At 39.0% G+C, this 233,814-nt stretch overlaps 7 protein-coding genes across 18 annotated transcripts; 3 read left to right on the top strand and 4 right to left on the bottom strand.

Moving 5' to 3' along the window:
- Positions 1-12,822: 12,822 nt before the first annotated feature.
- Positions 12,823-49,101, top strand: LOC114246843 (hyaluronidase). Of its 2 annotated transcripts, none has more exons than XM_028179556.2 (7): positions 12,823-13,214; positions 33,736-34,076; positions 36,379-36,518; positions 41,170-41,345; positions 41,800-41,989; positions 43,326-44,123; positions 45,636-49,101. In XM_028179556.2, the coding sequence occupies exons 1-7, from the start codon at positions 13,156-13,158 to the stop codon at positions 45,702-45,704; spliced, it is 1,773 nt and encodes a 590-aa protein (XP_028035357.2). In that variant the 5' UTR covers positions 12,823-13,155; the 3' UTR covers positions 45,705-49,101. The 2 variants fall into 2 exon arrangements, with proteins under 2 accessions (XP_028035357.2, XP_028035358.2); XM_028179557.2 differs by having other exon boundaries at positions 43,326-44,147.
- Positions 49,102-49,560: 459 nt separating this feature from the next.
- LOC114246840 (uncharacterized) lies at positions 49,561-62,315 on the bottom strand. Of its 2 annotated transcripts, none has more exons than XM_028179553.2 (7): positions 58,926-62,315; positions 56,682-56,893; positions 53,828-54,035; positions 53,040-53,155; positions 52,124-52,302; positions 51,272-51,381; positions 49,561-49,907 (listed from the first exon to the last, which is right to left on the bottom strand). In XM_028179553.2, exons 1-7 carry the CDS (start codon positions 62,227-62,229, stop codon positions 49,612-49,614), a joined length of 4,425 nt encoding a protein of 1,474 aa, XP_028035354.2. In that variant the 5' UTR covers positions 62,230-62,315; the 3' UTR covers positions 49,561-49,611. The 2 variants fall into 2 exon arrangements, with proteins under 2 accessions (XP_028035354.2, XP_028035355.2); XM_028179554.2 differs by having other exon boundaries at positions 59,166-62,315.
- An 11,911-nt stretch (positions 62,316-74,226) lies between these two features.
- On the top strand, positions 74,227-82,099 carry LOC114246834 (found in neurons). Its single transcript, XM_089739071.1, has one exon. The coding sequence runs from the start codon at positions 74,523-74,525 to the stop codon at positions 75,582-75,584; it is 1,062 nt and encodes a 353-aa protein (XP_089595197.1). The 5' UTR covers positions 74,227-74,522; the 3' UTR covers positions 75,585-82,099.
- Positions 82,100-84,142: 2,043 nt separating this feature from the next.
- Positions 84,143-91,307, bottom strand: LOC114246832 (uncharacterized). Its single transcript, XM_028179542.2, has 7 exons — positions 90,103-91,307; positions 88,957-89,123; positions 87,775-87,872; positions 86,677-86,816; positions 85,903-86,030; positions 85,155-85,242; positions 84,143-84,239 (listed from the first exon to the last, which is right to left on the bottom strand). The coding sequence occupies exons 1-7, from the start codon at positions 90,734-90,736 to the stop codon at positions 84,193-84,195; spliced, it is 1,302 nt and encodes a 433-aa protein (XP_028035343.2). The 5' UTR covers positions 90,737-91,307; the 3' UTR covers positions 84,143-84,192.
- Positions 91,308-93,556: 2,249 nt separating this feature from the next.
- Positions 93,557-123,084, top strand: LOC114246833 (uncharacterized). 4 transcript variants are annotated; one of them, XM_089739068.1, is made up of 20 exons: positions 93,557-93,616; positions 93,823-94,021; positions 96,341-96,490; positions 96,923-96,983; positions 103,092-103,178; positions 103,899-103,999; positions 104,343-104,863; positions 105,256-105,374; positions 105,728-105,796; positions 108,283-108,385; positions 108,652-108,801; positions 109,269-109,347; positions 109,430-109,545; positions 110,414-110,646; positions 110,836-110,998; positions 112,270-112,412; positions 113,075-113,154; positions 114,634-114,699; positions 115,540-115,773; positions 122,271-123,084. In XM_089739068.1, the coding sequence occupies exons 1-20, from the start codon at positions 93,606-93,608 to the stop codon at positions 122,403-122,405; spliced, it is 2,820 nt and encodes a 939-aa protein (XP_089595194.1). In that variant the 5' UTR covers positions 93,557-93,605; the 3' UTR covers positions 122,406-123,084. The 4 variants fall into 4 exon arrangements, with proteins under 4 accessions (XP_089595194.1, XP_089595193.1, XP_089595196.1 ...); XM_089739067.1 differs by having other exon boundaries at positions 110,836-111,010; XM_089739070.1 differs by lacking the exon at positions 105,728-105,796.
- Positions 123,085-129,828: 6,744 nt separating this feature from the next.
- On the bottom strand, positions 129,829-153,661 carry LOC114246863 (putative endoplasmic reticulum metallopeptidase 1-B). 7 transcript variants are annotated; one of them, XM_028179581.2, is made up of 21 exons: positions 153,273-153,590; positions 152,187-152,258; positions 148,671-148,724; positions 146,588-146,704; positions 144,928-145,108; positions 143,844-144,005; positions 142,850-142,977; positions 142,465-142,563; positions 141,653-141,797; positions 140,155-140,306; positions 139,035-139,179; positions 138,127-138,247; positions 137,226-137,328; positions 136,312-136,504; positions 135,560-135,741; positions 133,040-133,180; positions 132,111-132,231; positions 131,525-131,621; positions 131,325-131,443; positions 130,529-130,710; positions 129,829-130,073 (listed from the first exon to the last, which is right to left on the bottom strand). In XM_028179581.2, the coding sequence occupies exons 1-21, from the start codon at positions 153,273-153,275 to the stop codon at positions 129,906-129,908; spliced, it is 2,685 nt and encodes an 894-aa protein (XP_028035382.2). In that variant the 5' UTR covers positions 153,276-153,590; the 3' UTR covers positions 129,829-129,905. The 7 variants fall into 7 exon arrangements, with proteins under 7 accessions (XP_028035382.2, XP_089595234.1, XP_089595235.1 ...); XM_089739108.1 differs by having other exon boundaries at positions 153,331-153,590; XM_089739109.1 differs by lacking the exon at positions 148,671-148,724 and having other exon boundaries at positions 153,331-153,661.
- A 6,024-nt stretch (positions 153,662-159,685) lies between these two features.
- Positions 159,686-229,722, bottom strand: tup (LIM1_Isl and LIM2_Isl domain-containing protein tup). The gene is made up of 9 exons (XM_028179592.2): positions 229,411-229,722; positions 183,187-183,376; positions 175,400-175,530; positions 174,856-174,923; positions 174,292-174,397; positions 165,868-165,985; positions 164,796-164,958; positions 163,652-163,846; positions 159,686-162,603 (listed from the first exon to the last, which is right to left on the bottom strand). The coding sequence occupies exons 1-9, from the start codon at positions 229,514-229,516 to the stop codon at positions 162,493-162,495; spliced, it is 1,188 nt and encodes a 395-aa protein (XP_028035393.1). The 5' UTR covers positions 229,517-229,722; the 3' UTR covers positions 159,686-162,492.
- Between the last annotated feature and the right edge of the window lie 4,092 nt (positions 229,723-233,814).

Below are 233,814 nucleotides of genomic sequence, written 5' to 3'. Positions count from 1 at the left end.
CTAGCTGACCCGACAGACTTCGTAGTGCCTCAATCGATAAATAAAAGACCTAAACTTTTGCATAAAATAAACTTAAAACAAACAAAAGGAATCCGTCCGACGGGGGACACATCAAAGGAAAAACAAAATTGTTATTTTTATTTAATTCTGAGCATTTTCTTATTTATCTACCTTTTAAACCTTCTCTGGACTTTCACAAATAATTCAAAACCAAAATTAGCTAAATCAGTTTAGCCGTTCTTGAGTTTTAGCGAGACTAACGAACAGCAATTCATTTATATATATATAGATTATTATTCATTAAAAAAAGTATTTACTCTAATCAGCTAATCTATTTCAAGAAATAGTTTATAAATCAGTGATTTAAAAATTTGGTCTATGCCCGATGTAAAATAAAATTCGTTATTAAATTTTGTTTATTCAAAAGACTTAATTATAAAACTATTAAAATAACAAAAACACATGTTTAGTTGAGTTTTTATTTAGTTCTACATTTGTGTAAAACAAATTATGGTCCAACATGGATTAAATGTTTAGGTCTAAAGATCGACATAGACTTTATTGAAAGGGTTCAGTATAAAAAGTGGGTTTTGGTTTCGTGCAAGGCGCATGTCTTTACCATTGTTGTTAATTGTTGATGGGCGTATTCCTTTTTTTTTTGACTGCTTAGATGGGTGGACGATCTTACAGCCCACCTGGTGTTAAGTGGTTACTGGAGCCCATAGACATCTACGACGTAAATGCGCCTCCCACCTTGATATATCAGTTGTAAAGTCTCAGTATAGTTACAACCGCTGCCCCGCCCTTCAAACCGAAACGCATTACTGATTCACGGCAGAAATAGGCAGGGTGGTGGTAACTACACGCGTTGACTCAGAGGAGGTCCTACCACCAGTAAAATAACATTGAAGCTGTGGTTTCTGTGAGCCCCATCAACCACAAGGTAGACTGTTAGTACGTCTGTCCTTTGACAACATTCAACGATAATTAACCTAATAGAATGTCTGTATGTCCCTATAAAGTACGGTTATTCAATCATACAAATAAGAATGATACAAAAAAAAACAATAAGCAAAAAAAAAAGTTGAACCCTAAGGACAACGAAGTGTGAAGTACCGTGTACAGGCGCCGGGGTCAATGACCGCGACATGTGCTTTTGTACAAAAATATTTATTCAATCATCGCACACGTGCTTTTCACACAGAGCTCTGACCTAATTATAAAAAAAATAAAATTGGAGCTTAATTTTCAGCACATTGAAAATTTTACATTCAAAATATATAATGTGTATGTAATATTTTTCATATGAGTGAATAAATTGCCTACATATATAATATAGTCCTGACCTTGCACCTTCAGATTTCCACCTGTTTCGGTCTCTTCAGAATTCTTTAGGCAGTGTCAGGTTAACATCACGAGAGGACTGCCAAAACCAGTTGTAGCGGTATTTTGATCAGAAGCCCCAAAATTTCTATAACAATGGGATCATGTCCCTACCTACATGTATGCTACTGATGGCAAAAAGTTATCGAACAAAATGGTACCTACATACTGTAGTTAAATGTATATAAACTATATTAAAAATGTTGTGAATTTTCTTAAAAAATGCGAAGAAACTTTTCCCCAACCTATTATACCAGAGCCTGAAAATTCCGCTATGCACTTAAGACAATATAGTACATAGTATAGTATAGTACATTTGAAAACAGTATATAGTTGACCTATAGTTGACTCAATTGTACATGGTCGCATGGTGGAGTTACTAAACAGAACTACATTTATATTTTGTTATGATTGAAAGATTACTGGTGACCTGGAGGCCTTTCCAGTTTCACCAGGACAGGTGGGCGAGCAAAGGCTCAGCCAGGAGGGGTGGGATTTGCTAACAGCTGCCCGAGCGCCTCCGAAGGAGACCTAATAACTCAAGAACAGCTACTTCGCTAATGAATGTACTACCGGATCGGAATCGCGACCCGCTGAGAAGATCCGGCGAGAAACTCAGCATGGCATGGGGGATGGGGGTTTCAAAAGTCGTCGTGGCCTAAAGGATAAGACGTCCGGCGCATTCGTGTTGAGCGATGTTCGAATCTCGCGCGGGTACCAATTTTTCTAATGAAATATGTACTCAACAAATGTTCACGATTGACTTCCACGGTGAAGGAATAACAGCGTGTAATAAAAATCAAACCCGCATAATTATAATTTGCGTAATTACTGGTGGTAGGCCCTCTTGAGAGTCCACGCGGGTAGGTACCACCACCCTGCTTATTTCTGCCGTGAAGCAGTAATGCGTTTCGGTTTGAAGGGTGGGGCAGCCGTTGTAACTATACCTGAGACCTTAGAACTTATGTTTCAAGGTGGGTGGCGCATTTACGTTGTAAATGTCTATGGGCTCCAGTAACCACTTAACACCAGGTGAGCTGTGAACTCGTCCACTCATCTAAGTAATAAAAAAAAAAAAGATCAATGTATTTTTTTGTTTTATTTGTTTTGGTAATTTTAAGTATGTTTCAATGATGCTATATACAGTTATGGATTTGTTGTTGTTGTCTGAAATAAAATAATTCATTCATTCATTCATTCATTCATTCATTAATCATTCATTTCAATCATTCATTTCAATCATTCATTTCAATCATTCATTTCAATCATTCATTTCAATCATTCATTTCAATCATTCATTTCAATCATTCATTTCAATCATTCATTTCAATCATTCATTTCAATCATTCATTTCAATCATTCATTTCAATCATTCATTTCAATCATTCATTTCAATCATTCATTCATTTTGGTGTTTCATGTTTAATTCCACCAGGACCGTGTTAATATTGGCGTTTAAGCATTTCAATTTAGGTTAACAATGATATAATTACGACTTGACGCTGCCGGTGTATACAGATAACACAATTAGCAGCGTAAACATAATAATTGAAACTTTAATTAGAGTCTGTACGTTTTGTTAATTGTTTGTTGAGTTTAAGGCCGCGTGTGTTGATACTGTGGTCACATCCGTTATATTACAATGTAAAATAAGTAATACTATACTTTACTGACAATGTTTAATACTAGGAACAAACATAGGAATGCTTCGTTGGCTCAGATACGTGAATAATATAATTAGCTCTGCTAGAGAGCTTTGTTTTTTATTTATTGCTTAGATGGGTGGACGAGTTCACGGCCCAGTTGGGGTTAAGCGGCGTACCTACCCGTGCGGACTCACAAGACGGCCTACCATAAGTAATTACAAATATTATAATTTTTCAGGTTTCATTTTTTTACACTATGTTATTCCTTCACCGTGGAAGTCAATCGTGAACATTTGTTAAGTACGTATTTCATTACAAAAATAAGTACCCGCCTGCGGGATTGGAACACCGATGCATCGCTCAACACGAATACACCAGACGTCTTATCTTTTAGGCCACGACGATATCGAAACCTTGTGTACAATAAGATCCCAAATTCTTACCTATTATTAATGAACATATTATGAAGGTTACAACATTAAAAAATTTCACGATTTATCTATAAGGAGCTTACGTGTCCGGGGCTAAATACACATGAAATTTTCTTCCTTATCTCACCCTTATCCCACATAATGTGGTGTAAGGCACAATAAGTCCTCTGATCACGCTGCATTAGGATTTGGTGTGAGGTTTACGACCGAACGCCTTACAGACAATCCTCCGTAGGTCATATCTCTGTAAATACATTGCAACGTGTCACAGGGAGGGATATTTTTGTTTCTCCTTTTAATTAATATTTTACTTAACCCGTTTTTTGGGTCTATGATTTTTATTAGAACATCAAAAAATAAAACACAATTATAGTAACTATTAAGAATAAACACAAATACATTAGTAATATCTCATTTTATTTGTTCTTTTTTAGTTTCACAATTATCTATACATATAAATAAAATTGGAGTGTCTGTTTGTAATATTGAAATAACCTCTTTTTATTACATGTATATGAATATACGGCACATACATCAAAATAACATTTTTTAAACATTTTTTTTTTCTTTGTCTGTTTGTTCCGGGTAATCTATGGAACGGCTGGACCGATTTTGACGGGACTTTCACTGATAGGTGGTAGCTGATGATATAACGAGTAACTTAGGCTACTTTTTTTAGACTATCTTCGCCCTGCGACATGACCCGCGGTACGACAATAACCGCGGGTAGCATCACGGGACTGAGATATCAATAATAACATTTAATAGTTCCGAAGCGAAGCGAGGGCGGGTCGCTAGTTATTCATTAAATTTATGATGAGTTATTTATTATCTGAATTTCTTCGATCAAGTGAATTTATACATGACGTGTACACAATGTAATTTTTTTTATACATAGTTGATTATCGCTTGACGCTTGACGTAACCGTGTTAGCGAATTCATTTGGCATCGGAAATGAAACAAGTTTATTAAGTTCGCAACGGAAGCTCCATTATCGCCTTCCTTTAAGAATCGCGTTCTTAATCAAAGAAATAAGTCGTTTCCGGCTTTTAGTTCGAGAGCTAGTAATGTTTTAAAATTCAATGTGTAGTCCAAGAGGCCTTGAGTTGGCATTCTTCATCTTACGTATCTATGGCCATTTGCCATTTTCCATAGATACGTAGGACTTGCTCAGGAACAATTGCCACGGTCCACACTGAACACGAAATAGAATCAACGCGCAAAACTTAAAATTTTGAGCCTACAGAACCCAGACTACAGTAGGATGGTATCTACAATGACTTGGAGCTTGACTTAGTCAGTAAGGATTTACAGTCGGCATTGCGCCACTTTGAGAAGGTGGCACGACACGAAAACCCTCGACGGAAACTACATACCCGATCCTGTGGACCGAATGGTAAACAGTCAACGTTGCCCTAAAGACGTTATTACAGATCCTCCCGATTCATTAACGGTGCTTTTAAGTACCTCAAGCACCGGTCCGGACCGGACGGTCATCGTCCTCGCCGAACCCGTCGCTTGCGGCGAAGGGCTCGACGAGTAAATTAACCCAGTGGTAGATTCTGCGAAGCAATTCTCTTGCTAGGGCCGGTGTCAGCAACACACCGGTTAGAGCCCCTTGAGCTCACCTACACGTCAAGGCGAAGCTGAAATAGCCTCTCAAGGCTATCAGCATAGGTAGGAAAAAACAAAGTATGGAATCCTTTGTATGACTTAGGTACCGCTGTTAACTGTGTAGAATGACTGGGACCTGATTCGTCTATGATATAAAACATATGCGTGCAATATTTACGCGGTAATAGTGAAACCTTTACTAGTATACCTGTCTCTTTCTCTCGCACACCTAATCCTGTAGATGCGTCTTTGTCTCGTTTCAGCTTTATCTAGTTTCAAATCAGAACGGTGAAGAAGAAGTTTTTACTTTAGTCCCTTAGGAGTCACGGAGCTTGTCGAAACATTAAGAAGATTCTAGAGAAAAAATCGAATAATTCCCGTTATTATGTCACACACTAGTAACAATAAACAATTCTGCGCAACGTTGACACAATTTCTTCCAATTCTTGTTACGAATGTAAACAAACGTGACAAAACAAACACATCCGGACGGCGCCTGCGTAGTTTTGATGCGAAAGCAAAACAAAAACCTTGCTTGTAAGTAAACAGATTTGGCAATGACTTCAGGTTTATTTATTTATTTAGTTGCACCAACATAGTGATCATCAATATAAAACATTGTTATTTTTTTAAAGGATTTTATGACCTGGTAACTAAGGCCTAAGGCCTAAACTAAGGTAATATCTTATTTTAATTTATATTCTTTTTTTTATGAAAAATGATAACATGGAGTGAAGAAGAAATGAAATGAAGATGATTAATTTAAGACATTAATCAACCAGGATGAAATTAAATGAAATGATATGGGATGAATATAATCTCAATAAAATGGTGGTCATTCACTGAGACTTTTTCAGTGAACTTTTTCTAGGATCCCGAGAAGTTACGTCCAGCGGCTTTGTTTTATTTTCCTACATTTGTGCACTTTCACAGACACTTAATAAACCACCGTTATTACACATTTAAACCTGATGAAACACTAAATAGACAAAATAAAACGAATCATACAACTTCACTCCACGTGTTCCCGCCAAAATGTCCTATAAAGCTTGTATAAAGCATTGTCAAATTGACAAGAAGTAAATGACAGATGTCACCTCAATTATAAATACAATCGACAGTGTTCAATCAATAGTCGACAACATCTTGAAATTATAAAATTAAAGAATAATTAAATAAAAATACAATGAAATTTTTTAAGAAATATAAAATCAAGAAGAACAATAACCTTTTCACTAAGTAACAAAAGTTCTAATATCTACACTTATTAGAAAAAATAAAGATATAAATAAAACTTGATTCTCCACTTGCACATCGGTACGAATAGAATAAATGCTCACAAAACCGCTGACATTAAATACGTCTCTCTTAGTTATCAATGATGTCATTTCACTTACCATCGTCTAAGCAGTCTACGAATATTGTAAATAACAAGGTTAAAGTAATTACATCGTTCAGCGCAATTGACGGAAGCGCGTAGTAGCCAAGTTTCTTAGTCATACAATGATTAATGGTTTATATACTTGATTTCTTAAATGCTTAGACGAGCGTAAAAACGGTAAGCGTCATTCATAGCCGTAATATACCGGGAAATACCGTTGATGTTACAATAGCATTGTTGTTGGGAACCACTTATACAAATTAGATAGCTTATTCGATTATTATCAAAAATCAAAATCAAAATTTGTGTGGGGAAACGACAAATGTAGGGTTTTTTTTAAACAGGCATACTCTTTGACCACCCGGGACTTAATGGTAGCTGAGGTCTTAAAGCCCCTAAAGCTTGCAAGCTTAAGCGGTCAACCATGGAAAATGAAACACAAAAGCACAAAGCTCCACCATCTACCACCACCGCCATCATACTAAAATCCCCTTATTTTGATGACTGGTCCTAACAATGACAATTTAAGACCAAAACCCAATGGTTGACTAGCGTCGAACAGGACATGAATAATTTTTGGGTTATAAGTTGGAGAAAGAAAGCTGCGAATAAATGGGATTGGAGATTTTGTGGACCAAACTAAGGCCCACCCGAGGCTTTAAAGTCACAGATGTTGTTGATGAAAGCCACTTAACCTGACCGTATTCTCAAACACAAGCTACCTACTTATATTTATATATCTGGTGGGACCGGTTTTTACTGGTGGTAGAGCCTCTTGTGAGTCCGCGCGGGTAGGTATCACCACCCTACCTATTTCTGCCGTGAAGCAGTAATGCGTTTCGGTTTGAAGGCTGGGGCAGCCGTTGTAACTATATTGAGACCTTAGAACATATATCTCAAAGTGGGTGGTGCATTTACGTTATAGATGTCTATGGGCTCCAGTAACCACTTAACACCAGGTAGTGGGCTGTGAGCTCGTCCACCCATCGAAGCAATAAAAAAAAGCTTTTGGGTTATATGTTGGAGAAAGAAAGCTGCGAATAAATGGTATTGGAGATTTTGTGGACCAAACTAAGGCCCACCCGCGGCTTTAAGGCCACAGATGTTGCTGATAAAAGCCATGTAACGAGACCGTATTCCCAAACACAAGCTGATATAACAGTAACGCAAGTTCTTAAAAACAACCTTATTTACATAGGCGACATGATCTCAACAATGAGGAGTAAAAGGTTGATTGTCATTCAGAACGACTAGTCCTGATTAGAGCATGCACTGACAGAGTGCGTCAGTCGCTACGACTTTTCTTACCTATTCTAGTAATCGGGGTTATTCCAGATTCATGAAATTAAGAGGTGAGCTCACGGGGCTTCAATCTGACGACGCTGCTAACACTAACCCTAGCAAGGATAGTGCTTCGCAGCATCCCCACTTCGATAAAGCGACACTACATGAGAACCCTCCCATCGTGGCCGCCGGTAACTACATTCCCGATCCTGCGGACAGAATGGAAAGCAGTCGACGTCGCCCCAAACACGTCATTTCGGATCCTCCCGATCCACTAACGGTACTTTTAGGGCCCTCAGCAGGTTTGAGCCCAGTGAGCTCATCTACTAGTTAAGGTTGTGCTGAAATAGCCTCTCAAGGCTCTCAGCCTAGGTAGGAAAAAAAAGCAGCATCTCCCACAGCAAACTTATGGGCTTTGGTAGCCAGTTAAAAATCAAGTTCACAGTGGCAAAACCAAAGGTACCAAGATGTGCAAATGTTCACGTAACGTTTTTTTTTGACGAGCCCACGGCCTACCACGTATTAAGTAGTTACTGGAGCACATAGACATCTACAACGTAAATGCCGCCACCCACCTTGAGATATGAGTTCTAGAGTCTCAAAATGTAACTATGTTGAGACTCTAGACGGCTGCCAAACCCTCCAAACCGAAACGCATTACTGCTTCACGGCAGAAATAGGCAGGGTGGTGATACTTACGCGTGCGGACTCACAAGACGTCTTACTACCAGTAATTACGCAAATTATAATTTTGCGGGTTTGATTTTTACTAAGCGATGTTATTCCTTCACCGTGGAAGTCAATCGTGAAGGTTTTTTAAACGCATTTTGTCGGTCCGCGCTTCTGTGTTCAGGACGGGTTCGAAGTATTCCAATAGAAATTCCGACTGGCTGCTTTATTCTGAACACGTAGGATGTTCCAGTTCAACGCTTGCACACAATCAATCATTAGGGTTCGTCTGCTCTTACAAAACAATGCACTTTTGTGTAGTACAAGACCAGAATCCGGAATAATATACGAAATCAAATTTATTGAACTTTACACAGAAGCTTCTTTAGCCTAGAATAAACTGTATTGTTAACTGGTTTGTTATTAGTTGGCCAAACGACGACAAACAAAGACTTTCCTCGTCCTCCTCGCATCATTTTCCTCATTACTCGGGGTCGAGACACCCTCGCTGCATCATTCTCACACGTACGAATTCCCTCCATCTGTTACTATCCTTGGCTTTGTGAGGGGCATCGTGGAATTTGATGTTCAGAGGAGATCCAATTTGATCCGACCATCTCATCGAGAAAGACACGACTGGAGGCTGACTGCGTGGTTTGCACCTACGATAGCATAGCCCAACATCTTCCAGTAAGGATCATAAACAAAATACACCGGGATATGGACAACAGTGATATCTGAGTATTATAACTGGATACCATGACGGCATTTAAATTGGGTTAAAGCGTATTGTCAGTCCACATTGATAAATACCAATACCCCGTTAGTTCCTGCCACGAAGCCGTCATGTACTCCGATTTCAAGAGTTAGAGAACTTCTATACGACACAATTATAACACACCACATACCTCCGACTTCATTTCCCGTGGTGGTGACGGCATTTGGATTATTATGTCTATGGTCTACGACAACCACTCAAAGCCTAATGGACCATCAGCTCAGCTGCCAATCTAAAGCAATACGAGGGCGGCACTGAAATTTTCGGGAATTAACGAAGTGACCCAACATTACTATTTAAAAATGTATTTATTGCTTTTCGAAGTATTCTCCGCGAAATTTGACACATTTTTCCATACGATGGAACCAATCATTGAAGCAACCATTCCATTCGGAAGTTGGGGTCTCCAAAATGGCCGTTTTGTAGGCGTCCACAGCTTCTTCAGGTGATCAAAATCTCTGTCCACGCAATTTATTCTTTATTTTAGGGAAAGTATACAAATCATTAGGGCTTAGGTCGGGGCTGTACGGCGGATGGTCTAATAATTCTATGTTTTCTTGCTCTAAAAACTCTTTTGTTCTGTGCGCGGTGTGAGAACTCGCATTGTCGTGATTGAGGATGATGCGGCGGTTGCAGTTCTCTTTACGGAGTTCAGAAACGACCTGTGGCAAACAAATGCTAGCATACCATTCTGCATTACCCGCTCTTTGTCCCTCAAGAGGAATAGTCGTAACATGGCCGGTTTTGGAGACAAACGTGGCCACCTTTTTTTTTTGCAACACTCCGTGAACGAACAATTTTTGTTGGCTTTAACTCATTTTCGAACACCCAAACTCGTGACTGGTTTTTTGTTTCGGGTTCGTACGCGTATATCCAGGATTCGTCACCTGATACAATGTTGTATACAGCATTTAAGGATCCTGCGTGGAATCTTTCGAGAGTTCTGACGCACCAAGTAACGCGAGCCGCTTTATGCTCTTCACAGAGCGAATGCGGTATCCATCGGGAAAACAACTTTTTTACACCTAATTGTTCATGCAAGATTATTTGTATTTGACTCATGCCAATGTCTAAAGGTGCCTGAATTTCGCGGTATGTCACATGTCGATCTTCCTCAATCAGCTTACGCACAGCATCAACGTTTTCTTGGGTGACTGCAGTTTTTGGACGACCTTGACGGGGATCATCACTGAGCTTGACACGTCCACGTTGAAACTCAGCAAACCAGCGATAAATTGTGGTTTTGGATGGGGCTTCATCACCAAATGCAGAAATCATCCGGTCAACACACGGTGTTTTTGTGTTAAACCACTTCGAAAGTCATAATAAATCATCGCTCTTGAGTTTTCTCGAGTCAATTCCATTTTCTCAACGACTAAACAAGTTTGACAAAACCTCGTGACAAGACCGAGAATCTTTTTTTAAATAAATAAATGGTATTCGATTTTTAAAACCAAGGAGTTTTCAATTAAAAAGATTTTAATTTGACAGCAACAGTGGAAATATTCCATTCCCGATACTTTTAGTGCAGCCTAGTATAAATCTTATACCTTTAAACGAGCAATTCTTGTATATTAATATATATGTATATAATCTGAATCTCGGAATCGGCTCCTACGATTTTCATAAAATTTAGTATACAGGGGATTTCGGGGGCGATAAATCGATCTAGCTACGATTTATTTTCAGAAAATGTTGTTTTATTCGTGTTTTCAAAAATCAACTTTTCCCGACATCTATTGGCGAATAATAATACTATTTTTCTTAATTGAGGGCAACTAACCGCTTTAAAGACACAACGAGATGGCGTTATAAAAAAAAAACCGTTCATCGTCTAGCCGTTTTAAAGGGACTTAATTCAATTAGTAATTAGACTCTAAAATAACTCGTTATTTTAAAACAGGAGCAATTTCCAACTTACCAATTAATGGTCTTCAAAATCTACAAAAGATTTAATAATCGATAATATGCCAGTAACTAAACTAGTTTCAAAGTGTTGATTAGTCGAACGTCATTATTAACCGAATTTCTGTTTAACATTTATTGGTAATTAATAACCGATTATGTAGCAATTAATAGGAAATAAAGAAAGACATATTTATATCCATTGCAGTACAATTACTGTCTCAAGGTATACCACCTTGTCTACTACAACGAAGCCTCATCTGTGAAGTACGACATGTCATTATCTACGAATATGAACCGACTTGACATGTTATGACTTTGCTTTGAGGCCACGACAACTACAAAGTTAAAGCATCCGTCTCAACAGCAGTGGCGCGACAAGAAACCAGCTGAACCCTTATTCACTCCTACATTCCGAGGTTAATTCTTGAGTCAGACCTTGAAGCCTTAAAACTCCTTTCATATTTATTGGAGTAAATTCAGAAAGCTATTGTTCCCTTCCTTTGAATTTCTCGCTCTATTTTAATTCTAATTAATTGAAGATTGCTTTTGTAAATAATGTACAAAGCTTAAAATTAGCTTATTTTTTATTCAATCCAGTGACGTCATATGAAATGACTCGATGGAGTGACACCGTATATTAAAATGAAATTGCCGAAACAAAGCGTTATTTGTGTCGTGTGTGCCGAAAATATAAAATACTGACCCTTAATTATTTTTTTCCAAAATATATTACCTTTGAATTATAAATGGACGTGGGTTTTGTTGTGCTGTAGTCTGGATCACTTTACCAAGGATCGAATATGGTGATATTGTGTTCAGAACGAGACTGTACCATCGCTCTTCCGCGAAGCTGACATGCGCTCGGGCTAAAATGCTTAGGACAACTATTTCTCTTATTGTTTATACCATAAAAATCGGCTTAGTTAAATTTCAGTGATTTTTAATTCTTGTAAGAATTACGAGTAGAAGAACTCAAATAATTGTTTTTTTAAAAGATATATGTATAACAAAACTTTTCGGTCAATTACGATTGAATAACCTATCTTAACAATTAAGTAACTTATCGTTTGTAATATTTTGAGTTCAACTAAGAATTAGGGCAATATTTAGATTATTATTGTTGAGCAATAACACAGCCATAACTTCAGACGACAGACATAAAGAATTTGTGTATTTAACAGATTAACTAAAGCAGTGTGAATAGTACAAAAAACGTGTAAATTCTTAGCTACCAAATAAAAATTTGTCATCGATAAAAAGTGTTATATACATGTCGTCTTTTCGCATTAAAAGTGTACAATTTCCAAAAATATTCGAAATTGAGTTAAAATGCGGAATCATTTGGTATCACCAGTATTTTTCTCATAAATACTGTCAAAAGAGCGTAGCTTAGGTTTAGTTTTTTTTTTAATTTACCTATATTTTGACTACCATTAACAAAATTAATACATAATTTTATCTTACTTTAAAAGACAGATAATGTAACTGGTAAAAAAAATTATGTTGCAAAGATGATTAATATAATAAAAATATCACAATATGTTTTCAATCTTTAAAACACTCTTCTGTAAAATTAGTAAGTTTTGAGATTGCACAGTTTAAAGGCGAGAAGACGATGTGTCAAAAGCAAAACAACATTCACGGAATCTTTAATAAATCTACTAACAAATACCAATATGATATTTATTATGATAATAAATACTCCACTCGCGTGTTTCTACTGTTTCCAGTCATCTCTGCGTCCTCACGTAAAGTGCACGCCATTTTCGGTGTAAATTGGCGGGAAATCTTATAGTTCGGACGAGCCATTTTGTATTTTTTTTGTTGTGTTTCAATTTTTTTAAATCTTATTTTATATACCTCCCTTTGTTCGCGTGTTGAACGTGACTGTTTTTTAACGAATTAATGGAATAATGATTTTTGACCATTTATGCTTAAGTCCGATTCGAGTCTAGTATTTTTATTTTATTTTATGGAGAAAGATTAAAGGACTTGACTGACATTGACTGATATGTAATGATAATTACCTTTTAAAAAAACGATAGATTTAGTTTGTTATAATGAGATGTTTGCTGTTCATTATTTTGGCGGGAAGTGCTGTTAAATGCGACGAGAATAAGTAAGTTGTTCTGTTTTATTATTTTAATTATATTATTATTTAAAATTTATATGTTAAATTAATTTTAGAATTTCGTGTGCGAAAAAAAGTTACTTAGGTACAAGAAGCGCTCCATTTTTAAAGCTAAATAGAAAAGACATGCCTCATTGAAAGTCAAAAAGCTATGTAATCGAACTCGTGTGCCCATTTCCGTGAAAAAAAAGCAAAAAAAAATTAAGTAAACGCGTACTCTTGTTAAATAATTCGGTTTGTTTATTAATAAAATTGAATAAAATAATAATTTATAAATTAAAATTATTATCTTTATTTCCGCGAACTCTCCGGGATTCAGGCAACGACTTACGAAATTATAAATTCTAAGTAAATTCAATTTTAATTGTGAGCAAAGGGTGCAATTATTATTCAGCCTACTAATTAATAAAACTAAATACGATTTCGCTCGTGTTTCCTAGTTATACTAAGGTATCCCACAGATTGTTTGTGTGTGTCCGGTGCATGGACCGGATATTGTATTTATTGCCACTGCTAATGTGTTTTCATGAAACTATTGTTAGCGCGATTCACGCACTTTTCGGATCATAGCCGCATTATATAGCATTCAAATGAATTTATATTTATTTATGCTTCGTGCTATTCTTTGAAGCTGAGTCAAGCTATTGTCCATGGTGTACTCTTCCCAAAACTCGTTCGAAAAAGGGACTTCATGTTTTTTTTGCTTAGGTGGGTGGACGAGCTTACACCCCACTTGATGTAAAGTGGTTACTGGAGCCTATAGACATCCACAACACAAATGCGCCACCCACCTTGAGATATAAGTTCTAAGGGTCTCAGTATAGTTACAACGGCTGCCCCACCCTTCAAGCCGAAACGCATTACTGCTTCACGGCAGAAATAGGTGGGATGGTGGTATCTACCCGTACGGACTCACAAGATGTCCTACCACCAGTAGAAGGCAGCGGTTCAATCACACCCAATCATGTTTGCTCATTTTTGGAAGTAAACTCTATGTAACGCTGGTAGTAAGGTTTACTACCAGGGTTATATAAAGTTATATATACGTCGAAAATAGATGCCCCAACCTCTCCGTACCAGAAGGTCCAAGAACCCGTGATAGGCCGAAAAAACACTGGTTGAACGTGGTAAAGGCGGATATGGAGGAGAATAACCTCACCCAGAAGACTGGGCAACGTGGAGGACTTTAAGTTGCGGGGCAACAACAAGTTGCTTGCCCTATATCTGTCTGTCCCTATGTATGCTTAAATCTTTAAAACTACGCAATGGATTTTGATGCGGTTTTTTTTATTAGATAGAGTGATTAAAGAGGATTTTTTTTTTTTTTTTTTATTGCCTTTGTAGGCAGACGAGCATACGGCCCACCTGATGGTAAGTGGTCACCGTCGCTCATGGACGTCAGCAATGCCAGGGGCAGAGCCAAGCCGCTGCCTACCATAAAGAACTCTCCGCAAGCCTCGTTTGAAGAAGGACATGTCATAGCGCTCGGAAAACACCGTGGAGGGGAGTTCATTCCAAAGCCGGATGGTACGTGGCAAAAAAGATTTTTGGAAACGCACTGTCGATGAACGCAGCGGTTCCAGATAATATGGATGAACTCTGCTCCGATGGCGGGAGGTGCGATGATAAAAAGGAGATGAGGGAATCATCTCAAATAATTCCTCAGAGCATTCCCCATGGACCATGCGGTATAAAACACAGAGAGAACCGAAGTCCCTCCGTAGACCCAGAGGTTCCAAGCGAGAGCAGGACTATCGACCATCCGAACAGCCCGTTTCTGTATGGAGTCAAATGGAAGTAGCTGGTATTTGGGAGCCCCGGCCCAGAGGTGAGAGCAGTACTCCATGCGAGGTCGGACCTGCGCTTTATAAAGCGCAACTCTCTGTCCAGGCGTGAAATCCCGCTTCGCTCTGTTGAGAACTCCCAACATTTTAGAGGCCAATTTGGCTTTACCTTCCAAATGACTCCGAAACTGGACATCGCTCGAAATATCGGCCCCCAGAATCCCGATACTCGCGGAAAGCTGCAGGGATACTCCTTGAAATTCCGGCGCCATGACAAAAGGGTCCTTCTTCGCAGTGAACGCGCAAACCTGTGTCTTCAATGGGTTGAACTGAACTGAATTCAATTCACCCCACTTGGAGACCCGCCCCAGAGAGTTCTCCACTTCAGACACAAGTTTTAATCGCCTCTCGTGTACAACGCTTCGAGAGAGACTCTGATGGCCGATATATCGCGCATCCCCCGTGCTATCATCCGCATAGCAATGCATGCCATCAATAGATAGCATGTCATTGATATGCAGTATGAAAAGCGTGGGGGAGAGCACCGAACCTTGTGGAACACCAGCGTTGATGGTCATGGTATCGGAGCAGCAGCCGTCGATTACAACTACGATGCTCCGTCCATCCAAAAAGCTAGCGATCCACTTGCAGAGTCCCTCAGGGATCCCGTATGATGGAAGCTTCGATAGAAGTGCCCTATGCCAGACCCTGTCGAAGGCCTTCGCAATGTCAAGGCTCACAGCGAGAGCCTCGCCCTTGCTTTCCAAGGCTTCAGCCCATTTATGTGTGAGGTATACAAGAAGATCGCCAGCTGAGCGACCATGACGGAAACCGTACTGCCGGTCACTGATCAGCTGGCGATCCTCAAGATACTTAAGAAGTTGGATGTTTATGATTCGCTCCATCACCTTGGAAAGCAAGGAAGTTATCGCGATAGGTCTGTAATTCGAGGGGTCCGACCGGTCACCCTTCTTGGGGATAGGGTGGACATGAGCAGTCTTCCATGAAGACGGAACCCTGTTGGTATTGTACGAGAGGCGATATAGACGCGTTAGCGCGGGTGTCAATTCAGGGGCGCATGTTTTTAGAACCACTGCGGGGATGCAATCTGGCCCACTCGACTTATGGACATCAAGAAGCCGAAGCTCCTGCCTGACCGCACGCTGTGTGATGCGAATCTCAGGCATGGAGCTGTCACACCGGGAGATGTTGGGCGGCGTGGCTCCCCCGTCATCCAAAGTCGAGTATGAGGCAAAGAGCTTGACCAGAAGGTCAGCCTTCTCCTTCGCACTATGAGCCAGACTGTCATTGGACTTACGCAGTGGTGGAAGGCTAGACCTGCAGAAGATACCTTCTGCAGCCTTAGCTAGCGACCAGAAAGCACGGCTCCCAGAGGGATAGCTATTCAGTCGCCCGCCAATTCTGGCAACGTGCTCCGACTTCGCCTTGGCAATAGCCCTCTTATAGGACCTAGAGGCGGCGTTAAATTTCCGCCTTTTCTCCGAGATATCAGGATCCCGGCATCTCCTAGCAACATTAAATGCCACGTATGCAGAACGCTTGAGGCGTGCAGCATCCCTACTGGCTTTATTATACCAGGGTTTGCTGCGACCCCCAACGGGCACCTCAGAAGAAGGAATGAATAATTCCATTCCCTGAAGCACCACGTCTTTAAGTCGGTCCGCACAGATGTCAGGATCATCGGAGGAAAAGCAGAGCCGCCCCCATGGGTAGGATGCGTAAAATTCACGCATTCCATCCCAGTCTGCTGACCTGTACCGCCAAACTCTTCGAAACCCGGTCGTCGTTCGACGACTAGGACGAGAGAGTGGTATGGAAGCACGGATAAGGCAGTGATCAGACGATCCAAGTGGAGCGTCGACCACCACACTGTATCCAGCTGGGTGAGTGGTCAGCAGAAGGTCCAACAAAGAAGGCTCGTGCCCCTCAATGTCTGGGACACGGGTGGGCTGTGTCACCAGTTGTGAGAGGCCGTAGGACAAGGCGAAATCGTAGGCAGCCCGACCCGGGAGGTCAGTGGTTCTGGACCCCAACCACTCCTGGTGATGAGCGTTAAAGTCACCAAGGACCACCACCTCCGCAGATGGGTACTGCTCAAGCACGCGGTCAGTCCCCTCTTGTACATGCTCAAACAGAGCTGACCCCGCATCACTGCTGTGAGACCTGTACAGGCAAGCGTAGACTCTGGTACAGCCCCCATAGTCCACGCGTAGCCACAAGAGGGACAGGTCCCGTTGCTCGAGGCCCCGAAGCCGACGACAGCAAACATCCTCCCGGATAAACACGCACACCCTGGCTTTACGCAGGAAGGTGTGCTCCAATGCGTAGCCGGGGTATCCGAGGTACGACGTATCGTCCGGGGCAGATATCTGCGTCTCAGTCAGGAAAAAGAGGGCAGGCTGCGCCGTCTCAAGGTGGTGATGTACGGCGTCAAGGTTACTGTGTAGGCCCCTGACATTGCTGAAATCCACATTAAACGTGGAATGGGGATCCGCCGAAAAAACTCTTTTTCTTTTGTCGACTTTCATATTATTATTAATTTTAGTTGGAGAGTAAGGATTTGGAGAGGTAGGATGCTAGAGGTGAGATCAAGGCAATACCTGAATAAAGCGCAGGGCACAATGAACACTCGATCCGGGGTTGCGCGAGAAGCTGACGCAGGGCATGGAAGGGCCCCCAGTCCACCCTGCATACGATCGCCGGGATCCACTCCGGTCTCCGACTCCGGCACGACGACCGTATGACAGGATTTTACACCGGTTGGCGGGACAGCTTCCTGGGGCGGAGTTTAGTTGTGACACCCAGGTTCAGGTCCCCTACTGACCGGCGGGCGGCGGCAGGCACCGTTTCACTGGGTCTCCCTATACCCCCGTCAGCAACCCACGCCCCGCGGACTTGCGCGCACGTTTGCTCTGCATGTTCCAAGTATCACCAAGACTCACCCCCAACAAGGAGGAGGAAAGGAAAGGAATAGAACTGGCTCTCCAACCCACATGCCGGAACACAGGTAGGCTATTTGGCGGCAGACTCTAGTTGGAGGGTGGTCGCCAGCCAGTCGGACTAGGTCCTACCACCGATTGTGTTTTCGGCTCCCGTTTAGCACCACCCAGGGGTTACTTGTAGGGAATCGCGGGTTAAACCTACGGAAGCGGGAAGCATCAACCCCCAAAGGTTGGTTTATATGTATAATAACATCCATTAAATAGTGGAGAAATACTGTTATCAATAATAAATTACAGTTCCCTAAGCGAAGCGAGGAAGAAAAACTATGTTACCCTTTTTTACGAAAATAGCGCGGACGGAGGAGTATGAAATTTCCCACACTTATAAAGAAAATAGAGAGGGAGTGCAGAATGCAATTTTTTTTATTAAGCATAAAAATATATTAAATCTGAAAATGAAATAGAAAATTTGTTATTAAAGTCTGTGGTCAAATTGAGAATAGGTTAATATTGTTTGTCTTTAGTATTATTTGTCTATAGTGTAGCTTTGACGTAATCTGAGAAAATAGAAGTCTTTGACAATAGAACCATATTAATGTTCAAATTTATGATTAATTAATAAATATTAAATTAATAATTATTGTCGAATTTCGACTACTGGGCTAACTAAATAGTATATATTTAATATTTTACAAATTTGTTTTAATTCAATTACGATCGATTAAAACTAATTTCTAGATTATTTAGTTCTTGATGTCTCGTAGTACATACGTGTACACATACGTGTCTAGAGATTAAAAACCTTCGTAGGAAATGTAATTTTATGCGCCGTATACTTTGAAATATTTCAAAATGTGCTTTGATTTCTCTAATTGGGCGGAAAACGGCCCCTCCGATATGAAGTGAATAGCGTAGCTCAAACATCACAATGGGCTCTATTACCTGTAACCACAGGTTTGTTTCCACGATATTTACATTCGTCGCGAAACTCATTTTACCGCGTGTATACGTAAAATATTAATAAATACTAAAAAATAGAAAATAAATTTTAATAAATTTGTATTAAAAGTAGTGTAAAAAAATGATTTTATTGTAAAAAAAAGCATCTATTTTTTTAGTTGGATTTTCTATAGAAGCGTATTTTTTTAGTTTTTTTAAACTATTATTTATTTTTCATTTTTTTGTTAAATTTCAATTTTTCCAATTTTTTTAATTATTGAATTGACATAGGTTTTTTTTTATTGCTTAGATGGGTGTACGAGCTCACAGCCCACCTGGTGTTAAGTGGTAACTGGAGCCCATAGACATCTACAACGTAAATGCGCCACCCACCTTGAGATATAAGTTCTAAGATCTCAGTATAATTACAACGGCTGCCCCACCCTTCAGACCGAAACACATTACTGCTTCACGGCAGAATAGGCAGGGTGATGGTACCTACCCGCGCGGACTCACAAGAGGTCCTACCGCCAGTCCTTAATAAGTATACCTTTCGAGTTAATCCGACGTTTTGAAGGCGGTCAAAATCATGTTCAAAGATTCCGTTGCATACTAACATACATACGTCTGAAGCTAATAAAAAAGCGTATTAAAAATTATGTGGTAATATAAAATTACCTCTTATCCGACTCGACGAAAACAAAGCACTATATGAAGTGCTGACAATGTCAATGGCACTTCAAAAATAAAATACAATATTACTGCCAAGTATGAGACAAAGAACGTTATTACGTATTACAGGAAAAAACACACGGAAACTCTGATGACTTAGCAGCACGTGGGCCAGTAATTAGTGGCTCATTGAATAGTATTAGTAATATTTACAATACAGTACTGTTTGTGTATTTAACTATACTTACCCGCAATATCTTGGTTGGCATAACTTGGTTTGTTCGCAAGGACTTAAAAAAAACACGTGTGGCGCTCATGGACTGCCGCGGTAAAGCTATTGCATAGCATTTTCTTATCAACTAATGCAATTATAATTAGACAATAATAATTTAATATTAAAACAGTAATAAAATAAGACCACGCTATATTTATAAAAAGTAACAAAAGCAAAACATCAATTGTCCCCTTCACACTCATAATCTAGACCGCGCGAGAGAGAGATGGGCAGACTTTTCATGATGCGCATGCAGTGCGACGTCACGCCGCGCGCTTATTCACAAACACTACACAAGCGCAACGTGTGAATTTGTTGAACACGAGCTACATGGTAGGCGGAGTGGGGGGTGTTAGGTTTTATTTTCGTTACGGAATTTCTTGATTCGGTCAAGCAGAGGGTAATAGAAAAGAAAGAAAAAGAAGAAGAGGCCTGCATATATATAATAGAGACAAAGCTAAAAACCAAAACCACTGTGCTGATTCAATGTTCACGACCATCGTTGAACTAGATTTCCCTACGCCCTACTGATGGCAATGTCAATAACATAGACTTAAGCGGGTAGCCATCATAGAACACAAAAAATTTGACAGTCGCCCGAAATCTGAATCTCGCTAACGACATTTTCAAGATACGCTTGCATGTGTACAAGTTCCGAACAATAAATAGCATTTGGATCTCTAGCCAATCAACTATCTATGGAAATCTATCACATAATCTATCGAAATCATGACCCGTCTGCTTAGCGAAAAACGTAGGGGTGCTGTTCCAACTCCAAACAAATTTGTGTTAACTTTTACGCTATCGAGAACGTTAAAAAACTCGCACTAAGCACACCGACGAGAAACTCAGTGGACTATGGTGGAACTCGGCGTCTATGGGTTAGTTAGTTCGGCGAGAACAGCGACTGGGTGACTTATATACTATAAACTTTACTGGTGGTCATTCTTTGTGAGTCCGCGCGGGTAGCTACCACCACCCCCCCCTATTTCTGCCGTGAACCAGTAATGCTTTCGGTTTGAAGGGTGGGGCAGCCGTTGTAACTATACTGAGATCTTAGGACTTATATCTCAAGGTGGGTGGCGGCATTTACGTTGTACATGTCTATGAGCTTCAGTAACCACTTAACACCAGCTGTGAGCTTGTCCAAATACCTTAGCAATAAAATAAATAAATAAAAAAAGTAATTTATACCAATCGCGAAATCCTAATTCCTGAGGAATTATCATGAACAGACCGTAGTATTAAAAATACAACGCCATCAATTGAAAACTAAGTCAGGATAATCTGCTTATTAACCTTATGATCTTTCATTTCCTGTTTACTGCTGATAGATCAGATCTGCATCGAACCAGCTTCCACTAGTAATTGTACCTGCAAGTGTTTGCACCGGTCGAGTGCGGGATAGACTCGCGCAGTGTCACTGCGAACATCGGCCTTATGGAGCTTCTGCAGAGGACACAAATTATATCAGCATCGGGATCCGAACTTCTTACATATTCCATTACTTTTTTTTCCTATCTATTCTAGTAATCTCGAGGGTTATTCTAGATTCACCGAACTAGTAGGTGAGCTCACGGGGCTTAAGCCTGGCGTCGTTGCTAACACTAACCCTAGCAAGAGCAGCGCATCGCAGAATCTTACACCGGATCGGAAACGCGACCCATTGAGAAGATCTGGCGAGAAACTCAGTGGGCTGTGTCTGTGGGTTAATTTACTCGACAGGTTCAACAAGAACGATGACCTGTGCTTGGGGTTAGTGGATCGGGGGTATCCAAAATGACATGTTTTGAGCGACGTCGACTGTTTACATCTTCTGTAGTAACGTTTACAAGTAAAATATATGTCCAAATATTTTGATGGTTTTCAAAAATTGATCTTTCATGTCATTAGAACAAATTTTTTACTGGTGGTAGGACTTCTTGTGAGTAGTTGTGAGTCCGCGCGAGTAGGTACCACCGCCCTGCCTATTTCTACCGTGAAGCAGTAATGCGTTTCGGTCTGAAGGGTAAGGCAGCCGTTGTAACTATACTGAAATCTTAGAACTTATATTTCAAGGTTGGTGGCGCATTTACGTGGTAGATGTCTATGGGCTTCAGTAACCATTTAACACCAGGTGGGCTGTGAGCTCGTCCACCCATCTAAGCAATAAAAAAAAACTATTAGCGAAATTAAATCTTAAATTCAAAAGATTGAATCTCAATTTTTTGAATTATCTTTATCTAATTAATGACTCTGACAGATTGTTATTGAAACGTCGAATTAAAAGTACTAGTAGTCGAAATTCGACTATAATTAATTGGAATTGTAAGTTTGTACACTATTATGATTGTATAATCACAAATTTCGCCAAGACTACACTATAAAAAAATTTAACAAAGACAAACAATATTTAATCTATTCTCAATTTGACAACAAACGTCAAGAACAAAAGTTTGACAATCAACAGTATGCATGCGTGTGTGCGTCAAATACATGGTATGTAGTGTGTGTAATGTTTTCTTTACTGATTTAATGTATCTTTTATGCATTATTTTAAAAAAATATTAGCATTGTGCACTTCTTCTCTATATTCTCTATAAGTGTGGAAAATTTCATACTCCTCCGTCCGCGCAATTTTCGTAAAAAGGGATACAAAGTTTTTGCTTCACGTATTAATATATAGATGGAGAATGCGTCGTATCAGTAAAGTAACAAAAACTTCGACTTTAGTTTTAGTAACAAACCATTCTGATAAACTATGATGGGGTATCGAGTGCACGACAGATTTGCGCACAAGCACCCGGAGAAAAGCTATCAATTACACAGGAACTTACAGACCCTCTGCAGCCAACACACGCAATCGTGCGTTAGTCGTGTGCAAAGTTGACTATAGTATTATCACCAAAGCTTGCACTCATATCAAACAAACTCAGGCTCATTGACGAGGATAAAAAACACGGTACACGTGTTTTAAACAATAATGGCGATAAGCTACTCCAAGCGTTTCACAAAAACGGAATTTTCTACCGTTGATTATTTAAGATATTTTATTGATATTTAATAGCGCTATGACATGTTCTTCTTCAAACGAGGCTTGTGGAGAGTACTTAACATTAGGCAGCGACTTGGCTTTGCACCTGACATTCATCATCAACGCTCTGAGATCGTGGTCAATGAATGATAAAAAAATACGTTATTTTTTGTACGCGTGTAACTTTGTAAAAAATATGTTATTTATTACAAAGTTAAGTCGTACACTGTGTTGCATTACTAATAAAAATCTTACGTTACGGACGTTTTTTCCCCGGTTAGGGTACCCCTCCGCATCGTCCCATAAGGAACTTCGTTCAAAAAATGTTTTGCTTAGAAGGGTGGACGAGCTCACAGCCCACCTGGTGTTAAGTTGTAACTAGAGCCCATAGATATCTATATATCTATGACGTAAATACGTCACCCACCTTAAGATCTAAGGCCTCAAGTATACAAAGACTGCCTCACCCTTCAAAACCACGTCCATTAAATCTCATTTCTTCGTTTATTGACTTATGTATTCATAAAATAAACAAACTTCCTAAATATTAACACTGTGTTTATTTGCATTAAAACATTGTTTATTTATAGCTTATGTTACGATTAACTTGCGGTTTGGTTGATGACTCAAATGTCTATAGATTTATGGATATATTCAACTTTTTAATTACATCGTACCCTTCATTCAGGAGGTTGGATTCAACGATCTTTGTTAAAGATGCGATTGAGATGCAGAGCTCTCAATAAATCAATACTTTGTGAGTCTTGGCTCAGTGGAATATTGAATTTCCCATAGACACAGCCACTGTTTTTCTCGCCGGATCTTCTCAGTGGGTCATGATTCCGATTCGGTTGTAGATTCAGCGAAGCACTGCTCTTACTAGGGTTCGTGTTAGCAAGCTCTCTCAAGTTGAACCTATGAGCTCACCTACCCGTCCGAATGTAGCTGGGATAGCCTCACAAGGCCATCAGCATAGGTAGAAAAAAATGCACATCACGAGTAATCGCCACTTGGTGGGATGGGTACACTCATGCAAACAGCCGCCAATTGCCGACTTGACTTTGTCGTTCCATCGCATGGTCAATCTTCCACTAAGTAATAGTAATAGTAATCAAGTAATAGTAATAGTATTCCTATGACTATTACTTGACATTATTTGATGTACCCAACAAATTACGCTACAAATAAATAAAAAGATAACTCAAATGGACGCATTTCGATGATAATACCAAGTGAAGGGCAATTATGTGAAAAGGTTAATCAATAAAACATGCTATTTTCATACCAGCGAATAGGTAGGAAAAAAAACTAAGAATTGAACTTGCACTTGAACTTGCACGGGTAGATATTCCTACCACCTTTCCTATGAATTCCTATGGACAGCTCGAGATTTGGTCATCGGAAGAAATATTTTTTTCGAAACATCGAGAAAATGTTTTGTCATAGCGAGTTTGTTATCATCGTACAACAGCAATCTGTCTCAAAAGCAATCGATCGTGAGACATTTTATGAAATCATTGGAAATTCATTGTTCAAGGATTTTCATTTCGGCTAATGTAGCCCAATGCTTAAAAAACGGATTCAATATTCATTAATCACAGATCAAAAGACACGCCCTCATGCCGCCCTAAACGTAATCGCCATAGAGCACACAATCTTGCGTGACTTTGGAATGAGTTCCCCTCCACAGCGTTTCCCGAGCGCGAGCTTTCCCTGGCTTTGTTGAAGTCCATGGACGACGGTAACCACTCACCATTACGTGGACCGTATGCTCGTCTGCTTACAAGGGCAATAAAAAAAACTTTTGCTACCGACGATATTCGGAAGCGGGCTGTTCACTAACCAAAGTCTTCAGTAGGTTTGAGCGCAACATTTCCCGCTTCTGACCAAGACCATCTTCAGGACAAGGCTTGCAAATACTCGAGCGCAACATATCCCGCTTCTGACCAAGACCATTTGATGGACAAGGCTGGCAAGGTCCCAAGCTTCAACCCACTGAGTTTCTCGCCGGATCTTCTCAGTGGGCCACGATTCCGATCCGGTGGTAGATTCTGCGAAGCACTGGTCTTGCTAGGGCTAGTGTTGGCCAGTTCTGTCAGGTTGAGCCCATGAGCTCGCGTACCCGTCCGGCGTAGCTGGAATAGCCCCACAGGCTACCAGCAAATAGGTAAGGAAAAAAGAGGTCTCCGTTGCCAAGTATCTATTTTGTCTAAATAAATTTTACAGGATATATTTTATGGTATTTCGAAATAATTAACTCTACTATAACTAATGTATCTACTAGGGGAATCTGGTGGCAATACCGCTTAGTGGAGCCAATAGCAAATCCAGAAATTCCGTGGGTCCCCTGCAAAATACTTTCGTAAAACTAGCCTCAAAAAACTCGACTATATTTAAAAAAAACTTGTACTTCTTGGTACTTCTTGTGTCTTGGTCGTATCATTCTTATCAGAACGGTCCTGGTCTTCAGCCAATATCATTGCTGTAGTCAAATGTTATGTGCTTCACGAGCAATCATCACTTCTCCTAGCCTATGGTCACTGTGGTTACTGGTGGTAGAACCTCTTGTGAGTCCACGCGGGTAGGTACCACCACCCCGCCTATTTCTGCCGTGAAGCAGTAATGAAGGGTGGGGCAGCCGTTGTAACTACACTGAGACCTTAGAACGTATATCAGCATTTACGTTGTAGATGTCTATGGGCTCCAGTAACCACTTAACACCAGGTGGGCTGTGAAATCATCCACCCATCTAAGCAATAATTAAAAAAAAAACCATTATAGGCATATTAACATCTAGAATACTTTTGAAATAATCACGATTTGAACAGTATACAAATTATGGATATTGTTATCACTCCAAGATCGTGACCGTCATAACACAAAGACATAAACATTAATGTTTTTAATAAATAAAAAATAGACTTTATTAGTAAGTGATCATCACAATTGTGAGTATCACAATGTGACGAACATGCCTTATTCGTCGTGACCAAAAAAACTGTAAAGCATTGGGAACGTTTAAAATAATGAACAGAGAATAATAAACGCCAGATTGAAAGATAAAAAAACTAACAAAATACGCTTTTATAGAAAATCCAACTAAAAAATAGAAAATAAATTTTAATTAATTGGAATTAAGAATACGTGTAAGAAAAAATGATTTTATTGTAAGAAAGCGTGACATGCTTTTCAGGATATTATCAAAATATTTTTAATTCAGATTTATTAAAATTTATTTTCTATATTTTAGTTGGATTTTCTATCAAAGCGTATTTTGTTTTTTTAAACTATTATTTATTTTTCATTTTTTAGCTGAATTTCAATATTTTTTTAAATATTGTATTGTCATCGGTCCTTAATAAGTATACCAAATTTCGAGTTAATCTGACGTTTTGAAGGGGGTCAAAATCATGTTCAAAGATTACATACTAACATACATACGTCTGAAGCTAATAAAAGCGTTTTAAAAAGGCTTTTAATTGTATCTGCGGCCCGAAGGAATTATTTATGTATTGCGTGGACTAGCTACCTAATGTTATGTAGTCACCGGAGTAAACAGATATCAGCGGCGTAAGCCGTCATCAACGGTAAGGCATGTGGGTACGTCGTAACTCGTCTTTAACTATACGATCTTATTCCGTCTTATTCATAGTAGACACTCGCTAAGTACTTACGTATTTCATTTGCGAAAATTAGATGCTCTCTAAGACGGGGATGAGCAACACACGGCCTACCAATCATTTCTAAATTTATTTTATCGACTTTTATCTTCCATCAATTCGTTTTTCTGTTTTTGTGTTTTCTGTTTTTGACACAGCCCACTGAGTTTCTCGCCGGATCATCTCAGTGGGTCGCGTTTCCAATCCGGTGGTAGGTTATGCGAAGCACTTCTCTTGCTAGTGTTAGCAACACCTCCAATTTGTCTCCCGTGAGCTCACCTACTCGTTAAGGTGAAACTGAAATAGCCTCTCGAGGCTATCAGCATAGGTAGGATAAAAGAAAGAAAAAAAAGGTTTCAAACATACTAGGCGTCTTATAGTTTAGGTCGCGTCGTCTTAAACTTATATAACTACTCATTGCGTACGCTAAACAAATGCGCATTTACTTAGCACTTGTTCACGATCGACTTTCACGATGATCTGAATAAAATCTTGTCAAAAAAAGGAATTCGTATAAATTATAACTATTATGACAGTATGGCGCATCTTAAGTCCTCGGGCAGATGCCTATTTCGCCCTATTTCGGCCGCGAAATTGCCATTTCTCATGTGTTCCATGAACCCCAATCGACGGACCTTGATCTGACCTCGTCGCCATCATAACATAATGAACAAACTACTCTACAAAAAAATCACAACAATATTCACATTGTCTGCTTTGTGATGACATCTCATGGGTGTGGCCCGGCGCCGCAGAAAACACATATTTATCCTTCACCTTGTATTCGTGCATGCATACTAAGAGTTCAAACAAAAAATTAGGCTTGGTTATTGATTAGATTATTCAGAGAAGGGCATAAGATCCGTCAGTGGTCTACAGGAACACCACTACAAACAGCAATGCAAACGTTCGCCACATTGCAATTTGTGGAATAAATTTTGATGGTAGGGTAAGTTACTCCCGTCTAGAACTTACTAACTCCTAGCTTGTTTTTGTCGTGAAGCAATCTTCACTTCAAGGATTGAACAGTCCCCTTAACAGCACAAGTCTTTAACTGTCATATCTGTAACTCGCTCTAGTGCTTAAGACAAAATCCTCCATCTCATCTCGAACGCGGAAATCAATCCAAAGCTTGGATTATTCTAATTTCTTTTTCATCCACAAAGGCTGACGAACATATGTGTGTGGACATCAAAGACGTCAGGGTCACAGCCAAGTTGCATTTGAAGAAGGCAATGATTTAGTGCTTCCTAAATTACCGTGGAGAAAAATTCATTTCAGAGCCGGTTAGTAAGTGGCAAAAAAGATATCGTTGAAAACACACTGTGGTTGAACACACGGGTTTCTGTGATATGGATGAACTCTCTCCTGTGGCCGGGTGGTGCGACGATAAAAGAGATATGAGGGGTCAATTCGTAACTGTTTTCACTGCTCATAAATATCTCCTTCTAGAATATATCCTCATAGGATACAATAGAGAGAGAATAGAGTGAATAGACAAAATAGACAGAATAGAAGTCGTTCAATAGACCCAGAGGGTCCCAACTATCTGTGAGCATACCACAAAAACACTCGCGGGAAGTAATTGGCCAAGCTCTATTGACTATTTCATAAAATTGTCAAAGGAGACCGATCAACAAACAAACGCTAAACGTCAACAAATATTTGCATTCACTATATAAACATTTATAAGCGCATATAAATATATCGATTCCTTAAATCTAGGTCAAACCGAAGCGAGGACGGCGGTATGCGGGCTAGTTAAATTTAAAATACTGCGAATGGGTTCCGTACGTGAGTCTCTATCAGATAAATCTTGACAGTTTTTTGGAACAGAGTTCCTTATGGGACGATGCGTAGGGGTAACCGGGAAAAAACGTCCGTAACATAAGATTTTTATTAGTAATGCACACAGTGTACGACTTAGCTTTGTAATAACGTACAAAAAATAAAATATTTTTTTATCATTCATTGACCACGATCTCAGAGCGTTCGTTTGCGCAATACACTAACTCTTATGCAAACAACCGTGAATGAAGTGTACCACAATAAGTTCGCACGTTACCAAATGACCGTGGGTTGTTGCGAAACCTCCAGTTTTATTTTCTTTATACCTCGAATAGAACTTAAAATTAATATTTTTATAATAAGGAACTTCGTTCCTATCCGGTGTCCCACGACACCACACATCTTTTTAATTATTTTTTTTATTGCATAGATGGGTGGACGAGCTCACAGTCCACGTGGTGCTAAGTGGTCTTAAACAATTGTTGACATGCGTTGGACTTATAACAGCTATCCAACAATATTACTACTGAGAAAACAGTTAACTCAAACCATATTAGTTAACTAAATAGCAGGGTTGCGTCGATAAATATATAGACCATATTTATCGGTGCAACCCTGGTTATACTAAATATATAAATATGTAGTATAGTCAACTAAATATAAAACTATATTTAAAATTAGGTTGTATTCTTTATTTTTTAATTTTCTACCCGTTCTTTATACTTTCTATCTAATTATGATTATTTTGTTTGTCATTCACCGTAAACATTTTGTTGTCTAATCGATAGATTCGGCAGGACCCGGATGCGCTCTGATGATTTAGTTCAGTGACAGCTGCGCTTTCATGATGACAACTGTAAAACTTTTTTTTTTTTTTTTTATTGCCCTTGTAGGCAGACGAGCATACGGCCCACCTGATGGTGAGTGGTTACCGTCGCCCATGGACTTCAGCAATGCCAGGGGCAGAGCCAAGCCGCTGCCTACCGTTTATGCAAACTTTTAAATTCTACTTATAATGCCAGTTGAAAATATCTATGATTGCATCATTGATAAGTTTTGAAACGATTTTTACAATTCAAACTAGCTATTTCTATTTTCAGTGTAGAACTTGCGACATAGTGAATGTTTTTCAGTTCTCTTGAGGTCACGGTAACTTTTTATATTTAGTACTAGCTGACCCGACAGACTTCGTAGTGCCTCAATCGATAAATAAAAGACCTAAACTTTTCTATAAAATTAATTTAAAACAAACAAAAGGAATCCGTCCGACGGGGGACACATCAAAGGAAAAACAAAATTGTTATTTTTGTTTAATTCCGAGCATTTTCATTCATTTATCTAGCTTTTAAACTTTCTCTAGACTTCCACAAATAATTCAAGACAAAATTAGCCAAATCGGTCCAGCCGTTCTCGAGTTTTAGCGAGACTAACGAACAGCAATTCATTTTTATATATATAGATTAAATTAAGTTTTCTAAAAAATAAAAACTGAACCCTGATGCGATCTTCATCGTGAACTGATAAACCAACCGCAAATATTAAGATTAGTAACTTTTTTTTATCTATTTCAAACCAAATAAACAAATCAGTGATTTTATTTAGTTTAGAATTAGAATCACACAATGATTTAAATACGAAAGTGTGTGTGTGTGTGTGTGTGTGTGTGTGTGTGTGTGTGTGTGTGTGTGTGCGTGTGTGTGTGTGCGTGCGTGTCTGTGTGTTTGTGTGTATGCGTGTGTGTGTGTGTGTCATTGGCTAACTATAAAACAAAAAAGCACAAAATGTAGCGATTTCAGGGACAGCGGCTTGACTTTGCCCCTGGGATTGCTAACGTCCATGGGCGACTGTAACCACTCACCATCAGCTGGACCGTATGCTGGTCTGCCTACAAGAGCAATAAAAATAAAAAATATTTTAGATACCATAACGCAACCATTCTGCCTTTAACTGACAGCGGTAATACCACACCATTGAAGACTTTCACCGCTTGTCACAAGGCGGGAGGCGGTGTCCATGCTGTGATGGGATGGGATGCCGATAATAACTTAAAGCTAAATATCCTGTGAGCTCACCTGCCCGTCATACCTCACTCACCACGTCCTTACTGATCCATCAGATCCAATAACCTTTGCATTAGACGCCTTCAGCTCTAACCCTAGGAGCAGGCTTAGGAACCCCGGTAACCGTACTCGTCGAACTCGACAAAGAGGTCGACGTGCAACCTAACCCATGAATCAGCTCGCTGAGTTTCTCGCCGGATCTTCTCAGCGGGTCGCGATTCCAATCCGGTAGTAGATTCATTCGCGAAGCAACTGCTCTTGAGTTGTTAGGTCTCCTTCGGAGGCGCTCGGGCGGCTGGTAGCAAATCCCACCCCTCCTGGCTGAGCCTTTGCTCGCCCACCTGTCCTGTTGAAACTGGAAAGGCCTCCGGGCCACCAGTAATATTTCAATCATAAAAAAACCCTCACTCTCTTAACAAAATAAAATTGTCGCTCATCAATAAACTTGAAACTAGTTATTAGAAATTTTTAAGCTTTCTAAATCACCGCTCATTTTTATGACAATAACTTGAATTTCTCTTCATTATCATACGAGAAAACGTTAGTATAAGTGACTCATGTTAGCTGGTTAACAAAATATGATTTGACAAAATGTGATGATATTCAACCGGCCACGTCTAGCTATCTAAGTTGATGGTACTGAACCAGTAACTTCAGTCCCAACTACAAACAAAAGCTTCTACTAAACACCACGTGTGCGGGCTTCGCTGGCCGCCAGTGTGACCTTGACCTCCGTCACCCAGGTACGCATTTTTTTATTGCTTAGATGTGTTGGCGAGCTCACAGCCCACTTGATGTTAAGTGCTTACTGGAGCCCATAGACATCTACAACGTAAATGCGCCACCCACCTTGAGATATAAGTTCTAAGGTCTCAATTATAGTTAAAACGGCTGCCCCACAGGCAGAAATAGGCAAGGTGGTGATACCGACCGAGGACTGACAAGACGTCCTACCACCAGTAATTACGCAAATTACAATTTTGCGGGTTTGATTTTTATTACACGACGTTATTCCTTCACCGTGGAAGTCAATGCTGAACATTTGTTAAGTACGTGTTTCATTAGGTACCATATTGGTAATAAATAAATAAATAAAATAAATCGATCAGTATCTTCTGACAGAGCATTAGTCGTTTTCTGTTCTCCTTAAAAAATAATACAGCCAAAACAACTCTTCGAACGCGTTTCGTGTACACAGAGGCAATGACCTTGCACAATTACGTAACGTGTGGGTGGCTAAGTGTAGGCGCTAATTGATGGTAAGTGGAACAGAATCACTGTAAACGCTAACGAGGATCGACGTATCAATTAAAGTTGATGTCACATTAATAGCTATACCAGAAATATTATTTAATAACGGCCAATTTTGATGATATTATTTAATAACGGCCAATAGAAACTTGGCTTCACTGTCTGATTTGGCCATCGGAGCTCATATGCACCTCAACCTGAAGACACCTCGCTTGAGACATGAGCTCTGAGTCTCAAAATCGCACATTGTTCAGGTTTTTAGCCGTTGCTAACGACTGTTGACCTTGTGGAAACAGAAAACACATGGAGATTGTTTATGGCACACAAATATATTTTATCAACATTGTTTTTATTGAGCTTATTTTTTCGCTATTACGTACCATTAAGTAGTAATGTGGAAACTCGATAACTTACCTCGGCTATCAACGCAATTAATCGGGAATTCGATCAATGGCAAGCCGGTGAGGTCTCGTAAAACCTCTTTCATTATTGAGGTGATCTCAAAGGTCATATTTGCTTCTGTGCACCCCAGAATCGTTTCTAACCCACCGTAGGTCTTTGAAGTTAGTTTCTGAACTTACGTCATGGTCTATATTGCTTGTAAAAGAGAGAGAGAGAGCAAGAGAGAGATGTGCAAGAGAGGCATGGTCAAAAGGGAAATTGCATTGGCCGCTTCGCCGATTAAGCTACGGATCTTTAAATGTTGATGCCTGATTCAAAACGATAGTCCTGAACGACAAACAGCTCTGGGTACAAAGTAGACCATTAACTCGTCTAGCTATCTATACTAATATTATAAAGCTGAAGATTTTGTTTTTTTGAACACGCTAATTTCTGGAACTACTAGTCCGATTTGAAAATTCTTTCAGTGTTAGATAGCCCATTTATTGAGGAAGGCTATAGGCTATATAACATCACGCTAAGATCAATACAAGCGGACACAGATAACCCCCAATCTAGGTTATCTGTGTAAGCGGAGCACCAATAAATAATGTTTCAAAATCGGGGTTTTTTTCCCTTTTGAGAGCTTCTGCTGCGTGCGCTGCAGAAACGATTAAAGTTTCGCTAAAATAATGTATGAGAAAATTGTTCCCCTTTAAAAGATCTACAAAAAATCCGCGACAGCATAATGTTAAGGTTGGCTCACTATAACGTTTTTTTATGCTAACCAAATTTGTTATAAAATAAAGCATTATTTGTGAACTATTTATTCCACGCTTTCGAAGTCGCGGGCAAAAGCTAGTGTTATTTAAAAATCATAGCATTGCCAGTACACGTGTGCTGTGACAGAACCTTTACCGGTAACAACTGTTTTTATATCTCACTCAGCGTCTGGTCGGTAATACGATACGATATAATTAATATTATCAAGAAAAATTTAAGTAGCGTCGATTAATATTTAAAGGTATTTACGTAGTCGGAAGATCTCTACATGATGCTTACATCTTCGTACTATAACGATGATGAATCTGTAAACCGTCTTTTATTGTTATTTATCCAATATTACATTTTGGGTCCAAAACTTTTGTTTGAGATGATTCCATCACCTTTTTTTGTTTTACCGTCGCACCATACGCTACCTGACCAGAGCCAACCTTGCTGTTCCTGGTAGTAAGGGAATTTACGACCAAAGCCATCCATCGTTATTCCGTGTCAAGGCCACGCACCAACCGGTTTTTAAATAATAATGCCTCCATGGTGTTCCCAATGTGAATGGCATTTCCTTCAAGCGCGGTTTCTTAACAATAACGGGCAGGATTATCATATTTGACCATCTAGCCTCATAGCTCAAGAGCCCGCGACGGCCAGACCTTCGTTATTTTATAAAAGCTGAAAGTTTCTCTGTGTATGTCTCCAACACAGGTAAGAACGACCCGCGAAAACATAACTTTATACTTTAACGAATTTAAGGCCTGCCTTTACTGCCCCTTTACTGCCTGTTACCTGCCCAAGTAACCACAATCGAAACTCTATAGTCGCGGGCCGTTCTTACCTGTGGTGGAGACATACACAGAGAAACTTTCAGCTTTTATAAAATGACAAAGGTCTGGCCGTCGCGGGCTCTTGCTCTATCAGGTCTAACTTGTGTTAAAATTTCTTCCGCAGCTATTTCGTCGTTGAAATGACAGAAGACCAAACGTTTGAAATGAAAAAACCGTTTTACGTTTACTGGAACGTGCCAACAATGCAGTGCAGAAGCAAGAAGATCCCGTTCGAAGATCTATTCGAAAAGTTCGGGATACTTCAGAACGAAAACGACAATTTCCTGGGAAAGGCCGTCTCTATCCTGTACGATCCCGGGCTTTTCCCGGCACTGCTCACCAACGAAACCAGCGGTCAGATAATATTCCGCAACGGAGGAGTACCACAGGAGGGCGACTTGGCGACGCATTTGGAAGTTTTCAGGAGGAATTTGGTGCAATGCGTACCTGACGAAGATTTTAGTGGTGAGTGGTATTTTAATTTTAATACACAGAAGACTTAGGGCGAATATCTGTTTATCGTGTACCTATCTACGAGTAGCCTCCAATGACAAGTTTGGCTGCACTCTAACTGGTGAACGAGTTTACAGAGCCTGAAGGAATTTACTAACATTTGCCCAAACAAGAGTAGTACTTGTCAGATTCTACCAAAGCATTAGCATCTGCTTAATTCGTTTGAAACCTTAAGATTAGCTGTATTAGGGTCAGATTGACGCTCAAACAACTCAGTCCGGTTAGTTATTTAATTATGTTTATATGTCACGACTTTTTACAAAGAATCATACAAACGAAATCATCTTCTTCTTTTTTTTTTCTCCACCATATCCCACTAGGTGGGGTCGGCACAGCTAATTTTTCTCTTCCATTCTTTTCTATCAACCGTCATCTCAACACTCACTCCTCTCTCTCTCTCTCATATCGTCATTCACACACTCCATCCATGTCTTCTTCGGTCGTCCTCCTCCCCCTATACCTTACACTACCATTTCCGTACATCTCCTATGCATCTTCTCTCTACGCATCACATGCCCATTCCACGCTAACCGTCCGCTTCGAATTATTAAAATAAAAAGCGTCCATCATCAGATTCAGCATTGATTATAATAATCCGAATCCATTGTTCAAAAACAATGAGAACGTGCGTTATCTTACGCAAATATTATCTCGGAAATTTTCATTGTTTGGAAAAGATGCACCTGGGACGTGTTGAACGATACACTGCACATCTTTGGAATATTATTGGCTTACACTTTAAAAGTACGTGGTAATCGGAACATTCATAATGTCATTAACATTGTCTGTTAAGATATCTTTTGAGTAAATAGTACATAATGTGACACAGTATTTTTTTTTGTTTCTTATATGAGTGAACGAGATCACAGCCCACCTGGTGTTAAGTGGTCACCGGAGCCCATAGACATCTACAACGTAAATGATCCACCCACTTTGAGATATAAATTCTAAGGTCTCAGTATAGTTGCAACGGCTACCCCACCCTTCAAACCGAAACGCATTCCTGCTTCACGACAGAAATAAGCAGGGTGGTGGTACTTACTCGTCCGAACTCATAAGAGGTCCTGCAACCAGTAATAAGTGCCAGCAGTAACCAGTAAGTTTGCCTACATGTCTTCTAAGAAGGAATAACAAGATAAAAAATCTAACTCGCAGTTATTAAAAAGATTCAGTTGTCGTCATGGCTTTTAGGATAAGTCACAAAAGACTACATATCGCGGTCTATCTTTGTAAGATAAAAACGAATCTGACAGAAATATTTATTGTGTCATTGGTCTCGATTGAAAACAGCTGACTGAGAAAGACATTTTGATAAGATAGCTTTTGATCTCGCAATTTGTTAGTCAGTACGTTCGACTTGAAATAACCTGATAAGAACTATAAACAAAGGAATTACTTGAAGACCTTTCTGTGAACTTGAAATTTAAAGAGCGTTAATAGACGACACTCTGAGGCAGATCGAAAATATACGACTACCCTTAAATAAGCACAAAGCAATATTCATTTATCAAGCTATCCACACGTGTTAAATTAATAAGATTTTATTTTATTGCTTCGAGAGATAGTTTTTGAAGTCGATTTTGAAGTCGTCGTGGCCTAACGGATAAGACGTCCGGTGCTTTCGTGTTGAGCGATGCACCGGGTTCGAATCTCAGGCGGGTACCAATTTTTCTAATTAAATACGTACTCAACAACTGTTCACGATTGATTTCCACGGTGAAGGAATAACATCGTGTAATAAAAATGAAACCCGCAAAATTATAATTTGCGTAATTACTGGTGGTAGGACCTTGTGAGTCCGGGCGGGTAGGTACCACCGCCCTGCCTATTTCTGCTGTGAAGCACTAATGCGTTTCGGTTTGAAATGGTGGGGCAGCCGTTGTAACTATATTGAGACCTTAGAACTTATATCTCAAGGTGGTTGGCGCATTTACGTTGTAAATGTCTATGGGCTCCAGTAACCACTTAACATCAGGTGGGCTGTGAGCTCGTCCATCCACCTAAGCAATAAAAAAAAATAGAGGAGTATACGGCTTACATGATGGTGTGGGGTCTCCATAGCTTGTATGTACGTCAGAAAAGCTAGAAACACAGCCGAGTCGATGTCTACCAAAATTATGTAGCGACCATGTCACTTACCACTACACCAGACGGCGTGTATAGCTGACTCTTGGTCTAAAAATCAACTATATTCTTATTCGGGCTTCGGGATTGGTTCGAAAACATTATTTAATTGTAGCTTTGCATGTTTCAGGAGTCGGCATTATCGATTTCGAATCCTGGCGGCCGATCTTCAGGCAAAACTTTGGCGCTTTAGTTCCATACAAGGACGTGTCGTATGAGATAGAAAAGAAACTTCACTGGTGGTGGCCCAAGCAATGGGTGCAGACTGAGGTTAGTATAGACACCAGTACTTTTCTTCTATTTTAACTACAGCAAGCACGGGAAACTACGAAATTTCTGATTGTTGTTGATCCCCAAGTTTTGTCCGCCGTCCATTGCGGCTTAGGGAATTGTGAAATACATACTTAATATTATAAATAGGAAAGATTTGTTTGTTTGTTTGTATTGAATAGGCTCCGAAACTACTGAACTGATTTGAAAAATTCTTTCACAGTTTGGAAGCTAAACTATTCCCGAGTAACATAGGCTATAAGCTTTTTAAAAAAAAAAAGTGATCCTTACTAAAACTCAAATAATGTAACCCAAGGTGTAAAAAAATTACCTAACATATTCTTTACATCGCGTGCCCTGCGAAAACTATTGATGATAGAATAAAATAATGTACTACGACTTTGTAGAACACATTAATATTTACAAAAAGTGTCGCGACAACATATGTCTAAGTAATGTAGTTATGCCGCTATATGTTCTTCTATTTAAAAAAATAAAACAACGTCAAATATCGTTGAAATATTTGTTAAAGACCCGATTGAAACCGGAGCGGGCCGCTAGTTATTAATACAATGTGTTTAGCTTTTATCTATCCAAACATAATGGCTGCGGAATTACCTAGAATATCTTCAACTTTTTCTTTCCATCGGTAACTTAGAAGGCCACAAAAGTATTAACCAGAAGATGGGTATGAACGATCTGTGAGTGGTGGTGGTATGCTAGAACACCGCGGTCATCAAACGGCATTTAATGGTGATAGGACGTATTGTTCTTTGGGCCGTACCTTTGGACTTTTTTTTACTGTCGTATAGGCAGACGAGCACACGGTCCACCTGATGGTGAGTGGTTACTGGAGCCCATAGACATCTACAACGTAGATGCGCCACACATCTTGAGATATAGTTCTAAGGTATCAGTATAGTCACAACGGCTGCCCCACCCTTCAAACCGAAAGGCATCACTGCTTCACGGCAGAAATAGGCGGGGCGGTGGTACCTACCCGTGTGGACTCACAAGAGGTCCTACCACCAGTAATTACGCAAATTATAATTTTGCGGATTTGATTTTTATTGCACGATGTTATTCCTTCACCGTGGAAGACAATCGTGAACATTTGTTAAGTATGTATTTCATTAGAAAAATTGGTACCCGCCTGCGGGATTCGAACACCGGTGCATCGCTTCAACACGAATGCACCGGACGTCTTATCCTTTAGGCCACGACGACTTCTAGTATACACAATCGTACTTATTGCCTAACACATTCCGATCTTCGTAACACGGTTTCGTTGTGGCCGAACTATTAAATCGAATGTAATGCACCGCTACAAATTAAGCCAGTTAAGATTCACTGATATAAATGAAACCAATGCAAGTATTTAGGGCGCGCTAACTTGCATCAGTGACCGAGGGCCCGGATATCTGGAGCGCCGCATCATTGAATCGCTTCAATTGTGATTTCGGTATACAGTAAATTGAATAAAACAAAAAGAATAGAAAAGCAGCAGCAGAGAAAACAACTGTAAATAAATGAAATGAGAATATCATCAATCTTATACCTTTAAACGAGCAATTCTTGTATATTAATACTATATACTTATATAATCTGAATCTCGGAAACGGCTACCAACGATTTTCATAAAATTTAGTATACAGGGGATTTCGGGGGCGATAAATCGATCTAGCTACGATTTATTTTCAGAAAATGTTGTTTTGTTCGTGTTTTCAATAATCAACTCTTCCCGACATCTATTGGCGAATAATAATACAATTTTTCTTAATTGAGGGCAACTTCTTCTCTTCTTCTTCCAGTGCCTCTTCAATCCTGAAGGTTGGCCGTTAGCTTTCTATATTCGTTTTTATCTGCAGCCAGCCGGAACAGCTGTTCGACGGAGGCAATACCGGTCCACTCCCGGATATTCCGGAGCCATGATTTCTTTCTTCGCCCAGCACGTCTCTTTCCGTCCACTTTGCCCATAATTATCAGCTGGAGCAGCATGTATCGATCGTTCCTGAGCACGTGGCCGAGATACTCTATCTTGCGCTTTTTGATAGCAGGCAGCATTTTCCGGGACATATGAAGCACGGTTTCGTTCCTGACCCTCTGCGTCCAACCAATGCGTAACATGCGACGGTAGCACCACATCTCGAATGCCTGTAGGCGTCTTGTAGTGTCCTCTTTCAGGGTCCACGTTTCGCAACCATACATGACGATAGGCCAGATATAGCACATGAGTAGCCTGACTCGGAGCTTTATATTCAGTTGACGACAGCAAAGAACTTTCCTCATTTTATTAAAAGAGGCTCGAGCAGTTTCTATCCGGGTCTTGATTTCTTGATCAGATTCCCATGCTTCGTTTACCCAAGCCCCTAAATACTTGTACTGTCGTACCCGCTCTAGTTGTTTCCCAGCTACAGATACGCTTGAACTCAAATCCGGGTTTCTTGAGACTACCATGAACTTGGTCTTGCTTATGTTTATCGACAACCCGGCTTCTTCGCTGCACTCATTAACCTTATTCACAATTGCTTGCAAATCGGCTTCCGATGCTGCAATAAGGATAGTGTCGTCCGCATAACGCAAGTTGTTAACGACCCTGCCGTTGATTCCTATTCCCACTTCAAGGTTTTCAAGAGCTTTTGACATCACAGCCTCTGAGTAGATGTTAAAAAGCAACGGGGATAAGACACACCCCTGCCGGACCCCACGACAGATCTCAACTTGGTCGGTTTCCTCATTTTCGACTCTTATCGTAGCCACCTGCTTCTCGTACAGGTTGCGGATGATTCTGACGTCCTTACCATCTAGACCAATGTCACATAAAGGCTAAAAAGTTGATCATGTTTAACTCGGTCAAATGCCTTTTCGTAGTCTATGAAGCACAAAAAGACATCAGTTTGCATGTCTCTGCATTTCTGTACGAGAACGTTGAGAGCGAAAAGAGCTTCTCTGGTGCCAACACCAGATCGAAATCCAAATTGGCTATCGCCCAGTTGTTCATCACATTTTGGCCGTATTCTATTCTGTATGATGTTCAAGAATACTTTTAGGACATGGCTCATCAGACTAATCATACGATACTCTCCACATTTTTTGGCATTTTGCTTCTTGGGTATCGTGATGAATGTGGATTTTAGCCAGTCACTAGGAAGATTGCCTGTTTCGTAGATGTTGTTGAAGAACTGTGTGAGAACGTCCAGTTGATCTTCTTCCAGCAACTTTAGTATTTCGATCGGTATATTATCAGGACCCGGTGATTTACCTGTTTTAGCAGCTTTCAAGGCCCGCAAAACCTCAGATCGCAACATCATAGCTGGACCAGTCCGATCAGTGATCGGTGAAATGTTCCTCGATGAGTCCGCAAACATCTCTGCAACATAGTCACACCACACTCTCTTTTTGCCATCGGTGTCAAGAATGAGGTTTCCCACCTTCATCGGTCAGAGTATTCATTGATTTCCATCTATGACCAACCATTTCCTTGATGTGCTTGTGCGCATTGAAGCTGTCATGTTTACGAAGGAGATCTTCCAAGTGCGCGCACTTATTGCTGTAGTAATCATTCTTAGCTTTCGCAATCTCTTTTCGAATGGTGACATCGATTTGCTTATACATTACTGGATTTGTACCCTTAAATTGCCTCCTGTCTTCCATAAGCTGCAAAATTGAATCTGTCATCCAATCTTGTTTTTTGACCAGTTGTGATGGTTGGAGGTATTGGTGACATATATCTTTTACAGTTCGCTTTAGACTAGTCCACGTGTCGAGGTCAGAGGCAGTGGTTTCAGTGCGACGATCGTTGGCCCATTGATTAATAGCGGTGTGGGTCTTCGCTCGTGTGTCGGGCTCAGCAAGCTTCCGTACGTTTGGCCTTCCATCCATTCTCTTTGGCTGCAACTTCTTCAGCTTGCATGCTACGTCTACCACCACTGGGTTATGATCTGACCCAATGTCTGCACCGGGGTAGGTTTGCGCCTTCTTGATACAATTTCTATACCTTCTGTTGATCATAACATAGTCAATTTGGTTTCTGACTACGCGGTCTACTGTGTGCATTGGTGATGTCCATGTGTATAGCCGACGTGGTGGTAGCTTAAAGAAGGTGTTCGCAATTATGAGGTTATTATCCTGGAAAAACTCAATAAGCGTATCACCTCTATCGTTTCTGTTTCCAAGGCCATAAGCACCAGTCACTCCAGGAGTAATGGTCGAACCCACCTTCGCTACTAACCGCAACTAACCGCTTTAAAGACACAAAAAGATGGCGTTATCAAAAAAAAACATCATCTAGTATTGTAAAAGACACTTAAATATGCATTATTAAGGATATGTCAAAAACTACTAGTCAGATCTTGGTAGATTAGACCACATGAAAAGTACCAGCCTTCAAATAAAATCCTCAAAATTGGTTCGTCTAGAAAAACATTTTGAACACATTAAAAAAAATCGAACTGCGAACCGACCGTGTAGGAATTCAGTTGAGAATAACATAAACAAGCGCGATATAGTTAATTGGGTTTGTTTTCATCGTTGACATTACTGCAAGAGGTTTGCTCAGTACAGCGGCGAGCCTAATAGGGCTATGGACTTTGGCAAATATCTCTAGACCGTAATAAATGTTTTAGTAATAAAAGTATTCATACGCTTGCAGGCAATACAACGCTTTGAAGAATCAGCGCGGACCTTCATGCAAAGGACGCTCTTAGTGGCGAAAGAGATGAGGCCAAACGCGCAGTGGGGATACTACGGGTTTCCGTACTGTTTCAACATGGCCAGCAACAATATGAAGGAGAATTGCGCGGAAAAGGTTCCTGAGGAAAACGATAGGTGAGGCGCAGAGATTCATCCATCATAGACTAGTGGAGACAGACTATTTTACCATTGAATTTGCTTCTTCACTAATTTCCACAATGGTATAACGATAATAAATCATCGAATCATCAAGCCAAGTATTTTATTTATTGCGTTGATTAGTGGACGAACTCACAGCCCACCTGGGTCTTAAGTGGTTACCGGAGCCCATAGACATCTACAAAAAAAAAAACCCGCCACCCACCTTGAGATATGACTTCTAAGGTCTCAGTATAGTTACACTGCATATGGACAATAAACGGGTATATGTCGAGGCGGTTTCAAAACTAGATGGAACTCTGAAAGGGCAGGGAGAAGCAAAGAGATGGATTTCAGGATCAGAACGTTCGTCCCATCACCGCGACTTAGATACGCTTGCAACTAGACGTATGTACCATCAAATGTGTACAGATTCGATTATCCTTTCCAGGTTACATTGGCTGTGGTCAGAGAGCACCGCTCTGTACCCCTCAATATACAGCTCACGGGACCTGACGTCATCCCAACTGTCCCGGATGATCCGAGGACGAATTAAGGAGGCCCAGAGACTCAACAGGAACGACGCGCCGGTGCTGCCTTACTTCTGGTTCCGCTATAGGGACGGCGGGTACATGACTGAAGTAAGTATAGTATTATCTTCGGTTTTTGGAACGAAGTTCCTTATGGGATGATGCGGAGGGGTACCGTAACCGGGAAACGGGTAACGTAAGATTTTTACTAGTGTGTGCATCAGTGTACGACTTAACTTTGTAATAACGTACAAATTAGTAATATGCACACGGTGTACGACTTAACTTTGTAATAACGTAAAAAAATAACGTATTTTTTTATCATTCATTGACCACGATCTCAGAGCGTTCGTTTGCGCAATACACTAACTCTTGTGCAAACAACCGTGAATGAAGTGTACCACAATAAGTTCGCACGTTACTGAATGACCGTGGGTTGTTGCGAAACCTCCAGTTTTATTTTCTTTATACCTCGAATAGAACTAAAAATTAATATTTTTATAATAAGGAACTTCGTTCCTATCCGGTGTCCCACGACACTACACATCTTTTTTTGGCTGTTTCTGATGATGAGCATACAGTTCACCTGAAAGCGAGTGGTTGAGGTTGCTTGTGCACATCAACAACACCAGGGTCTCAGCGCTCGGGAAAGATCGTGGAGGGGAGACCAGTCTATGTCTTCTTGTCTGCGACTGTGAAAGCAATAAGTTATCCGAAACATACGAAATAATATAATGAAATGTAAAAGTAGTTTGGATTAAGTAAATATTTCCTTTCTCGTAGAAACTTCTAGTTAGTAGGCTATGGGTAAGTATAGGATATAAGAAAAGATTTCAAATTCGAAATAGTGGCTATGCATTCGTACTGTCTGACGTCAGCTCTGTAGGGGTAATCTGACAAAAGCTTGAATTGAACTACTGAAATTTCATTCACAAGATAAGCTTGCTCATCTCACAAGCTTTGAACAACAACACGGGGACCGTCGCCGTGTCGGTCTGTCGAGAGAACACACTTACTCGGTGGAAGATCGTCTCTGTGTCGCTATCTAACAAACTGTATACCACTGGATTTAAAGAACATACTATATGCATATGAACATACTAGCCGTACTAATTAAATGTAAAATTAGCATTATTATTTATTGTCATTATTATTAGGGAGTTCAACACTCGTATAAATATTAGCCCATCCATTAAGTACATGTATTTTCTACATGGATGGTTTCACCAAGTTTCAAGTCGATCGGATGCATGGTTCAGTAGTTATAACGAAACATCCGTAAAAACTACTGTAGATTTATATATTAGTATAGATGAACATAAATGAAATAAACATATACCTAATATTGCGAAAATCTAATCCAAATAAAATCCAAAACAATTCGCCCACTTAGTATACGGCATACTCAATGAATTTGTCTTTTAAACTTCAAGATCTCCAATTTCAGGAAGACCTCAATTCGGCCCTGCAAGCGATATACGCCTCGAACGCGTCAGGGTTCATAGTGTGGGGCAGCTCCAACGACGTCAACACAGTTAAAAAATGTCACAATTTACGTGAATATCTCGAGGGCACTCTGGGGCCGGCCATAGCCAGATATACCGGGTCACAAATCAGGAACGTCCCAACAGAAGACGTCGACACTACAACCGTACAAGCCTCCAGCACAAGCTCAGCGAACTACGACCCGGACTACCACTGGGATCCTCCTGACAACTACGAACAAAACATCCAAAAATACGTCAACGATGAAATGAAAAACAAAACTGGACACGACAAAATAAACGCCAGCTTCCCATTACATAGCTATAATGATAACGCACTTATAAATATGATACTTAATAACTTTATCACGAATGACAGTGATGTGAACAATGACAGTTCGATAAGTAACGTGACGAGCGCAGGTCACGCGAGCACGCACACCGCTGACACTGACATGACAACTGTCGGATTGGATACAACACAAACTAATGAGTATTATGCTTCGTTCAATGATAATACAACAGAAATACTAGAAAACATAGAGAGCACAACAGTAGAAGGAACAAATTTACAAGATGCGACAACAAATGATGTATTTAAATTCTTCAATGAAGACACATTCAATGAATTCTCAAGCAATAACACGCTAGATACTGATACAGAAACTAGTGACGTCACAGAAGATGATTATCCCAAAGAATTAGATGTTTCTAGAAAGGATACGGACAGCGATCCGACCACGGCGCCACCTAAGAGTCAGGTTGTTGTTTTATAAATAAATAAGGTATTTGTTTTGTTATTAACAATAACGCTTTGCTTTTTAACTTGATTGCCTGACACATCCAGCTTTCGATACATCATTACCGACACTAATTGACCAGCACACGACACTATCAAATCTACCCGCAGTCCAGTCTCAACAAAAATTCTAATTTTTTAATTAAGATTATGAACCATATCTTTAATGAACCATTTTGATGAATAATACGCCATTTGATATTTTATTAATGTTAAGCATGTATATATTTTTAAGTTCATAATTAGATAAAAACTACACACATTAATAATATTCAAGTGAAACAGATCGAGTGAGTCCAATAATGAAATCACCCTTTTCGGTGTGAACACAACTTACATTAAGACGGTTGTATTAAAAGTCGTCAGAGAGATATAAAACCATTTTTCTTCAATAAAAAAACAAAAAACAAAAAACAATAATAGCAAAATAAAAACATTAGACATTTTCTGGTTTTCGTTAAGACCTAAATCCCAAAAGAAATTTTACTTACCTTAGAATGATTTTTGACTTGTGTAATATTGAGCCAACGGCTTGTGTTCTAATGATAATGACACATCTGCATGACCTTATCATTCTAGCTCCATTACCTTCATTTCGTGATGGCTGACTGGTTATTAGATATTGTTTGGTCTATTATAATATTCGTAAGGTATTTTGGGAGTTTAACGACAAAAGGAAGATCTTCCACCGAGCGGATAACATTACTCAGTAGACCGACGCTAAAATTCGGAACTTGTAGCAAGCTTATCTTAAAAATGTCTTTAGCGAGATAAAGACATCTGTCAAATATCTAGTGCTCTGTGATGTCTACCACCACAAACTTTCTCCTTAGCGACATTGACAACGACAGCTGTAATAAATAACTACGGCTAGAATTAAGAACCAATTAAATTCTCTTACTGGTGGTAGGACCTCTTGTGAGCTCGCGCGGGTAGGTACCACCACCCTGCCTATTTCTGCCGTAAAGCAGTAATGCGTTTCGGTTTAAAGGGTGGGGCAGCCGTTGTACTATACTGAGACCTTAGAACTTGTCTCGAGGTGGGTGGCGGCATTTACATTGTAGATGTCTATGGGCTCCAGTAACCACTTAGCACTAAGTGGGCTGTGAACTCGACCACCCATCTAAGCAAAAAAAAAAATATTCAAACTGCAATATTTTCCGTTTTTAACCATGAATATCTATCATATATTTATGAAACCTGCAAGATTGTATACTACTATTGCTTATTTCTAGCACGAACCAACCATTCATTCTAGCTTAGTGAATAGGCTAATTATCGTGTTGAATTCGTCGAAATCGCGATCCTGTTTCAGTCTTAAATTCAGGCAGTAACATTAAGATAAGCACACCAAAGCCTCATTACCAAAGGTCCAGAGATGTTCCTTTCACAATTCCACCTCACTGTATATATCTATCAGTACATATTCTCATTATAATGTATATCAGAATTCTTACCGCCTCCTCTCTTTTAGGTGTCGGGTACTGCTTCAGTCATCGGTCTGGGACGCCTTCTGTATATGTCAGTGTTTTTATTTGTGTAAGGGTACAGGGAAATGGTCGAAGTAAAAAATCGGTTGTCTGTAAAGTCGGTTTACTGACGATAGTTGAACGTGACAACGTCATAAGAAAATACTGATGGAATGGTTTCATTTTTCAATTATCGCAATTATCGTTTGCTATAAACAATTGACACCACATTCACTTTTCACTGAACTTCATACTTGACGAAAACATGTAAATGTATTATTGTATAGCAGCTGTCCACGCGGACGCATCGCTCACTCAAGTAGGAGAGAGACAGATGTCGAACGCTGCCGAACGCGGAGGCCGATTGTGCCTCTTTGTCGCTCGTTGCGCGCTCTCGCTTGCACTTCAAGCCTTAAATGGAACGCCTCAGAGCGAGGTAACGCCGCATGAGTCATGTTTTTTCGTGCGTGCAGCCGGCTCCATCGAATTATAAGACGTTGTCACGTCAAAAATTGAACAAGACTATAATAATGTTTCCAGCAGTACTTACATATAAGACAATCATTTTTCCTGTGCCCTTTGCCTTTTTGTAGCACATCACCCGATATCAGAAGTATAAAGTCGGATGGATAGCCATGAAATTAGCTTTTCAAACTCGAAACTTTAATTGGTTCATTAAGTTAATTAACTAAGACCTTTTTATTTAGAGGTCGAGATAACAAAAAGAAAAATTACTTCGCCAAAAGTGTTATTTACAAAATAAAATATGCGACCTTATGCTTGGGATATTATTTGGGCTCTTGTGGGTACTTATTCTGGGTGTTGTTAACAAAACATTCACGGATTGATCTTATATTTCTAACAATGCTCGAGGTCTAATTGATTTGCCTAAAACAAAAAAATCCTTACAAAAGTATTTTTAAATGCATTTTTCTTTTGGGTTAAATGGAAAGTTTGTGTTTGTACAAACTATTTCCGAATTGAGAGTTAGTTACATTATATATAAGAATGTGTGTGTTTTTTTTACGCCAAATCTCCACTTTGAATTAAAGTTTTAAGAAAACTACTTAACATTACATTACGATTCATTCGGTCAACAAGTAATCCTCATCGCCATGATAAATGTAATCTCAAAAATATTACAAGGCTAATTCGTATTATGAATTTCATAGCTTGTAACTTAGGACGGAATTAATTTGGAAGCAGACCAGCGCCATCTAGTATCAGTATGATGTAACCGCTTCGGTCGCATACAGACTGCGATGCAAAACATTAGAATAACAAATTAATCAATCTATTCAACAATACGGGACGCCTTATGTAAATCGACGAGTATCTAAATATTGACATTGGGTAGGTATTTGGTAACGCGAATAGGCACGTTCAGTGTGTTTAGTGCGAGTTTTTTAACGTTCTCAATCGGGTAAAAGTTAACGCAAATTTGTATGGGGTTGGAACAGCGCCCCTAGCGGCAAGCGTAGGCAAACAGTATTTACGACAATTTTTAATACCTACTCGTCAGTTTTCCGTGTTGCACCTGTTTTTGGCGCGAATCAAAGAACTTGAAATAGTTAACCTGACTCGTGAAATTTACTGCAAGCGATCTATTGCTCGCAATGGATTTCACAGTAAAAATAAATAACAGTTTAAAAAAAACTAAAAAAATACGCTTTTATAGAAAATCCAACTAAAAAACAGAAAATAAATTTGATTTAAAAATAATGTAAGAAAAAATGATTTTATTGAAAAAAAAGCATGGGGTGGATGGTATCAGTGAACAGATATGAGTAGAAGGGTTATTTTGATAATATCTTGAAAAACACCCTACGCTTTTATTTACAATAAAATATTTTTTTCTTACACTATTGTTAATTCAAATTTATTAAAATTTATTTTCTATTTTTTAATTGGATATTCTATAAAAGCGTATTTTTTTTGTTTTTTTAAACTATGATTTATTTTTCATTTTTTAGTTGAACTACAATTTTTTCTTTTTTTTTAATATTGTATTGTCATCGGTCCTTAATAAGTACGCGAAATTTCAAGTTAATCCGACGTTTTGAAGGGGGTTAAAATCATGTTCAAAGATTCCGTTACAAACATACATACGTCTAAAGCTAATAAAAGCGTATTAAAAGTTATACACAACGCCGTATCTTCTTCTGTTTTTATGTAGAAAATCTCAAGTCATCCATTTTTTAAACACCCCTAATCACTGAACATAGACTAGAATATATACAAAGCATCTTACAAGTTATTAGACGGATTGTGCGCCGATAGTCTAGAAAGTTTAATATTCAACAAAAATTAAGTATTTTTTAGTTTTATTTTCAGATGATGTTGTAATTTAAAATGTAAATACATAAAACTTAATTAAATAAATTTAATATTAGTAAATTGAATAATGACAAAGTAATGATTACTAATTTTATAGGTCACCATTAACTTGGTACATTTAAACTTTTGACGTTTGACACAAACACCTTTTTTGTTTTCGTCTTGTTGGGTTAATAACTTTGATTACAGTTTATTCCAGGGAGGACCCGTTTTGTGTCAAAGATACTTGTTATCAGGGACGTCTTAAACTAGGATGGGGCCCTTGGGCACACAAGAATTTGACGCCCTTTTGGAAAGTAAAAAAACGAATTATAATAACATTTTTTTACTGAGTATGACCGTTTATTATAGGTAATCAAATACAGTATGATATAATATGTCATTAATGATATTAGAATGCTGCTGGTTTTTTGGTTACGATTTCGATAACGGTTTCTTTCGGGATTTCTGTTGAGCAAAATCTTCTATTATAGGCATAGTATATGCCTTGTAAATACCTTTTGATTACTGATTTGTGAAAAAAGTGTACTGTGCCCGACAAAAATGTTTTGAGAAATAAGCGTGTGAGAGAAATTGTCATTCCGATGCTCATCAAAATGATAAACTCTTAAAAATCACGTTCGCAAATTTTCGATTCGCATTTTTTGTATAGCACGCAATGTAATGCTCTATAAATCAGCTAAGAGGTCAACGATCTAGAGTCACACTTTTGCGTTACACTGCTGGCTCGGAAAATATCAATTTACTAAAACGTTATGTATCTACGCTTAGTACAATCAATCATAACGTTTTAAATTAGGCTAATAACTTACTTTTAATGTAGCTTCAATACACCCTGTAAATGTATTTGATTTTAATTAAATTGTATAATATCGTCGCTAAGCCAACATTACCGCGTTAGTTAAATTTATGAAGTTTCCAGTACAACCAAATATAATTGAATATTTTCGAGAGTTTTTCCAGATATATGTGTTTCTCCAATAAGCATACGACACGCTTTAGCTAAAACTAAACTCATATACGCGGTGTTGTTAGCAGCGATGATACGACATATCTGTGATATAGACATATTTAGTTTGACGTACTTATTGTTATGCATTAACTTTATAAGTAGAAAATAAAATATAAAAATAACCTGTTTTATTTATTACCCTTTTCACATAATTGTCCTTCACTTGGTACTTGGTATGGTATAAGCACAGAAATGCGTCCATTTGAATTCTCTTTTTATTTATTTGTAGCGTAATTTGTTGGCTACATCATGTAGTATTTGTTTTTTATTTAGATGGGTGGATGAGCTCACAGCCCACCTGGTGTTAAGTGGTTACTGGAGCTCATAAACATCTACAACGTAAATGCGTCACCCACTTTAAAATATAAGTTCTACGGTCTCTGTACAGTTACAACGGCTGCCCCACCCTTCAAACCGAAACGCATTACTGCTTCACAGCAGAAATAGGCAGGGTGGTTGTACCTACCCGCGCGGACTCACAAAAAGTCCTATCACCAGTTTGATCATGGCTGTCTGATCCACATGAGATGTCACTTATGACCAGGCAGATATATTCTTCGCAAAAAAAAACAAAATAAGGCTATCAGTCAAACGAATTTATTAAAACGTACAAAAAGAAACATCAAAACACATCAAAATCCATTTAAAATCATGAAACAGTAATTTTTGAAGAGCAGAGGCGCTTCGTCGTCAGATATAAAGTTTCTGTCGGGCCTCACGCTTGCGAAGGGATTATGTTTGGGGTCTCCCGTCACTTTGACCTCGCAGCACTCTTTGATTCTCACCAAATCCCTTTGGAGTTCCGTGATCGTGTGAGCTGTGACTAAGAAAGGGATTCTGAGCCTCGTTATTGTCGTCAAAGTGGAAGGCCACGCATCTTTTCCATTGTAGACAGATGAGCGGTGAATGGCGGGATTGAAAGCGCAAACTGCAAATTAAAATTCCATTAACACCTTAAACCCTGAACAGTGTGCTTAGTGCGAGTTTCTTAAGGTTCTCGATAGCGTAAAAGTTAGCTCATATTTGTATGCAGTTGGAACAGCGCCCCTAGCGGCAAACGTACGCAAACGATCCCATTCCATACAAGTATAAGTTAACTTTTACGCTATCGAGAACGTTAAAAAATTCGCACTAAGCACACAGAGCAGTCTGGAGAGACTCGACCAGGCTAACCTTGGGCTGTAAGGCCTAAAATGAATGAATGAAATGAACACCTTACTCATCATTTCATCATTATCCTGCCCTTTTCCCAGTCACCTGGGGTCGGCGCAACATGCTTTCTTCTTCCATACTCTTCTATCATATAACATTTCTTCGCTCAATCCCCTCTTACGCCCTTTCATCCATCCATTTCTTCTTAGGTCTACATCTTCTTCTATGTCCTTCCACATTCATAGTTAACATTCTCTTACCAACCTCGTTTTCATTTCGTCTCATCACATGTCCATACCGTTCCAAACGCGCACTTCTCAACTTCTCTGTGATTTGTGCCACTTTCAGACTTCCTCTAACATATTCATTCCGTATTCTATCTATTCTCGTTACTCCACACATCCATCGCAACATTCGCATCTCTGCTGCATGCAATCGGCTTTCATCCATCACACCTTACTATTAACGTATTCTCTATAAATAAAGCATGTAAGAATTAAACCTTCATCCTCTTTAACTCAAAACTCAAGTCGTCAGTCATAAAAAAGATATGGTTTTGGTGTTTTGACGTTTCTCTCTCTAGTCATGTTAAATGGTTCCCAAAGGTCATAGTTAGCTTAGCGTGACTGCCCCTAGTCGACTTGAGACCTGAGGCCGCGGTCTGCTAAACACCTGTCCAGGCGTTTGACCAGGAACGAACAATTGGCTGGATGTTAATATCGACGGGATGGTGGTACTCTGAAAACTGACAAGCAGCAGCAGAGTCCTGTCATTATTATTAACAATGGCGATATACATATATATATGTCGCATCCGGACACGACATACGAAGCAAAAGGGCGCCATCTAGTGGATGGGAGCCGGAACTACTCGACAAACATCGGCTCACTTCGGGTGGTCTGCTTTGGAAGCTTCTTGACTTAGGACAAGCAAAGACGTCTTGGAGCTGTCATATCGTTTCGTGCTGTACAATCTCTTTGCACGACTACCTATCATACGCCCACTATGTCAAGAAATAATGAAAATATAGGCCCCATTCTGCGACATATTATATAATATATTTTCAATAGACTTAATAAAACTAGGTGTTTCTCAAGACGCCACCAGATATTTTTCATTAATTATATTTTTACTAGTTACCAATGTCTGGTGGCATAAACTCTTCAGTATCCCTGTACTCGGAATAGCCTGTTTTGTCGTGGAAACTAAGGACCAGTCTGCGTTGGTTCATGCGGCAGTCAGCGCACATCCTGTGGGAGAATATTACTTAATTAACACTACAATATTATTATAATTAAACGAATTATTGGACTAGCCAGTCGAGTATTAGGCATCTTGTGTGAGGCAGATAAAGTGGCCTTTGACACTATAATAAGAACTACCTCAGTAGGCGAAATTCGACTATAATTATTAATTCAAACTATAAGTTTGAACATTATTACGGTTCTATTAACAAAAACTATTATACTTCTATAAATACAGATGTCGCCAAGACTACACTATAAACAAATAATAATATAGACAAGAAATACTAATCTATTCTCAATTTGACCACAAATATTAAACAATAAACAAAACAGTATATATGCGTGTGTGGGTCAAATACATGGTACACACTACCATATAATGTTTTTTTTATTGATTTAATTACTTTTTATGCATAATTGTAAACAAATATTAGCATTGTGCACTCCTTCCCTATATTTTCTATAAGTGGGGGAAATTTCATACTCCTCCGTCCGCACGATTTTCGTAAAAAGGGGTACAAAGTTTTTACTTCACGTATTAATATATGTCTTATCCAACTACCCTTGAGACGTCGGCATCTCAATGATATTGTAACTACTCCACTCTTCAAAGCCCAGACTGGCATTTGTTGAAAAAATACACCTAACATCTTTATTCATGAAAACGCTGTCTATGGTATATCGAGAAAATACAACCAAATATAGAATTCCAAAGAAATGTTAATGTAAGTAAATTGGTACCAACCTGGTCTTCTCTAGCAGTTCCAAAGGCAGGTTTCCAGGGTTGAGCTCAGTGCCGATCAGCACGACTTTGAGCTCCTTCACCTCAGGCCGCAGGTGAAGGAAAAAGACTTCCCATTTGTTCAACATATCAGCTTCGAATTGTAACTCCGCCCCTACCACGTGAACGGTGAAGTTTGCGTTCTGGTGAAAGAAAAACACATATCTAGTATGCTTTTGTATTTTTTTTATTGCCTTTGTAGGCAGACGAGCGTACGGCCCGCTTGATTGTAAGTGGTTACCGTCGCCCATAGACTTCAGCAATGCCAGGAGCAGAGCCAAGCCGCTGCCTACCGCTTAATACTCTCCACAAGGCTAGTTTGAAAAAGGACATGTCATAGCGCTCGGGAAATACCGTGGAGTGTTCCATAGCCCAAATTGTATTCTATTAACTCGTAGTAAAGAGTGCTTTAAGCTTACCAGGGTAGCTTCCACATTCCTGCTTACTTCTACCACTAAGGATTAAAGCGATCCGGTCGGAACAATATCGGTATAAGGTAATAAAAATAATAATAAATTTCATTGATGATAGGACCTCTTGTGAGTCCGCACGGGTAGGTACCACCGCCACCGCCCTGCCTATTTCTACCGTGAAGCAGTAATGCGTTTCGATTTGAAGGGCAGCCGTTGTAACTATGACCTTAGAAATTATATCTCAAGATGGGTGGCGCATTTACGTTATAGATGTCTATGGGCTGCAGTAACCACTTAACACCAGGTGGACTGTAAGCTCGTCCAACCACCAAAGCAATAAAAATAATAAAATATAAAAACAATTGGACGTCATGAGACAACACAGATGATGCCAATGAAGCTCTCTTGTGATTATTATAAATTTTATCAATCTAAGGGCTACATTTTATTTAGATTTAATCTATTACCTTATTTAAGCCATTAGTAGTAGGACTCGCATTTCGGTACAGCTGGTAAGAGAACAGGGCAGTTAGTGGTGCCGTGGCGATCTGTGTCAATGCAGCGTACTGGATGTCGGACATATCTGTGAGTGAGAAGCAGATCGGTATCAATCGTCCAGCAATTAACTTAACTTCTTTGGGTGGGCGACGGTGATTATTAGATAGAAGAGAATAGCAGAAGACAGTTCGTCATTCGAAGCAGCTGCTGAGTTGTTAGGTCTCCTTTGGAAGTGCTCGGGCAGCTGTTAGCAAATCCCATGTCTCCTAGCTAGGCCCGTGGTCACCCACCGTTTTCTGGTCAAACTGAAAAGGCCTCCGGGCCACCAGTAATTCTATATTCCAAAAAATAGGAATTCTGAACCGAAGACTGTTGAATTTTACAAATTAGTATAAAAAAGTTTGTGAGTCCGCGCGGGTAGGTACCACCACCCTGCCTATTTCTGCCGTGAAGCAGTAATGCGTTTCGGTTTGAAGGGTGGGGAGCCGTTGTAACTATACTGAGACCTTACAACTTACATCTCAAGGTGGGTGGCGCATTTACGTTATGGATGTCTATGGGCTCCAGTAACCACTAAACACCAGGTGGACTGTGAGCTCATTAACCCATCTAAGCAATAAAAAAAAACAAAAAAAAAGAATCATTCCTAATACTAGTGGTAGGCTGTATTATGCATACAAAGCATTCGTGCATTCCAGTTACAGTCTATGAGTTCCATTCTTCAAATGTAATAAAACCAAACTAGAAAATGACTTACCAATTTTCTCCTCATACATAGAAGCCAAGACCTCATTCATGTTATCGGGTATCTGGTAGAGCCCAGACATGACTCTGGTTGGCATCTTCAAGTCCAGTCTTCCTTTAGTTTGCTGGTAAGTCACCAGCTTCTGGTACAGGGAGTACGATTTGCACCAGCGCTGATGTGACTTCGGCAAATGATCAGGATAGTTGGCACAGTAGGACATCTGTTTTAAGATCATTATTCAGCAATGGGACTAGACCTGATAACGAACCATAGTCTCTTCATTCGATACGAATATCAAACCACTTGTGCTAACACCTTACTCAAATCTTATAGCTTTAAATAAGCAACTCTTGTATATTAATATACATATATAATCTGAATCTCGGAAACGGCTCCAACGATTTTCATAAAATTTAGTATACAGGGGATTTCGCGGGCGATAAATCGATCTAGCTACGATTTATTTGCAGAAAATGTTGTTTTATTCGTGTTTTCAATAATCAACTCTTCCCGACATCTATTGGCGAATAATAATACTATTTTTCTTAATTGAGGGCAACTAACCGCTTTAAAAACACAACAAGATGGCTTTATCAAAAAGGCGGTCATCATCTAGTTATTTTTTCACTTCAATAAATTTTTTCACTTTAGAAAAATCTAACGCACAGAATGAATAATTACCATCTTTGCAGAAGTTCAATGCCTTGCGCAACATTATCCTGAATACATAGAGGACGCGCACATAGGAATATATTTTCTTAGATAATACAAAGAACTATAAGAAGGGATCTGATATAGGAGCCCTATAGAATGTTTATTGTGTGATCTTGTATTTTTTTCCCTTATCTATATTATAAAAATGAATTGCTGTTCGTTAGTCTCGCTAAAATTCGAGAACGGCTGAACCGATTTGGCTAATTTTGGTCTTGAATTATTCTTGGAAGTCCAGGGAAGGTTTAAAAGGTGAGAAAATATAAAAAAGCTCGGAATTATATTTAAAAAAAACAATTTTGTTTTTCCTTTGATTTGTCCTCTTGATGTGTCTTTTATTTATCGAATGATGCACTACGAAGTCTGCCGGGTCAGCTAGTAAATGTATATTTAAGTAAGTGTTAGAAATTTGAGCGATTTCAGCTAAAATTACACATACGTCTTTGAAAATAATAAAAAAGACTAAACATCAAACATCATCGTCAAACTTTGATCGTTTTATTGATCTAGTCGTGCAGATCTTAACGAAAATATTTGGCTTATGTATGTAGAATGTTTGTGTGATTAAAGAATAATGTCTGACAGATACAAGCAGAATCCTAAGCGCAAACAATAGTGTTTAAACGTATGTAACTTGCAAAAAACTTAATATTTTATTTCGTAAATATTATGGGTTGGATACTTTAATGACCGAAGCGTATTTTAACAGATCAAACGCACTGAGCCCTTCGTAAAACAAAAAGGGTTGACTAATGAATATGGAACAGAATTTGATTAAATAAGCCTTTATACCCTTCGAGTACTCAAAATGAATTATCCGAACCGATTTTTAGGGGAGCTGTTGCTACCTGGCTTAGAGTACAATTTTTTTTTTTTAGTATTGAAGAATTACTGGTGTCCTGGGAGCCTTTCCAGTTTCACCAGGACAGGTGGGCGAGCAAAGACTCAGCCAGGAGGGGTGGGATTTGGTAACAGCTGCCCGAGCGCTTCCGAAGGAGACCTAACAACTCAAGAGCAGCTGCTTCGTTAATAAATCTACTACCGGATCGGAATCGCGACTCGCTGAGAAGATCCGGCGAGAAATCAGCGAGCTGATTCATGGGTTAGGTTGCACGTCGAACTCTTTGTCGAGTTCGGTCATCAACTAGAATAGTTAAAATCTTAAATTATTGCAGATTAAATTTCGACTCATCTGATGATCAGTGGTCACCGTGTCTAATGGATGTCAGCAACACAAATAATATAACCAAGGCTCTGCCTACCACTGAGAACTCTCCACAAGCCTCATTTTAAGAAGGATATGTCATAGCGCTCGGGAAACAACATTGAGAAGAATTCATTCCAAAACCGGATGGTTCTTGGCAAAAAAGATCTTTGGAAACGCGTTGTAGATAAACGCAATCTGCTCCGGTGTCTGTGCGGTGCGATGGTAAAAAAGAGATGTAGGAATCATCTCGAACAATTCCCGAGGACACTCCCCATGAAATAAATGGTACAAAACCTAAAATATGACAAGAAATTGCCGTAAGAATAAGCCGTTCGTATATTTTGAGTCTTACTAAAGTGTGATGATGTATGCTTGCGTTAGAAGCCTACCATTAGCACCGGATTATAAGGCAACAGAACTTTAGGGGAACAAGAGATGATATCCCATGCACTTTTTACGACAATTCGCGCGGTACATTCATGACGAATGACGAGACCATGACAAAGCATTTTCTAAATCGATTCCACCTTCCTGCCTATATCAATTTCGAAGCAATTATGCCTTTTGGTTTTAAAGGTAGGGCATGCGGTAACTACTTATAAGTAATGGAAAAGAGATATGAACTTCATGTTTAAAGACAATTAACTTATTAACTACATTAGCCGTGGAGGTAATTACTGGTGGTAGGACCTCTTGAAGGTCCGCACGGGTAGGTACCACCACCCTACCTATTTCTGCCGTGAAGCAGTAATGCATTTCGGTTTGAAGGGTGGAGCAGCCGTTGTAACTACACTGAGACCTTTATCTCAAAGTGGGTGGCATATTTACGTTATAGATGTCTATGGGCTCCAGTAACCACTTAACATCAGGTGGGCTGTGAGCTCGTCCACCCACCTAAGCAATAAATAAAAAATAAAACATGAGCCGTGGAGGTAAGCAAATACCAACCTGGCCACATCGTTCACAATCTTTTAAAGCATCCTGCTCCCATTTTCTGCACCAAACATCAGCGCACATCCTAGGATACAGAAGCGCCTCCTGCTCCCAGGGTACCAGCCGTCTTTTCAGCTCCTTCTCGCAAGCCAGTATCATCTCCATTCGAAGCAGTCTGTAGTTGTGTCCAACGACTCCTTGTGCGTCACTGTAGATGTGTGGCGAATCTAAGGAACCAATAATGTCCAGATATATAGTTAAAATTTCTAACTGATAAGCCCTTACAGAGAGAAATGAAGAAAGGAAATGCTTTAGCCGCTAAACCTTCACCTAAATGCTTTTTCAAAGGCTAGCTTTGAGCATTTATGAACTTACTTTCTGTTCGTTATAAAGAGCGGATATGACGCCTTAACTTTGTGTTGTACAATGTAGGGTTCAATCACGTAAACATCTGAACTAAATTCAACAAGGACCTATTTATTATTCCCCGCAATTTTGAATGAATATTGACGTCATTAGATGCAAATTTGAATAGAACTTCATATCATACCGTTTTTAATCCAAATTTTAAGTATATTTCATTAATATTACTTTAAAGAATTTATTAGGACCACATATGAAGCAAGCCCAAATGGTCACTTCATGATTCCATTTATAGTACTATATATTATGCATTAGTATATACGATGGGTACCAATGCTTGGTATGTACTAGTATGGTATGTACCATGGTGGATGAGCGAATTTTCGGAAAGTTTGATCATTATTAAAATTAATTGAGACTTCGTTTTCAGTTCTTATTCAATTTGTGGAGTAACAGAGCTCTCTTGAACATTTACGAGTAAATTCAAGTTAACTAGTTAAGTTTTTTTTTTGAAAAATATTACTGTCTACTAAAATAAAAAAAGATGTTGAAATAGAAGCCAAGCGCCGCTAACATAATATACTAGGCTGCACTAAAAGTATCGGGAATAGAATATTTCCACTGTTCCTGTCATATTAAAATATTTTTAATTGAAAACTCCTTGGTTTTAAAAATCGAATACCATTTATTTATTTAAAAAAAGATTCTCGGTCTTGTCACGAGGTTTGGTCAAACTTGTTTAGTCGTTGAGAAAATGGAATTGACTCGAGAAAATTCAAGAGCGATGATTTATTATGACTTTCGCAATGGTTTAACACAAAAACAGTGTGTTGACCGGATGATTTCTGCATTTGGTGATGAAGCCCCATCCAAAACCACAATTTATCGCTGGTTTGCTGAGTATCAACGTGGACGTGTCAAGCTCAGTGATGATCCCCGTCAAGGTCGTCCAAAAACTGCAGTCACCCAAGAAAACGTTGATGCTGTGCGTAAGCTGATTGAGGAAGATCGACATGTGACATACCGCGAAATTCAGGCAACTTTAGACATTGGCATGAGTCAAATACAAATAATCTTGCATGAACAATTAGGTGTAAAAAAGTTGTTTTCCCGATGGATACCGCATTCGCTCTGTGAAGAGCATAAAGCGGCTCGCGTTACTTGGTGCGTCAGAACTCTCGAAAGATTCCACGCAGGATCCTCAAATGCTGTATACAACATTGTATCAGGTGACGAATCCACGCGTACGAACCCGAAACAAAAAACCAGTCACGAGTTTGGGTGTTCGAAAATGAGTTAAGGCCAACAAAAATTGTTCGTTCACGGAGTGTTGCAAAAAAATGGTGGCCACGTTTGTCTCCAAAACCGGTCATGTTACGACTATTCCTCTTGAGGGACAAAGAACGGTTAATGTAGAATGGTATGCTAGCATTTGTTTGCCACAGGTCGTTTCTGAACTCCGTAAAGAGAACTGCAACCGCCGCATCATCCTCCATCACGACAATGCGAGTTCTCACACCGCGCACAGAACAAAAGAGTTTTTAGAGCAAGAAAACATAGAATTATTAGACCATCCGCCGTACAGCCCCGACCTAAGCCCTAATGATTTCTATACTTTCCCTAAAATAAAGAATAAATTGCGTGGACAGAGATTTTCATCACCTGAAGAAGCTGTGGACGCCTACAAAACGGCCATTTTGGAGACCCCAACTTCCGAATGGAATGGTTGCTTCAATGATTGGTTCCATCGTATGGAAAAATGTGTCAAATTTCGCGGAGAATACTTCGAAAAGCAATAAGTACATTTTTAAATAGTAATGTTGTGTCACTTCGTTTATTCCCGAAATTTTAGTGCCGCCCTCGTACTTAACTATCCATCACTGACAACTTTATTACCTTTAAATTTCAGGATAATTTTGATAGCGTTACATAAGTCCTTATGTTGCAAACCATCAACACTGCAATGCTCTTTACTACAATAAAAGACAAGATTACATCTCTTACAAGGTACCCTTGTTTGTATCAAATCCTTCTTACAAACAAGACATGAACTTTGTAAGAAAACCTTTCTAAAACTATATTTGTAGACAAAATCCTCGTTTTGGTTAATTTGAGAAAATGATTCATTAATCTTACACAAATCTGTTTTAGATTTTTTCTCCTTAATTTCCTTGTGCGTTCTGCTTGATTCAATATCGTTACTGTCTTTTATTTTGACTCTGGCTTGTCTAGAATTGGGCGGTTTGTTTTTTTCTTTTTTATAATCAGCTCTATTCGATGATGCAGGAATAGCGGGATGGCCTAGCAAGTTTTTTGGCTGCGGTACAGACTGTGTTGCCTTTGTATCATCCGGTCCTATTATTTTAATTTCTGGCTTATTATCAGCCAGTTCTTGCTGTTTTTCATCTGTTACTTCATTGAGGATCATTTCGAAGGATTTATTTACGTCCAAGTCATCGACTGTTGATAAAGCATCTTCAAAATTTTCTATTGGGTCATATTGCTCTCTGACTGGTTGTATTTCTTTTTCTTCTTTACTTACATCATCTTGTGAGGGTAAATCGGATTTTTGTTTGCTTTTTGCTTCTGTACTATCTGACTTCTGTTCAGTCTTCTCGTCTTGTTTTTGTTTGGAGTCTTTTTTCTCAGTGTCCGTGTTAGTAGTAGCAGTCTCCGTTTGAGTTTGGCTAGGGTTTGAAACTGTTTCCTGCTTTCCTTTCCTTTTTTTACCCTTACCCTTATTATCTTTCCTGGCTGGGCAGACTGGGGGTTCGAGATCGGAGCAAGCATTGATGGGAACAACCTTTTCATCAATATTTGGACTCTTTTCTTTTTTTTCTTCAGAAATATACTTTACAACACCTTCATTGATACAAATATTTTCCGCTATTATTTTAGGATTTTCATCAATTGGTAGCCCTTCGTATGTGGGCTCTTTTTCTATCTGCTGCTTGACTTCCCGATCTGCCAATGATTCAGTTGATTGAGGAATAGCTTCAGTTTCACTCTTTTTCTCATATTGTTTTTCGGGCACTTTTTCATTGTCCTCCATGGAAGTGAGTTCAGCCAAAGATCTTTCAATAGACATCCTCAATTCTTCCATGTCCTGGTTAACTTCCATCATTTTAGATTTCAAATCTGTCTTTTCTTCCACTTTACTCGAAGCTTCTACCTCTGTTATTTTAATACCCGATGAAACCATTTGCGGTGATCCAATAGGTGTTTCCCCAGATCCTTGGATATTTGTAGGTGTAGAAATAGGAATGTTCAAAAGATCGTCATTCAATATTTCCCTAATTACCATGTTGTTATTATCGTCTAGCTGTTGGCTGGTCGACCTGGGGTAATGGATTTCAGGAGCAACGTCACAAGGTGATTCTTCAGACTTACAGCTTCTTATTTCTATTTCTTCCAGTGATGTTGAGCCGGTACCTTCGTCTTGCGTTTGCTCGATGTCTTTTTTTTCCTTTACTGCTGTTGTGCCTAGTTTAATCTCTGCTATTTTCGACCCTTCTCCCAATTCTAAAGGTAACTTGGGAGATTTCCTTCCTTTTTTTTTCATCTTATGGTTATCTAAGGACGGTTCAAGAGTTTTTATTTCAGCTTTATTAGATTCATCGGACTGTGAAATACTCTCTATTATTTTATCCACAATTTCTTCTGTTGTTGTCACAGGATCGGATAGTACTAAGCTCTCAAATGAAATGTGATCTTTATCTTCTAGTTTAATGCTTTCATCAAGAATATTCTTATCGTGACTCTGCTCTGCATCTAATAGAACGTCGTCTTCTGGTTGCTCCTGATGTTCTTTTTCTATCTGACCTTCTGGGGAGTTTTCTGGGACCTTTATTTGTTTTCTTTTCTTCTTATTTTTTGAGGTAAAATTTTCAGATTCCTTAAAACTTATAGGTTCTGAAGTTTCAAATGATTTTAGAACTTCTTCTTTTAATTTGGTTTCTGCTTTTTCTAATGTACTAAGATTAATGTCTTCGATCAATGATTTTACAGGAAGACCTTCATCAGTTTCCTCAGCTACAGTAAAAGGGCTAATTTCTTGTATAGGAGTAAGAGTTTCTCTAATACATATGTCTTCACTTCTAACATCTTCGCATTTAAGATCATCTATTTCACGTTTGCCAGTGCGCTTCTTTTCCACCGGCTTAGCTATTTTAGCTTTCGGCTTCTGAAACTCTTCTTTCGATTCAATCTCTTGTTTTGGCAACTCAGAGCTTATCGATTCTTCAATACTTGCGCACAGTTTTAAAGATTTTACTACATCAGAGGACTTTCCCTCTGAAGGATTCTCGGGAGCATTCAAAGATTTGACAAGATTACCTTCAGTTAAGATAGGTTTGATATCATCCACATTTTCAATGGCATAATGTTCTGCCTGCATTTTCTTCTCTTTTTTACCTTTCTTTTTACTTTTAGTATCAGATTCGAGCTGTATTTCTGACTGCTTTTCAAGTATTATATCACTTTTAATTTCTTCAGTTTCAACTTTAATGCCCAAATCGTCAACAACTTGTTTAAGTTCAGCTATGTCTTCTTTATTCTGCACTTCTCCTTGGTTTCTATCAGTTTGACCTTCCTCTGCTAAAAGATCCTCAAACGCTGCTGTACAGGACACTTCTGGGTTTTTGTCAGACCTATCAGAGTCATTTCGTTTCTTTTTTTTGTTCTTCTTCTTTAAGGACTTAGATTCTTCTAAAACTTCAGTAGGCATTATTTCAAGATTTTGTTCTTCAATCTCCTTGGCAGAAGATAGTTCTGATGGAGGTTCTGTGTTTATTACGGGTATGGCTGGTTCATTACACTTATTTTTGTTTTTATTTTTACGAGCAGTTGGTACTTCGATGGTTTCTACTTTTTCTGCGTGTGTAATGTTTTCTTCCTTTAAAGGACTTTGAAGCTCAACTTTAGGTTCAACAGGCTCTGTTAGCTTACCTTCTTCACATTCCTCATTCTCGTTTCCTTTTTTCTTTTTACCTCTATTCCTTTTAGGTTTCTTCGGTGTTTCAGTATCTAATAGTACCTGGACTTCCTCCTTGGCAGGTTCGGGCACTTCACTTGGCATATCCGTTGTAATTTCTGTTACTACGACACTTTCTTTCGTTTCTGAAGTCTCTGCTTCGTCGTGCTTAGGGAGATTCTGAATGTTTTTGTTCGATTTTTTGTGTTTATTTTTTTTAGAATTCATAATTGAACACTTTAACTGAAAAGCTTAACAGGAAAGCACCACTCGGAACTAAATGTGGAATCGGTCTGACCGATATGTTAGTGTTGCATTATTGTCGACTCAAAATAAGCGCGACAAATATTAGTAAATGTCATCAAATTACTGCAGAGCCGTTGTAGATCTTGTTTCAATAACGTTAAGGTGTATTTTGGGTTGTAGAGTAGAGTTTTCGCATCGAATAGGCCACGAGGAAGCACTTGGCATCGCTGCAACTATTACGTATGCGAACTAAATATAAAACGATCGAAGTAATTTACAGACGAATGATTCAAATCGTGATTAATATGTGTATTGCCAAATTCCTAGATCTGTAATTATTCGTATGGCAATCTGTCAATGTCAGCGCATATTTTATATTATATTATAACTATTAAGTTATAAATCGTTTTAGTTTCCGACAGAAGTCAATTAGTGTCCAGCCTGCCGATGAATATCAACTGGAGTCCAAGGACATCACAGCCCGAAACTCCACTTTGAGACATGAGGTCGTATATGTAATACGAGCTGACTGTCCTTTTGATAGTCTTTGTGGTCTAACCTAATAAAACACGCAAATATCCATGGATTGAGGTCCATGAGGTTAAATTCTCAATTTGTTGTTTCTCGCCGGATCTTCTCAGTGGCTCGCGATTCCGATCCAGCGGTAGATTCTGCGAAGCACTGCTCTTGCTAGGGCTAGTGTTAACAACATCTTCAACTTAAAGCCCTGTGTGAACTCACCCGATTACTGGCATAATTAAGGTTTTAAGCTTAAGTAGGAAAAAAAGAGTTTGTTTGTCCGCAGTAACGATTATCCTACCCTTCAAACAGGAACGCTCAAGTAGGTAAGTAGTATTTATTGGGTTAATACTGCCTACCTGTAAGCTGAGAGTATAGGTATAACCTTAAGATACGACACATTTATAAAGTGTTTGAAATTTATTGTGTTCGATGACTATACTGAGACCTTAGAACTGATATCTCAAGGTGGGCGGCGCATTTACGTCGTAGATGTCTATGGGCTCCAGTAACCACTTGACACCAGGTGCGCTGTGAGCTCGTCAACCCAGCTAAGCAACAATAAAAAATGTTATAACCCAAACCTACACCTTTAACCGGAGCGTCGCCCGTGGACTCATCGGTCGTGATGAGAGCGTATTTAATTAAAACTACTTTTACGTTTTAGTCCCGTGTATTTACTGTCATTGTATTATTTTCGATGGTTTACCGTTTTCGTAGTCACGGACGATTGAGTCATAAGATTAGCTTTAATAATGTCTGCGCCTCACGAACACCGGAGAAAATTCTAGAATGCGTATTTATTTAGGAAAATATGCGTAATCATTCGATTAGAACACTCACCGTAATGCGCCTTCGAGTTTCAATTGAAAAACTATGTCCGTGTCTAATTAAATTGCTTATTCGATGGGTCAACTATTTACAACCCACCTGATGTTAAATACTTACAAGAACCCATAGAGTTACTTAAGAAAACATCATCTGCCTTCAAGCATGAAGTCGGAGTCTTAATTGAATTGTTTACCAGCTATCCCGTCTTTCCAAGCGGAACGAACGACTTTCACGGCAGAAATAAGGGGTGGTGGTACCTACCCGTGCGGACTCACAAGATACAACCAGTAATTACAATTACACACACACGCATATATACGCTTTTGTTATAAATTGGTTTGAAGGGCGGAGCAGCCGTTAAAACTGAGACCTTACAACTCAGGTCTCAAGGCGGGTGGCGGCATTTACGTTGTAGATGTCTATAGGCTCCGGTTACCACTTAACACCAGGTGGGCCGTGAGCTCGTCTACCTATCTAAGCTATTAAAAAAATAAAGTAGTGTGTGCAATGTTTTTTTAATTATTTCAATGTGTTTTTATGCACAATTAAAAAAATATTAACATTCAGAACTCATTTTTTATATTCTCTGTACGTGTGTGAAATTTTATACTCCTCCGTACGTGTGATTTTCGTAAAAAGGGGTACAAAAGTTTTGTTTCACATATTAATATATAGATAAAGAAAGATTTTCTATATCTCCTGCGTATGACAAATAACGGCTTCAAGTCCCTGTCTACCCTGCCACTTTATTCCACGCGTGAAGACATGACACATATCTGTCAAAATCCGCATATAAAATTACTACGTAAATGTAAATCTTTCACAATATGTTTAATCGAGTGCTGCCTTTTCGTAATGGGGGAATTAAATGTTTAATTTATCAAACGATTTCAACCGTTGCGCCTTCGTGATAAGGTGTACTTGTCTGATTTAAATTTCATTAAAAAACTCTTTGACTGCTACCCTAGTTTTAGTGGTAAAAAAGGGCCGTCGCCCTCTGCTTTATTTAGGAGGTTGTTATGTTATAATTTCAAAAATACACACAGTGTTTTAATTTCTGTACATACACATACATACGTACACGTACATACACAATACACAATCTAAGTAAAAAATTAACAGTAGGTCAAACACGAAAATCTATCGAATTCATAATGTCTCGAGTTGCCGATACGAAAACAGATAATTACATTAGACGGTAGTACTCGACAGCCAGCCTGCACGTCCTTACGGATCCAACAGATCCAATAACCCTTGCATTAGACACCTTCATTCTAAGACACTCTAACACTAGGAGTAGGGACCCCGGTAACAGTACTCGTCGAACCCGGCAAAGAGTTCAACGTTCAACATAACCTAAACATCAGCCCGCTGAGTTTCTTGCCGGATCTTCTAAACGAGTCGCGATTCCGATCCGGTATTAGATTCATTCGCGAAGCAGCTGCTCTTGAGTTGTTAGGTCTCCTTCGGAGGTGCTCGGGTATCTGTTAGCAAATCCCACCCCTCCTGGCTGAGCCCTTGCTCGCCCACCTGTCCTGGTAAAACTGGAAAGGCCAACTAATCTCTCAAATATAAAAAAGTTAGCCTTCGAGATTTACGTTAGCGCATGTCAAAACAATATTCTCAAATGCTCTCGATTATGAGTTAAAGTTTCGAGTTTCGAGAACGCGACCATTCGACTGCGAAACGACAGTAAGTAAAGTCATTCGTGCTGCTGAAATTAATTCTTTTTACGCGCGGTAGGGGGCGCTGCTTAGATCCTGTACATTTTTTCTCGATAGCGATACGAATACTTTTTCGATAGTCATTCGTGCTCGCCTTTCTTTAGTACGTTACGTTCGTTCGCAGTCTAGTTCATAGAAAATCTAGAGAGTAAAAACGCACTATACACTTATAGTGTTGTATGTATAAAACATAAATCAATATAATTACACAAAAAAATGTTATTTATTTAAATTACAAAATGGATTTTTTCCCGGATCACTTTTTAATTCGTTAAACACTATCAACACATTTACCGGTGGTAGGACCTATTGTGAGTCCGCACGGGTAGGACCCACCGCCCCGCCTATTTCTGCCGTGAAGCAGTAATGCGTTTCGGTTTGAAGGGTGCAGCCGTTGTAACTATACTGAGATCTTAGAACTTATATATCAAGATGGGTGGCGCATTTACGTTATAGATGTCTATGGGCTCCAGTAACCGCTTAACACCAGGTGGGCTGTGAGCTCGTCCACCAATCGAAGCAGTAAAAACATTATGAATAACCGAACAAGTTTGGGCGTTCATATCACTCTTTAAATTTAACAAAGATAAGTTATCGAATAATGCTTCCACGGTTCGCTTAGGATTATCTAATGACAACTAACACAGTGCTTACAAGTCACGGTTATCTAATGATAATTAACATGGTTTTTACAAACACCTACAACCTACAATTTACATGTACCAGTCATCAACGACCACGTCATCTGACTAGCTGAACCCGAGTGGCATCCCTTTATCGATATCGAGTAATGTTTTATGACTCGTAAAGATCGATCGTGACTCGATCCCGTAAAGATCTACCGGAATTAGTAAATGTATAAGCAGAATTATTTTCATTTTCGTTAAATGAAATTCTCTAGCTCTTGGTCTAGATGAGTGTACAGAGCGCGTGTTTGCACGCAACTAGGGTAGGCACGGACACAGCTAATTATAACTGCGCGGATCCATGTCTAACTAGAAGTCAAATAAGTGTGGAATAAATTTTTCGAAATATACTATTAAGATTTTACTGTTCAATATTTCCTGGGCAAGTACTTAAAAATCGGCTTCCTTCGATCGGACCTAATTTAATTACGAATACGATTAGAAATATGTATAATTTATAGACATATTGAGTGCAGTGTTTCCGAGTAACCACTTAACATCAGGTGGGCTGTGAGCTCGTCCACCCACCTAAACATAAAAATAAAATAAAAAAAAGATGGAGGTTTTGTTGAAGGGTGACACAAAGAATATTGAAGAGTTGCTATCTACCTTTTTTTATTGCTTAGATGGGTGGACGAACTCACCTGATTTTAAGTGGTCAACGGAGCCCATAGACATTTACAACGTAAATGCCGCCACCCACCTTGAGATATAAGTTCTAAGGTCTCAGTATAGTTACAACGGCTGCCCCACCCTTCAAACCGAAACGCATTACTGCTTCACGGCAGAAATAGGCAGGACGGCGGTACCTACCCGCGCGGACTCAAAAGACGTGCTGCCACCAGTAATATAGTTTCTTCTCTCGATTTAGGGGTGCAAATGATAAAAAGTCAAAATAGTTCACATTTAATTTGAGAACATAATGTGATGCTGGATTCATCACAGATTCGAACTAGTATGAAAATCACGAATTCTCACGTGGTCATTTGACTTAGGTTTTATTATAGTATATAGCTTAGTGTTTATTCTCATCTAATTTATGACAAAAAAAAACAAAAAAAAATACTTTCTTAGAATGAAACAAATAAGGCATAATATTAGAGAATATTTAAATTTTCAGTATAGGACATTTAAATTAATTAATTATTTAAATATAAAAATTGAAGAAGCCGTCGCCACACTAATCGAGCGGAATCAAATCGCGCACATGCTTTTTGGCACGGGACTCCCATTACTATATTTGACATAGATTACTTACTATACAGTAAAAATATAAACTAATTTTAATTTATAACAATTTTTTTGTTTCTTTCGTACATCTAAAAGAAAAACATAATGTTTTCTACACATACATATATTATTATAGTATATTACCAATGAATAATAGTGAAAATATAGTATAGTAATATACTATAGTATATATATAGTAATACAGTGATACCACTGAACAACGTTTAGCTTTTAATTTCATATTGCATAGGGTGAAAGCGCTCACGATCTATCTAGTGCTAATTGGCTACCGAAGCTTTTAGACATCACCGTGTGAACACTATCACCCGTTTCGCGACTTGAGACCTAAGACCATTGTATAGTAATTACGGTGAATTATTTTTTAAGTGTTTGATGTTTATAATACCAAGTATTTCTTTCATGTTGGAAGTCATTCATGAATATGTTTTAAGAGGGTGTTTAAATGGAAAAACTGGTACTTGTCTTTTTTTTTATTGTTTTGATGGGTGGACGAGCTTACAGCCCACCTGGTGTTAAGTGTGGTTACTGGAGCCCATAGACATCTACGACGTAAATGCGCCACCGACATTGAGATATAAGTTCTAAGGTTTGATGCCATGAGATGCACGGTATCAGTAGTTATAAATATTTTATCAACAGATATGAGTAGAAGGGTTATTTTGATAATATCCTGAAAAGCACACCGCGCTTTTTTACAATAAAATATTTTTTTTCTTACATTATTTTAAATTCAAATTTATTAAAATTTATTTTCTATTTTTTTAGTTGGATTTTCTATAAAAGCGTTTTTTTTTTAGTTTTTTTTTATGATTATTTATTTGTCATTTTTTAGCTGAATTTCAATTTTTTCAATTATTTTTTTAAATTTTGAATTGTCATCGGTCCTTAATAAGTATACCAAATTTCGAGTTAATCCGACGTTTTGAAGGGGGTCAAAATCATGTTCAAAGATTCCGTTACATACTAACACACATACGTCTGAAGCTAATAAAAGTTTAGTTGATAAACTACGATTGGCTCATTTTTCTTATAACCTGCATCGACATTGTTTATTGTGATATAATTTTACTCGTTTCTCTTAGACCGCTCTACTCTGTGCCGAGGAGTAGGGCAGGCGGGTTGCATCTTCAATTATTCAGTTTAATAAAACCCCTTTAAAAGCATAAAGTTCGGCTGCGAGCCCCTGTCAGCGACGACCCATTAATGATACATGGTTTTTAATTAGATTTGAAAGTATTAATGATCACTACATAGTATAAAACAAAGTCGCTTTCTCTGTCCCTATATCCCTATGTATGCTTAAATCTTTAAAACTACGCAACGGATTTTGATGCGGTTTTTTTTTAAAGGTAGATAGATTGATTGAAGAGGAAGGTTTATATTGTATAATAACTAAATAAATAGTGGAGAAATCAATAATTACAGTTTCCGAAGCGAAGCAAGGGTGGGTCGCTAGTAATATAAATAAAAGAAAAGAAAAAGGCAAAAGGTGGCTCAACTAATGCTGTTCAAAGTCAATGAATCTAACAGCGCTGAGATTCAGTCACCCCTGTTTCCATTTGGTTATTTTTTTTATATTGCTTAAATCGGTGGATGAGCTCACAGCCCACCTGGTATTAAGTGCTTACTGGAGCCCATAGAAATCTACAACCTAAATTCGCCACCCACCTTGAGATATATGTTCTAAGGTCTCAGTATAGTTACAACGGCTGCCCTACCCTTCAAACCGAAACGCATTACTACTTCACGGCAGAAATAGGCAGGGCGATCGTACCCACCCGCGCGGGCTCACAAGACGTCCTACCACCAATAAAATAGGTACATACGCATGCTGGGAATACAGTGCCCCTTGGTCGGATAAAACTGTAATGTATATCATAATTACCACAGTGTACCTTATTTTAGCGTGAAAGACGATATGTGTAAGAAGGGAGTGAGCGAGGAAATGGTATTTGATAGAGGAGTACGAAAGGAGAAGAAATGTTGCGCCGACCCCAGATGACTGGGAGAAGGGCAGGAGATAATGCTTAGGGACAACAACAATGCAATTATTGCCTTTAAGTAAACAATATGCACTTGTGGGCTTACGCACGGCACTCACGCAGCATTCAGTGATGTGGCGGATAGCCATTATACAATACAAGATAGTTAACAGATGCCTGAATCTCGCTTACGACATTTTCAAGATAAGCCTGCATATATACAAGTTCCGAACAAAAACATTCGGATCCATGATGATCTTGGGCTTGACTCAGTCAGTAAGTTTCTACAGTCGACATCATTGCGCCACTTCGAGAAGACGGCACGACATGAGAACCCTGTTGTCGTGGCCGCTGGAAATTACATACCCGACCCTGTGGACTGAATGGTAAACAGTCGACGTCGCCCAAAACACGTCATTACGGATCCTCCCGATCCATTAACGGTGCTTTTAGGTACCACAAACACCGGTCACCGTCCTCGTCGAACCCGTCGCTTGCAACGAAGGGCTCGACGACCGAATTAACCCACAGACACAGCCCACTGAGATATATATACATCATCATTATTATCATGTTACAATGATATCGCATTTTAATTTGGAAATGTCATCTGAATATTAATTGTAAACTTTCAATCGCGCCAATCTTTATTATAGTAAAGCAAAGGGATGTAACCGGATCGTCTCAGTGGGTCGCGTTTCCGATCCGGTGGTAGATTCTGCGAAGCACTGCTCTTGCTATTGCCAGTGTTAGCAACACTCCGGTTTGAGCCCCGTGAGCTCACCTACACGTTAGGGCGAAGCTGAAATAGCCTCTCAAGGCTATCAGCATAGGTAGGAAAAAGAAGGGAACAACAATTTGGACCGTCGGTCTACCGAGCAATATCAACCGTTCGGTGGAAGATCATCCCTTTGTCATATATCCCCACACGCTTATAACATACATAACAAAATTTAATTATAAATCAGACAACAGTCCGCGCAAAGTCAGAATAGCCCCTTAGGCTACCAACGATTAGGTAGGGGGAAAAAAACAATAGTTAAATATAAACAATGAGATAACTGTAAAAAATTCAATGAAATGTTAATAATTCAATTAGGTACCTGTAACTGGAAATTCGTTCATTATTATTTTATACACAGCTTTCAACGTCTTACAATATTGTCATCACGCGGTTGTGTGCGAAAAATTTTTTTTTTTGAACAGGTGGGTACATTCCGAAATTGGCACAAAGAAATAAAGTTACCTAATATACGTGAGCTGGGCGGATCGCTTCCCGGGCCTCCGATGGGCTCGTGTCGTTGATCCCGACGCCATGACAAGTTGTGGGGTGGCCCGGCGTAGGGGTGGGTACACCCTGATTGCGTTAGGAATGTTTCCATTAACATATTTATACCAAACTAAATATACCGAACAAAGAAAACGCTCTGATTTTGTTTCATCGCTTCCTTAGGGCTGTGTCTCTAGTGTCTATAAGCCAGGGGTGGGTAGGACGGGAGCTTTGTGAGCCAACGTAGATGCTACCAACCTTTTCTTTTTATTGCATAGATAGGTGGACCAGCTTACAGCCCAGCTGATGTAAAGCAGTTACCGGAGCCCATAGACATCTACAACGTAAATGCCGCCACAAACCTTGAGATATGACTTCTAATGTATCAGTATAGTTATGTAATAAATATTATTTTATTTTTAGGATTTTTAATTAGTATTTTTTTTATTGTTCCGATGGTTGGACGAGCTCAGCTGATGTTCAGTGCTTACCCGAGCCCATAGACTTCTACAACGTAAATGCCGCCACTCACCTTGAGATATGATTTCTAAGGTCTCAGTATAGTTGCAACGGCTGCCCCACCCTTCAAACCGAAGCGCATTACTGCTTCACGGCAAAAATAGGCAGGGTGGTGACACCTACCCGCGCGGACTCACAAGAGGTCCTACCACCAGTACTATATAGCTCCGTGGTTCGTTTTACCATTGATCTTTCACTCGTCTGCTCAAATGAGTCACAAAGCCCGGTAAATCCGTGGCACACCAGCCAATAACCCTTCGCTACAATATAAAAATACATAATTATTAAAGTCAACGATAATATTGAAAGTTTTTTTTACAACGGACACAAGCACCCACCCCGAACACGGAACTGTAAAAGTACAATAGCAACATCCCTAATAAAGTACTAGGCTGCGCGCCAAAATCGTCCCTAACCCGTAGAGCGCAAGTACAAAATTCTCTTGAGTGAAACTTAAGTGAAAATTGATCCAATAGAAAACATTGTTGCAGACTAAAACCATTCTTATATCAAAGCGAGAAAGTCTAGATTTATTTATAGAACTTTACTGATTGCCGTATTTCCGATAAACGATTATAGCTTTTATCTACCATCAATAAAGCTAATAATTGTTCGAACTGATAAATTTAATAACGTTCTGATTGAATTTCAGGTGTTTGAATTCGAAACCTTTTGCGTTTTGCTAGATAAAAAAAAACAAGAATTCGAAAAAAAAACTTCTCTAATACTCAGCTAACGAGATATCAATTTTCTTAATAAAAGCGCTACCAGAAAAGCACAGCTTCTGTCTTTGAGTCATCCGGGGTTCCGATCTGTATAAACTCAGCTCTCTTTCCAACACAACTGACACTTTGAAATCTAATTAACTATACTGAGATCTTAGAACTTATATCTCAAGGTGGGGGGCGCATTTACGTTGTAGATGTCTATGGGCTCCAGTAACCACTTAACACCAGGTGAGCTGTGAGCTCGTCCACCCATCTAAGCAATAAAATAAAAAATCGCGCTAAATTATACTTATGTACCAGTGCTGTGGATTATGTAACATGAGTGCGGTAGCAAGACTTGCTTAGTAGCTCGCGGCTGACATAAACTGGAGAGTAGCGTCAACCCGCCTCAAACCGACCTCAAAAGACGTCCCGGGCCCAGTAATTTACGCAAAATTACACACGATGTTATTCTAATATCATTACGATGTCGGAGAACATTTGTGCCAAGTACTAACTAACTTAAAACATTTTGATACTTGCCTGATGATTCGAACCTTAGTTACGTTACGACTGCAAATATTTTTCACTGGTGGTAGGACCTCTTGTGAGTCCGCACGAGTAGGTACCACCACCCTGCCTATTTCTGCCGTGAAGCAGTAACGCGTTTCGGTTTGAAGGGTGGGGCAGCCGTTGTAACTATATTTGAGACCTTAGAACTTATATCTCAAGGTACTCTGGCGGTGTTTGCGTTGTAGATGTCTATGGGCTCGGGTAAGCACTGAACATCAGCTGAGCTCGTCCAACCATCTGAGCAATAAAAAAATACGAATTAAAAATCCCAAAAATAAAATAATATTTATTACATACTTGTATTCATTACCACAATTCCTCTTTGCTTCTCTTCGCCTTCCAATTAAGTTAAATTTATGTAATTCCCACTACCACAATTGAGAAAATATTCTAAGCTGTGGAGTGTAACAAAGGATTAGACTTTCTTTTAGATCTTCTTTGCCTAGACTCGAGAATGAGCACAATGGCGTTAAGAGGTAACCGGAGCCGATAGTCATTGACAACGTTAATGCCACCACCCACATCAAAGCATAAGTTCTAAGTCTCTGTTTTTTTTACCTACCTGTCACGTATACGTTGACGGGTGCTTGCTTCAATAAATGCGTACGTGAGATATCGGAGCTCAGCTTGGAGATTTGGTAACGCTGAATCTACCATCGGATCGGAATCACGACCCACTGAGAAGATTCTTTGTGAAACCCTACCAAACCGGAACGTATTATTGTTTCAGAAATAGGCAGGTGGTACCTACCCGTGCGGGCACACAAGACTTCCTACCACCAATAAAATATGTATACGCATGCCGGAAAAACAGTGCCCCCTGCGGTGGTCGGATAAAACTGTAATGTATATCATAATTACCGCAGTGTACCTGATTTTAACTTGAAATTGTCAGGAATAACTGAGGTTTTGTTGTTGATCAAGAGAAATAAACATTGTAAAATGCGTGCGTCCCACATTGATCGCGGTGTATCGCGTACCTCAAATTCTCCAAGGACATTAGAATCGCGGTAAGGCATACTGTAGGCACGCACGGGTAAGTATCACCGCCCTGTTTATTTACACCGCGAAGCAATCTTGCCTTTCAGGTTTGAAAAATTCAGAAGACCAGAACCAGAAGAAACTTTTTGTTGGGACAATCATTACGGAATACATTTGAGGTTATGACTTCATGTATCGAGCTGGCCTTCACATTGTAATATGCATGAGCGAATGGAACCACTGAACACCAGACGAGTGTGTCAGTACTTTAACATAAAAAAAACGATCTATACTAATATATAAATCTACAGTAGTTTTTACGGATGTTCCGTTATAACTACTGAACCATGCATCCGATTGACTTGAAACTTGGTATCCGTGTAGAAAATACATGTACTTAATGGATAGGCTAATATTTATATGAGTGTTAGACACCCTATACCAGTTGCGGGGGCGTTAATGATCAGAATCTTTGTGGAGGTGAGAAATAATAATGTTCATTTTAAATGCCCAGCGAAGCGGACGGGTACAGCTAGTTACTTATAAAACGACAATTACAAATTACTGTAACTATACTGAGAGCTTAGAACTTATATCTCAAGGTGCGTGGCGCATTTACGTTGTAGATGTCCATGGGCTCCGGTAACCACTTAACACCAGGTAGGCTATAAGCTCGTCCACCCATCTATGCAACATAAAAAAGAGACTTAATATCTCCGAAGACTTCATAACCGAAATATTCTAACCGAAGTTTCATAACAAAGGACATTATTTTTCTTTAAGAGACAACACTCTTTACATTCATAAAAGGCGTTTCTTGAATTTTTTAACGTGATGTTGAATTTTCGAGCGCAGTACATCGCATCGGTCTACAAAAGTTACAAGTCAAGAATTCAATATTCAGTGAGATAATAATGATGTAAAGCCGGTTGGCGGTCGCGTGCTACGGTCGCGTGTAGCGGTGTGTAGCGGCGGGGGTTGAGCACAAAGCGCGGCCGACGGGGTTACGAGTCCCGGGCGGATCGATGCCGGGGTGGATGTAGTTTTTTCGGACAGTATTCCAAAGCGGGGGGTGAACGAACGTTACGTAAGGCGGTCGATAGCGGGCGACATGCGCGGGCCGCCCCGCTGTGCCGGCAGACACCACCGCGCGCGCCGACACCACGCTCGTGCCGCGTTTTCTTTTACCGCGTTTTTCGTTTCCCTTTCGTTCTTTCCGTTTGTTTTCCGCCATGTCGAAGGGCGACAGCGAGCAGCAGAACGGCTCCGGCGAGGAGTCTAAGACCAATCTGATCATCAACTACCTGCCCCAGAGCATGACCCAGGAAGAGATCCGCAGCCTCTTCTCGAGCATCGGTGAAGTGGAATCTTGCAAGTTGATCCGGAACAAGGGTGCGGCCTTCCCCGACGCGCTCAATCACGCTCTGCACGGCGGCGGACAGAGCCTCGGCTACGCCTTTGTCAACTATCACCGGCCCGAGGATGCGGAGAAGGCTATCGCGACCCTCAACGGCCTGCGTCTCCAGAACAAAACAATCAAAGTGTCGTACGCGCGCCCCAGCAGCGAGGCCATCAAAGGTGCCAATTTATACGTATCCGGTCTTCCCAAGACCATGACTCAGAGCGAGCTCGAGCGCCTGTTCAGTCCGTACGGGCGCATCATCACGTCGCGTATACTGTGCGAGAACTCGGGCGGGCGGCCCTTCACCGGCGGCGAACAAGGTTTGTCCAAGGGCGTCGGCTTCATCCGCTTCGACCAGCGCGTGGAAGCGGAGCGGGCCATACAAGAGTTGAACGGCACCATACCGAAAGGAGCCAGCGAGCCTATAACAGTGAAGTTCGCGAATAACCCGAGCAACAACGGGAAGGCGCTAGCTCCGTTGGCCGCGTATCTCCCAGCCGCGCTGCGGTTCCCCGCGCCGCTGGGCCGGTTCAGTTCAGGCAAGTCGCTTCTCGCTATAAACAAAGGATTACAGCGCTACAGCCCTCTCGCCGGCGAGTTGCTCGGAGGGGTCCTGCCCGGCGCCGTCGGCTCGGAGTGGTGCATCTTCGTCTACAACTTAGCTCCCGAGACGGAAGAGAACGTGCTGTGGCAGCTGTTCGGGCCCTTCGGCGCGGTGCAGAGCGTGAAAGTGATCCGCGACCTGCAGACAAACAAGTGCAAGGGATATGGGTTCATCACGATGACCAACTACGACGAGGCCGTGGTCGCCATCCAGTCCCTGAACGGGTACACGCTCGGTAACAGAGTTCTGCAAGTCAGCTTCAAGACCAACAAGATAAAGACGATCTAAGATCGCAGGGGGATCGGCCTAGCCGGGCGCTAGGACGGCACGCCAGGCTCGCAACCATACATGCTAGAAGTTCCGCGGCGGGAACACCTCCGCGCTCGACTACTCTCCTACAGAAGCGACGAAACACGAAATGGCGGCGCGCATGTTACCACAAGATGGCGGCGCTTCGGGTGCCGAGCCGGCCTCGCATCGAACCGAACACGCTGGTAAAATAGTCAATAACAAAATAATGATATTAAACTTCGCTTATGAACGGTTGTGGTTATCGAGAAAATAGTTAACGAATATAATAATTATTTAGCAATAATAGCCTGAAATGCTATATTACGCTCCAATTTTGTACGCGATCATATCTGTTAAGTATAACTGTGCGATTGTGGTGGGGGCCGCCTTAGGACCGATTGCCAAATGTATCCGCTCACAGAGACCAGGTCCGCTACTGGCCACTCGCTCCCCAGGCACTTAATCGAAGTCAAATAGTATTATATTGTTAAAGATTGGATGAGATGAAAAAAATATATTATTATCTATACATATATTTTAATCAATATATTAAAATTAAGGATGAAACTAATCAAAAACTGTGATAGGTTTTGATAAAATTTTAAAAGGAGATCTTTGAACGGTATTGCGGTCACGGCGACGGCGGGTCACACCCGGGCGGCGGACGGGGTTAGATTTACACATTTTTGAGAGAAATTTTGAGGAAAAACCGTCGGAAACGCTTAAAGGGCGCTGCCGTAAGTAAACTCGTAAGTTTCATAGGATTTGAGAGTCGAACCGAGCAAAAGTGGGCCGTGGGGGTACGGGCTTAGGGGGGGGGGGGGGGGGGGGGGGGGTAAATCGATGGAGCTCGTTCCGGGATCCGGGAAGCTCGCCCGGGAGGGGCCAGGGGGAACCCGCCCCGAGGTCACCAAGCCACACGGTGCATACTCTAACTATGGTGCATACTCTAGTTTAATGAGGTCGTCTACTCGACATCAAAACATACCAGTACCTGCTATTTAATGTATGGATGGATGCGAACCTGCGTCTATTTTATGTAGGCTTTAATTGTCTTAGTCTAAATGGAAATTTGTAAATATTATAAAATATATATATATATATGTATGTATAAATATATATATATGTTTAAACTCGTTTAGTTAACAAAGAAATAATGAAAAAATTAAAAACAATAGAATGATTTCGCCGCGTCTGCAAACACGCCACGCCATTATATTAAACTCAATCCGTAAAAGACCTATTTGAAAACATCGAAATTGAATAGATAAATAATATCGTGCCGTCCTATCGACCCTACGATTTTTGTAAAAAAAATATTTACTTATAATAATAATGATGATAATGATAATTTAAAAAAAAAATCGGTTTTGTAACATTTCAAATATTAATAGGTACTTACATATGGTTTAATTAACAAAAGATGGAGATTAAAAAAAATTTACAAGTATTTATTATATATTTATTAATGTACATAATTAAAAAAAAAAACGTGCAATAACTAAATAGCCATTAATTAATTAAAAATATATTAAATTAAATTAAAAGTAATATTTATAAAGATACTTGACCCGGTTCACTGCGGGTCACAGCGTGCTTTCACGACATGTTTATTTACTATTTATTGTGAACGATCCAAATACGCGGGAAAACGACATTATTATTTCACTAAAATAAAATCGCTTTAGTTTAATCCAGCTTAAATATTATGCTTTTTTTTTTTTAATAACATTATAATTTACAGTCATCTGTTTCGGGTTAATAAACGCGATGCGCAGCGCTTAGGGTCCGATGACCGATAAGCAATTTAGAATTTTTATAAGATTTTTTAAAACAGCGTTAAACACTGTTTGTGACAGCCTGGCCGTGAGCGCTGAGCATCCATGAGCAAACGAACGAGTGAGTGGGAACGAGCGCGTGAGAATAAAAGCACAATTTGCTTGATATTAGAATACTCTTAGGTTTAAAAATTAAATAGTTGTTGTAATGTGTTGTTTCCACTTCATCATAATATTTCTACTATACTAGAAGCTTGATGGGTTATGAAAAAAAAAATTAAAATATTTTTGAGTAGTTAAAATTACAATTTAATGTTGATTAAATTAATCTTAATGGTTACAAATATAAATAATTCTACTTTTTGTGCATTCGTTCTTAGCGATACTCTTATTGATTTAGTGTACGTGCAATTCATTGTCTATTTACTTAATAATTAGTGTGTGTTTAATTGATATTTTGTAATTTTCAATACGTTTTGTTTGGGGACATATTGTCGGGAAGCTGTCACTAAAATCACAGAAAAAAAAAACAAGCTAAAGAGATGATCTAGATACGATTGAAATAATAAATTTTGGAATCTCGATTCTGTGTCTCTAAGCAAAAAGTATCGAAAATTCGTTAATTAATACAAATTGATTTATTTATTAGTAAAATATATGGGGCGATTAATCCAAAGCGAAAATGTGAATTCAGTTGTTTCAAAAAAAAATTCACGTTCCCATACTACCTAGTACTAAAATCGCGTCTCTCTTTCAGTCAAGAACGACGGAACTAATACTAAACTATACTAGGTGGTATTAGAACAAGTATTTCGTTGACCTTTCCAAATTTGTAAACTCATATTTTCATTCTTTTAAAAAATATTTAAAAAAAGACGTCCTCGTGACGGAGATTTCATCGAAACAAGAAACACCAAAAATATTTAACTGAAAACTCATCGACTATTTAGGTATAAATTTTAAAGATATATATATAAATGATTGCGGGTTAATAATAGGGCAGTTCGTTAAGGTACTTGCGGTGGGACAGTCCAGCTGATCGAAAAAAAAAAAAAAATTCTCTGAAATGCTCAATAGCTTAGTGGAATAGCTTAGTAGAAAATCAAAAAGCAATAATAACGAATGTGAAAATTTTTGTAAACCATACTTAGCGTATTATGCAAGTCTATAATATTTTTGTATGTATTTTAAGAATATACTATAAATCCATATCTTCATAGTTTTAAGCGAGGGCTGGATCTGTTCTACGACTGACAAAAGTTTTTGTGATTGTATGGATTTTACGAAGTGTCCTAACTTGCACAAGCAGAGCAAGAAGTCCGCGCGTCAAAGCAATCACGTTGCGATTTAGATGAAGTCGCGTACGCTGTGTTTGCGAGATCTTTACGGTCGACTGCCATCTAGAAATCGTAAAAACACAAACTCATATGAGAATTTTCGTAAGACAACTGCACTTGTGAAAGCTTTTGTCGTGTCCTTTTATCTGCAAAGTTGCGTGAGAATGGTAACGGATGATCTACATCGCGAATCGAACCCCATAATGTGAGCGAGACACCCATCGGCGTCCGTATTGCCGCTACTGAATGGTGTTTTGATGCATTTTATGGTATTTAAAATAAAATTGGCATAACAAAAACAATACTATATAACGCATAGGCTAATATGGATGTGGCTGTGAAATTAGCAAAATGAATAAAGTTAAATAATCATGTGGCATTTGTTTGAAATAAATTTATAAAATAAAAATTAATCGGGAATAAGGAATCGTAGAAGCCAAAATCGCACGAGCATTCACTGTGGGATGCGCGGGTGTAGGTACGCTTGGATTTTGAAACTAAGCGACAGTAATTCTCGTGTATATTTTAGTTCTACGATAAATATAACGTGCTAACACGCGTTTAAATATGGTTAATAGCCCATAATAATAAGTAAATCAATTGAACAAACGAAAAACTAATTTAAATCCGTATTGCGTGAAAATGTCCGAACTAAGAAAATGTTTATAGGAAATAGCTGTATTGTGGAATTTGTAAAAGCATTTTAGAGTTTTTTCTAAGCTTATGGTGCGATAGATGGGAAATGACGCGTCCATTGCCGTGAGCACAAAGAACATGGCGGCAGTGTTGCGCGCCATTCTCTATAGTTAAGACTCAAAATAATAAATCTTCCATAGGAATTATAGTAAGTTAAACTACACGCGAAACGTTTGACAAACGTCTCAAATGCGATTCGTGGCCAAGAAACGCTCAATCATTTAATCGGAATACAATATCGATTTTAATCGACTAAAAAAACTATTCGAGTAAAGTTCGCGTTGTAGGTAACGACACATCGACTACTTGTTACTATTACGTCATACGTCAGATTTTTAAATATATAATATTGTTAAAAAAAACGCAATACTTTTGCTAAAACATTTTTCAAAGGCCATTATGGCTGCATTAATGATATTTTAAAAATTAATATTTGTAATCTTTGCTCACTACATACTTCCCCGACTGTTTTGGATCAGTTTCTGTAGTTTCATAGTGTTAAGTGAGATTTTAGCAATAGATACAAATGTTTTTGAGACACACACCGACCTGCTCTCGGTATGATTACTGGTCGTGATGATTCAATAAGCATGCCATCCATGAGAACCAGTTTTGGATCTCAACAAAACATGTCGATAAACACAAAATACCGCACTAAAAATTTATGTACAAATGCCATTGTAAAACCGACTCAATCAAATTGAAAATATTATATATTTTGCAATGGTCTTTTCTAAGAACATTCGAAACGGTGTTTTATGGTGTTTTTCCCCCCAAAAAAAATAGACAGTGAATGGAGTGGAATCGAGAATTGTTTTACTTATAATATTGACTTAAGAATATCAAGAAAATATTGAAATTTGTAGACATAACGTAAATGTCGGATTGATAGATTATTACAATAAATTAGTAAATAAACATCGGTCCTAGTATCGGGTTAGCGAATTATTATTAAAAAAAAACAATAGTTCGAATTTAAAAATATATTAATATCATGTAATATCAATTTCACTGTCTATTTACCTAATGTTAATTGTTTTCGGTGTTGTTTCCTCTTCTAATGGTTTGTTCCCATTTCATATCGATAATAGATTGTAATAACTGTGATGAAATATCGATAAAGTCTACTTACTACACGTCTGTCACTATCTGAATCTTTAAAATTAACATCGATTAACTTCAGTCATAAAATCGAGTAAAAATCATTTAGTATGTAATCGATCGACTGAAACGCGACTGGCTGATAAGCAATAATTTTTATACAATATTATCGTAATGGGGACGAACCGAGCATTTGCAGAGTTCATGTGATCTAGTAAATTAGTCGATTGGCGAGCGTTTGAGGTGTCAATGAACCCTTCCAACATAATCGAAGAATATTTAGTGGGTTTAAACAATTGCATCGTAAGATATATTTATGAATCTCAAGAAAGTGAAGTATTGACGAAGTATTTTACGATTTTCAATGTTAACAAATTGAAAGCGATCGTATTTATTAATGAAACGTAATTGAAGTCCGCCATTTTCCTTATTTAAGCTAGCTGGCGACACTTTGATACGAAATACGTATTTTATAAAACTAGTGAAAAAAAAAAAAAAAACCAAAAAAAGTTTAAAAAACACTTAAGATCTTCCGGTTTAAAATTTAAAACGAAAACGTCAATATTTAAACATTCATTTTTTGTCTTTTTATGGATTATTAAGTAAAATTAAGCTGTAGGCGTCTATGTGTTGGTGATGTACCGATTTAGTTGATATATTATTATACCTATAAACGGTATCTCTATTTATAACTAATTATTGTGTCGAATATAATAATTACCTCTGTAGCTTTTGTGATGAATATTCATTTGCACAACATGTAGTGGAAAATATCCAAGTACACTTTTGACTTAAGCTTATCCGTTTTCGACTGAATACTGTGAGTGAATACAGTTACTGACATGAAATTTTAATATCGTTAGCGCTACCGAGTATGCTTGCTTGAAAAACAAACTTAAATCAGACGAAACAGCTGTGAAGCAGCAAGCGTTGCGGTCAGTGGCATTACAATATCAGACTGTTCGGAAACAAAGCAATAATTTAATGTAAATAATAATTTAGTTCGAAAACGGTTAAGAGAAGGTACTTTTTTTAAAATGGTTCCTAGATTAAAAATGTGTATTTGGAACTCAGATACCTAATGAGCTCGAATTGTTAGACAACAAAAAAAAAACGTTGACACAATTTACAATAACAATTTTAATCTAAAGCCATGTTAAAAATTTGGTGTCGTTTTTAGTGTTTAAATGTTGTTCCAAATTATTTGTATGTAAGATCGTTCAAAACGGTTCGCTTCCAAACGAACTTTCCCAAAAAGTAAGGCTACTGTTTTGCGGAAAATATCGTTAGGGATAATCCGTAATACTTCATGAATAGAATGTTTAAAATGCCTAGTGATTTCCCTAAATAAGCATCGTAAAACCAAATATATTTAAATATATTATATTATGTAGCGGTTATGTACTTGCTTATTTTGATTATTAATTAAAATATTTTTCTCGTAATTTATGTGTCTATTTCTAATTTATGTATAATAAAAAAAATAATGTGAAATATGTCATTCTCTTCACTTTATACAATAGTTTATACAATATGATATTTAATATCCTCAATGGTTGTAACTATACATTTCTTGTTCTAAATATATAAAAAACCTGAACTTTGTTTTATTATTTATAACCCACAACAAGCCCTTGAGTGAAAAAAAATAGTAATATCATTGTAAATAGACATGCTTTAACAAAAACCGACTTCAAATAGAAAAAAAAGATATTCCAAAACAAATTAATATACACTAAAAACAATGATCATCGAAATCGGTTGGCGTGATATTGAGTTATTGAGTTATTCATCTATTTGTCGCGCACGTACTTAAGACGAATTTAAGACTTATATAGTTTTCTCATGGATACCATTATCAGAACTGGACTAAATTGAAATGGGACCACACGGGGAGCGTCAGCTTTCTCATAAAAAAAGAATCATCAAAATCGATTCACCCAGTCAAAAGCTATGAGGTAACAAACATAAAAAAAACATAGTCTTATTGAGAACCTCCTCGTTTTTTGAAGTCGGTTAAAAATTAGGTATTTTATAACAATATTGCTATTCACCTAAACAATAATGTTTCGTAATGTGTTATTAAGTTTAACAGTATTATTTTTCAAATTTCATTAATGAGACATTTTTGTCATATATTTCCGGGTTCATGCAAAAAGGTTCATTCAATTTAATCACTGCAGCCAGCATGCACCTTGAGGCGTTAGATCGAAGTCTTAATTGACTTTTATAACAGCCGTCCCAGACTTTTTTTTTTATTGCTTATATGGGTGGACGAGCTCACAGCCCTCCTGGTGATAAGTGGTTACTGGAGCCCATAGACATCCACAACGTAAATGCGCCACCCACCTTGAGATATAAGTTCTAAGGTCTCAAGTATAGTTATCAATATCATATCATACGATTCTAAATCATATTATAATCCACAATCTAAACCATAAAAGGGCATCTAACATTCTCACAAATAGAATGTGAATAGATTCTATGCCTACATCAAAACACGCTTTTGACGAAACCACAATTATCGAACATTAGAATTAGGTACGTGACAACATTAAATTATTGTCTTATCGAATCTATACCCTCTCGGTGAAACTAATGTGTACATTGGAACAGCCGAGGGTGAGGTTGTTGAACCCAACGGCCGGGGTGAACAAACGCGAATCCTGGATATTGTATACCGTAAATAATTCGGACGAGGGTCGCAAAAATATGATATTTTTCCTCGGGTCGGGTTTAAACATTTTGTAGGTACTTTTTTAAATGCCTCACAACTTAGGTTGCCTTATGATATAAATTGAAGATCTTATTACCAGAGTAATAAACATAAGGCATGTAAAAAAAATACAAAAAAATGTATATTGTCTTAATTTAGAGTTAGGGTTGCCACCCGTACTTTATGATAAAGTATTGTACGTTATTTCAGGTAACTGTACTTTAAACTTTATGTGAACAATAATGTACACGAAAATACTTTATTTGGCATGATTTGCTTTCTTTGGGATTTTGAGAAGTTTAGGCATTTAACAAATATTTCTGAACGCAATTTAACCTCAATTGTCAATAATGTGAAATTGTTGTATAATTTATTCAATTGTAATAAAAATATGTATTTAAACGTAATAATAATCAAATTGTACTTTATTTTAATACTATGAACTTTTTTTCATATGTACAATAACCAATCTACTTTATTTGCGAAGAAAAAGGTGGCAACCCTAGTCGCAGTACTTAAAACTTATCAATGTTGATACTTTAATATAGTTTTATTACTACTAGTTCATAGTTATTATGCATGAAAGTATTGCACCAGCGTATCGCCAATGGCAACCAGCATGTTCTGACGGTAGGTATTGTAAGCCTGCACGGATAGGCACCACCTTCCCGTCGATATCTGCCGCAAATCAGTCTTGCGATCCGTTTTGAAGGGTGGGACACTAATTACACACACAACTCAATTGACATACGAAGTAGCAGAGCGCCATCTAGTGGCAGCAGAACGTCGGCGCCATATAACTACTGTGGCCGAGAGATGGCGCTAGTTGTAGGTCCATACAATACCTTTTTCATGACGCTACCCTTGCAGTATTACCATCGATTGTACAAATCACATCTAGTTTGTATGTCAAAAGTAAAAGACATATTTGTTTGTAAAAAGTTTATTTACTAATATTTAGACATTTAGAGTACTCATTACTGCGTGATGTGATTTCCAACTTCGCACAAAAACTGAGATTCAGCTGAAAAGGAAAGACATTGTAAACTTATATTCATTTATATTGAAAATTATTGACTATTATCCTTATAGGGGTTTGATATCCGGAGTGTTTTGGGGTCTCGGGTTGCGGCTGCGATTTGGATCCAGAGGTCACGGGGTCAAGAGAGACACGTGACTTCAGAAACCATGATTTGCATTTAACAAAAAATCCTTAAGATATGTTTTATTGTTTAGATGGGTGGACGAGCTTACAGCTCACTTGCTGTTAAGTGGTTACTGAAGCCCATAGACATCCACAACGTAAATCCTCCACCCGCCTTGAGATATTAGTTCTAAAGTCTAAAGTATAGTTTAGTTAAATATTTGATAAACAATTTATAATCAAATTGTTACCGAGTCCAGGCAACCCCCGACCGAGAGCCAGCGCTAAAACTATATAAACGATCGCTCGCCGCGCCTTTGCCTCTTTTTTGTGCGTGGCGTTCGTGTGTGCGGTTCTTGTTGAAACATGTTTGGGACTTGTGTAATTTTAACAGTTTTCGTTAATAGTAAATTGAAATCATTTTGTTAAAAGTTTTGTTAATTCAGTGAAATATAATTAGGCTAGTTCTGTGTTATTTATTTCTTTTTGTTAACTACCTCACTTCTGGTCGATAATAAAATATAATAAAATTTAGGTTCAATTATTATTATCATAAACCGTATATTGCACATTATCGCAATACCGCTACATTAGAATTTATTGCCATCAGAATTTGTTGAAGTTTTGGACGTCCAATATTAAGCCTCTATCACTCTATTAAGTACTTGAAGTCCTGTATTGTTATTACTGAATATGTTTAATGATCTTCAATGAAGTGTGCGTTGCCTTATTCCTTTCAGTAACGGTACCTACTACAGTATACTTTAGAATTGTACAGTTTGATAGAGCACTCACCCTTATGAGTTTTAAGATGAATTTTTAAATTTCTTATACAATTAAATTTCTCCTGACATATCCTGCAGCGGTAATGGTAATCCACAAACTGGAAAAAGAAAAAGTTTTCATATATTCTTATGCTCTTTATATAACTTAGTTGATAAATAAACAATTCATTTGACGTTGACATATTTCATTTAATGCCAGAGAGAACATCCGACAACCTGATGAAATTGTAAGCATCGCTTAAGAGTCTTAAGTTAAGAAACAAACTGTGAGCAAATTCGCTTATCTACATGAAATAATAGTACAACAGAATTGCTTGTCCACATATCTGAATGTTAACTTACAACTTATTTGTGTTTTTATTTATTTATTGCTTAGATGGGTGGATGAGCTCACAGCCCACCTGGTGTTAAGTGGTTACTGGAGCCCATAGACATCTATAGCGTAAATGCCGCCGCCTACCTTGAGATATGAGTTCTAGGAGATCTCAGTATAATTACAACGGCTGTCCCACCCTTCAAACCGAAACGCATTACTGCTTCACGGCAGAAATAGGCAGAGTGGTGGTACCTACCCGTGGGGACTCACAAGAGGTCCTACCACCACCATTGTTGATGCCTATGAACGACGGTCACCACTTGCCATCAAGATCAGTATGCTGGTCTGATTTTGATGGCAATAAATTACATATTTACAATATTATTCAAACAACTAAATCGTCTAAGCAAATAAAACAGTTTGGAAGGTGTAGGAAACTCACCTCGGCTAATACAGCGTTAATAACAGGCTTGTACCGGTTGACTTCGGAGGAACTGTGGTTCTTCACGTGGGAAAGCAGATTGTGAACGGTTACGCAAGTCCTGGCGCATATCGGACACAGTAAGGGCTCTGAGGAATAAAGAAGATTTAAGGTTGGCTCCTAATGTGCCGGCACTTGGATGTATTGTGGCCCGGACGAAGCGATAATGTTACGCCGGTAAGAGTAACGCCATCTGTCGCCGAATAGTCGAAAGAATATCGAAGGATCTAGTAGCGCCTAGAACGTTCGAGAAGCACAACGCCATCTATTGACAGTTAGCAGAAACTACTACTAGAGATGTGTGGAATATTCTCAATAATTCTAGGGATGCGGTATCGGCTATAAAAGCGTTGCAGAGACGGCACGCAGTCACTCAGTAATCGGAACTAGTCGAAGCGAAACAGCGAACGGATCACCTGAAGCGAAGCGGAACAAGCTAATTGAGAGTTTTAAAGTGTTTAAGTGTTTTAAGTTGAATACAGTTTTTAAGTTGTACTTTGGGGAATTTTTATTTATCCCGAACCCCGGCGCGTAACAATACTATATGAATAAAAGTGAATATCCACCCAAGGTTACAGTTCTACCCTGTGCAACTAACTACCCTAGGCTGCAAATGATTTATGTGATAATTTTGATAGGCTTTAGTTTTAATTTAGAAAATTGTGAATGTGTCTTTGGAAAAATCTTCATTATTTTATAAACCTAAGCTAGTGACAAAGTCGATATACTACTAACTCTTGTTAGATGTCCTAGGACCGCGCCACGACTTTTGGTAACAATCAGCGCACATTTTGCAGCAAGTCATCTCCTTTATGTACATCTTAGGGTCTTCATCATCTTTTTCGGATTTCCCTTCATCCTGGGCACTTGATTTGCTGAAATAAAAATTGACGTCACTTTTTTTGTATTTCTGAGGTGTGCGGACGATCTCTAGGCCCACCTGGTGCTAAGTGATTACCGGTTATGATTACCCACCTCGAAAGAGGTCTCCGTTTTTACAGTATAACAACTACCCCACTCTTCAAACCGAAATACATTACTGCTTCGTGGCAAAAATAGGTAGGGTGGTGGTAGCTACCCATATTGACTCACAAGACGTCCTACCACCAGTAATTACGCAAATTGTAAATTTGCGGGTTTTGATTTTGATTACACGACGTTATTCCTTCACCGTGAAAGTCAATCATGAACATTTCTTAAGTACGTATTACATTAGAAGAATAGTACCCGCCTGCGGGATTCGAACACCGGTGCATCGCTACATACGAATGCATCGGACATCTTATCCTCTAGGCCACGACGACTTCAACGGCTTCAACTAAGCCGGCATCATGATACAACAAAATTCAATTTGTTATTGAGTAGCTACCAAGGATCCTGAGTTCATTCAAGGCAAGAGCTGGTCCTCCTCAAGAGATGTGGTTGAAGTCTCATTTCTATTGTACAGCGGCTATCCCACACTTTGTCCCAAAATAGATGACTGCTTCATAACAGAACGAATGCAATACTATTGATTGTTGTCATGGTGTGCAAACTCTTTGACAGGACATATGATCTACATTTATTAGACAAGACATAGACTAAGCCGGAGACTTGACATTGTGACTTTTCTAGACTTAAAAGGGCGACAGGAAAAAAGACAAGAATTAAAACTTTAATACTCTAAACGATGACAAACGAATGAACCGACCATTCAATTGTTATAGCATTTATAATAGCCAAATCTTTTATTTATGTGAATCATTAAAATAAACAGATGTAGGTGAGAGATATTGTTTATATTGAAAACTTCCTTCTGGACTTGCTCCTAAACACTCAAATGAATATGCTTACCTTTTATCAAAGAGCATGTAAACTGAAGAAATCGACTCTTTGGGTTTATAGACAACCAAGGCTTCGCTGTCTTCGTGCTTTTCTTTCGTTAAAAGGACCTGAAAAACAGTATTTGAAATGAATAATGATTTAAGCATTTTTTTAAGATTTTAAGATTTTTACTGGTGGTAAGACCTCATGCGAGTCCGCATGGGTATATACCACTACCCCGCCTATTTTTGCCGTGAAGCAGTAATGCGTTTCGGCTTGAAGGGTGAGGCAGCTGTTGTAACTATGCTGAGACCTTACAACTTATATCTCAATGTGGGTGGCGCATTTACGTTGTAGATGTCTATGGGCTCCAGTAACTACTTAACTAGGTGGGCTGTGAGCTCGTCCACATATCTAAGCAATAAAATAAAAAAATAAAAAAATTATGGACATTTTTGTTTATTTGCACACAAAGGATTTTTATTCAAAAATATCATATTTTGATGTTGGTACAAATTTGACACCCTTTGTCATGGAAGTAAAAGTAGTTTGTTATGCTTATGGTTTGTGAATACAGAAAACTATTATTCATACTATCAATCAACTATTATTGCAAAATGGAACTTTAGAGACATATCAAATCAAATCAAATCAAAAAAATTTTATTCAACATAAATGAAAGTACATACTTGTTGAACGTCAAAAGAACTACCGCCAATTCACAAGAACTAGCCTCCGTCCTGAGAAGAATTGGCAAGAAACTCAGCGGGCATGTCTTTTTTTTTTTTACATATAAAATTATTATTTATTTATTTTTTAATATTAGATTTTTTTTAAATATGAATTTTTTACACTGAGTATTATAACGTAACAATTACTACAATATTGAAATGCCTGGAGCGAGCAACTCATTCCCACTTTGTGCAATCTTCTAGATAATCATTGACTTTATAGTAAGCTTTATTGCACAGATGTTCTTTAATAGTTTTCTTAAACCTATGTATATGTAGGTTCTGAACATCATGTGGGATTTTGTTGTACAGGCGCACAGACAAACACCCGAATGAATTTCGTATCTTATGTAACCTACTCATCGGCACAACAAGCTTGTGTTTGTTCCTAGAATAATCTTGCTAGGTCAACATGAAAGTACAATATGAGTCCAAGCAAATCGACACTATATTAAATCTTAAGGATTTCTAATACACTTACAACATCGACAGTTTGAACTGGTTTAGATTTCTTTGAAGATAAACTGTAGGTTTTAACAGTTCTCTTCTCCTTGTATCTTGGTAGCACACACTGAAATATTTCAGATTTCTTGTCACCATCTTCATTTTGAACACATGTCTTGCTCCATATTGTTGTCTCAATTTTACCTGTGATAGAATTTTTATTCTTATTTATAGATGTCTATAGGTATAGGTATATTGGATGAAAAATAACCTTTCTGAAAGTAAAACACTTAGCTCCACCTCAAAACTGAAAAGAATAACCATTACAACGCTCTGCAAAAATACAAATGTTTTGAGTAAATTCACAGTAAGAGAATTGTAAACTTAACTATGTATTGATTTGCATTATGTTTTATAGTATACAGAGCAAAAAATATCTATTCATAAATGTAGTGTATTAGTGAGGGTACTTGTTCTCCTTTTAATAAAAGGATTGCTAAGTGCGGGTTGCATAAAGACAGACACACAATGAACTGATTTGTTACCGAACACATGTTCTTAAGTTCTTTATTAAATAATAAAACATAATAATATATAAAAATGATCATGTTCATTTACTTGTCCTTTAAAAATTCTAAAGTTATTCAACTGACTGTCATTAAACTTAGTACATTTTAATTTCTCCAGGAAAGTTTTTGTACCTTCAAAATACTATACTACAGATTCCACATAGGTAATACTTAGAAATGAATGTCTATTAACACTAAACAGGTGCATGCAAAAACTACATCATCATCATCATCATTCTTTCCTATTACCCTCTGCTGGGATGTAGGGCTAGAATCAAATTTTTCCATTTTTATCGGTCTTGGGCAGTCTATTCTAACTCCTCCCACGTCATGCCCAAGACCTCTAGCTCCTGCTCCACCGAGCGACGCAAAGTTGTTCTGGGGCGGCCTCTCTTCCTTTTGCCAGACACTTTCCAGGTCAGTGATCTCTTTGATAGGTGGGTATCGAGCTTTCTCAAAGTGTGACCAATCCAATGCCACTACATGGGAAACTAATTTTATTTAATAAAAAATTGTTAATTGAACTGTTGTCTACGATTTGAAGAATGTGAAAAAGTTTCTAACGGACTGTCAAAATTCACAATGTTATTACTAGATTTATTGAAACCACAAACCTGTTTGTTTATTAGGGACATTCCTCAGCACAACACTCCTGGACGAACTATGTGTCCTACCTCGCTCTGGTCTAAGCATGGTATCACAGTGCTTAAAATGCTCTATGCAAACATTATTCCACACTCCCAACCTCTTTAGATCACTGTTATCTTGCTTCACAGCTTTCACAGGTAGACATAACGGGTCGTCGTAATCAGGTATTCTAATGTTTAGTTTCTTACGCACGGCGAATTTTTCTTGAGCAGATACTAATCTGTTTTCTTTTAATAACTCATTAATTCTTTTAGAAATAGTGTTGGCTTTAGTATTAGTGGTACTATTGTTAGCAGTAGTTTCGACTTTTGCCCGCTTTTTCTGTGGAACGATTTTTTTTTTCTTTGATTTCGTACTTGGTGGACTGAGAGGTGCAACGTCTTCTTCAGGGTGATAATCAGAATCGTCGTCTTCCTTTTTTCGTTTTTTCTTTGGTCGACGTTCGCGCTCTACTAGTAGGGAGAGTAAATCTGTTTTATCATTATCGGTCACAGGGCTGGACCCGTATGGCTTTAACTCTCGAGTTTGAGGTGTTTGAAAGCATTGTTGAACTATTTCAGCATCCTCTTCCAGATATTCGACTTCACCTTCAGATTCCATATCAGTATTAATAGTACCTATGTATTGACTATGTAATAATGAACAATTTGAATTATTAATGGAAGACCTTAAGTAGGTACTAACTCCACTTTGTTCCAATGTTCATGACAAAAACAATTGTTATTTATTAACAATAACCATAGATTTATTTTTTTGGTACAATTTTTCCTTATTAGGCAAGGCAAGGGAATCTAAGCCCATACATTCGTATTAACCATAGATTATAAATAAATAATATAAATAAATAAATATTTACTAACAATCACGCCACGTTAACTGGTCCCGTGATAAGTTCGTAAAGAACTTGTGTTACAGGTACCAGATAACGGAAATAAATGTAAGATTTTTATTATACACATACATATATTTAATATACATCCATAACCCTGGAAAAGAGATTTATATTTATCATACAAATATCTTCCCTTGGCGGGATTCGAACCCGCAACCCCCTTGTGTAGTGACCATGTCACTTACCACTACACCAGACGGCCGTTAAAATATATAATTATATACTTAATATATTAGAACTGTTATTGTCTATCTATGAAATTGTACCAAAAAAGTCTATGATTTTTTTTATGGGATTTTATGACCTGGTAACTAAGACCTTTAGGTTATGTCTTATTTTAATTTATATTCTTATTCTTATGAAAAATTGTGAAATGAAATGAAGATGATTTTTTTTTTTTTTTTTTTATTGCTTAGATGGGTAGACGAGCTCACAGCCCACCTGATGTTGAGTGGTTACTGGAGCCCATAGACATCCACAACGTAAATGCGCCACCCACCTTGAGATAAATGTTCTAAGGTCTCAAGTATAGTAACGACGGCTGCCCCACCCTTCAAACCGAAACGCATTACTGCTTCACGGCAGAAATAGGCAGGGTGGTGGTACCCACCCGCGCGGACTCACAAGAGGTCCTACCACCAGTACTTATTTGAGACATTATTCAACTGGAATGAAATTAAATGAAATGAGATGAGATGATATGGGATGAAATATAATCTCAGTAAAATTGTGGTCATTTAGTTTAACTTTTTCATTGGACTTTTTGGAAGATCCCAAGAAAATACGTCCAACGGATTTGTTTCATTTTCCCACATTTATGCACTTTCACAGATACTGAACAGTTAATAAACCACCGTTATTATACATTTAAACATGAAGAAACACTAAATAGACAAAACAAAACAAATCTTACAACTTCACTCCTCGCGTCCCGCCAAAAAGTCCTAGAGAAACCTTACTGTATTCAAAAACTGTCTACAAAAAGTTATACAACCTATGGTGAGAAATGGTCATCTAATGATGGAAATATGTTGAAGCTTGAAGCACGTGAAAGTTATTTCAAGTAGATCGTTAAGAAATGCCTAAGAATATTAATAAATCGAAGATTAATCGATAGATAAAAAAAAGCACAGTTTTGTTGCATATCAATTAACAGAAGTATTTTATATGTAATTTGTTAAGGTGTTTCATAAAGTTAAATTTATGCGTTAAATACGTTAACTCTGCCATAATTTCCGTTACGCACTTTTAAAAGTGCACAGATCTTGCAAAATTCATGAACTCTAAGTAAGTTCATCATTTTACCAAAACGATACATCATTTCGTGTCATTCAGCAAGTATTTTTTAATTCACCTTATTGAATTTCATATTTTAATTCCTGAATCATGTTCATTTCATTCGGTTTCATTCCTTTCCCTGTGGAAAAGATTAACCGGACGGATAAATTAACGCAGAAGCCGGGAAAAAAACCTGTCTATCCTTCAAAACCATTGTTTTTCAAGAGACGAGAGAGAGAGAGATAAAATCTAAATCTTACCGACCTAAGTCAATTTAATCTCCATATAAAAAATTAAGTTCCTTAATCGTCATAGAATTATAATTTAATAAAATAGGACGAGACTTTCATTAGTTTCTAAGTGATCTATATGCTAATTCCCAGCCTGTTGATATTCATAAATTCGACTGTATTCAACGAATAAAAACGGCCTACCAGATGTTCATGGTCACCGGAGTTCATAAACAAAAAATTGAATGTCTTACCGATTTTAAGACAGGACTGTAAGTTTCCGTTCTGTAATAAAACGGCACTTCAAACTGAAACACACTATTGCTTCACAACAAAAATTTGCAGTTTTAGTTAAATGAATAACTTGTAGTTTATGACCAGATTTTCAGACGCGCTGTTTTTGACATAAAAATAAATCTGATGTACCCATAGAGTTACTATTCTATTGTAGGTACTTATTAACTCCATGGATGTACCATAATGAATTGGCTGTATGGGTTCCTATTGCCTGACGAAACTAATTAGGCGAACTACAAACATTTTGGGTTTTTTTATTTTTTTTTATTGCATATATGGATGGACGAGCTCACAGCCCACCTGGTGTTAAGTGGTTACTGGAGCCCATAGACATCTACAACGTAAATGCGCCACCCACCTCGAGATATAAGTTCTAAGGTCTCAGTGGTGGTACCTACCCGTGCGGACTCCCAAGAGGTCCTACCACCAGTGATTACACAAATTATAATTTTGCGGATTTGGTTTTTATTACACGATGTTATTCCTTCACTGTGGAAGTCAATCGTGAACATATAACCGCCTGCGGGATTCGAACACCGGTGCATCGCTACATACGAATGCATCGGACGTCTTATCCTTTAGGCCACGACGACTTCAATATATCAATTCAATATATGAATCAATATTATCTATGATACAACAGACAACGCTGTATGGGCTTAGATTCCTTTGCCTACCCTGGTAAGGAAATATTGTACGAAAAAAATATCTATGATACAGATTATACAAAATTTAAGGTGAAAAAGAAAAAAAAACCTGGAAATTAGACAACATGTCGGACAAGTTAGTTATTTCTTTAAATAACAAAAATATTGAGTTTTTATTATTTTTAGTATAGGCTCTATCTATATTCTAAAAGAAGCACTAATTTTCAAAAATGTTTTATCTTAACCCACTTCACAGAACTTTTTAATTCGATTAACGCGAGTGACGCTCATCCATGTGTTATTTTCATAACAAAATCAATATTTTTTGTTGATACTCCACAGCGAAGACTGGTTAGATGATGACTTCGGAGGTGAAAGCCTGACTGACTTCAATCCTGGAAATGAGGAGGAGGATTTGCTCTTAGCTGATGATTATGAAAGTGGTCCACAAAATGTGCCAACTTCAATCAGACCATACAATGAACGGGAAATACTTATTCAATCAGGCGACTATTCTACGCATCCCAGAGAGGATAACCAGGTGACTAAATAATTGACGCCTTTTATCTTCATTTGTCTATATTATTTTCAGAAGAAAAATAATACAAAACAGTTTGTGAAAAATTACTAAATAACTTATCGTCAATTACTCAAACAATATTTTAATTGCAAAACAGTTCAATTTCAATAGTCTCCTGTGTTAGTTTTGCTAAATTTTTTCTTCAGTGAAATAGTATACCCATTTATATTAAATTACTCTGATTAAGCACTGTCTCAAAGAATATGTCCATACAAGTTGGAAGTGAAATATTATTACAGTCAAAATCTGTTATAACCACATCGAAGGGACTGCTCATATTCAGTCGTAACAACGGGTGATGTTTAATGTGTATTGTGCAAATACAAACAAATAGATAGGGAATTATTGGAAAAATATATTTATTCAACTATGTACATTTAGTTTATTACACATAAGTACAATGTATATTATTTTTCTGTGAGCATAAAATCTGTAGTTTTGGTCTGTTTGGAACACTTCTGCTGTGCATAGATATGTATTTTGTAATTCACATTGGATGTTAATTAACGTATCGTCATGGCTCTTTCCAAATGATTGAAATTGTAGAGTGTGATACACCATATTCCTTTGCTAAGTCTTTGTTTGAAATTCCGCTCTCTAGCTTGGATATCATATTCGATTTTTCTTCAATATTAATTTTTCTTTGCGACATTTTGAAAGTTTCACGAATAACTCCACAAAGTTTTGGTGAGTCTTGTGTATAGATAAGTAACAAACTAACTGAAGAGATATGAAGAAGCGGGCTTTGACTCTACTGCATGCACGTGTTTTGTTTCTAAGAATTAGAAAAGACCCTAACACTAAACTAAATCCTATTGTTTTCTTTCCTGATTTTAATAGCCATTGAAGACAAATGTGGATACCTATTAAAATTATTTACAATACAGCTTAGCTGGTCGTTCTAACAGATCTAATTCTCCAAAATATTAGTTAAATGTGGTCGTTTTATGAGGTATGTTGTTATTAGCAATGTCGTATAAAGCAATGTTTTTAATAAGGCGGTCATATAGCATTCAGCCGGGACCTTTGATCTAGGTTATTATAATTTGGTTCTAAATGATGTCGCAGTAAACGGTTTTTACTGTATATTCAAAACAATTAAATTTCGTACAGGACAAAACTAGTGATAAAATAAACAGAACTTCTTCTTCTTCTTCTTAATTATGGCTCGGCACCATTCGTGCATTTGGCCAGTGTCAAGTATTTTAAACAGAACTTCTACTATAGTTGGTAATTAATTAATGTAATTCTTTAATCAATAATTTATGAGCAATGTAAGTATATTAGAATGCTGTTATAATCAGTAATAATTGATGATTGGGAGAGTATCAAAATCTGTATAAAAGGAGCGTAAAGGGCATCATTAATCACAAAATGCAGTTACCAGTAAACTTCCAAACAATAACGACAAAGAAACAGAAAATTCTATATCTCACACTGCCAGAACCTCTACAATAGTTTAACTTGAAAACTACCGTTTTGGATTAGCAAAATATAGATAGAAAAATATATTCATTAGCCAAAAACAACTCTACAGAATGGGTCATGTACAATATCTAATACTTAAATTGTATTTTGAATGCTGAACACAACCCATATTAAAGTCTTTTTACACAGCATTTAAGTCAAGCAAATTTAAGCAAAATTATTTCCAATCTCCTCACTTCGTAATGAGATCGATATACTTAGTGCCTTGTAGAAATTGCATAACTTAAGTTCTCTGCTTGGGGAACGGTAATGCGATCTTGCATCGATAATCCTCAATGCTGAGGGTCGTGGCCTTATCTAACAACTTTCTCCTGTATTATTCTGCACCATTCCTGCCTATCCTCGGATCCGGTGTGGATAGCAACGTGGACTGAAGTATTGAGAGTGGAGTGTATCTGGTCCGACTAGCGACTTGGGGTTCTGCCTCTGGTCCTTTTTCTGCATACCTTCCCAAACAACGCTTCAGCTGTCTCGTAGAATTAAATCTCTTCCAAAAGCACTGCAGTGGAAGGACGTGGGCCCCACCATGTGTACTTTCCCAAGAAAGCCTCATTTAATATACAGACTGTAGATCAAGTGACTTTGGTCATAACAGGCAAGGTATGCAGAAGAATTGCGATCTATAGTTCGAAGTCTATATATAGTAGAATTGTTCAAAAATGTTCCAAAATTTGTGTTATATTTTTGAGATAAAAGAAGTTAAATACAAAAACATTTAAATATCACGCTTAGTATTACTCATTCTAGAATATAAAAATATAAACGGTCTATATAAATGAGTGGTTTTCACAGCCCTTGGTGTACCAGCCAGCTGTTGAACCAGAATGTGTTGTTCCAAACATAACAGTTGAGGTACCAAACCAGCCTACAGATCACGGACATTGCACATATGCTCCATATGAGCCTGCATATGACCCAGAAAGAACAGTTCCTCGAGCTATTGTGAGTAAACGACAAATTAGTTTGCTGTTGGATAAAGAAAGCCTTTGAGATAATTACTTAGTGTTCAAATAAATAAATAAAAAATTACAAACAAAATTTACATTTAGCAAAGAATCCCCAAACCCAATAACGAGTTTTAACCCATTGAACTACCATGTTTCTCATAGCATACTTTCTTCCAAGGCCACTCTAATATATAGAAAATTGCCAAAATATCACCTATTGTCAAGCCGAAATTGAGAGGTCAGTTTACTAGAAAATTGTGTATTGTCTGAGATATTAAATACTTTAAGATACAGATATGTCGTGATTGCTGCAGCCCTCAAACTCTAAAACTGGTAGCTAAACTTTATCAATGCACTAATTCAATTATTTCCCCTGTGAAGTGGTAGGTGCTAAGATGCATCTCTCATAGCTCTCATCTTATTGCAGCCTGCTGGACCAGTTGAGTCGCCACAGATTGTACCTTCTGAAATCAATCAACCAATTGCAAGTGAGTTGTAATGTATTATTTATTATTTTATTTTATTTATTTATTAGTTACAGTGTTTTAATCTATTATTTTCGTTTTGGTGTCTAATCAGCTTTTCTTTTGTATAATTAGTATGAAGAGCATATTTATATATTTATGAGGAGGTTTTTTTTTTTTTTTTTTTTTATATAATGGCAATCTGCTGCTACTTTCAGCAATTTCTGCCAGTGTCGTGTTATGGCTACACATGGAACATTGTCGAGCTATTTAAATACACTTTTTATTATGAAAAGTATCCCATTTTGGAAATAATAATGTTGCCTGGGACTAACACAAATTTAATGTTACTATAAACTTACATATTATAATAAAGATTATGTACAGAGAATAATGCACTACATATAATTATAATTTTATAGAGTTAGTAGTTATAAACTTAATAAAAGCATTTATAATACGGGAGTCTGGGAATAGTGAGAGGAGGTGACGGACATTTACCGGCCGTTGAATTTTCAGTTCGCTAATAACTTGGTCCCATATGAGTGAGTTGTTCAAGCGACAATTGAGGAAAATGTGATCTATACTGCCGTCGTCCAAACCACATTCACACAACGAATTGTCACGTATTCTAATTTTATGTAGAAATACCGGAGAACAGCAATGACCTAAACGAACTCTACAGAGCACAGATATAACAGGTTTGGAAATCTTTTTGAATTTAAAAAACCATGGTTTTGTAGGAACGGTGGGTTGGATTGAAGCATATAAGCCTCCCTTCGTCTTACTGGACTCTGTCCAGTAGGCTTGCCATGACTTACTTAAATTAGACTTAGCAAGATGGAGTAAATCATAAGTTTGGACAGAGTGATGTTTTAGGTCGGCTAGGCTGCTGGAGATTGCAGCTTTGGCCAATGAATCAGCAATCTCATTACCTCTGATGCCAGAGTGGCCAGGAATCCATACCAAGATAATGTCGATCTGCTTTTTCGAGCATGAAAACAAACAATTTTTAATTTCAGAGATTATTGAACTGTGGAGTTTATCCCTGAAAGGGTTTTTGACGATAGCGTCCAGGGCACTTCTAGAGTCTGAAAAAATAACTGCCCTTGTAATAGTGCTATGGGAAAAAACAAACTGACAGGCTTCTAAAATACCAATGCATTCCCCAGAAAACACAGATGTTTCCGGAGGGCACCGGAATTGAAGGAAAATGTTGGAATTTTGGTAATAAACTGAGACACCCGTCCCACTATGAGATGAAAGTTTCGAAGCATCAGTAAAAAACCTGTGATAATCTCGCCACCTGGACTCAACTATGGACAAGAATTGTGTATTGGCCTCAACAGTTTCCTTGTCCAAGTCAATGGACGCAATATGATTTGGTATGAAGCTTAAAACTTCAATTGGAGAGTCATACATGGGGAATCTATTACACTGCTGGACATGAGTTCTTTCCTCAATCATACGGATCTTCCTAAAAGAATTCAAAATAAGTGGGGGATCCTTATACTTCCAGTAATCTACGTTCCCATATAATCTATCTAGGTGGATGAGTTTTGGCAGTATCATATGGTTTTTATGGAAGTATGCTTTAATTATAAACCTATCTGCAAGATACTGCCTGCGAAGGATAAGAGGTGGGTCGGCACTCTCCACCTGCAGGGCATTGCTTGGGCTGGACTTCATACAACCCAATATAATGCGGAGAGACTTTGATTGAATGGCATCCAATTTTGCTAATGCTGTTTTGTTGCAAGGGTCTAATAAGAAAGAGCCATAATCCAATAAACTTCTTATTGTAGCATTATAAATGAGTTTTAATGTGATAGGATGGGCACCCCACCAAACACCCGCAAGAGCCCGCAACATATTAATATTTCTCTCACATTTACTAATTGTGTAATTAAAATGTGCGATACCGGATAGTCTAGAGTCCAAGACGACGCCGAGAAATTTCACATTATCTTCGACCTTGATGGGAGATCCTTCAATTTCTAGATGTACATCTGGTATAACTCGTTTACGAGAGAAAACCACAACAGAGCTCTTAGAGGCTGACAATTGGAGTCCATGAGCAGAAAGCCAATGATTCAGAGAATTGAGGGATATTTGCATGGATATGCCAGCGTCAACTATGGATGGGACAGCTGTATATATGCACAGGTCATCTGCATATTGTAAAATATGGCATCCGATGTTGAGTGACCTATGCAAATCAGATGTATAAATGTTGTACAGCAAGGGACTCAACACCGAACCCTGGGGGAGACCCCTCCAGAGCAGCCTGGATGTGTGGACAAGATCACCAGGGATGTGTACGCTAACAGTACGGCCTGCCAGAAAATTACATATGCAACGTTGTATCTTTACCGGAACACTCAGCTCACGTAATTTACTTCTGAGCACGGAAAGAAGAACATTGTCGTATGCAGATGAAATGTCTAGGAAACAGGCCACAACCGACCGGTTTTCACTGAAGGCAATTCGCGTATCAGAAATAAAGGTGCCGATGCTATCTAAGGTACTGAACCCCTTTCGGAATCCAAACTGAGAGTCTGCTATCATTCCCTTACTTTCCACATACCACTCCAACCTATTTTTAATTAAATGTTCAAGGATCTTACCAATTACAGGGGAGAGTGCAATAGGACGGTAGTGATCAGGATTATCAGGAGATTTGCCTGGCTTCAGAATAGGGATGATTAATTGAGATTTCCAAGCGTCAGGGATATAACCAAAATTAAAACATGTATTTATTAAATTTAGAAGGAACTGACGACTATGTTGACCAGACATTTTGTAAAACGAGTAGGGAAAGCCATCTAAGCCAGGAGATGAGTCCTGGACATATTTAAGTACAGAATTTAGCTCATTTATGGAGAAAGGTTCGTCTAAAGGATCAACAGCGAGCATATTAATTGCCAATGAGGGACATTCATCAACAAGAGGAGCATAGGCAGGAGCCAATCTGTTAATGAATTGTAGGGCGATGCTCCGTGAGATATTGGGAGAATTTTGAGGGAAGCATCCGCGTCTAAATTTTTTATAATTTTGCCAGACTAGGGAAGACGGGGATGAAGGTGAAAGAGAGGAACAAAATTTTTTCCAACTCTCATACTTTTTTTTCTTGAATGTGCGCTTGGATTTAGCCACTATTCTGTTAAATTCCCGAAGGTTGGAGAGGGTCATATTCTTGATGTAATTAAATTCAGCTTCCTTCCGGGATTTAATAAGGTCTGTGCATTCTCTGTCCCACCAGGGAGGAGAAGATAATTTTCCCAAAGATGAATTTTTCAAGGGAATACTCAGATCTGCAGCAGCTGAAATGGAATCTGAATACAAACTCAAACAAGCATCCAAATTGTCAAAAGAGATTTGGGGAAAGGAAAGGATTCTTTTATCTAGATTCTGTTGGTAAATGTCCCACCTGGCGTCAGTAATGCGATACTGCAATAAGGGAGTTCTATTTTTGCTGGGGAGAGACCTATTGGAAAAGGTAGAACAAATAGGGTAATGATCACTACCGTATGTTAAATTAAGACGTTTCCAGTCTAGGGAATTTACTAGAGTGGATGAACACAGTGTTAGGTCCACACAACTTCTGCTTTGACCCGGTCTAGGGAGTCTAGTGGCTGATCCATCGTTAAGGACGTATAACCCTATTTCATCTATTAGCTCTGCCAAATATGTACCTGAAGCGTCACAATGGTCAGATCCCCACAAGAAGTGATGACAATTAAAATCTCCCATAAGAATAATTGGGTTCAATAAAATACATAAATTTCTTAGGAAAGGAATACATATAGGGACAGAAGGAGGGAAATAAATGGAGATAAAATTAATACCAATGATGTTAACACCAATGGCATTAATCTCGGCTCCATGAGGAGGAAGAGAAAGAGAAGAAGAAGGGAAGACATTGTTGACCAGTATAGCAGCACCACCATACCCGTCATCACGATCATCACGGTAGGTGCTATAACCTGGGATGTGAAATGGGAGATGTGGCAAGAGCCACGTCTCAGAAATTGCAAAGATTGCGGGATTATATAAATTGATTAAATGGAGAAAGTCATGTTTTTTTGGGAGGGCGCTCCTGGCATTCCACTGCAAGAGATTTAGATCCATTATGGTGGGAAAAAATAGTGTCAATTATGTCATTGGCAACGTGGTCAGGTAGGTTAATTTTAGTTAAAAGAGAAGCTAGTAGTTTAATTAGAGAAAAGATTTCACTAGAGGGAATATCTTCAGAAGGAGAAGAATTTTTACTGAGAGCGCAGCCATTAGTAGAGGGAGAAAAAGAGTAGGAATTAGTAATAGCTCTATGGGTTCTTTGATCATAGCCCGGGACGTGAGGGGCATGACTTTTAGGCTTCTGGAGGATCGTTTTTCTGTAGGAGGAAGAGGAAGTCTGAGGATGGAAACGTAAGGACGAGGGGGCTGAAGGAATAATATGAGTTGTGGGAGGGACTGATGCTGAAACATCAGCAAAGGACTTTGACACAGTAGGGAATGTTTTGGATGCTTCTGCATATGAGATGTTGTTCTGGGCCATAGCAACTTTAATATTTTTTTGTCTCTGGTATTCAGGGCATTGCTTGCTATTAGCACAGTGAGGTCCAGAGCAATAAAAGCAAGTTGGGTCCTCTTTAGTGCAGTTCTCACCAAAGTGTTCATCACCACAGCGGAAACAGCGGGGCTTTGAGCGACATTGAGTTTTTGTATGACCGAATTTACAGCATCCAAAGCATTGTACAGTAGGGAAATAATATATATCTACAGGGAGGGAATTGAAGCAGCAAAAGACACGTTTTGGGAGGGTCTGACCATCAAATGTAAGAACCACAGAGGAAGTAGGTTTCCATTCTGGTACCCCATCAGTAATAACTTTGTGATTAATGCGTCTCACCTTCAGTATTCCGCCACAACCAGATGGTGTCTTAATATTTAAAGCTATCTCTTCTTCTGACCAGTCATTAGGCACACCCTTAATAATACCCATCCTAGTGATATTATAAGTCGGGATTAATGAGGAGTATCCATTTTCTAACAATTCTTTGTTGGCCAAAAATGAGTTTGCATCCTCTGGAGATTTAAACTGGACAGCAATCCTATTCCGACCTATTTTTTTGACTCCATCAGGAAGAACATTTTTAATATTAAGTTTGATCATCATCTGTCCAAACTTAATGGGGTGGAGGGTAGTTCCCGATTTCGGGTCAGATTCTATACGAGTAACATGGACCAAAAATGGAGCCACATCCCTCGCAGAATAGCGTTCGCGGCTATACTTATTAGGTGCTAACGGTCGTTGTTGTTTGGAAGTAGACAAAGCAAGATCATTATCATTGTTGGTTTCGAGAGCTCGCTTACGATGATGTGCTTCAATCGACTCGAAACTAGTTAATGGTACAGTAAGGACTGGTGAGTATGTAAAATCACCCTGAGGATGTTGTCCCTCATCGTTCCAGGTTAAACTAGGATCTGGGGGACGGCCAGGGGGTCGATCGTCAACCTCCATGATCGGCCCGCATTGACTATGCGAGATTAAATAAATGAAAACTTACCTTATGGCTTCACACAAAATTTGACAATTACAACAAGAAGAACAAACACAGATAGATATAGGCAGCAAAAAATATAACCAAAAATACAAACAATTAAAAATTAAAAGGAAAAATCGTTCGCATGTGCTAACCATCAAACACCCTCCACTTCTATGAGGAGGTTGAAGCTACATTTTTGCAACTTAACAGGACAGCCATTTCCATTTAAAGTTTAAAATTTGGAAAAAATATCATAAAAAAAAAACTTTATCAGCTACTTGTAATCTTGAATGCTCTTTGTGTAGGTAGAAGATGTTATACTCTCAGGTTTTTTTTTTAGCATGATTGACAAAGAATCTCATATACCATCATTACTGGAGTATATTTTATGAGGAGTATATGAGGCTAAAATCCCAATTACATTGTATAATTGCTGTATTGCTCTTCAAACTAGAACATGGTTACTTCAGAACAGAAATAGACATGATGGTCGTACCTAGCTCTGCGGCTTGCAATAAAAACTGCTGCGTAAAAAAATGTTGAGTCAAAAAATTTTTTTATATGAAGTTTTCTTAATTTTTAGACGTAGAGATGGGTCGCCAGAGATTCATTGCAGAACGTAGCCCCGCACAGAGGATGCCTCAAGTCAGAGATATACCGGACACATTAGGTGAGCACACACACGCTTCTATATAAAACAAAAATATCCTTATTGGGAAAATTTTCAATGATCACAAATCTTTAAATTAGAACCGGTGGAAATTATAATAAAATATGAGTCTCAGTCTATGGGTATTGTAAATATTATAACTCCATATTGAATGGTAATAATTGGATATTGATTGGCACATTATTGATTGGTTGGTGGGATGGATCGGTCATTGAATTAAGACTATGACACCTAAATACATACCGTTTTAGTTAGTAAATACATCTTTTTATGTCCACAACAAGCGTGATTATTCAGAACTGACGCAAATTTTTTTTTTCAATAATGCCGTTTATTAAAGTTACCACACTCGTCACAAATGTCACCACACGTAATACGCACGTCACAAACATCACCATACGTAACTTGCACGTCACCATACGTCACGCGAACGTCACAATCCGTCATGGGAACGTCACCATACGTAACGTGAATGTCACCACACGTCACGCGCACACCACAACGCTTCATCACACGTCACGCGCCTTTCACACGGTCGCACCGAAGGCGTACTCTAATTATTAAAAAAAATAAAAAAATAATGGCCTGGATTTTTTTTATTTTCCAATACAGCATTGTCTACTGTCCAACTATGTACCGTTTACTCTGATTCTGTGTAATCAGCTATCAGGACACCTTGGATGTTATTTAAATGACACTAAAGTTAGTTTTCGTTTGCAGATAAAGTGGTGATACCCCGCAGTTCGTTCCGCGGCAGGCCGTGGATTCGATCCCAGTACACCAGGCACTCGCATCCTTACCGGACAAATTATGTACATCGGGTCAGTTTAAAACCATCTATACTAATATATAAATCTACAGTGGTGTAACCGTGCATCCGATTGACTTGAAACTTGGTATCCATGTAGAAAATACATGTACTTAATGGATAGGCTAATATTTATATGAGTGTTGGACTCCCTACACCAGTTGCGGGGGCGTTAATGATGAGAATCTTTGTGGGGGTGAGAAATAATAATGTTAATTTTAAATGCCCAGCGAAGCGGACGGGTACAGCTAGTTTATTTATAATATGATAGTTACGTCATTAAATTGCAGTAATAGCTTGTCATTGTGTAAATGATTAAATGTAATAATTGTCATTAAAAATGTTATATTTTTCAGGCTAAATTTAACCAACGCGTGTCCTTCCCGCCGCCTCAGGTCCGTCCAAACACCTCACAAATACGAGTAGAAAACCGGCCTCCAATCCAACCAGTGATTCGCCCACCAACCCAACCAGACTTTCGACCACCCGTTCAATCGGAGATAGGTCCTCCTATCCGAACGGAGGTCCGCCCACCCATCCAACCGGATATCCGTTCGACCGTTCCACCTGGAATCGGGCCACCCAATCAACCGGACGTTGGACCGCCGACGCAACTGGACGCGCGTCCTATTCAAACGGAGATCCGGCCGCTGGTCCGGCCCGACATGCCGCCGGATATCCGTATCGTCCGACCGGAGATGAGGCCCATGCGCCCGGAAGAGTTGCCTCCTCCCATGCTGGCACCAGAGATATCCCCGGAAAGAGCACCACATCCGGAGTTCAGAATGAATCCCCCGAGGTTCTTCAGGCCGAGCATGGAGGGACAGTTTGGTCCGGGCAGACCACACTTCGAGCCTCGTGGACTCCAACATTACAGGTACGGATGATCGACCTTCATCTATTAACCACATCATTTTTTTATTATAATTTTGTGACCTTGCAGAGAGGTTTTTAAGGCTTCAGGTTGTAGGCCGTTGTAGGTAATTTTAAGCCACATCTTATTCGTTCTTATCTTATTAATTTGAAACTGCTCGATTGGGATTAGATTTAAAATAAAAACGAAATGAAATGGAATTAAACATAGTCTCAGTAAAATAAAAGAATGAATACTGAGACTTTTTTAATGGACTTTTTGGAAGAACTCTAAAAACTACGTCCAATGGCCTTACGGCTTCGTTGCCCCACATTTGTGCACTTGCTGTGCATTACACATTTGAACCTGAAGAAACAGTAAACGAACAAACTAAAACAACCCCCATAACGCGGCAGGTCGGCGCGCGCCCCCCCGCGGCAGGAGGTGCGCATGCTGCCCGTGCTGCCGCCGCTCGCCGGCAAGAAGGTGCTCATTAACCCGCACTTCAAGGGAAACTTTCAGCCGCCGCTCGAAGGTCAGTCCCACCACACGGTCCCCTACGATACCCCACACGGCCCCCCACTATTCCTACACATTGTCCCCACTGTACCCCCACACGGTCCCCCCACTATTCCCCCACAGGCCTTTCACTACCCCTACTGGGGGACCGTGCCCCACTATACCCCACACGGTCCCCCGGAGCCCCGAACTCGGATCTACTTATAAAATATTGATTTTGTTCTTGAAACCATAATTATTAGATAAATGTATATCCGCTGCGGTGTCCAGTGCTCTATGCAATATCCAGTTAACCAATCCAGTTATATAATATCCAGTTATCCAATTGTACAATATCCAGCATCCAATAAACCGTGTAATGCGTTATAGGGTTCCCGGCGTACATACCGACTAGGATACAAAAATCGCCTCCCCGAAGTCCGCCGCCGTATCAAACCGGTAAATTATATTGATTAGACGGTTCGTTCACACCTCACGATGTCACGTCGAGGAATAAATCATTTTTATGCTATTTAAAATCGATCATTGTAATTTATAACGTGAATTTAGTACGTACGTAATGTAGTTTATAATGTAAATTATCCGAGTCACATTATTAAAAGCGTCCAATTCGATGTTGGATTCTGCGAAGCAATGTTCTTGCTAGGACCAGTGTTAGCTAATTCTCTCAGGATGAGCCCACGAGCTTACCTACCCTGCTGCGGGAAGCTGGAATAGCCTCATAGGCTACCAGTGAATAGGCGGAGGAAAAAACATAGCACCGCTATCTGTAGGGGGCGCTTGGGTCGCGTCTTTGATAATACAGTGTCTGTCAGTGTAATAAAGTTTCACTACATGAAAACTTACCTTTCAAACTTTAAATTAAGCCTTGTTATGCCATCGCTATCGAAACTCCTACCTTATCATCATATCTCAGGAACGACAAGTGAAAAATCTCAATTAAAATTAAATTGATAATTGGTTTTCGTTTGATTTTAAAACAAAAACATCGTTTAGTTGTGAACGAACCTTAACGTTTTTGTTGTTGTGTCTGCATGGTTGATTTTGATACGAAATTTTAATATAGTTTATGCTGTTTATATGATCGTGATATCCTGCTTTAAGTTAGTTTATACTGAACGATACAAGTATGAGTTGTTTTTTATTAAAGCAAGTTGATTTTTAAATGATTTGTAGCACACACTAGCTATAGAATGAGCTAGTTTGGTTGGCCTTTATGGCGTAGATAGAGGCTTGGCTTGCTGGTAAATAGTTAGATAAATTGTACAATAATTATAATTGATCTTAGAACTCATATGTCAAGGTGGGTGGCGGCATTTACGTTGTAGATGTCTATGGGCTCCGGTAACCACTTGACACCAGGTGAACTGTGAGCTCGTCCACCCATCCATGCAATAAAAATAAACAATGTGAATAATTTCAAAATAGCCTTTGTAGGTTAAATTGTAACGCCAAATCTTTGATTGTTGTGTAGTGTCGTAAGCTCCTCATAGTATACTCATTTTATCATATAATTAATGTTTAATAAAAATTGTCTTATAGAGTGCAGCATGAGTTTGTCATTTAATATTCGCTTTTAATATTCTACTAGTGTCCGCTGAATAATCGATATTCGACCATAATTACTGATACGTTAAGGTTTACAGTCATTTTTACCTTTCTTTAAAATTTCAATAACAAAAAAATACGATTTCCGATTTTTTTATTTGTAACACTGAAGTTCGTCACTGAACCAAAAACAATTGACAATCAGTGTGCTTAGTGCGAATTTTTAACAGCGCCCCTAGCGGCAAACGTAATAAAACTTTCCAACTCCTTAGGAATTTGAGTTAACTTTTACATTATCGAGAACGTTAAAAAACTCGCATTAAGCACACTGATGTGATAATGGATACGTATGTTTTGTCTTTGCCTACATATATACAGGGTGTTACAAAACTACCCGTAAAGCCGAAAGAAGGTTAAATGGCGCCTTATAACGAGTCCATTGACAATATTTAAGAACCATAGTAACGCTGTATAATATACCTCAAAAAAGAAATTTTATTTTTACTGATGTGCAAACCCTATTTCAGTATAATTAAAGAATAAACTAAGCAGAATGTACCTGTATTTCTACCAAATTCACGTAACGACAAACATTTTGACAAGTGCGACAAGTACTTGAGTATAATGACATCCTTGTGTTGAGGTAGTAAACATTTATGAATGAAGAATAGAAAAATATTAAAGTAGACAATTATTAGGTAAAATAGGTACGTACTTGCTTTTCTGTTAAATAATCTGGGTCCCTGACATGACAGTTTACTAGGGTTGACAAAATGTTTGGCTGTGATAATTAATTATATTTTTTACGGGGTATTTTGTAACACGCTCTATAGATTTACTTTTGTTGTGTAATGTAAGCACGCGATCCGTTTCGACTCTGTCCCGCGCCTCACTTTTGGCTTATTATTTATTATATTTAGCAAATTATAGTGCGTTAAAAATCGTTATAAAAACGTTCATATCAAATTGCCTTTTATTCGATTTTCAATTAGTTCAGTGATTGGTGAACCCTAACTGCTACGTCTCTAGCTCCGCTTCTAACTTATGATCTAAGCTCAGTTAGTCATCGGCCAAAGACGCGCCCAGTTGTGTCCTGTGGGTTTGAATCCAGCACTAATGACGCTGGCGAAAAATTATACTTTGACGTGGTGGAACATTCAGTAGAACTTAATAGTTTTACGTGTAACTCTGCAAAATGGTTTTGATTATGCTTTTTATCGCACTATAGTATTTGTTTGCAGCAATGGCTTTCACAGAAGTATTACTTCTCAGAGATTCTTAGTCACAGAAGCACCACTTCTAAGTATTAGCATGCACTCGACTGCACGTGTCTGTTTGAATGTCCCGACGTAATGTTAATGATTTGTTGTGTCCAGGTCCGATAAAGGACATCGATGAGGCGGCGGAGAGGTTCATAGCCGAGCAGAGGGACGCCCTGGCGCGGGCCGCCGGCAGGAAGACCAGGCGCTCGCCGCAGAGGTACGGCAAACAAATACGTTATTTGCTATAGAGTCGAGCAGGGCGGCTACTGAGCGAATTGAGACCTTTTTATTGATGGACCGGGGTCGAACCACCCACGAGGTCCCCCCTGAGATTAGAATCAGAGGGGTTAGGGGATTACCGTTGTCAAACTGTAACCAGACGTCCGGCCAACGGAGCCTTTGATCCGAAGAATAAAAATTTAGTGATCTAGATCATGCGGTCGATATCAATTATTTTAAAGTATGCCCTTTGATATTGCGCAGGTACATCGAGAATACTACCATAGAGATCGAGAATGAGTTAGCGCAGAATCCGGGGTGGGGCGGCGGCAGGGGGAGGGCGGGGGAGGACGAGGAGTTGCTGAGGAGGCAGGAGGAGTTCATCAATGCCAACCGAGCTGGCCTGAGGAGACGGTTAGTTAGCTATCTATTCTACAGAATATACAAAGCATAATATTTCTTATAGCCTAATATCATGTGAGCCGTAAGCACGTTCGTTCGCTTCAGATAATACATATTATTAATTTCGCAAATTGTTATATGAACAAAAGAAACGCGAAGCTATACTTAATACATAGTAATACATACTAGCGACCCGCCCTCGCTTCGCTTCGGAAACTAATTTATTATTGATTTCTCCACTATTTAATGGATGTTATTATACAATGACATATAAACCTTCCTCTTCAATCACTCTATGTATTAAAAAAACCGCATCAAAATCCGTTGCGTAATTTTAAAGATTTAAGCATACATAGGATACATAGGGATATAGGGACGGAGAAAGCGACTTTGTTTTTTTGTTTGTACTATGTAGTGATTGTTACGTGCTACAGTCAAGTACGATCCATCTGTATGTAAACTGTAAATGTTGTATTCAGGATGAGGTCTCCGTCCCCTCCACGCCGGCCCCCCTCTCCGCGGCGCAGCCCCCCGCGCCGGCCCAGGGACAACGACGAGGTACCGTGTCGACACTAATACTAGATGCCTTGGCTCGGTAACTTCGCCCCATCAGCTGGCTCTCACTGGTTGTGTTCTGCAGGAGTCGGAGTACAAGCGCCGGGTCCGCGAGCAGGAGACCCTGAGGGAGAGGGTGCTCCGCGCCAAGGAGCTGAGGAGGAGGAGGAACGCGGCGCTCAGTCGCCAGCCGCCGCAGAGGTACTCGCGCGGGACCAGCGGAGAGCGATCCAGCCGTGCCCACTAATGCTTTCTGTTAGAGTGTCTGTTTGTGCTGGTCGGTTTGCGTACAGTTCCCTACTGCATCAGCTGTTAGACGCTACGTAATGAGTAACAAACAGTAGGGAACACAGATGGTGTGGGGGGTCGCCCCCCGGTGTGGGGAGGGCGACCCTCGACCAACATGCGAGACTAGAAAAACTGACGGAAACTTGAGGAGTGAAATTGTGTGATTTGTTTTAATTTGTTTATTTAGTGTTTCTTCAGGTTTAAATGTGTAATAACGGTGGTTCATTAACTGTTTAATATCTGTGAAAGTGCATAAAAGTGGGAAAATGAAACAAAGCTGCTGGACGTAACTTCTCGGGGTCCTCCAAAAAGTCCACTGAAAAAATCTCAGTAAATAATGTTACGATATGACTTAAAGGTCTTAGTTATCAGGTCATAAAATCTTTTAATAAAAAGGCGAGACTAGAAAAACGGGCAAGTAGGCCTTCCGCTAGGTGTGGGGGCGCTCTAGGTACTGGCTCCATCAGATCCGGGGTAGTGGTGACACTAGGTTCTTTACTGAGATAATTGTAACATTGCATTACAATGAACCGTTTGACTTCACCGTTGGGTGATGTGTGTACACATCAACCGCAAACTGGTTTACTTTAACTGTTTCAATCTTTTTTATTTTTATTGCTTTGATGGGTGGACGAGCTCACAGCCCACCTGGTGTTAAGTGGCTATTGGAGCCCATGGACATCTACAACGTAAATGCGCCACCCACCTTGAGATATAAGTTTTAAGATCTCAGTATAGTTACAACGGTTGCCCCGCCCTACAAATTTTTCAATCATTGCAGTAAGGAAGATGCAGACAGCAGAGACAAAGAGACGACCCCTCCAAAATCTGAAGAACCCCTCAAACCGGTCCCCCGGGTGGACCAGCCGACCAGCTCAGAGGAAATTAAACCGGACACCACCAAGAAATCTCCGGAGAGGAAAACCGAGCTTGTTGTAAAAAGAGCACCACCTCCGGCTGCGAAGGAACGGACCCCGCCCAGAGACGACGGCGCTGAGGTCAACTCCACCTGTGGTGAGTGATGTCATCGCGCTCCCCCCGGCAGAGCGGTGGTACCTACCCGTGCGGACTCTCAAGAGGTCCTACCACCTGTAATGTATATTTATATTTCGAGTAAGTCGGCTAATGTTAAACGGAAAGCTCAAGTTACCTTGATGGACGGTACATCTAACTCCCATCTTAAAAGTGTAATCTCGTTGACAGAGACATTGACCCCCCCTCCTCCGGGCGGGTCCCCCTCCCCGCCGCCCGCCACGCCCCCGCTGCCCCCGCTGCGCACCGACACGGACGACGAGCTCGACCTCATCCTCGAGGACATCGACGAGATCCTCAGCGACGACGACGACACCGGACGGTTCAAGGCCAAGTCAGTGCCCATGTAAGCCATTACGGATCCTCCCGGTCCACTAAACGGTGCTTTTAGGTTCTTCAAGCACCGGCCATCGTAAATCAATCTATAGACACAGCCCACTGAGTTTCTCGCCGGATCTTCTCAGTGGGTCGCGTTTCCGATCCGATGGTAGATTCTACGAAGCACGGCTCTTGCTATAGGGCCAGTGTTAGCAACAACGTCAGGCCTGCTTACACTGATATGATCTTTCAAGACCATCGGCTTAGGAAAAAAAGTGCACGATAACTTTTCAACAACGTGTCACGCGGTAGACAATCGGGTTTGCCAATTATATATTTATACTAACATGCAATAGATTTGGAGGGGCAGAGTCACCTATCAGACTCCAGACTGCTTCCGTACCACCCATAAAGCCCCCCGTTTCAACAATCACATCCCGTGAGCTTGTATTCAATCTGAAAGCTCACCGTAAAACCCAGCAGCTGGTGTTGAATCTATACTAATAATATAAAGAGGAAAGATTTGTTTGTTTGTCTTGAATAGGCTCCGAAACTGCTGAACCGATTTGAAAAATTCTTTCACTGTTTGGAAGCTACATTATTTCCGAGTAACATAGGCTATAATTTTTTTGGAAAAAAATTAGGGATCCTTACTAAAATTCTAATAATGTAAACCTAAGATGTAAAAAAAATTACCCAAAATATTCTTTACATCGCGTGCCCTGCGAAAACTATTGATGATAGAACAAAATAATGTACTACGACTTTGCAGAACACATCATTATCTACAAAAAGTGTCGCGACAGCACATGTCTAACTATTATAGTTGTGCCGCAATAAGTGTTATTTTATTGAAAAAAATAAACAACGTCAAATATCGTTGAGATTTTTGTTAAAGACCCGAGCGGAGCCGGAGCGGGCCGCTAGTAGGATATAATTGAATATGCAATTTCGAAAAGGGCACATCTCTGAAAATGTAAAATATTCAAAAAAAAACTGATTATTTTCTAAAGTAGTGTAAAATTTTAAATATTTACTTTTGATTTATATCTTTTAGTGTTAATTAGCAATTGAAAATTACTGGCATTATTATAAAATGGGTGTAGGTAAGCCTCAAAACTACATGTATGTATATGAAAAAACGTATTGGACAAAATATGCGACATGTGCCCTTTTCGAAATTGCATATTCAATTAGATAGAGTTAGTAAATAAGACGGTGCTCTATTGTGTAACGTCTGGTCACCACACTGCGGGAGACTATATCGGCCTGTGTCGTCGCCAACAGATCGCAGCCGGAACCAGAGCCCAGCAAGAACCAGCTCGACCTCCGCTCCAAGCTGGCGCCGCGGAGCACCCTCACCCTCGCCGAGAGGAAGCAGGAGCGGCAGAAGATCGTCTACAACGACGGCAGGGGCGACAAGAAAAACGGTATATATAGACAGACCGACCACTGCACGTGTTGGCGTCCATTGTCAGTTTTGAATATTTGAGTAAAGAGTTGCACATTTTTAATTATATTTATAAGTTAGGTGTATGAGTGTTCTGAGGAATTCTTCGAGATGATACCGGCATCTCGTTTTTACCATCGCACCGCCCGCCACCGGAGTAGAGCTCATCCATACTACCTGGAGCCACTGCGGTCATCCACAGTGCGTTTCCAGAGGTCTTTTTTGCCACGTACCATCCGGCTATGGAATGAGCTCCCCTCCACGGTGTTTCTCGAGCGCTATGACATGTTCTTCTTCAAACGAGGCTTGTGGAGACAGCAGCCTGGCTCTGTCCCTGGCATTGCTGAACTAAAGAAAAAAAAATGAAACAAATTGCTGAATTTTTCTAATTCCTTACGCAATTCTCTCTGGGCGTCACTGGTGACCTTTTTTTTTAGGTGAACGAGCTCACAGCCCACCTGATGTAAAGTGGTTGCTGAAGCCTATAGACATCTACGACGTAAATGCGTACGAACTCACAAGAGGTCCTACCACCAGTAAAGCCTACCTTCCATACAATCTACGCCTGTCTCTATAAAATAATCCGCTCTGTAAAGATTACTAGAGTCTGTGCTCAGTGGCTCACTCGGTCTGGTGTTGCAGACAAGTCGCCGCCCGCCAAGCCGCTGGTCTCGTCCACCAGGAGCGAGCCCGCTGACGTCGTGCCCAGGAAGATCGTTAAGGTGAGTGCCCGCTGCGGTCCCCGGGCCACACGACGACGCGAGCCTTCATGCAGGATAATACTTAAGGTGGTAGGACCTCTTGTGAGTCCGCACGGATAGGTACCACCGCCCTGCCTATTTCTGCCGTGAAGCTGTAATGCGTTTCGGTTTGAAGGGTGGGGCAGCCGTTGTAACTATACTTGAGATCTTAGAACTTATATGTCAAGGTGGGTGGCGCATTTACGTTGTAGATGTCTATGAGCTCGAATAACCACTTAATATCAGATGGGCTGTGAGCTCGTTCACCCATCTAAGCTATATCAGGAATAATATTTCGTACTCCTGGCGTGTGTGCACACGTCAGTGGAGTAGCTGTAGGGGTCAGGGCTAGTGACTGCTTAAACGCCCCCAAGCCTCCCCCCCCCCCCACCATTGTCACGTGCTCAAAATAACTCATAAAATTATAAAATTTACTTGATATCGAGCAAAGTTTGATTCTAACTAAAGATAGACAGTTCATATACCTATGCTTCTAAAAATTTAATTTATTCAGTATTTTACTAAAACGCACACAACATTAGTAATACTGTTGGATAATTGGTCAACTGATTTATTTATAAGATTAAAATAAAATTACAACGTGACGATACGACGGAGGCTCACGGGCCCTGAAGGCACCTCCCGCGTGGACTCATAAAATGCCTCTATAGGGACACAGTTTAGTAGCGTGTGCGGTTTTGTACATCGCTTGCATTAGCCAGTCGTACTTAATTACATAGCCCACCCGACATGTCAGACACTTGTGACAACATACGGAGTTAAATCGGAACTAACTTGTTGAAGTTATACTTCTTTAGGCGCGTTATGAAAAATTGATGAGAGTGAAATTTTACGACGCGCGCGCACCGTGACACAAAATTAACAGAATGAAGTTGCCCACTAAATTGCTCATTACAATACGACCGACGTAACTTGTCTGAATATAGCCGCAGGTGAACTTTCGCGCATGTACACTCGTAAAAAAAAAGTCTAGTAGTAATATAAATGACAAAATTGTTATTTAATATAATTCATACTAAATATTATTAAATTATTAACGTTAAATATTTATTATTAATTATTTAATATAAAAAAAAGAAATAAATTTAATAAAAATAAAATATAACTTCTTACGCGCGTACATAAGTACACGCACCCGTTTTTTTATTAATAAAGGGCAGTTTACACCCTTGAGACAATCAAATGTAACCAATTCAAAAAATACAATATTATAGGTATACATATATTTGGTCATTTAAATAAATTGCCGAGCTATGATTATTTACGTGTGGTCTAACGGACGGGGCCCGACATGCCGCGCCCGGGGCCCGACATGCCGCGCCCGGGGCCCGACATGCCGCGCGCGGGGCCCGACATGCCGCGCCCGGGGCCCGACATGCCGCGCGCGGGGCCCGACATGCCGCGCCCCGTCCCCCTGTACCGAGCGCGTGGTGTCCGCAGGTGGCGCAGGCGGCGGAGGGCGCGGCGCCGCGGAACCGCCGGAGGATCGTTTTTGACACTAAAGAGGTGAGGCCTGTCCCAGTGAAGTCGGACTCTTCCGAATCGTAGTGAAAATTAAACTTATAGTTAAAACTCTTTTTTTTATTGCTTAGACGTGTGGACGAACTCACAGTGTTAAGTGTTTACTAGTGTTAAGTGGTTACTGGAGCCCATAGACATCTACAACGTAAATGCGCCACCCAGCTTGAGATATAAGTTCTAAGGTCTCAAGTATAGTTACAACGGCTGCCCCGCCCTTCAAACCGAAACGCATTACTGCTTCACGGCAGAAATAAGCGGGGCAGATATTGCTTATATTGAAAACTTCCTTCTGGGCTTGCTCCGAAACACTCATATGAATATGCTTATGCAGGGTGGTGGTAGGTATTAGGTACTCACAAGAGGTCCTACCATCAGTAAAGATTAAAATGCTACATAATTAGGTCTCTGTCAAGCAGATGGAATATAAATATTTCCAGTCTGATTAAAAGCTAGAGCAGCGTTGACCGCACATTGAACTCACGACCTCATGTCTCAACACCGATTGATTATCCATTAACACAGCCCACTGAGTTTCTCGCCGGATCTTCTCAGTGGGTCGCGCTTCCGATCCGGTGGTAGATTCTACGAAGCTCGGCTCTTGCTAAGGCCAGTGTTAGTAACACTCCAGTTTGAGCCCCGAGAGCTCACCTACAAACTTTAGGGTGAAAGCTGAAATAGCCTCTCAAAGCTATTAGTATAGGAAAAAATTGATTGATATCTAAAGTGAAATATAAATTTTGTCAAATAATAGCTATATAAGGACAGCTTCCATTATTATGTGTGTGCTTAGTAGCGCCCAAGTAACGCGGTAGTGTTTGTGTGCAGCAAGAGAACCGCGACGACGACAAGAGAACGTTCTCGAACCGCCGCGTCATCCTGCAGCGGAAGGACAAGCCCCGCATTGAGATAAACAAGGAGGGGCTCGGGATGCTGAGCCGGGCGCTGCGCCGCGACCCCCCCGACCCCCCGCCGCTCGCCCCCCACGCCGCCACCGTCTCCAACCTGCCCTTCGGCATCACCGACACCAGGATCCGGACCCTCGCCGGCCCTCAGCTGCAGGTAAATGTGTTCTGAATGTCGCGAGGGGCGGAGTCCCCGGGCCCCGACGCGCGGCCCTTGACTGCAATGTCACGTATGTTTTTTTAGCTGAAACAATTATCGAATACTCGTAGATTTTTGGGTCTCAATACGTTTAGTGATTTTCATTAGGTATGCGTTTTGGAAGATATATTTTTATTTCGGTTTTCCTCGGTGATGCATTGATTAATGTTTATAGATGGATTTAGGAATTGTCAGCTTGTGTCAGTATTTCAAGATGAAAAATACAAAGTATAATGATTGAAAGGAAATTAAAAATGTTTGTGTGATAGTAGATTATGTTCGAACTAGCAACACCGGACGAGCGCTAATGGCAATTAATTCTTTCGTAGTCAGCTCTCGAATGCACTAAAATAAATATTTATTTTAAAAGCAAAAATATTCAAAAACTAGTTATAATACATTAAAACTTTGACGTATGTCAGTTTGACAGCTGTCATTGAGGTTTACGAGATTACAAAATTGCATTAAAAAAATTATCTAAGTTCGTGTATACTGTAGAAATTCCAGAGTTAATCAGATGAAAGAAACATTAACTTTTGAATTCAGTAAATCAGTTTAAAAAAATATTGAAAAACAACACATTTGTTTTCTGCGAGTTTTAGAAATTGCCGTAAACATATAGAAAAAGTACTACCACCTGGAACCGGGCACTTCCTGCTGTGGACGTGAAAACATTTTTAATGCGATTATAAAAGAAGAAAAAAAAACATACGTGACATCGGGTTAAGTGACTAGTCTTGATATTATTTGTGTTATACAGATATGTATATTATATACCATATATTTATTCTATGAAAACTGTGATATTAGTATAAACATTTTATGAATAGACTTAATGGACAACCGGACAAGCTTTGATATTAAAAAATAATAACTATATAGCATAATATTTAAATTACAATCATTATAAGACAAATTGCGAATAAAATCTAGTCGTTTTAATGATTGAAATTTGTCGCGTTAAACCAAACACAGATCACAAGGCATGTGTGCAACCAATTCTATGTTGTTTAGGCTCTGTGGCCTACACGTTTGTTTTGGCCACGAATGACGTCACGCGTAACGAAATACGTCTGTTTAGTAAAACTTGTCCAGTTCTCTATTAACAGTGTTGATTGCGGCATTCAAAATCGCGCACGCGTCGTAAGAGATACAATAGATGATCATTCACTTAGTCTGAAATTTTCCATTCCTATTTTTATTGAGCCCATAGACATCTACAACGTAAATGCTGACACCCACTTTGTGATGTGAGCTCTAAAGTCCCAGTATTGTTACAACGGCTGTCCCGCCCTTCAAACCGAAACGCATTACTGCTTCACGGCAGAAATAGGCGGGGTGGTGGTACCTACCCGCGCGGACTCACAAGAGGTCTACAGTATACATCTTTCTACATCTCGCTGTTTAGAATAATTAATTTTCGATGTTTTATAAATACGATTTTTGCAACGCAACGAAGTTGGCAACACAATCTACTTATGTCACTGAACAAATGATAGGTACAAGTGATGTACCTATCATTTGTTTCGGCTGGTGGATTGTATTTTGTGTTGGGTCGCTGTCTAGCTTCAATGATTTAGAAAGGAGGCATTTTGTTTCTCTTGGTACACAATACTATAATACACACATGCTAATCGCGACCAGACTAGGGTTGCCACATGTTAAAGTGTTGCCACACTAGAAACAGTTCCATATAAAATGATACGTTTAGTAAACATTATTTATGACCGAAAGGACAAGGGCCACTCTCCATACATTGCACGGCTATTCTCCATATATTGAAGTTCAAGAACAGTAATGAAATTAAGTTTAAATAACAGACTATATATAATATATCCCTTTTATTATAAACAAATTAAAATCAATATTGTGCATGGGGATACAGAGATATTTAAAAAATAAGATAAGAATTTTAGGTTATATCATAAGATTTTGCTGTCACTACACTGACACTTTAACATCATCATCAGCTTAAATATTATTTATAATACTATACTTTATGACACAGATAATATCTTATATTAATTTTAAAATACATTTTAATAATATGTTAATATATTTTGCTAGTTTTTTGCAATATAATGTTTTTTTTAAGAAGATTTTATGTGAATTGTTTAAAATATAAATATATTTTACCTACGGCAACTCCTTGCAATATTATAAATGTAGCTTAGTCATGCTCATTTCTTTTTATTTATGATTTTAACTATGCCACCATTAAAATACCCTTAAATTTTATAATAAGTATTTAAAAAGAAACCGTTTTTTTCTATAGATATTTCATTAATGTCCTTGAGAGCACGAGTAGCTGGGTCTAAAATGGCCCATGTCCTTGGGACGTTCATTATCTGTTTTAAATCGAATGTGTACTCGGCTGACATCGAATACCGACTTCTAAATCCGGTTTGGTTGTTAGTGAGAGTTTTACAGGCAGTAGCAACCCTTTTCTCTGAGGACATTAGTCGCCCTGAGATGTCTCGCCCCTAATAATAATAATAATTAATAACTGGGAACAAATCAGGTACCATCGTCGAGCCTCAATTTAGGATTCCCTGTGTTATAGGTACCAGATATTGATAAACATATGTTTATATAGTCACATGTACATGTTTAAATATATACATATATAGACAACAAATACACAGACAAAGAGCAAACATATTGGTTCATCACACTCCAAGCAAACCGCTCGACTTTTGCAAGTCACACTGATGCGGTATTTGCCCCCAATGTCAGTGACGTTGTTCGCTTTAGTCAACTCCCCATCTCCAGACATTGTTATTAAACATGACAACGAAAATCTATCGCAATGAAATTAGTTATATTCAAGTTTTAAAACATTCGCGGTTTTGAATGCTGAATCACCTTTATAATTTATTATAATTGTAGCCACTACAATAAGTAAATTATAAATTTGTTTTATCCAGATGGTTACATATAGCAGCTTTAATTATTTGTATTCTAGTAGAAAGATGGAAATATTTGTTTATCTGTAATCTTTTTATAACTTGGTCGAGTAATTTGTTTTAAACAATATAAATTCTCTGTTATTATTGATAATTAAATGAGATTGTGATAACTTAGCATAAAAATAAATGAATATTATAGATTTTTTAAAAATAAAATATGTATGTAAAATATTAATCGGGAAGATAATTAGTGCATTGTCACTAAATTTTATATGTTTAAATAACAAAACCAGAGACTTAATACCGACCATTGCTTAGTGTATTAATTTATGTTATAAATATTATAAATTCATCCGTATGTTTAAAATTTAATAAAAAGAGATGTCTTCTAGAATACAAAAGACAAGAGAATATGTATTAATAGTTATATACATTATATACATACGTTCTATAAATTAATATGTAACATTATTTAAATATTATTCTATTCTGGAACATGTTTTTTATATATAAATAATTGATTGTAAAGTTGTGCTATGATATTAAGTGCTTGTAATTTGTATATGTTGTATTATTTATAATACATAGGATTTGAATGTAATTTATGTTGTTTAAAACAGCTTACTGTAGAGCCTATGTTGTATATAAGTGGATTTTTTGATACTTTTCATAAAGAGTTTTCTCTGTAACTTCTGTAATGAATTTTACAATACTGATTTATTCAAATACAAGTGATATAGAATTAATTTTGATATTCACACCGGTTCCTCCCAACGGCGCGGAGTCTCCCTTATTTCCTTAAACCGTTGGCGTGAGGTATTGTGATGTCCTATCAGCAGCTTCGTGGAACACTCGACAGTGTCGATGTCTTTGGCCGGCCACTGAGCCTGACCACGGACTATGCCAAACATTTAAGGTTAGATGGGCCACTGTCTTGTGTCGTTGATACTGTTACGCGCTGGGGTTCGGGATAAATAAAATTTCACCAAAGTACAACTTAAAACTGTATTCAACACTTAAAACATTTTAAAACACTCGACAAACACTTTAAAACTCTCAATTCGCTTGTTCCGCTTCGCTTCAGGTGACCCGTTCGCTGTATCGCTTCGACTAGTTCCGATTACTGACTGACTGCGTGCCATCTCTGCAACGTTTTTATAGCCGATACCTCATCCCTAGAATTATCGAGAATATTCCACACATCTCTAGTAATAGTTTCCGCTATCTGTCAATAGATGGCGTTATATTTCTCGAGCGTTCTAGACGCTACTAGATCCTTCGATATTCGTTCGACTATTCGGTGATAGATGGCGTTACCCTTACCGGCGTAACAATACCTTTAATGTTCCTTCCGATCCATTAACATTATTATTAGACGCTTGCAACTCTAGAAGCAGGCCTAAGGCTAAGTCTCTAAAGACCTCGCTAACTGTACGTGCAACCTAATCCATATATCAGCCCGCTGAGATTCTCTTCGTCCGATCGGGTAGTAGATAGAGGTCCCAACTGATTGTTAGGTCTCCTATGGAGGTTCTCAGGCCGTTGTCGGCAAGCCCCACCCCCCCGTAGGTATGGCTACAGGCTATCTTTTTTTTTTGCCAAAGAAAGATACACCCACATTTTTCTTTCATTCAAAAATTCCAATTAGGGACTTTTTCTTTTGTTATGTTGAATGTTATGTTGAAAATGTAGAAACGAAACAAGTTTACTCACATACCAAATACCTTTGATAATGATACTCGGATTGCGTCCGGGAATCGAATCCGGATCGTGGGGCGAAGTAGTCAGCTCGACCACTGTATAAACAAAACCATTGTATGATGTTAAACTTGTTGTAATAGTTTGGCAGAAATATAATAATGCAGTATTGTAAAATTCAATTGATTATGTGGTGTCATAATATTTGATAATATGTAAATAGTAGTTTTATTATTATTTAAAAAAATATATATTCATGTATCGCTCAAGACTGAACACGTCTATTAGATGTATTTTTAATATAACATTTTGAAGGCGTTTCTCGAAGAAATTCCTTCAAAGATATTTTTATATCAAAGTTAAATGAAATGGCGACATTGGGTCTTGCGTGCCCCCACCCCTGGCTCCCTGTCCGGGTCAGAACTCACTACCCATGTATACAGCGTCTGAATCAGTTAACTGGGCGCCGGCACAAACAAACAGTCTAGTCATTTACTGAATAATTATATTTATGTACCTTTATAAGAAGGAAATGATCATGTGTGATATTCAATGAAATTGAAAATAATCGTGTCTTCATTTTTGTTTTCTAAGACTGAAAATTAATATTAAATAATTTTTGCGTATTCGTTTTGTAGAATTTATTATAAAATAAAATTTATTTGTACTATTTTAAAATTAACGAATTCTTAGTGTATTTTATTAAATTAATGAAGAAAATAATAATAATGTGCAATGAAATATCTTGGTGTGTTGGCCGTTGTAACTAAATTGTATAACAAAATATGTACTTTAATTGTTTTAATTTATATTTACCGTAAAAAACATTACTAGATGTAGTATTTCGGATACAGGATGTTTGTTAAAATGTCTTTAAAAATATTTATAATTTGAAAATGTCATATTGAACAAAATTAACAAAATGTATTTACCGATGTGTGAGTATGTAAAATTGTATCTATCAAAGTATGTATAAGCCGCTTTGATCTCATCACAGCTAATATCATTGTGCTTTACATATAAAAATATAAATTAGATTCTATGTAAAGATATTCTATATATAAAAAAATATTTTTGTACGTACAAATATTACATTAATGTAAAGGTTTCTTTAAAAGTACTTTTACGGTTTAATCACGTTTTTCTAATGGTCATTACATTTTTTTCTGACGTTTCTGATGCTTTAAATTAAGCTCGTGTTTGTAATCACATTATATTATTATAAATCCGACGTTTTGTATACTTTACAAGTTGTCATGGTCACCAATGATCACTAAATTAAACCGTAAATTTAATTTTAATTGTGTCTCGCGTATGATACCAATGAAAATACAATTTGAAGTTTATTTAAAGACACAGTCACAAAGAATGTGTGGCTGATTGAACTCTGTAACAAGCTTAAAGCCATAAGCGGTTAAAAGTGTATTCTGTTACAATAATAATTGTAGAGATCTGTGTACGTGCACAAATAAATCTAATATAAATCTGTATATATATATATATATATTTATATAAGCGATATGATCGGATAATAGTTCAATAAGGAATCGTGTAAATATATATTAATATATAAATCTACAGTGGTTCTTACGGATGTTCCGGTATAACTACGGAACCGTGTATCCGATTGGCTTGAAACTTGGTATCCATGTAGAAAATACATGTACTTAATGGATAAGCTAATATTTATATACGAGTGTTGGACTCCCTAATAATAATGACAATAAATAATAATGTTAATTTTAAATGCCCAGCGAAGCGGACGAGTACGGCCTGTATATATATATACTATATAGATATATAACCATGAATCTGTCGGTTTATCTGAACGACCCGGATTGCTTCCAGACGTTGGTACTGGATAAGGAAGAGCGCACAGCGAAGATAACGTTCAAGACAAAAGAAGCCGCGGAGACGTTTAAAAGGAAATTTAACAACAAAATGGTGGCGGCCAGCCGGCTCACCGTCGCATTGCTAGAGTGACGCGCGACCGTCCAGACCAGCGGTCGGGGGAACTTTTCTAATTATTACCCCAAAACACTTTTGTGTAAGTTGATATTGGTAGGCATGGTAGGCAGCGGCTTGGCTCTGCTCCTGGCATTGCTGAAGTCCATGGGCGACGGTAACCACTTACCATCCGGTGGGCCGTACGCTCGTCTGCCTACAAAGGCAATAAAAAAACACATATATATTACCCCATGGCGAAGAACAAAAAAAAAACGAAATCGCTTCTTTTTAGTATCTTTCATATTATAGCCCCCATGATAATTTTGAAAAGAAAATAAAATTTTAACGATTCTAAAGAAGTTTCACTTGAATATATACTTTTTACTCACAAGTTTCATTTTACCCCATTTGGGGTAATTTACCCCGGTTCCTCGACCGCTGGTCTAGACGGTGACCGTTCGAGCTGCGCCTAGTCCGATGGTGACAGAAGTGTGGGGACAGGAGGGTTGGGGGGGTGTCGCTAATTCTCAAAAGTCGCGCCTAAAATCATAGTGTTGATAGTTAATTAAACGAAGACTATAAACAAAACTCCAGTTAAAAACGAATGCCCCTTCAATCAAACCAGCTTAAACGGTCACCCCTATTCAAACGTGTCCTATGAAGCATTGATTGTAACAACGTCACGTCTTGTAAATATAATGTTAGTTGTTTTTTATTATTTTTATTTCAATTGTATTGAACCAGTAATGTTTAAGCACTTCACTTAACGTTTCAGTGCTCCGAGATTATACAGGGTGTCCCATAATGGGTACCTATATTAAGCCGAAACATGGCTATAGGATATCAATAATGGGTATCACGTTAAAAATGCAAAAAAAATACCACTGTCGTAATTAGTAGTTTTATACAAGAAAACTAATGTATTAATTGTTTCAACTGTTTGATGACAACCCTGAATTTATTGTAACTATACTAGAGACCTTAGAACTTATATCTCAAGGTGGGTGGCGCATTTACGTTGTGGATGTTTAAGGGCTCCAGTAACCACTTAACACCAGGTGGGCAGTGAGCTCGTCCACCTATCAAAGCAATAAAAAAAGAAGAAAATACAACCAAAAGTACCATTGGGCTTTCCATTCGGTTAAACGCGTCAGAACGAGATAGACAATTATAAAAAAAAACCATTAATTTCAAGCAATAAATACGACAAAAATGCGGCTATATTAATAAGTGCATATAACTCAAAAACTTAAAACAAATAAACTTATAGCGAATAATGTTACTAAATTTCACATTTATTACAAAGACAAAAGAAGCTGTTTGATGTGCCCACACAGTCTGAGCGGCCAGAGGTACCGGCGGAGTGTTTGTGCGTATTTCAATCGGCTGACATCATGTGACCGTTTTTAAATAAAATAAATAAATAAAAATCGCATCATTTGATATGTAGCCATCCTTATTTTTACTACTAATTTTATTATGGTACCTTAACTACGCAAAATATAATTTCAAGGGTTGGCAGAAGAATAGTTTGTTCGTTGTGTTCAAGAACACTTGTTTCCTTAATTATTTGAAAACTTTTTTTTCATCGAGTCACCAACTACATTACAGTTTTCAGATTGATCTTCCCACTGTGGGACACCCTGTATAGTACTATAGTTAACTGTAAGATTTATTTAGGTTATGATTTTTTTTATCTATTGTTGAAGTTGAGAGAAGCATCTTGTTGAGATCATCTAGAAAATTAGTAAAATTTCTGTAAAATTTTTTTTTTCTTTTTTTTTTTTTATTGCTTAGATTGGTGGACGAGCTCACAGCCCACCTGGTGTTAAGTGGTTACTGGAGCCCATAGACATCCACAACGTTAATGCGCCACCAACCTTGAGATACAAGTTCTAAGGCCTCAAGTATAGTTACAACGGCTGCCCCACCCTTCAAACCGAAACGAATTACTGCTTCACGGCAGAAATAGGCAGGGTGGTGGTACCCACCCGCGCGGACTCACAAGAGGTCCTACCATCAGTAATTACGCAAATTATAATTTTGCGGGTTTCATTTTTATTACACGATGTTATTCCTTCACCGTGGAAGTCAATCGTGAACATTAGTTGAGTACGTATTTCATTAGAAAAATTGGTACCCGCCTGCGGGATTCGAACACCGGTGCATCGCTTCAACACGAATGCACCGGACGTCTTATCCGTTAGGCCACGACGACTATCAAAATCGTCCAGCAGTGACAGATGTCAAAATTGGCAGCTGTCAATGTACTCTACAACAAACAATGTAGACTTCAGAACAGTTTGTTCATTGTACTTTGACTACTGAGAATTGTGCGCTTCATGATTGTAGTTTTCATTATCGATTCATTTTTTTAATTGTTTAATTTTTTTAAATCGGTAAATTAATCTGTACATGTTTGTTGTACTTAAATCAGTAAGCAAGCGTCATCGCTAGTGTTGTCAATTTAAGGAAATACTATTGTTTCGTAGTTATATTTGAGTAACGGTATTGTTAAAAAAAAAGATGCATTTTATCCCAATTTTTTGACCTCGCATATCGAAAACATTCATTACTGGATCAATACAAACACATTTAGAGTTTTAGTGCACTCTGAACGCGCTCTGAGTGGTGGAGACGCACGTGCCTCTGGTTACTGCGCAGTTCCCAGTGACACGGGCCACTGGGCATCAGTTCCGATGGTCATGTCACTGTCATGGGCGAACGATATATTTAAACCGGTCAGCCAATTTTGTGCAGTGAAAGATTAATTACACAACTATTATACTGCTAACTCATTGAGCTTTGATTGAAGTGCGCGTATTTTGGTATGAAACTTTGCGATTTTAATTAATATAGAAATGTCAGTTTGGTATACAGGGTGTATTGTGACCAGACCCAGAGTAGAAACTGGACTAAATCGCTATGTAAGATTTATTTTATTTAGATTTATTACTGGTGGTAGGACCTCTTGTAAGTGCGCGCGGGTAGGTACCACCACCCCGCCGATTTCTGCCGTGAAGCAGTAATGCGTTTCGGTTTGAAGGGCGGGGCAGCCGTTGTAACTGCATATATTGCGACCTTAGAACTCATATCTCAAGGTGGGTGGCGGCGTTTACATCGTAGATGTCTATGGGCTCCGGTAAACACTTAACACCAGGTGGGCTGTGAGCTCGTCCACTCATCTATACAATAAAAATAAAAAAGATTAATTTAGTTCCTAAACCAAGAAATGTGGGTAGTTTTTGTAGGTTTCATGAGAGGTTAGTGTGATCGAGCATTGTAGCAAGAGTGGCCATGGTATACGCGCTATAGACCCGGGTCAACACCTAGATATGCAAATATAAATGGTTTCATTAAACAGGTTTAAACTAACGATTTCTTATTTTATTGGGTTCGCAATACTTAAACTCTGTTACAAGTGCCGTGATGCTCTATCGAAATATTGGAAATATTTTATTAGTAAATTGAGAGATAAGAAAAATTTCAACTTTATAATATGAAGATTATGACCTCAGTTCGTGGTTCTCAGTATGTCGCATTTCGTTCTTTTGGGCGAACACTAAATAATTGGGCAATTGTAAAGTAAAAGTATCAGTGTTTGATACACCCTGTATACGACAAGTTAGAATTTTAATTCGTACATTTACGTAAGCAACTAATTATTGTAGTTTTTACGTCACGATTTTACGCATTTAAATGGAGTTTATCGTTTGGTGTTTGATTAATTAATATTGATAATAGTTTTATTATAGTTTAAGTTTATACTTATATGAATATGTTTTGTGATTATTGGTTGGAAAATGGTACATACTTTGTCGGTGATATGGTTGTTTTAATTCGGTTCTGTCATTTTCGTTAGTGTTTTATCAATAGTACCTACTGAGAAATCGATTTCACGTCATATAAATTTTTTCGTGTAAATGAGATGGCATTTTATTCCATAACAATCGTGTTAAAAGGAGTCATGAATATTGAAGACAAAGTTCATGTATTTATTAATTTTTCAAACAGTCTCATTTTGAAAGCGTTGATAGCCCTAAATTAGATAAAGTTGTTTTTTTTTTTTAACTTTTCTATTTCAATTAAAAATAGTTCGGTTTGTGTAAAATTTGTCTTTTTATTATATATCCATATATTTCTCCCTAGAGGACTTAAATTAGTGTACAAGTTAACTAAAATGTTATCGAAACGCAACGCTTTTTTATACTATTTTAGTGTAGATACATTATAATTATCCGGAACCTTCAGAATGTTTTTTTTTAAATTAGATATTTACCATTTTAAAACCACTCGCTCAAATTTTGTGTATATCGGCAACTTGAGTTTTTAATAGTGAAACAATAATGTCGAATATTATGTATGTACCAATAAGTATAGGGTGGGTACAAGGGAACTATTCTCGAAACTGAATAGGGGAATAAATTTGAACATTGTCGAGGAAATATGAATTTGTTGAGCAAAATGAATTGGGAGGATCACAAATCCCGTATCTGTGTGCTTAAATGTGAGTTTTTTAACGTTCTCGATAGCGTAAAAGTTAACCCAACTTGGTATGGAGTTGGAACAGCGCCCCTAGCGGCAAACGTAGTAAAACTCTCACTAAACGCACTGTCATGTTAAATATTGATCGCTCGCGTGTCGAGTCGTGTGTAGCATTAGCAGGAGTGTGTATAAACAGGCGCCTTCATTTTGGGAATGGTTCCCTTTTCTACCCCCTAACTTTACTGCGTAGGGTAATAAAGCCGTAACTAATTACACTTTGCTAATTTTCATTATTCACCCGAGGCTCGGCCGAAAAGTAAAGTAAAGGTAATCTAGACTACTCGTAATTGTAACACAATTATGTTAAATGTCGTAATTGTTACCGGGTCGTGTTTTTTTGTGTGTAATTGCTTTAAATACGTTCAAGAATGTTGTAAAGTGAAAATATTTTTCTGTTCTGGCAAAACTAAACTAGTTGAGGAACGAATTGTATTCCTTAAATTTAGACGGGAATTGTTTTTTAAATTTAAGTGACAGTTTTTTTTTTTGTAAAATTACTTTAAATATTTTTTAAGCACTATTTGTTTATTCTAGCATTAAAAAAAATAAAAATTATGTAAAAACGCAATTGTTTTAATCTTACGTTCGTGCGTAGAATGGGTATGACCTTAATTAAATAAAAAAACGATCTCGAAAATAAAATGGTGAATTTTATTCATATAAAATTGTGTTTTGTTTTTAAAATTTATATGTAGAAAATGGACGTGTGTGTAACTAAGTCAAGATGAATTGTGACGTCACAACTGCTAGTGACATTTTCTATATATAAAATAATATATATGTTCTTACATTGCTTTACCCTTGTTGTATCAATTATTTCCGTTATTTACATATTTAAATGTTAAAACTATATAAAATATATATTTTAGCGGGTCACATCAATAAAGACTGAGTCGATTTAAAGTGAAAATAAATTATTTTTGATATTTACTGTCTTTTATTTGTAACTGATGTTCTAGTTCACAATAACATTGCACAATCGTAAAGGTGCAGTTGCGCTTCGCTTCACATTGTGGTTTCGAACGAGCTCACAGCCCACCTGGTGTTAAGTGGTTACTGGAGCCCATAGACATCTACGATATAAATGCGCCACCCACCTTGAGATTAAGGTCTGCCCACCCTTCAAACAAAAGTCTATAACTGCTTTACGGCAGAAATAGGCAGGGTGGTGGTACCTACCCGCGCGGACTCAAGAGGTCCTACCACCAGTAATTACGCAAATTATCATTTTGCTGGTTTGATTTTTATTACACTATGCCCATCAAATTCGCCCAGAGAAATATGGATTGATGCAGTCTAGAGTTTTTTAGGTTGTTTATAGCAATAATTATTCCTGTTATCTTATTGGAATATGTACCTAATGTAATAAAATCAAAGCTCGGGACAAAAGTTCCCCAACACATTCAAGACGTAGACCTCATGTTGCGCTGTCGCCTGTGGTCCCTGGACACCAAATAACACTTGTAAAAAAGGCCATAAAATATGTTCGATTCTCTTGATACAAAATATTTAAAATTCAGTAAATTCTATGTGACATTAAGCGCATCACATATCGACAGATTCGTATCGCGCCTAAGAAAGTTTCTCACAAAAGTCACACTAGTAGAAGACTAGGCTCCAGCTCTAGTATTCGCGTTTCCATATCGTATGGTGTTTAGAGTTCCACGAACTAAGCGAGCATCGACGTCACAATATACCGCGGGTCATTGACCTGCGCAACAACTGATTTCCAAATGTTCAAATTACATTGCGTGCGGCGCACTAGTAATACCGGAGGTAAATCAAACTCCCCGAATCCTGATCACGCAGGAGCAAGTCACCATCGTCGCCGTAGACACGTCCTTACGGATCCATCAGATATAATAACTCCAGCATTAGATAACTTCAGCTCTAACACTAGGAGCAGGCTTAAGTATCCCGGTAACAGTACTCTTCGAACTCAGCAAAGGGTTCGACGTGCAACCTAACCCATGCATCAGCCCGCTGAGTTGCTCGCCGGATCTTCTCAGCGGGTCGCGATTCCGATCCGGTAGTAGATTCATTCGCGAAGCAGCTGCTCTTGTTAGGTCTCCTTCGGAGGCGCTAACGCAGCTGTTACCAGAACCCACCCCTCCTGGCCGAGCCTTTGCTCTCCCACCTTTCCTGGTGAAACTGGAAAGGCCTCCGGGCCACCAGTAATACTTCGATCATAAAAAAAAATACATGTGTGCAATTCACACGTGGTAGAAGTGAAACCTTCAAAAATTAAAATACAATTATCCTAAATGTCGGAGTATATGTAAAATTTTGTCATTAGTGAATAATTGTAAATCATCTTTTATAGTATGAGGTAGCGCCCTCTGTGAATTGATATTTTAACTTCACATGTAATCCTAAATTAAAATTCACTACAACAGGTTTCATACACTCTTCTTCTTAGTCGAATACTTCATTGCTGAAGGTCGTGTCCTTGAAAGCCATTTGTGGCTCTTTGTACCCTCAGCTTCGATTTGCTTCGGTTTTCGGCTTCTCTCAGGGCATTCGCAACAGAGAGTCCAGTGGCGAAGTTATCTGATCCGACCAACGGTTTGGTGGCCGGCCGGCGGGTCTTTTCCCTTCTACCTTGCCCACCACAATCAATCTTTCAAGGTTGTCTGGTGGCCGCCGAGCAATTAGACCAAAGTAACCAAGAACCTTCTGGTAGCAAATCGTTACACACGTTACGTATACACGTTAGTATTAAAAAACCTCATAGATGGCGCTGTATTAAAAAACACTACACTGAGAACGTCTAATGTGTTCTATCTCATTCTCTCGGCGGCTGAATCCTATACATTTATGTGTTTGTGTCTCTATGGACTTATTATTTCGTTTCATCGAGTTTGAAATCACAACGATTCTAAAGAAGTTTCACTTCAAAAAAAAAAAGAAATCAAAGTCAACTTTTATTATATCTTTTAATTTTAAAAATAGCAATACAGTCTAAACGCTGTGAGAGAGGCGTCTGGAGGTTCAAAAGACGTAGTTGTTTCTGAAGGTGAGGATGCTGGCCACGTTGAAGTAGTCTGGCATGGAGTGGAGCAGCGTGGCGTACTCCATCGAGTATTGGTGAGGATGGTGGAGGCGGTGCGCGTGTAGGGACAGCCGCAGCGCCGCCCCACCACCCAGCGCCGCCCCCACCTGTACCATGTCACCATGCATTTATACTGGTGGTAGGATCTCTTGTGAGTCCGAGCGGGTAGGTACCACCACCCTGTCTATTTCCGCCGTGAAGCAGTAATGCGTTTCGGTTTGAAGGGTGGGGCAGCCGTTGTAAGTGTACTGAGACCTTAGAACTCATATTTCAAGGTCAGTGGTACATTTACGTTGTGGATGTCTATGGGCTACAGTAAGCACTTAACACCAGGTAGGCTGTGAGCTTGTCCACACATCTAAGCAATAAATAATAATAATTTTGGAAGTTGTCGTGGCCTAAAAGATAAGACGTCCGGTGTATTCGTGTTGAGCGATGCACCGGTGTTCGAATCCCGCAGGCGGGTACCAATTTTTCTAATGAAATACGTACTTAACAAATGTTCACGATTGACTTCCACGTTGAAGGAATAACATCGTGTAACAAAAATCAAACTACTCACGTTTAGAGTTACGTTGAAGACAAACGGTTCAAAGGGTTCCGTGTACGTGGCCACCGAATGAAATATGACGTAGAGCGGCCTGCCCCCCCACTGCGCGGAGGGGGACGCGGGGGACGACAGCGACCACCCCGTCAGCGTGACCCCCTCTGACGGCACCAACGTTATCAGGTTATGTGCTGTCCCTGTGCAGACAAGCATGGGGCGGGTAAGACCTCAAGAGTTCGACGAGTAAATTAATCCATAGACAAAGCCCACTGAGTTTGTCGCCGGATCTTCTCAGTGGGTCGCGTTACCCATCCGGTGGTAGATTCTACGAAGCACGGCTCTTGCTAGGGCCAGTGTTAGTATCACTCCGGTTTGACCCCCGTGAGCTCAACTACATGTTAGGGCGAACCTGAAATAGTCTCTCACGGCTATCAGCATAGGTAGGGAAAAATCTCAAACCGATCGAACCGGGGATATTTTTTTTTTATTGCTTAGATGGGTGGTCGAGCTCACAGCTCCCCTGTTTTTACGTGGTTACTAGAGCCTGGATCTCTTGTGAATGCGCACGGGTAGGTACCACCACCCCGCCTATTTCTGCCGCGAAGCAGTAATGCGTTTTGGTTTGAAGGGTACAGCAGCCGTTGTAGCTATACTGAAGTCTTAGAGCTTATATCTCAAGGTGGGTGGCGACATTTACGTCGTAGATGTCTATGGGCTCCAGTAACTACTTAACACCAGGCGGGCTGTGAGCTCGTCCACACATCTAAAGCAATAAAAAAACTTTTACTAGAGGTACGTATAGAGCACTCACCGGTCATTGTAAAGCTGTAGACACAAGTGTCTCCAACGCAGCTGCGGGAGGACAGCGCCACGCCCGCGGGGGGGTCAGTGGCGGTGGGCCCCCCCGTGTACAGGAACAAGCCTCTAGCCCTGGAACATATGGCGGTACTGGTGTGACGCTGCGGGGGTAGGGGGTAGGAGGTTGGGGGGGGTGTCAGCGGGGGGACTCACAGGTTCCTGGCGAATGATGTCCTGTACAGCGGCAGGTTGCAGTAGACGTGCCTCTCACAATCCTCCTCAAAATCAGTCCGCGTGTTCAGGTGTATCCCTGTAAGGTTAGTGGTGAATTTACACTAGGGGCAGTCGGGGCAAGTTCCCCTAGGGCGGCAAAATTTTGATAGTAAAAATATTTTTTTTTAGTCTTCTCAAGATTGCTCAATGTAATTAATTAATTCTAAATAATTAATAATATTCTTTTTAATTGTTAATAATTCAAGAAATTCATCATTCATCCATTATTTGTGAATTATAATTTTGGCACTTATGGTAAAAATTAATAATCAAAATGATTTAATCAATTTATTTCCTTGGATATTTAAAATAATAATCGATTATTCTATTTTCACAGTAAATTAGTTATTTTAATTTTGAAAAATAAAATATATAATCTATAAGCTTAGGTCAAATTCCAGTATTGGGGCGGATTTTTTCCGGTGCTCAGAAGCGGCATTAAGTTTAAAACAGGCCCTGTGCAAGGTCAAACATTATTAATTTCACCGTACCGTCTTATACAATAATAAAATTGGCAATACCATACCTTTAGTTTTTAGAGCTTGCAACACTCGCTCCGTGGTGTAGGCGTCCTGTCTCGATACAAAAACTCCAGTTGTTTGATCTGTTTGTTCGCCGTTTATATTGTATGTCGTTATTTGTGTGTGCTGCGGAAAGGGGAAAGCAATTTCTCTTGGCCTAAATAAATTCTGTCTTTTTAATACGCTTTTATTAGCTTCAGACGTATGTATGTTAGTATGTAACGGAATCTTTGGACATGATTTTGACCCCCTTCAAAACGTCGGATTAACTCGAAATTTAACAGTTTGATCCGTTATCAAAAAATTAATAATCAAAATGATTTAATCAATTTATTTCCTTGGATATTTAAAATAATAAATAATAATAATTAATATTTATATAATATAATTTTTTTAATATTTTAATATTTATTTTTTATCCGGAACAGATGGCCGTTGGGGCCAGAAGGTTCTTGAGTGGCGACCGCGTACTGGGAGACGTAGCGTGGGTAGGCCTCCCACAAGGTGGACCGACGACCTATTAAGGTTCGCGGGGATCCGCTGGATGCAGGCTGCGCAGGACCGGTATTTGTGGCGAGGCTTGGGGGAGGCCTATGTCCAGCAGTGGACGTCCATGGGCTGATAGATAGATCCGTTATCCTTACTAGGATAATCGGGATTAGCGATTTTTTGTTTTCCTGACCCCCGGAGGATCACCTATTACTTGGATAAGCTACTGACTGATTCAAATAAAACTTTTGAACAACTGAGAAAAAATATATATTGAAAAAATTAAAATTCAACTAAAATATTAAAAATAAATACTATTATAGTTTAAAAAACTTACTACGCTTTTATAGAAAATCCAACTAAAATATAGAAAATAAATTTTAATTATAATTAAAATATAGCTATTTCCACATGGTTCGGTTTAGCGCAGTGCAGGGACACTTACAAACCAGTAGTGCCTCTGCACGCTGGGGACGGAGACCGCGTAGGGCTCCAGCGGCGTCAGGGCGAGGGCGGCGGCCGCGGCGCCCAGCCCCGCCAGGGACAGCCACAGGCGCCGCCTCGAGAACAGTAGCTCCACCCCGGACTGGAGAGCACACAACTTGGCCTCTCAGTCACTCGTCGATAACACAGAGATATAATGATATGGAGTATTCCACCACGCTGTCTTTGATGGCCAACTTTAGCCAAACTAGCCCGTTAAGCACTACTTTTTTTTATCGATTATGAAAGCTGAGAGTCTAACGCATTTTTTAAAGTCACTCAGAAACTATTTAATCACCTGTTTAGGTTTTTAATTTAAAGTTGAAAATGTAAGTCTTATTCACCGACCGTAATTTTTTCTCTTTACACCAAAATTTTTACAACTTCTAAAAATGTAACGAAGCTGGTTATTTTATGCATAAAATAACAACTCATAGAAAATTAATTGCAAAAAAAAAGTATCGAAAAATCTTCTAATTTTTTTAATTTTTTTTTTAAGTGGGTCAGGTCGTAAATTCTCGAAAAATTAAAAAAAAATTCATAACTCGAAAACTATCAAAAATCGCGGAACATACATGGGGGTGATTCGGATACCCCACGACACGAGGGAACTAAAATTTTTTTTTGGACTTCAATGTTCCGGCCACCCTGTATAACATTTAAAGCCTGTTGGAGTTTGAATGTGTAAGTAATGGCAGGCAACACTTGTCACATACTTATTACATAGGGACTTTTTGGCGGGAACGCGAGGAGTGAAGTTGTGTGATTTGTTTTATTTTGTCTATTTAGTGTTTCTTCAGGTTTAAATGTGTAATAATGGTGGTTTATTAACTGTTTAATATCTGTGAAAGTGCACAAATGTGGGAAAATGAAACAAAGCTGCTGGACGTAACTTTTCGGGTTCCTCCAAAAAGTCCACTGAAAAAATCTCAGTAAATGACCACCATTTTACTGCGATTATATTTCATCCCATATCATCTCATTTCATTAAATTTCATCCCAGTTGATTAATGTCTCAAATTAATCATCTTCATTTCATTTCACTCCATATTATCATTTTTCATAAAATTAAGAAAATAAAGTAAAATAAGACATGACTTAAAGGTCTTAGTTACCAGGTCATAAAATCTCTTAAAAAAAAAAAAAACTTATTACATACACATATTACTGGTGGTAGGACCTCTTGTGAGTCCGTACGGGTAGGTACCACCGCCCCGCCTATTTCTGCCGTGAAGCAGTAATGCGTTTCGGGTTGAAGGGTGGGGCAGCCGTTGTAACTATACTGAGATCGTAGAACTTATATCTCAAGGAGGGTGGCGCATTTACGTTGTAGATGTCTATGGGCTCCAGTAACTATTTAACACCAGATGGGCTGTGAGATCGTCCACCCATCTAAGCAATAAAAAAAAAGAGTTATTGATCCGAAACTCTTTCCATTTTCATAAGGTGAGAGTAGCTAGAAGTGTGTGACATGTGGTTAAAGTGAATTCGAATATAATATCAGAACGAGACGAACGTGAGAGACTTTTCTCTCAGCAGGCGCCGGATGAAGAACACAATGATCAATAAACTTTACAGTATGCAAAGCTTCAAATACATTGCCGGTTTAGTTGGTATTGTTACGCCGGTAAGAGTAACGCCATCTATCGCCGAATAGTAGCGCCTAGAACGCTCGAGAAATACAACGCCATCTATTGTCAGATATCGGAAACAAATACTAGAGAGATGTGTGGAATATTCTCGATAATTCTAGGAATGAGGTATCGGCTATAAAAACGTTGTAGGGATGTCACGCAGTCAGTCAGTAATCGGAACTGCTCGAAGCGAAACAGCGAACGGATCATCTGAAGCGAAGCGGAGGAAGCGAATTGAGAGTTTTAAAGTGTTTGTGAAGTGTTTTAAGTGTTCTATATTAACCGAAGCGAGTCATTACACTGCAAGACAACTTTTTTTTATGATTGACGGTTTACTGGTAGCCCGAAGGCCTTTCCAGTTTCCCCAGGACAGGTGGGCGAGCAAAGGCTCAGCCAGGAGGGGTGGGATTTGCTAACAGCTGCCCGAGCGCCTCGGAAGGAGATCTAACAACTCAAGAGCAGCTGCTTCGCGAATGAGACAAGACAAATACTTGTTTATGAGTGGTGCTATAGGAAAATATTTTCTTCTTTTTTTTCCTTGATAGCCTTGAGAGGCTTTTTCAGCTTCTCCTTCACGTGTAGGTGAGCTCACGGGGCTTAAGCCGGGAGTATTGCTAACACGAACCCTACCAAGGGCAGTGCTTCGCAGAATCTACTACCGGATCGGAAACGCGATCCACTGAGAAGATCCGGCGAGAAACTCAGTGGGCTGTGTCTGTGGGTTAATTTACTCGATTTCTCCTCAAGTAATCACACAGGCCGTTGACCCCGCTGTGTGGTGGGACATCAGTACACGAGAGTAAAAGCGAGCTATTTGTGCATGTCAATGACAGTGTTTGGGCACTGACCACGGCGGCGCTGACAACGGCGGCGAGGGCGACATTGACGGCGGCCACGACCAGGTCGGGATTCGCAGACGCCGAGCGCGCGACCGTGGGCAGCAGCAGAGCGTTCAGCCGCAGCGCCAGGCTCATCGTGAACATCACGCACGGCAGCGACACCACGCACTCCAGCACTAGGTGTTGGTAGGCTGCAAACGTTATGCTCACGGATGCTCAAGGTTCATGGGCGGTTTTCGTTAGACGATTACGAAGAATAGTCGTCTTTAGTTGTTAAGCGAGTTATAAAGTTGTGTGCTCAGGAGTGCTCACACTTGATCAATAGCTTCTTGATGATGTTACAGCATAAGTGAATAATTAGAAAGGTTAATTGTAATTTTTTAAGGTAACGTAAATTATGCTCATGAGTACTCACGGTTTTTTGATACTTATAATGATAGCGGTGATGAATACTATTGAATGGTTAGTACTTTATTCGTATGATGGTCGTTGATCAAAAAAGCATCACAACTAAATCAAATGAGACCATCATCGGTGTAGTCCAAGTCAATTAAACATGTCTTCTGAAGATAGCACAATAACTAACTGATCAGATCTTAATATTTAAATGGAATAACGTGAGAAACACCCGCCTTCAAACAAAACAATCTTAAAATCTTCAAAATCGGTTCACCTAGGAGAATGTTATGAGGCAATTAAAAAAAAGACAGTCAAACCGAGAACCTCTTTGAGGGCTGTTCATCAAATAAAGCTCCACTCACCCTTCAGGCGGACGGTTCGGACGACGGACGACGTCACCAGTGACGTCACGGACGTCATCAGCAGCGGCACGCTCAGCGCGTAGCGCGCCGTCGCCAGGCTCGGCACGCTCATCGACACTGACAATAGCACTGTCAGCACGACCCGGGTAGCGGTCATGGCTTGTAAGGTGCGAATCGATCTGTTCAATCCGCTCTGAAATGTACCAGTCCACATCCATCCCTTATTCTTTCTTTTTTAAGTATGGCAATCGGCTTCTTGCGACGCCATTGTTGCTAGTGTCGAGTTTATAAAAATTTTTAATCATCAAATTTAAATAAATATTTTGTCTATCTATACATAAAATTGGAGTGTCTGTTTGTCACATTTTTACAAATTTTATCTTTTTGTTCCGGCTAATCTCTGGAACGGTTGGACCGATTTTGACGAGACTTTCACTGATAGGTAGGCTGATGATATAAGGTGCAACTTAGGCTAGGCGGGTCGCTATATGAAATATAATGTGAATTGAAATGAGGTACGGTTATTAATTTGAGATTTTAATCAATTGTTCTGAAGCTATCTACAGCCCCCCCCCCCCCCACCCCCTTATTACGGTCGCTTCGAATATCCTCCCTCACACCACGTTTAGTCTCTCCAAGCACTGGTCACCGCACTCGTCAATGTCGATGAGGAGGTCAACGCGCAACCTAACCCCTAGACACATCCCACTGAATTCCCCACCGGATCTTCTCAGGAGTTGCAATTCCGATCCGGTGGTAGATTCAGCGAAGCACTGCTCTCAGCCAGCTAGGGCTGGCCTTAGCTAATTCTCTCAGCTTGAGCCCGTGAGCTCATTTACTGGTATACGCGTAGCTGAAAAATCCCCTTAGGCTTAAGCGAAATTTAAAACCACGCTGTACTGAGCTGATCTCACCTTGCGGCTCCTCCAGGAGTCATACAGGTGAGACGCAGTCACGGCGCTGACCAGATACGGCACCCAGTACAGCGCCACCACCAGCCAGGGTCGAGATAGGTACCTGCAACGCAGTCTTGCATGGGGAATTTGGGTCACGACCAATTTTTCTGTTAAGACATAGCTGTTTGAGCCGTGAGATCGACTTTACTGGTGGTAGGATCTCTTGTGAGTCCGCGCGGGTAGGTACTACCGCCCAGCCTATTTCGGCCGTGAAGCAGTAATGCGTTTCGATTTGAAGGGTACAGCAGCCGTTGTAACCATACTGATACCTTAGAACTTATATCCCAAGGTGGCTGGCGCATTTACGTTGTAGATGTCTATGGGCTCCGGTAACTAGTTAGCACCAGGTGGGCTGTGAGCTCGTCCACCCATCTAAGCAATAAAAAAAAAAGATAGAAGTCTTATATACGCTCTCACTCTTCCAACTGGAAAGCAATATAGTGCCTACCCGCGCAGGTTCACGACATCCCTTGTTTTATCCCATTATGTTATCGTTGTTGTATAAACAAGGTTTGTTGAATTAAATTTGACTCACAGAAAACTAAACCGATTAAAAAGGGGAAGGTGCTCACAAAATGCTTGTTATTTTAATATTGGTTGTGGTCTTCTGTCCCCGGGGCATTGTTCTGGATAGCTGGAGTTTAAAATACACGGACACAACGCACAAGTTGATTAGCAAAGCTTGCGAAAACAATACTTTCGCCCACTAGGAGGCGCGTTGTAAATCTTCACAAAACCGATAGATAGCGTGGATTAGGAAAAGGGATTTTTAGTCGGTCCCCTAACAATCGTCAAAAGTACCAGCATCCGCTGCGTTAGAGACCACACACAGGTACCCCGGCTAGTGAGTGTGGCCTACCGTAGTTGCACCGTGGTGGCCACCATCAGCAGGGTGACCAGGCCCGCCACCCCCGCCCCGACCAGCAGGGCTGCCACCCGACCCGCCACGGCGAACGCCAACTCGCGCACCGTTGACAACCCTGGGACATATGGGTACGCGTCTAAAGATTACAGATCCAGTCCGGATATCAAGTACCTCAATATTGCAAATTGTAAGACATACTGGTAATACTGGTGGCAGAAAGTCTTGTGAGTCTGCTTGGGTAGGTACCACTACCCTGCCAATTTCTGCCGTGAAGCAGTAATGCGTTTCGGTTTGAAGGGTGGGGCAGCCGTTGTAACTATACTGAGACCTTAGAACTTATATCTCAAGGTGGGTGGCGCATTTACGTTGTAGATGTCTATGGGCTCCAGTAACCAGTTAACAACAGGTGGACTGTGAGTTCGTTTACCCATCTAAGCAATAAAAAACAAACACTAGTGTAGTTCAGATTATTGTATAAGTATAGGACCAAGCGTATGCCATTAATATAATTTAATAATTAATAGTAATTTATTTATTTCTTTCTTTCTTAAAGGTATAGTACAAATACAAATGGAAATTAACCTTATAATTTATTTTGTAGGCCTTTGAAAGAGCTGAAGTCTGTACTAGGTTCAAAGACCTGTATTACTGATCTCTAGGCTCCCTCCTTATTAGAATAGATTAGATTGGGTTAAGTCGTGAACAGAGTCTGCGGACTAGTGTTGAGAGATCATTAGGTGTTATCATTTAAGAAGGTCATTATTCGTGTGTGTGTGAATATGTGTATCTGCATTTATGTATGTTTTTTATTACTATTACATAGATAATTAATTGATTAATTGGGCTCAAAACAAAAAAGCATTAACATTGTTAGAACACTCCTGACAGGCCCTAGTACTTACGAGGCCCCACGAGCCACACGTAGTGCGCTGTGCTGACGAGGGCGGCCAGGACCGCGGCGGCGTCCACCAGTAGGGACAGCGCCGGCGACTGCCACACCACGAACCAGTTGAGGTAGTCGTAGTACACGGCGCCGGCAGGAAGGACCTGCGACGGGGGACACGGGGGGACTCTCACTTCAGTGGCGACGGGACGGATAGACGAGTTCAGGATCGAGCCCCATGTGGGATCCCACAGACTCATAACGTGGGGTGTTCGCATTATTTCAAAACGATTTTACTAAAGATCTATAAAGCGCCCTGTAAACGATCAAATTTGTTTATCAAACTTTTTTTGTCTACTGCCCACTTTGAGAATAAGTTATTTTTTAGCGCCCCCATCTTTTCACCTACTTAAAACCTATAATTATAATATATAAACCTATAATTATAACTATATTGAGAACTTAGTCGGTGTCTAGGAGGCCTGGATGAAATTACAAATCGCCTCCCAAGCCTTAACACAATGCCCCCCTTTTTCCCTGGATCTCTTGCCGCCCGGTTAGACCTGCAGCGCCCATAAGGGGGCGTTATCGCCCACTTTGGGAAAGGCTGGCTTAAACGATCAAACCAAATATCAAACAAGTTTTTTAACTTGCCGTAGATTCGGTTTTCTCCTCGCCGTAACTAAGTAACGACTGAGATCTTGTTTGACAAATACCCTCATACACGTTCAAACTTGTTTGTCAAGCACGACGTCAATTAAGATTTCCATCAAACACGTAGACTTTGATTTTTTTAGGGATTTTATGACCTGGTAATTTTTTCAATTGACTTTTTGGAGGATTCCGAGTAGTTACGTCCAGCGGCTTTGTGTCATTTTCCCACGTTTGTGCACAAGAAACACTAAATAGACAAAATAAAACAAATCACACAACTTCACTCCTCGCGTTTCCGCCAAAAAAGTCTAGACCGTTTGAAAAACGCGTCAAACAAAGCTGCATACTGACAAATAATTTGACAAACACGTAAAATTTAACAAACAATTTGATATTTTACAGCGCGCTTAAGAGGTTTGAACCAATTATACCGGCACAATTGGGATTATGCTCTTATGCTTCCGGGACCTCGAAGGTAAGCTGACCTTGTGTCCGATGTCGTCCCGGTCAGCCAGCTGGGTGAGGAGACCCAGCAGCATGTCTCCGGCCCACTGCAGCACGCCCGGCCGGATGTACTCCGGGCGGTCGAACCTGGTGTGGTACAGGTTGCCCCACTTCGTGAACGCTATGTCAACACCTTCAAACAAACCCAAGATTCCTAATTTTTTAAAGTTCATGGACGTTCTTACTGTGGCAAAATGTGGCAACCCTGTAGTAGAATTATTTTGTCCGTGCAGTTTGGGTCAAAAAAATCGGAGCGGTGAAGCGAGTATTTCGCTCTCTCTTCCACTCACGAGCCTTATGGGCGGGCATAGTGATGCGCATTATTGTTGTCGATAAGCGTTATCGATAGTGTATTTAGTTTTGTCATTATATGGGTTAGTGATAAGAATGAAAGAAAAAATCACTAATCTCACACTTACACCACATATCGCCGCAGCAAGTTAACGAGAACGGCAGAAATTAACACTTTGCAACTTTTCGGGATCTATTCTTATTTCAGTGAAAAAATTTAACACATTGTTGATAACAACACGTGCAAATATTATTTTGAATAAATTCTGCCGTTTTGATACAAAACAAAGGAGTAGCCATTGTGTCACTAAAGAAATTCAGAGAACGAATGCATAAAAACACATTTCTCTTCGACATAATGTACTATAATTTTCAGGTAGGTACAACAAATGACTCATAACATAACAATGTCTCACCACCCTTCGTATACCACCGCGCCGCCGTGTACCTGCCTTCTATGACTCATTTGTTTTTATCGATAATGGCGTTGCGTCCGCGCAACATGCTCACCGCCCTAGCCGAGCTACGTTTTATGACCCAAGCTGCACGGACAAAATAATTCTACTATATTCTGGTCGCACTTAGCATGTGTTTAGTATTATATACCAAGAGAAAAAAAAACAAAACTTCTTTGTAAATCAAGTTTCATTGAAGCTAGACAGCCACGCAACACAAAATACAATCCACCGACCGAAACAAATGATAGGTACATCGCAACATACAAGTATATTGGGTTGCCAACATAAAAAATCGTATTTATAAAACATCGAAAATTTATTATTGCAAACAGCGAGATGTAGAATGATGTATACTGTAGACCTCCTGTGAGTCCGCACGGGTAGGTACCACCGCCACGCCTATTTCTGTCGTGAAGCACCAATGCGTTTCGGTTTGAAGGGTGGGGCAGCCGTTGTAACTATAGACCTTAGAACTTATACCTCAAAGTGGGTGGCGCATTTACGTTGTGTATGTCTATGTGCTCTAGTAACCACCTAACACTAGGTGGGCTGAGAGTATAGTTACAACGGCTGCCCCACGCTTCAAGCCGAAACGCATTACTCTTCACGGCAGAAATAGGCAGGGTTTATATAGGCAGGCATTTCCTGAATGTAACTGGTACAGTGCATGTGTAGGCGCATGAGACACCGAATGAAGAATTGTAAGGCGTAAGTGCGGACGCGCCCTCACCGTGAATGTCTCCGAAGTCTCTAAATATCCTGAAATCCGTATCGGACGGTATGACCCCTGAGGAGAAGAGGAACTCCCCCAGGCTCTGAGCGCTGGGCCGGGTCACGGCCGCCTTGTATGCGCTCAGGATCCTCGGGTCAGTCACCTGAGGACACGTTTGGTAGCAGACAAACTATTGAAAGGCTAATGCCTACCTATGCTGATAGCCTTGAGAGGCTATTTCAGCGTAACCTTAACTAGTAGGTGAGCTCACGGGGCTCAAACCTGACGACGTTGCTAACACGAACCCTAGCAAGAGCAGTGCTTCGCAGAATCTACCATCGGATCGGAAACGCGACCCACTGAGAAGATCCGGCGAGAAACTCAGTGGGCTGTGTCTGTGGGTTAATTTACTCGTCGAACCCTTGAACGTTGACTGATGCTTGAGGTACCTAAAAGCATCGTTAGTGGACCGGGAGGATGCGAAATGACGTGTTTTGGGCGACGTCGACTGCTTTCCATACTGTCCGCAGGATCCGGAATGTAGTTACCGGAGGCCACAACGAGAGGGTTCTCGTGTCGCTCCTCCTGCAGTGGTTCTATTGCATATGCCCCTCAATAATAACGCAATATAAACGCAGACTATGGCATTCTTGAATACATCGTTTTTATATAAAGACGATTTATTGCTAAAGCGCAGTAGAACAGATTTGGCTCGAGTATCGGAAACACACATCGTTTTGTACTATAAACTCAGTGCCAGTCACAGTGTTCTTTTTTTTAAAGAGCTCCTTGCTCCACCCCGTAACAGTTCCTCATAAAAATATAAGTACCTGAAAAATGGTGGCCTTCCCGTTGCTTCCAGCGGAGTCCAAGTTTACGAGCGTCGTCACACCCTTGGACCAAGGATGCTGGAGGAAGCCGTGGCTACCCTGAAATTGCAGTCTTCATGGATATCCCCTCATTGCTTTAGTGCTGCCGATGGACAGACGTGTATACGGTTCACACTTCGAAATGTTATCAACTGGAAATCCCAGTTGGAAGAGTGGGACAGTCGACATACTCCGGTTGAGACTTCGGCCTCATGTCTCAAGGTGTTGTGACACTCGTGTTGCAACGTCCATGTATAGCTACTTAAGGCCAAACTGCCAGGCAGACTGCAAGCTTGTCTCCTCGTGCAAGGTTCGGTCCAGTCCCTGTCATGACTTAAGGCTTCACCTGTAAAGGATTCTCCTCGGCGCCGTTGAACAGGAATATGATGTTGTGTTTGAGCTTCTTGATCCTCTTGGACATCCTGGCTAACGTCTCGGCCATCGCGGCGCAAAATATCACGTTGTCTGATGCCCCTGTTCCCAAAACATGACATTTATATGGATATTTAATCGACGAATGAAAAGCCATTTGGTTGGTTGGCGATATTTCGCTCAATATGCGACATAACAATAGCATAATCAAAGATCCATTTTATTTGGTATTAGTATCAACAATTCGATGTTTTTAATTGAGCTTCAATTATGTTTACCCCATTGGAAAAGCCGAACAAGTTTTTTTGTCAAGGATATTTTCTCCAAATTTTAAACTTTAAATGATTCCCTGTGAAGTTGCAAAAATGTCATTTGATCGTCGTGGCTTTGCCTCTCGGCAGCAATAAAAAAAAAATTATTTAAGTTTCCGTAGGCGGTAAAGCTGCCGAAGCCCTCTTCTTTTTTTTTTTGAGGGATTTAATGACCTGGAAACTAACACCTTTAGGTCACGTCTTATTTTAATTTATATTCTTATTTTTATGAAAAATGATAAAATGGAGTAAAATGAAATGAAATGAAGATGATTAATTTGGGACATTAATCAACTGGGATGAAATTAAATTAACTGAGATGAGATGATATAGGATGAAATATTATAATCTTAGTAAAATGGTGAGATTTTTTTAAGTTGACTTTTTGGAGGATCTCGAGAAGTTACGTCCAGCGGCTTTGTTTCATTTTCCCACATTTGTGCACTTTCAAAGATATTAATTAAACAGTTAATGAACCACCGTTTTTACACATTAAAACCTGAAGAAACACTAAATAGACAAAATAAAACAAATCACACAACTTCACTCCTCGCGTTCCCGCCAAAAGTCGAAGCGCTCTTCCCCAACGTAGGACCATAGGAGCTTATAGAAACATTTAGAATTTAAAGGTTCTTATTCAAATTTCAGCGTACTCACCCAAGGCATACGGTACAGAATCGTAATGGCAGTTGACGAGGATCGAGCTGCCTATGGTGCCGTTGCCATGGAAACCACTCTCTCCTTCCAACAGCGCTGCAATGTTGGAGGCGCGGTCGTAGTAGCTGACAAATGGCGCCGCTGACTTTAAGAAGTAATCTCCTACGGCAAGCGAGGGCTTTGTTCAAACAAGCAGTTCAGAGCGAAATACCAAAAGTAGGCGATTTTTTTTGTTGCCTAGATGGGTGGGCTAGCCCACAGCCCACCCGGTGTCAAGTGGTCACCGGAGCCCATAGACATCCAGAACGCAAATGCGCCACCCACCCAAGTTCCAAGGTCTCAGGCACAGCTACAACGGCCGCCCCACCCTTCAAACTGAAACGCATCACTGCTTCCCGGCAGAAACAGGCAGGGCGGTGGCACCCACCCGCGCGGACCCACAAGAGGTCCTACCACCAGTAATTACGCATATTATAATTTTGCGAGTTTCATTTTTATTATACAATGTTATTCCTTCACCGTGGAATCCAATCGTGAACATTTGTTGAGTACGTATTTCATTAAAAAATTTGTACCCACCTGAGATTCGAACACGGTTGCATCGCTCAACACGAATGCACTGGACGTCTTATTCGTTAGGCCACGACGAATTCGAAATTATTGGAATAGGCACTTTTTGTTGCCTAGATAGGTGAACGCGCTCATGGCCCATCGGTGCTAAATGATTACGGTAGACGTCAACAACCTAAATGCCGCGACCCATCTCGAGACAAGAGTTCTAAGTCTGCCTTACAGTACAACGGCTGCCCCAACGTTCTAATCGAAACGCATTACTACTTCGCGGCAGAAACAGGCAGATATCTGGTACCTACCATGCGACCTCGCAAGAATCCCTACCAAAAGTAGGCAAGGCAAACTCACACGGGTAGATACCGCATTTTTGGCCTAAAGCAATTAGACATTTCGGTGTCTAAAGTAGAACAGCAGTTGTATCAATGGTTGACATTAATTTTATATATCAATGGGGAGGTTGTCTATGAGGGCCAGAGACAGTTTACGGAAGTACCTAAGCTAGTAGCGCTACCTGTGACAATCTGCCAGTCAGTCTTAACATTCTGGTTCGCAGTGGTAGCTATGCGGTCCAGTATCGCCTTCATGTCCCTGGTCTTGTTGAGATGGTATTCCGTGCCGCAGACCCTGGGCTCCTCACCCATTATCTCGTATAGATATCTCCACGACGACTCCTCGCTGACTCTGTCTGTTGTCTATAAAAGCATTGCAGGTACCACGTCACCAGAGGAGACGCAACAACACAGAGCGTAAAGCGTTTCCCATCTGTATTTTTTCCGCAAGCGTCCTAAGATTCAGATCGCCAGTTGCAAGCGTTGTATCCTTTGGCGTTTATTTTACTAATGCTATGTACATGAGTTTGCAGGCCCGCACGCTCACTTATCAGTTGCAAGGAGCCACTCAGACGCTGAGTGCAACATAAGATAGGTAGCTCTCAAAATAAATGATATCTCAAGGCTTAGAACCAATTTACAGATATCCAAGCGGCCTTTGTAGTTTATCCCCTCATAAAAAGGTCTTCTCCCGGTTATCTAATTTTTACTTTCGAATCTATTATTGTTGTTAATATCTAACCAGACTTCTTCGATTCTCTTTTAAATACCGCTAGACATTAATTCGTACAGGATTCCATTTTGGCCTGAAGTATTTCGGTATCCCTTTTAAACTAGATTGGAAACGACGAAGATGTATTTACGAATCTAGGTAATTAATGACTCTGGGGTGTTCTGTGAGCCTGCATGAGTAGCTGTCACCGTGTTGCCTGTTCTCAATGCGAAATCATATCGAGTTTGGTTTAAGCGACATTTATCTTTTTAATTAAAGGTCCGTTTTAATTTGGTATTAGCATCAACAGTTTGACATTTTTAATTGAACTTCAATTAAGTTGATTCCGTTCATAGAAGTCTGAAGAAGTTTTTATTGCTATGATATTTTTTTCAAATTTTAAACTTTAAATGACTCCTGTAAAGCTGATGGTCTACAGAGACCATGTCAGCGTCGCCGAGCTAGTAGGTGAGCTCACGGAGCTCAACCCTGATGACGTTGCTAACACGAACCCTAGTAAGAGTCGTGCCTCGCAGAATCTACCACAGGATCGGAAACGCGACCCACTGAGAAGATCCGGCGAGAAACTCAGTGGACTGTGTCTGTTTGTTAATTTACTCGCCGAGCCCTTCGTCGCAACTCGCAAGCGACGGGTTCGACGAGAACCGTGACCGGTTACTCTACTGGTAAGGTTACTTCGTACGCAGTTCATAAATGATTAGCAACTCAAAATATTCTTCACTAATATGTAATCAAATTCCGTAACTAAGCTCCAGATTGACCTAATTGAAAACCGTTCTGCTAGGGTTAATCCTTGCTTGCGTATTATTAATTTTAGAACGCTCAGCAGCGAGAACAACTGAATTTTCAATTTAAAAATCACAAAACAGAGCTTTAAAAGTTCTTAACGTAATCCGTACAGTCTGCATATAATTTTCAATTATTTAGTCTCAATTTGTCTAGTTGCAATTCAGCGAATCTCTTTACCACTTAATGTTCTGTTGTTATTCAGCCTATTTTAATATAATCTTAGTTTTAATCCGTGGCAAATCACAAGACCATAGCAAAGCTGTTGCGATAATGCCCACGCTGATCCCACCACCGGTTACAAACAATAAAAGCGATCCTACGTCTCGGTTAATATCTGAATCTCGGAGCGGCGTCGGCAACTCATCTTCCACCAGCTGCGTCAGGTATCCTAGTAAAAAATATGCACCCAACAACAGGACTATATACGGACTTGGTATCTGAAAAAGAGATATACGGAGTTAAAAAGGCCCGAAATTCATACGTTAAGGACCAATATCAGATGGTAGATAGAGGCTGCGGGCTGTTCTGATCATTTCTGACGTCAATCAATCATTGTTTGATGGTACATCATGTCTTAAGATGGAGATGGTTCTCAATAAAAATAGTAATAAGGTGAGGTAAATTATCTTTTTCGCTAAGATCTTTTTATTCGATGTCTTATACATATATTGTGAGTTCGTATGAATCCTACAATGAAGGAATAACATAAAGTTGTATAAATTTAAATTGCAAATTTGCCTTGTTAAGGTTAGATTCATACGTATTTTAAGTCTAAGTATAATAATATAATAAATAATAATAATAAACATTTATTCCAAACACAAATTAAGTACAAAAAATAAATAAAAAAGATAACAAAAATAACGAGGCTTGGAAACGGTTACCGGCTCAGCAATGCCTAACAGTAACGAAACAATCGGTACTGCGGCGCTGATCTTCCGTCGGCACCTGCGGAGTGACGCGCACACCAGCATCAGACCGACCAATACACAACATTGTAAAATATATTAAAAAATAAAAAGAACACGAATAATAAAAATGAAAAACAGTTATGAAAAGGACAACAAAATGACATTAATAAATTAATTAAATAAAAATTGCAGTTGCAAAGCACAATTAATTACGAGGGCGGCACTGAAAATTTCGGGAATTAACGAAGTGACACAACATTACTATAGTATAGCTGCGTATTTGTACGTAAAATGCATTCCGTTTTAAAGGGTGGGAAAACCGTTCACATCCCAATCGAGACTTTCACCTCCCATATCAAAGTTGTTTAACAAATAACCTTATAAAGACTAGACCAAAGATAGGAAATAACAAGTATATGGCCCGACACATAATGTAAACAGATTGGCACTGAGACACAGAAAAGCGCATAGAAGATAGAGAGCATAGAATGATAATACCAGTTTTAGCTGCGAGATAATAGACCCCTTGTTGCGTAGTGTTACTTGTGAGCATCGAATTAGGCATTAGGAACAATATAGCTGGTTAACAAATTAAGTTGTCGTGGTCTAAAGAATAAGATGGCCCCTTGCAGTCGTATGGAGTGATGCGATTGTACCACAGGCAAGTACCGATTTTTCTACTGAAACACCTACTTAAGTCATGTTTATGAATGACTTCCATCGCTCGATCCTCGCGGGCTGGGTGATTCGCTATCGAGGACGTCCTACCTTCCGGTTGACGCAGGTGATCACCGACCATGGTGTTTCGGCCGGTAGCTGCACCAAGTCGTCCAGAGAACCGACGATGGAATGCCACCATTGTGACCGCGTCGAGGACCCGACTAAGCAGCTGCTCCGTATGGCTGGGGCCTACCATGTCTTCGTGTGTCGGATATCCGTAAAATGGATTCCCCAACGTAAAAAAATGGTACCAATTTTTCAAATGAAATTGAAAGTATATCGCGATGAAGGAATTACATTGTGTAATAAAAATCAAACTGGGATTTTTTTTATCGTAATTACTAAAAGTGGTCTTGAGAGTCCGCATGAGTAGGTACCACCACCCTGCCTATTTCTGCCATGAAGCAGTAATGCGGTTCAGTTTGAAAGGTGGGGCAGCCGTTGTACTGTAAAAACTGAGGCTTAGAACTAACATAACAACTAAATAAAATAAAATAAACATCACAAGGTTGACGTCTATGGGCTCCGGTGATTAGGTAGCACCAGGTGGGCCGGGAGCTCGCTCTTAGCAAAAAATAGTAGATATTCATTTAATACGATACGATAGTTTAAGCTATAAAATTAACAGGAAAAAGAAAAGAATTCAATTCCAATTAATCAGTTATTTAACAACTACCGAAAAAGTATATTTTAAAATAAAACACCCTTTATATACAAGTTGACCACACACCCACACACACATATACCCGAGATTAAGTTCGCAAACACTTACGGCGTCAACTGCTTCGTACAAATGTTTCCCTTTCCTCGACATTTCGTATAGTACCTAAAAGTTTATTGATATCATATTACACGTGGCTTTTGTCATGTTTTTATGCACACACTATTTTTTATATATCACTTTCTTTTTTTTTCGTATCCTTCCTATGCATTGAGGCTATTTTAGCTTCGTCCTAACATGTAGGTGAGCTCACGGGGCTCAAACCGGAGTGTTGCTAACATTGGCCCTAGCAAGAGCAATGCTTCGCAGAATCTACCACCGGATCGGAAACGCGACCCACTGAGAAGATCCGGCGAGAAGCTCAGTGGGCTGTGTCTATGGGTTAATTCGCTCGTCGCAAGCGATGGGTTCGACGAGGACGGTGACTGATTCTTACATCATTATTTGGCTATCAAAGCCCATAAAAGACAACGTGAATTCCACCACCCTAACTCAGACATGAGTTCTAATCCAGTTTTACAGTACAACAGTTGTTCTTCAAACCGAAACGCATTACTGCTTCACGGCAGAAATAGGCAGAGCGGTGGTACCTACCCGTGCGGGCTCACAAGACGTCTTTTCACCAGTAATTACGCAAAATTTTGCGGGTCAGGTTTTTATTACACGATGATATTCTTTCACCGTAGAAGCAAAATCGTCGAAGGCAATTGTAACATTCGATACGAATGCTCTGGCGTACTTATCATTTAGGCCACGACATAGTACTAAAGTTTGACATTGTGTACACTCTTAAAATAACAATTAGAAAGTCCTTAATTTAAGAAATAAAACTTTACCTTATTATTAATAATTCACTAGAAATATATAAAACGGTTTTGTGTGCTATTTACTTAAGTCCGGAGACTTCATAGATATTGCCACGATAAGATATAAACATAAGGAGCATGTTAAAATTCAAAGCATTTAATAAGTTTCAAACTGGTATCGAAATGTGATTTATTTATTTATTTTATTGCTTAGATGGGTGGACCAGCTCACAGCCCACCTGGTGTTAAGTAGTTACTAGAGCCCACAGACATCTATGAGGTAAATGCGCTACCCACCTTGAGGTATAAGTTAAAAGGTCTCAGTATAGTTACAACGGCTGCCCCGCCCTTCAAACCGAAACGCATTACTGCTTCACGGCAGAAATAAGCAGGGCGGTGGTACCTATCCGCGCGGACTCACAAGAGGTCCTACCACCAGTAATTACGCAAATTATAATTTTGCGGGTTTGATTTTTATTACACGATGTTATTCCTTCACTGTGGAAGTCAATCGTGAATATTTGTTAAGTACGTATTTCATTACAAAAATTGGTACCCGCCTGCGGGATTCGAAGACCGTTGCATCGCTAGGTACGAATGTACCGGAAATCTTATCTTTTAGGGCACGACGAATAAGTGATAATTAGGGGATCGTGGTAGGCAGTTTTGAATGTTAGAAATGTGACGTATATTTAAATAACTTAACGACAAACTAGCGACATCTATACTGTAATGTGTGTGATTAGAGTATTATTATTATCACAAAATAATTTAGTAGTGATTGAAATGGAAATGCTTCGTAAGGTGTGAAAGATCCTTGCCAACGGAAATAAAAAAGCGTTACCTGCCAGTTGGTTGTCTATGTGCTCCTATTAAGGCTGCGTTTTTTTTCTACCTATGCTGATAGCCTTGAGAGGCTATATCAGCTTGGCCCTAACGTGTAGGTGAGCTCACAGGGCTCAAACCGGAGTGATGCTAACACTGGTCCTAGCAAGAGCAGTGCTTCGCAGAATCTACCACCGGATCGGAAACGCGACCCACTGAGAAGATCCGGCGAGAAGCTCACTGTGTCTATGGGTTAATTCGCTCGTCGAGCCCTTCGTCGCTAACGACGGGTTCGACGAGGACAGTGACTGGTGCTTGTGGTACCTAAAATCAACGTTAATGGATCGGGAAGATCCGTAATGACGTGTTTTGGGCAAAGGCTGCATCACGCTTCTGCTGAGACCCGTATATTTCGAGCGGACCCCTACATTACCGCAATAGGAAGATTCGCTGAGACTACATTATTCTACATTAGGTCGAAACGGCATGAGAAACGCGTGTTCAGTTCTTCAAGTCTCGCTCCAGATGTACGGGCATCCTTGCACCGACAATGAAGACCGAGCTAGAATTGGGATCATACGCTGATAGGCGCAGATAACAGAGCTGAAGAGCACTAGATATTCAGGTCCTTATTTCGCCCTTCGCCCATTAGCTCCAATTAACTTCAATTCATGATTATACTTAGACGTGGTTAAATTTGGAACCATCAGCAGTACAGAGTGACTTGGGTACGCTTACAATTTTATTTATTTCCACGAACGAGGGTAACCACTCATAAGATGGTCTATCTGCTTGTCTGTAGCCAATGGAAATAAAAAATGGTGCGCGTGTAACTTGGTGCACGTGAAAGAAGTGAAACTTCTTTTGTGGTTTGTAGTATTGTGGTTTTCTTAATTTTTCATCCTTAAATCAATTTTCTCTTATAATAGGGAATGCTGTGTACAAAGCTCGCTTTGTCCTTTCCCTCTCCACGGTCTAGACGCTCTGTCTATTTTCTCACTCTCGCTCTTCCTAAATTGTATCTTTTCTCTCTAGCCGTAACGAATCTGTCGCGAGTTAAATTTTACTCTCAACGCGCCTAGAGAAGTTTCACTTCAAAAATATAACAGTACTCCGTAAGGCGCCTAATCACATAGAGAATGGACGCTAAAACTGCCTGGGACAGTCTAGACCTACAAAACGTTAGTAACAAGTAATTGAAACACTTTTCACAGAAAAAATCAATAAAGATACCTGACAGCTTTGAGTGTGACAGTATCATAATGGATTTACAATTTATTACACCATATTAATACTATACTGATAACATCTGGGTTTAACTTTTTAGAAACATATCAATAATAATTATGGATTCAAATGCCACAATTTATCTGAGCAGATATAAAGACTTCATTTACCAAACTATATCAGGGGATCTAGTAATTAATGGGTGTAACCTAACTGTAAATTCCAGGATCAGAAACAACAACACATTGCTAGTGACTCACTAACTAAAATTAGGTATAACAAGGGCACAAAGAACAAAACAATATTGTTACAATATAGAAACTATCCTGAGGTGTGAGATCAATTTATGATACAATTTATACAGGTATTGTTAAACATCCACCGCACCATTTTAATGTGAACTTATTAGCAGAAATAGATAAAATGTGTGGCATAAATGGACTTCAACTCTACCAATAGTTGTGCACATTTTTTTTTTTATTACTCCGTATATAAGCAGAAACTTGATTAAATTCACAAAATGATTAGGTTCATTTATCTTTTGTTTTTCCTGATCGAATACATTGATATTATACCACCACTGCTCTTAGCAGTCATCTCACTGAGACCTTTCACACCCAGGTATCACAAAACATTTACCATTTACATTTACCACTCATTAAGTCTTCCAGATTGTGTTTTATTTTTATTCATCGATTGGTGTTCTTACCCTTTGCCAAGGTTTTTCTTTTGGTTTAATCTCATCATCTGTTGGCACTCCAGTGTATTTTGGTAGGATATCCTGAAAATACAAAACGCTGAGCATATTATGATCATGTATCTCTTTGTGATGTGTCACTTGCTCTGTAGTTTTCAATCTGTATTCCAATGAGAGCAGCACGCTAGTATTTTTTCTATGGTGCATCGATAGACTCATATCAAACATAATGTTAAATAGTTACAAGGTCTCAATATCACCACCCACTTAAGGCATAAGGTTCCAGTCTTGATTGAATTGTATAACAGCTGTCCCACTCTTTAAATTGGAGTAATAACTGCTTCACAGTAAAGATATAAAGGGATGTGGTACCTACACAAATGAACTTACAACCAGCCTACAGCCAGTAAAATATATATTGGTGTTTTCACATTTAAGTTCATGAATTGAATAATTTATTGATCAAAATCTTCACACGATTATCTCAACTCCCTGAATAATTTCTTTCTTGTAGGTATCCTTTTCTGAGTCACTTATTGCAAGTAAAGAGAATTGCCCCACAGATTTTAGTTAAATCATGTAGAACGAGGATTCCCAGAGTGGTATTGTAGCAGGGAAGTATCTTTTTGTACTTTTAACTCTTTACTGGATATTGTGTCTATCTTACTATATTACTGGATCTTGTTAAATTTTGATGAGAAAATTTAATGTTAAGTTTGCTTACTTAATCAGCCTTAAAGTTTTTAAATTGGTAAGTATTATATCGATGGGAGAAATTAGAGATAGGATTTATAAAGTGATTTGGCTATAGGGGTCTGAGGTAACAACTATAATTTTTCAATTAGAAAATTTTATGATAGAAACCCTGGCTAAGCATATCAAACATTTAAAATTTAAACAGCAATTCCCCAAGTTTATGACTCAATATAATTATTAGGCATAATCTTGTTTTTAAAGAATCAAATAAAAAATCTCTGTATTTCAGATTTGCCAATCAATCTCAGATTTTTTTTACTATTTATCAATGAACTTCATAACCTTAAAATAAATTGTCGATTCGATTAATGTTAAGTACTAATAAGTTAAACAACAACAAACCATAGCAATTCCTTTTCTCTGTTTAAAACTATCACTTTCATCTTGTTCAATTACTTACCATCTTTCTATTTAAGTCACCTATTATTAGAATGCACCTTTTTGTTTATTTTCAATCACACCAATTTATTATCTATTGCACATAATGCTATACTCTTATCGACTAGGACTAGGTCTTATCGACATTGTACCCATTTAGGTAGGTAAATTGCATTGATTTTTGGCATTATTTCATTCGTACAGTGGACATACATAGATCTACTGCGCATGCACATCAACGATCTTCACCGAACAATGCTATGGAATATTGGGAATAACTAAAAGATCCAATATTAAACTACTAGACGTAACTAGTAACTAGACCATTACTCGATGTCATAGATATTAGTTATGCTCCAATTTACACTGCGCCGCTATGACTGCTGTGCTATTAGTGGGTAAAAAATCCTTTTTGGACTGACAGTATACAGTCGCAGTGTCCTCGGGGACATTATCATCATCAATAAAAGACATTATAAATCGTCGCGATTTTGCTACCGCGTACACCGAGGATCTCAGTGCTTTGACCACGTGATCACTTTTACCCCTCATTTCAATAAGCCGGTGATTAAATTGCTTGAAAAACAGTATTTCTATTCTAAACTGGTGGTAGGACCTCTTGGAGGTGCGCATGGGTAGGTACCACCGCCCCGCCTATTTCTGCCGTGAAGCAATAATGCGTTTCGGTTTGAAGGGTGGGGCAGCCGTTGTAACTATACTGAGACCTTAGAGCTATATCTCAAGGTACATTTACGTCGTAGATGTCTATGGGCTCCAGTAACCACTTAACACCAGGTGGGCTGTGAGCTCGTCCACACATCTAAAAGCAATAAAAAAAAATTCTCAAATATTCAGTTTTTAAACCTAACAAAATTTAAACAAAATTTTATTTGTTGAAGTAAAAACAACGCCAACAAACGTCGCTGTACTGTATCCAGTATATTGCACTGGGTTCCGTTTTAAATAGAACTAGTATTAAAGGAACGGCTTCGCAGTATCTATACTGAAATGACGTCACACCCACCAATGCTCGCCGTGTAAATCGGAACATAGCCATTATTTAACCTAATATTTAAACTCGAAGTATCGATATGTAATTATATTGGAGATGAGCTGTTCCTATTTCCTATGCCTTCGGTGTTAAAGCTGTTTTAATTTATTTGCCAATACTTAGTGTATTTATAAGTGAAGCGGGAACATTTTTGCGATCTAGAAGAAAATAAAGTTCAGAATTCTCACACATTGCTGCATAAGTATTATAGTAGGTACTATACATATTTGTTAAAGTTGCAAACGTTTTTAGAGCTGTGTTGAGATTAAAGGATAGTTAAGTGATTTTAAGAAGCCATGTTTTGTAAATTAAGTGCAAGAAGCATCTGTGAAACTGCTATGCTCAAGTGGAAGTAAGCCTGTGATGTGTCCTATTTGTATATTCCTTCTTTGGACTGAATAATAATGACCCTGAACTAAAGTATCAACTTGAAAAGTTTGAAAGGCGAGCACTAAATTGCTTAACCCATAGACACAGCCCACTGAGTTTCTCGCCGGATCTTTTGGTGAAGGAACACTACTTATCTGCTTAGTGCTGTTTGTTTGCATCATTATCATTTATCATTTCCATACTGTTGATTTATTATGTGTGTGTAAGTATATTAGTATGTATTGTATGTAAGTAACTAGTCAGGTCATAAGTATTGTCACACAGTAAAAACTTTTCTTTTAGAATGCTGGCCACAAAAAAGTTTATTGAATTCGAATTTAGAATTGTTCACGAAAACAAAAATGTATACCGTACAATGGGGTAAATAGGGACAAAATCGACCTTCAGATTGAATTTTAAAATAGTTCCAATTAAATAGTCACTGCTCAACCAAAGAAATAAGTTGAGTCTTGAACGTACCTAGGTGATAAAAACCGTTACATTATTTTAATTATTCATTTTAAAGAAATAATCGGTAAAATAATGGCCGTCCCAATTTACCCAGCGTCCGGGGTAAATTGACACGGTTAAGGGTTAAATTGGGATATTTGTAAGGGTTGTCAACTCGCAGTACTGCGATATATAGGTAGGTGCCATATAATTATTTATATGGACCGAAATGATGAGCACAATCCATAATTTAAGCACAATACACAACATAGTGTAAATTAAGCTAGTTTCTATTCCGAAGCGATGTGACGTGAATGATAATCAACAATACAATGATCAAAAAAAGTATGTGCATGTTATATTTTATAAAATTATTATTTAATTTCCTTAAAAATCACAACTCTGAAACAAAATCATAAAATAGAATAAAAAATAGAAAACAAAAGGACTGGAAATGCAATAATACAATTTTATTTAATCAACATTTTCAAAATAATCTTTGAGCAAGAGTAAGATATCAGGTGAATAAGATAAAAAAACAGCTTTATCTGATTACTGCCAATAATAACAAAAATAAAAGAAATTCTTTCTAAGCGAAATAACTAAACTCAATTAATTCACTCACTCATAATTGGATATCTCGGATTTTTAATTAATGGTACATTTAAAATCTGAGGCCTGTTTTTATTTGTGTGTGTTCATTGTGAATGTTAACAAAATCATGATTCGATGCGTGAATAGATTCTGAAATAACAAAAGTTTTGATTCGTTTGAGTTCTTTTAACTTTTAATTTTTTTTATTGCTATAAAGAACATACGACCGGGCAGATATTACAAGGTAAATGTCGCGAAAAAAAAGTAATTATATATATACTTTTCTTTTACCTATAATACTTACATAAACTAACTGATAAACACATTAACCTTCTTTACATCACGCAATTAAGTGATAGTATAGGCTAAAAAATCTATTATAAGATATCAGTGACAACCCTAACAAGCCATCCCTATTTTGTCTTTTGGCGTTCCAATTTTGTGTTTTCTCGTCCCTAATTTTTCCAGTCTCGTTCCAAATTACCCTACATACGTCCCAATTTTCCCCAAAAAGAAAGGAAAAAATATACATTTTTTATTTTGTCGAAATATTGTATTTAAAATAAGAATATTGCAACTTACCGTTTGTTGTGGTATTTCCAGGTGTATTAAAAACTTATATAAACTGTGATCTTATTGAAAAAACAACGATAATATCACTTTTTTTTAAAGTTCTTTAAGCTGTTTTAAAACGCACTTTTCAACCACTATTTTAAATTTAATTTGACGAATTTTTGGGACCAACTTAACTCATGTTTAGTACTTCCATAATTAACTTGGTTTTTCTTCTATACATTGATAAATATTACCTTAAAGAAAATTAGGTAGATTCCGTGCTACAAGTACTTTGAGAATCTTCCGCAGGTTTGTCCCAATTTACCCCAGGATCCCAATTTACCCCATGTCATGGTACTTTTAGAATTTTACTCATTTTTAAATATGGAGTGGACGCTTAAAGAAGACTGTGTTGCAGTTATTGCGTTGCATCGTTGCGGTTACGCGCCAATTCAAATTTTTTAACATACTGAAAAATTTGAATATAACCAAAAGATTCGTTTATCGTACCATCAAACGATACAATGAAGACTCTAGTGTAGATGACAGGTCAAGAAGTGGTCGCCCTCGGTCTGTTAGGACTCCAGCAGTGATAAAAGCTGTGAAGGCGCGAATTCAAAGAAATCCCAAACGTAAGCAGAAACTGTTGGCCCTTCAGATGGGGTTAAGCAGAACCACGGTGAAAAGGGTGTTAAATGAAGACTTAGGGCTTCGGGCATATCGAAGAAAAACAGGACATCGTTTGAATGCTCGTCTAATGGACCTGAGACTGAAGAGATGCCGCGCTTTGTTGAAGCGGTACGCGGGAAAAAAATATCGGGAAATTCTTTATTCGGATGAAAAAATTTTTACCGTAGAAGAGAGCTACAACAAACAAAATGATAAGGTGTACGCACACAGTAGTGAAGAAGCGAGCAACCGTATTCCGCGTGTCCAACGAGGTCATTTTCCATCCTCGCTCATGGTATGGTTAGGAGTTTCTTATTGGGGCTTAACAGAGGTACATTTTTGTGAGAAAGGTGTAAAAACGAATGCAATTGTGTATCAAAATACAGTCCTGACAAACCTTGTGGAACCTGTTTCTCATACTATGTTCAATAACAGGCACTGGGTATTCCAACAAGATTCGGCGCCAGCTCATAGAGCGAAGATCACACAAGACTGGTTGGCGGCGCGTGAAATCGACTTCATCCGGCACGAAGACTGGTCTCCAGTCCAGATTTGAATCCGTTAGATTGCAAAATATGGCAACACTTGGAGGAAAAGGCGTGCTCAAAGCCTCATCCCAATTTGGAGTCACTCAAGACATCCTTGATTAAGGCAGCCGCCGATATTGACATGGACCTCGTTCGTGCTGCGATAGACGACTGGCCGCGCAGATTGAAGGCCTGTATTCAAAATCACGGAGGTCATTTTGAATAAACTTTAGTGTCATAAGAATCTATGTTTTGTTAAGTTCATTTTGGTATATGAATGGTTACATAATGAATAAACTTGTTTCAATTATTTTACATTAAACATGTGACAGAATTTATGACCTGACTAGGTATATATATTGGTGTATATTATATGTAAACGGTATATATCTGTTTATTGTATGTATATATTTTCTATAATAATGTATTTTGTCTGTGGTACACCGTAACATACCTACTATATTTTTATATTTTCCAGAATTTCTGTAAATTAAACGGTTGTCTGGAAGAGATCGCTTTTAGCGATAAGACCGCCTATTGTACAAATGTATCTGCTTTATGACTGTTTTTTTTAATATAAATTGTGTTGGTGTGCAATAATATGTATTCTCTCTTCTCAGTGGGTCGCGTTTCCGATCCGATGGTAGAGTCTGCGAAGCACTGCTCTTGCTAGGGTCAGTGTTAGCACCACTCCGGTTTGAGCCCCGTGAGCTCACCTACACGCTAGGGTGAAGCTGATATAGCCTCTCAAGGCTATCAGCATAGGTAGGAAAAAAAAACGAAATCGCTTACATTTTAGATTGCAAAGCAGCCTGAGTCAATTCAACGGTTTTTGGTACTAAATAGAGAATTGAGAGAAGCTTTGGGAGTTCGATTTGTAATTTCTAGGATTTCTTCTAATGAAACATTATTTAAACTGAGTGAGTGAGTAAGACGACCAGGTCTTGACTCAAGTCAAGACCTGGTCGTCTTATCAGGGCAAGATTAAAAGAGGGTTTTCGTTAAAAAAAGGTACGGCACCCTGGAATTAATTGGATAAGGAAATTGCATTTTCTCCAATGATCTATGATCAATTTAATAAAAGACCTAAGTTTGTCCAATGTCAAAATTTATCTCTCTTGTCTTGAAATATGAAGATGATAACTGTCGCTTACGGCTGTCGGGTTCATGAAAATGATTCCTTCGGTCCTGTCTTGCTCAGCGAAGGCGCGAAATAACCTTTGCTTACTGTGCCATTATCCTGCAGGTACCAATTTTTCCAATGAAATACGTACCTATCAAATATTCACGATTGACTTCCACGGTGAAGGAATAGCATCGTGTATTAAAAATCAAACCCGCAAAATTATAATTTGCGTAATTACTGGTGGTAAAACGTCTTATGAGTCCGCACGGGTAGATAGCACTGCCCTGCCTATTTCTGCCGTGAAGCAGTAATACATTTCGGTTTGAAGAGCGGGGCAGCCGTTGTACTGTTAAAAGTGAGACCTTACAACCTTAGCAACCTTATTACTTAATTAATAAAATATATTTTTAAATGTTGCTGTTCCGTTCTGTGGCAAAAGCCGCTTTGCGTGTTTTATTGTTGTGTCTTTCAGAGCGCTTAGTAGATTTTTGTGACGAATCAGTGTGCTTAGTGCAAGTTTTTTAACGTTCTCGATAGCGTAAAAGGTAACTCGAATTTTTATGCAGTTGGTACAGCGCCCCTAGCGGCAAACGTACGCAAACTTTCCAACTGCATACAAATTTGAATTAACGTTTACGCTATCGAGAACGTTAAAAAGCTCGCACACTGTTCTGTCAGCAATGGCGTCGCTTCGCGCTGATACCACGCCACTCTGCAACAAACGCACGATTATTGCTTTCGGTGAAGTTGTTTTTTGTGCAGAAAAATAGTATTTTATTGATCTAGATCAACGATCCCCAACCTGTGTTTCGCGTACCCCTGGGAGTACACGGGGTCTCTTATGGAATACATTAAAACTAGATTGTTAATAAAAAGAAAAAGGTATCGCATATATACATTATTGGCGATTGTTCATTTATTGACTTTTCTCAGTTTTACAATGATAAAGTTGTTTAGAATTAACAAACAACCACGTACTTCTGCGTTGTTATGCTTTGACAATGTTTTGTAAATGAAGAATGGAATAAAGGCCAAATAATGAAATCTCAAATATGTATTTAATATTTAATATGCTCACAATACTAAGCACAGTGTATTTTATAACTAACTACAATAAATTAACATTGTGATACATACATAATCCAGAGGGTATTTTTAACAATAACTTTTGTTTGTTGCAGCCTTGCATTGTTCTAGTGATTGGCAAAAAAGAAGAGAGTTTGACATTGAAACAATAATTGAGATCTGACATTTGACTTTTGTACAAAAGGTTGCTAGAAGTAATAAAGAAATAGGAATGTGATGTTCACAAAATTGTGTATCATATCATTATATCTGGTCTCGTTGAAAACTTTTAATCGCATTACACCGAAACTTCCATTTGTTAGATCATTTAGCAAAAGAGGATGATTCATTCGTGTTATACCCACTTGAATGACTTAGTCTGACGAAGTTCTAAGACATTGAAAATCGTTTTCACTTGATCAAGTTTTAAAACAGATTATACAATGTAAAGGTGCTGTGTGACATTAACATAAAACTGGTTTTGCATTCTTTTTAAGAAAACTTTTTAAATTCGATCGCTAATGAAACATATTCTTAGATGTTAAATGATAATTATTGATTTAAAATCTTATGTATCATACATACTTAGATATCGGTGTAAGCACAAAAAAGTTATCACCTCGGATATTATCAAAACTATTGTTTTGGATACTGTCATTCGTGAAAAGATGTAAAATTATACGAATCGATTAAGTGTTATTCATCAAATGATGCTAAAACACCAACAACAAAAAAAGAATAGAGACTGTGGGGTAAACAATGTGTAGAAAATGCTAACAATGTCAATGACCACAGATTACATCATTGTATCAATCGTTATTTATCAAATAGAATCCAAGGCATTATATTTCACTACATTAAAACAACTAAAACATATTTTACAGTTAGTTTTTATACAATATTATTTACACACGTTTATATACATTCCCTAACAGATCTATAAAAATACGGTAAATTAATCATTAAACGAAAAGCCATGGTAAACATCACATAAAACGAACCGTATTAAGGCCGTTAAAGATAGGAGTGGGTTAGTTTCAAAAGCGCGGCAAATTTTGCGATTACGTACGAATGTAGCGCCATCTGTCCACCACTTGAGCAACTACTGATATTTTTGTGTGTACTTTTAATATTTTACTATGCAAGGAAGAGTATCCGTTGAAAAATTGCCAATTATTGTGGCGCCACCGTAACAAGTTCCAAAGATGGCGCCAAAAGTTATTGTATTAGAATTATCAGTTCGGCACACTTTACTACGTTTAGTACAACTGCTACATTCATATTGGCACGTGCTATGATGGCGTTGGTAGAGTTTTTTTTATTTGGTTATATGGTTGGAAGAGCTCAGGGCCCACCTGGTGTTAAGTGGTTACCGGAGCCCATAGACGTCTACAACGTAAATGCGCCAGCCACCACATATGAGTTCTAAGGTCTCTGACTGAGTTTCTCGCCGGATCTTCTCAGTGGGTCGCAATTTTGATCCGGTGGTAAATTCTTCAAAACACTGCTCTTGCTAGGGCTAGTGTTAGCAAATTCTGTCAAGTTGAGCCCGTGAGCTCATCTACCCGTCCAACGTAGCTGGAATGGCCCCTAAGGCTATTAACGAATAGGTAGGTAATAAAAAAGTAGGTATGGCACTTATGACAGTTGTGCCTACCCTTCATAAATTTTAAATAAACTTGCACGTATTAGAATTTCGACCGCTAAGTAAGTCTTTCCCGCAGGAATGATTGCATGCGCTTCTGCAATTTAATTTTGTTTAAAGCTTATCTCATCTTGTCGTCTCCTAAGCTCAAATTTCACAAATACAACAATATTGTTTATACCGGGTTCAATTCCTCAGTTACGAGTGAATTTCACTTTTGAAACTAACAAACTCGGATCTCGTTCATAAGTTTTTGTACTAGATTGTTCGAAGGACCATCTGCCCGACAGCGCACCGCACAAACAGGCCGTTTTCCAATTACAGCACAAGAGCGCATTATGCGGATTGGAAAACTACCATTAAGTAATGATTAATTACAGAGCATAATGCGACTCAGTGACGCACAATGCCGAATTATGCTGAAGCTTAGTTGAGCATTATGCCGCATAATGCGCTCTTGTGCTGTAATTGGAAAACGGCCACAATTAACTAAGCATACGTTTACGTTATAATCTACATTTTTATTCTTTAAGATATGCCTTATTTATAACTTAGTTACGTGTTGTAATCATTATACTTATATCTCGCGTTCATTTATTACAATTTATACTTCATCTTCACACGCGACACAAATCGTGGGCTTCCAATCAACGATAATTGTAAATATATAACAGAAAACGAAACCTGGTCACCCTGAACAAATGATAGGTGACAACGTTTGCACAATCAGTGTACTAAGTGCGAGTTTTTAACGTTCTCGATAACGTATAAGTTAACTCAAATTTGTGTGGAGTTCGAATGTTTGCCTACGTTTGCCGCTAGGGGCACTGTTCCAACTCCATACAAATTAGAGTTAACTTTTACGCTATCGAGAACGTTAAAAATACTCGCACTAAGTACACTGAACAAGACTTTTGTAACTTTAATAAGGGCACATTCGAACTTGTCTACAGAGTTGCCAGACGAAATATTGTCGTTGAGAACATCACCAAGTAATATCAGCAGCACCACGTGATGGTATCGAACGCGTTCACCGCAGAAGGAGGTTCTTCAAGCACCAAAACATTTGAAAGTTCAATGAACGCGAGTAAAGTCAGTGTCCCGGTCCCGGTGGGGGACTAGGTGAGGCGGCACTAGGGGGAGGGGGGGAGGCTGTCGTCGCTCTCCAGGTACGTGACGTAATGGTCCTCGCCCCCAGGGGGACCGCGCGGCGCCGGCAGGGGGGGCACGTCGTACCCGTGCATCTGAAATGGATACGGAAACATTACTAAGCTGACCTTAAGGTTTGTCATCAGCTTATCCTCGTATTATGGCAGTATGTATTGGTGGTAGGACCTCTTGTGAGACCGCGCGGGTAGGTACCACCACCCTGCCTATTTCTGCCGTAAAGCAGTAATGCGTTTCGGTTTGAAAGTTGGGGCAGCCGTTGTAACTATACTTGAGACCTTAGAACTTATATCTCAAGGTGGGTGGCGCATTTACGTTGTAGATGTCTATGGGCTCCAGTGAGCACGGAACACACTAGTTGGGCTGTGAGACGACCACCCATCTAAGCAATAAAAAAAAGGGCCCCTAGTCTGCTTAACCCATTGTTACTAATTTCTCAATATCGATCCTTATTAGCTTATTTTTCTTATCGATCTCCCTCTATTTCTTTTCTGAGCTATTGTTCTTGCGTCATGAGAAACAATACTTCATGTTGTTCAATGTAGTGTTTTATAGCACTTTTAATGTAGAACAATCTAACAAAATCCTTGTGTGCACTTTTAAGTTGTAGGGTTTTAGTTTCGTGGTTTTTAGTCTGGAAGTTGTCCAGTAATAGTACGTGTCTGTGTGGCGAAAATACGCCAAAATTAGCCAAAGACACAAGGTAGGAAATTGTTGGCTTCATCTACTTGTAGACGGCGACACGCATACAACATTTGAACGAAAGCATCCAAGAAAAAACATCGTGGGGGAGGCCATTATATTATAGAGTCCCTTCTTTATTTCGCCGTAAAGTCGTGTTTTATGTAATTAACACCACAGTTGAAAAAATAGAAATTTTATTGTTGTAACGGCATAAACAATTCTGAGTTATTATGTTATATTAATTATTAAACACATTATATATTATTTTTTACGTTTTAAATTTTTGGCGGTAAAAAGGTCCCGTCTCACAGACTATATTCTTTTTCCCACCTCTCGTGCGTTTCGGCTTACGCATCATAAAAAGGTTTGTTCTTAGACGCCACAATCGTTTATGGAGACACCTGTTCTGTAAATGAAGCGCATGTCGGTAGTGGTGGGTACCTGGTTGACGAGGTGCTGGAAGGCGGCGGAGTGGTGCGGCGCGCGGTCCAGGTCTGCGTGCAGCGCGAAGTCGGACAGCGCCTTCCAGGGCGGCTGGTACGAGCTCACCTCCAGCGCGCCGCCGGCCTCGTGCCGCACGGGCGCGCCCGCCACCAGCGGCACGCCCACAGACATGTAGCCCAGCCGCCGACCCTCCTGGCGCAACACATCCACACTCAACACTTGCACTGGACGCTTTTAGTTATTACCCTTGTAGGCAGACAAGCATACCTGATGGTGAGTGGTTACCGTCGCCCAAAGACTTCAGCAATGGGCAAAACCAAGCGGCTGCCTACCGTAAAGTACTCTTTTGGCTTGGCTCTGCCCCTGGCATTGGTGACGTCCATGAGCGACGGTAACCACTCACCATCAGGTGGGCCATATGCTCGTCTGCCTGCTAGGGCAATAATAATAAAAAACAACGTAAAATAATATAAATCAAACAAAAAAATTGTAATTCAAATTATCTAGTAAAATAAAAAAACATGTCCTTTATTTATTATAAAATTACATGTACATAATTTAAAAAACAATACGAAAATAAACGTGTTAATTTTATATTTACGAGTAAAATGAATTTATAATGTGAGTATACACCACGTGCTTAGAGAAGACTTTCAATTTTATTTTTTTATTTTTTCCTACCTATGCTTTAAGAGGCTATTTCAGCTTCACTCTGGCGATTACGTGAGCTTACGGGACTCAAGCTGGAGTGTTGCTAACACTGACCCTAGCAAGAGCAGTGCTTCGCAGACAATTTCATGTATATCGTTACTTGTAAATAAATTCATGAGTACTCGTATATACTATGCATTTGCGAGGCGGAGTGGGATCAGAAAGAGAAGAGACGAGAGAACAGAAAGAAGGAGGGAGAAAGAGAAAGGCATTATACACAACACGCTTGTGTATACGACTTACTTACTTAGGAAGTGCTAAGTTAATCATTTTTCTTACGGTTTTAATCTCATATTTTTTCTTTTCAGTCGCGTACCAAAATGCCTATCTCCTTCAAGCCTGCCGTAAATAATTTCGTTCCAACAAGAAAACTGACTTCAACAAGAGAACATAATAAAATCGAAGTCACATACACGAAATCTCCACTGACCTTCTCTTGTTGCATCTGCATTTTGAGCTGCAATGTCTTTTTTTTGTCTTTGCACCGTTTGTTCTGGAACCAGACCCTGATGACCCTTGGACTGAGGCCGGTCATCTCCACGAGCTGCTCCTTCATCAGTGCGTCCGGACGTGGGTTGGCGGCGTAGCAAGTCCTGAAATGAATTAAAAAAGTGTTTTTTTTATTGCCTTCTATGGGATTATAAGCTTCCGCCCCGCCTGCTAAAGTGGGAACCGGTATTCACAAATATAAAACATCAACTCCTAGATACTGGTATGGATACTACTCTGCTCTTTATTAATACTAATTCCTATGAGCTTACAGCATTTTTAAGGCATAATTCATGCTCAAGTTTGCGCAACTAAAGATAGACAGGAGCTTATAATTATACTAGGCTTTTAAGTGGACCAACATTAGGATATTTGTTACTTCTCGTCACAAGATTAGCAAAGGCCATACATAGGTTTGGTTTCCACGTAGCTCTGGAGTGTGTGCCATAGATATTACACATAAATTAGCTATGGATAAGCAACTCAACCACTCAACAAAAATATTTACGGGCGCGGGCCACTAGATGGCTTCGCTTCGATTAGTTTCTCATTGCTCCTGTAGATGGCAGTAACATATTACCTATTCTATATTTTATTTTTAATGAAGGATTCTATTATTGATTACAAATTGATAAAATTTTATCAATTTGTCTATAAAGACTTGTATGATTTATTAATAATTTATTTTCCGTGTTTAGATATACCATAACTTTAACGACATTAAAGTTTAGGGGCATCCGCTACAAGATGTCGCTTCAGTACAGAAAAAATATTTGTCTTAAGTATCACAGTTTCAGGGCTCTGGGGTGTGCCGTGTGCTTAGTGCGAATTTCTTAACGTTCTGGATAGCGTAAAAGTTAACCCAATTTTGTATGCAGCTGGAACAGCGCCCCTAGCGGCAAACGTACGCAAACGATCCCATTCCGTACGAATATGAGCTAACTTTTACGCTATCGAGAACGTTAAAATACTCGCGGTGAGCACACCGGAAAAGGATCGAAACGAGAGCTTACCGTAACGTGTGCAGTTGCTTTTCATTCAGCACGGTCCGGACTCTGGTCGGCTTACCGTCGGCCGCCGCTGTGGTCCGCGCCCGTCCACTCTTGTGAGAGCCGGATTCGCTCCCAGAATCTGTAAATTGAGCGGTCATTTAAAATTTAATTCGACTTAAATAAGCCAGTCTTTGAAACTGCGACTACCCACTTTAGTGATCGTGTGTGGGAGGCAGCCTCCTTCAGGCCCAATCACCTGTGCATCATGTCTGTTGCTGGTAGCTATGGGGAGGTGGGAGGTTGGGAGGACATATGAAAAAAAAAAGATATTCATTGTATCGTACTCGTTTATTAAAGAACTAGCGACCCGCCCTCGCTTCGCTTCGGAAACATTAAAACACAGATGAAACCAAAAAAATAAAATAAAATAAAATTTAAAAAAAGTAGCCTATGTTCATCAGGGACAATGTCGGCTTCTAATGGAAAAATAATTTTTCAAATCGGTCCAGTAGTTTCGGAGCCTATTCGAAACAAACAAACAACCAAATCTTTCCTCTTTATAATATTAGTATAGATTGACCGCACCCCACATTCAGAGTTGAGTTTTTTATTTTTTTATTATTGCCCTTGTAGGCAGACGAGCATACGGCCCACCTGATGGTGAGTGGTTATCGTCGCCCATGGACTTCAGCAATGCCAGGGGCAGAGCCAAGCCGCTGCCTACCGCTTAATACTCTCCACAAGCCTCGTTTGAAGAAGGACATGTCATAGCGCTCGGGAAACACCGTGGAGGGGAGCTCATTCCATAGCCGGATGGTACGTGGCAAAAAAGACCTCTGGAAACGCACTGTGGATGGCCGCAGTGGCTCCAGGTAGTAAGGATGAGCTCTACTCCGGTGGCGGGCGGTGCGATGCTAAAAACGAGATGCCGGTATCTCGAACAATTCCTCAGAACACAGAGTTGTGGTCCTCAAAGTAATTCGGCGATAAGCAATCCGTAAAAAAGGGACAAACCAACGCATTACATATTAAAATCTTGTTTTAATTTTATTAGTTTCAATAGAATACGTGAAGCAATAACTTTGTACCCCTTTTTACGAAAATTGCGCGGACGGAAGAGTATGAAATATCCCACACTTATAGATTGTTTTTTATCTCTATATATAAAAATGAATTGCTGTTCGTTAGTCTCGCTAAAATTCGAGAACGGCTGAACCGATTTGGCTAATTTTGATCTTGAATTATTTGTGGAAGTCCAGAGAAGGTTTAAAAGGTAGATAAATATGAAAATGCTTGGAATTAAATAAAAGCAACAATTTTGTTTTCCTTTGATGTGTCCCCCGTCGGACCGATTCCTTTTGTTTGTTTTAAATTTATTTTATACAAAAGTTTAGGTATTTTATTTATCGATTGAGGCACTACGAAGGCTGCCGGGTCAGCTAGTTAGTATCTACCTATATATATTAATACGTGAAGCAAAAAATTTGTACCCCTTTTTACGAAAATTGCGCGGACGGAGGAGTATGAAATTTCCCACACTTTTAGATTTGTTTTTAATTTTTCATAAAAAAATACATTATCATCACACAAACTTTTGTTATTGTCTTAAGTCTGTGGTCTAATTCAGAACATTAAATAGTGTAGTCTCGGCAAAATCTGTGATTATAGAAGTTTAATAGTCGTTGACAATAGAACTATATCACCAACCATCGTGTCTCAAAATTAGCGTCCTATTCAAGTCGGTGCCTATGGACTTGGGTCACCGCTTATCATGTAATCTTTGAAAATGTTAAATTTGTAATGGAAAATCGAAGTGACAAAATAATTCGTGCAAAGTTTCGTTAAAATTTACCCAAAGATGCGTCCGTTACGTTTATTTAGAGTGTAGTCATTATTACCTACATTATATATATAATTTTTTTCTACCTAAGCTAATGGTTTTGAGAGACCATTTCAGCGTAACCTTAACCAGTAGGTGAGCTTACGGAGCTCAAACCTGACGACGTTGCTAACATTAACACTAGCAAGAGCAGTGCCTCGCAGAATCTACCACCAGATCGGAGAGGCGACCCACTGAGAAGATCCGGCGAGAAACTCAGTGGGCTGTGTCTGTGGGTGTTATCATTGATTCACTCATGAAGTAACCATTAATGGGTTTTAAATTAAGTTTAGAAATTTCATCAAATTGAACATTATAGTCGTACCTAAGCAATCAGGCACCCGTTCTATACTCATATTGAGGGATGCGACTGTCTGACGTCTTAGGGGGAGCCGCGGGTCTCTTTGTAGTGCTGCCCCTGAGATCCCCCTACCTATCCTGAACCCAGTTTCGTCTCGGACGGGGTTCGGACGTCAGAAGAGGGTGATCAATGGGGCATAATCGGTAGTCGTCTTGAACTCCGACGTTGCCCGGCCTGATCCCCAACGGCCGGGAATCCGTAAATCCATTGCGAAATTTAACTCAAATCTCAAGTGTGTAGCACTATTTACGTTGTGATTTTTAATGGCTTCTGGCAACACTTAACATTAGGTTTACTGGTGGTAGGACCTCTTGTGAGTCCGCGCGGGTAGGTAACACTACTCCACCTATGTCTGCCGTGAAGCAGTAATGCGTTTTGGTTTGAAGGGTGGGGCAGCCGTTGTAACTATACTTGACTTGACCTTAGAGCTTATATCTCACGGGGGGGGGGGGATTTACGTTGTAGATGTGTATGGGCTCCAGTAACCACTTAACACCAGGTGAGCTTGTCCATCCGTCTGTGCAATACAAAAGAAATAAAAAAAACGTCTGGACAGATTTCAATGATTTTTTTTGTATGCGTTCGGGTGGCGCCCTGGATGGTTTAGATTCACAAATCAGCCCGGCAGAGGGTGCTACAGTCAGTATCTAGGTTATTTATCGTTCCTAGTAATACTTTATATGGCAAAATAACGTTTGCCGGGTCAGCTAGTATTTAGTATATTTTTATGTATATATTTTCCAATAGTCTCAAAAGAGCGTGGCTGAATAACTCCAGTTAATCCCAATACATAATTACGACTCTTGATTCCCTATTAAGAATTCACAAAGTCCGGCTTTACGGACAGGATTAAGAGGTGTGAAGTAAGGATTAACTGGACACGTGTAATTATGAATGAAGAACAATGTGGGGGTGATACACGAGGGCGAATTGATGGTTAGGTCCCGAACTTAATTATGAACGATTGACCAGATACAATTTTTACTTTTATTATTCAGATGGGTGGACGACCTCACGGCCCGCTTAGTGCTAAGTGGTTATCGGAGCTGGAAAATGCCGCCACCAACCTTGATGAGGTCTAGAATCTAGGTTCTTTTTGCAACAAAACAGCTGCCCCACCCTTGAAACCGAAATGCATTACTGCTTCACGACAGAAATTGGCAGGGTGGTGGCAAAGACACTAAGCCAAAATTACTGTAGGTTCCTCTTCAGGCTCAGGGGCCACATTACCTGCTGTGGACAGCATCTCTTCAAGCAGATCAAATGGATTTGATCATTAAAATACCTGTATAATATGATTCTACTGATATATTTTGTAATATCGTAATAAAAATATGAAAAAATGGCTTTCTTAAAAGCGTAAAAATGCCTAATTAATGCTGTTTTCGAAATGACCGTATAAAATGCAAGGCCTGAAACTAACGGACTAAGCACTACGGCAGTTGTTTTCTCTGTTCGCAGATTCAAGTGTACATAACTTTAAAATGGGTTTGTCGTCGTCGTGGCCTAAAGGATAAGACGTCCGGTGCATTCGTGTTGAGCGATGTGTTCGAATCCCGCTGGGAAGTATCAATTTTTCTAATGAAATACCTACATAACAAATGTTTACGATTGACTTTCACGGACCTCTTGTGAGTCCGCACGGGTAGGTACCACTACCCTGCCTATTTCAGCAACCCAGAAGCAGCAATGCGTTTCGGTTTAAAGGGTGGGGCAGCCGTTGTAACTATACTTGAGACCTTGGAACTTATATCTCAAGGTGGGTGGCGCGTTTACGTTGTACATGTCTATGAGCTCCAGTAACCACTTAACACCAGGTGGGCTGTGAGTTACTCCACCCACGTAAGTAATAAAAAAAATGGGTAAGTAATACCAGCAAACTGTGTATGCACCAGGTAATGTTAAATTTACAAGGAGTAGTATCACTGTACACCATAATTCTTACGGTCTCTTAATTATTTGGATTAAATTCATAATTGCTATTTACGATTACTTTTTAACGAAGGCATTAAATTATATAATTTCATTAAGACAGCATACGAAAAACGTTGCGGCTTTAGCTAGTGATATAATAAATCACCTCCGATATATCTGTACCCCCACAGACACAGCTCACTGAGTTTCTCGCCGGATTTTCTCAGTGGGTCGCGTTTCCGATCCGGTGGTAGATTCTGCGACGCACGGCTCTTGCTAGGGTTCGTGTTAGCAACGTCGTCAGGTTTGAGCCCCGTGAGCTCACCTACTAGTTAAGGTTACGCTGAAATAGCCTCTCAGGGCTATCAGCATAGGCAGGAAAAAAAAATTAACTGTGACGGACATATCTCGTACAAAAAGAGTGTGTGACTCGCAGAACTCTTCATAGATTTTAACCAAACTTTTAATTACGATAAAAACAACTGACACTCCAAGCGGCCGAATCAAAGGCGGGCGGCGTCTTTGTCGGCTTACATCAAAGCGTTATCGATGCAATCACGGCACGATCGCGAAACGATTATCGATAGGTACTCGAATGTTCGGATGTGTATCGATATTTTGATAACGGCGCTAATCAGTGATGTTCGATAATATGACAAATATACTTAGATAGAGAAATTACGAGACGATTTGAAAATAGATATAGGTTGTGGTGTGAACTTTTTATTGGTGTAGTAGACAGAGAAGCTAGCGGTCAACGCGGTGATAAGTCGCCAGACGCCGCCAAAATGAGAGATGAGTTTGAGCAAAACAATATTTCAATATAGAATCTATTGAATCATCATTATACTATACCTTAGTAGTGTATCGTTGCAACCGAAAGAAAACCAAATGAATTTACAAGACTTTCTGTTATTATAATATTACTAGCTGACCCGGCAGACTTCGTAGTGCAGTCAATCGATAAATAAAATACCTAAGCTATTGTATAAAATAAACTTAAAAGAAACAAAAGGAATCCGTCCGACGGGGGACACATCAAAGGAAAAATATAAATAAAATTGTTATTTTTCTTTAATTCCGAGCATTGTCATATTTATCTACCTTTTAAACCTTCTCTGGAGTTCCACAAATAATTCAAGACCAAAATTAGCCAAATCAGTCCAGCCGTTCTCGATTTTTATGTGACTAACGAACAGCAATACATTTATATATATATAGATATCACACATATATCACGCACTTAAACAGTCGACGTTGCTAATACAACCAAACTGTCCACTTAAAGGTTTGTTCTGATATCGCCCGAAAAAATAGCCGTGATAGCGAAAATCAAACGTATATGCTTCCTGCTGTATGTCCCGTGAGAAACGAATAATTTACGCAATTAAAACTACTTTTACTGCATTTTTTTTATGAAGTAAGAATTACTGGGGGCCCGAAGGCCTTTCCAGATTCACCAAGACAGGTGGGCAAGCAAAAGCTCAGCCAGGAGGGATAGGATTTGCTAAAAGCTGCCCGAGCGCCTCCAAAGGAGACCTAAAAACTCGCAACTGCTTCGCGAATGAATCTACTACCGGATCGGAATCGCGATCCGTTGAGAAGACCCGGCGAGAAACTCAGCGGGCTGATGTATGAATTAGAAACTGTTACTGCTACGATTTGCAAATATGTATGCCCACAGTGGATTATTCTACATATTTCGTGCTTCGACTTACGAATTTCACCGCCACAGATAAGTATAAGATTTTCTTCATTTCAAATATTTGCTAAAGAGAAAAAAGTTAATCCTAGTTATGCTATTCGAGGTAAAATGCTTGGCCCTTATCTAACTCATGATTTCTTCGTATCGCGATGATGGAAAACCAAGTTAAACAAACTGTCAGATTTCAAGATAATGTTAGTTCTTTCGGTGTCAAAAAATATAGACGTGAATGTCAACAAATAATTTCATCATTGGTAGTTAGAACAATCTATACTTAGTCTGGCCATAAATACTGTTACAATTAAAAATAAACAAAATATTAGATTTGAATTTGGAATCTGTCATTTTTATATGATTGCTCATTGAGTTTTCTCATTTTGGCGCCAATACATTGTACAATATTTTGCGATATTAAAATGGAGTGAGGTGATAAAGAGAACCGAATCGCTGTGATTGCATTACACAAAGTAGGTATGGAGCCAAATACAATTTTTAAAACTCTCCATACGCTTGGTATTAGTAAAATGTTTGTGTACCGGGCTATTAATAGGTGCAATGAGACTTCCTCTGTTTGTGACAGAAAAAGATCTGGCCGTCCACGTAGTGTTCGTACGAAAAAGGTGGTCAAAGCAGTAAGGGAAATAATTCGACGAAATCCTGTCCGAAAGCAAAAGATTTTATCTCGGGAGATGAAGATAGCACCTACAACAATGTCGCGTATTTTAAAAGATGACTTAGGACTTGCAGGCTGTAAGAGACGTACTGGTCATTTCTTAACTGATAATTTAAAAGAGAATAGGGTGGTAAAATCGAAACAACTACTGAAGCGGTACGCAAAGGGAGGTCATAGAAATTTTTTGTTTACGGATGAGAATTTTTTTACAATTGAGCAACATTTTAACAAGCAAAATGATCGTATTTATGCTCAAAGCTCTAAGGAAGATTCCCAATTAGTCGACAGAGTGCAACGTGGGCACTATCCGACTTCAGTTATGGTTTGGTGGGGTATTAGCTATGAAGGAGTGACTGAGCCATACTTTTGTGAAAAAGGTATCAAAACATCTGCACAAGTGTATCAAGATACCATTCTTGAGAAGGTAGTGAAGCCCCTTAACAACACCATGTTCAATAATCAAGAATGGTCCTTCCAACAAGACTCGGCGCCAGGTCATAAAGCTCGGTCTACGCAGTCTTGGTTGGAAACGAACGTTTCGGACTTCATCAGAGCTGAAGACTGGCCGTCTTCTAGTTCCGATCTTAATCCGCTGGATTATGATTTATGGTCAGTTTTAGAAAGTACGGCTTGCTCTAAACGCCATGATACTTTGGAGCCCCTAAAACAATCCGTACAATTGGCAGTGAAAAATTTTCCCATGGAAAGAGTGCGTGCTTCTATTGATAACTGGCCTCAACGTTTAAAGGACTGTATTGCAGCCAATAGAGACCACTTCGAATAAGCTTTTTATACTTTAAATTGTTTTATATTTATGTATTAGACTAACACACTGTAAAAGTAATAAATGTTATTTGCAATAGAATTTTTTTAATTTTTAATTGTAAGTGTTTAAGCCCAGACTAAGTATATTAAATACGTGAAGAAAAAATGTTGTATCCCTTTTTACGAAAATTGCGCGGACGGAGGAGTATGAAATTTTCCTCGCTTATAGAGATTATAGAGAAGAAGTGTACAATGCTAATATTTTTTTAAACTAATGCATAAAAGATACATTAAATCAATAAAGAAAACATTACACACACTACCATGTATTTGACACACATACACTCTCTTTGTTTATTGTCAAACTTTTGTTATTGCTTAAAGTGTGTAGTCAAATTGAGAATAGGTTAGTATTGGACCATAATAATGTTGATAAGTTTCAATTAATTATAGTCGAATTTCGACTACTGCCGGACCACTAGTATATATAAAAATGTCGACAGTTTATTCGTGAATGTGACCACAAATGTGGCCACAGCTCGCGATAACCAAAGAAAATAATCTTATACCTACGTCGAGTTTTAAACAGTTACACCGGGACAACTAAACTGTAAATTTTCAGACGGTATGTCGTATTGAATTTCAGTTCTATTACCAAAATATATACACAAATAAACAAAGCTTTACGGGTATTGTAATTTTTTCCCTGCCTGTTCTCTGATAACCTAAGGGATTATTCCAGCTACGCCCAGACGGGTAGACGAGCTCACGTGTTCAGCCTGAGAGAATTTGCTAACACTAGCCCTAGCGAGAAATCAGTGCTTCGCAGAATCTATCACCGGATTGGAATCGCGACCCATTGTGAAGATCTGGCGAGAAACTCAGTGGGCAAGTATTGTAAATTCGCAGGGATATGTACCACCATTCTGTCTAGGTAAATCTGACGCGCTTTCCGGCTACACTCAATTTAAAACTGTTTTTTTTTTCAATCGCATGCGTATTTCGTATTGATGTCATATTCTGCCTTTAAAATGCAAGTCTGATGTTGTCACGAAGCTTATTCGATGTGGTAACCAAATGTCTCAGCGAATATAATCGGCAGTTAACAGATAATGCTTTCAACATAGCAACGGGGGGACTTCACTCACCTGACATAGACCCGAGCTCATGGGGATGATGCGAGTTATTGTTACTTAGCGTCGTATTATTGTTGCTCTCGGCATTATTACTACTCCCGCCGCTCGTGTTCGCGCTCTGCAGAAACAAAACCACAATTTTACTCAACGAAGCAGAAATAAAACTGACCCATTCAACCGTCAAGTTTAACGGATAATATTCGTTCGGATTCATCAGAGAACGGGCGGCATTGTTGTGTCGGTACCAGCGAACTGCAATAACCAACTATTTAATGGTGGTAGGATGTCTAGTACGCCCGCACAGGTAGGTACCACCACCCTGCATATTTCTGCCGTGAAGTAAATGCGTTTCGGTTTGAAGGGTACGGTAGCTGTGGTACTGTAAAACCTTAGAACTCTTGTCTCAAGTTGGGTGACGGCATTTACGTTGTATATGTCGGTAACCACTTAACACGAAATGGACCCATTATCTAAGCATTAAAATATATATATACTAACGCAACTAGAGTCGCACATAAAAACTAGCAACAGCGATCAACATTCGAAGCGAAGTTAGTTGCTCAAAATCGGTATTACCTTTTCTAAGACATCGTGATCTTCTCTACAATAGAGCGCTCCGCCTTCTCGCAACGCGAATTCGTCACCTAGAATTTGGACTTGAATTAGAGCCTCGAGAGATGAGGTCCAAGTGTCTCTGTGCTGCGGCAGAAACCAAACCGGATCCAGCATCAGATATGACCAAGGTAGGTTCGAAACGTCCAAAATAATATAATAACAATAAAGAATGGGGTATTAAACTGTAAGTATAGTTCTATTTATATCTAAGATTCTTGACAACCGATGAAAATCCTTTACAGGTTTTTGATTGCCAATCAGTCAGCGTCTTTCGATGTTGTTCGAGGTACAAATGTGCTTATGTATTCTCGTGTCACAAGAGAATCGAGTTTGGGCCGTTGGTTTTAGGGCATATGACAATCCTTTACAGGCTTTTGATTGCCAATCAGTCAGCGTCTTTCCATGTTATTCGAAGTACAAATGTGCTTATGTAGTCATGTCACAACAGGGGCCGTTAGTTTTAGGGCATAGGCATATTGGCCTGGAGCCAGTAAAGAATGCTTACCAGGTATAAGTTGTCGGGCACAAGCGCAGCATCTAAAACAATCTATGTGGTATATCTTCGTCTTGGCACGCATCACGAAGTCGTTTTTACTGAAGGACGCGCCGCATTTGTCGCATTTCGTGCCGAATAACCTGAGGACAAATGGCGATATAATTTACTTAACTGATTACGCTACTTTGTGGTGTATTTATGATAGATTACTGGTGGTAGGACCTCTTGTGAGTCCGCGCGGGTAAGTACCACCGCCCTGCCTATTTCTGCCGTGAAACAGTAATGCGTTGCGGTCTGAAGGGTAGTGCAGCCGTTGTAACTATACTGGGATCTTAGAACTTCTCAAGGTGGGTGGCGCATTTCCGTTGTAGATGTCTATGGGCTCCAGTAACCACTTAACACCAGGTGGGCTGTGAGCTCGTCCATCCATCTAAGCAATAAAAAAAAAAGATTGCGAGCACACGAGAGCCTGGTAGTAAGTAGTTAAAAGTCGACGGATGCAACGATAAAGGCACAGGCGATTTCTACCGAAAATATCCCGGGGATGCGAATTGATGGTTGATGGCAAACCGATATGGGATCGACAATCCAAACGGCCAATCCAGTTATTGCTGGTATATTTAAAGACGCGTGGCCTAAAATAACACTATCCTATATCCCGTGGGTGTTTTAAATGGCGGCTAAAAGGTTCACCGGGTAATAGGTGTTTGCTAATTATGCCGGCGTCCTGCGGATACCGATTGCTATTTACGGTATAGCCAATACATATTGTCATATTTATATTGTGGGCAGAGGAACGTGTGCAGGAGGATCTGATGATGAGTAGTTCCCGTCACTCACGGATTGAAGTCGTCGTGGCCTAAAGGATAAGACGTCCGGTGCATTCGTATCTAGCGATGCACCGGTGTTCGAATCCCGCAGGCGGGTACCAATTTTTCTAATGAAATACGTACTTAACAAATGTTCACGATTGACTTCCACGGTGAAGGAATAATACCGTGTAATAAAAATCAAACCGGCAAAATTAAAATTTTCGTAATTACTGGTGGTAGGACCTCTTTGAGTCCGCACGGGTAGGTACCACCACCCTGCCTATTTCAGCCGTGAAGAAGTAATGCGTTTCGGTCTGAAGGGTGGGGCAGCCGTTGTAACTATACTGAGACCTCCTAGAACTCATATCTCAAGGTAGGCGGCGGCATTTACGCTATAGATGTCTATGGGCTCTGGTAACTAGTTAGCATCCGGTGGGTTGTGAACACGTCAACTCATCAATGCAATAAAAAAAGTCAGTAATGCCAGGGTAACAGATGACCTACCGCCACTGAAGCCGTTTGAAGGGTGGTCTTTCAAAAGCCTTTAAACAAAACTATTGAGGTTTTCAACTCGTGTTTCGAGGTGTGACCGCCTTAAAACAGATGGGCTTGTTTAAAAATCTATTTCATTATTTCATTTACCAAACCTAAGACATTCTAAAACGCCTCTATTTTATTGCTAGATTTACAGCTCACACTAATTTACCGACTACATTCCTTTAGATATTATGATGGTAACGCCGTCGCCCACCTTTAGATATAAGATGGACGTGTCAATATTACTATAATAAGTCTGTCCTAACATGTACTTAGTCTATGCAACCGATGATCAATGTTAATAAATAAAAAAAAACAAATGCGACTACTTTCAAAAAAGAAATATCCAATCGTGAAAGGCACCCCGATTGCCGCCCGAAAAGCAAACTGTAACCCCCAAAATATCTTTTAAAAGCTCGTGCTAAGTGCAAGCTCCGGTGTCAATGACCCCTGCCCAACCCCCGGGCAATTTTACTAAAAGCCTCGCCTATAGATAGGCTGTGGTTATGTTTAGCGGTACCTACTACTGGCTTTGTGATATGCAAACCTCTTTATTATATGGCAGGTGGATTGAATCGAACTATGCCTTTTTATTGTTTTAATAGGCAAACGAAGAAGCGACCATACGGCCTACGTTATGATCACCGATGCTTATGAACATCAACAATGAAAAATCATCAAAACTCTTGTCTTTTTTTCTTTAAATACTTCTTTTAAATACTAGATTAGACTACTTAATTATCTATCATATCAATGTACACGATGTTTAATTAGACAACGCAATTATTATACACTAGCGACCCGCCCTGGCTTCGCTTCGGAAACTGTAATTTATTATTGATTTCTCCACTATTTAATGGATGTTATTATACATATAAACCTTCCTCTTCAATCACTTTATCTATTAAAAAAAACCGCATCAAAATCCGTTGCGTAATTTTAAAGATTTAAGCATACATAGGGACAGATATAGGGTCAGAGAAAGCGACTTTGTTTTATACTATGTAGTAAAGTTGCATTTGTAGTGAATCATCAATCTATATACAACGTTCGTAATAGTAAAAAAAATGTAAACACAATTTTTGCATGTTTCAGTTTTGGCGGGCTTTCCGTCTTCCTACCACAGACTAATAAGACTGTTCGTAATCTGCAACTAATATAATAATAATGTGTTACTTAAATGTAAGGAACGCTATTAATAATGTAAAATCAATAATGAATGAATCAAACTCCGACAAAAATCACGAGTCATCTTGAATATGTGCTTTTAAGAAAAGAAAAAAACACGCTTTTATAGAAAACCCAAACTAAAAACAGAAAATAAATTTATTGTAAAAATAGGCGTCGGGTCAATAGTTATAAATATTTTATTGCCAGATATGAGTAGAAGGATTATATAATAATATGATAATATCTTAAAAAGCAGCCCGAGCTTTTTTTTGCAATCAATTTATTGTTTAGTTTTAGTTGGATTTTCTATTAAAGCCGTGTTTTTTAGTTTTTCCATACTATTATTCTTTAAAAACGCTTGTATAGTTAAATTTCTATAATAAGGTATTCATTTGTACAGCGATTGAGTTAGGTTTTGCTTTGCTTTGGTTTTTTTTACATTTTTATTGCTTAGATGGGCGGACGAGCTCATAGCCCACCTGGTGTTAAGTGGTTACCGGAGCCCATAGACATCTACAACGTAAATGCGCCACCCACCTTGAGATATAAGTTCTAAGGACTCAGTATGGTTACAACGACTGTGCCCCAACCTTCAAACCAAAACGCATTATTGCTTCACGGCAGAAAAAGGCAGGGCGGTGGTACCTACCCGTACGGACTCACAAGAGGTCCTACCACCAGTAATTACTTATCCAAATTATAATTTGGCAAGTTTTGATTTTTATTACACGATGTTATTCCCTCACCGTGGAAGTCAATCGTGAACATATTTTGTTAAGTACAAAATAAAATGGAAGTTGGTCCCAAAAAAATTGTCGTTAATCCTGATTATCCTTGGTACGGCCTAAGACGTATGCCTATATTTATTTTCGAAGAATCAGTCCTGCGGACGAACGTTTTATATTTTCCCGAGCAAATCTACGGACAGAACTAGGTGGTAACAGCTTGGCGCCGTCAGAACTAAATAAACAGCTTGATAAGCGATAAGAATTCTATGTAAATATTAAGTTATCGTTATGATCGTTCTTTAAATTCGCAAGGATCAAGAAAATATCTTAATGACCTTAATGATAAATAAGATCTTAGTGATAGATAATGTTTTTGAAGGTTTAACTATTTATATCTGACATGGGCTGCGTCGTCTTTGGTATTTTGCTTTTAAAGTACGGGGAAATCCCCTCCGATGCTTATGGGTTATCTAATCTATTGGGAAGGTTATACAGGACTTATCATGGACAGGCCTCAAGTTAGATTCCTACGGAGTAAGAGTTTTTGTTAAATATATTTGACTTTTGGGCTCTAAACGTTCTGGTATCTGAGTGTCTGCCTATAACCCTTAAAAAACCCTTGCATCGATAGAAGGATTTTCATTTCACTTTTAATAACGATCGACCGAGATTTTCCTTTTTTTATTGCTGAGATGGGTGGACGAGCTCACAGTGCACATGGTTTTAAGTGGTTACTGGAGCCCATAGACATCTATAACGTAAATGCGCCACCCACCTTGAGATATTAGTTCTAAGGTCTCAAGTATAGTTACAACGGCTGCCCCACCCTTCAAACCGAAACGCATTATTGCTTCACGGCAGAAATAGGCAGGGCGGTGGTACCTACCCGCGCGAACTCACAAGAGGTCGTACCACCAGAGATCTTCGCTATACTATTTGGCTCTGTCAGGAAGGAACTTCTGTCATCCCCCGCCATCCAAACCAGGTGACCTCTCCTCCGCGCGTCGTGTTCCTCAGTGCTGAAGATCGTGACTTTTATGGATTACATACGTAAAGGGTTTCTTGGGGAAATTTCTAGTGGTGGGTTCCCGCATCCTTCCACAGTAGAATTTCAGAGGCTATTTAGTAGTGACCAGAGATAGTAAATTTCCAAAAGCGACGGTGATCAATCAGGCGAAAAGAAACCTATAATCATTCTCATTTAAATCGCCCTCAAATCACGCTTCAGGAAACTCCGTCAGCCCCCGTTCTCTCTTTTAACAGATCAATTTTGTACGTAAATATTGTAACCGTATAGTCTGGGAGAGTTTCGTGTTACGGCTAATTGACGCAGGACGGGTCGCCGACTGTCGTTCTTGACTTACGCTGTAATGACACGGACCTACTGTCTACACGGTGTAGATCACGACATGGTATATCGACGCTTGAAAAGCAAACGTGACTAAGCGACAATAAATAACTGCTTTGTACATAAATGATAGGCAATAACCATATTCGATGCGCAAAAAAAATATATTTCTAGGTCTATTAAAATAATTTCAAGCCTACAGCTACTAGCTAGATTCTACTACAGCTAGATTCGTTAAAATAAATTTTGTTTTCAGGTATTTCAACTTTAAATTAGTCTACTGTAAAGTTCACGTATTGTCGCTTAGTCGCGTTTGCCTTTCAAGCGTCGATATGTATTCGTTTTGTTATTGCGACGAAGCTTTCGCTCGATTTGATGTTAATTTGTTGTTATATCCTATACACATCACAGAGTGGCACGTCATTTTGGATCCTCCCGATTCACTAACGGTGCTTTTAGGTTCCTCAATTACCGGTTATCGTTCTTGTCGAACACGTCATCTGCGACGAAGGGCTCGGCGAGTAAATTAACCCACAGACACAGCCCACTGAGTTTCTCGCCGGATATTCTCAGTTGGTCGCGTTTCCGATCCGGTGGTAGATTCTGCGAAGCACGGCTCTTACTCGGGTTCCTGTTAGCAACGTCATCAGGTTTGAGTCCCGTGAGCTCACGTACTAATTCGGCGAATCTAGAATAACCCCTCCAGGTTACTAGAATAGGTAGGAAAAAAAAAACAGATTGGCTTGGATTTGGGCGAGGACTTAATAGAGTTGCAGTACACCTTCTCGACTGAAGAAGAATGAGACCCACTTTTGCGGGATGAGAATAAAGTTGGGGAAAGGAGAAGGTGGTGTTTTGGTGAAATGTCATTAACGAGCACTTAACCCATAGACACAGCCCAGTGAATTTCTCGCCGGATCTTCTCAGTGGGTCGCATTGACGATCCGGTGGTGGATTCAGTGAAGCACTGCTCTTGCTAGGGCTAGTGTTAGCAAATTCTATCAGGTTGAGCCCGTGAGCTCATCTATCCTACCGGGTGTAGCTGGGATAGCCTCTTAAGCTGCCAGCGATTAAGTCGGGGTACCACTCATCACTTTTAATTATTATTCTCATAATCCTCTTGCAGGCCTGCTGGAAGAGATTTCTTAAAGATATAAGCAGTGCCTTTGTACATAATTTTCCTATTACTCTGTACTATGTCTTCTTTTTTGTGTGTACATAAATAAAATAAATAGGGGGAAAAAAGAACACGAAGTTTGCTGTGACCTCTGCCATTACTGAAGTCCATGAGCTAGAGTAACAACTTTCCGTCAGCTCAGCCGTTAGCTCATCTATCTTCTAAACAAAACAAACTAAATCGTATCCTGATTGTTCATAACAAAATATACAGTACAAATAATAGTAACATCCTTAGGAAGTTGCGATGAAGATATTGTTTACTTTTTTCATCCGTCTCATAATTGACTTTTGTTCATTGTTAATTTTATTGTAGTGTTTAGATAATGTGAACGCTTATAGGTCGGTGAGGAAGTCCGGTGTGTCAGTTGATTGTGTGGAGAGTCATTATACTTATGTTTGTGAGAAACGTAAGTACCCAACTGCTGATGGGAGAGAAATATTTGTTCGGCAAAATCTTTTTTTTTTCATATAATTAATGCATTTAAATACAGTCTTTACAGATGTTCGGAAATTTTTATTAATGTCTGTGTTGTTTTGTGTATAATCTATAACAGGTTAACGAACTGAGAATTATAAAGATGAGGTTTCTTAAAATGAACTACAGAAATGTATATAGCTACAGAAAGATTTGTAACTTTCAAAGTAACTAATGAAATCGCAGTCTTAAAATCAACGAAGATTTGACAATCAAAAAACATTAGCTGCCGTCAAAAAGACTATTTGCATTCCCGAATACAAAAATAAAGGTATTCACGTAATGTTTGTTTATCGATACGAAAGAAAAATGTAATCGAAAACCCGCTTATCCGGCCCGGTGTAAACGGAAACAAACACAGCACTGAGGGATCGGGTTCCCGCCGCCCGCCGCGCTGTCATTCTGACGTTTGTTTTGGCGCCAAAATACATAATGCTCAGTCGAAGCCGTTTGTTTTCTCTTCGCCACATCAGAAAATACGAAACCAAATTTTATTGCGGCCGCAATCGAATCGGGAAGCCTGAACTCGCCTTTATTTTAACGTCGTAAGAGCGTTTGGTGTTAGGCGTAATTTTTGACAGCTGTCAAATGTTATTCTGCGCCCGGTAATATTATATTTTGGCCGCGCTAGATGGAAGGGTGAAAAGATAAACAGATGAGAGTTATTTTAGTGAATTTGTATAGAAAGAGGCGCCGGCGCGATGTTTGATTGACATTCGGTTATGATTTTTTTTTTTCGTTTCGTGCAATGAATGTTTTAGCTTGTAATAGTTCTATTCGTAATTTTGTTTTAAACACGATCTACTTAAATAGATTTCGATCGTTTATTAGTTAATGTTTCATAGACATTGTAAGAGTTATTTTTGGAATGTTTAAGTGCGTACCTCCATTAAAATCCAGAGTAATAAAAATTAAGTGAAGCTAGAATAGTTTAAGTGATAAAACTGTTTGTTCGTTGTAGATCATCGTAAGTATTTTGTAATTTAAACTTTCACTATTCATTCTAAAATATAAACAGGGTTCAATGTTCCGAGGCTTAAGAAGTCTATTTCATTGTCGGACCACGTATTTGAATGTAGGAACTATCAAAATACCTACTACTGAAAAAATTGTCGATCATTGCTAGTGTAAGAAGGGTTGGTTTATCCTAAGCATTTACATTTACAATACTATACATAATTTAAAATAAACATATGATAATAATGTTATTATCATGTAGTAGTATATTAATATAAAATTTAATTTTAACTTTAGCGATAGTGTACAGACTCCTTTAAGAGTTAGCGGCTAAGAGTAGACAACTAGTATACTAGGTAATATATCTAGTATTTTTTGCGGTAGGCAGCGGCTTGGCTCTGCCCTTGGCATTGCTGAAGGCCAACCAACGACGGTAACCACTCACCATCAGGTGGGCCGTATGCTCGTCTACAAAGGCAATAAAAAAAAAATCATAGCTTTTTGTCGAACGTGATTAATCCGGTGATAAATCGCAATTTGTATTCTGTATTCTGTCGGAAATTGACCTAACAGCTTAATAAGTCACTTACCTAGTATAATCTCTTTTGCAATAAGTCTTTCCGTCTCTAACGAAGCACGTGCAGGATTCGTCGAGGAACTGCCGGCATTCCTGACACTTTAGGCAGGCCGCGTGCCACTCCAAGTCAGGGGCCACCCGGAGGATGTACTGGTCGTGGATCTGTCCTCCGCAGCCGACGCACAACGAGAGCCGGAGCTTTTCTGTAGACGAAAACCTCGATTAGTGGTTTGCGTGACCTTCAACCCAAGAAAAGTCGTATTATTCTTCATGGGGAGTAGAAGACAAAGCCAGTTCCCGTGTAGAGGAAGAGGAACGATCTATCTAAATCTAGATAGAGAAGGTAACACACGCGATGAGTGGACGAGCTTCTTTTTTTTATTGCTACCCAAGCTGATAGTCCTAAGAGACTATTTCAGCGTAACCTTAACAGGTAAGTGAGTTCGCGGGGCTCAAGCCTTACGTGGTTGCTAACACTAACCCTAACAAAAGTAGTGCTTCGCAGAATCTACCACCGGATCGGAAACGCGACCCACTGAGAAGATCCGGCGAGAAATTCAGTAGGTTCTGTCTGTTGGTTAATTTACTCGTCGAGCCCTTCGTCGCAAGCGACGGGTTCGGCGAGGACGGTGACCGGTGCTTGAGGTACCTAAAAGCACCGTTAGTGGATATCGGGAGGATCCGAAATGACGTGTCACCTACGAGCTAAATATATCAGAAGCTAAATATCGGAACAATCAGACATGAAGGCGGAGTTCGATTCCCGTCTTTAAAACCAGAATTATTTACATATGTAAAGAAAAACCTTTATCGTTTAAAACCTTTAAAACTCTTTAGTTTTAAAAAAGATTTTTCTTAAACGGAATCACTCATTTCTCTGTCATTCAGTGAAAACAAAGTTCAGTTTTCTATAGTTTAATAATACTGTTTAATGTTTTACATTATTTTTAAAAGTGATGAAGGGCTTTAAATGTTGTTTTCTTATTATATCACAGAAAAAGCAATTAAGCCTTTTATTGTTTAACTAGCGACCCGCCCTCGCTTCGCTTCGGAAACATTAAAAGACACATGAAACCAAAAAAAAAAAAAATTAAAAAAAGTAGCCTATGTTCATTAGGGACAATGTCGGCTTCTAATGGAAAAAGAATTGTTCAAATCGGTCCAGTAGTTTCGGAGCCTATTCGAAACAAACAAACAAACAAATCTTTCCTCTTTATAATATTAGTATAGATAATTCTAAAGTATTCCATATCATTATATTACACATATATTATATAACTATATACATATATGAGATCGTCAGCGCAAAAGTGGCCTAAGCTTACCATAGTTAGTATGGAGGCAATTAAGTTTGAATTTTCATGAATTTGAATTTGAGTAGACAAAATAAAACAATACGCGCAAAAATAATGTTGACAAAACTATCTGCTATCTATGGGTGAAACTATGGATAGGTCGGATTTGCATAAAAAATATGATATTTTAAATAAATTCGAATATACGTCATATAAGCTTGAATATAAAAAAAATTGTGGGTTAGGCCACTTTTGCGCTGATGGCCTCATATATGGGTAAGTTTTCGGCAGTCATAGGCAGCGCGATCATACCCTTACGAGTTTAAAATATACCAACACTGGTTATTACGCAAAATTAGAAGTGCTCTTCAAGTTTCATTGAATTACACTGAGGTGTAGCGAGCTTCCACTACCCGGATGACGTGGGAAGGGAAGGAAGGGTAAGAAGGGAGTGGCTAACATTACAAAACTTGAGGCCGTAGCGTTGAGGGCTTTTTGATTTTAAACTGGTAAAGCTCAGCCATGTTTGCTGAAACTACACACACGCCACCTGTCGTACTATACTATAACAGAGACTGCCAAACAATCGTCAACTAATCTTTATAACAATCTAATGGCTTAGAAACATATAGGAGAGAAAAACATTCAGTTTTATTTACATAGATTTATCAGGGGCTGCGACCTATTACTGAATATTTCCTTCCTAAATTCATCCGTAGTACTTCTTGGAAGGTAGATATTATCTTAGCTCTGCCCATTTGACTGGTGATTGTGTGACATTTGACCATTTAAAATGTGATTTAAAAACATGAGGTATCACAGTTTTTTTTTTTATTGCTTAGATGGTGGACGAGCTCACAGCCCACCTGGTGTTAAGTGGTTACTGGAGCCCATAGACATCCACCACGTAAATGCGCCACCCACCTTGAGATATAAGGTTCTAAGGTCAAGAGGTCCTACCAGTAATTACGCAAATTATAATTTTGCGGGTTTCATTTTTATTACACGCTTCACCGTGGAAGTCAATCGTGAACATTTGTTGAGTACTTAGTTCATTACAAAAATTGGTACCCGCCTGAGATTCGAACACCGGTGCATCACTCAACACGAATGCACCGGACGTCTTATCCGTTAGGCCACGACGACTTCTATTTTAGGTATTGGACATTTGACAAAAAGGTTTCACGGCAGATATAGGCAAGTGGATAATGTTAATTTTTGCTGGAGCTAAATTAGATTGGTCCAGGTGAGAAGCAATCAATCTTGCAGAACCGTTAATATAAACATAAGTATCTTTTTTTTTTTTTTTTTTCAAAAATTCATTTGCGCGAACTTCAGTGATACAGCCGTCGCGAAACGTGCTGAGTCACATCACGAAACATGAATTATGAATAAATTAACGTTGTCGGATCGGACTCAATCGATATCGTCTGTAGGCGTGGTCGAGGTCCCGCCCAGTCTGGTGCTCACGGAAATACGGTGGCCTCTTTCACTCGCTAAGTCTCTTTTACGCTTGAAAAATATATTAGGGGCAATGAAAATATTTGAAAATTATTGTTGTTGTGTTATTTTTTTTTTGTACCAATTATTTATTTGACCGACTTTCGAATTTACGGAGTTTTGTTATTATTTAACAATTGTAATCGATAAGCTTGATTTCTGTTAGCGAAGCTGAGTATCAATTCTGTTAGTGGGTCCAATTTTATGACCTATTTATTTATTTATTTAGACACACACATTAGCAATACACACAAAACATTCAAGCTTAAAATTAACATGTATAAAATTAAGTACTGGTATGTAAGCCAGTTACAGGCATGTACAGTAATCTCTTGTAACTCACTATGACATGTTACGGCAATTTTACAAACAGCGGAGAAATAGGTTAAATTTAAATGTTAACAGTACGACATAAAAAAAAACCTATTGCTTAGTCGTCCTGCTATAAGGTCTGAGGATCTAAGCTCCTTTGACAACACTCGTCAATACGACCGTTTAAACCGAAACTCAAGATTCCTTTAACGATAGTGGTTCTTCAAACTGTCCTGATTGATGACTTTTAATGGCGTAAATTGGATGACTTAATGCCCTATCAAGTGAATAGTTATAGTAGTCCATGAACAAAAGAAAGCCAACACCCAATTTGAGATTTCTTTTTATTCTTCTTATAATGCGGTTTCTTACCGGAGGCTGGATGAGAGCGATTTTCTTTTTGTGCCATAGCGCAAACTTTCCAATCAAGTTGTGTGACATATCATTATGAATGGATTGTTAATTCGAGTACCTTAAATCTTACATTGGGGTTTTAATGATATGTGCATCACAGATTTGTTAAAAAAGTTAGGGTCTGCTCTTTTCCAAATATAAGTACATATGTGATACACAAAATTCACAAGAGATTATTAAAGTACATACATATAAAACAGATTTTTTATTTTTTTTTATTGTTTAAGATGGGTGGACGAGCTCACAGCCCACCTGGTGTTAAGTGGTTACTGGAGCCCTTAAACGTCTACAACGTAAATGCGCCACCCACCTTGAGACATAAGTTCTAAGGTCTCAGTATAGTTACAAATAACTACACTGAGATATAAAACAGATAACTTGAGCTAGAAGAAACAGGTCTTCCCAAGCACCACAAGATCAGCATCTTCTTTATTCTTCACGCAGGACACGACTACAATAGTGACGTATTATCATATTCTCAAGATTTTTTACCACATCTCCACTTAGTCAGTGAGCGGGATAATATTTTGGACCCTCTGAAGACAGGTGATTCGAGATTTCAAAAGCGACTAGCTTTTTGCCAACTAATTGAACACGTCAGCTTTTCTTAGGACTTGCTAAGCCTGGGTTCGCTCACCGCGCGTTTGCATAAATAATTAATTTCCGTGTTCAATGCGAGTTTTTTTCTTTCTTTATTCCTTACATGGGTGGACGAGCTCACAGCCCACCTGGTGTTAAGTAGTTACTGGAGCCCATAGACATCTATAACGTAAATTCGCCACCCACCTTGAGATTTAAGTTCTAAGGTCATAATATAGTTACAACGGCTACCCCACCTTTCAAAGCGAAACGCATTACTGCTTCATGGCAGAAATAGCCAGGGTGGTGGTGGTACCTTACCCGTGCGGACTCACAAGAGGTCCTACCACCAGTAGAAATTTATTTTCTATTTTTTAGTTGGATTTTCTATAAAAGCGTATTATTTAGTTTTTTAAACTATTATTTATTTTTTATGTTTTAGATGAATTTAATTTTTTTTTTATATATTTTTTTAATTAATGAATTGGCATCGGTCCTTAATAATTATGCCAAATTTCCGTTAAGTTAATCCGACGTAAAAGTTAATCCGACGTTTTTAAGGGGGTCAAAATGATGTTCAAAGATTCCATTACATACGAACATACATGCGTCTGAAGCTAATAAAAGCGTATTAAAAACCGCATGTTTAACTTAAAGATCAACGTAACTTGTGAGTTAGTTTTGTCAAATAATTTAGAAATATATCCAGATAGACTGATGAGCATATATTCTTTTGAGGCTTGCGTTGAAGCGGGATAGAGATATTTTTCGAACAGACCACCTATAAGCCCGATTTGAAATTTGACGATGTTGATTTAATGTAGATGCGAATGACCTGACATGGCCAAATACAAACCAAGATCACGGGAAATGCAGTGAGCGTGACGGGACGGTTTCATACCATAAATCTCAAGTTTATATTAATAGATTATTTGACACTGACCTACCTTTCTTCTTCCTTATCCCACATTATGTGACGTGTGACGTCAAGCCTTCTTGGGTCACATGTCTACTAGTACATCTATATATTAATACGTGAAGCAAAAACTTTGTATCACTTATAGAGAATATTCTCTATAAGTGATACAAAGACAAGAAGTGCATAAAGCTAATATTTTTTTTAAATAATGCATAAAGAAAGCATTACACACACTACCATGTATTTGACGCACACATGCATGCATACTATTTATTTATTGTCAACCTTTTGTCCTTGACGTCTGTGGTCAAATTGAGAATAGATTAAATATTGTTTGTCTTTATTAATATTTTTCTATAGTGTAGTCTTGGCGAAATTTGTGATTTACGAAATAGTCTTTGAAAATAGAATCATAATACAAGCTTACAATTTCAATTAATTATAGTCGAATTTCGACTACTGCGGGACTACTAGTTTTACTCCAATTTTATCACTGAACTGGTCCTGAGGTAAAATGAAGTATATCCGATGCATTTATATATTGAACACGAATGTAATACGATTGTAAGAAGATGCAGAAGGTAAAAATATAAACAAACTTTCATTCTTAAAATTACGAATCGAACGAATAAGTTTTTGTGGCTTCGAAACAAGCTTAAGAAATGTATTTTATTAGTTTACGCTGTCAAAAGAGTCGATCTATTGAACTTACGAGCATAAAATAGATAAAAATAATAATTTATTAACGATTTTTTATTAAAAACACATCGATGTGTCCAATAAATTAGACGAAGTTGAGTTTTTCTGCCGTAAACCATTCGCTCGTTCCAATTCGGGGACTGGAAATACTGTTATTGAAATGCAATTTCGACTTCCGCTCTTGTCTCATAACGGGCGAAGTTCACTTTGTGGTTCTTATAGACTTCGACAGCTGATTTACGCCAGGTGAGTTAGTTAAACTACTGGTGGTAGGACATCTTGTGAGTCCGCACGGGTAGGTACCACCACCCCGCCTATTTCTGCCGTGAAGCAGTAATGCGTTTCGGCTTGAAGGGTGGGGCAGCCGTTGTAGATGTCTATGGGCTCCAGTAACCACTTAACACCAGGTGGGCTGGGAGCTCGTCCACCTACCAAAGCAATAAAAAAAAAATTTAACGAAGTTGTATTTACACAAAATATGGCCTACAGAAGTCGTCGTGGCCTAGATGATAAGATGTCCGGTGCATTCGTGTTGAGCGATGCAACGGTGTTCGAATCCTGCAGGCGGGTACCAATTTTTCTAATGAAATACGTACCAAATGTTCACGATTGACTTCTACGGTGCAGGAATAACGTCGTGTAATAAAAATCAAACCCGAAAATTTTTAAATCGCGTAATTACTGGTGGTAGGACGTCTTGTGAGAACGCACGGGTAGGTACCACCACCCTGCCTGTTTGTTTCTGAGTTTCTCGCTGGATCTTATTAGTGGGTCGCGGTTACGATCCGGTGGTAGATTCTGCGAAGCAATGCTCTTGCTAGGGATAGTGCTAGCAATTCTCTTAGGTTCTCTTAGGTAGGCCCGTGAGCTCACCCGCCAGTCCGTGCGAAGTTAGAATAACTCTTTAGGTTATTACCAACGCTTAGGCAAAAAAACAAAACCTTGAAACTTATCAACCGAATACAATGTGAGTTGAAAAAAAAACATTAAAAAAGCTATCAAATTTGAAATTTATTAAACTAAGTTAATTAAGATTCATAAATAAAACTAATTAGGGCCGTATACACCTATTAAAACAAAGTTTTAATTGTTTTGCTTTATTGCATCTCGGTTAACGTCGTCCGATCGTAAAGAAGTTTGGTGCACTTTTGCATTTACTGTCTGTTATGTACAGTTTCAATTACTTTTTGAGTTGGATTCCGTATAGAATATAATAAAACTGAGAACTGGAGCTATCGTTCAGTATCCACAAGCGTCGCTGATAGCAGCGTGATAGTAATGTTAGGTATACATTAATAGAGAGAGTTCAACCCACAGGCACAACCCTCTGAGTTTCTCGCCGGATCTTCTCAGTGGGTCGCGTTTCCGATCCGGTGGTAGATTCTGCGAAGCGCTGCTCTTGCTAGGGCCGGTATTAGCAACACTCCGGTTTGAGCCCCGTGAGCTCACCTAAAAAGCTTCTCAACGCTATCAGCATAGGTAGGAGAAAAAAGAAGATAGTTTGATTTCAGATTGCTAATTTAACTGCAAGTATTGAATAGCTACCAACATAATTGTTTCACAACAATGAGTATCATTGATGAGAGTATTCATATTTTTTCAAAGGTTTTTCAATGGTCATATGTAAGTAACGCATAGTCTGTTCGTCAGCTTCATAAAATCTGATGCATTTTGAACTTTATTTCTAAAACTTTTTACTAAAAATTACTCATAAAAACCGAGAGCTTGCGGGGAAAAGGCCTTGTAGTTTCAAATTTCACTTTGGAATTGAGAAGCGAAGGATATGCGTCATAGTTTAATATGGTCATTTCGCTCACAGAACTATTCGCTGACATTCTTATAATCTATGTTAATAACTCTCCTCTCTCCTAACTTTTTTGTTTGTTAAAATATACAAAATATGCACAGACAGACCTTTACTGGTGGTAGCACCTCTTGGAAGGCCGCACGGGTAGATACCACCACCCTGGCTATTTCTGCCGTGAAGCAATAATGCGTTTTGGTTTGAAGGATGGGGCGACCGTTGTAGCTATAGTGAGGCATTTGAACTCATATTTCAGGGTGGGTGGCGGCACTTACGTTGTAGATGTCTATGGGCTCCGGTAACATAACACCAGGTGGGCTGTGAACTCGTCCACCCCTCTAAGCACTTACAGTTGTTTATTTACCTAAAATACACTTAAAAATAGTTAATTATTATAATTATGGTGACACGCTTTGAGTATTTGATGGTACACAAAAGTGTCATGGCCGAATGGTTGGGAATCACTGACTTATCATATCATCACATTGTTTAATTTACCCAGCAAGACAATGGTGCGGTTGCAACATACGATACTTATTTAACCCGTGCACTGCCTTGTAGGTCACGGGTGCCTTACGCGGCGTATTGAAGTAATTATATCGATTTCCGTTACTAAATTCCTGGATTGTCTTTTTTTTCCCTACCTAAGCTGATAGTCTTGAGAGTCTATTTCAGCGTAACTTTAACTAGTAGGTGAGCTCACGGGGCTCAAACCGGAGAGATGCAGCAAGAGCAGTGCTTCGCAGGATCTACCACCGGATCGGAAACGCGACCCACTGAGAACATCCGGCGAGAAACTCAGTGGGCTGTGTCTGTGGGTTAATTCGCTCGTCGAGCCCTTCGTCGCAAGCGTCGGCTTCGACGAGGACGGTGACCGGTGCTTGTGTTACCTAAAAGCACCGTTAATGGATTGAGAGGATCCGTAATGACGTGTTTTGGGCGATGTCGACTGTTTACCATTCGGTCTACAGAATCGGCTATGGCATTGTTTTGTTTGTTAATGTATGCTTTAGTTCTTTAAGGTCTCTTAGAAATATATTCATACTCAGTATCTTCGGACTCGTCTTTCCCAGAGTCTATTAGATATTCCGGCGCCTTTGTAACAAAAACGGACATAATTACTTTAACGCGTCACGTAAGATTTCGGTGACTTACTTGGCAGTTTCTCGTATTTCTTCGTGCTATAATAAATAGAATTAGGGCACAGCTTAACGCACGTTTACTTCTAATTGGCAGCCAGATAGATGATTGTACAAAATCTTAAATCTTAAATGCGTTGATATCAAAAACATATTCCGAAGAAACTTCGATTCGCTCTGTTTGAAAGGCTGATCACTCATTGTCTCAATAGAACGATTCGGATGGAAGTTAAGGGACCAATTACTTCACTGCGCCACGCTGGACGCTAGTGATCTATATGGCAGTCAATGGGTTAATTTATAATCAAAATTCGACTGTTCGTTTCATGGTTACGTCAATAAAAAAAGATGTATGGTGTCGTGAGACACCGGATAGGAACGAAGTTCCTTATTATAACAATATTAATTTTAAGTTCTATTCGAGGTATAAAGAAAATAAAACTGGAGGTTTCGCAACAACCCACGGTCATTCGGTAACGTGCGAACTTATTGTGGTACACTTCATTCACGGTTGTTCGCATAAGAGTTAGTGTATTGCGCAAACGACCGCTCTGAGATCGTGGTCAATGAACGATAAAAAAAATATGTTATTTTTTGTACGTTATTACAAAGTTAAGTCGTACGCTGTGTGCATTACTAATTTGTACGTTATTACAAAGTTAAGTCGTCCACTGTGTGCAATACTAATAAAAATCTTACGTTACGGACGTTTTTTCCGGGAAAGTGTACCCCTCCGCATCGTCCCATAAGGAGCTTCGTTCCAAAAACGTCTTTCAAACAAACAGGACCCTAAATTGAATGAACAGTTTCTTTGCGCACAAAGCTAAAGTGCATTTTGATAATTAAACGGTCGTATGGTCCTTTCATTGTTTTTTTGATGGTCTTCACGGTCGTTAATCACGTAAAGGACTAACAGAACTTTATCAAGATTAATAAAATTAATGAGAAAATGCGAAATTAACTTCATGAATATTTCGCACGAATACATTCTGATTTACATACATTGTTACTGGTGGTGGGACCTCTTGTGAGTCCGCGCGGGTAGGTACCAGCGGCCTGCCTGTTTCTGCCGTGAAGCAGCGTTTCGGGTTTGAAGGGTGGGGCAGCCGTTGTAACTATACTTGAGATCTTAGAACTTATATCTCAAGGTGGGTGGCGCATTAACGTTGTATATATCTATGGGCTCCAGTACCCACTTAACACCAGGTGGGCTGTGAGCTCGTCCACCCATCTAAGCAATAAAATAAAAAAAACTTTTCTCTTATACTTGAGTTTTACAATTCGAATTTTGACTTTAATGTAAATACGATTTACCAATCAAAGACGACTTAGTTTAAAATCTGTAAATAGATTGGACCAAGTGAGAGCTCATATCGAGGTTTATAAGTTATTTGGTTTAAGCAACATTAATCTTTTAAGATGCGTTTTATTTAATATTAACGTCAACAGTTCGATATTTTTAATTTGAACTTCAATTAAGTTAACTAAATGCAAATAGCTGATGAAGTTTTTTTGTTATGATATATTTTTTTTCTTTAAATGGCTCTCCTGTAATATGTATCTTAAACCAAATAGTCTTTCACCCACCGATATGGTGTTTCGGGTGTACCAGAGCCAATGGACATCATCATGCGGCTGCTTGAATAATGACATTGCAACTGTAACGTGTAACAATGACCTAGTCTTCAAACCTTTTTTTATTTTTATTGCTTAGATGGGTAAGTGGTTACTGGAGCCCATAGACATCTACAACGTAAATGTGCCACCCACTTTGAGATATAAGTTCTAAGGTCTCAATATGGTTACAACGGCTGCCCCTCCCTTCAAACCCAAACGCATTACTGCTTCACGGCAGAAACAGGTAGGGTGGTGGTATCTACCCGTGCGGAGTCACAAGAGGTCATACCACCACTAAAACCTGAAAGCAGAACTCACCATTCTTTATGCCATCAAGTGGTGCTTGCAGACAAAAGCTTTTCCACGAGATTAAGTTTATTTTAAAATATTTAGAGGCCAACTAATTTCGGATCGCCTTAAAATAATTACGGCCACATTCGAAAGGTACGTGTTTAAGACATATCTTTAGCTACCCCCGCCCTGGTCGGTCGTGAAGATAAAGTGAGATACGTGTATCGCGGTGTCTTTGTACGTGCCGACTTTGGAGTGCCGCCTCTGATTTCTGTTATTGGATCTAGGGTTGCCACGTCGAACGCGCCACAGAATTTACCTAATTTTACCCTAATTTTTCTTCCGTTTAAAAGATACTTCGACTCCTATATTAACGGACGCCAGCATAGACTTTGTAATACACCCTAAGATCGCAACAATACCAGTTGAGCCGATCTTAATATCAAAATCGTGGATGGTACTATGACAAAAAGCGGGCAAGCGACACAAAAGCAAGCAAGATTATAATATTGACCTTAAACCACAAAATGTATTTTATCCGATAAAACTCCGCGAACGCATGGACACCTCTCCCGCATCGTCATAATCGGTTACTTTTGGCAGAGAAGTCGTGGTCATATGGAATACTTGTTGCTACAGCTGTTCTCCATAATTCGCGAATTGAGGCTTGGTGCACGCACTCATAAAGTGAGGTGGTGAGTTTGGTAAGGTTTTCCCCTTGATGAGTCCAGCGCATGGGGCTTCGTCCACGAGGTCTTTTACCGACGACCCTACCCTGAAGAAGTTTCTCGATAGACTCTGCTGGCCGTCGCGATACGTGTCCAAAATATCAGAGAATCCTGGACTGTTGACGACAATCTATTTGAGATTGTTCAGCGTGGTTAAATGCAACGAAGTTCCGATGTTGGCAACGATTTGCTTATGGCTCTAGTATTGCTGATGTCCATGAGCGGCAGCGACCACACTCCGCCAAGTGGACCGCCAGCTCGTCCGCTCCCAACGGTAACAGTTAACGAGTCATCGGCCATGATATTTATTACCAATGTAAAAAAACCTCAAAACCGGAACTCGCGAATGTAAAATCAAGACATGTTTCTATGAAGTAATGTTAATTAGCACTCCGTTTATCGCCTCTGTTTAGGATTAATTAGTACTTCGTTTGCTTTAATAACGTTTTAATTGTTTTAAAACTAACCTGGAACGGTTGAGGTTTTTTTTATTATCGCTAGTTTAAGGAAATTGGAAGTGTAAAATTGTTTAATGAGCTTGGAACATTCGAAGTCGTTTTGAGTTTAATTATTTTCACATAGATGGGAAATTAGGGTACGGTCCTCGCGACGTATTACAGAAGAAATAAATAGGATGATATGATTAACAAATTTTCTAAGGTTTGGATGTTGTTGCGAAGACATGCTGTTCTGGTCTGTAAGTTGGATGGCTATTCCAACGTAATTAATCGAGGGTTTGATTAGCACATAAACACCTTCCTGTATCTATGCCAGTAATAAAATCGAATCTAATAGAAAATTTTAATCAAATCTATTTAATAAATTATAAAAACTTCGTGCGCGTGCCAGCCCTGCACCCACGGCAGTCCGGCGCTCATTATTGACATTATAAATTCTTACATACGCGTTTTTTTTTTTCAAACCAGCCTTGGAGGCACACACGGACAAACACAACGTGTGTGTTTTATTATATTTGTGTAAATTTATCCGTTTTTTTTTTAATTTTATTCTTATAATTGTTTCATATATTATTATTTTCAAGATAAATATCATGGTGCAATGAAAACGGATTCATCTACACATTAAATTGAGGATACGGATTTGGAGATACGCATGTAGATGAATTCAAGGTACACCAATAGTCACGGGCACGAGAATATCATTGTCCATCTTGGCCAATATTGGCCATAGTGTTGTGCGGAGGCAGAATCCGTGACTGCCACAGCAGACCAGATAAAGCAAAGGTCGAATGTAACCGCGCGCCGCTTAGGTGTGGAAACGTCATGCATGACGTCCGGTCCCTGCCCGAAAAAAACTGATTCGACCCTATACCCGTTTCCCAGCACCTCTTCGTACCAACTGAAGACTTACACATAGAGCTTACGAAGATATCGTAAGTATACTTCTACTTGGGAAGCTTTTGTTTCATTTTTTTTTTGCTTAGAACCCATCTAAGCAAAAAAAAAATGAAACAAAAGCGAGCTCACGGCCCACCTGTTCTTAAGTGGTTATCGGAGCCCATAGGCATCTAAACCGTAAATACCGCCACCCACCTTGAGGTATGAGTTCTAAGGTCTTAATAAAGTTACAACGGCTGCCCCACCCTTCAAATCAAAACGTATTACTGCTTCACGGCAGAAATAGGCAGGGTGGTGGTACCACCCGTGCGGACTCACAAGAGGTCCTACCACCAGTAATTACGCCAATTATAATTTTGCGGGTTTGATTTTTATTACACGATGTTATTCCTTCACCGTGGAAGTCAATCGTGAACATTTGTTGAGTACGTATTTCATTACAAAAATTGGTACTACCGATTCGAACAGCAGTGCATCGCTCAACACGAATGCACCGGACGACTTATCCCTTGGCCACGAGGACTTCAAATTCTTCAATTCGAGCTAATATCTCAAGTCGGATGGCCGATGCTCATGATCCGGGTTGACCTGCTCACCAGCTGCTCCGTGAACTTGTCTGGCCAGCTTATAAAATGATAAACAGATGCTAACACGGTGTTAACTGCGACACGTGGAAGGTAGACGCTAAAGTTTCAGGGTCGATACAGGCCACGGTAATCGAACCGGTTTGATGAGACCTCCGATGTACTGTGATTCTGTCACAATTCACTAATCTTACGAATGAAACGCGACAGAGAATGTCAATTCTATCAATTAATTCGAGAATGGTTTTTAACTTTAAGTAAGAAATTTTAATTTGACATAAAGACGTTATGTGATTTTTTGAATTTGTATTTGATCGAGTAAAAAATTGAGTAAAAAATATCGTTATTAGAATTAAAACAAAAACTACCGATATAATAAACAAAATCAAAAGACTCAAATGGCGATGGGCTGGTCACCTGGTAAGAGCACACGACAAATGGAGCAAAAGAGTGACATGTCCTTCTTCAAACGAGGCTTGTGGAGAGTATTAAGCGGTAGGCAGCGGCTTGGCTCTGCCCCTGGCATTGCTGAAGTCCATGGGCGACGGTAACTACTCACCATCAGGTGGGCCGTATGCTCGTCTGCCTACAAGGGCAATATAAAAAAAAATTTGTGGTATCCAAGGGAAGGCAAAAGGAAAAGAGGCCGACCACAGAAACGGTGGGACGATGACGTTAGACAAGTGGCAGGAGTCACATGGAACAGAGTGACTCAAGAAAGAAAGGAATGGAAAAGGTTGCAGGAGGCCTTTTCCGACTGGCAAACAGATCTAGGAAAGGTAACCAAGCAACAAATATTAGTTTAAATTTATTCATATCTATTAAGTTTAAGATTTTAAGTTTTTTACGTAAGTTTAAAAATTCATTGTACTACGAGATCTGAATAAAAGGCTATATTATTATTATTTGATTGATAGAAACTAATTCCTTTAAAGACTTATTTCCCAAAGTGGTCCAGTTGAACCACCAGAGGTCAACGGGAGGCTCGACTCGGCCTTATTCAAAAATAGGGGTTCACAATTCGTTGGAAAATCTATGGGTTCCACCACTAATAATCAAGTGCTCTATTTGTACAAGAGACCATCAAGCCATTTCTTTTTCAAATCCTGATTACTAATAAAAGAAACACGTTGAAATTCTATTAATGGTGATCTTGTTCAAGGTATTAGGCCAAAACAAAATAGTCTTTGATATGTGTGCAAATTTAAAAGTTAATTGGCCATATAGATACTGGTCAATCTGATAAAAGCACGTTCACAAGACCTGATTATAGAGTATAATCAATATCAAAATTTCTGTTTTCGTACAATTGTAAAACCTCCGCGCAGACCAATCCGCCGCACCACATAATAGTACAGCAAACAAATCAAATTATTACCACGAAAACGTTAGATTCGAAAATCGTTGACGCGTCAAACGAAAATCACGAACGAAAACCACTTAAACAGCTCTGATCGTGCAAGGAAATAGCGGCCGTATTGATCGCTATGTTGATCCACGTCTGTTTGCAAAGGACAGGTCGGAATTAGCGTGTACTACCGCGGCTGCAGTCAAAGACGACCTGCGAGGTAATATCTCGAGCAAACATTTAAAAACGGTCAACTTAATATACATTGAGGCGGTCAAACTGTTTGGGAATGGTTAACAAGTCCGAAATTGTGCGTTTAAATCCTGTGGCGCCATTTTAATACGTTGCCTATTGGTTCGAGTAGCAGAGCGCGGCTGTGTCTTAAGAGCCATTTTTTGTTTTTTTTGCCCTACCTAAGCTGTTACCTAGGAGGCTATGCCAGTCGCTTAGGGCGGTAGGGCTTCAAAAATATTCTTGGGCCCGTAGTTCGCAATTACCGACCAGTCCCACATACCCCATAGGCGCGGAGACCTCGTCGGAGGTTGGGCACCCGGACCGATAAAAAAGGGGGCTATGTCAACGTAACCGGTTGAGTAGGTGAGCTCATGCGGATTGGCAATGCTTCGCAGAATCTACCACCGGATCGGAAACGCGACCCACTGAGAAGATCCGGCGAGAAATTCAGTGGGCTGTGTCTGTGGGTTAATTTACTCGCAGAGCCCTACGTCACAAGCGACGGTGTCGACGAGAACAGTGACCGGTGCTTGAGGTACCTAAAACCACCGATAGTGGATCAGGAGGATCCGAAATGACGTGTTTATAAGGGCCAGTGTTTCCCTGGTCTAAATCATTGCACGTAACATCGCTACAGAGCAGCGCAAGATTGTACTTTAATTACAGCTATCGTCAAAAGGATTTGGCGTTTGACTGCCTACGGAAATCATTATAAATTGTTAATTGCCTTATAATATTTTCTTAAAACTTGTACATATATTTATAGTAATGTAATTTAAAACAGCGCTAGAATATTGTAGTCGAGTCAGATGCTGCAACTTTTATGTGATGTATCAATTCAGTAAACCTCTTTTTAGATATGAATAAACTCACAAAAAGTTTATCTGTTTATTAAAGTGCTCTTCATCAGAGCGTGAAGATTGTTTTGGTCACGTGACCAGCTTGATGGCTTAGCTTAGATTATGACGATATGTTTTACAGTCTGTTAGCTAAACAATTTTAACTAGTGTATTTCTTTCATACTTCAAGACTGTCCATATTTTGGTACTAAAATATCGCGGTGTGAATTCCAAAGTACGCTGTTTAGAGACTAATAGGAATATTTAGTGTTCTTGTCTTTTGTATTACAGTATGTTTTTTTCTTTTCTTAATAAGCTATTATTTATTTTATAATCTGGCGTAAGAGTAAAAATACACAGGCATAGCTTAAGAGATATTAAATACTAATGAGTTAGAATAGTGCGTGTGTACAAGAAACTGTTCGCCGTCTCTCTTGCTCGTGACCTCATGAACCATAATGTACATCCTTCTTGATATCGGACCATTACCAAAATATTCAAAAAAAAAAAACTTCATTCAAATTTAATTTTATAATTAAATAGAAGCTTGTAAAACAACTTTTACATTCCATTAAAAAAAAATACATCCCCATTTACTAGATTTATTTCTTTGAATCACAAGTCAAAGACCTACCTTATTTTCGTCGGATCTTTTTAAATTAATTAATTTAAAAATACTACCGCCTAAATCTAAATGATAAATGATATTAATCAGTTCACCAACCAGATAGTACAAAACGAATTTTTTAAAATAAAAAATCAAATGCCACATCCATCTGTGAGTGATGTGGCTGAACAAATTAGAATCAGCATACAAATCTTGGTTCAACTCAATTAATTTCATACTATTATCTAAAATTGTTTCACACATTTAAATCGAAAGTTTTTAAGATTCAAGATGGCGCGATACGAACATAGATGTCAAATTGAGGCATAAAGTTTTTTATCTTGATGCAGAATATGCGGCCATTAAAGCAGCGATGTTAACCCGGGCTCTTAAGACCCTTTTGTGCAATAGATTGCAAAATCTTTATTGTTTAATGTAATAAAGGTACAAGTAGAATTACTTTTAATATCTACTATTACGGTTATTGATACAACAATGTGGATTCCACTAGAGTTTGCATAGGAATGCTATTTTTTTTCCCTACCTATGCTGATAGCCTTGAGAGGCTATTTCAGCCTTGACGTGTAGGTGAGAGCACGGAGCTCAAACCGGAGGGTTGCTAACACTGGCCCTAGCGAGAACAGTGCTTCACAGAATCTATACCACCGGATCGGAAACGCGACCCACTGAGAAGATCCGGCGAGAAACTCAGTGGGCTGTGTCTATGGGTTAATTTACTCGTCGAGCCCTTCGTCGTAAGCGACGGGTTCGACGAGCACAGCGACCGGTTTTTGAGGTATCTAAAAGCACCGTTAATAAATCGGGAGGATCGATAATGACGTTAGGGTGACGTCGACTGTTTATCATTCGGTCAACAGGATCTATGCTATCTATACTATGCTATATCTATGCTATGATTTAACTAAGATACTATGCACTGTTGACGCGCCCTTTGTAGCTAATAAGTCTTCAATTTATTTATTTATTTTAAATCGCTTCCGCCTTTAAAATTGCTCGTTTAGTAGCCCACCACGGACGGTAGCGTTCGTCCAACAGATACAATCGATCAGATATCAATATTTCTCATTCTTCATTCCCATAATTTCATTCCCACGACACACAATCACCGTATCGGTTGTTACGTTTTTCGTAATGACGGTACTTATATACTTGCACTTTAAATTCCAGATTGAGTGAAATGGAAGTTTAAATATGGTTCGGACCACGACATTTCCGAACCTCCCGATCCACAAAAGGCGCTTTTAGGTACCTCAAGCACCGGTCATCGTTCTCGTCGAACCCGTAGCTTGCGACGAAGGGCTCGACGAGTAAATTAACCCACAGACACTGCTCACTGAGTTTCTCGCCGGATCTTCTCGGTGGGTCGCGTTTCCGCGTCCGGTGGTAGATTCTGCGAAGCAAGGCTCTTGCTAGGGTTCGTGTTAGCAGCGTCGTCAGGTTTGAGCCCCGTGAGCTCACTTACTAGTTAAGGTTACGCTGAAATACCCTTTCAAGGCTATCAGCATAGTTAAGGGAAGAAAAAAATATATGGTTCGGCCTCGGAATGACGCGAGGTGGATTCCCGCGCACCTACCAGATGGACCGACGACCTGGTGAAAATCGCTGTGTCACGTTGGATGCAGGTGGCATTGGACCGGCCGCACTGGACATCAGTTGGAGAGGCCTATGTTCAGCAGTGGACAGTAGACAGGCTGAGATGATGAGATTCGCGGCAGAATTAGACAGGTAGGTGGTTGAGCACTGAGTTTCTAGTGGGATATTTTTAGTGGATCGCTATTCCGGTCCGGTGGTAGATTCAGCGTAGCACTGCCCTTGCTAGGACCATGTTAGCAAATTCTCTCAGGTTGAGCTCGTAAGCTTAACCGCCCATCCGCGCGTATCTGGAATAAACCCTTAGGCTATCAGCGAATAGGGAGTGAAAATAAAAGAAAATAGCACTCGAGCGGGTTCAGATACTTACGCTGCTTAAGATAGGAAATTGTAATGTTAAGGAAATTTGCAACGAACACAGCCTGAGGAGTTTAGGTGATGGACGGATAATGTAAAATTCAACGTTGAAGTTCGATAATAGTTGTAGGTAATAGCAAAGCTTTTCTCTGCACAGATCATATGTATGCATGTATGTTTATGTGTGTGTATGTATGTATGTATAAGTGATTGTGTATATATGTATACATATTCCTCTTTTGTATATGTATTTGTAACTTAATATAAATTTCATTGCGCCTATCACTATTTACTCTGCACTACTTTTGGTTGACTGGTAGAGAATACCTTAGGAATTAAGTCCGCCAATGTAAATTTTACATGAAGTGTAATAAATAAATAATATATCAAAAGCACTCGAGAGGTTTTTCTAAGCCCGCCCATTTATCGTGTAGCAGTCAAGGGTTCCGGTTCGAAGGGTGAGGCAACTTTTAGACAAATACCAGCTCATGTCCATGGGCTCCTATAACCACATTACACCAGGTGAGCCGTAAACATCGAAATCAACAATCATCATCATCATCATCAGCCTTTATCTGCCCACTGCTGCACAGCAGGCATAGGCCTTCCCCAATGCCTTCCACAGAATGCGGTCCTCCGCCTCCGCATCCAACAAATTCCCGCCGTGCGCACTAAGTCGTCGGTCCACCTGGTTGGAGGACGCCCCCGCTCCTGGTACCCATCCTATCCTACTATCATAAATTCTCGCTCGCTGTTATAGAAAAAGTCTTTCGTAAGCAGTTCGTAATAAGCAGTTCGTAATATGTGGCCTCCGGCGCTTATGGTCATCGACAAATCACAATAGTCGTGTCATTATATAAACCTAAACAAAAATTCGGATTGAACAAATTTTAAACTTAGTCTTTCTTTTTTTTTGTTAAAAACCAGTGGCTACATCCAGTGTGATTTGATCTCTTAATATCTTCGTGCGTCGGATTATGAGGGATGGCCAGGAATTAATTTGGGTTTGCGACACACTGAGCCCGATTGATCAGGTAAAATGCCGTGCGATATACTTTAAGTACAATTGGAAAAGTTAAGGATTTTAGGGCATTATTAAACTATTTACCAATTTGACATTCTTAAATATTTGTGTGAATTAACATCTATTATTTAAAAAAAACAATTTATGTCACTATTTAGATTTTATCACCCTGCTTTCAGACATACCATTGTTTCGGCAGTATTTTCGTGTCGATGTAAACTGTATAGTCAACTGAAGGAGACATTCTGTGTTAAATCTTTATGGTTTTTTTGCTTAGATGGGTGAACGAATTCACAGCCCCTCTGGTGTTAAGTGGTCACCGGAGCCTATAGACATCTACAACGTAAATACCGTCACACAGCTTGAGACATGAGTTCTAAGGTCCTCGTCTTTGCAATACAACGACTGCCCCACCCTTCAGACCGAAACGCATTACTACTTCACAGCAGAAACAGGCAGGGTGGTGGTACCTACCGGTGCGGGCTCACAAGGCGTCTTACTATCAGTAATTTCGTAAAGTATATATTTTCGGATAATGTACATTTTTATTAGACGACGTTATTCATTCACTGTGGAAGTCAATCGTGAACATTTGTTAAGTACGTATTTCATTACAAAAATTGGTACCTGTTTGCGGAATTCGAACACCGGTACCATTGCATCGCTTGATACGAATGCACCAGGCATCTTATCATTTAGGCCACGAGGACATAATTTTTATGCAATAACTAAATCAAGAGGATTTGAAAAGGTAATCAATCAAAATTCTTATGCGATAATTAGGTAGTTAAAATACGTGCTCATTTAAATAAATATTTATGTATTCAAAAATGTGCTCCAAACCAAGATTGATTGGCATTAGATATTTTGTTCGTTAAGACCAGACTTTGATTTGTTGTTTTAACTTGATTGCTAGATTATATTCAGACAAATACTATATATTCGGTTTTATTGAAATTAGAACGTGCAAATTTGAGATTTGCTCACGGCTGCTCAGACTCGACATATATTGTGTATCGCGCGAACCACAAACCTATTTAGAAGCCACCTACCTACCTAGCTTACCATTTTTTAATAACGAAATAAATGGTTCAGTTCAAATATTAGGTAGCCGGTGTGTCCCAAACTTTAACATAAAACTTATACTCAATAAAAAAAAACCTTTGACGGTCCTCCTGCTACTATATTTATAACCACGTCAATGATGCGCCATTAGGAGATTAATTTTCGATTTTTATAAGGAGTAGCACGGAATTATTGTTTAATATTTATTGAAGGGTGAAGTGTTAATGGGCTTCAAATCGCTGGCGCGAGTAGGCACGTACCTAATACCAACAACAGTGTGCTTAGTGCGAGTTTTTTAACGTTCTCGATGGGGAAAAATTAGCCCAATTTTATATGCAGTTGGAACAGCGCCCCTAGCGGCAAGCGTAGGCAAATGATCCCACTCCATACAAATATGAGCTAACTTTTACGCTATCGAGAAAGTTAAAAAACTCGCACTAAGCACACATATGTGTCCGATGCTGTGTAACGATCTGTCTAATAGTTCAATCCAAGCGTCATCTCATTCGTGTCACTCTTGACAGAGTCGGTCGTCGTCATGTTGGAGGGGGCAGACTTGTTTGCGTCTCCCGATGTTCCGTCGTCTCTGGGGATAGGTGGTCCCATCCCACCTCGCAGCCCACCTGCTGTTAAGTGGTTACTGGAGCCCGAAGACATCTACAACGTAAATGTCGCCACCCACCTTGAGATATGAGTTCTAAGGTCTCAGTATAGTTACAACGGCTGCCCCGCCCTTCAAACCGAAACGCATTACTGCTTCACGATAGAAATAGGGAGGGTGATGGTGCCTATCCGTGCGGACTCACAAGAGGTCCTACCACCAGTAAAAAAGGGGGACCTCCCACTGTAGTTTTCATTTGGTCGGACCACCGTATTGGTGACCAGCCGCGCGGTCTTGTACCATTATTGTTGTGGTACCAACATCTCTGTACCAGTGTAGATATTGCTGCAGCTTCATGTGAGCGCCAACCGCGGTTTGAGGCGGTAGGGAGTGGTAGGAGGTGGTAGGGGGGTGGTCGGTAAGCTCGCATGGGTAGGTGTCTATTTCTGCCGTGAAGTAGGTAGTTTGAAAGGTAGGCCAGCCGTTATGCGAAATCATTCATGTCTCTAACTGTACACTAACTGGCGATAGTGGGTTCTAAGACCAGTCAACCATATAAGCAACAAGAAAAGACGAAATTAAAAATTCACAAGGCGAACCCACGGTTCCGGGCTAGTTAGAATTGAAATAAATAGTTACTTTATAAATATGTATGTATGTGTACCTCGTGGGTCACACTTGGTTGTGAAAAATTGTGGCTTTATTGTTATATCTCTGATTTCTGTGATTGCAACGAGATAAAGTTCTGTATATTCTTTTTATAACGAATCATAAGCCTTTAAATACAAAAAAGAAAAGCTTCATCTATATCGCCATAGTTGAATTCTTTGCAATTATATTTCAGCCTGTACCAAGTGAAAGTTTTGATTATAGATTTGGATGAAACAAAAAAAAAACTACTAATTTCTTATTTTCTTCTTGTGTTCTTCGAGTCGTAGACATAATTGAAACTATTTTTATCTATACTGATATATAAATCTACAGCGGATTTTACGGATGTTCCGTTATAACTACTGAACCATGCATCCGATTGACTTGAAACTTGGTATCCATGTAGAAAATAGATGTACTTAATGCATAGGCTAATATTTATATGAGTGTTGGACTCCCTAATAATAATGACAATAAATAATAATGTTAATTTTAAATGCCCAGCGAAACGGGCGAGTACGGCTAGTTTTATATAAATTTATTTCTATATGTTGTCAACAATTTTATCGTAAATAATCTTTACATAAGTACATCGAATTAAAAAGACCTCGATAATGTCAGAGACGTAAAGGAAATCTTTAGAATGGAGAGAATCTTTAGAAATCTGGTTTGAAAAAGAAAAGAAAACGTTAGTCTGTATACCCCAAGGTATACGAAGAAATCAGCGTCATTATGATGAAGAACCACTATTCCCAAGAAGTAGACATAATTCACTAAAACTGTACTGAGTTGTGGAACTGAATCTTATGAATGGTTGGAAGTTCCAAGTTCTGCTGGGTCCAAAATTTCAGAACTGTAGTCAATAATTTGGAGGGCATGGAATTCTCGGTATGGAATCAAATGTATACGTCTGTATACGTGTTCTATGACTACGTAAAAACTAAAGAAAACAATGCCTAATTATTGCCTAATTACTTATTACGCCTATTACTTAATACGCCTATTACTTATTACGTTCAAGTTACTATTGCTTGCGATGGTGATAGCCCCTGAGTTTCTCGCCGGATCTTCTCTGTGAGTCGCGTCTCCGATTCGGCCGTAGATTCTGCGGAGCACTGCTCTTACTAGGGCTAGTGTCGGCAACGTCCTCAGGTGTGAGCTCACCTAATCGCCCGCTTACGCTGGCATAGTCCCTCAGATTACCAGTATAGGTAGGGGAAAAAAACTGACCTCTTTACTGAGCAAAGTTTCGACTTGCGTGAAGTAGCGCTCTGTTAGGCTAAATTGACCTTCATGAGAGCGACCACCGAACACCTCTTGAAGTATCGCCCCAAACAACATCGATGCCATCAGATATATTTCGATCCGATCCTGTTTGATTGCGGTATTCGTCCAACACTACAGCTACTTGCTCAAAAATTGTAAGAAACGATAGGCTATATGTTTCTGTTTCTTTCTCAAAGCGGATGTGAACGGCGCGACAATTTCTAAGGCGACAAAATGAGTGGCGCCTTACTTTTGTTTTTTTTTTGTTTTTTTGTTTTAGCAGTCCTACGGGTATTCAATAAATGTGACCCTAAAGGCGGGGTGGAATTGTAAGCGACTTACCGCTAATTAATTAGTATTTTATGCTCATAATTGGAAACGATAAGAAATATATTGCTTGTAGTGCTGAAGATTCGTGATATGACAGAAGTAGCGATTGAAAATCAAATTATATATTCTTTTTTAAAATTGATGCATTAAATCTTAAAAATCTACGTAAGATGGTGTGGGAATACGTCCATCGCTTACTGAGTTAAAATTTACCTAAGTGAGATTATTGACCTTAGAGTTACTAGGTTTTAGATTGCTCAATATGTGACACTGACTTCATCTCTTACATCTCTTTGTACATCACAACGGCTTATGCTTGGCTTAGTTCGTAATTACATTAGTTCATCAAATAAACATCAGTTCTTCGACAGTTGATTATTTCTAATGCAATGACGCATGAAACTCGGATTAGAATCTTTAAAAGATTGCGAAATAAATATTTACGAAAAACGCTGCAACTAAGGCCACGCCTTTATGCCCAGAGTAAAACTAGATAATATGTCAAAACATATTTATTCTCCAAGTTTCGAATTACAGTTTGACAATGACATTTTTTTTCGACGGTACTGACCACTGACCTTGATATGCGATTATCGTGCTTAACGTCGTGATTTTAAAGTTTAATTTCGGACCAACGTTTAATATGTTAGTTTTGCAATTTTTTTTAGTACCCTCAGTCACTAATCTGACGAGCTTTTTTTGCTGTCGACGGGCAGACATACCCACGGCCCACCTGTTGATAAGCAGTTACCGGAACCCATATCGCGTGTATGACTCAAATAAGCTTGAAAACTCTATCGATTGATACAAACTTAAAACACACCAATACGTATTACCAATAAATATTTTATATTAAATTTAGGAACTTCTTTTTTTTTATTCTTAGGTGGGTGGACGAGCTCACAGCCCACCTGGTGTTAAGGGGTTACTGGAGCCCATAGACATCTACAACTTAAATGCGCCACCCACCTTGAGATATAACTTCTAAGGACTCAGTATAGTTACAACGGCTGCCCCACCCTTCAAACCTAAACGCATTACTGCTTCACGGCTGAAATAGGCAGGGTGGTGGTACCTACCCTGTGCGGACTCACAAGAGGTCCTACCACCAGTATTATATCGGAAAAATTTCATGAACATATGCGTCATGTACAGGACGTAAAGAAATAAGGTCAAAAAAAGAACAATACTACAGTGAAAGAAAAACAATATCAAATTATTATACCAAATCAAACTTAGGTATTAGGAAATACTAGTGGTCCCCCGGTAGTCGAAATTCGACAATAATTAATTGAAATTATAAATTTGTACACTATTATGATTCTATTGTCAAAGATTTATTATAGTTCTTTATACAGATTTCGCCAAGACTACACTTTAGGCAAGTATTAATAGAGACAAGCAATATTTAATCTATTCTCAATTTGACCACAGACTATAAGCAATAAGAAAAGCTTGATAATAAACAAATAGTATGTACGCGTGTGTATCAAATACATGGTAGTGTGTGTAATGTTTTTTTTTATTACTGATTTAATGTATTTTTTATGCATAATTAAAAAATATATTAACATTCTGCACTCCTTCTCTATATTCTTCATACTCCTCCGTCCGCGCTATTTTCGTAAAAGTGTGTAAGAAATTTTTACTTCACGAATTAATATTTAGATTAACAACGCCAATACAGCTGTAGGTACTCTGACGATGGTTCGTCATTATTTATAATGCCACAATAAAAAATAAAAAATCTATAAAACAAGTGAGTCATCAGCCCTATACATTCGTCCCCAATCCAAAGACTTCATTGAGTTTTAGCCAGGTCAAGTACGTCATATGAGGTGGACTTTTAATATACTTAGACTTTTCTCTTATGATCTGCTATGCTACAAAGTTTTTGCTTCACGTATTAATTTAAAGATAACGTGAAGGTAGTTAGTGCGCGTACTCTTCAGTGCATTGACCCCGCGCGTCACTAGCGCTTGGTACATTTCGTGCATTGTAAAACATTAGTTCAAAATATATGGGCAAACATTTTTTTATTTTTTTTTATTGACTTATAGGCAGACTAGCATACGGCCCACCTGATGGTGAGTGGTTACCGTCGCTCATGGACGTCAGCAATGCCAGGGCAGAGCCAAGCCGCTGCCTACCGTTGTTTTGTGATATCGCGTTGAGAGTCCTAAAATACCGAATCCTTTATGGCTTAGTTGTATGAATGAGTTCAAGGTCCTAATGACACAGACACCACGACCTCAATGCAACCACCCACCACGAGACAAGAGGTCGACCTCACAATAACATGTTTACTATCTCCTCCAGACTCCAGACTTATGCATGCCTACCGCCGTCTCCCTCAAACGTATGATCGCTTCGGTACATAAATATTATTTTTATTACATTATTATCTAGCTACTTAGTAATGCATGGTTATGATGTAATGAATCTAATCAGCATCGTTATATTTTATATGCGTTTATAATCACAGGCGAATAAATTACTTAGGAAAATCAGTAATTACCCCACTGACACCTTATCCGGCCAGAAGGGCTTAAAATATTGAGACGTTGAAAAAAAAAAATTGCAACGTCATCAACCAAAAACGGGTCGAACGGACCTGTCATTTTAATTTGACAGCTGTCAGTTGTAGCGAATCGAGATTGACGACTCCGATACGATAATTGTAGGTTCGGTTTTTTTTTGTTTCTAGAACATTTTCAAATTGATTTGTAAGGGCCAATAATTGAGTCTGTTTCGAGAAGTGACGTTTACGAAAAACATATTCAAAACCCAAAGGGTTTTTGGCAAACATTTTTTTTTGGGTAATTTTATGACCTGGTAACTAAGACCTTTAGGTCAAGTCTTATTTTAATTTATATTCTTATTTTTATGAAAAATCATAATATGGAGTGAAATGAAATGAAGATAATTTATTTGAGACATTAATCAACTGAGTTTGAATTAAATGAAATGAGATGATATGATATGGAATGAAATACAATCTCAGTAAAATGGTGGTAATTTACTGCGACTTTTTCAGTGGACTTTTTGTAGGATCCCGAGAAGCTACGTCCAACGGAAGTTGTGTTATTTTCTCACTTTTGTGCACTTTCACAGATATTAAATAAATAATAAAACACCGTTATTACACATTTAAACCTAAGAAATACTAAATAGACAAAATAAAACAAATCACACAACTTCACTCCTCGCGTTCCCGCCAAAAAGTCCACTTTTTTTTTAACTCAGGTTAGACATTGATTAGTAATAATATCTATAGACCAGTCAAAAATCTCACGAGCACGCATAGCTTCTTATTATTCGTCCGCTATAAAAGGCATGGTCGCGGCATACGCGACTTGATATTAGCCATCTTGTTATTAAAATCTCTTAAAAAAAAGCAATAATCTCTCAAATACAAGTCGTAGCTGATTTAAGACGTAATATCGTCTTTTCGCATTAAAAGTGTACAATTTTTTAAAATATTCGAAATTGAGTTAATATGCGGTTTCATTTGATATCACCAGTATTTTTCTCATAAATACTGTCAAAAGAGCGTAGTTTAGTTTTAGTTTACCTATATTTTGACTATTATTAACAGAATTAATACATAATTTTATCTTACTTTAAAAGACAGATAATGTATCTGGTAAAAAAAAATGTTACAAAGATGATTAATATTAAAAATATCACATGTTAAACCTTTAAAACACTCTCCTGTAAAATTAGTAAGTTTTGAGATTATACAGTTTTAATGCGAGAAGACGATATGAGCGCGCGTTGGGCATAACATTTCTTTTCTCTGCGCAAAATTGCCTATAAAGTCCAAATTGAATTATAAAAATCGTTTTTTTTTGTGTTCTCCTAATCGCTAAACACCAAGTCCACGACCATGACTCATGAGGCTTTGTTGCAGAAGACACGTCCGACAACACTACCTTAACGAACGCATTCTGCCTCCAGCCCGCGTCGTAAATGACAAATCTTTTAACCCCTCGAAAGCTTCTAAGCTTTATCTAACGCACACACGCGAGGCCTTACGCACACAGCAGCACCGGCTCCGCGGACGCCTTCGAACCGGTCAGCGAGTTTTATCTGAAGCGTAAATTCTGTCAATTACCAAACGAAGTGGGGTTTTTTGCTTCGGAAAACGAAAACAAAAAAAAAAACACGGTTCCTACTGGCGCCGGGGACAGATAACAGTGGATACTTTGTCTCGTGTGCTGCAGACGTAAAGCCGGTCAAGCTGACAGGCCATTTGACTGTAACTTGCATCGGACACGACTGTGTACCGAGTGCTTGAGAAATGTGTTTATATAGGTATATTTTGAAAGTTTTTTTTATTTATTGCTTAAATAGGTGGACGATCTCACAGCCCACCTGGTGTTAAGTGATTACTGGAGCCCATAGACATCTACAACGTAAATGCGCCACCCACCTTGAGATATAAGTTTTAAGGTCTCAGTATAGTTAGAACGGCTGCCCCACCCTTCAAACCGAAACGCATTACTGCTTCACGGCAGGGTGGTGGTACCTACCCGCGCGGACTCTCAAGAGGTCCTACCACCAGTAAGATGATCTGGCCGTCGCAACTAATACTAATTAATATAATACCTTAATATATGCTTCCAGCGCGATTTAGAGACAATGAATCGAACTTTTGCAGCTCTGTTGAATCAAGCCAAGTGACCAATGAAACTAATTGATGGTATTCTAAAAGTTAACGTATTTTTTTTGTGTTAAGTAGATATAAAAAAAACACAACACGTGATAACAATTTTTAATTCTAAAGGCTTCTTTACGCTTTTTTTTTCCTATCTATTCTAGTAATTTTGAGGGGCTATTCTAGATTCACCGAGATTGTAAGTGAGCTCACGGGGCTCAAACCTGACAACGTTGCTAGCACGAACCCTAGCAAGAGTCGTGCTTCGCAGAATCTACCACCACCGGATCGGAAACGCGACCCACTGAGAAGATCTGGCGAGAAACTCAGTGGGCTGTGTCTATGGGTTAGTTTACACACCGAACCCTTCGTCGCAAGCGACGGGTTCGACGAGAACGATGACCGGTCCTTGAGGTACCTAAAAGCACTGTTAGTGGATCGGTAGGATCCGAAACGACGTGATCTTTACGCATACGTCTGTGTTTTTTAGCATTTGTTGGCATTGGTTGACGAATCACTAACGGCTTCCAAGGTGTTAAGTTACTGGGGTCTGTTCAGCACGATATGAAGTCATCATGGCTTAAAGGGTAGGACGTCCGATGCATTTGTATCTAGCGTATGGTCGGTGTTCAAATCCCGCAGGCGCAGGTACCAATTTTTATAATGAAATACGTACTTAAGAAATGTTCACGATTGACTTCCACAGTGAAGGAAGAACGTCGTGTAATAAAAATCAAAACCGCAAAATTATAGTTGACATGATTACTGGTGGTAGGAAGTCTTGTGAGATCACACGGGTTGGGACCACGGGTTGGGTTTCGCTTTGAAGGGTTTGAAGGAACACATCAACCTTTTTTATTTATTTTTTATTGCCTATATATGTGGACGAGCTCACAGCCCACCTGGTGTTAAGCGGTTACTGGAGCCCATAAATATCTACAACGTAAGTGCACCACCCACCTTGAGATAAAAGTTCTAAAAAAATTTCCAAATATTGTCGCTTGTAATGGCTGCGGAATCCAAATAGCACCGGATTTTATAGAAAATCCCATTAAATCGTGCAATTTGCTTGTCCTATCAGAACCAATACAAACATCCTTTGTTCCAGTCCTTTACTTCAGACCACAATCCTCCACAAACCGACTCCTAAATGTTTCTTACGCTGACCCGTCTCAATAAAAACCCTCATTAGTAAACACAAAAAGGTAAAAAAAAATAAGGAGGAACATGTCGCAAGACTTCTTTGATCCAGCCGAGATATCGAATCTTGAACTTCCGACGAGTCAGGCGCTAAGCTCTCCAATAAATACGCGCCACCCGGATGTGACGTCAAATTAAAATGCCTTTACCGAATTATAAATTGTCCGTGCTTAGAGAGAGCTTTGAGCTTGATTTGTTTGGCCTCCAAATTTTTTACGCGACACAAAGGTACTCAGACTTTATAACTTATATCTCACAGTGGGTGGCGCATTTACGTTGTAGATGTCTATGGGCTCCAGTAACCACTTAACACCAGGTCTGTGAGCTCGTCCACAAATCTAAGTAATAAAGAAAAATAATAAAAAAAATCGATCAATAGTTCATTTATCTAATGTAACATATTTATATTTTTTTTGTCACTGGACTGGCTTTAAATCGAAAAGCTTATGTGGTACTAATTACTTTGAACTTTTAATTGATATTTTGTGAGTCACCCCTCCTCACTCCGTTGTATACAGGTGAGCGAGATAATAGCTCATTTAGCGTTAAGCGGTTTCTGGATTCTCATTAACATCATAGCGTGATTTCCGCCACTCGCCTTGTGACCAATTGAAAAATATTACTATCCGTCTATCCGTCCAGACCTTCATCCTACCACCGTTAAAACCCCATCAGTACCACTTCGAGACACAGCATAGGAAAATACGTGACGTATTAACAAAAGCTCGTGTCTGATAAATATTTGACATTATCGTTGAGATCTCGGGTCCCTGAATCATGTCCTCGCTGCCAAAAACAAATGAAAAAAAAAACCGCACATAAAAATTCTAGTTTTACTAATATTCGTATGATCCAACGCTACTATTATACTAAGATAGATTCAAACAAAACCTTGTTATGTAATAAAAATGAAACAAGATGATAATGAATTGTGTTTTGCATTTAAAACGCCTATTACATATTTTATCTTTATGTGTTCGTAAATAATATTTGCTTAACATATAAGTGTATACAGTTTTAGTATTATTTATATGCAGTTTTACGTAAATGGCTTCGGCTTACATTAGGCGATAAGTTTTAAATATTATTAGATGGAACTTTATGGTGTATTTTGTTTGGTTAGCGGTTTCGCTTATGTTTTTAATCAACTGAATACATTTGAATACACATTGCAAAAAAGCGATAACCATACCCGATCCTGTAGACCGAATGGTAAACAGTCGACGTGGCCCAAGCACGTTATTACGAATCCTCCCGATCCATTAACGGTGCTTTTAAGACCACAAGCACCGGTCACCGTCCTCGTCGAACCCGTCGCTTGCGACGAAGGGCTCGACGAGTGAATTAACCCACAGACACAGCCCACTGAGTCTCTCGCCGGATTTTCTCAGTGGGTCGCGTTTTCGATCCGGTGGTAGATTCTGCGAAGCACTGCTCTTGCTAGGGCCAGTGCTAGCAACACTCCCGATTTGAGCCACGTGAGCTCACCTACACGTCAAGGAGAAGCTGAAATAGCCTCTCAAGGCTATCAGCATAGGTAGGAAAAAATACGTTCTGAAAAGAGATTATCAATAAATAGACATCTGCTTTCATTTATCTGGTACGAACATGAAAGTCATTACACCAGCATACAAAGAACTAGATGCAGTGTTGCAAAATCACATAAACATAAATACCTAAGTTCTATTTTACTCTATAATAGTCTATATATAAACTAGAATATGGACAGAAGAAAAATGAAACAATTGAAAATAATTCCACTTCAGATATAATACAATATTGAAATATATTCATTGTTTTTTTTTATTGCTTAATTGGGTGAACAAGCGCACCACCAATTTGGTGTTAAGTGGATTCGTGATATCTAAAACCGCTATATTTTGAGGGCACATTTTGTCATTTGCATTTGTTTCTATTGAGAAGTTTGTCATGTGTGTATGTTATATTTGGATAGGTCACTGGTATTCTCGACTCAATGTTGAAATTGAATGAAACAATCTTTTGTTCAGTCGTTAAGTTTACAATGTTGATTTTGTATTCTCCGTATAGTTAAACTTTATGGTCATCTGCTCAGAATTTTATATCTACAATTTAAAATGAATAAAAGTTTTCATTATTCGAATTTTATTCATAGCTGAGTTCATAACCGCACCTACTAGATACATGTGAGTGGTGTTTTCATTTGGAATTATGAATCCTAAGTATCGCGACTGCAAATAGGGTAACTATACTGAGACCTTAGAAGTCGTATCTCAAAGTGGGTGGCGGCATTTACGTTGTAAATGTCTATGGGCTCCGGTAACCACTTAACACCAGGTGAGCTGTGAGCTCGTCCACACATCTATGCAATAAATATTTAAAAATACTGTGAAGAGTATGGTAGATTTTATGCCCACTGAGTTTCTCGCCGGATCTTCTCAGTGGGTCGCGATTTCGCTCCGGTGGTAGATTCAGCGAAGCACTACTCTTGCTAGGGCTAGTGTTAGCAAATTGTCTCAGGTTGAGTCCGTGACCTCACCTACCCATCCGGGCGTAGTTGGAATAGCCTCTCAGCCTACTAATGAATGCGTAGGGGGAAAAAAAGTAGATTTTATAGTCGCTCACTTAAGCACACAATATGCGTTACACTTTTTTTTAGCTCTAAAATAACTTTTATATTTATTTATTCCGCTTTATGCACAAAAGTACAGTGGCGGACTTAATGCCTAAGGCATTCTCTGCCAGTCATATATAGAGTCCTGGGTTATTTGCATTCATTTTTGAGAAAAAAAGGAAAATGAGAATAATCTTTTATATACTTCTCGTAGGGATTTTTCTTCAGAATTTGGTGGTGCACCTTCGTAAAACCGCTTTCAGACTACGCTATAATATAACAGCATATAGCATATAGCTCACAGCACAACAATATCGCGCACCATACATTGTTATGGACACGTTCACACTGTACTCTACTATATATTATTGAAGTGAAACTTCTTTAGGCGCTTGAGGGTAAAATTTTTACAGAACGTCACGCAGGTATGCAATGGAAGTGACGTCAAACTACTATTGAAATTAAGTACTTGTCAAATGTCAGTAGTAGTTGTTGTTGTATTTTTCCAACTGGAAAGGCAAATGTATCATACCATACAGCCTAATATTTTGCCTGCATGGTACAGACTACCACCAAGTGCGTCTCTTGCTATATCTGACCATCTGGCTGGTGTTCTATATGGGACTATAGCGTAGTCTGAGCAGCTTTATCATTATAGCATGAATGGGGCAGCTGTTTCGGTTGGAAAGATACGGGAGCCGTTGTTACAGCACATCAGATACTCGACGTCATACCTCAAGGGTCTCAAGTTAAGGGCAAATATAAAAATATCTCAGCGTTGTTCGTATCCAAGAATGTGTAGGAACGTCGCAAACATTTCTAAATCAACGGAACACATTTTTAATGTTTTTATTTAATCAATTCCATTAATGGTTTTTTTTTAAATATAAATTAGTGAATTTCAATTAAAAATAATTTCCTCAAAGCAGTGAAATATGTCGTTGGCATGTTTATTAGCAAATTAGATTAGATTGGTAATTTGAGATGTAATTTTTTTTTAATGTATTGGATTTTTTTTTAAATCTATATTCCGGTTAATCACGTTTACATTACGTTTACTGGTGGTAGGACCTCTTGTGAGTCCGCGCGGATAGGTACCACCGCCCTGCCTATTTCTGCCGTGAAGCAGTAATGCGTTTCGGTTTGAAGGGTGGGGTAGCCGTTGTAACTATACTGAGACCTTAGAACTTATATCTCAAGGTGGGTGGCGGATTTACGTTGTAGATGTCTATGGGCTCCAGTAACCACTTAATACCAGGTGGGCTGTGAGCTCGTCTACCCATCTAAGCAATAAAAAAAAAGGTACAATACTACCACCATTAAATGCTGGCTAGCGAACGCATTATGTGATATACCGCTCAGAGAATGCTGGAGCTCATTCTCCAGTCAAGCCTTTAGTTGTCCTTACGACACCAGCTGTAAGAGATGGGTGGAGTTATTCTAGACCAGCCATCCAGAGATTCAGACACCGAACAGCTTCTGTATTTGACATTTGTAGCTTTGTTCATTGTTTTTTTTTTATTGCTTAGACAGGTGGACGAGCTCACAGCCCACCTGGTGTTAAGTGGTTACTGGAGCCCATAGACATCTACGACGTAAATGCGCTACCCACCTTGAGATATAAGTTCTAATATCTCAGTATAGTTACAACGGCTGTCCTACCCTTCAGACCGTGCGTTTGCATTATTGCTTCACGGCAGAAATAGGTAAGGAGGTGGTACCTACCCGCGCGGACTCAGAAGAGGTCCTACCACCAGTGATTACGCAAATAAAAATTTTGCGGGTGTGATTTTTATTACACGATGTTATTCCTTCACCGTGGAAGTCAATCGTGAACATTTGTTGAGTACGTATTTCATTAGAAAAATTGGTACCTGCCTGCGGGATTCGAACACCGGTGCATCACTACACACGAATACACCGGACGTCTTATCCTTTAGGCCACGACGACTTCAAAATGTACGCGAATCCTAGTTCGCAGTCGTCCAATAAAGAACGCATGAAACTTAAAACATGTTCATTTGAACCCATAATTGTTTACACGTGCGTTATCACCGTGTTTGCATATAAATAAACTTTACTACCGTGCTCGGTTAGAGGTAACTTCGAGTTTACACATCCGATAACGTATCTTCAGAACATATGTTGTATTCCGCTATTATCTTTTAGGTTTGTTCAACAAATTCGCTTTTGTAGTTCTGTTGTATGGGTCGGTTTGATTGGATTGGGTGTAGTGATGTAGATGTCGAAGTCGAATTCGTCGTGGCCTAAAGGATAACACGTCCGGTGCGTTCGTGTTGAAGCGATGCACCGGTGTTCGAATCCCGCAGGCGGGTACCAATATTTCTAATGAAATACGTACTCAACAAATGTTCACGATTGACTTCCACGGTGATGGAATAACGTCGTGTAATAAAAATCAAACCCGCAAAATGATAATTTGCGTAATTACTGGTGGTAGGACCTCTTGTGAGTCCGCACGGGTAGGTACCACCACCCTGCCTATTTATGCCGTGAAGCAGTAATGCGTTTCGGTTTGAAGGGCGGGGCAGCCGTTGTAACTATACTGAGATCTGAGACCTTAGAACTCATATCTCAAAGTGGGTGGCGCATTAACGTTGTATATGTCTATGGGCTCCAGTAACCACTTAACACCAGGAGGGCTGTGAGCTAGGAGGGATCTGCAACCCGTAAGCATAAAAAGATGAAATACGTGACAATTAACATTCGATTTTGTTCGACTTTGAAACTAGGCTTCATACATATTACATATACCGTTTTGAAATTTCTTGTTCCTCTATTCGCACCTAGGTTTACGACGCGCCGAGTTCCGTGGATGCTGGAACACAAAGGGTGTTAAATCGTAAATGAGTGAATCGTTGATCACACGCGCCGACACGCGCGTGTCTTTGTCAGTGGCTCACGGCGATGGTGTAGGGATAACTATTGTGATTAACTGTCCGTAAGCTGCCCCATGGCACGGTTTTTTTGCCTATCCCCAGTCTAAAGCCTTGAGGAGCTATTCTTTTTTTTTTTTTTTTATTGCTTAGATGAGTGGACGAGCTCACAGCCCACCTAGTGTTAAGTGGTTAATGGAGCTTATAGACATCTACAACGTAAATGCACCACCCATCTTGAGATATAAGTTCTAAGATCTCAGTATAGTTACAACGGCTGCCCCACCCTTCAAACCGAAACGCAATACTGCTTCACGGCAGAAATAGGCAAAGTGGTGGTACCTACCCGTGCGGACTCACAAGACGTCCTACCACCAGTAAAGCCAGCAATTCTGGCTTTATCTTTACTGATAGGCAAGCTCACATTTTTTCCTATATATGCTGATAGCCTTAAGAGGCTATATCAACGTTACTCTAGCGTGTAGGTGAGCTCTAGAGGCTCAAACCGGAGGTGTTGCTGACACTGGCCCTAGCAAGAGCAGTGCTTCGCAGAATCTACCACTGGTTCGGAATCGCGACCTACTCAGAAGATCCGGCGAGAAAATCAGTAGGCTGTGTCTATGGGTTAATTTACTCGCGCACGGTGCAAGCGATGGCTTCGGCGAGGACGGTGACCGGTGCTTGAGGTACCTAAAAGCACGGCTAATGGATCGGGTGGATCCGTAATGACAAATGAAAAGCTCACGGGGCTCCAATTGAAACCATTTGCTAGCATCTGTCCAGTGCATCGCCAAATGGGCCTATATATGCTGATAGCCTTAAGAGGCTATATCAGCGTTACTCTAGCGTGTAGGTGAGCTCTTGAGACTCAAACCGGAGGTGTTGCTGACACTGGCCCTAGCAAGAGCAGTGCTTCGCGGAATCTACCACCGGATCGGAATCGCGACCCACAATATAAAGTGTTTGGTGAGCATGTTTTTTATCGCTCTAACTGGATTAACGAAATAACGGTCCACCTGGTGTTAAGTGGTCACCGAAATCGGAGCTTATAGAGCCCAAACAAGGAGGACGCTCGCATGTGTCATCATCATCAACAGCCCACAGTCGTCCACTGCTGGACATAGGCCTCTCCCAATCTACACCACTGAGCCCGGTCTGCTGCTCTCCTCATCCACTTCTTGCCGGCCACCGTGCGGAGGTCATCGCACCACCTAGCCAGGGGGCGTCCCACGTTACATCTTCCGCTGCGCGGTCTCCACTCGAGAACCCGTCTGCTCCAGCGATCGTCAGTCCTACGGCATATATGGCTCGCATGTGTGGTATATCAAAATTGTTTATATATTTTTTTTCGATCTGCACACATTCAACTCTGATATAATGTTTAGATGTGGCAGTTTGTATGTTGCGCAGTTGAACAATAACTAAAAATATTAAGCGTACTAACTGTGCCCGTCCGCTTCGCTGGGCATTTAAAATTAACATTATTATTTTTCACCCCCACAAAGATTCTCATCATTAACGCCCCCGCAACTGGTGTAGGGAGTCCAACACTCATATTTAAAATATTAGCCTATCCATTAAGTACATGTATACCAAGTTTCAAGTCAATCGGATGCATGATTCAGTAGCTATAACGGAACATCCGTAAAAACCACTGTAGATTTATATATTAGTATAGATTAGTGGTAAGGCATATGGAACTATTCTGCCTATCACTGCATTAGACCAGCATTCGTTGCAGCTTGAGGACGAAATATCATTTACACTATACAACTGGGATTTATTTTGTTTTAAAGTGGATGACAGCTTTCCGGGAACCACTTAGCACCAGGCGGACCGTAGACCAGGTGATCTTGCCTTTAAAACTACATCAATAAAATGATCTTAATCTAGCCTAAGTATTTGTAATACGCTTTTATTAGCTTCAGACTTATGTATGTTAGTATGTAACGGAATCTTTGAACATGATTTTAACCCCATTAAGGACCATAGGGTGCATGGTATCAGATATGAGTAGAAGGGTTATTTTGATAATATCCTGAAAAGCACTCCACGCTTTTTTACAATAAAATCATTTTTTCTTACACTATTTTTTATTATAAAAGTTATTAAAATTTATTTTCTATTTTTTAGTTGGATTTTCTATAAAAGCGTATTTTGTTAGTTTTTTTTTAAACTATTATATTTTTTCATTTTTAAAACGCTCACTATTTAGTCATAAGAAATTAGGTAGTTTAAAAAAAAAACTTTGAAGTCAGTCAACGTTTCAGAGTCTGGTCAGAGGTTTTTTGTGTCGATAACAGTGGCAAAAGGTTCGGTTTAGACGGTACGTGTTACCTCACCTGCTACCGGTCCGAAGCCATAAACACGAGGTGGTCCATGGGCCCCCTTATAAAAACAACAAGTTCAAGTCTATCCGGGTCGACATTTCGTATGGTTCGCGTTCCAGAATGTGATTTAGAATTATTTTTCGTTTATTTAACTATTACAGCGCGGCTGTACCATTATATCGAGAGGTTTGGCTTAAGTGACATTTATCTTTGTAATTAAAGGTCCGTTTTATTTGGTACTAGCTGACCCAGCAGACTTCGTAGTGCCTCAATCGATAAATAAAATAAACTTAAAACAAACAAAAAGAAACCGTCCGACGGGGGACACATCTAAGAAAAAACAAATTGTTCCGAGCATTTTCATATTTATCAACCTTTTAAACCTTCTCTGGACTTCCACAAAATTAAATAATTCAAGACCAAAATTAGCCAAATCGGTCCAGCCGTTCTCGAGTTTTAGCGAGACTAACGAACAGCAATTCATTTTTATATATAGATAGATAGATTGCTATCAACAATTCGATGCTTTTATTCGAAATTCAATTATGCTTACACCATTTAATTAGCTGAAGAAATTTTTGTATTTTCATGATGTTGTTGATATTGTTACGCCAGTAAGAGTAACGCGATCTATCGCCGAATAGCCGAACGAATATAGAAGGATCTAGTAGCATCTAGAACACTCGAGAAGTACAACGCCATCTATTGTTAGATAGCGGAAACACACAATATTCGACTTGTGTGGAATATTCTCGACAGTTCTAGGGATTTCGTCTCGACCATAAAAGCGTTGCAGAGATGGCACACAGTTAGTAATCGGAACTACTCGAAGCGAAACAGCGAACGGATCATCTGAAGCGAAGCGGAAGAAGCGAATTGAGAATTAGTGTTCTGTGTGTGTTCTAAATAATAAATACAGTTTTAAGTTGTACTTTGGTGGAACATTTATTTATCGTGAACTTCTGCGCGCAACAATTTTTTTTACCAAAAATATAAACTTTATATGGATTTCTTGTGACGTTTCAAATATAAAGCTTAAGCCAAATAACCCTTAGTCTAATATCAATGTACGTATATGTTACCTCTTAATGTTCTGTGCTGATGTATAACAAACATATTGATACCCGATAAACAAAACAAAATAAACTAATAAGTCATTTAGGTTAGTCATCACCAGTGGTTATGAAAACTGTTCAGTATTAGAAGCGTTGGAAGTAATTTAATGACAATAAGAGACGCTAGATTAAACCACAAAAATACATACTTTTAATTTTGTTTATACTCGCAAAAAAAAACTACATAAAATATTCTGTAAGTAATAAACTTAATGAAGCAACAATGTTGTTTATTTAAAAAAGGGCATGAGAAAAATTCCGACCATTTTGTAAATTAATAAAAAAATAGTTGTCTCAAATAAATGACTAATATAATATCGTGGACGAAGATATTCACTTGATTGTTCAAAGTGCAATTCGGAATGTTCTTTCAAAAGTTTAATGTTATATCGCAAAAAGCAGCAGGGTACTGGGTCAAAACAATAAAATTATTGTATAGTATACGTCGCCGATACTTGATACTTGAACAAGATTTTCACGCGAACCAGATATTTTGAAGCCGATGACAATTATATTGAATGACTCCATGACTATGTAGATAGAAGGATAAAGATTGATGAAAACGTTTTATCTATATATTAATATGTGGAGCAAAAACTTTGTATCCCTTTTTACGAAAATTGCACGCACGGAGGAGTATGAAATTTCTCACACTTATAGAGAATATAGAGAAGGAGTGCACAATGCTAATATTTTTTTAAAAAGAATGCATAAAAAATTATTTAAATCAATAAAGAAAACATTACACACACTACAATGTATTTGACACAACACATACATAAAAATATACTCTTTGTTAATTTGGGAAACTTTTGTTATTGTTTAAAGCCTGTGGTCGAATTGAAAATAGATTAATACTGTTTGTCTTTAATATTATTTATCTATAGTGCAATTTTGGCCAATACTGTGATTGTACTATCGAATTATAATAGTGTTTGACAATAGAACCATAATAATGTTTAAGCTTATAATTTCAATTAACTATAGTCGAATTTCGACTACTGCGGGGCCACTAGTATATGGAATAAGTCGTCGTCAATCAAACTAGAAAAACTAATCTAAGTTTGAAACTTCGGGTTTGATTTCCAATGTCAATTTCGTTTTTGGCTAGGAAAAAAATTCAAATGATTTCGTTAAATAAAATAAATTTAAAACTCTCCATGCAGAACTATTAACGCTTAAAAACACATTGAAGTTAAGCTGAGAGCCATAATATCCACTTTCCGACCGACTCCAAACACGACAGTAAACTTAACCTGAGAACGTTTCAAATTAATAATATATGTATTTTATTTAAATAAGCAAAAACAGCTGATAAACGAACGCACAGTCATATTTTAATGGAAAGGGAACAACTTTCGATGTGTATTTGCCTTTTTAGCAGTTCTTGCGAATGCCTTCTCAATATTCAGGCTTAGGGCTGCCAATCTATAAACGAAATTAAGATTATTTATGTATTTATTTTGTGTTTCGACGAGATACGCAACTGACAGATTACGTAAGTGTATAAAAAAACACGGGTTTTCATATCGGCTTCGTGTTTTAATTTCGGTTAAAATTATTATTACAAAAATGTTCAATGTTCAATTTTATATTACGTATAAACACATATTATGGGGAATAAACTCAATGATTTATAATTAAGAGGGGCAGAGACAACCCATGGTCATGGCAATTTAAATTCAGTAAAACTAAAAATCGTTGTAAGAACTCGTAAAGTAATAATAGCCTATTTATAATGTAGTTAGTCGCCAAAGTTTAGAGCAATTCATAATCGTCTTATCAGCTGTTAGCTACGCTATACAATGCTAAGAACAGACTCGACTTTTCGCTAAGACTATATGGCATAGTAGTCGTGACAGCTGTGCATATCTTTAGCGGTAGCTATGATCATTTCTCACTAGGTGGCTCGTAAGAAAGAAAAAGCTTTGTAGTGCCACAATTTAAAGTTATACATTTTTTCCTCTACTTATGCCCCTAGCTTGTAGGTAAGCTCTGGCGGCTCAAACCGGAGGTGTTGCTAACACTGGCCCTAGCAAGAGCCGTGCTTCGCAGAATCTACCACCGGATCGGAAACGCGACCCACTGAGAAGATCCGGCGAGAAACTCAGTGGGCTGTATCTATGGGTTAATTTTACACGCCGAGCCCGGCTTCGGCGAGGACGGTGACCGGTGCTTGAGGTACCTAAAATAATGTTAATGGATCGGGAATTATACTTAACCCACAGACACAGCCCACTGAGTTTCTCGCCGGATCTTCTCAGTGGGTCGCGTTTCCGATCCGGTGATAGATTCTGCGAAGCACGACTCTTGCTTGGGTTTGTGTTAGCAACGTCGTGAGGTTTGAGTTCCGTGAGCTCACCTACTAGTTAAGGTTACGCTGAAATAGCCTCTCAAGGCTATCATCAGCTTAGATAGGAAAAAAAAGGAATAATACGTTATTTTCAACTTAGATTTATATGTCACTTTCAAGTTAAAATTACGTGTTACCTGTATTAGACAACCCTACATCGCATTCCACGCGCGCGCTAAATAGTTACACAAATTGCAACTGCTGACTGACTAAACTGTTCATATTTTATTTCGTACGCATTCAGGAGAGCTCTTGGCGTGGTCATATTAAGGCATTTTACGGTCACTGCTTATTTCTAATACATATATGAATAATATATATTTGAAGTAATTAAATTTTTATGCAATGTAAGAGAGAACAGAGACAAACATTATAATCATGAAATAACTTGCATTTTTTTCTTCTCTAACGTAATTAGATACACATAATTGTAAATACACATGCTTTAACAAAAACCGACTTCAATCATCATCATTATCCTGCCCTTCTCCCAGTCACCTGGGGTCGACGCAACATGTTTTCTCCTTCCATACTCTTCTATCATATACCATTTCTTCGCTCACTCCCCAGGAACCCATATCGTCTTTCACACAATCCATCCATTTCTTCTTAGGTCTACCTCTTCCTCTAAATCCTTCCACATTCATAGTTAACACTCTCTTAACAACCTCATTTTCAGAAACCGACTTCAAATAGAAAAAAAAAGATATTCCAAAACAAATTAATATACCTACTCTAAAAACAATAATCATCGAAATCAGTTGCCGTGATATTGAGTTATTTATCTATTTGTTGCGCACATACTAATGTAAATTTAAGACTTACATGGTTTTCTCATGTTATGAGGTAACAAACATAAAAAAAAACATTTTTTTTTTCCTACCTAAGCTGATAGCCTTGAGAGGCTATATCAGCGGAACCTTAACTAGTAGGTGAGCTCACGGGGCTCAAACCTGAGGACGTTGCTAACACGAACCCTAGCAAGAGCCGTGCTTCGCAGAATCTACCACCGGATCGGAAACGCGACCCACTGAGAAGATCCGGCGAGAAACTGTGTGGGCTGTGTCTGAGGGTTAATTTACTCGTCGAGCCCTTCGTCGCAAGCGACGAGTTCGACGAGAACGATGACCGGTGCTTGAAGTACCTAAAAGCACCGTTGGTGGATCGGGAAAAAAAACATACTGTCGAATTGAAAACCACCTCCTTTTTTGAAGTCGGTTAAAAATAAGCATTATCGCAACACTCAAAATTGTGTGTACAAACATTATTATTCAATACTGGTATGTGTGTATTAACGACACGGTTTTTATTTTGCAACCACTATCGGATCTTTGAAATCGAAAGTAGGCTTCGTGGCAATGCGAGCATCTCGCATTACTGGTCGCATTGGTAGCACCATCAGCGGTAATGTTTCGGAGGGTTGGACGGCTGTTATACCATTGCGACTTCCATCCTATTTAGACTGACTCCGCGGTGTACCAACTAGCGCTTCTGACTGCCATACCGAGGGTGGTGGTAACTTCGATCGTCAAAGCAAGCATTCGCGTCATTCACAGTCCTGTTTGCTCTTTGTCTGATATTTTATTATTGTATATCAAGTCTATATACAAGTCTACCATGCCATACACAGCGCCGAGAACTGAGGAAGACGGCGAAACATCATCCACAGAAGGATAATGGGAGAAGACGGTCACGATCCTCAGACATGAGGAATGCTACTCAGGGAGGAGGATATCAAGTCTTTTTTTTTATTGCCTAGATGGGTGGACGAGCTCACAGCCCACTTGGTGTTAAGTGGTTACTGGAGCCCGTAGATATCTACATCGTAAATGCGCCACCCACATTGAGATATAAGTTCTAAGGTCTCAAATATAGTTACAACGGCTGCCCCACCCTTCAAACCGAAACGCATTACTGCTTCACGGCAGAAATAGCCAGGGTGGTGGTACCTAACCGTTCGGACCCACAAGAGGTCCTACCACCAGTAAAAGGTCTTCTTTACATACAGGGAATCCTACTTTGGAGCCATATGACCATGTGTGATTTTTGGCCAGCCATAATTATGTCTGAAGGTGTATAACGGTGTTGGTGTTGACAAATCTAGCCGGTGATGTCCACGCCATCGACCCGTGTGCATTTAGTGCCCCTCCTACAAGTTTACCTTCGACTAATTTGTTTAAACATTTTAAAAGGCCTTAGGCCTTCCATTCGAGCACTAATTGTTAAGATAAACATGAGATTTTACGGCAAACTTACGCTCGGACACCATTGCGAAGGTTCATTTAAATTAAGCTCTGGTCTGAGTTAAGGAAAGTAAGTAATTCTTAGGTAGTCTTAAGTATTCTATATATTAATACGTGAAGCAGAAGTTTTGTACCCCTTTTTACGAAAATTGCGCAGACAGAGGAGTATAAGATTTCTCACACTTATCTATACTAATATTATAAATCTATACTAATATTATAAAGAGGAAAGATTTGTTTGTTTGTTTGTATTGAATAGGCTCCGAAACTACTGAACCGATTTGAAAAATTCATTCACTGTTTGAAAGCTACACTATTCCCGAGCGACACAGGCTTGTTATGTTTTTTGAAAAAAATTAGGGATCCTTACTAAAACTTCAATAATGTAACCCAAGGTGTAAAAAAATTACCTAAAATATTCTTTACATCGCGTGTCCTGTGAAAACTATTGATGATAGAATAAAATAATGTACTACGACTTTGTAGAATACATTATTATTTACAAAAAGTGTCGCGACAGCATAATTATGTCTAACTATTATAGTTATGCCGCAATAAGTGTTTTTTTATTTAAAAAAATAAAACAACGTCAAATATCGTTTAAATTTTTGTTAAAGACCCGAGCGGAGCCGGAGCGGGCCGCTAGTAGAGAATATAGAGAAGAAGTGCAGAATGCTAATATATTTTTAGTTATGCATAAAAAAATCAATAAAGAAAACATTACACACACTACCATGTATTTGACACACACACGCATACCTATCTATATATTTATTGTTAAAGTCTGTGGTCAAAGTATATAAGTCTTTGACAATATAACCATAATAATGTACAAACTTATAATTTCAATTAATTATAGTCGAATTTCGACTACAGGGGGACCACTAGGTTCTAGTAATTACATTAAATCAGTTCGTTAACGGAAATAAGTAGGTTTGCTATAGGCGGTAGGGCAGAGACCAGATTCGCCTCTTTCTGCCGCGAGACAGTCCTCTTTCTGCCGCGAAACAGTCACCCGTTCTACTTTTAATACTGGGACTATTATATAGGTAGAATGCACTTTCGACGTCACGTCATCATATTAATAATACACTAATCACGAAAGTTTTTTTAAAGAATACAAGTACTTTATGTTTGTAATTGTCGTTTTTATCTGTAAGTATAAAATAAATCTTCTCATTAACAAATCTCTTTTACAGTTTTAAGGATTTAAAAAAAAACATCTTCAGAGAACCTCACTGCACGTTTTTTTAATTTTTTTTATTGCTAGATGGGTGGATGAACTCACAGCCCACCTGGTGTTAAGTGGTTACTGGAGCCCATAGACATTTACAACGTAAATGCGTTACCCACCTTGAGATATAAGTTCTAAGGTCTCAGTAGTTGTATGTCACGTCTCAAAGGATATCTCGATGGAAGCCTCAATCTCTATAACTACTATCTGTCTACAGACAACATAGTAAGCAAACCAAAACAAAACAACAAAACAATAAAAACAGTAACAGGAGATATAAAAAATATATATGTATTTATAACTGGAGATTTCAAAAGTTCGTTCACATCATCCGATTACGGATCACGTCACTCGAGTAGAAACCTTCTTTTTTTTAGATCATACATTAGCGCGATATTTGCGAACCAAGAAAATGCTTACTTCGACCAATAAATGTGTAGTAAGGGTACACCGGATTGATTTATAACTAAGGGCTGTTTCATCCCTCCGGGTATTATTCGTGAGCTACGTCAATATAGGGGTCGGTAGATTTATATTTTTAACCCTTATTAGGGTAAAAGTTGTGATTACTTATAATATTATTAGTGGATTACTTGAACGATTTTACCACCATATGCAGTTGTGGAATTAAATTGTATTACGCACAATGTTTTTTATGTTAAACAATGTTACAGTATATTGGTAATATTAACGCTATGCAAAAAAACCACAAGAATTTAAATGGTCACACTTAAGCATACTAAAAGGATTGCTAAGACTTATCTAATGGTAAACAGTCACTGATGCTTATGCACATTAACAATAGCGGAGGCAAAGCCAATGTCTACCGCTAAGAACTCTCTTCAAATCTCATTAAAAGGATGACAACGGCCGTCTGGTGTAGTGGTAAGTGACATGGTCACTACACAAGGGGGTCGCGGGTTCGAATCCCGCCAAGGGAAGGTATTTGTATGATAAATATAAATGTCTTTTCCAGGGTTATGGATGTATATTAAATATATGTATGTGTATAATAAATATCTTACATTTATTTCCGTTATCTGGTACCTGTAACACAAGTTCTTTACGAACTTATCACGGGACCAGTTAACGTGGTGTGATTGTTACTAAATATTTATTATTTATTATTATTATTAACATATCGTAAAACTGAACAGAAAATTAAATCGCGTAGAAGAGAAGTTAATCTCAGAGCCGGGTAGTTATTGAGAGCTTGGGTGCGTGGGAAAGAAGATAAAATAAAAGGCGGATCAGTGCAGTGTTTCCAAGTACTCAAGTAGTATGAATGAACTCTGCTCTAGTGACGAGCAGTGAGATTTGAGAATGCTAATTGTTTTAAATATCCTCTTAGCTCTATAAAACGTTTGATAAAAACACAGGGAGGACCGAAATCCCTCCGCGGTCCAGAGGATCCAAACGATCCACCCGAATCCAATATTAAATCATAAAAATATAGTAGTAAAAGAATTTGTAAAAGAAAACACTTAAAAACATGTGCTGTTGCTTAACAAATTCCATTTTAAGATAGACGGTAAGTCTTTTGTTTAACTAAAAAAAAATCACATTGTTATGAATCACAGCGCCATAAAAGTAAAAAAATAAATTAAAACTTGCAAAAATATGAATATGATCAATTCAATTTTATGTAATGCTTATAATAGATTATGGTAGTATTCGCAAGGTAATTTAAGAAAAATTGTTTTATATTTTCGGAACATGTTTTGCAAAATTTTACTAAAATTAAAATTTATAATTTAATATGTAAAATTTAAATTTTAAATTTCTATTAACTTGTTTAATCTCGAATAAGATAATAATGGTATTTATCTTTCCTCAATCTATATTCTAATCACAAGAAAATGTAGACTCTTACAATGCTAATGGTAGAATTTTTTATTTATATACAAAATTTGACAGACTCGTAAAATAACTTTTAATTTTTTTTAAAAAGTGTTTAAAAATAATTTCTAGCCCAACGTCTTTGAAATACATTAAATATCAAAACAGGTAACTTTACAATAAAAGTATTGCTAATTAAATTTAAGGCCTAAATTGAAACATCAAGCTGTACCTTAAATATTAAACAAGTATAAATGAGAAAATTTATGGCGACAAAACTTTGATATTTACATTAAATATAATCCTTTTACGAATTTTAAATCAGTGAGGCAATGTCAAAATGCTTTGCAGGGGTCAGACATTATTTATTGTGATGAAAGTCAGACTTAATCAAATTTCTTAAAATGTGTAAAGTGGACAAAGAGGTCATACATTTATTATTGCGTTTGTAGGCAGACCGGCATACGGGTCACCTGATGGTGAATGGTTACCGTTACCCATGGACCTCAGCAAAGCCAGAAGCAGAGCCAAACCGCTGCCCACCAAAAAGAGTACTAAGAGTATGTGGATCGAGTCTGACATAACATGATTTTATACTGACTTGGCATCATTTCGACGTGAGATGAAGTGTCCATGATATTGTGATGGTGCATCATGTCGGGTGGGGACTGTATCAGCCCTCCACCACCGCCGCTGGCCATCACCATCACTGACGACCACACTGAACCAACGTTCGAAGTCTCTCGCAAAACCACGTCACTCTGCCGCGTAACAACGTTCGATAAACACCAATAATATTGACTAGCTAAATTCACTATGTCCTTAGGCACTTCGGCATAATTTTATTTGTAGGATGTTTGACACGCGCGCCTGCTCACCTCATCGGCCAAGCCCACACTGCCGTATAAAAAGTATAATTGTATGGATCGCTTCAACTGCGCATGATCGTAACGACCTAAAAGCCCATTGGTGGGCTTATCGAACGCCTTTCGAAATTGCCGCTCGCGATTGGATGACCGGTTCGTACCATCCCGCCCTAATCATCGATACCCCGACAAGATGGCGCCCCCCTATAGCCTTTTGATGCTTTTTTGAACATTTTATTCGGGTAAAAAATAATCCGGTTCGGTTATAATGAGTATGATTTATGGCGTTCGATCGGGCCTCTAGGTTTTTTGACTTTGTTTTTAATCTGGTCGTGTTAATCTTTTTGTTTTTATTTTTTGTTGTTATTAATTGCGAGACGATTGTTTGATCTCCACGAGTTGTGTTTTGATCGTGTACCCTATCGGGTCGGATCGTGACGGTGGATACCGATTTTATGTTAATTCGTAATGTTGTAAAAAAATTCGGACAAGATTAACAGCCGGTTAGATGTTTTTAAATAATTTATATTTCGCCGTTTTAATGAGTTGAGATAAAATTTCGTTTTAAAAGAAATCGTTTATATTTTACATGCCCGTGAAATGTAAATTTATAAATATACAATTATCTATTTAATTATACATAAGGGACGTAAATCAAGTCAGTACGATTGAAAGCATGATTTAATAATTTTAATTGTTAAGTCTTCATTGAAGAAGTAGACCTTATTTTTTTTGTATGGGTAACCTCTCAAATAATACCTAAATATCAAGCTCAAAGGATTACAAGTTAAATAAGTCTCCACTGGCACATAAGCAAATAAAACTTTATGTTGCACTAGTGTTCCCTCATAGTCGAAATTCGACTATAATTAATTGAAATTATAAGTTTGAACATTATTATGGATCTATTGTCAAAGACTACTATAATCACAGATTCCGGAAAAGCTACACTATAGACAAATAACCATAAAGACAAACAATATTAATCTGTTATCAATTTGACCATAAACCTAAAACCTATCAATTTGACCACAGATTTTATAACAATAAACAAAAGCGTATGTATGCGTGTGTGTGTCAATTAGATGGTAGTGTGTAGAATGTTTTTTTTATTATCGATTTAAAGTATTTTTATGCATAATTAAAAAAAAATTAACATTTTGCACTCCTTCTCTCTATATTCTCTATAAGTATGGGAAATTTCATAATTCTCCGTTCGCGCAATTTCGTAAAAATGTGTACGAAGTTTTTGCTTCACGAATTAATATATAGATTAACAATGCCAACAGTTACAAGCTATAGATAATCTGACGATGTTTCGTCGTTATTTATAAATGCCACAATAAAAACTAAAAACATCTATAAAACATTGGTCAGTGAGTCGTCAGCTCTATAGGTAAATTCGTCCCCAATCCTAAGACGTAATTGAGTTTTAGCCAGGTTCAGTACGTCATATCCGGTGGAATTATACACTTAGACTTTTCCCTGTGATTTGCTAAGCCAATTGACTTCAAGTATTGAATGTCAAAGCAAATCATATGCCACAAATAGCCTACACGAACTATATGTCTATTGATTATTTGATCACTTTACGACATTAGCAATTTAACATAAAAACATTAGATTAAAGTACAGAATAATGCATTAAATCTTCTACTTATAAACATGATTACGTTTGTAACTTAATTACTTTAATGAAAGTAATTTAATGTAATTTTAGATTTCAATATTTTTAAAACGAATGAAATTAAAAAAGTTTTTACATATTTCAGTTAAATAGTTTTTACACATTTAACTTTAAAGAATCGTTCGCATTCATGTTATAACGAACACACAGTTTTTTACAACTTCAAACAAAACAAAAAAACATTTTTTCTTTAATATATTGTGTAGAGTTTAATTGTATTGCATGTGCGTTGTAAGTGTGAGTAATTTTTTTACGGCTAACTACAAACTCTGTATAATCATCATAAAATCGGAGATAATTTACTTAGTAATAAAGTGTAAGTAATCCGCTTAAAGTCTTAGTAATAAGTGAAAAATGCAAAATATAAAAATTCCTTTTTCTATGAGATTTTTTACTTTTATTTCCGGAAAAAAGTCAACACGAAATTTTTTAAAAACCATTTTCATTCATATCCCAGATTAATATTAAAATAGACTGACATTACTTAAGATCGAGTCACTAACCGCAGTCGTAAATTGAACAGAGCCTATAGCAAAAACCCGCTACGTCTGTTTTCTTGCTGTATTTTGTAGTGTAAATATTGTTTGCACAGGAATTGGATGCCGGGCAATTGACAGCGGTGTAGCCGATCACTTAAAGGACCATCTGTACGAGTCAAAATGAACACTATTCAAGCAGCTTACAGACGCTTTTGAATATCCACGTCTACCATCGATTCGGATTTTAGTTGGAACACTAAAAGAAATTGGCAAGAAAATCGGGGTTTTCTTTTATAAATATAAATTTAGATACATTATCAATTAAAAAAATATCACGTCTCGCACAATATTTGTTACCAAATCATCACTAAATTTAAACAATCAACTGCTCAATAAACAGTTTTTCAAACTTAACAATTAATTATCCTAATTAGGACATCGACGTGTGAGGCGTGTGTCATGAAGCAAAAAAAAAACAAACAAAAAACTTTGGCGCCAACTGTCAACGCAACAGTCATTAACTGTGCGAACCACAGATAAAATAAACTGCAGTCTATGCCCTCTTAGATACGTTATCTGCGATCTTCACAGATGCTTCGATAATTTTAGAAATCTTTTTAAAAGGAAGGAAATGCGAAAAAAAAACGGCACTGCATATGGCGATAAGTGTTCAGCGTAATGGGTTGTAGTCAGTCTCTGACCGAAAATGTTCGATAAATTGAAAATTAGCACAATTATAATTAAAATATATTCATTGTCTTAACCGACTATTGTTACTTATTGTGATGTCATAACATATTCAGAAGAGTACTTAGACTTCTCGAAGTAATCATAAATTTTCCTAAGCACTTACGTACATATTTGTCTAATTTGTACACTCGAATAATTTTCAGAGATTTAATCTCGTGTGTAGTCATTTTAATAGTTTCGACTTTTTCAATACTTTACAGTTTTCTTGGTAACACGTGGCTTATCATATAATGTGAAAAGAAAGTTGAGATTATACCAAGTGTCCAGAAAGTAATGTTAAGTAAATATATAGAATGCGAATTGAGACCTTTAGAATGTTCAGAGGTAGGTAGTAAGGTGTTTTAACTCCGAAACAAACGCGTCATACTTCGAGCCGAGATCTAAGTGCTTCTATTTATCCAACTATTAATTTACCCCCGAAAAGTTTCTCTCGATTACGTCAGTTCCGGATGTGAGGGTAGACAGGAAACGGAAACGGCCCGGAAGCCGCTGACCGGATGTGACGTGGACATCTTATTGATTGCGGCTTTCCGAAGATTCAGGGTTAATATTTATAGATTTTCGTTGATTAGCTCATACTAAATTGATTATTATTTTCTTATTTCGAATCAAAAATAAAAAGTAGGGTGTCAAGGGAATCAAGACTTATATTTTTTTCTTTTAAAGCGCTTAAATTCTCATCAATTATTAATCACTTATAAAAATAAAATTATTTATGTATATGGACCCCGCTTGAATGTTGCCTATGACATATTATATTTATTAGCTGACAAGTTCATAAAACTGTAAAAAATATATAGACGGGTAGAACCCGGTGTTAAACATTTAAACAGTCCGTAGAGTCAAAGTGACATTCCATATTCACAAGAGAGAGATATCGTGCCGAAGCGTGTGACCTCACCGTAAATATTCGACGGAGAAGCTAGCAAAGAATAATGTGTTCTTCAGTTTTCCCATAATGAAAGAAGAAGGTTTAATCACGCGTTTATTCTTGAAATTATATTCAAACTAGCGACCCGCCCTCGCTTCGCTTCGGAAATATTAAAACACACATGAAACCAAAAAAAAAAATTAAAAAAAGTAGCCTATGTTCATCAGGGACAATGTCGGCTTCTAATGGAAAAAGAATTTTTCAAATCGGTCCAGTAGTTTCGGAGCCTATTCGAAACAAACAAACAAACAAATCTTTCCTCTTTATAATATTATTAGTATTAGTATAGATA

This window comes from Bombyx mandarina, chromosome 28 (assembly GCF_030267445.1).
Source record: "Bombyx mandarina strain Sakado chromosome 28, ASM3026744v2".
Classification (NCBI taxonomy): Eukaryota; Metazoa; Arthropoda; class Insecta; order Lepidoptera; family Bombycidae; genus Bombyx; species Bombyx mandarina.
The sequence above is the reverse complement of the archived record's forward strand: the minus strand, read 5'-3'. Positions and strand labels throughout refer to the sequence as shown.

What these genes read in the sequence shown, in the direction of transcription:
- LOC114246843 (XM_028179556.2), top strand. Translation starts at nt 13,156, where the DNA reads ATGAGATGTTTGCTGTTCATTATTTTGGCGGGAAGTGCTGTTAAATGC. An exon ending in ACCTGACGAAGATTTTAGTG is followed by an intron (nt 34,077 to 36,378) that starts GTGAGTGGTATT and finishes TGCATGTTTCAG; the next exon opens with GAGTCGGCATTATCGATTTC. An exon ending in ACGGCGGGTACATGACTGAA is followed by an intron (nt 41,990 to 43,325) that starts GTAAGTATAGTA and finishes CTCCAATTTCAG; the next exon opens with GAAGACCTCAATTCGGCCCT.
- LOC114246840 (XM_028179553.2), bottom strand. Translation starts at nt 62,229, where the DNA reads ATGAATTCTAAAAAAAATAAACACAAAAAATCGAACAAAAACATTCAG. An exon ending in GAACTGCTAGAGAAGACCAG is followed by an intron (nt 51,382 to 52,123) that starts GTTGGTACCAAT and finishes ATTCTCCCACAG; the next exon opens with GATGTGCGCTGACTGCCGCA. An exon ending in GTTTATGCCACCAGACATTG is followed by an intron (nt 49,908 to 51,271) that starts GTAACTAGTAAA and finishes TTTAATTTGCAG; the next exon opens with TTTGCGCTTTCAATCCCGCC.
- LOC114246834 (XM_089739071.1), top strand. Translation starts at nt 74,523, where the DNA reads ATGTCGAAGGGCGACAGCGAGCAGCAGAACGGCTCCGGCGAGGAGTCT.
- LOC114246832 (XM_028179542.2), bottom strand. Translation starts at nt 90,736, where the DNA reads ATGGAATCTGAAGGTGAAGTCGAATATCTGGAAGAGGATGCTGAAATA. An exon ending in TCCTAGGACATCTAACAAGA is followed by an intron (nt 86,031 to 86,676) that starts GTTAGTAGTATA and finishes TTTATTCCTCAG; the next exon opens with AGCCCTTACTGTGTCCGATA. An exon ending in TTAACGCTGTATTAGCCGAG is followed by an intron (nt 85,243 to 85,902) that starts GTGAGTTTCCTA and finishes TTCTTTTTCCAG; the next exon opens with TTTGTGGATTACCATTACCG.
- LOC114246833 (XM_089739067.1), top strand. An exon ending in GGACAAATTATGTACATCGG is followed by an intron (nt 104,000 to 104,342) that starts GTCAGTTTAAAA and finishes TATATTTTTCAG; the next exon opens with GCTAAATTTAACCAACGCGT. An exon ending in GGCCCAGGGACAACGACGAG is followed by an intron (nt 109,348 to 109,429) that starts GTACCGTGTCGA and finishes TGTGTTCTGCAG; the next exon opens with GAGTCGGAGTACAAGCGCCG.
- LOC114246863 (XM_028179581.2), bottom strand. An exon ending in TTCTGTACCGTATGCCTTGG is followed by an intron (nt 142,978 to 143,843) that starts GTGAGTACGCTG and finishes TTTTGGGAACAG; the next exon opens with GGGCATCAGACAACGTGATA. An exon ending in TCTTCAACGTAACTCTAAAC is followed by an intron (nt 130,074 to 130,528) that starts GTGAGTAGTTTG and finishes GACATGGTACAG; the next exon opens with GTGGGGGCGGCGCTGGGTGG.
- tup (XM_028179592.2), bottom strand. Translation starts at nt 229,516, where the DNA reads ATGGTGATGGCCAGCGGCGGTGGTGGAGGGCTGATACAGTCCCCACCC. An exon ending in ATCACGATGTCTTAGAAAAG is followed by an intron (nt 174,398 to 174,855) that starts GTAATACCGATT and finishes TTGTTTCTGCAG; the next exon opens with AGCGCGAACACGAGCGGCGG. An exon ending in TGAGCTCGGGTCTATGTCAG is followed by an intron (nt 165,986 to 174,291) that starts GTGAGTGAAGTC and finishes CTCAATTTACAG; the next exon opens with ATTCTGGGAGCGAATCCGGC.